This window comes from Chiroxiphia lanceolata, chromosome 6 (genome assembly GCF_009829145.1).
Source record: "Chiroxiphia lanceolata isolate bChiLan1 chromosome 6, bChiLan1.pri, whole genome shotgun sequence".
Taxonomy (NCBI): domain Eukaryota; kingdom Metazoa; phylum Chordata; class Aves; order Passeriformes; family Pipridae; genus Chiroxiphia; species Chiroxiphia lanceolata.
This window is the reverse complement of record NC_045642.1, coordinates 54,505,476-54,793,833: the sequence shown is the minus strand read 5'-3', so window position 1 is coordinate 54,793,833 and position 288,358 is coordinate 54,505,476. Positions and strand designations below refer to the sequence as shown.

The window sequence follows — 288,358 nt, the reverse complement described above, 5'->3', positions numbered from 1 at the left end:
TTATGTTGAAGCAATTAAAGGCATGAAAAAGAATATGCCAGTGTCAATTAAGGACTGTGAGTCAAAGAGGAGAGTTTGTTTCAAGACAAAATTCATATGAAAAATAATGCTTTGTAATTTATAGTTCTGTCCACATGACTTTTCTAAGTTGTTTGGAAATAAAAGAAGAATGTAGTTTTAGAGTCTTGGCCATTTTGCGAGATAAATAGTTTACTTCATTTTCAAATGGGGAAACTGAAGCAGGGAAAGTTTAAACATCAGTTCTTTGAGCTCAAGGAGAAAAACTGCAGCAGAGCTGGAAATCAGATCCTGAGTTGTTGAGCAATCCAGGTAAGTATCTTCCTTACAAGAGCATTCTTCCAAGTGGCACACAAAAGGAATTATGAAAGACGTGTATGTTTTTGTGAGTAGGGTGACGCCTTCACTACACAGATCTCATAACCTGGCCTTTGGCTGCCCAGCCTTTCAGTGTTCTCAGAAAACTGCTGTTACTGATGAAGGTTCTGATAAGTCTTGCGATTTCAATATTTGCTTTCTTAAAATCTCAGATCCTATATGCAGAAACTTCACTTCTTTTTAAATGAAATTAAAAAGAACTTAGATGTATCTTTGAATCACACCCAGTGTACCATACGTTGAGTTTTTCAAGGCCCTTCCTCAATTCTGAAGGACAGATTTTGGACTTTTGGTGTTGTTGATGTTGCCCATCAGATGGGAATGAGCCTGGAGGAGCTGAACTTCGAGCAGTTGTGGCCACACCAAGAGTGTTTCATCTGGAAGATGGCAAGAAGTGGCTGCCCATTGAGCAGGAGGATAGCAATACTTATTTCAGCTCTTTGGGCTATATATTGGTTCACCTTTGAGTGCTAAAGAGGGGAAAGAAAGGAGGAAGTTTTGTTACCACGGGAAATGCAAAATTAGGTGTTTTCAATGCAGCAGCAAACACAGGTGAGGGGGCTTAACCACCAGCAGGTATCAGGCTAAATCTGTGTTGAGGTGCAGCAAAGATATGATAGGAGATTTATGGTCTTTTCAAAGGGAATTGTCTGTTCCCATGTTATATTCTTACAAAATCATGAGAGGTACTGACACCACTGAGAACTGGTCTGCTGGGGGGTTGCTGGGAGCCCTGTGAGCAACCAGACTGCAAGGACACTTGTGCCATGAGCATGGACATGCTCAGGGCTTGCTTGGCCACCCTGTGTGTGTTTGCTTGGACACAACTCCAGTCCCTCGGGAAGGCAGGATGTCCATGCTCTCAAAAGGGGGCTTGCAGAGCTATTGGTGTGGGAGCTAAAAATCCCGGTTTTTCTCACTGCAGTGTACACGCAGGGTGCACGACTCCATCTCTCCCTGCTGCTCCTTGTCCAGGGCAGACTGCAAGTCACTTCACCAGAGGTTAGTCTCTGCCTTCTCCCAGAGCCTTAGGGATGCTCTCTCCCTGCCTGGCTACTGCCTGGATTGGACTGCTCTGGCTGCCGTGAACCTCCAGTTATTCAGCATTTTCACACTATTATAACCAGAGAGATGTGAGATTCCTGAACCAGTCCTGGGCGGGGAGAGTCTGTTCTTTACCTTCACAGCACGGTGAGACAGAAAGCTGCTAAAAACAGGCAACTCCCGGCTAGCGAGGGATGGGAATGGGCGTGAGCTTCCTGAGGGGTTTCGGGTTGCGTCCCACTGCTGGTGGCTGCGCTGGAAAACAGGGGCAGTGGTGGCTCCAGCAGGGACACGTACGTGGCACCAGCTGCTGGGAGGACAGCGAGGGCAACCGTAAGGAGCAGCCAGAGAGACGATTATCTTTGTCCTGGGGGGAGGAGATCGTGTGGAAAAAAAACATGAGATGGCATGAAAACCAACCAGGAGAGCAAAGTCTGTGGGCCAAATCTGCTGCAGCTGCCAATGTCATCAACGGCAGGGCTGGCGGCGGGGCGGGAGCCACCCTTTTAAAACACGGCAGAGGACATTGGATGCTCTCCCAGAAGCAATGCTGCAAACCCACCCAGAATGCTTACGACACAGGCAAAGAGAAATATTATTCTCCCATTTTAAAAATAAAAAGTCTGATAAGATATTAAGAAAATGATGCCGGCTCAGCCCTGCTCCCACTCCCGGGGCACCCAGCATGTTACCCCACTCTGGGGACAGAGACACAGATGTTGCCTGGGTGTGGCAGTGCAGGTACCCAGGGAACGAAGAGATGCTCTCTGCCAGGGAGCTGCTGTGAGAATGAAGGCAGAGTGGGATGCGTGAGGCCTCTTGGATCCTCCATCTGTAGAAGCAGAGCTGTGGCTTGGCCTCACAGCAGTAACCATCAGGCTCCAGCTGCCTGGTGAGCTTTGGTGTAGGACGGTGCAACTCCTCCTGCTAACGAAACACCCGTTTCTGATATCGCTCATGTCCTTATCCTGTTTCTGTGTAGACGGTCCCAGGCCACTGCTGGGAGGGAGGAAGCTGACCTCCCAAGTCAAGTCACGCTGGACACAGGGACTGAGGTCCCCTCACATGACTCCCCAGTTCATCCCGGATCTTAAACCATAAAAAGCCATGTGCTGCCAGGCCCTGAGCTGCAGTAGATGTTCCCAGGCTTTCCTGCTCTGCCCCTGCTCTCATGCCATCCTGCCCGTCACCTTCCCTGCTGCCTGTGGAGGGAACCCTGCAGTTTCCAAGCTCCAGATGCTACAAGCACTGACGTGTTCAAATCTAACCCTGCAGATCATTAACATGGGAGAGCAGTTTAGTGAGGAGCAGTGAAAATTTTATTAACGTTCTTTTCATGTTGAAATTATACTCCTCCATAGGCTGAGTGATGAAAGAGAACAGCTGTGTCAATAGTCCATAACGGGACGGAAAAAGAGTTGTTTATAACCAAATTGGCTCTTAGAGAACGTTCACAGGCTTTGTTTGAAGATGTGTGTGGCTCCAGCATTAAAGTATTGGGGGGTTTGGGGGTGCAGTTGTGCTCAGAGCATCCCCCAGATGCTGTAAGGCACAGGTAAAACTGAGCAAAAGGAGAGTCCTAAAAGGTGAGGCCAAAGTGTCAGTGAAGATCAGAGCTCAGATGCCAATCAAGATTTCCAGCTGGGACTTTTGGAATGCAAAAGGTGCTCATCTGTGCTGCTGATAAAGTGCTGCTTATGGAGGAAAAGGAGCAGATTGGGGTAGATATCACGGAAGGAAGAAAGATGAATGTCCAGGGAAATCTCATGCAAGAGGTTTATCCTTGTGCTGGCCTGAAGGTTCTGGACCATATGTCCCAGAGTAGAGGTGAAGAGCAGTGGCTGCTTGGTCCTGCAGGGATGCAGACTGCAAAAGGGAGCTGAATTCACATCCCCTGCAACTGATTTGTGTAAATTGAGGAGGATTTTGAAAATAACTGAATTTTTTTCTTTCTGATTTTTCAGCTCCATATTTACCCACTTGTCCCTCAAATGCTTACCCTTGCAGTAGATATTCTTTCTTTATTTACTCCTCCTACAATTCCAGGGTAATAAGAATTGCTTATATCGGAGTTCAGGTTGTTTATTCACTGAAGCTGCACATTCTAGGTAAGTTGGCAGGTGACACAGAAAGTTTTATTCTGAAATTTAGCATGTCAAATTAAAAAGCTCATCTCTCTGTCACCTAAAAGAATGTTTTTTCATGTAGTGCCCAATGCGATTATGCCAGAGAAGGTAGAGAGAAAATATTTCTATGTTCTTTTCAGTTTTCTGGGAAATCCCTCAAGACCCCGATGTCATAAGTTTTGCATGCAGTTTTCTTTGTATCTTATGCAGATAGAGACTCTTTGTTTCCCTGAGTTTTAAACACCTACTCAACAATGAGATGGACCTTTCTCTAAAAACATCTGGTTTTCTCCATTAACTAAAAAGAGAATAGCTTGTTGTGCACAAATCGCTACAGCTAATGCCTAACACAAGGAAGGGGATGGACACCTTCCCTCTCTGGTCTCCTTTTACCTGCTTTCCAAGAGCTTTATCCATTATCTCAACCATCAATTTTGCCAAAGGCACTAAAGGGAGGTTGACTCTGCTTTGCTGTGTGTGAGAGATTTGGGGCCATCTCTCACTGTCGAGGACATCTCTCACCGAAATCACTGTTTGAATGTGCTTGGACCTTCAGTAGCCTATTTCTGTCCCTCCCTAGGCATTTGCTGAAGGCAAAGCTCACCCCAGTTTTTACTTCCAGCTTTCCAGCCCATCATTGCCTGAGCAGCAGGTCCAGCAGCAGCTTCTTCCTAGCTGCTGGTGCACTGTGTGTCCGCAAGTGAGCACTACTGGATACAGCTCAGCTGGTGGCCAGGTCCCTGTGTGCTGCTAAGGCAGGTCACCATGGAACAGGGAGTGAGAAAACAAGGTGCATCTGAAGGCTTTGTTTTGTGTGTCCTTTGTGGAGCAACTTGGAGGTCCTATTGTGGTAGTTAAGCTCCTCAGTGCTCCTTTAGGCAAATCCACACCACTCCTACACAGGCTGAGAGAAAGACAGGAGCCCTTCAGAACATAATGGCAGAAATTAAGAAGCTAGTCAAAGATGGCACTTGATTAGCGACCTCCTTCATGCCCTATCCTCTGCATTTGATGTGGGCAATCAGGAGGTGGTGTTGCCAAGGCTACAGGATCTTGTCAGTCTGCCTTCCAGGTCCTCTGTGGCTTCTCTCTTCCCCCTCTAATTGTGCCCAGACATTCTGTTTAAATACCATCTGCTTCAGCTGCAATTTGCACAAGTGTCCCAAGGGGCTTTGCTCTTGGTTCTCTGATAATCTGCCCTGTGTATGCTAACCCTCTACAAGATGGTCTTGTTAGAGGGAAAGTACACTTGTCTTTGAAGAATGATAAAATAAGTATGTGAAGCAACAAAAGACAAGCAAGTCAAATCTGAGATCGATGTTGCCTGATCCAGATTCTGCTGCAAATAATTCCTGAAAGCAACTTGTGATCAAGCAGTAAGGCAATAATTTGTCACAGCCTCTGAAAGGGTTAATAGAAGATCCAGTCTGTATTGAAGTACCTATCTGCTGCCCACTCCTGCTCATGTTCTGCAAGTGAAATCCCTGCTGGTGTCAGCAGGATTGTCAGATGGGGAGTAACAACTTTGCCACCGATGTGAATCAAAGGAGGTTTGAAGCTGTCTGAGTTTCAACAGTCAGATGTTGATCTGCTTCTGCTTTCAGCCTCTCTTCCCACGAGTTTTGTCTCTTTTACATAAAAACAAATTTGAGGTAGGCTAGTGGGATTGGTGCTTGCACAGAACATGCTTTATACCACCAGTCTGATCCCAACACCATTAGAAAATTATTTAAAAGTAGTACTAGTCCCTTCCCAGCATGTTCACAGTAAGATTTTTTTCACAATGTCTAACAAGTACCTGAGCATTTTTTGGAGTATACAGGAAGAGTATATAATATCCAAATTACTAGAATTTATTATTATTTTCAGGTTCCTTCTTTTTGCTGTTTCTCTTGTGCTCCTACAGCATGTTTAGGAATACTTTTGCTGACAGCATCCTCTTTGGAAAGGTACATCAACATTCTGCTATGGGCTGTCCTGCTAACACTACCTGTAATTCAAGCTGCTTGCCTGAAGCTTCCAATTATAATATTCTTTTTTCCTCTTTGTTTAATTTGCAGCCTTTTCCTGTTTGGGCTAAAATGTAACATTAAGAGAGACAGGTCAGAATATATTTACTCTATACCTAAAAATGTCAACATAAAGTAGCAGTTTCTGAGAATAAAGCATAAGAAAGGGTGGTGTTTTGCCCATTTTATGAAAGGATTGCAGGAGTGATTTGAAATTTGATGGGTGTTTTGTATCAAGACTGTCTTACTCTGTGAAAATTTCCCTAAATGGAGCTAAATGCGTGAACCTTCAAAATATTCACAGTTTGCACAGGAAAGGCTTTCAGGAATTTCACAGGTGATTTCTTCAAGCCTCTCCCTTCCACAAGCTCTGTGCACTGCAGGGAAAGTTGCCCCAGAACTGTCAAAGCAACATTGCACACTCATCTCCCCACAGTCACTTCTGCACATCACCAGAGCTCTGAGTCCAGATTGGAGCTCCCCTCAAGATCCAGCATGAGTAGATGCTTTCTTCAAACATAGCCAGCAAAGACATTTTCTCTTCATGCTCTGCTTTATATCACTTTATATCCTGCAAACCAAGTGTTGTGCCTTTTGGTAAGTCAAGGAAGGGTGGTTAGGGAAAAGTTGGAGCTGCTTCTCACAAAGCTTCTCTTCTGAATGTGACTCAGTCAGCCTGGCAGGGTCTTCCCTGCTTCTTGGACTTCACCACGGGTGATTCCATGAGTCAAGGCAGGAACAGACCCCCGGACAAGAAGCACATCTCCCCTTTTCTCTGGCTAATGCATGAACTTGCTCCTGATGACTCTGCACATTCGCTTGGCTCCCTGATTTATGAGGTGCCCTCATTCCTATATGCCCTGGGATTTTTCTATCAGCTAAGCAGGTGGGAGAATGGTGAGAAGGAGTAATAATGGACAGAAGACCTGTGAGAAGGAGTAGAATTGAGCAGGTGGCAACTCTCTCACAGCCATCTGCATGAGGAGAAGAGGACATGAGACCTGTAGAAATTTCTTGAGTCTTTGTTTTTTGGCATGGGACTGTAGATTCAGAGTGAGACAGATGATAAAATGGTCCCAGATCAAGGGAGGTTTGTAAACCACAGGGGAAACAGAAGAGTAAAGGGTTGGTTATACAGGAGTAAAATAGTAACAGGGTTCGGGGCTTCATCGGGCCTTTGACAAACACCTTTGACAAACACACTTCTCCTCTTCAGGGGTGTTAGGTGATTATTGGTGTGTTGGCCAGTAAAGTCCTGCGCAGGATGGAGAACTGCAAACCAGGGAGGAAAAGGGGTTGCACAGGGCAGAAAGCTGGACACCCTGCCTGAGCAGAACCAGGAATGGTCTCCTGACTTCCATCTGGCATCCAGGTCCAGGCCCAGGTCTAGGTCTGTCTCTGTGCTTGGGGAATGAAACAGGTCAAAAGACATTTAGGATTGTGACTGGCTCTGGGCACCTAAAGCTGTCACAGAAGTGGGGCAGGTGGTGACATGCTTTTACAGACCTCTCCCTTCCTAGAAGACTGAACAGTCTTCCCAGATGGAGCTGACACCTCTCTCCCCTTCAGCACACAACCTAAGGTGACTGAAACAAATGGGACTGGACCTGAGTGACCCAAGTTTAGTAGAAGTCAAACACTGAAGAAATGAGTGCAGGGTAGTTTGCTTGCACACCCGGAGCAAAGGGATTTCTGGTGCTGGCGGATTCTGCTGGGTGTGCTGAAAGGTCAGCAATGGTTCAAGTCAACCAGCCAATAGCTATTTTTGGCTCCCATTTTGCAAACACCACATCAGAAACAAAGAGTTATTTTGGTCCGTCAGGATTGCTCTGATAACTTTGCTCAGTACAATGTTAAATAACCAAACCCCACAGGAATAACAGCAGTGTTTTAAAATCCCATATTATCAGATATATAGAGGCACACAGGGCTGGGTGGGTGGGTGGAGGGGAGAGTTTAAATCTTTTAATGAGTACAAAGGAATATTTATATTATTCATATCATCATAGTCCACATATCAAAAAGATTTGGAGTATTGTGTAGGTGTGCACAGAGGTTTGGATTTTTAAACAAGGGGGTACTTGTCCCAACAGGAGAAAATAGCAATACTGTCATCCACCACTTTTTAGCAATACCAGTGCTCAATGTGGCTGGTATGACAAGGAGCAGCTGAGGCGCCTGTAGAGCCCCACTCCCACACACACTCTCACCATGGCTTCCTCCACATCTGTGTCGTGGAAACACCTCCTTTACCCATGAAAAACCCAGTGGAAGTGGAGCATATTGATTTGTGAGTTGCTACAGCAACAACCACGGAGAGAAAATCCCACCTTTTTACTTTCTATGGTTTATGTCACACAAGACCCAAATAGAAGCACAGCGTTGCCATTTGCTAAACACTGTATGGACTCAGGAAAGACAGCCCTTACACAAATGTCCGTGGAAAAGACAGATAAAGGGAAGATAAGGAGAATCGTACAATGTCCTGTTTGTGGCTGGAGAGGTTAAGCACAGAGACCTCACAGACCATCTGCTCCACACCCATCAGATCCAGTGTGGCATTTTTTAAGTTGCTATTTAGGTGTCAAGGAAACACCTGTATTTTCAAGCATAATCTTCGTGGCAGGTGATCACCACAGGGAAAAAGTCTATTCTAAAGTGCCCAGAGGGTAGGAGTGAGAAACTGACCTCTTCTAGGAACACAGAGTTGTTCATCTGAGAGCTGGACACTTTGGAGCCACGTTCCTCTGATTACCTGACAATGGTGTCAGGCAGTCTGGTTTGGATGAGTCACTAGGCCAAGATATTCTGAGCACCAGACCTAGGACAATGGTTTATCTTTTTGTTAACCCCACCTTTTGAACCCTCAGAGGGCCAAAGGGAGATCTCCCTTCTGTCTTGTCTTGTCTAATCAGCAGTGGATGGTTGTGGAGAAGAGGCAAACTCTTCTCGGGTACGTGCAGTGAAAGGGCAGAAGGTACAATCACATACTGTGGAAAGGGATGGGACATAAGGAAAAAACTTTTCCAAGAGGGTGGTCAAGCAGAAGAGCAGGAGCCACATTCTCATGTGGCAATTCCATCCTTGAGAGTGTTCAAGATTCAGTGGGACACAGCCACGATCAACCTGCCATGCAGCAGGCAGCCATTCTTTGAGCAGGGTTAGACCAAAAAAAGTCTGCAAATCCCTCTCAATATAAATTATTCTGCAGTTCTTCTGAGTTGAAAAAGGTCACTGGCATGCTCCCCATCCTGCCTGCTGCCATCACTTCCAGACCTGGGAGCTCAGCTGTCTTGTGCACGCAGTGGGATGGGAGGAAGCCTCAGGAGTTTTCATGTCTGCCGGAGGGATTTGACCTTGTTTCCTGCATCAGAGGTGATTGCTCTCTAAAGCACTAGGGAGTTGTGAGGCTGAAGTTTATTTTCAATACCTTAAAAAGCAAAAAACCCACTACACTTTTCATGCAGCATCAAAGAGCTGTTTGTCCATGAAGAGAAAAGAAAGACCCTGTATGCTGCTGCTCAGGACAACCAGCTGGAAGGTAAATGTGAGTTAAAAGGTATTTTGGAGTGAAAATTCATTAGAGCGAGGGTTGAAATCCTGGAGTCTCACTTTTCCTTGTCCCCAAATCTCCCCAGCTACCAGCCCCTGAGCTGTGTGCTTTCCAGCTGACCTGATGAAGGGGTGGTCGAGATTCCTTTCCCTGCCGACAGGGCTGACTCCTGCCGTGGTGGGAGGAGGGGAAGGTTGGGATAGTCCTTAGAAGGGTCCTACCTGTAAGTGTTGAGCAGAAGCAAACACCCCTTGACACCAGCGTGTAAGTCACTGGGAGAGGTTGGACTAGAACTACCTCCTTCCTCAGGATTTCCTGTAGCATAACTTGAGCTTCCCAGTGTGTGTCAGGCTGGCTGTAATGTGTCCTGCTTCCCAAGCACTTCATCTTCCCGTGTACCTCCTAGGGAGCTGCCATGACTCCTTTGGTGAGTTTGCAGGTTGCTCAGGAGTCTGGCCCTGATGCTGATGTCTTTGCGTGGGTTTAACATGAAGGGACTCCGTGATTGGCCCAGCACGACAGAGTCAGCTTGAAATGATGGCAGAACATGGGTTTCCAAGGCAGTATCACTAACTAGGGTTTATTGCTCACTAGATCACATTCTCTCTCTGGAAATCTAGCACCTGGAGTCCTGAGACTATCAGAGAATCTCCATTTGGGGATTTTCTAAAGGTTGTTCTCAGCCCTTTGTGCTGCAGAGTCATGACTGAAAATGCAGTATCTCTCCTCTCCCCCTGCTGTAAAAAGCAGTCAGGGAGCCCAGATCCACTTGTTTTAAATCTTGCACTTTTGAGCCAAAATTGTAGAACTTTTGAATACCTGGAGCTGACAGTCCTACAGCCCAGAGGCCCTTGTGCCTAGACCACCCAGCCTTTGCATATGTCTGCACAGATACACGTGTCTTCAATTTGTAATGTATTTTGCAAAAGCTGTTCCAGTTTCTTGAAACAGGCACTTGATATCTTGAACGTTCACGTTCCTGAGTGCTGGCCTCTTTTGAAGTATTCATGTGCTTTTTGTCTGTGTGACGGAGAGGCTGCTGTCACTCGGTCAGAAGGAAGATAATATATGCAGTGGCATATTTGGGTTGTTCATCTTCAGGAGTGTTGGACAGACTTCCTAAATGACGCCTCTATCCTTTGTTCAACTTTCAAAATTAATATCCCAGAGAGGTCTGCATTTTCTGGCTCAGAAAGACTTTCAAGCACAATGAATCAGAAAGGGCATGATTTTCAAAGAAATTGCATGAGAAATTTATGTCTTTGCTTCTTCCAAAATGAAAATTGTGATGTAGCCTATAAATTTACTAAGATGTTTGCCTGCAAAACTCGGCTTGTGACTTCTTGTGGGAAACAAGAGGACCGCTAGGTATAAATCAACCTGTGCTAAATGGAATGAATAAGACTTCAGAAAGAGAAATCTGGTCCAAAGGACATGCTCTTTGTGTTGGAGTTAAGCCAAGCTTCAACCTAGTGCTGCCATTTCACTCACCTGTGCACACAAGACTGTCTTGGCACGAGTTCTGTGGCACATTCAGCCAGGTGAGATGGTGTGAGTAGGAGCAGAGTCAGCTTGCAGAGAAGATTCAGGCTTAAAAAACCCTTGCTTGGAGCACTTCTATAATTTTCCAACCATGAAGAAAGAAAGAAAGGTTTTCCCAGCACTGTTCAAGGGAAGGAGCAGGATAAGTTGGTTTGGGGCAGCTCAAGAGGCTCATTACCCCATGACTTACACCCAAGCTTGGCTACCCCACAGTCAGTGATGGTAATCCAGTGTAGCTGATGTGAAAGAATATCCTGAACAGCTCTGCTGGGACAGAGAGAGGAGAAAAAAGTAAAACTGCTATGGAGAAACGGTCCCATGTATATTCCTGATTAGTTTACATTGAAATGTGGCTGCTGACAGGTTATTTTGGTGGAAAAGGCAAGAGCTCATTCTGTCCCTCATTCTGCTGCCTCCTCCACATGGGTGGAGTTTCACTGAAATCAGCTGGAGCCCTTCCACATATAGCAAACGGCAGGATTAGAAGTCATGTTTTGCAAATATCTCTCTTACTCAAATAACTTATGAACTAAAATGCTCCACTGAGCTGCAATCACCACTAGGATTGTTTTAGTTTATAGTTTCTAGGGTGAGCATTGTGTTTCTGGAAGATGGGCTGCATACATTTTTTTTCCACCACTTGGAAACATTGTGTTGAAAAAAGTGGAGATTGTTAGACATTTTGAACATGTTTTTCTGCAAAACTTTCCCTTTTGAGCAATTGATAATAAAAATTAATTTGCATGATGTTACAGGCTGCGGGCTAAATTACATGGCTGAATGATTATTTAGGGACATTCAAAGCTGCTAAAACTAGATGCAAGTTCAGAAAACAACCTGGCATTGCTTGATTTTGCAGATTAGTAAGTCATCAGAGAACAGAGAAATTGAAGAGCTTGTGGCACCACGCAGGATACTGGGTAGTGGTGGGACTGAATGCCATATGATGCAAATCTCAGTATTAAGTCACAGAATTATAGAATAACCAGAGTTGGAAGGGACTCATAAGGATCATTGACTCCAGCTCCTGGTTCTGCACAGAGCAGCCCCAGGAATTGCACCATGTGCCTGAGAGAGTTGTCCAAAAGTTTCTTAAACTCTGACAGGCTTGGTATCATGACCACTTCCCTGGGGAGCCTGTTCCAGTGACCAACAACCTTTTCCTAATATCCAAGCTAAACCTCCCCTGACACAACCACAGGCCATTCCCTTGGGTCCTGTCACTGGTCATCACAAAGAAGAGATCTGTGTCTGCCCCTCCACTTCCCCTCACGAGGAAGCTGTAGACTGTGAGGAGGTCTCCCCTCAGTCTCCTCCACAAAGTGACCTCGTCACTCCTCATATGGCTTTCCTTCTAGACCCTTTGCCAGGTCCCTTCACAGGACATGGAGTAAAGAGACAGGTCCCATTGATAGCTCTGACAAAAGGTTTGCCTGTCCCTCTGATCTTTACTCTGGAGCAGTAGCTCAAGCCAACCCCAGAGGGACCCAGAGGTGTTGCAACATCTGCCAATGACCTTGGTAGTGGGTGACTGTCTTTGTGTCAGCCCCTTCAGCAGATGGGGATGAAGAGAAGGCAGAGCAGAAAGGTGTTAGGTACATGTGGGCTGTGAGAGGCCAATGGTTCAGTTTGTAATTGTAGGTTTGGTGGCACTTGGGGAGGGCTGAGCACTGGCATCTGCTCAGGACAGGCAGCAGGGTTACTGCCAGCCACAGGGCTTGGCCGACCATCACTACAGCCATAGGTTTGGCTCCTCAGCTCTCTCAGCTGTTTGTGTCCAACAGAGGCAGCTGTGTCCTGGGGAGGAGGAATGGGTGTGTAGCAACATCAGGTGACTGCTGATAGGAACGTAGAATATTTGAGCTGTTTCACTTTCTGTGTATAAAGCTCAGTGTCAGTACCAGAGATACAACACAAAAGCAAATGTCAAAAAGGAGAAGAAGCAAGAACTGAAGAGTAACAGCTTCTGGTAACTACATGCATGTTTCCACCCATTAGTTTGAAGATGTAATCCCTAAATCATGCCAGCCTCGACGATATGTGTTATGCAAACCACTACTGTCTTCAGGAGCTGCAAGTAAAAATACTGTTGTTAAACTCATACTCTTACATCATGTATGATTTTTGTCCAATTTGCTAAGCAGCAGTTGTACAGTGTCACATTGTGTGGGCATTTGGAAGTCTTTTGTAATTTTAAACATTTCTGAAATGCTAGGCATATAAATTACTGCTTTTAAGTTTGGATGAAAAGGGAAAAAAATAGGAGTGCCACTGCCAACATATCATCTCAATGCCATGCTCTTAGCGAGGGACACTTAAAAACTGCTCAGAAACTTCTTCCTGCCCTGAGAAGAGGCAGCCAAAATCTGTCTGTGAGGACACTGTCTCTTGGAACAGATCCCACTGGTGAGAAACTTTGTCAATCCCACCAGTGTACAGAAGTGTGGATGTCAGATGTCAGATGTCAGATGTGGAAAGGTAGAACACTTTACTGAGGAAAAGGAGGTACTCTCAGGACAGTAAAGATGGAGGGGTTCAAAATTTGGGGACTGAGCATATAAATCTTCTTGGGTAACTTCAGCTCAGACAGATAAAGTGTCTATGCCTATGTTTGTGATGGAACAAGAACTAGAACAGTGGTCTAGGGTCTCCTACAACCTAGCAAGAGTCACTTCTCCCCCTTGGTGAATCCATCCTCTTCTGAATCATTTATGGATGTTTTGAGGATGCTTATGAAGTTCAGAGGCATTAGGCTGAAGAAGAGAGTGCAGAGAGGCATTGCATGTGCTGTCAGCCCCCCCGGGGTGTGTCCATCTGCTCTCGTGCGCTAACGAAGACCTGCTGCGTGATGCCTTTCAGGAAGCTCCAATCTGCAGGGTCTTTTGCATTAATGTTTAATATGCACTCTGTGTGCTAGTCATGTAGGAATTCAGACAGAAACTAGGCTGCTTAGCAAAGATGGAGCATATTAGCTGACTTCTTCTCCAGACTGTGGACTGAATCCAGCAGCCTCTGGTGCAGAAGAGACCAACCTGGGCACTCTTTTGCAAAATTTTCTGAGCATGTCACCGCTGTAAGGGATCCCATCCTGTGTTTTTTAATCTTGCCTTTTGTTGAGGTACCTGATCTCTCCAAGAAGACACAGGAGGAAAGTTCTTGATGGAGATCCAGCAAAGCTGTCAAGAAATGCACACCAGATGAATGGGGTCACAAGCACTTCAGAAGTAAGCTCCAGTAACAGTCCAAATGTCCATATTCAGTGTATTACTCAGGAAGAATTGGGTCTACAAAGTCAAATTATCTCTGTACATACCTGATCTTAGAGGAAGATCAATTTGGAGATTCATGAGCACAACTTCACCAGACCTGGTCAAGCAGCATGGATACAGCTGGGGCTGGTTTATGCTTTTGTGATAAAAGTTGATTATGTATTAGTTTTCACATTAGACACTAGAGATTCCTACTCTTTCACATATATTGTTTGCAGAGCATTTTGCTTTGAGTTGGTAGCAAAGCATTACTCAGAGGGTAATCGTATCCTTCTAAATAAAAAAATAAATCCACAAAGAGAAGATACAGCTTAACTATAGGATAATTGAGTGTACAAACTGTTACATGTTCTTGGCAGCCTGTAGGAAGGCTGGTAGATCAAAGAAGACTGAAATATCAACATGAGTATCTTGAGTGTAGTGACAACCACAGTAAATTTGGAGGGGAAATGAGATCTTCAAGTTTCTTCTGAAATTTTCCTCTGGAGCAGAGTTGATGGTCACTCTAGAAATGTTTAGTATTTGATGTTTGGCATCATATGCTCTGTGCCTATGTCTCATTCATTTTGTGTGTGTTTAACTGTGTAAATTCCCTACTCTGCAGGGGTATAGTATTTACAAACCTACCTACTGCCATGCAACGCCTATAGCATATGTTGCTACAGAAGCTCTGTTGTTTATGAACACTCCAGGCACGATCACATTATAGTGAGAGCTGTGTTCTGCTCTAGTGTACAGCATGGACCTTATCCTGCCATCTGCTAAGAGCTCACATTGTCCTGTGTTAAAGACACAAAACAGTTGCCTATAGATTTTTCTTTCCAAGCAAGAATAGCTCCATGAGCAGGAAGATTTTGTTAAAATGTAGCAGCATCTGGTTCTCATTTTTGGAATCAGCCATTTATCCAATTTTCTAAGAGTGAGACTCAAAAGGTCAAATGACTTCAGTTCACACATGGAGTTGGTGGATCAGGTTGATTTACATCTCAAGATGCTCTTCATTCTCTCCTTTGGCCAGCAGATGTTACAGAACAATAAAAGAGAGAATTTCCAACATTAACACAGTATTGCCTCTCTCTTCTCATATAACCTGTACCCACCTATATATTAAGACTCTGTAAGATCCCATCATGGTGTTTTCCCAAGCCTGTAGATGTTTTCTGATTAGATATGTGTGCTGGATTCAGCCAAATCCCCACTTAAGTGCTGTACTCTATGTATCTAGGTCATTTGCACAAGATTTTTATTGTAAATCTGGAATAATAGGCACAGTTCTTGGCAGAGTTCTGCATGGCAGAAACACTTAATGTCTTTGAATAAATGCATGCAAGCTTTTCTGGAGGGGAAAAAAACCCACCAAAACCCAAATTAGTTAATTTGTCTATAGTTTTTCTGGCAACTCGAGAGTAACCAGGAAAGAACTGGAGAGACTCACAGCTGTTGCTTTTACTCTACTTTTAGGCAAACGTGTTGGGCAGTTCTTTGACCATTTCACCTGATTCCTTTCATCTCAGCCCACTCTTGCTTTGGTCCTGCAGTCATGAATGCAGCTAAACCTTGCTGGTTTTGTCCTTGCCAGAGCCAGCTCACCCACACAGCTGGGATCCCTGTGGGGGCTGTAGGGGGAAGCAGGGCTGGTGGCAGAGGAGAGAGGGGCAATATACAATAATGCACTCCAGAGTGGGGCAGGTACATCTTGAGCCTCAGGCAGGGTATGGAGCAGGTACACCTGTGTGGGTAAAATGATGCAAGCATCTCCTGTTGATTTCCTCCCAAACCTTGTGTTTTCTTCTAAGGTTTTTCCAGTACAAAACAACCAAAAGGCAGTTGCTACCCTGAAGAGTTTAAAATTGAATCACTTGGAAGGAAAGCTTTGGCTGGCTTACAATAGTGGTTATCATGACCCAGGCCAGATGCAGGGTTGTGACAAAATCACCTATTGCAAAAACAAGGTAATTACACGTCTGGGTTATTTGTGAGCTGGATCAGTTCTTTCCTATTTGCTGGAATGAGATGCAAGCACCTAAGCAATGCTATTCACACATTGAGGCCTGGCCAGCAGCACTCCTGTCCAAACTCGCTGAGGCTCTGCACGTGAGAAGGGCACACATCACTGTTAGAGACCAGAAAATCTTCGGAGAATGCAATGAAAAGTGTATTGACTCAGCGAGCTGGCCTTGACTGGGACAGCAGCTTAGCATGATAAGGACCATCTCTTGTTCTGCTTATTTCAATACATTACTGAGCATTTCTATAAAGCAAGGTCTTAAAATACCCTCGTTTTATTCCTTCTTTCTTCCCCCTGGTACCCAAACTCATCCATCAGCTGCAGTGGACTCTAAGCAAAGCCAGGAAATTGAGGGATTACTATCAGTGGATCTGTAAGCATGGTTTGTACCCACACACCAAAACTTTACATTTTTTCATAGCTTCTTTTTCACAGAATGCATATGAAAACTGTACAGATGATTTCTAGCAGGACAGCGGTTCATGCTGAGCCAGCAAATAATTCTCTAGTCTTATTTTGAATCACTCTTGGAACAAGTCTGAGCTCTGCATGTACAAACTGGGCCAAAAAAATATGGGTGGGGAAAAAGACACAACGTCCTTTGTCCTCTCTGGAATTTGTTTAAAACCTCAGGGATGAATAAGGCACTTTATTTAACCCATCTGCCTATAAATAGGCAGCAGCACCTTAGCCTCTGTGTGAACTAGGGAATTCAGATGTGCCTGCTCAGTTACAATCCCACTTGAGAGCACAGCTTCAATCTGAGGTGTATCCCTGGGCTAAAGGGTCATTAAAGGGAACTGAGGGCACCAGGTTTGGTCCAGAGACCTTCAGCTAGAAAGAAGGTGCTGAGGCCAAGCAGGAGTCAACGGGCTGCTTTGCTTTTGCTCATGTTTTCTGGTTGCTTGGTGCTTTAAGCACCAAGTCTTCTCGGTATTTAGCATCCCAAACCCCATCTTCATTTTTTTTCTTGTTCCTACTGGAGCAAAATTGTTTTCAGTGCTGTGGGAGTGACTCTTCATTCCTGTGGTACCTGGGGAGCTTCATGATGGAAAAGGCACCAGGAGCTGCTCTTCCCCCTGTGCAGAGATCCTTCACGGGGTGGGGTTTGCTCCTTCTCTGCCGAGGGATGTTGTCCAAGCATCACACCTCTGGGCCGTATTAACCAAAACCAGGATGGACAGAAAAACCTGAGATTTAGAGAAACCTCTTCTACAGCAGAACCCAGCCCTCAGGTTCATTAGGAGGGGGAGGATGAGCTACCCCAGCCACATGCATGTCCTGCAGGGGAACAGGAGTGCTAGTGGCTGGTCATGGCCATTTAGAATTAAAAAAACAACTATGCTGCTTCAAGAGCCAGTGCACTCTACAGCTGTGTGGAGACCATTCTTGTGTCTAGTTCACTTTGTCTTGTCTCAGTTGCAAATTCTGGGAAAAAAAGCTAGTTGCTTCCCCACAAGCACGCAAGTTAGGAGTTAAAGACCAGTACCAGTGAAAGAGCAACTGAGTTGCTGGTTTTCCGGCCATGTTCAGTTTATTTTGTTCTGCCCCTGTGTTGCAGTTCTGTACTTGCCATATCTCACCACCCTGAAGGTGCATGTACGAGGCTGTCAAGGGAAGGCTGAGCTGATGAGAGAAATTCCTGTGCTTTTACTTCTTGTTCAAATCATCATCAGTGAGTAGCTGACAGCAACAATAGGTTTTTCTGAGGTTTCTGGTGCTGGAAAACTGGAGCTTTGCCCAGATCTGGGGTCTGGCTGTATGTCCCAACAGCATTCCAGTCCCAAGGGTTTTCTTGGCTTCATCACCTACTAAATAGTAATGCGTGGGGGCACAGTTGTCAGGGATATGGAGGACACGTGGGTATGTGACAATATCCAAACTATCTTTCACAAATTAAATGACTAATTCATAAAGACAATTTGTCACACTCCAGGAGCCATGCTGAAGCTGAATGCTGGCTTGATTGCAAACATCCATTTAATGGCCGGACTCAGTGCAATCATGGGCATTTTAAACAGATTTTCTTTGGTGTGTGGGCGCAAATTTTCAGGCTGGATGAAAAGATCCTTGTCCTTTCTGGTGTGAGGTCTGGGGTTTGAAAGCTGAGCGTGAGACCAGCCCCTAGTCCATGGCTCCACCTCCATAGAGACCCCTGCTCCTCTGCTCCTGCCCAGACCCTCACTGGGCTCAGGGAGGGTCTCCAGAAGGGAGGTCTGCTAAGGTTAGATGGGAAGTTTCTGGGCTCTTCATGGCAGAATTGTTGGAGAAAATGAAGGAAAGTATCTTATGAGTGTTCTTAAGAGGAAAACTGCAACTTTTAAATGTTTTAAATTTATTTTTAATTATTTTTTTTTTTTTAAGAAAGAAAAAAACAAAACAAAAGAAGAATATGTTAAAATCCTAATTTTCCAGAACTGGGTGAATTTAAACTATGGAGAGTTACTGTCTCTGAAATGAAAGCCATAATATGTGTTCAAAGACAGAGGAGAGAAGGGTGTCTTGCATTAATTTGTGGTGGAAGCAGTGCATATGACATGAGCTTTTATAACGTAAACGTGAGGGATGTGCTGTTTGTTATGGGAATCATGGCTCCCTGTGGCTGTCAGGGATCACCTTTCTCCCAAAAGAATTCACAAAAACACTGGATTTGGAAAAAACTAAAAAGATGATGAAAACAAAAATTAGGATTGATTTAATTTAGACATGACATTTTTCAGTTTAACATCATAAAAAAGTTAGTTTCATCTCTTACTGGTGGTTTAAATAAAAGTTAATTCCACTGAAAACATTACTCGCTTCCTTAGACAGGAGCATCAAGCAGAATACATCTAAAAGAAAAATTACTAAGCAGATGTCTGATTAAAAATAAATGAAAATGTCTCCAGTCAATGGAATAACCTGAGGATCCAGTGAATATAAGTTTAAAATACAAATGTTAGGAGTAAGACAACAGTGTTCCCACACTCATCCTCTTTAATTAATTACAGATAAACTCCCTATGCTCATTCTATTTAATTAATTACAGATAAACTCCCCCTGCCTTCTGACTCAAGGAAAGAGAACAGCCAGGACTCAGCACAGATCTCACAGCAACATAAAATAGGCACCAGTTGAAATTGCATCCTCTGGAGCCATCAGGTAGCACCTGTTGCATCCTTATGTGGCTGAACACCATACACCACACAGGAAAACCACATGGGGAAGGGACAGTTCCTACGGAGGTGAGGAGAAGGCAGTGTCAGTCCCTTTGTCATCCCACCCTCGGAGTAACGTATGCCTGGACACGACATTTTCCATGTGTGGTGCATGGAAACTCCAGTACTGAGTGACACTAAGCATCAGGTTTGCAAGCCCCACGGTGCCAAAGCTGGGCTCACTGCCTCCAGCCTGGGATACAGCCAATTTCTCTTGCTGTGCCACCACTGCCCATCAGGCACAGCCCCACAGCAGCAGAGAACTGGCTTTGACCCCAAGCAATGCCTTTTGCTGTGCTGACTTGCCCATCTCAGCGAGCGGCAGCTGCTTTTTGAATGGGGTAAGTGAGATGCAGCCTCACCCTCCAGTTATCTGATCTTTTGCTTTTTGGTAACTTGACATTTGGGGAAAAAAATCAGTTGTTCAGCAGCAAGCTATCTCTGCCTCTCATCTTCTCTGCCACATGACCCTGCTCCCTTTGCACAGGGTATAGGTTTCCAGTAATGTGAGTTCCTGCTGGGCTCTACAATAGCCTTTCCAGAAAATGTTAAAAATGTGCATTGCATTAAAAGGTGAATGAAGATGAGTCAACTGGCTTGCTGCTAGCACAGCAAGGCAGGTACCACCAGGGTGAGCAGGGCAGAGGAAATCCCAAAGCAGAAGCAAGGGGTGTTGAGCTGCCTGGTCTAGGAAGGACACAAAAGAAAGAGACAGTGATGGCAACTGCCATTGGTGTAAACCTGAATTTATCTATGTAGGAGCATGTGCTTGGAGGGCCTGGGTGAGTATTTACATGCCACAGGACGAAGGTAAGCTTAGAGTGGGTTTCGTTCCCTGTACTGGTGGTAGGACACCCCCCACCACAAATAACCCTTTGCATTTTTAAACCAAGAAACTGTGGATACAACCGCTTCTTCCAATCGGTCCAGTATAGGCATTTAATAGGCTAAATGGTGTAATACATCTACAGGACATACATTAGTTGAGTATTATGTACAGGTGGCATTTTACAAAATTAGAAAGAACTGAAATAGAGCAAAATCCAACAATGTCTTACTCCATAAAACTTCCTTTCTGCACTACATGAAGTATTCTACAAGCCAGACTAGAAAAATATGACCGAATGGTTTTTTTTCTTTTTAGTTTCTACAAAGCTTTTAATCCAGAAAAAAATACAAAACAACTATTGAGTTTATTAGAGAGACAACACTTGCACACTGACAAAGTAAGTGGACATTCATAGACCTGCAAGTTCAATAAATAGGGCTTGTTTGTATAAAACAATTTTCTCTCTATCTTGCTCTCCTGTTTTAGGGCCTCTGGCCCATGTTCAGAAAAATAAAAATGGGAGGAGGAGTTTGGCTTTGCATGGATGTTAAACTGAGGCCACACAGCTTTAGGAGAAAGCTTTAGTTTGAAGCAACCACTTCAGGTAAAATAATTCAGGGGAGAAGTGGAAAAGAGGGGAAAAGAAAAGAGAGGAGTAATTAGGCTGGAAAAAGGAAATCTGGGATTTCTATATGGGCTGTAGCTTTACATACATGGATGAAAAAAGTAGTGCTGCTTGCATGGTGTGTTTTCAGGGTGTATGTAGAATTTTGTTGTTTCTTTGGGAAACTTGTTTAGGGAAGTGCCATTGACCTCAGGTGGAAATAGGATAAGGGCCATCCAGAGCAGGAAGGGAGGGAGCGTCTGAAAGCAGATAGAGAGCACATAAAATTGAGGGAAGTGTTTCAAACAACTGTTTTTCCTTTTATAAAGCAAAAAGCAAATTAAGTGATATGTCTAACGTCATTCCTCACGGAGCTGGGCAGACGCAGATTGGAAGGAAATCACAGAGCTAAAAATATGTCGTCACCACTGTTGTTTTCTCCCCAGAGCTTTGTAAAACTTCTTGACATTCGATGCAAAAGCAGCATTTAAAAACACCTCCCATCAGCCTGGCCACCTCGCCAGCATGGCTCTTCTCCTGCCCATGGTGGGTCCAAGCTGGTGACCTCCCCTCACTGCTCCACTGCTACCCCAACATGTAGCTTGAGCTTGTTCTTGCTTCATTGGCTTTGTCAGAAAACTGTCACCAGTGAAGGGTGTGATAGCAGCCAGATTTAGGAGGTGCTCTTGAAACCTTCAGTTACTCTGGTGAAATTCAGTGCTCTGACCAGAATCCCACTCACCTGACAAAATAATTCTGTGACAGTGTACTCAAGAAAGTCTACATCAAGAATGCAAAACAAATTGTTATATAGGTTGAGAGAGCAAAGTTTAACTTAAGTATCACATTATACTGTACTACACTGCTTATAAAAAGGGTCCTAGATCCCAAACACCCCAAAGAATGAGCTATAGTTTTGTACATAAATTAATGTTGCTTTGAAGTAAAATAGTCTCTTCCCTTTGTATTAAACATTCATTGCACAGAATTCTTTGTGAGTAAATATATTAAATTTGGTTGCTAAGAAGTTATAAACTTATTAATACATCTGGCCAGTAAATTTTATTGACCATCACACAATTAAAAGTTGCCATTAGAGAAAATTATTACTGGAGAAAAGAAAGCACTTGGAAGTCAACTTAGGAGTTAATGCTGGAAGGAATCCTGTTACTTCATTCCATCTACAGCAAGCGGCTTCTTCTGGATGCAACATTAATTGGAAGTACAGACCCCATCCAGCCCTGCAGAGATGGAGAAAGCCAACCTCACAGCTTACGGGACACTCATCACCGACACAGTTAAGTCCCTCTGAGTACACACATTCTCTACCCCCACCAGCACCATCCAAAGGGTTTTGAGCTGAGATAGATACTTCTCCTGGGACACTGGGAGGGAGTCTCTTGGAGGTTCCCATGCAGGAAGGGGTTCACATCTGTCAAAATGACCCCCAAATTCCCAAGGAAAATCCACTGGAGGCCAGAGGTGTCCAGAGACAGCTTGTCCTCCTGTGAGCTCTGGGCCCCAGGAGGTGACTATGCATCCAAAGCCAAGGGAGCTGTGAGGGCACCCCTTGGCATGTGTGCTCCCGCCAGCAGCACCACTGGGGCAGGAGGGAGGCAGGTGTTTGTCCCACCACCGCAGCTCTCCTCCACCCTCTCCTACTGCAGGTGGCTCAGGGGGAAACCTGAAGCCAGACAAAATGAAGGACAGGTTTGAGATGTGCTAGGGAGCTCCTGCCACCTACCCCCTACCACTGCCCAGCTTGGGTCAGGGGAAGAACAGATGCATCTCTGCACTTGGGTTACACACCAAACATACCAAAGAAGAAATGTCACAACAATTTCTATTAACAAGGTGGAACAAAACCAGCCCTGGGGGGAGCAGGAGCCATCTCGTTGGCTTTAAGGGAGGGAAGTGCTCCCCACCTGGCCTGAAGCGTGCACAAACAGCACGATCCACCCAACCAAGCCCACCCCAGACAGCCCCACTCCACAAACACCAGCGACTAGCTCATCGTTTCATCAATGTACAGAGAGAAAGCGCTTCCAAAAGGCATCAGCCTTACTGAAAAGGCAGCTAAGGAAAGGCTGGTTCATTCAAATTTGCACAGGTTAGCCAAAGGGAGAGAACTGCTCTGGGCTGCCCTGGGGTGGCAGCCAGGAGGCAAACCTTGCCCTTGCATCTCTATACAAAAGTTACAAAATCAACTGGTGACATTATATTACATCTATTGTCCATAATATCACAGTGCTAGTTTTAAATGGCTAAAAAAAAAAAGAAAGGTTTTAGATTTAAGACAACCTTCCTGTAGAAACGCAACACCTTTGTCCTGCTGTTGATATCTGAAAGCAGCCTTTCTTGGAAAAGGTAAAACCAATGCAATGCGCTAATTGAAATGAGGAGCATCTTTTCCTTGACAGTCTCATATTTCCTAACACATCCCACTGCTTCCCAAGGGAAAATTAAACAAATAGTATGAATCCCAGCCTGAAAATCAAAATGTTAAAAGAACAGTTCTAAAGCCCAGACGCTTCTTTAGGTACTAACTAAATAAAACCCTTGCAGATTTAAATACAGATTACTTTGACATGTCTTCAGAGTGTGTTAGCTTTCCAACAACATTCACAATGAAGTTTCACTTCTGAGGCCATGGAGCTCCTATTCATGCTCTTCAGTTCTGCTTTCCAGGGTATCTGTACTGTCTTCCACTTCTTGAGCTGGGTGTGCTAAAGTATCTGCAAAGAAATGGCTCGTCAGTATTTATTTCCCCAGACAGGTCCAACCTTTGTTTGATTCCCTGCTCCACCCAGCAGTTGATCCATTAGGGTGATTAGACCTGATACAAGCATTTTTCTCTGCTTGCAAACCAGTAGTTAAATCTGGAGTAGGGAATTCTGAGTGTATCACAGTCTGACTTTACAGAAAACTTGAGACCTCAGGTCAGATATTAGTGAGGTGAGGTGATCCCTATGCATAGCCACTGCCACAGGAACACTACCTGCTGTCTGAAATCTGCTCAGACTGTCATAATGAGTCTAACAACAATGCACAAAAACAGCACAGAGGCCACAGTGTGCAACCTGGAGGTCAGAAATAGATTTGGCTCATGTTTCTACTTGAGTGATCAAACTCTGTGGTTGTCACCACCCAGAAACACCAACTGGAGTAGCAGGTGATTTTACACTTCAAGACCATTTGTCAACACCCCTTTGAAGGGAAGTGAAGGTGCATCTTGCACCCCATCTCCTGGCTGCTGTGTCTGGGCACTTGGGTGGCAAATGCTGGTACACTGAAATGGAAACCGGGTCACTTTTCAAGAGAAAAGGATAGCAGCTGAGATGAAAAAAAAAACAGGAAACAAATAGATCAGATCCACACTGGAGCATTTCCTGTGCAAGCTACAGTCCAAGAAACTCTTATCTTTAGCCATATTTACCATTGACATATTTACAGTGACACTGCTAGTCATAGCTACATGTCCATGAGCTCCTGCTGCACTAACACACTCCTGAGACATCACAATGCTTCAAAAATGTGCAGCTGTTACTTTGCTTCTAGGATAGGAGACAGGGAGGTAGATACATTATTGACCAGGATTTCTGTTTCTGAGCGTGAACTGCTAACGCGCAGTGAACTAACTGTCTGTTGGCCATGAAAGTGGCTGAGGTGGATGAAAACACCATGTGCTTAAAAGCTACAAGGAAATTTTCAGTCCACAGGGCTCCTTCTCCAGTGCAGGTATTTCTGGACATCTTCAACTACCTGCAGTTCTTTGGTTCACTGTTAACTTCAGTGCACGGCATGGTCTGAAACAGCTATTTTCCTACGGGGAACAAGGATGAAAATTACTCATTCAGACCTTCCAGATCCATCTGCTGCTGCTGCTGCTGCTGGACACAGACTCTTTGGTCACCATGAAGACCCTTGTCCTCTGCTGATTTCAGGTCCTCAGGAGGCCAGCGCAGCTCCCCACTCTCCACCTCCCCGGACTCGGTCGGCTCCACCACGATCGAAGGCAGTCTTTTGGACAGCTTGGGGTACTTCTCACGTGAGTCTGGGAAGGCCTGAGGAGACATTTGGGGACATGTACATCCTTGTACAAGCGTTGCCCAGGGATGCATATTCAGAACAAGCAGAGTACATCCTTTCTGCATTTGACATGCACTCACATGACCCTTAAAAAATCCTCTTCAAACTGGTGCAGGGAAACAGTCCTGCACAGGGAGGATTTCAAAAGCAGCTGAACCCAGATCCTTTCTGGACAAGCATGCATGCAGAGGGGCTATAGATCTCATCATACTCTCCCCTGTATATTCTGTCCCTTCCTGAGCAAAGAACACACTTTGCTTGTCAGTGTGTCGAGCAGACAATTGCTTTGTGCGATCCGACGTGAGTAGTAAAAATGAAGGCTTTGGAGACAAAACTTTTTTATGCTGCCAAACACTCCTGTTTCAGTTCTAATGGGTTTTTAGGACACAGAAGTCATTGCTATAATGCTAATCTAAATGGTTGCTGCAGCCCTTCTGGCTGCTGTCCTTTCACTTTGATATAATATTCATGTCTTCTTGCACTGACAGTTTATTAAGAAGCCACCATTCTGTAGGGCTATTTTCTGTAATGTGAAACACTATATTTTATGATGCATTCATGCAAAACAGGGAGCCCCAGAGATGATTTTTACACAGAGAATGGTGCCAGCTGTTTATTTTCATTTGTCACATTGAAGCTGCAGGTCAAACACTACACCGTGGTTAGAGCTTGAAGCTGAACTAGGTCTTTTTAGTGAAGGAGGTTGTAACACGTAAAAGTGCTTTTCTGTTTTCAACATCGCTGGATCACTTAAATCTCTCAGGGTACTTTGTTTTGAATTGGGGTTTTTTGAGAAAAATCATTCCAGCCCCTCCAGGACATTTCCGTAAGAAACTCTGTTGTTGCCTCACTGAAACCTTATCACCTGGATTCTCAAACTTCTGTATACCTTGGCTAACAAGCTGCACATCTCTCAGTGCTAGTTGAGTTTTATTTTTATTTTATTTATTTTATTTTATTTGTAACAGTAAAATCAAGATGTATGCAAGGGGATCAAACTAGCAGTTGAGAGCAAGAACAATCCCAGTTTAACTTCAGATGCTGCCACAGGTTTGCTGTGTGCTGGTGGGAGCCTCCCCACACACCTGCAACATGTTCACCACTGACTCTGGGTCTCTGGTTAGACCAAACACTGCTGGTTATGTGAGCCAGTCTCAGCACAGCTCCCACTATGAGCACAGGCAGAAACATGCAGATATTCCCTAACCACCACAAGAGTGGGCACATCCCCTAGGACACTGACAGGGATCTGGGGATGTCGTAACCCACTGGAGATGTTTGCTCCATGGTTTCAGCTCCTTCATCTCAGCAGCTGCACTCCCTAAGAACCTGGGGTTTAGCTGTCCCACTTAGCACCACAGCTGGCATGGGGAGGCAAGCCCTTGGGAAGGGCTGTGCTTCTAGGAAGAAGCAAGCACAGTTTTAATACTGTTGGGATGTCTGTATCTGACTTCTGGAGATGGGGAAGGACAACAAACCTTATCCTCATGCCCTCACTCCCCATGGTAGCATTCATGACTTTTTGCAAATCCATACAAAGGTGAGAAATGTTGTGTATTACTGTTAGTGTTGCAAAGTGAGATACAATTAGGAAGAAATTTCTTTTGTAAGAAATTTCTTTTGTGAGAAAGCCCCTTCAGTACAACTAGACCAAGTGAATCACTGAAGGTAAACCTTTCTGATGCCTCCCTGAGCTGCACTCACAGGGTGTAACTCATCCTGACCAAGCAATGCCACTCATGCTGCCTATTAGAAAAGTTCCTCCCAACTTCCCATTACACAGCCTCCACCTGACCTGTTTGTAATTTGAAAAGACATTTCCATGGCAGCTGTCTTGACTGGGAGGAATTTTTAATAAGTGTCTAATACAATCCTGCTATTTCCAAATATGAGACAAGGTAAAATCTCCTTGGCCAAGACAGGACCAGAGATGCCCCTTGGGACCAGTGCACTGCTCTGCAGAACCACAGAGCCCAGATTCCCTGAGCCTCACAGCTCATCTGGCAGAAAATAACCATAAAATTAGGGGCAAATTGCTGAATTTCCTCCCATGGCTGCACATGCAGGTGACAGTGACCTCTTCCCCTGCCTGCTGTGCAGCCTGTTCTGGTGGCAGAGGGCTGCATGACAGCCACCCCATCCCCAAGCCTGCTGGTAAACCCCGGATGGGAGATCCAATACAACAAAGATTCTGCTTTTTAATCTGCTTTCTGAAGCCTGAGGAAATGAAACAGAAAGATCTAAAAATGTGCTGAGAGCCGATTACTACGGCTGCAACAAAATTTAGGAAAGGCACCTGTGTGGCCTCAGCCTGACTATTTTTGTTTGTGTCATCCTCATATGGTCTTTCCTCACACCAATCACATAATGTTTTTTTCCAGCAGAGCCCAGTATTTACCATGTCCCTCCAGGAATGAGTCAGGACTGGCAGGAAGCAGAGCTGCCTGTCGGGCCTCACTGTGTTTTTCTGCGGAAGCTGGAGTGTATGACAAGTGGGCAGGAGACTGCAGAAAAAGAAGGATTGGTCTCCTGGACAAAGTGCTTGGAAGTTACTGGAAGAAGCCTGCTTTTCCCACTGAGTCACTGACTTTGCGCTACATCTCATTTCTATTTGATTTTTTTTGCCTTAGGTGGCCACCACTAAAGTGTGGATGGTAGCACCTTCTTCCAGAGGTGAAAAGTAAAGGGAGCTGGGGGAAAAACTCTGGAGCATATGATCAGAGACACCACAGAACAGCCCTGAACACATAGGTGGAGCCAGGGCTAGGACAGAGTTTGGGCAGCATACACTAACACAACACTGAAAACCTGGAACTCGGTGAAAATGTGCTCCTTAAGTGAGCAGCATTTATCCTGTGCAGTTGCTGAGGCATGGGAAAGCCTTTGGTACGCTCTTTAATTGCACGAAGGCTTTCATTACATGCACAAGTGATCCAAGTGGAATTTGCAAAATTTCAGTTCTGACTTCCTTGGCTTTCAAATCCTTGATTTCCACCTGGAATAGGCTGCTCCTAGAGTAGTTTTCTGAGTCTGCTTTCAATGTTACACCTTGGGTAGAGGAGTAACTCAGGTGCAACCAGAACACATTTGGGGGTTTTGTTCCTGATAGTGACACAGAATCATGAGCACAACCACAGAGAGCAAACTGGGATGTGGGGGCTGTCACAAAAGGGGCTTGGGACATCGTGATCCACCCTGCTGGATTGAGCATCATGGGCAGGTACACGAGTGGGTGTCTGAGACTGCCTGGGGACACAAAATGCTCTTGCACCTGCCAGCAAATAGCCCTGACCAGTGCTGCTGCTATAACGCCACAGCCATTTATGTGAATTACACAATCATTTCAAATGGTCTCTGTCCTAAAAAGGGAGCTCCCCCTGAGCCTGAGGAAACTCAGCTTATTACAAGGATGCTGTATAAAAGCTGGCTATGGTACAGTACTGGTTGGATGTCTTCATTGCACAACAGTTGCTCAGATCCGAACTCTTGGTGACAAACAGCCTCTTTGCCTGCATCCCTGCGGGATCCAGGCATCGCTGTCACTGTGCCCTGCAGACCTGACAAAACACTCTTGCCAAACTTCTACCTTTTAGTAATAAAACCTAAGTGGGATGAAACATGTATTTCAGGGCTTGTTCTTCTGGCAGCTGTTCTCTACAATTCAACATCTACCTCTATGACAGTTATTGGTTGCATTAAATTGGTTTTGATAAGCAATTCGGGATACTTTCCAGTTCTGCTAAAGTTACCTGGCTTGAAGGGCCTCCTTCTTCCTCAGGAGTCTGGCTGAGTGCGAATTCCTCCATCACTGGTTCTCGTGTGTTCATCACCTCTGTCATGCTGTGAATATTAAAATGGAATGGGAATACTCAGCTCATGTACCATGGAACAGCAGAGAAGACCCCAACAGAGTCCCAGAGTCAACAGCTGGAAAATGAGAGTCCTCCAATTTTATTAGTACCCAGTTTATTACTGATAGATGAGCTCAGAAATTGCATCTGTTGACAAAAAAAACTTACTGGTGGAAATATCAGCCTTGAATTAAATTCTTATTCTGATTCTTCATAATGTCTTCAATATTCGCTCTTCCCAGATCTCTATTCCATTTAGTCATGAGCCAGCACTTCTTTTTAAACTGTTAATTCCAGACAAACCAGCTGTATTGGTGTCTAAGGACCAGATTTTCAATAGTCTTTACTCGCCTGAGTGTTCAGAGAGGTGTTGAGTGGGATTTTCAAATGCATCAAGGAATGTTTGGCACCTAAATCTCATTTAAATCAGGGACTTAGGAACTGAAGCTGCTTATGTGCCCACTAGGCATTCCCCTGTGCCATTTGGCAGTCAAGGCACTACAGTGCTGGCCCTTGAGCTTGCCTTGTTCTGCTGGGCCTTGCAGCACTCCAGAGCAGAGGGACAAGAGCTGGCTGCAGCCCTCGCTGCAGGGAGCTCAGCCCAGCCCATGCATGGGTAGCTGCACATCTCTATGGCATTAGGATTTTCCTCAAATTGCAATTTATAGCTACAGCATTCTACTGGAAAATTTGAGGATGCTTGAGAACTCCAGAGTGCATACTAAGTGCGTAGGAGCAAACAGAGCCTGACCCACTCTGACCTAGAGACTGAAAGGGCCACGTTCATTTTAAATGTGAATATATCAGCCCTGGATAGATTTGGCACCGGGCTTTCACTCTCTTTAGTTGGCATTCATCAGGTAGAGCAGTTAGTGGCTGCTGGAGCCTCCTGCAGCACGCAGAATGTAGGCATCATCAATTACACCGCCCTGCCACCTGCCACAGCAAACACCCCTTTAGGCACGACTAAATGCTGCCATTAATTCTGGTCCCGCTTCACACACAAAAGCCTTCTTTGTGAAGGCTGCTCATACCGAGAAATGCCAACTACAACATCTTAAGGATAACTTGTTTCAGGCTTACATTACCAATTATTCCACAAAACTAAATTTTACAATATCTGCAATTACTACAAAACCCTTCACAATGACTTTAATTAGCTGTAGCACAGAGCAGCATGATAGCACAAAGACTTTAACTCCCACTGCATCGTATTTAAAAAAGAGCACGGCAGACCCAGAAGATGCTTGAGCTCAGCTGTGGACCAGGACCCAAGCCCTTAGGCACCCATCAGCTTAGGGAAAACCCTGAAGAGACAGCCTGGGACCCAACCAACACTGAATTAATCCACACACTTCCTGGTACACAGACATGCACACAACAGGAGAGCAGAACCAGGCTCTGAAACTTCACAAAAGGCTGAACCAAACCCTGATCGGGGCACCCCCCAGCTTATGCAGCCTGAATTTTCCCACAACCATGGCACAGTAGAAGAGGGATGGATTCTGCCTGCTAGGAAGAGAATTTTGACTTCCTGCCCTTGCTTGGACCTGTACCACTCCCCAAGGACACCACAAACCACCTAATCAGTAAAATACATAGATTTTTCTGCACACATACTTTTATTCTTGAAGCATCCAACAGGCCATACCACTGGGCACCTGTGAAAAATAACACTGAGGGAACAGTGATCTGAAATGGGAGACCCCTTCCCAGGGTAGTGACTGTGTGGGGTCAGTATTTATGAAGTGTGGGTCTTGGCAACAACAGATAAGACATGTCCCACTGCTGTGTGTCCCAAGGGTTGGTCCCTGCTAGCCAGCAGAAGACTCCAGCAGTCAGTCGTAGCTGGCTGGTTTATTTTAGCAGCCTTTCAATGCATAGCAAGGGTTTACAATGCTTTTCTGTCCTTGTTCCATGGGACATTAGAGATATACATCCACACATGCACTGTCAAATGTGTCATATGAGCTCAAAGATGTTGTTAAGACCTCATGAAATTCTATTATTGAGCAATAACAGGCTCCGTGCTTCCCTAAGACCACATTATACCCTGCAGATTATTTCTAAATGACAAAGACAAATGATTTGGGCTAGAAAAATGGTGACAGTCCTGCCAGTGTTACAGCAGATGCCTCAGTGAATCAGCTCCCAAGCTGTTGAAGCCCAGGCCATTTCACAAAATCTGTGCAACTTAAGGCTTTGATTGAATAGGATGGCAGAAGTGATTGTACTTGATGTGTTTCAGAAAAGAACATGGGGCCATGCAATTGGCAAAATAATTAGGCTTTAACTGGAATAGATTAATTGTTCCCAGTCTCTACTTAGAAACACTAAAGGAATGCAGAAGAATGTATATGGGCTGTGAAAACAGTGATGCTTCTAACAAACCTAACTAGGTGTTTAACATTAAAAATAACTAATGCAAAACAATTGTGAATGCCACTGCAAATCTTTCACCTGAAACTTCAAAATCATTTGTAGAACATCACTGAACTGTTTATAAACCCACATAATCTGAAAAAAGGGGCTTGGTGCTGCTGCTTAGGGCTTTTTAAACTGTCGTAAGGTTCATGTGTAGAATTTTTTACTTTTCAGCCAATGTTGATGGGAAAATATTAAGCCGCTTTTAGTGCTGCTTTTATGTGAAATATACTAACATACAACAGAAAAGTGGGTGATACAAACAATTATAATAACTACAGCTCTTAAATTCGGTCTTGCATTCATTTTATGTATGATAGATGCTGGTATCACCAATGACATACAGTAGCCATAGTGATGCAAAACAAGGCAATAAATAGCATTTACAAACAAAGAATAAATTTTGTTCTGGCAGATGAGTCATCTACTCTGAACCTTAAAATTCTTGTGGCAGTGAATTAAGAGATACATTACTTCCCCTAGGTTAAATTAAGCACAAATATACCAATTAGGAGGAAAAAAAAGCAAAATCTCTTCTTGCATTTCTGTGAGAAAACTACATTTAGAGAAGACTATCTTAAATGCAAGTGCTACAGTTGCAAACCCACATTATGCTGACCTTTTTCCAGAGGCATGGAGGAAATGCAGAGCTCGCTTTCTGCTGCTTGTGATGGCACTAACAAGGTCAGTAACATACAGAGCAATATACAGGCTGACAAGTGCCAAACCACCTCCCATGAGAAAGTGCTCATTTTTATTTTAGGTTTTGAACAGAGGGCAAAACTGACCTGTGAAATTCCTGGGGGCAAAGCAGTATTTGAATGAAAACCAGCTTCAGGACTCAAAAAAGTGCAACATTTATGTGGCTATGGAAAATAGGCAGGTTGTGTGATGCAAGCAAGGATTTCCTTAAGGAGATGGGAACTAACACATTTTATGGGACAAACTAAGCCATGATTTGTAAGAGCTGTTACCCAAAGCAAGAGTCAGTTCTTGACATGCACCAAACTGAGGCCTGATCCTGGCCGGAGCACGAGGCTCTGTAGAGGACAAATGGCAAGTAGAGAGCAATGACAGAAGAGAGTACGTTACCTTCAATCACATCAACGGATGTCGCCCCCAAAAACTGTCCTTGCTGCAGGCGCTGGCGTCGCTGATGAAGTGTCCTGCAAACTGTCAAATCCTAAAAGTGCCTGAAAGAGACAAACACAACAGAGTCAGAGCTTGTGACCAAAGGGACAACGCTGGCAGGGACTGGTGTGAAAGAGTACTACCAAGAGCTTGCTGCAGAAACTCCTGCTGTCAAGGTCTGTATCATTTTCTATGCAAGATGGGATTTGATCTCACTAAGGACAAAGCTCAGAGAGCACCTTGTGAATTACTGAGTCAATTAATGTTCCAAACCCATTCAAAGATCTTAGCTGAAATAGCTCGCAACCTGACTCTTTTTGTGATGCTAAACCTTATTCCTTAGAGTGAATTACACAAAAACTGCTGAAACTGGGACACTCTGAAATTCTCCCATAGAGAAATTTTAATGATAGCTGGAAAATTGGAAAATAAAAATGTATTCCCATATCTGGCTGGATCGGTTTGTTTAGTGAGACGCAGTTCAAAACATCAAAGAATGAGATTCCTGCTCAAGAAGCTACTGGTCACGACACAAAGAAGACAACATATGCTGAAAGAAGGATACGTTAAGATTACATTACTGCATGGTTCTTTCAGAAGTCACAGGAGAACTGATTTTTTCAAAGGTCTACTCCAATTTGAAGGTAATACTTTGACTGGTATCAGGACAGAGAGCCTGCTGAGCAGAGGTGAGGATCCCACCATTTCAAACTGTGAGTCACTGATTTCTGATGACTTCTCTGTCAGAAAGCCTTAGCTGAAAAGCTTGAGGAGTTACAGTGCTGAAATATAGTCAGTATCTTGGCCAGAGATGATTTTCTGAGAAATTTGTTTAGTCCTACAGCTTTCCAAATATATATTCATGCCAGCCACAGCTATTTCCTTGGATGGGAAAAAGGTGTTTTCAGTGAAGTGAATGGCACTAGTGTATATATTTTATATCCTCCAGTGGTTTGGATTCCAGCCCAAATGATTAAACAAATCTACCTGCTCTGGAAGCCTACCAAGATTTATAACACTGGATTAACTGCACACTGACTTTATTCAAAAACAGTGAGAGACTAAAAATTGTGCATAGCATTCTGGAGTTTCTTCTCATGCCACAGGCCATGGTTATTGCAAATTAGGGAAGCAGGAAATCACTTCTCCATCCCCAGGATTAAATTCAGAAGGTTTAATTCTTGTCTGGCAATTTTCCTTTCTAACCAATGACCAAACCAACTTCAGAGAGGCTAATGTTTTGTCCCTTAAAAATTCATGACTACATTCAATGCTTGTCTCTTATGAAAATGAGATAGCACCCGATATCATATTATCCAATACTCTGGGAAGAAGATTTTTATCCCACTACCCATTACAAAATCACTGTTTTTAAACCTACGAAAATTCCACATGAACTTGTCTATCTTCAATGTCTCCTTCAGAAAAGACTGGATGTCATAAGAACAATTATTACACTGAGGAACCTGTAAATGAGAGACAAAAGGGTGTAAGAGATTATAAACCGGGCACCACATGGCCACTAGTTAGAATCCAGGCCAGGCCACTTGCTATTTAGAGATATCTTCAGATGCCTAGTTAGTAGCATATAAGGATCCATGCAGTACTAAATGAACTAAACCCACATCCGTTGCTCTCCAGTCTCAGCAAAGGACTTCTGGATTGAATTGACCCAAGCCCAATCCCCTCTCCAGTGTTTTGGGCAAGTCTCTCCTATGGTGCTACTGTGCTGGAGAGGGGACATCAGCCCCTGGTGCTCAGCACTTGAAAGCTGTAATAAAAAGAAAATCAATTCAGGACTGCAGCATGAAAGAAGTCCCTTATTCCAGCCCCACAGCCATATTTAAAAATAGAAAACCTTCTTCCCAGTCAAGATTGTTGTAGAGTTCATTGTTTCCAGTGTATAGAACTACCAGAGTGCACTTAATCTCTGAAGAGAAAATACTCACTTTACCTACCTAATAGATGTGATTACCTTCTTTGGCTGACACTAGAGGAAACATAAACTAATACCCTTCCTCCTGTGATACTGCTTAATCTTTTAAAAACAAGGCACAGCTATTGAGACCATGCAACAAATTTTACTGTAATGGAAACAGTCTGGAAATTACTCAAGTAAAGCCTTTCTCTGCTTATCTCTTCTTGTCTCTTCTCACTTTTATACACCTTTTCCTTCCAGCCTGGAGCCTACTTGCTCAATGCACCCTCTCCCAACCTACCTATCTTCTGCCACCAAAATAACTTGCCCTCCTTTGCCTCAGCTTGATAATCACCTTCTTCTCTGGCTCCAGGAGTACCAACACATCTGTGCTGCCATTAACAGTGATCAAGTCAAGTCTCAGAGACCAGTGACATTGCCTGGCCACCCCTACTCTGGGCTTGCAGAGCCCTGCTATACCTCCCAGCAAAGAACAGTTGATTTAGGGACTACTCCAATGAGTTGGTCATGTCTTGCCTCTTTAGGAGCCGTAGCACCAAGCAAGGGAATCATAAGGGAACTGTTTTCATCAGTGAGACCAATCAACACTTCAGTGGTGGACCCCTTGCCCAGACCAAAGGCCCTCAGCCCACACAAAGGGATGGATTTCCACCTGTGCTGCTTGGCATGGGTCACAAACCCAGACCCAGAAAGGTGCTCTCTGGGCTTCTCTCCCACTTTGGAAAGTATCTGGAACACATTGCATGTTTGGAACTTCTACATCCCAAGGACACAGTCTGTCCTAGCAGCGTGGTTTCACAATGCACAGGAGAACAACTGGCACGAGAAGTAGAAGTAGGATGTTGGGTAGCAGTTCTGGCCAGCCAGGGTGTGTGGAAAGCCCAGCCCTGCTCTCTCCCCTCAGATATGCCTGGCCTTGCCATGAGGGGAGAGGACTCCACCATGCACAGCAGCAGAGGTCCCTTTCTGGGAAAAATCCACTGTGAATTGCAAATTAGATGTTTTCAAGGCAAGCATGCTTCATTGGGCAAAACAGAAATAGGAACTGGCCATAGGTTGCAATCCTGGAAGCCCACAGATTGTCCACTAGATAAAGGAGCACTTTTCAGAGGCTCTGAGCCCCAAACCTTTCCCCAGCTGGCAGCAGCACCTCCCAAATCAGGGCATTTCTACTCAGAGATTCCTCCTACTCTGCAAGCATCACATCTTCTCCCTGAGGTGCCCCAGTGTTGGAGGCAATTGTGTGGTAGAGGGAGACCTGACCTTAGGGTGTCAGTGCTGGTGCTAGATTAGCAGGGACTGCAGGCTGGCCTCTTCCTCTCCTGGGCTTCCCAAATCAATCATTCCCCCACTAAGCAGTCATGGAAATATTATGATAACATCCAAACAATACCACATTGAAGGTGCACCTTCTAAAAAGTAAGTGTAGATAGGAGGCAGAAATTGGCCTTGAACCACTGCTCCACTTGCAAATCTATCATTTTCCTGGCACGTCAGAAACGGGAGCCGTCCCCTCCTTATTTCAATGGGACAATCCCAAGGGCTTTACCAGCCCTGTACTTAAATTGTGCTGGATAGACGCCCCCCATGTGGCTCTGCTGGCTCAGCCTCGTGCACAGGAGCAGCACAAAGACGGAGCTCCGGGTGCTCGCCCGCGCAATCACAGCGCACACATGGTTCCCACTGATTCCAGATAGCGCCTCAAACAAACCAGGAGTTCAGCCTTGGGCATCCGGGCCCCCCCTCGCCTCACCCCGCCACAGCCTCTGGATAAATGCAAACTTTCTTTCATTCAAGGAGACGAGCTTTTGTATGTGCTACAAAAAGAAACCCCTGCTATTGATTACCAGGAAAATTGGGGCAGGGCGGGCACAAGAACGGCGTTAGGCAGGAGGAGCAATGATCTACTGCTTGCATTTGGCAGAGTGGAAAATTTCGATGGGTCACAGTAAACCCTGCTCAGCAAGTCCCAGTAAGCGAACAGGTCCAAGGAGGTTTTGCCACCTAGAAGAAGAAAGGGTTCCTTATTTGGGCCACTCTGCTGCAGTCAATCAGGCTGTCAGTTCAGCCGGGGTGGATGAGTGGGAGATCTAGGGCAGAGCTACAATTGTTGTGGTGGATGAAGCCATGAAGGGTGCACGTCCACGCAAGGAAACATCAGCTGGCATTTTCTAAGGCCAGGCACTTCTGTGGATCCAACTCTTCTATGTCTCAGTCTTCTGTTAGTGTCGTAGGAGGACCTTACAGGTGGCCTGGATCATCCACAGGTAGGACCATGCCCAGTACCTCTGGATGGGACAACAGCTCCAGCATCTTGGCACAACCCAAAACAAGCACTTACCTTAGTTACACTCCACAGCCTCCAGTTTCTGTGGCTGCTACTGAGCTCAGCTTTTGAACACTGTGGATAGGAACTTGGACAGGGCCTTTGTTTCTCCTGGATGCGCATTTGTAATGGATGCACTTTATGAAGTGTCGTGGATTCCATGGGACCAGCAAAATGTAAATCACCGCACGGACCACAGAAGATAAATGTATGAACTCCTATTTAAACCTCCCACTTCTTTTTGGATGCAAATCTTTTTCCTAAGCAACTGAGAAAAGTGCGATATGTGTCAGAGTCTGGAGATTAGAGATCTGTTCCGTTCCCTCCTTTCAGAAGCTCTTGTCTTTGGCCACCCACGCAGTACTTGAGTTCTGCTCTCCACAGGCCAAAGCTGCCTTCCTCTCCTCGGTAGTGTGTGCTCCACAGAAGATGTCGATCTCTCTCAGGAAGCAGTGAGATGAAATGACTCTCAAAGTAGAGGAGCAGGCATTTCAGCATGAGACACAGCACGTAGTTTGGGAGAGTGAAAAGGGGTAGGAGGCTGCTATTTCCAGACCGTGCAGCCTCTCACTGCTAACTTCATGGCAAGCTGCAGTTTTTACTGTTCCTGCTCCAAAGAAGTTACTGGGGTAAATATCACCCTGGGGAATTTCTCAAACACTCATCTGTGGACTACCAACAGTACAAAGCACAGGCTTTCAAAGGGCCAGTACTGGTAGGTGACTCTAACTCAGCCTCTTCGACTCCTGGTGTTGCACAGTGAGGCATTAGGGAGCCGCTGTTCTTCGTATGTCCTCAGCTCTTGTAGCGCCATAACTACACACAAACCTCAACTTCCAGTTTGCTGTAGTTGTCCAAGTTCCTACCAGCCCCCTTGGCAAAAAGGAGTTAGAAACTTGATTTGTAAATGGTCAAAGAAGAATTAAAAGGAACTAAAATGTGTCTGTGTTCAGCTATCACAATTTTTAAAGCAATCTCATGATTTGGGAGATTATTCAACTCAAAGCTTTCTCAAATGATTTTTTGCAATGCTGCTTGCTATGGGTGCTGCCTTGGTGGATTCTTCTTTTTTTCTTTTCTTTTTTCTTGCCTGCTTTAAAGAGGCTTATTTATTTCAGATCTTTGATCTCAGCACTAAACTACCTGGGATTCCTCGTGGAAGAAGCCACAAGGGATAGGTACGGCAGGGGAGAAGAGGGGGGCAGCCAGCCAGGATGCTTGGAGATAGGGAAGGGGAGCAGACAGCCAGGAAGAATGTGTAGAGCAGCGGAGGGAGGAAGAAGCAGAGCAGATGGGAAGAATGACTAAGCCAGCTCCTCTGAATGCTGGTAGACCTCGATATCGTGGAAATCTCCGCAGAGCCTTCATGGAACCGTGTGCCAAGAGAAAGTTTGGATTTATTTTTCTAACATCAGATTCAGCAGCTAATTGATGTGAGAGGACCTCATTAAGAAAACAGCCCCATCAAAATTAGAGATAAGCCTCAACAAGCTGCTAAAAGTTTTTAGACGTATCTCTTCTGGTACTTGCTGTGCAAATACTCTCTCATCTGAGAACCTACTTTTGATATTGGAAATGCCTGCACCAAGCAGAGCGATTCTGAGCTCTGCTCACACGGTGAACCTTGTGTTGGCTTTAATTTCTCAAAACAATCTTACAAAGCCAGCACCTTACATGTTACTCTACCATCCCTTCTAACTCAGAGCAATCATTACTAAAGGGTCTCAGAAAGAAATGGTTTTGTTTCTGAGATATTGTCTGAAAGACGTCATTTCTCTCATCCCTCATATTTCACACCACAATTGTCCCTCACCTTGCAGCACCCATGGGAACTGGTGGCAGATGAAAACTGGCTTCCTGTGCTTCTTTCTACTATTCCCTAGGTATATCTGGATAGTCCTGAATTCATGCCACAGCCCCATGAGCAGATGAGAGGGGAAAAAACATCTCAGAGCATCAACACAGAGTACTTGATTCTTAGATTGAAATGTCATGGGAAATGGATTGTGAAATGTCTGATGTCTTTCTGGCACTGTGAAAGAATACTCTAAGTAGTCTATCACTGGGCTCATTTCTAGGTAAAGGAGTAGGATAAGAGGTTAAGTGCAGTCAGATAGAACAGTATTTATTTAAAAGATAAACTAATTCTCTCCTTATAACTTTGTGGAAATTAGAATACGGTGCTATCAGTGCTGTAACATGATACAATATCAAGCATTTTTAGAGATGTTAGAAAAGCAAATGAAGTAAAAGTGTTAAGATTAAAAAAAAAACAAAACAAACAAACAAAAAAAACCAGCAAACAAGAACCTACCAGACACTCCTAAGAGAACAAAGACAATGAAGTGACTATTAATATTGCCTCTTGGCAATTAACAGCACAACCGCAGGTGTCATGATATCACAACCTAACACCAAATATGCAGCTGTTTTTTCTCCAGGAATTAAAACTCTGTCACCCAAATTGAATTTCCAAGCATGGGAAGTTGCCCCAGCCCAAGGTGGAAGATATGAGAACACTGTGTCCTATCACAGTAGGAATGGGCAAGATGGAGGATGAGGACAACACACAGCTAAAAATAAAGGAATTATTAAAAAAATTAAAATTCAGGGTTTTTTTTAATGAGTCATTAACGCTGAAAGCAGATAAGCATTAACAAGGCTACGAGTCTTCCTGCCAACCGATTAACATTCACCTTCTGGATCTAGAGGTTTCCCAAATATTTGCACAGAGGTAGTTTATGCATGTGCATGTCAGAGACAGAACTCAACTGAAAATTCAGGTCACATCTTACACAAGTTGCAGTGGTCTCAGCAAAGAAGCTGGACTTGGACTATTTTCTCCTAGTCCCATGGGGACATGGGCACTACGAGGTGAAACGCTCTGGGATCAATCAGTGAACCCTGATGAGAAAAGAGGACTGTCCTGCTGGACCACAGCTTCTTCCAGCACTGGCATGTGCTTTGCAGAGGACACGCTCTCTTCAAACCATGAAGGAGAGGTGGTCCCAGCCCGTGTGGACTTGCAATCAGAGGGAGAAAGGCTGAGATGAGATTTTAAGGACCTGTTGGTATCAATCAGTCTACTTCATTGTACCTGAACATTATTGTCTGGCAGCTCTCCTGGGGTTTGCAACAAAGCCTTCCCTTGAAGACTGAAAATGCAGGAAATTGATTATTTTACAGAATTTTCCAGAAAAAGTACACATTTGAGAAGCAAAGGGACGCGCTATTGCTGAGGCAGATGCTAGTTTCCTTAAAGGCAGAGTTCTTCCTGCCTTGCATGACATAAGATCTGACCCAGATCAAGACTTCTCTGACAGACCTCTCCGACATAGAAGTGGTTAAACGGGCTCAAACACAGGGACATAATCTCAGAAATGAGAAAGAAGGAACAATTTCAGCCTGTGACATGGTGGGGTTGGTACCTGATCTATGGAAAAGCCTGTTGCTTAATACAAAGAGATCATTGTGAGAAGGGAGGGAAAGTAGTGACTAAATTTGCACATTCATTTCTTCTGCTAAAGTAACGTACCAAAGACGTTGGAGGAAATTCCACCTGATTGACAAATTGTCAAGCTAGATTGGGAAAGCAAGGAAACTGGGTCAAGTCATTCCCTGTTTGCTTGTTTTCTCCCTGTAATCATAATGTTGACTCTGAAAACATGTTTTTAAAATGGAATATTAATTATCAAAATCCCGAGCTGTGAGCTGGATTCTTTTCTGGGCACAAAATTTGTTGCTCATTAAAACTAAGAGATGGAAAACACTGGCTTGAGCCTGGTTGTGTGTAGGCAGATTTTCCTGCTTCACCTTCCTTTACAGGCTACTCATAAGGAGGCATTGTGCAGCAAGCCAGGCTACAGGGCAGGTGTGAACACCAGCTCTGGGTCCTTCAGTAAGATGTGAACCTATAGCCAGGAGGGCTTCCATTGCTGTATTGACTGTACAATTGCAGTAAGGATCTCAGTCAGGAAAAGACTAATGGAAACAAATTTCTCTCTGTGTATTGCTTATTGTGGCTGGAGGGGTTAATGCTACATCCAGGCTAACCCAACTCCCCTTCACGACTGTAGCCATATTCAGAGATCTACAAACACGGCTCTGTCCCAGATGAAAAGAAAATTTTTGTGGTATGTTCATTTGGCATCTGGAAAATACTCACACCCCTTGCTCAGAGTGAAACATAGTCCTCATTTACAGAGCAAAGTAGGTTCTTTCATTCTCTAAAAGTAGTCCGATGTGTGGTATTTGCTACCTGATGGGAAATGCAGGATTTCAGTTTTCAGTTCATCTCGGCTGCAAGCAAAAGCATCATTGTCTTAAACTTGCGCTTTGTTAGCCGCTTCCTCGCCTCAAAAGTTGCCTTGGAAAAAAAACGCGGCATAAACGAATAGATGAGGCGATCGCAGCCCACAAACCAACAACTCCCTCAGCGCTGCGCTCATTCATCAGGATTCCTTCACGCAGCCCTTTCGGTTGGGTGATGATGATTTTTTTTAACGAGAAACCTTTTTTTCTTTTTTTTTTTCAGTGAATTCTCTTTAACACCCTTTGCTCGAAAAAACCCCAAGCATCCGGAGAAACAAGCCGCGGCAGAGGCGCGCGTTCTCCCTCTCCTTCCCCCGTAACTCCTCGCAGCCGGGTGTGGGACTGACACCCTTCTCCCCGCTCCGAGCTCCCGCTCCCGGCTGCCGACCCGACCCGACGCGACACGACACGACACGACCCGCACCGCACGGACCCGCAGCGGGACGGCGCTCCAGGGGCTCCCGTGCCCCGCCGCCGCCCCGCACCGCACGGACCGGACCCGCACCGACCCGACCCATCGCCCCAGCGCCCGGCTCCGCCACGGGCGGCCCGGCACCCGCGGGGCTGCGAGCGGGGCACTCACAGGTGGCAGCTCTCCCCCTCTCCGCACCTCCGCGATCCCGGCGGAGACCCCCCGCCCCTCGTCCCGGCTCACCGGCGGGGCAGGCGAGGCGAGGCGGCAGCCGCCCGCCGCCCATGCACGGCGGCAGAGGGGAGCCGGCAGCTCCGTCAGCGCGTCCGCATCCTCCCGGGCCGGGCGCTGGCACCGCCGCCGCGGCACCTCCCCGCCCGCAGACCGGCCCCGCCGCCGCCAGCGCGGGGAAACCACTCCCCCGGCAGCGCCGGCGGGGCGGTGCAGCCACGGCCCCCGGCTCGGCTTGGCTCGGCTCGGCTCGGCTCGGCCGCCCGACGGGGAGGGGGCGCCGGAGGCCCCCGCGGTCCCCGCACTTTCTGCGGACACGCGTGGAACGGCACGGCCCACCCAGCCCCGACCCCCGCGCGGTGCCGGCTCCGCACAGCGCGGGACAGAGGTCCCGCAGGGGTCACTCTCCGGAGCAGTTCCCCCTCCCCCCGTTCTTTGCTCACGGGCGTGGGGATGACGCGAGGCTCCCGAGCTGTCCGTGCAGCAGCCCTTGCAGCAGACCCTGCTGAGAAATGTCGATTTCAGGAGGCGCAAACTTTTTTGTGGTTCTTTATGGAGGGGTTCATTTTTTGCGGGGGAGCGGGTGCTCCACCCTGGGGTCACTTTCCCAGCTGCATCCCCTGCCCGCGGCAGGGACACGCTCTGCCGTGCACAGCATTCCACCACCTGGCCCCCAGGGGCTGCAGAGCTGGGGCTGGCAGACAGTCTATGCCAGGGCTGTGATAAGGGGCTCCCTCCTGCCAGGGGCCTGGCAGGAGCCCACCTCAAAGCTGCTGGAAAGAGGCTGCCAGGGGGGCATCTTCAGCTCTGCTTGTATTGGTGGCAGAAAACACCTGCAGTGGGGGAAGCCACTCTGGTAGTAGTAGCCTGGGGAGCAGTGATGGAAGGGTATGGATATAGGGAGGAGCATGGTCTTCCCTGTTGCTGGCCATCCTCCTGGGAAGCAGAACAAGTGCAGGTGCTGAGGGATGTGAGGGGGGGCCTAGACTTGTCTTCCTGCCTCTGCAAATTCAGCAATGGCAGCTCTGGGTTCAGACTGCAGAGCTGCAGCCCCTGGGGTCCCCTCTTTTTTTGGCCCTGAGGGAAGTGGGGCTCCAAGGAGGGACATGCACCACAGCTCCCAGAACAGGCCTTTCCTTTGATGCCTTTCCCCAGAGTAGCATTTCCAGCACAAGCACACAAGTGCACGATGGAGCAGCACTGAAGGCGAGATGGATATCGACTAGGAGAGACCCTTCTAGCATTTGGTTTGGGTGAGGTCCTGCAAAATGAATGGCAGCATGGATGGATGGTACAGGGTGCATGGAGTGTCCAGGGGAGACACAGCTTGGTGCTGGAGCAGGGGAAAAGGAGGTGATGTGTAATATCCTTTTCAAGCTCCTCTGCTCCATCTAACACTCAGTTGTTGGGAAATAAGGATCTTGACCTCCATTTCAGGGTGATTCATGCTTGGCTGGTGGGGGGAAAAATGTCAGCTGCTGCTGATTTAAGGGAAGATGCTGCCTGTTTCTGTGGGCAGTGATGGAAGGTAATTCAATTAGGACACTGGGACAGAGCTGGCACAGCTGCATTCAGCTCTTCATGCACTCAGGATGGTGGATGGGAGGGATCTGTGCTCGTGCCCAGTGAACCCATGTGGGACTGAAGGCAGCTTCCTTCCAAAGGATATATATAGATATATATACACTCTCTATATATGGAGTGTATCTTCTGGATTATTTTCCAGTGCCAGGATTATGGGCATGGACCCCAACTCAACAGCCACCCAAGAACAAGTTTTGTAGGCTCTCCTTTGGGACGTGCTCCTGAACTGTGAGCTTTTACACACTACGTGCTTTTTACATGCTCCTTTTGCCAGTGTGTATTAAACATAACTATCAGTTTAATCCTGTATGTTCAGTGTACAGCTTTAGTATGTAAAGTCCCAATGTTCTGAGAATGAATACGTGGCAATGGGCTGGCCAGTTGTTTCTGAGAGTTTTGTTCCCAGACTCATGAGTTATTTTTGTCTGAGAGCAGAACAGCTGCAAGGGGAGATTTATAGCATGGATGCTAAAACCAATAACTTCCCAATAACATCAGGAATTGCAGGACATCTTTAAGAAGAAGGGATCCCTGGGACCAGATCCCCAGGGAGATATTAGGGTGCCTGGATACCCCATCAGGGTAGTATCCCTTGTGCAGTGCAGGTGCTGGCTGGCTGGGACAGGGCAGAATCCAGATATGGGGCTGGACAAACTGCTCCGCTGCATCAAACGGAGAAACGGCTGCACCTGCTTTTGCCACCTGTATCTAAGGGCACCAGAATCTTTCAGGGAGGTTGATGGGGTCAGTACTATTCCTCCAAGGGACTTTTTCCTCTGCTTTCCCTTCCTCTCCCCACAAGCAGGTTCCTGCCTGTGCTTTTCCCGAGCTGCTTCACCAGGAGCTGCAAAAGACAAGGTGGAGAGCAGAGACAGGCAGTGACTGCTGTCAGAAAAAAACCAATGTTTTAAAGCTATTCTGAGTTTTGTGGCAACAACTATTTATTTTGGTTTTGTGGCCCCAAGGAAGAAAGCTTCTGTCTCCACTACAGGATCTGTTTGGTCCTGAGTGGCAGAATGTGCCTCAGTGGCACACATGGGCTGCACCCAGCCCTGGGGGCACTGTGGGACATTCTGCTTTCTGTCAGCCCCCATGGTGACCACAGTCTGTTGGGGCTTTGCTTGTGCTCCTCGCAGAGATTGCTGTGGGGGAGTGAGCAGTTGTGCCTCTTCCTGAGGGGCTTTCAGGTAACAGGTACAGCTCAGAGCCTCTCTGTCCTTCATTCCCACCAGCATGTTGAAGCCTTTGAGGGATGGGCAACAGCCAAAGGCTTTCTTTCCTTCTTTGGATGTCACTGGGCAGTGAGCAGCTGCTAGCTGAGACTGATGAAGAGCAGCCAGCTGGGACACTACCCAGGTAGAGCAGCAGTGATAATAAGAAAGTTATGGACAGCCAGAGGGAATGGTTGAGGTCTGTCTGGGTGATGAGAAATCCCTAGGTGTTTTTTGATGGTCCTCTTGTAGAAATATCTCCACTGTGTGTTTACCATGTAACTGGTGAGGAAATGGAATCCTTTTTTTCTCACACAAGCACTTGTGATATGGCCCATGTCTCTGTCAGCTCAAGATGTGTCCATGGCGGATAGAGAAAACACTCAGAAGAAGCAACCAGCATCTGCCTGGTGCTCTCCAGGAGAACTTTGGAGTGGTGTTTCCAACCCTTGAGGCCTCGAGTGCAGAATTCACTTGCCCTCCATGGGCAAGTTGATCAGACACCAGCTGGGAAAGCAAACGATGTGGATGGGATATCCTCTGTGTGGGCTCCTGGAAGCCCAATACTGATTGTTTCTGAAACTCACCGCAGTTTCTAAAATAGGCTGTAATGGCAAAGGATCTTTTGATGACAAACAGGGTAAGTGCCAATCAACTAGTGTTATTCCTGTGGAACTGATTTGAACACTGCACAGACTGAATTTAATTTCTTGATTAATTATACCAGGAGACCACAAGTATTGGATGGGTGCCTTTATTAAATATATGTCATGGAAATAATTATTGGCTTCAAGAGAAGGAGGTTGCATTTTCAAATCCAGGGGAAGACTGGTGTGGGAAGGGCACTCAATTTGCACACCAAGTCCAGATGAAAACCCAGCGTCAAGATGCTCAGTGAGATGTGCCAGTGCTGAGGCCCAGGGTGGCACCAGCTGCACATGCCACCTCCAGATTCTTGGGAGGGGACCATGTGCAAGCCCCCAGTGCCAGGGGGGCACATGTTGCATAAGAGAAGCCCCTGCCTTGAGCCTCTGCCAAAATCTGACTCTTTATTATGTCCAAAGGCACCCAGGTTAGACATGCAATTTCCACAGCTGGATGTCTACAGTGGCACCTGCACACACATGTGCCCATCTTCCATATCTGCCTGTAGAGTTGTGTGCAAGAGAGGCAGCTGTCACCTTGCTCCTTCATGGTGTGTGTCCTGATGTTTCCACTTGCCTTGACAAGTCAGTGCCTCAGATGAGCAGTGGCAACTGCCCATCCACACAGCATCTATGTAATGGTGTGTCTTACCACAAACCTTTTTTGCTATAGGTTAAAAGGAACTAATTTCTTTTGCCTCTGTTGTAGGGTAACATCAGAATCAGGGACAGCAGTGCTGGCTCAGCTGAAGTGAAGGAGTCAGATGAATATGCATGATGCTGAGGCATTATTATTAACCTTGTGAATTTAATGTAGTAAATTTGACCTTTCTTCTCCCATCTCTTTCCCCTTTGTGGATCACTGTGCTTCCTAGACGCACCTCTCATTATGAACCGTGAGGTGTCATTCCTTGTTGTTTGCTGTGCATGTCACCTGTGAGTCCGCCGAGACAATTAATCACTCCAGTGCTGATTGAAAATTCTCAGTCCTTCAATTTTCTGGTTGCATTCGACTGAGTAATGTCCTTGCAGAGATGGTGGAGAGAAGAGTTTCCAATTCATTTGCAGATACTCGATTATTTCAAAAGGTGTTTTGCGAAGCATCTGGTAATACATAAAGTCCCATGGCTACATATCCTGAAGGAAAACCCACGCAGCACAGCTCCTCAATCCAAGCAGACATGAGTGAGCTGGCCAGTGACAGGCTCAGCTCTCACATAAATCAGGCAGCAGCTAAAGGGATTGATTCCCACCCGAAAATCTGGTCACACTGTGGTTCTGTTTGAACCAGGGAACGTAAAGTGTATTAACATGCATTGAGCATGGGAATCACAGAGGCTTCAGGTGACAGGGCTTCGGGCTGGGAAATAATGAAGAATCACACAAAGCATTCTGATGCTAAGCATCAAAAACCTACTAGAAGGAGGAGAGTTCTTTTTATTAAAACATCTACTGTTCCTTGGCTGCAGAGCTCCTACTTGTATGCTTTCCCCATCCCTTCAAGTTTTACTCCCTGATACACTTTCCAAGCCACACATCTTCATCCCTTGCCACCATGCAGGGAAGGGTGCCTACCCCACATATGAGTGTGCAGCGCTGTAGGGGTTGATTGTGGGATAAGATCTGCAGGAATTGCTGTAACAGAGGCCTCCCTTTGTAATACCAAATGTCCATTTAAATTATTAAGCTAAACGTTGGCTATGACAATGAGTTACTATGTATTGTAGTATTGGCTTAATGTCCTTCTCCAGATTTGGTTCCTTCTGCTATTGGAGCAAGGTTTTATCCATCTGAATCACTGCGTAAGTCATATGTGGTCTATAGGCACAGGACTGTCCTCCAGTAGCCCATCTCCACTCCCGGAGGCTGTGGTTGGGAGTATGGTTGCCATGGTGGTAGCAAGACAATTAAAATGGCTTTATAATCAGCTGAAGTTACTGACTGTTTCCAGGATACCATATATCCTAATCAATCTCAGCTCTGACAGACCTTGGAGCCAAGCCAGATCCAATGACAGCAGTTGGTGGCGTTTAATTTTTTTCTTCCTCCTCCAGCCCCCTAGGGTTAGCTTTCCTGCATGGATTTGAAGCTGCAGTTCAAGGTGAAAAAACCCTCCATCCTTTCTGGATGTGGTATATTTCATTCTGCATCCTTTAATTTGGGCCATGCAGCACAAAAAACATGTGAAGTTATCCCCATTCCTCTGACCTCCTGACCTGCCAGAAGCTGAACTGGCTTCCTTGCATTGCCTGATGTGGGTGCTGCCCTTTCGTTGAGTGCAGGGAATAAGGGATCTCTTTGTTGAAGGCTCCTCCTAACAGGCTGTGCTGCTCCCCCTGCCAGGCCATTCCCTGTGGGTGGTGGGGGCTGGAAGCAATATGTTGGAAGTCACACTGTATCCCAACAGCTTGGGATTCAGAGCTGTCAAGCAGTGGCTCATTGTTAGTACAACTTCTTCCAGAACGCCAGAAAAAGAAAAGGCGACTTAAAACTTTTTATGACCTGCTGACACATGAGTCTGGTAGGAAACTGACTGTGAATCTGGAGAAGTAGCAGAGGGGTTTGGAGATTTGCTGCTGCTGCTAGTTACAGGGTTATTTTTTCCTACAGGTAGCAGTGTGAGCCAGAGGGCTCCTCCAATTTACATCGGGTTGTTCCAGCTGGCTTACATGAATCTACTTTGTGGTGTAGGTGCTGCCCTATGCTTGGTCAGCACTTCACAGGGACGTATAGTATTTTTCTGAGGGCTTTTTGTATTTTTGCCATGGTTCAAGAACACTTGGATTCCCATTTTAGAGAGTTCCTGACCTACATGAGCCTTGAGGTGACTGTGGTCCCCGGTTGGGCCAGCTGTGTCCTGCAAGTCTGTGTGAGTTTGCTCTGTGACAGTGTGGGATGGCACAAAATGGAACTCCTGATTGCTACTACTAAGAGAGTAGCAGCTCAGGGTTGCTCTGTGTGGCACTGGACACTTCCCCAGTGCAGGTGCTACTGTGGGTTTCAATCTCAGGGCTCTCTTGCGTTTTGTGGTGACATTGTCTAGCTCAATGTTCTTAACTTTTCTCTTTCTTGAATCCTCACTTACAGGCAGAATGCTTGAAGCCACAACAATTATCAGCATTAAAATAAAATTAACTTGAATCTAGCTGAGGTTTATGGCCCTGCTTAAACCTTCTAGGTTTGTGAAGCCTGTTTTGGAAGCTGCTGGTCCATGTCTTCACAATCAATCAATCAATCAATAGCATGCCATCGATCATTGCAAGCATTTGGTTTAGATTATCAGACCCTGCACAGATCTCCTGAATTTCTAGCATGCCTGGAGATTTGCTAGCTCTCCACTCTCTGTTGGGATTTACCTGATCTCTCCAGCTGGAAGATTCTGCCAACAGCTTCCACTTCAGAGAAGGGGCCCTCCACCCAGGCAAACGCTCCTGGCATCTGCTGAAACAAAAGATTTGGAAGCATTAGCCTGCTCCATTAGTCTCCAGGTTAGAGGGTCGCTGAAGTCTCCAAGGTATACCAAAAACCTTGTTTGGAGACTTTTTCTCTCTTAGGAACCTGCTACCCTCAACACTTACCCAGTGACCAAAGACAAAATCTTGAAAAAGTCCTAACTTTCCAAAGATAAACAAATTAGCGATGTAAATGAAAAGCCACGGTTTTCTTTAGAGGCTCTGTTTGAACATATTTTTTCCATGACTCGCCCTTGACACCATTAGATCTTTCTGGCAGCTCATTTTGGATGATTTTGTTTCAAAATATGTTTAGAAACTTAGGTTCTAACGAAGGATAATAATTACTCAACTAACAATGAACTTAACCAACCACCCGAGGAGTCAGAATGATTTACAGCTTTCAAGGGAGCTGATGCTAGCTCCCCTTTTGTCTTTCTACTTAATGCCTCTCTAATATTTTTCTCTGGACACAATGCCTTTATGAACTGTTTTTTCTCTTTCTTTTTTTTTTTTTGATCTTCAATAGAATGCCAAGTCCTTCCACCACCTAATTCTCTGCATACAAAAGGAGATTTAATATCCTCTAAATGACTACAAAGAACAAACCTACCAGATGGCAGACTTCATTGCTCAAGGGGGATGCAGGCTGCCTCTCTTGGAGAAGCATTTCAATGTGGTTTTGAAAGAGAGAGTCACTAGATGTATTCATCTTTCCCTTAGTGGGGTACTGTGATATAACTCAGGAAAGATGCAAGAAGAGGGAAATACATTTTGTGATCCAACAGAGGAAACAAACAGAGCTGCATGAAAAGCCTTTTTTGCTAATTTCTTCAGTCTCTCTGAGGCACATGTTGATCATGACCTTGAGCATCTCAGCAGAAGTTCTGAGATGTACCGTCTGGATTCTATGCATAACTTTTCAGACTCGAAGCAAGATTTAAGAAAGTTTCTGGCATTCAAAGACTACTTCTCCAGATTTAAAACAAGGATGTTGCTGACATATAATCAATGCTCTTCAGGAAGAAACTGTTCTGCTTCATTCTGTTTCCATTTTTCCTGTGTCAGAAACCGACAAGATTAGTTGATTAAAAAGACTTCTTTAAGAGCAAATGTTTTGCATCTCACTTATTTTCCAAGTATTTGGCTGAATAATTCATCTGACACATAGCTAAATCATTTATCTTCATAGATTATCTGAGAAGAGGTCACAATATTTACGTATGGACCTATTGCTCAGACTTATTTGCTAAATAATTTACTGGAATAATTTGTGCTCTGTGTCTCATTTGTGGCCATTTCCTTGGGAGCTGTTGATATTCTGATGATGTGATGTGTTTCTGTTCCCAAGTGGGTGAGTGTAACTTTCTGGAATTATTTTGTGATGTAAGTGGCTGTTATTATGAGTTTGAAATGTGTTTTCATGCTAAATTCACACTTGGTGAGTATTCTTTCCAGAAAATGTGTTCCCTAGGATAACTGTGGAAAGCAAACACAAAAAAAGGAAGGAACACAGTCAAAGCAAATCCATAAAAAGATTCAGATGCACAGAAATGTGTTTGCAGGACACACTTATCTTTGTTGTGAAGCAATGTGACAGAGGAGGAGACCTCAGATTTACGAGGCAAAGATCACTATGTGCCAACCATATCCTGTATGGACAGCTTGGATGACAATCAGCTGCCAGACCTGCTACCAAACAAATATGACCCACAGTCACTTGTGTTCTCCTTGGGCTGTAGGTTACACAGCAAAGTACCAAGCAAAGCACCAAGCAAAGCAAAGTGTAGCATTAGATATCAAATGAAAGAAAGGAAGAAAAGATAGAAAGGGCATATTAATGGGATGGCAACAATCTTTGCATTAAGGATGAAGAAAATAGGGTATTTTATGTGTCTCCAAACTGACACAATAGCCTGCAGTAATGGCCATTACCTGATACCTTGAAAGCAAGAGAATAATTTCCATCATGATTTAGTGATCAGCTTTCACCCTGAATTTGGAGATCTGATCTCCTTATCTTTGCAAGTGCTACTGAGAGACCTGCTTGGTAACAAGAAAAGAATTCAACCTAACAACAGCTCATTCATCCTGGTGCTGTGTCAGGCAAAAGCCAAGCATTTAACTAGAATATTAATTCTCTACAGACCTTTGCTTCCAATCGTGATTGCTGCGGCCAGTATGTATTTTAATATAGCCAGAGAGAGGCTTTATCTCACAGAAAGTCAATTGAACTGTGTTTTTCCCCACCATAAAAGAGTAGATTCAAATGAAACACCCATCCCAATATAGTCATATAGCTCAATGGGGAAAAAAACTATTCTGGATTTAATCCCAGCTATCAGTTGGGAAAACAGGTTGCAGTTTTGTCCCTCTCTAGTATTCACATATATCTCTAAATTTTGAAGGATGTCCTTGGGCCATCTAGAAGTGATATTGACTTTTTTAGAGCTTTGGCCATGTCTATATAGGGGTGGTATTTTTCAGTGTGTGTATACATATACATATATACATATATATATATACACATATATATACATTTTACACACTACATTAAACTCCCTGGTCTGCCCTCCTTGTTACAATAGTCTAAGCTGCTTCTCTTCACAACCCTTGTGCCTATACTATTTTCTCAGTACTTGGGAGATATCCTGAGGTCCAGTGATGCCCTGCTCTACAAATTTACTGACAGTACTTTGTGGGATGCCTTTCCAAAACTACAGGAATACTGGTGTGGGGAGTTAAGTGTATTAAACCATCAAACTCCCATGATTCACATCCTTTCCTGCCATCCATTAGTGTTCCTGGCACCATTTTCAAATTACTATTGGGCAGCAGATGGAGGACATGCTGCTAAGTGCTATGATTATGAGATTCATTAATATGGATGGGATTATGCACATGCATTTGTAGTTGGGCAAGCAGAAGAATTTATGTCTGGGGTTTTCAAAGACACTGGATACTGAGGTGATCCAGCTGTAAGAAATGATGGTGTAGGAAGAAGAGATCAAATTCTGTGGAGCACTTACATGAAGCCTTTTTACTTGATGAAATTTTTGTTTCAGGGCTTACGTAGGCAGCAACAGCTGCTGGGATACAGGTAGTGGTGCAGAACTGGACGGTCACTGCCAGTGGCAAAGCTTTTGGGTGACAAAGACCAATTAGATATGTGAGCAGAACTCAGAGCTACTAGAGAGGAGCATAGCCATGAATGTCCATGCCACCGTTACCTCTGGCATCTTAGTGCTGATCAGGAGCTCACCAGCTGAGTTTGGGAGATCAGCTACAGCAAATGTTGTCATAGGGATTTGAAATGGGGAGCTTTCAGCTCCATCATGTCATAAGCTTGGAAATGTGCAAAAGTTGGAGCTGGCTTTAAAGGGCTGTAAATAACAGACAGTCATGTCTGGTCTTTGCCAGTAGAATCAGGTATTTTCCATGGGTTTGCAGAGGCTGACTGATCACTATAAAATATTCACTGGCAGTAACGGGAAGTGGAAAGGTCTGTGATGCTGTGTCATTGCAAAAAAACGGATCTGGGTGCCGGAATGGAGAGGGACTATTTGATTCTAGAGATGGTGCAAACATTATGGTTCCTCTTCTTGTTCTGGGCATCTGGATTCAGTGTATGCTCTGTTTCCCTAGCCAAGAAGGCTCTTTGTTGGTGGTTTGGGCATGAAGGAAGAATTATTTTGCTTTGTGCAGAGTGGCTGCAGCTGATCACTGGCATGTACTTGAGGAAGATGGATAGGAGGGAGGTGGAACTTCATGGGAAGGGTGGGTGTTTCTCACCATGATGTGCCTCATGTGATAAGTGCCTGCAGGTTTTTTGCACCTCCATAAGAAGAGAGACATCCTGAAGGAGATACTGGAGCAGGAATGTGAGTGGGAGCAGGAGGAAGAAATTTAGTGGTTTAGGCAAATGGGGAAAGGATCTCTGCAAAATGACCAAAATAGTCATGACCACAACATAACTGGATTTTGGGTGTGCTTAGGAAAGAGAGTGATTTTTGGCCTATGAATGCATTGTAACCAAGGAAATGTCTTCCCCTTTGAAGTATTGATGGTGTGTGGGCATGATCTGTCATTTAGGGGTTGAGCTGGATGTACGTGACCTTTTCCACTCAAATGCACCAAAATGAATTTGAGTGAGGAAAGTAATACATGATGTGTTGAATAAAAACTCAAAGACTGCAGCGAGGAAGCACACAAACATAACAGCTGTGAATGAGACGCCTGGTCAGACTAAAGATACCAAAAGGTGCCCAAATGGGGCTGAGAGCCCCAGGATGGTATGTACCCTGGGTTGCATGGGGTTCTCTGTGCCAAATCCTGTTTTCCAAGATGTTTGACTCTGCACTGCCCATACAATCCTTCTTTTCAGGGTGCCCCATGGGAGCACCTTAGGAAGTGCCATCTCCCTGCTGTCTCTGCAGCCCCGATGCTGAGATGCGTTCAGTCAGCCCTGGCACAGATTCTCTCCCAAATTTTTCCCATTCAGGTATCTGTCAGCCTCCCTGTGCAGGATAATGCTTCTTTTCATACAGGTTGTGTGCTACAAGTGCTGAGGGAAATGATAAAGTATCTAAGTGCTTATTGTCCATTCCCAGTTTCCATGGCAACCATGATAAAATGTTTCTTTTCCCACATTTCAGGAATGCCATTCACCTCCTTTCTTCCCACTCTTCAGTTTCCTACAGGAGGGAGCAATGCATACCCCTCAGTTCCTCAGGGACAGATTCCTACGGCAAAGGCTCAGTGCTGCCCTCACCTCCAAGGAGAGATGTTAGAGGACATGGGGCAGTGCTGGGCAGCTGGTACTGTATTGGTACAACTCCCAAGACCCAAACAGGTCTTGTCTGAAGCAGAAATGATCCTGCCAGAACCACACCAGGAGCCAGCATCTGCCAGATGAGCTCTCCTCGTGCCTGCAGGAGTGGAAGAGGAGAATCCAGTTCTCTTTGCCTTGCAGAGGCGTGCTGTGCCATCTGAGCTTATACAGGACCTACAGAGCAGCACAAGTGCACTCCAAATTACCTGAGTTTCACAGAGGTCTTCCCAAGCACCTCATAGCACCCCAAAATCTGCCTGCCCCTTGGTCAGCCTCAGGAGTTCGGTTGCAGAAGCTAAAGGCTAATAGCCCACCTTCCTCAGCTGAGTGAAATAATGAGCTAGAGAATCTTTCCTAGAGAGTTTTTCTGCACAGGATGTATTACTATTATACACAGACGAGGTTCACAGTGTGCTTAATTATTTAACCAATATGTTGCCAGTCAATGAACCCTGCACTGTGTGAGCTGCTGTGTGTGTGCACAGCTGAGCAAACTGCCAGGAACATGGGAATGGGATGCAAGGGCAGCGAGCCTGGCTACTGGCTGCAGGGTGGTGATAGGAAGCAGAAAACCTCTAAGTTTTGGGTGACTTCATTTTGGGTTGCGCAATGCATTTTGGTATCTTCTCCCAGGTAACAAGTGACAGGACAGAAGGAAATGGCATTAAGTTGCGCCAGGAGAGGTTTAGATTGGATATTAGGAAACATTTCTTCACTGAAAGAGTGGTCATGCATTGGAATAGGCTGCCCAGCGTTATGGTGGAGTCACCATCCCTGGAAGTGTTCAAAAAACATGGGATGTTGTACCTGGGGCATAGTTTAGTGGTGAAGGCAGCATAGTTGGGTTAATGGCTGGACTTGTTGATCTCAGAGGTCTTTTCCAGCCTTAATGATTTTAAGATTCCATGTGCAGAAGGAAAGAGTGTTGAATGCTAAGCAAATGACGAGTCAATACCTGGAGAACAGAGGTTTCATATACTGTCTCAATATTTGAATATCTATGATATAATTTACATCTATTTGTACACATATACTACTGGAGGCTGTCTCTGCACCGTGTTCAACGAAAGCTCTTCTCAAGGCATCTGAGTCCATTGCTCAAATTTAGTAGGCCTTTGCCCATCACTGGCTGCCTGTGTTAATGTCTGCCTTGGCAGACCCTGGAGCACTTCTGAGGTAACAAAACTAAGATGCTGGTGGTTGCTTTTGTCTTGTTCCTCACTGGCAACAAAGTGGTTCTGAGAAAAGAGTCTGTCCAATCACTGTCCTTTCTGGCAGTGTAATCTGTACAGCACAGCTACAGTATCAGGTAAATTACCTGCAGAAATATTGTGCAGCTCCTCATAAGTCAGATAAAGAATGGATCATTGTCTGCCTGCCAGAGCGATCTTGCTTTCCTTCAGCTCTGCACTGGCTCCAGGAGAGCCACCCCTTTCCTGTGGCTCTCCTCGTTCTGGTGATGCTTTTTCAGAGGGAGGGAGAATGTGCAGTTCTGGCCTTGTCAGGCCCCTGCAAGGTCCTCAGGGAAGCTGTGCAGTGCTGCTAAATGAACACACTCCTTTCAAGCACTGGGAAATGACAGCACAGAGAGCTGGCATCTAGTCAGGATGTTACTGGAGCTGTGGTGTGGACACATGGGTACTGAGGAGGTCAGTCTCCACAAGGAGCAGTATCACTTGGTTAGTATTTGGAAACCCAGCAGAAGTGCCAATGTTGGTACCAGAGCTGGCTGAAGATCAGGAATTCTGGTTCACCAAAAAGAACATTTTTCCTACCTTCCCTTCCCTCTGAGTTTCAGGAAATTTGGGCCAAAGGCCCATAACTCTAAGGCTTCTTAGCTGACAAAATGAGTTTCCAAATACATCTTTCAGATTCCCCAGTTTGGCAGTGCTCCCAGCCTGGGGAATGTTAGGGATTCAGAGGAAGGCACTCCAGAGCCTGGCCTCAGGTTTGGTTGGCTGAACCTAACTCATTCTATAAGAGGCATTCTAGTCCTGAAGAAAGCAGGAACTGTGAAGACCAAACAGCTTCACTGTGAAGTCAACAAGTACCTGTTCATAGAGGTTTCTTATGGGACCCTCGGCATGAGCAAATGTTTAGGTTTAATCATTGTCTTCCTTCCTGACCTGGTGCCAGCCAGTGCCCTGGCATGGCATGGCATGGAGAGCAGCATGTACTGAGGACTGTTCCTAAATAAGAGGCAGGGAAAGGCTGCACCAACTTCAGCACCATCCTCCCCACACAGTGCCACACTTCTTCCATACCCCATTTTCGTAGAAATAAAATATCACGCTACTCAACTGCAATACTATTTCAGACACTTAGAACTGAGGTGAAAAAGAAATAGAAATATAATTCTAATAATACATAAATATAATTCTAATAATACTGTATTACAGGCACAGGGGCAGCAGAGGGGGACCAGATGAGACCCAGAATCAGTCGTGTTATGGACTGGCAATGGCTGATCAATGCCACTTGGCTTCAGGGCCAGATAATGGTCCCTGTTCTGATTTTACTTTTTATTTCAGACCTAGACTAGCCAGCAAATTCAATATGGAAGTGATGAGGATGAGGATATCAGGCACTTTTAATGCAAACTAATTTAGTTCCTCTGGTGTAACATCTCCTTAATGAAGGCTTTGTGGAAGCAACAAGAGGTACAGATGTGTTGTTCTGCCTGTTTAACAGGCTCATAAGAGTGCTCAGGATGAAGTACGCTGCACTACAGGGTCTTCAAATTGCCAAGGTGACCAAAATCCTCAGAGCCGCCCAGCTCTGCTGAACGTGTGGATTGTTATTTCAGTGGTGGTGTTATAGACTGTCCATAATTTGCCAAATTCCTCACAGACTCATTGTGGGACAGTTACCATATGGATTTAACCCCAGTGTACAGAACGGGGAATGGGCATAATCCAAGGTGGAAGGATATTAACTAACATTAATTTGGATTCTCACTCCTCTAGTTTATGAGTAGTTCTTTGGAAATCAGGCTGGGATCTCCAGGTATGTTGAAAGAAAGGTATTTGAAGAAAGGCTTCAAGAAAAGGGTTGAAGAAGAGATTGGTTACACAACTAATTCCATCATAGCCATGAGCATCTCATCTATCTCCCAGCCATTCCCATTATATCTAAACAGACCTGTTGTGATGAAGCATTGAGAGGTGAAAGAGGGGGTTAATGTGCTAGTCTGTTACTGCTGAAGATATAATTTACAATTTGATGGAGGTCACACGGGAAAATAAGCATGGTTGTCTTAGCTGATTCTTCAGGGCATGTCCAAAGGCTAATTTTCCTGAAATCTGCAGTTTTGCATTAGTTAGGAATCTGCATAAGTGACTTCGAGAGAGGAGAATGTATTTGAGCTTGTTATGCAGTCAAAACAATACATCTGTACCTCTGGCTTTTATTTAACATTGTATTCTTATTACCTGGGGTTTACTCTTCTGGTATGATGTATTTTCCCCCTCTCAGATAAAGCAAAGTAGTAGCTACCCAGGGGCCTGTGAAGTATACAAATGGGGCTGAATTGGAAAGGTCAGCCCTACAGATATGTTGGACCATGCCAAAGAGCAAGGCAAGCAGATTAAGCTATATAAATATTTAAAGAGCTGTAATTAGGACTAACATGGCCTCACACTCCCAAGGTTCATTATTATACATGCACATGGCAGAAAAGCAACTAATCATAACCTTTCTCCACTTGCTTTTCTTTACATTTTTGACAGTGTTTTTCACTTCCTAAATGTTCCTGGCTGGCACTGCCCCCCTAGGAGGGGACATGAGATTTGTCATGTCTTTCTTGAGACCAGGAAAATTCCCAGAAAGGTTTCAGAAGGAAGTAAGGCGGAGGAGATGTTTGCTTTCACACAGGCATCACCTTGTGCTGCTGGGATCTGGGGCAAGGAGTCAAAGAGCCTGTGTGGTCAAAGCTCTTGACCAAAATCCAGCAGGATTTAAGAAGTCCTTGCTGAGGACACCCAAGTGTCCCATTGTCACAGATGTATTAATACTCTCCTCCTGGTGGGATGACTCCAGCTCGTCCTTGGCTCCAAGACCATATATTTGCAGCTCCAAGACTCAGCTCTTACAACTCTCCTTGAGGCGTGTAAAATCTCACAAGCTAAAAACACTCTAGTTGGTACAAAGCACAATATCCTCTTTGCTTAGCAACGTGCGTTTCCATGAACACTTCACGACACGAGGCTCAGTCTTACCTCAACACTCGTCAACTGAGCCTAATGCAAGGTCTCCATCCTGGGATGGAGGTAATGGGTGACACAGACACACCATGCCCTGCTGCCATGTCCTTCAGCAGCAGCCACCTTCCTTTGACACAAGGACCATTGGGACAGCCCATGGGATGTCCAACACCAATCCTGGGTTTTATGCTCCTTGAAATGCAGCAGTTTTATGCACCTGGGTTTTATGCTCCTTGAAGTGCAGTAGTAGCTCACCACGTTGGTACCACCACCTCCAGGCAGGGAGAGCACAGTGGGCCAGTCACTGGAGGAGAGTAACCTTCTCCTTCAAAAGAGCACTGAGCTGTCTATCCCACAAGAAGAGGGTGAATGAGGGTCAGAGGCTTTTTCCAGATTGTCCGTGGGCAGACCCTGATGTTGGGTGGGGAATAGACCCATAAATTCTCCCTGCAGCATCCCATGGGGCTTGCTATTAGTAGGGACCAGCCCCTGCGGGGCTGCTGGTGTGGGTCAGGGCTCACGTCATACACACCCTCCACATTTTTAGAACTCCTGCTTTTCCAGACCTAGAATTTTAATTCTATATCTGTGCCCCTTCCCACCATGCTCACAGCTCAGGAGGAAGAACCAGAATGACCAGCATAACAAGTGCACCTGTTTTAAACCAAACATGGTGTTGGACAACACCAATTGCACCTAAGCAAAACTTCTGATGGCTGTGAACTAGTCTGGATGACATTTCCATTGAGAAAGACTTTATGGTCATCTGACCAAAGAGAAAGACAGAAAGAATGATGCAGAGTGGGAGGGGACATGTCCCCCTGTAGCCTGGAAGCTGGCAAGAACACCTGTGCTCCACCGGTCAGTAGCCTGCACCCGGACACACACCTCCAGAAGTGGCCACAGAACAAGTAAATCCACGTACGTGCACAGGGGAAAAAAAAGAAAAAGGAAGAAAAGAAAGGAAAAAAAAGGTGGTTTGCTTCCTCACTCTTCCCTGTGGCCATATTAATTGGGGCTTACTCCTGCTGTCTGTACGCCAGCAGTACTCCCACAGCATTGACTCTAATAGGAGTGCAGATTGCAGGATCAGGCCCACAGTGTCCTGGAAAAGATGAATAATAATCACTATGTGGAGAAACACTGCAGTTTGCAGCTCAAGAAACACTTTAAATCTGCTTAGCAATTTGTAACGCCCACAGTAGCACACTGTGTAAAGCTGCAGTTATGAGACAAATCACTTTTCCATTAACCACAGCTCCAGGATGTGCCTTATGGCAGCACACGGGGAGCAACGAGGGATGGAGGGGAGGGGAACACTGCGAGTGAGGCGGTGCAAGAAGCCAAGAGGTTTGCTTTTTCCGGCAGCAGCTGTGTTATCCCTTTATGGTTATTTTCTGGGCTCTCAGCAATTAATCCCCATACAGCCTGACTCCAATGTCCGTCCATCTGCGGACTGTTGTGCCGCCTCTCAGATCTAACCATCTCTCAGTATCGATGACTTTCCTTCAACAGCGCACCTGGGAAAAGCAAATTACATGAATTTTTTCCAAATTACAGTGTTTTTCCCAAGTACAAATCTCAGTGTTGTTTGATGAAGTTTGACCTGGCCACCCAATGTTCTGCCAGTGGTTATTTGACCTCACCTCCACCTGAAATATTGCTCTATCATGCCAAAACACAACGGGGGGGCTATAAAAGCTCATTTTAAGAGCCTTTCTCCTTCTTATTTAAGACTTTGACATCCTGCTGATCTTCTGGAGGCAGAGAACATCTCCAGATCAATATGCCTTTGGTTGGCTTGGTGCTGTTTCGCACTAGCAAGAGACATTGAGCTGCTCGGATCAGGAATAAGTGGCAGGTCCCAGTCTAAGCCACCACAAAGTGGTATAATCAAATGGTATTTGACCCATACCTGCTACCAGCCTCACCATGTTCAGAGCAGGCAACCTGGGCAAGCATTAGGAGCCTCTGGGGAGAGGAGTGCTGGGAACCCATGGCAGGGAGTAAGGAGTGGTGTTGTTGGAGCTAATCCTCCCTATTGGTGTGAGAGGGTTGGTTGTGGGAAGCCTTGTGACAGCTTTCAAGTGAGAGAAGCCTCAGCAAAGAGAGCCAAAATTAAAGAGTTCACACTGAAATATGACAAGAAGCCAGAGTAACTCCGATGTTCAGTCTGCAAAGCAGGTAAAGGCAGTTTGTCATGGCAAAACAACCCTGATCCATGGGACTGAGCCTCATTCCCTTTTCCCCAAATGGCCAACTGGCATCTCAGGGACCCTCTCAGATTTGGGCAGGGGGGGCAGCAGTAAGGGGAGATATCCCTTCTAGCCTCCAGGGAGGGAGCAAAGCTGCTAGTTCTGGAGCCAGGAAGCCCTGCAGCTGAACACCCCTCACTGCCACAGTCACGACGAAGGGTGGATTTAACACACGCTTGCCAGCTCTGACCCTCTTGTCCCCAAACTCCCCCACGTATCAGGCACAAAGAGATGAGTACCTGATGATGACAAAAAGCACTGGCAGAGGCACTGCCTGAACCACAGCCATCAGGCAGGAGGCCATCTACAACAAATTCTTCACCAAAAGCTTGGGCAGGGTGACCTGGCTTTGAAGTGCCACGAGAACAGAGTGGGTTGCTGAGCACAGATCTCTGCAAAAAAAAAGGAAAGACCTTGGACACACTGGAAATAAAAGGATGGTTTGAGATGCAGGGAGAAGGAGGATGGTGAGTTATCTAGAAGCATCTACACAAAAGTACAATGACATTTAAGCCTGACAAGGCCGGTGATGAGATCCAGGCAGACTGGGGAATTAGACAAAACAACCAGGGTCTCATTGCAAGCTTTTATCTCATTCCTAGGGAAGGTGTTTGGAGACCTTGAACAGAAGAAAGGGTAGCAAGATAAACAGAGCAGGCAGCTGAATCCCTCTAGGTTTTAAAACAATGATCAAAGGAAAATGTAAATGAGGAACCTGCCCTCCGAAAGTCAGAGGAAAAAGATTCATAGTTCAGTGGTGGGAATCAGGTATTAGAAAAGGTATTTCAGCTCCTCCAAGGAATCCAGCCTGTCCTACACTAGAAAGCACGTGTTTGTGTTGCAGGGGAACATATGGCAGGTCTTTTCAGACAGGCCAAGTTTCTTCTGCCTAGATTATGGGAAATGCCACAGGTCCTAAGTGTTAGATTTAGGGATAGCATGGAAGGATGAATGAAAAAAAGATTTATATGAAAAGGAAAAAATTTTCACAGCAGGAGTTGTTAATGGTGAAACCTAGGGTTGTTCAATCTCCAACCTTAGTGATATTCAAAGCTCAGAGAGAAAGGCCCTTGGGTAATTGGATTTAATCTTGAAGTTCATCTTGCTTTGATTAGGAGGTTGCAGCAAATTAGCTCTGGGAGTTCCTTCCAACATAAATTGCTTCCATGGATTCTGTAATTCCATGATCTGAAATGATCTCAGGGTAATATTTTAAAGTTTTAAGATGTTAGCTTGCTGTACTAGGAAGCACTGCAATATTTGACTTAGAGACACAGAAGGGAGCTTACAAAAAAACAGGCCATCCACAGCTCAGCAAAACCTGAGCTGTTCCTAGAATGTCTCTAAACACCAAAGTCAAACTTCCCCAGTTTGCTCTCAGATGGGGCCTGTGCTCCCATTGTGAATGTGAGGAGATTCTACCAGCCAACATTTCCACTGGGCGAATGCATGTCCATTTCCAATGAAGCAAAAGAGCATCTCTACTTCTTTCAAGCAGTCAGATATTTTTATGTTACATCTCATCTCAAGACAAGTTTTAGTGCTGTGTTTGGGCAGTGATGGGGGAGAAGCAGGACGTTTCATGCACTCAAGGTTTCTTTGCCGACTTCATCCTGCCAGCCTCAGGAGGACAGTGTTTGACCATAATGTGTTTCAAGAGTAAGCCTCGGGTCATGAACCCTGTAGCCTTGACTCAGAGCAGAAGCTAGGAAAATAAAAATTAAAATAAACCTGAACAATAAAACTGGAAAAGAAACTCACATGTATAGGCTAGTCCTCAGTGACACCAGTGGCAACATTTGATTTCGAGCTGGTCATGCCTCGCTTACTGAAGCATGGACAGGATGCCCTATATTGCAGCTGCCAGTCACTCAGGCCTGAATACCCCAAACAGGCCACATTTGATCATTGTTCCTTCAGTAGTACCTTGAGGTTTCCCTATGGGACAAGCAGCCTACAGAACCAAATATTATGTGCACAAATTACACCCCCCTCTCCTCCATCATCATAGTGAAATTTCCAGTCTGTTTTGTCCTCTGACCCACATTTTTGTAGCAGGTGCTTTTAAATGAAGGAAAGAAAATGAGAAACAGCTGTCTGATGGCTACTGAAGGCCTGGGATGGCAGCAGCAGCCAGGGCTGAGAGAAGAATTAACGGGCAGCATGCACATGAGGAGGTCAGAGGTGGCAAATAAATGCAGTTTATCAGAGAGTTACAGAAATAAAGGAATGAATCACATTGCTCACATCACCATAGATGAGGTATAAATAGAGTTAATCAGCACTGAATGAAAGCATATTAACTCAAGGAGAATTATTCATGCACTGCAGGTGTTTTCCCATCTCTGTCCATGGAAGTAATGAGTGAGAGCAGTAATTGGTGTCCAGCCCATCTCTAGCCAGCAGCTATTGCCCCTTCTGGACTGAATTAATCTTCCAAATTGCTATGCTGCTTTACAACACATATTTCAACATAATGATCTTTTACTTATTATTATTTTTGGTAGCTAGTGAGTTATAGAGATTGATAGCATCCTTTGCAAAAGAAATAATGAACCCAAGGGGAACTGATAATTCACTGAACTTTTGAACTGCCTCCGAGTCACCTCACTGGGACTTGAAAATTATGATGTATTATTTATTCAGCCCTGGCTGTGTCTCTCTCAGTGTGGTAGGAAGCTTCAGGAGAGTAATAACAACACGGACCCTGTACACTTTCCCTGAACACTCACTAGAGAGGTCTGCTACTAATTTGCTTTTCAGTAGGGACTGTATTTTCCTTTGTAGATGCTTATTAAAACAGCAATTTCTATGTGTCAGTTTACCAATGCAGTCTCAAGAGTTTCCCTCACTCTGGTCAGCTGAGCTGCTGCTTCTCTGCTGCAGCACAGGAGGTGTTTTGGAGCCCTCCCAGGGAGGTTCACAGGTACTGCTGACCTCCCTCCTCTCTGGGCCAACACCACAACTCCCACAGACTTCAGCAATGCAAGAACTGATCCCCAAATAAGTGGATGTAGCTCCTCTGGGTCCAAGTCTCCCACTGTAAGGTGCTGAGCTCTATAACCAGACTCAGAAAAAGTGCTTAAACAAAGGCTTAACACAAGCATGTGCTCTCCTTCCTTGGGAGCTTAGAGCTCAAAGGATCATCCCTGGGAAAGTCCAAACCCCATTTATTTCCCAGTGAAGTGAGGAGGTGAAGACTTCAGCAGGTGCTGAGGCAGCTTTCATCCACACCATCAGTGCCGAGTTTTCTCACGTTCACCTCCTCATCCTCCCTCCACGGTGTCAGACCGGGAGAAGATACTGGCTTTAGGGTACCTGATGGGACCATCCCCAACCCTCTGGCCCCTGCAGCGGGAGAGGGGCCATGGCGACGGGGATGAGATCACACCGCTTTGCCATGACAAAGGCCCATTTCTTTGCACACCTGAAGCAGAGCCGCAGGAGGAAGAGGGGCGAGCACAAGAGGCGTTCACCTACGCTCCTTACGCCAAGTTTTGTCTTTGACAGCAAAGTTCCCTACAAAATCTATTCCGCAAGTACTCGCGTGTGTAATATGTTGTTAACCCTTTGACGGCCAACTCCAGCCTGGGGCGCTGTGGTGGGGCCGCGGGGTGAGGGGGTCCCGGTACTCCCGCGGATCCCCCGGCGCATCCTCCCCGCGGCCGCCGGGCGGGACACGGGGCTCCGCGGCGGAGGCAGTCGCCGTTCCTTTACTCCTGGCTCCCTCTCGTGGGCCTCCCCAAAAAGCACAACTTCGGCTGCCTCGCATCTCCTGCCTCGGGGACTCCCTGCCTCGGCAGCAGCCCGCAGCAGCCCCTTCGGCCTCCCGGTCGTCCTTCAGCTCGGGAGTGAGTGTGATACAGAACTGGAGTTCGGGCTGCGGCACCCGGCCAGAGGCATCGTTCTGGCTACCAGGCAAAAGGCAGTAGTTTGAGTTTTCCAGGGTGTGTTGCCTTCACTGCTGTGTTCATATCCCCAGCGAGGGGGGTTCCTCGTTTAATGCTCCTGCCTTTATGCCTTACAACTAGTTTTAGGGAGAAATGTGCTTTCTCACAAGCAAAAACATCATCCACAGTTGTCACTCCTCTGCCCTTTCCTGCATTTCCTCAAGCTGAAGTCTACAGTAGCTGAATCCCTGGCAGTATTGCTGCATTTCCGTCTGCTGCTGCTACCCTCTGTCCCATGGGATTGAGCCTGTCTGTCCCTATAGCATCCTCCATCTACCCTGCAACTTCGTTTAAATCTTCATCTAAGTCTTCAGCTTGCAGCACTTTCAGAGAGCTGTCACCTTCCTCCTTGTTCCCAGGCTGTCTGCAAGCTCCTCTGCTCCTTCTTGACCCACTGCACCCCAGCTCTCACGTCCCTTTTCACTAGCCATGATGCTGCACCTGCTTAGCAGCCCTTTCACACCTCTTCCTTCTCTCTACACCTTCTACTCTGCCAGGGCACTGTCAGCACTGCTGTCTGTTTTTATCAGCTGACCCCTTCCTTTCATCCCTGTGATGCCAAGTCACCTGAAAATATGCTCCTCATCCTTCAGTCCTTCCTTTTATTCTTTCCCCTCTCATGTTTTCATGTTTCAATCCCAGCTGTATCCCTTATTCCAGCCATAACTCATTCTGAGATGCAAAGAGTGACAAGCCATGCCACTCAAAGTTACACTGAGGACATGGAGCTGATGTGAGGATCAGGACATGCCTGCAGCTGCAGGGCTGTGAATTAGGGTCTGATGCTCTGCTGCATGAACTCGGGAAGGTAAATGAACCTTCCTGTGCCTTTCTTTCCCCCTTTCATTTGTTCTCTCTATTTCAAACATAAGCTGCCCAGTGCAGGACAATTTCTTATTCTCTTATGGTAAGGTGATAGATTCAAAGAGGTCCCATTTTCTGTGTGAATCTAAGGCCTGATAACAACACAAATAATAACAGCAGCATGTAGTGCTTGTGAAATAAACCTTTGGCAAACAGATATCTTGGAAGTGAAGTGATACCTTCTAGTCTTTTATACATTAACCACCCTTGAGCCTGCAGCTGCCTCCAGGACAATTTATTTCAATTCCACCTCATTTTTATGTGAGATACTCCATGAGATTTAGTGACAGTATGTGAAAAAGGAGCTGGAAAGCGTTTTGTTGTAGAACAGTCACTAAGCCATTCAATATGCTTGATGTGCTTTATTCAGAGACATAAATCACTAAGTACTGAAAATTTATGGAGAATTATACCATTTGGTGATGCATCTGCCTTTCCCTCTCACTGGTTAGGTTTCTTTGGGCTCACTGGAGCATTTAGCAAGGAGGAGCATGCCCTGCTGATCAATCCAAGAGCTCCTTTGCCTCATGGTAAAAAGGGTGTAAGTGAAGTGGAAAATACATGTTCTTTCTCTGTGAGAATCACTATTTACGTGTCACTTGCTTGGAAAATTTAGCAAGGATTGTGTGTGTTAGAGATGTCTGAAGTCTTTGGAAAAGCAAGGCTATTTCTGAATGCTATCATTCAGACTGGAGGGTTTCCCCATCAAGATGGAACTTCACTGTTACATAACAAGGTAGTTCACAGCTGTCAGAGAAAATAATTTTTGCTTTGACTAGTTCGGTGTCCCTTCAGTCCGGTCATCCAGGTCTCAGCAACATCAACTGCACTTGAGCTGTCCTGGGATCATAGAATAGTTTGAGTTGGAAGGGACAGTTAAAGTTCATGTAGTCCAAGCTCCTGCAATAAGCAGCAGCACATTCTACTACCTCAGGTTGCTCAGAGACCCATCCAACCTGACCTTGGATGTTTCAAGGGATGGGGCATCTACCATCTCTCCGGGTAACCTTGTCCAGTGTTTCACCAACCTCATTAAATAAAAGGAGATGATGCAAGGTGCTGGGCTGAGGGCAGGATAAGTATGCCTTTCCAAGCACTCCAAAGAAGAGCAGGAGGTAAGAGAGTTGAACAGGAGTAAGAGAGGTGAAGAGAAAGACTCAGCTCTCTTTTATCATCTCTTGGTGCTTGGCCTTTTCTCCAGCAGATCCTCCAAGGCACTGCCAGCATCACCAGCGGAGAGCTGACCTCAGGCAGCACAGCATCAGCCACTGCCCACTGCCCAACACTGCTGTGAGAGTGCAAACTCTTTCTGCTTTAAGCAGATGAGATGCCATCGTGAGATGGAAAGAGGACCTGCTCCTGCTGTCACTGCCACCAGTGTGAGACGTTTTCAGTGCTGATGGCATGGGCCTCCAGCACAGGGCTGGCCATGTTGGAGGGACCCAGGCTACTACCTTAAAGCATTGGCGTTGGCTTCCATTGAGTCCAGCTGCCAGATTCTCACTGCAGTCTGTAGACACTGGGTTTGACCCTTGCCAGAGTGAATGCACTAAAGCATAGCCCCTTGCAGGGCCATCACCAGGCAAACACCTTTCCCTGTCCTCATTCCTGGTGCTGACCATCCCCTATCACAGAGCCCCTATGCAGACATAGGGGACGGTGTGTGGCATTCATTTGTCAGTGTTGCTAGAGACAGTAGCCACTCATGTCACTGCCATCTCCACCTGGCAAGCCTTGCAACCACTTCCCAATGCATTCTCTTACAGAGGGATAAATGCTGGCCAGTGGCTTGGCTGTTCGGTGTCTTCCAAGTTGGGGATGTGCTACTAAATGAAGCACCGTGTGCTCTTTGTCTGGCCCTCCTCATCTCCTTCCCTTCAGCAGGAATTATTTATTGCCCAGGAACAGCAGTGAAGGGCTGGGTGTTGTCTCCCAGTTGGAAAAAGGCCGCAGCCAGAGCTGGGCTCTACCTTTTGATTCCTTTGCTGTTGGATCTATTTTTGTTTCAGATACTCTCTTGATGTATAATAGAAATGAGTGGAGGACATAGTTCTTACCCCCGGATCAGTCTCTTTGAATTCAGATTTTTGATCAGCAGATAAAGGGGCAGAGAGCAGGGGAAGGAGAGGAGATCTCAGTACCATAAGGGTCCTGAGGAGGAATCTCTCTGCTGTTTCCGTCAGTGCAGGAAGGGGCAGAGATTTTGATTCTGCACATCAAAGTCAAAGGTGAAGGCAGGTAAATGGAGTTCATTCACCTCTCATTTGGGCAGTAAATTCACTCATTTCTCACCAGGTGCCTACAGCCCAAGCAGGACAACCGCTTACTTTTGTTCATCACTGATCACCACTTTTGTTCACCAGCACTGATATTGGTCCAAAGACAGCTTACTTCTATTTTTTTTTATTATTTCTTATTTTACACATATACATGTACTCAACTTAATATCACATAAAAATACAAAGTCCTCTCTAGCCTGTGCCCTGGAGAGGCAACCAGATGGTACTTAGAGGACACAATAAACAGGTGCTTTCCTTGCCATGCAGCTGTGCCCAGACCTCTGTACTGAGCCCTCCTGGTGACACCCTCTGAACCTGGTGGGTATGCACCTGGGGGGGGCTTCTGGGGGGTGGGCCTTGGTGAGCCATGCAGGGTGAGGTGCTGTGCAAACACCCCCAAGGGATGGTCCCCTCCTCCTCCAGGGTCTTCATGCCGAAGGATGGGACAGGGGACTGCAACATGGCCACAAAGCAGAGGGCAGCAGCAAAACTAGTCCCTCTGCTGTCCATGGTTAACTCCTCTCCACTCCTCCTCATTCACCACAAAACCTCTGTTAGAGAATTTTGGAGATGACTTAAGAGAGACCCCTGCCAGTCAGCAGGTAGATTTAGGGAAGGATTTTCTAGCAGCTGCCGAAAGGGGAAACAAAAGCATGACCACAAGCAGCAGAAGACCACAAATCAGTCATCAATATTTCCTACCTGGGGGAAGCAAAATGGCCAAGGGAGTAGACGGCAGAGTGCATGACTTCAAGACAGAGCCCGGGTTGTGGCTGGAGGACGGCTCCTGAGCTAAGAGGGAAAATGGCATGGCTTGGTGTTATGGAATCTTGTGATGCAAAACCACAAGTTACGTTCCTTCCTTTTTATACTTACTTTTTATTAATAATTTGCAAGGGGAAGTGGGGAAATAAAGTATTTCAGCCGCATCTTTGGTGGCAAGTGCAAAGCTGGACTGTTTAGTACATGCGGGGTGCCTTGTGAGAGCCAGTGGCTGTGAACTGGATGCCCTGCTCATCCCCACACACCGTCAGCTTGCACAAAACCAGCAGTGGCACTGTGACTTTGTCTGCAGCAAACCTGAGTTACAGCTCAGTTCCCAGGGGCTCAGGGTCTCTGACTTAGAAGAGCGTTGCAGTTAGTCAGACTGGAGAAGTCCCAGTCACCGGCAGCAATGTGCACCTTATTGCTCAATTCCTTATCTCATTTGTTAACTGTTACAGAGGGGAGAAACATCCTGGAAGGACATCACTCCTGACAGGGGAGAAGCAGTCAGAAGCTCTGCGAACACAGTTGCTGCTCCTGCTGCAGCTACAGCGTAGGGCTGCACTTAAAACACCCATCATAGGCTAGAGGACATGGTTATGGTCTTTCTGCTGCAGCAAGCAGGATCATCAGCATTGAATTTGGATTTCAAAGTGGGAAAATGGCACTTCAGAAAGAGAGTTCTGGCTGGAAATGATGGAGAAATACTATTACAAGCTCCTGTCCCCTCCCTGGGAGGCTGCGGGGGTGATTTATGAGCTGGTTTATGGACTGAGACATGCAGGAGTGATTGCCTGTCCTCTTGCAGTGCAATGCAGGCTGCAGCTAGCATCAGCTGAAGGGTGTAAAGTGCTGCTGTGCAGTCCCCAAGGCTGGGAAGAGACAGGTCCCCACTCTTGACCCCAAGAGACCCAACCTGGGTTTGTCCTCTGGCATAACACGCAGCCCAGCAGTCACAGCAGTCATATCCTGGCCTCTCACGGGTAGTCAGGGTTGAAAACTCATATTCACAAGGCAGCTGCAACATTCAAGGGGTCAGAGCTGCAAGGACGCTCCTTTATAAATCAAGTGCATCTACTAGCTACATCTTCCCAGAGTTCCCAGAGAAAACAGGTTTTTTGTCAGGAATTAATGTCTGCTTTATGGTTCCAAGTCAATATCTTAAATGCTTTGCAAAAGAGCAATAGAAAAGAAAAGGTTTGCAAACTGCCCGTGCATATTAAAAGCCTCATCCTTCAGCAGACTAAAGCCAAGCAATAATCCACTCAGCTCTCACTTATTTCAGCTTCCTTTTAAACAATCTCATCAGAATATTTGGAGTCACTAGACAACCCGGTTTTCTCTGACTGAACAGGTCACAACCTGCAAACTTCCCAAGGACCCGTTGTGTGGCTGATGTGACATCCGCCTTCTTCTGCCGTTCTGCAGGGCTGTGTGTTGGAGTGCAGCCCACTGGGGCCAAGGACAGCTTATGAGATCAGCTCAGTGGCATTTTGCTCGTCTTGCTTTGCCATAAACAAATAATTACAATCAGCATTATCAGGCTAGCTATTTATTATTGTTATTTGACTTAAGATGATAATTTGGCATTATTACATGAGAGCTTCTCTCTATTCCAAGCAACCACATTGGATTGGAAAGATATATCAGCAATCAAGCCACCCATTTTAACTGACTCCCTCTTCCCAGCAATGGCAGTGGCTGCCAGTCCAGCCAGCATGTGGAGCAAAGACCTGCCTGCTGAGCATGCTGGCAATTTGCTCAGCTATTATCTTCTCACTTGACTTATGCCAGTAAATAGATTCTCACTGGGAAGCCAAGGAACAGGTAGGCTCCTACCTGAGCCTGCTGCAGTTGCACTAATGTGAAGGATACAAAAACACCATGATAAAAACTAGAGAGTTGCCTGGGATAGATACAGATCCCATGCATGGGAGAGCTGGAGGAAGAGAGATTTCTTTGCCCTGGCTGTGGGTGGGGCTGAAGGGAGGGAGGAGAGGAATGTCCAGCTCAGGGCAGTGGGCTTTGGCTCAGAGCCCTCGGTGCTGTAGGGGCAAGGGAGCAGGCTGAGGGAAGGTGCTCCCGTCCTCCTCGCTTACCTCATTTATTTGAAAGGGCAGCTGCTGACAGAACCACGAGGAACATTTGTCTGTGACTTTATCACTGGTTTCCATGGAAAATATCGTGTCATGAGGGAGTATGAGTTCGAGGCAGGAAAAAGCTGAAGAATTGGAGAAGCTGGGTAACAGGATTGGGAAAAGGCAAGTCAGGGACCGTGCCAGTACCTTACCGGTGGGCTTCCTATGTGGTCAGCATGCTCCTACACTCACATCCCAGCCGCATGGCTGTCGCAGGCAACCGGGGTTTCCTGCAGGCTACTATGACAAGACCACGGGTTATTTTAATAAAACCTCACCCTTGCAAGGTCTCTCCCCAAAATCACACACACACACACACAACACACACACCCGAGGCCCCTCTGGGCTCCCACCACCACCCCTCAGCCGTGCCCCGAGTCCATCGATCCCCCCGGCACCCCGGCATGGCTCCGATCCTGTGTCACTAGAGGGCACTCGGTTGTTTTTTCCACCAAGCCTTGAGCATTAATATTCATAACATGCGCCGCGCTCTTGGGGCGGGTTGGCAATATTCTCTTATGGCAGAAGAGAAATTTTTTTTCAACTGTTTTGCAGGGAGCGGGGAGCGAACGCAAAAGGCAGCCCCTGTTTTCTTCGGGGATGCCACAGGAGCTGACGGCAAGTGCCAGGATTGCTGCGGGCACGGCGTGGGCTGCATGGGATGTGTGTGTGCCCGCCATACGTGGGACCACGTCCTGCTGCGCTTCGAGGTGGTGCTGGAGGAAGAGATGGGTCCTGGCCCTGTAGAGTGTTCAGTAAAGTGTGAACTCCTAGCCTCCTAGAGCTCCAAATAAAATAAGAGCACTGACACGTCCAAAGCTTGATGCCTGGTGAAGGATGAACTAGCAGTGTGGGCTTTTGTTTCCTGCCCTCTGAAGCAGATTGCTAATCCAGAAGTGAAGTAATTCTTTAGGGGCCTAGAAAAGATCCTTTAGAAATAGGAGATGTGAGTGGTGATCTGCCTGGACCAAGGCATTGCACTGCATGCCTCACTTGGACTGGGATTTTTCTATTTGACCTGACTCTAGGGCTCCTGGTGTCCTGCCCTGACTCTGGTGTCCCCAGAGGAGCAGAGGATCCAACCACTGCCCACACACTGTCCTGAGCTGGAGCAGCACCAGCCTCCCCAGCTCAGTGCCATGCTCTGCATTTCCCCAGCTGCAGGATGTCCCATACCAGATCCTCCCCACCACGTCCTGTCCACAGGCATGTACACACACACACACACACACACACACACACATCAGCACACAGGGCACCCACTGGCACATGGCCCAGGAGCAGCTAGAAGCTGGCATAGGGTACAGCTCCAGGGAGCAAGGCTGTGAGGGAGGGACATGAATGGTTACGTCTCCCAGGTTCCCCCAGATGTTGGGTCCTCCCTGACCCAGGGGGTACCACGACCTGTGGCAAATTCCTGATGTCTCCTTCACTGATGGCTGGGAGCAAAGCCTTTGCCTTCCCACAGGATGCCAGAGCTGGCACACTGCAGTCACAGTGGGGTTGGTCTCACCATGACCCTCGGGTCTTCGCCAGCAGCAAAGCGCGTGTTGATCTCCTCTGATGAAGCACATTTCCCTCTCACAAACAACATCTCATTGACAGTAATGCTTTCTAAGCTGTAACTGGTATTCAAATCCAAGAGAAGTAGAGTATTTTCCCTTATTTATTGCCACTTTATTTGTGCTGGAGTGGCAGCTAGAGGCTCTGATTGGGACCCCCTCATGCAAGACATAATGAAAAAAATGGTCCCTGCCCCAAAGAGCTTCCGGTTTAATTACAGAATGAGCGACAACAGATGAATGCCCCATACAGACAGGGAGGAGCACAAGGTAACAGGGAGACAATTATGATTAGCTTAATAATCCACGGTCACAGTACAGCAGCTGCCTGCTATTGTCACTAATTGTCACTCCAATTGCAATGAAAAAATTCTTTCAATTTAATCCCAAAATGTTCTCTGTCACCCAGGGGGAGAAAACACAGATATTTTCCAGCACCTTGTGCCTCACCTCTCTATGAAACTGTCCTACCAAGCCTGAGGATGCAGGACACATTGTCTCAGCAGTGGTGCTTTTACAGGTACCTCCTTGCCCCCGTTTGCTTCCCAGATGGCCCTGAGACACAACAGCGGTGTTCTGTGCCCTCCACTCCTGTCCCTGCCTGGTCTTACCATGAAATGGATGGAGGAGCTACAAATAACCTTGCTAGCAGCAGTGCAGAGATAAAGCACAGTGCACTCAGCCCCACACAGGAGAGAGCAGCAGGATGAGGTCTCACTGGTGGAGGTCTTGTACTGTTTAACCACAACCTGAGGGTTTAGCCCACCTTTCTATATTTCTCTCTCTTTTTCCCCATGGTGACTCAGCTGCATCGTATGTACTCACTCCCAGCATCCCTCATGTGCTTGGACACTGTGACTGTCACAGAGTAAGACCAAATTGCGTCCTTTTTGTGGTTAGAGGAACCATCACAATTTAGGTGGTATTTAATTCAAAACTATTCCCATGTGCAGCTTTCTTGATTAGCTATTTACTATGTATTTCTGTATATTTTTCTATGTGTTTCTGGTTCTACTTTCAGATTTTGACTGCTTAGATTCATGTTTCAGATGTTCCTGAGCATCTACGGAGACTGGCTTGTCCATGTCACACACGTATACATGCATGTATTGCAAGATTTCTCCATGCCCACACAGGACGAGAACAGAGGGCACATCTGACCATCCAAATTGGATTTCTGCTCTTACTGAGCCCCAGAGGAGCCCGTCTCTCTCTGCCAAGCAAAGAGACTCTCAGGAGACTGAGGCTGCAGCTTGGTCTTAAGCCCAGGCCCCACCAGGCACAGCTTCCCTGCCTCTTCTATTTCTACAGCCGCCAGCCATTGTCCCTTCCCATGCACAGGCATGAATTCTTCTAAGGTGAGCTGGCCATGAGTTGACTTGGATCATCCCATCTCCCTTCTCCACAGATGCCCATCTTACCTCAGACTGGAAAAAATGACCTATACTGCCTGCTGAGTTACATTCTGGCCCTCAAGCATCCCACTGGGTTGGAGCCATGAGCTCTGTGACCATACCAGCTCTTGGTAGTGCCTCCTCTAGGAACTAGCAGAGCTGTGAGCATTGTCCTTGTTGGCTGCAGCAGTCTCAGTGTTATAGGGCCCTCAACCCACCCTCTCTCCCTTCCAAGGGCTTGTATTAGCTTTTGTTTCCTTTGCTGCTCTCTTCAAGCTGAAGTAAAAGACACCTGTGTAGAAGGCATGGGGTAGGGAGGGAGGAGGCACTAGGCTGCACCATTGAGGGCATGAGCCCCTCCAGGGCTCAGGGGCTACCTGCAACACCAAACCTGCTGCTACAGTGCAGCAAGTGATGTGGAGCAGCAGCTGGGCTGACATCTCTTGCTCGTGCTCAGGGAGGCTTCTCTGACGCAGGACTAGAAGCCTCCTTCACCCAACACAGCCATGGAGAGGCAGGAGAGGCTCTGGTGGCCAGGCTAGTCCAGGCTCAGCCAGGCAAGCAGTGGGCTACAGCCCACCTCTGCATGTTGGCACACTGTGCCAACCATGCACATCAAAAGTGCTGTCTGCCAGCACTATGCCATGTGGCACACTGTGCCAGAGCCCTGGAGAGAAGGGGTTTACCAGTCTATCAGCTACGATGGAGACTGGCCAGCTTTGAGGGAACGAAGTGGGAACACTTGCACCAAAGGATGAGCTCGAGTGCTGCCCACCTGCCAAGTGCCATGGGCGGCTGCTGGGCAGGCCTGCTGTGTCCTGCCTGTGAAAGCCATTTCAGGATACTTCATTCAGTTTATAGTGTTCTAAAATCAAGAAATAAGTTGCTTTTTCCTTGCAACTCAGATCACTCTGTGTCCTTGGATACTCACGTCACGTCAAGTGTGAATAAATTGTACTTGCTGCTTTCCTAGATATATTGCTTTTGTTGGAACAGCAAAGTGCCAGGTTTATTAGCAAGCTGAAGAAAGTCTCTGGGTTTTGGTTTGCTTTTTATCCTGAGCATTAATAACTTGTTTTTATGCCACTATCATTAAAAAATATATATTAAAATGTTCAAAGATTTTATGGCAGCTGCTGCTGAATCACTGCAAAGTGGAAAAACTCCTTCAGTAAAAATTAGCCCATCACATGTTTGTTAGCTGGGTTATCTAGGGTTGCATTTCTTTCCTCTCCCTACCTGGTAACTATCGACATGACAAGTACAAGCAAGATACAAGATAAAGTGTAAATGTAATTTTAAAATAAAGCCTTCTGTGTTGAAAAGTGGTAACTATACTGGAATCAATCTGCTGCTACTGTTTTCCTTCTGCTCAAGTGGATATAAGTCAGAGAGAAGGAGGATGCCACAGGATGCAGTGATGTGCTTGCCACAGCCTAGGCTGCCAAACAAGGTATCTGGGGGCCTTAAAGACCATGACAGTTGGAAATGATTTGCCGGCACATATTTTGCACCATATGTCCTAGCAGTTGAAGTACCTATGAAGTGTGCTTAAGCAATGATATGCTGCCAGGATGAAGGCTGGTTGTTCCTCAGCCTTTCAGCAACTCTTCTGAGGGAATGATCAGAGAAGCTGCAGAATCTCTTGGTTTTCTCTGGTTGAACGTGCCATCCAGTCCAGCAAAAAAGGTGAAAGACAGAGGCAATAAAAGGTGAGTTAGCGTAGAATTTGCAGAGTTCAAAAATTGAACCATTCCTGTCAGAGTGAGACTATTCCCAAAAGAAAATGCAGTCAAATAGCACAGGGGCGGGGGGAAACCCATCATAAACTGTATTGGGAAGAAAATGCTGTTCTTTCTGAAGGATGCAATAATCTATTTGAGACAGGTCTTGGTAAATCAGTGCTTCAGTGCCCTCTTTGCAATGATGAGACAGATGATGTGAAATGATAAGAAGTCTTGCATAGCTAATTCACTGCAATGTTTCAGAGCTGTTAGTGGATGATAGTAACAGAAAATAGAGAGGATATTTTGTGCCAAGGTTTTCAAAAAGCACTTCATAAAGAGATTAATTGACTATTGGCTGTGGTATGATAATGTACTAAAGCATTGAGTTAGATAGACAAACTGGCTCAAAACAGCTTACAAGGGGAGGCTAGGACATGAGCAAACCAGCAAGCATTTGATTTTAAGACTTTAATTATCTGTAATGTCTTGTATGTTTAAATTACTAGGTTGGATACGAAAATATTAGTTACCAAAATTTGCAGGTTAAAACAACAGTTGGATCTAATAAGCAGGAAGGGAGCTGGTATGTGTGCAATACAGCTCTGATCTGAAAGGTGACTGTGAAAATTATATACTGGAATTTTTTTTTACATGGTTGTATTTCATGTGAAAGCAAGTGATAGTTTCATAACCACTTGCTCTGCAACTGAACAGGAGATCCGTGAACGTCAGTGGGAATATTTGTAGAGTTGGGTGCTTCTCAAAGTGAATCAGGGCATCAGTCTCTAACCCGAAGCCAATAAAGGAGAGATGGGTTTTACTGTTGATGAGTAATGTGAAACAATAAATCAGGGAGAAGTGCCAAGCTGCAAATAGCACTGTCATGCAATACACTGCCAAGTATTTGGGAGTCCTATTCAGAAAAGTTTTGAGCTCATCAGCATTGTACGTCGCTGCAATAAAACTGGGAGAAACAACACTGTTGCTGGGGGTACGAATGCAGAATCTGTGCCATATGGCCTGTGGTAGGTGCATTTTGCTGCGATTACAGCACAAAACAAACCCAGTAGTTACACAAATGTTGGTTTAGGACTGGATTAAATCTCATGAGCTATGATAGGTTTCTATGCTGCTTTTCCATTTAAGGAATCTTTAAGAGGCAGTAACATATGATTCATATAGGGGAGGCTGCTCAGGAATTCATCTGTTCTGGGTAGTGTGGTTTTGTCTGGGTAGTGTTTGAGGCTGAGTGACAAGGGTTGAGAGACAGAGAGGAAACTCGCAGGTCATCCAGAAACAGACACAAAAAGATATATTAAAAGCACAGCCCCAGCAGTTGAGGGGAGAGTGCAGGGCTTCTGTGTCCCTGTGTCTGTCCAGCCTGAATCCAGAGAACTGCTCATTCACATCGAGGCACTGACTGAAAAGCCTCCTGGGATGTAAGCAGCAAAACTGACTTGGACTCTCTTGAGTCCTGTGTTCAGGAAAGCCTGACTAGCTCCCTGACTTGAGGGGTCTGCCTCTCCTGAGCATCACCGTTACATTTTACAAGCCTTGAAGAGCAGTTTCTGATGTTCCCACGCTCTTGTTTTACTCCTTTCTCCAAACTGGGCATGCAATTTAGATCACAGTCAACCCTTCCATTATTGTTTTAAACCCCAAGCCAGTAAAAATAGCTTGTAAATGCTTTCATGTTATCTCTACAACCCATTTTTTAGTAAATCAGCAGGAACACTCTGTGCCCTACTCCACTGTTGGTCCTGAGCCTCCCAAGTGCCTTTTGCATCTTTTTTTTTTTTTCCCCAAAAAATCTTTTTGCAAACAGCTCAGCTGTGCAGAAAATGGCCACTTACTCTTCACCTTTGCCCACCTCTCTGTTAAGGACCTCATTAAAGTGTTCCTCTGCCTTTCTGCAGTTGAATTCTTTAGAACTAAAAGCTTCTATTTTTCTTCTTTATAGGATTCACTCCCACTTGCTATCTTCCCTTCACTGCCACTTTTGTAAAACACTCACATGCTGTTAGGACTCCTACTCTGACCCATCATGTCCAGAAAGCCACAAAAGAAATATCTTTTGCTTCATTCTGTCAGCTTTTTGTACCCACTTGCAGCAATATCATATGCCTCTGCAAGAGACTGAGTTGGATTTTGAATGCAAACAATCAGTCACACTGCACATTAATCCTCAGCTGCTTTTGTGTCATCCTTCCTGTGTTGGGTGTATCTTGGAGGTACCAACACCTTTCACAACTCTCAAACAACACTCAGTTAAAACCTCAAGCTCAGCATTTCTGTAATGTCCCCTTCTAGACTTGGTTTCTCAAAGCCTCCGGGGTATTTCTGTGGCTGTTCCTCATCTAATTCCTCATCATGCAGGTATTTCTGCTATTGACATTCTTACAAGTCACACTCAGAGCTCCTCAGCAGCTTCATGTTTTGCGTTTTTGATTTCCTTAGCAACTGTCTTCTGGTTGTATGTCTGCTGTTCTCCCTGCACCGGTACTTATGGAACCTGATTTCTGCCAAATTTGTCGAAAGCAAAGAAATAGCAAAGATGTTCTCTTCCTGCACATTCTGTGCAAATGGGTGATTTAATAGAAGAGAGAGAAGTTGCGTTTTTACGCAAGGGAAAGGCAAGACTGTCTCCAGCCCTCACCTACCAGGCCTGGCAATAAGCACAGCCAGGGTGCTTGTGGCATTTGGTTGAGAGCCCACAAGAGGTAGGTGGGAAACAAGAAGGGAACTGGAAACACTGACACTAGCCAGAAGGAAGTGGTAAAACCTTTGGAGGGCTGGAGGACAGAGGCACAGGAAGCATGGGTGGGAAAGGCAGGTATGAGACTGGAGTGCTGGATGTAGAGCGGTTCTGAGGATGCTGATGTGGAAATGTCAGAGAGGATGAGTAGAGTTCATTAATGATCATTAGTATAAGGGCGCAGATCCAGTGGAAAAAGGTTCCTTAGTTCTGCAGCTCACAAACACTCTCCATCCTGGATCACTACTGACAAACTGATTGACATGATTAACAGTGACCTGAATAACAGTGACCTGATCTCTGCATAATATCTTTAAGTGTGTCTGATCTCATTCCCTTGTAACTGTTCACAGCCCAAGGACTCTTTTAACATGTGCTTAGTTTCTTCCTCTATTTTAGCACTGTAGTTCTCTTGCCTGTTTCTTAAGATAAACTTGAGAAACCCAGCATGGATCTGTACAGTTCTTCATGGACTGTTCCTGTTATTTCATTATTCACTTCTGCAGTGATTACTGACAAAGCAGATACCGTGCTCCCTTTTTTATCCTGAAACAGCAAATTTATTCACTGAGGGCTTCCAAACTGGTGACTGCTAATAACCCAGGCTCATCATAGTACATGCTCACGCTGCATATCTGGCTGGTTTGCTTCTGCTACAAAACAGTGGGTTTGTGCATTTTTAAATGAGAGTATTCCAGCTCTTTCAACTTTTGCATGGCTGTGATATTCCTCTGGTTGCAATGTCATGTTTTGGGGGTGGCCTGAACTGGATCAAAACATCTCACATTCCAAGTTTCACTTGCACACATTATTCTTGGTGATTTCCTAAAATGTACTTGAGTTTCGTATAAATGAGGGCTTTTATAGGAGAAATGTTCAACATATGCCCAGCCTGCAGTCTAAAGGACCAGGCTTCTTCACCTGGACACTCTCTTTCTGCGTGATGGGGGAAGGAACCTGCAAGTAGAACTACTGGAGGATTAGCTGTGTGCCCATGGGAATACTAAAGCCCTTCTGCAGGGCGATATACTAGCTAGAAAAGGCCATTAAAACACCATTAGAGCTCATACTTCGTATGAGTGAGGCCCACAGCCCTGCCTCAGGGTAGTGAAAATGAAGCAAACCTTCACTGGAGCCTCAGGAGTTATTTCTCAAGGGGAAATGCAGTAGGCAGGAGGAAGTGCAGGCAGAACGGGACAAGCTGTAAACTTGCAGCACATGTGGGTTTAACCTGAGCTGCAGACCCAAGACTGCATGCCAACTGCATTAAAATCATAGAAGGATTTAGGCTGGAAAAGATCTTTCACATCATCAAGTCCAACTGTAAACCTGACACTGCCAAATCCACCACCAATATCATGGCCTGTCCCACACAGACAAGACAGCTACTCACAGCCAGAGGGGAGATGGCTACTCTGACCAGGCTGTATCTCACCACTCAAGGGCTGCTACAGGCACCTTGGATACATGAGGCTGCCTACAAGTCATCAGGGACAAAATCCTGGGATAGGTGTCCAGCCAGGCATGGCTCAGATCTTGGATTGTTGCCCCATATTCCCATATCTGCATCCAATGCCATCCTCATGCTTTGCTAGGGGTCCAGCAGGATCCACAATGGGAACTGCACATCATTTTGCTCAGTGGTGGCTGTTCCTCGAGGAGGCTTTCTCAGTAGTAACACACCAGACAGTTTTGGGGCAAGACAGATGGGTGGACATGACTAGGGAAGACCTGAAGAGGTAGATCCATTGGTTAGCTTAGGGTTGTCTTATTTATGTTCAGAGCAGAGATCATGTCAGCCCTGATGAGCAGTGTCTCTGCAGGTTCTCTTAACTGTAAGGCTTGGCTCCAGGGGTAATATCCTCTCAATCCTGCACAAAGCCCATTTCCCCCAGGAAAAAAAAATGGCAGTTACATGAATCAGCAATGTGTCCTTGTGACAAAGAAAGCCAAAGGTTTCCTGGGCTATGTTAGGAGGAGTATTGCCAGCAGGTTGAGAGAGGTTATCCTTCTCCTTTACTCAGTCCTGATGAGGCCCTGCCTAGAGCATTGTGTCCGGTTCTAGGCTCCTCAGTACAAGGCAGACGTGGACATATTGGAGAGAGTCCAGTGAAGGGACACTAAGGTGATTAAGGAACTGGATCATCTCTCTCACGAGGAAAGGCTGAGAGAGCTAGGCCTGTTCTGCCTGGAAAATAGAATGCTTGAGGGCATCTTCTGAATGTGTATAAATACCTGAGAATGTAAAGAGAATGGAATCAGGCTCAGTGGTGCCAAGTAACAGGACAAAAAGCAGGGGGCACCAATGGAAACCTGGGAGTTTCCATCTGAACATGAAGAAGCACTTTTCCTCTCTGAGGGTGACCGAGCACCAGCACAGGTTGCCCAGGGAGGTCATGAAGTTTCCACTCCTAGAAATACTCTCTCATCCCTATAGATACTTCCCACAGCCCTGGACAACTGGCTCTAGATGGCCCTGCTTGAGCAGGGGGAGTGGGAGCAGGTGAACTCCAGAGGTCCCTTCCAACTCCATCCATTCTGTCATCTGTTATTCTGTAATACACTGAAGATCGTGTGTAACTCCTGGACTTCTAAAAAAGGTGACCTCAACTTTCTACCACGGCAATGAGTGATTACATTTGGAAGCTGTCCCTGAGATTCTGCTTGAGTTGAAGCCTGCTGCGAGTACTTTGCATTTACTCTTAGAAACTACACCCAGGTGGATGGTTCAGAGAACAAATGTATTTAAATTAGGCATGTGGATTTGCATCTTAATCATGTTATCATGATTAAGTAGTACCTCAGTGTTACCTGAGGCAACTACAGGCTACACACCTAAATGAAACCTGAAATAGTCAAACCCCTTCTGCTTTACATATATTATGTCAGTGCAGATTTTCACATCTGCAGGGCAAATCATAGGTTGGCAAGCAGCATTTTAATGACTGAAAGAGGCAGCCTTGTCCAGCACAGGCCTCAATTAACTGCAGTAATGACAAATGCTTTGAAACAATGTATCCTGTTCCTGGACCATCACAAAATTCAATTTAGGTCTTGTCCTGCTCCCAGCATAATCAATAGCAAAACCTCAGAGTCAGATGGACATCAGTGGATTTCAATGAAGTTATGACCGATTCTATCAGCCCTGGGGAGTTTAGTTATTGACATAGTGAGACTGCAATTTGCTATTGACTCAAATGAAGGCATGGCAATTTACTGTAGCTGAGGACCTACTCCCCCGTCCCCACTTAATATCAGGAACAGAAGCAATATCCATTTGGAATAGAATAGAATAGAATAATATAAACTATTTCAGTTTATTAGGAAGGGATCTACAGTGATCATCCAGTCCAACTAAACTGTGACAGGTTTGAGGCATCAGTAATCTCTCAAGGAAGCTGTTCCAGTGTTTGATCACCCTCTCAGTAAAGAAATGCTTCCTAATGTGCGGCCTAAACCTCCGTGATGTAGCTTTGAATCATTCCTATGTGTTCTGTCACTGGATCCCAGGGAGAAGAGACCAGCACCTCCCCTTCTCAGGAAGCTGTGGGAGGCAATGAGGTCGTGCCTCAGCCTCCTTTTACCCAAACTAGACAAGCCCAAAGTCCTTAGCCACTCCTCATATGCCATTCCATTCAGCCCTTTTGCCAGCTTTGGCGTTCTCCTCCAGATGCACTCAAGGACCTCACATCCTTCTTAAATTGTGGGGACCAGAGCAGCACACAGTACTCAAGAAGATCCTCTCAAAAAAAGTGATCACAATTTCGTGCTCTCCAGGTTGTCCACCCTGAGTCCTTGGCCTGTACCAATGGTCACTGCAGAGTCTTCAGTTTTGCATTCAGGAAAGTTCCCATTTCCCCATCACAGCTAACAGACTCAGAACAAGTGATAATCACAGCAGCTTCCTCCTCGTACACTATACATCTGCTCTTATATCTCCCAGCAGGGAAGCAGCTCTCACACACAAGGCTACTTGGAGATTCCTTCCTTGCTGCTCCTCCCATGGTGCTTACTGCTTGCAAGATCTCCTTGCCTGGGACTATGGGCTCCTAGCACATGTGGTGATCACTGCCTGGTATTTTGTCTCTGAAAACAGAGCTTTCATAGGACATATGCGATGCCATAAAAATGTATGTTTGACACTGTCACACACACTAGCAAACACAGTCTCTACCCCCATGGTATTAGGAATTGCACATACGGTGTTTGGTCTTGTCTCTGAAGTTGAAAACCCAACTGAGGCAGCTCATCACAGGTTCAGTTTTCAGAACCTCAAGTTGCTCTAAAATGCATGCATCATTTCAACATGATATGGAGACAACTATACAAAGCTAAAAAGAAAACAAGATAAAAGAGCAGGAGTTGCAGATAATTTTATATGCTAGGAGTAGTTGAGGGCTAGCAACTATAGAGCCAGCTGGAGACTTCTGTGGAACTAGCCATTATCCTTTCCTTCTTGACTGAAGCTGAAGAGCAAGCCTTGCTGCTAATCCTTCCAAGGGAGGTTAATCCACTACTAGGGGCATTGCCAGCCACCATACAGCCCCCATCCCCAAATTAACAGATGCATGTCCAGCTCTTCAGGATCCTTTCTGGTTTTTTATCTGTCCTTCCCCTTGATTCCTGCAGACAGCACGGCCTGCTATCTGATCTCCAAAAAGCATGACCTCTGAAAAGTCCAGCTGTGTGCCACCACTCACTCCTTCAGCATCTGCTACTGGACAATGAGTAGCTCATTGCTAGTCCGCACGAGGAGGGGATTGACATGGGGATGACAAGGAGCCAGCCCTCAGCAGGGAGGTGGGAAGTGGGGGATCAAATATTTCTGGTGGGTGGGGGACTGGCAGTGGCTTTGAGAAGGGGAGTCAGGTAGGGGTATCATTCAGACTTCCCTGTAGTGCTGTGAAGTTCAGATCTCTTCTGAATTGCTGTCAGTGTTGTTACAAATCTTTGTAATTGCTAACGTGTGAGAAGAGGGCTTTGGCACAGCTCTGTGCTGAGGCGGGGTAAGTCTGTAAATCCAGACTGAGCGGCTCTGGATGTGTAATGGTGCAGTCAAGATCAGCCTGAAGGTTGGCTGAAATTTTTGTTCAGAGCAAATGAATAGGAGCAAAATGTCTTTTTTGCACATTGTCAGAAAAATCACTTTGTTTTTGGAAGAGGTTTTATAGGACAGAAAAGTGAGAATTATCAGGAGCAGCCTTTCGGATATTTGATGCTGAAGCTGGTACAATTATTTTTTCACTGTCCCAGGTTACTCTGAATTGAAGCCATTTGGTCCCACCTCTGCTTTTCTGAATAGTGCTCAGAAATTTGTAATAAAGAACCATCAGCTGGGAATGGTTTTTTGCCAGGGTCGTCATTACTGAAGAAGTAAACGCATTTTTCTGTACAGTGTCTCCTGCTGCTTTTAGGGCAGTGTACAACTGCATTTTACCTGAATGCTATTTATGCTCTGCCTGTATCTTAGAAAGAGATTGGAATATTTTCTGATTTTCAACTTCTCATTACCACAAAATTATTATCTATGGATTGTCCATTGTGGAGAGGGTACCAGGGAAGAGAATACAATAGAACTTGCTCTTTATTTTGATTACGCGTTTTCTGAACAATCAAAGAGCACTTGTTAGAGAAGAAAGACGTGTGTATTAAAGTAACATTACTTAAAATGCAAAAATATTTCATTCAAAGCAGATTACTTCTTTTTCCCTTTAGATAGACTTAGTTGTGCTTATCTCCATGGGAACACTACTATTAAAGTCAGTGACAGATTTTTAAAGGTTCAAGAGAGAAGACTGGAGAAGTTTATTTTCAGTCATTCCTCTTAAGGCATTAAAAACCCAAAATTTATTAATAGAGTTAATTTAAACTGCAGTCTGACTAACACTGCTACTTTCAGCAACTCAGGAGAACTAATCCTACAGATTAGCCAGAAAAAGGAATACATTTCCTACTATCTTTTGCACCTAAAACACTCCTCTATTCTCTGCAACGAACAGTGTGACTCTAGCTTGGCTGAAACCACAGTGCCAGGTATCTAGCAAAAAATAAAAAAGCCCACAAACACAAAATCAGATAATCTCAGTCTAGCATCAACCAGGCACAAAAAATCGCCTCTAGGAACACTATGCTTTTCACACTTTGTACAGAGATTGATCTGAGCGAGTCTGGCAGATGTGAAGTGCAGTAACACAACACTATTAAATGACAAAATGGCAGCTGTACAGAGAGCAGATGTAGTGCTGTGACTTGCAAGGTGTCATAACTGGCAATAAATATTTGGGTTTTTAACATCATCTCCGTACACTTCTTCCACCTTCTTGGAAGGTCCCTAAAGAAGCAGAGATCTGAACTCTAAGGAGGTTTTATGTTTTGTTTTGTCAGTCTTTCGATACTGCCATTGTGCCTAAACAGACAGGATCATTGAGCCAATGTTTTTCTTAGGATACTGTGGACTTGAAAGCAGAACTGAAATAAAAAACGAGCTGTTGTCTTGCCTAAATGTGGTGATGACATTCTGTTCCAGATGTCCACGACAATGACCTATCTAACCCTAGTTTCGTACACTTCAGTCATTTTCAGACAAATCCTGGGGTGGGGGTGAGGGGAGAAGAAAAAGAAAAACAGATGAAAGACAAGAACAAGTGATATCATAATATTTTGATGAAAGCAGCTGCCCACTTCAGCTAATGCTGCTCTCAAACCGTGAATGGAATGGGAAGCCTGTTAATTTGAGGGATCCATTCAGGGTCCTTATATTAAACTGCCTGTAATCAGAAAACATATAGAACAATAAGACTGACAGTTTCCTGAAACAACAGCAGAGAGGCAAGTTCCCTTCTTTCAGGTAGAGATATAGGCAGAAATTTTTGACTAAGACAACTATACAAGCAAGAAAAAATACTGAGGGATAAAATCATGTGTCTGGGAACCTGCTGCATCTAGACTGGAAGAAGTAAGGTATTAGCATGGTTTCTTTGCCTATTATAGCACTCTGTTCCCTAAATCCTGCAAAGCAAACCAGTCAGAAGTGATAAGATTCCTAAAAGTCTCTACTAACACACCTAATGATATTTTGCTTCTTTATTTTTTGTTCTGTTTAAGAAAGCATGTACCAAGTAAAAAACACTTCATATCCCAATTTGCTTCACTTTCAGTTCAAAATGTTGGGTTATACCATCACTAAAATCTAGATGCTTACAAAAGCAATACAGAAGCACTGCTAACAAATGCATGTAATGGCAGAATGCACTTAACAGGAGGTAGCCTGCCAAATGGCTTTGCTGTTCTTTTTTTTTTTTAATTATTGTTATGAGAAAGCATTTTACTGAAAATTGGACATGATCAGACCCTTAGCCCTTCCCAGCACTTTCTCGTGAACAACTGCCTTTTCTTTCCTCCCACTTCACTCATCATCATGTGCAAAGGCAAGAGCATTTGTGAAACTGCCTTGCTCAGCTAGTGCATTACCAGTGAGCTGAAGCAGACAGAGCTCTGTGGAAGCTGAACTAAAATTCCAGCATTCATCACCAAAAGAGCAGAGACTTTGTCTTCTTCGAGAAATTTTCTGTGTACTTCCCACCACAGCTAATATCATGCTAGTGGTGACTTGCTGTTGTTTTTAATATTGAGTACATTAGCTGAATGCTCAGGTTTACATGATGCAACGTCATCAAAGACAGCCCCCACTGATGGATTACTTTTGGCTCCCAGTATGGATGACAGCTGTAGATTTACACTGCTTTTGGCAAGAAAGAATCTTTTAGAATATTGCCAAATACAAACAGAGCTGCAAAGGTGACAGTTTCCTAAAAAATAATTCCAGGAAGGAAAGTCCTTGATAACAAAACAGTCATGTTGTTTTTAGGCATATTTAACTTTTTGTTATATTCTACCTTTGGAAGTTATTACTATGAGCTTTCTCTGATTTCAATTTAATTATATTTTGCATTCTGGATCCTTGAAAAACTCCTCCCTTGATGCACATTAGTCATCTCTCTCAGTTAAAATATTCATCTAATTTTGTTAATTAGTAGAATATATTTAGGTCTTCTAGCTAGGTTTTCTAGCTCTTTAGAGTCTCCCCTTTGCTCACTAATGTAAAAACAGTTAAAACAAAAAGCTAATAAAATATTGCAACTTGATGGTTTTTTTTCTCTTTTTCTAGAATTATCCGTCTGAATGGGACAAAGGAGATATTTGCAACATCTTCACTTTTTTTCTTTTTATTTTTAGCATAGGGTATTCCTTGTTAATGAGCTGTGTTTGCAATTTCTGTCCATACTCTTTGTATTTCTTCATTCTCCTCAATTCCAAAATGATCGCTGGGTGGATTTTCCTGAAGTCATAAAGTGGTGACACAGCTATTTCCTGTTGCCATCAAAATTCTGTAACAGAATTTCTCCCTCTTCTAGTTACTAAGTTACTGGGACAACAGCCAAAACAACAACAACAACCAAACAAACAAAAAAAATAATAACGAGACCTAAGTTGATTGGATCCAAAAAAACTTTTCAGTAGCCATATGGACTTTGTGCATTCAGTTCTGCAGGTCTATAATAATTCCAGATAAATAAGTGAGAACCTGTCCACTCATAAAAAAATAAATAAATGAATTTAAAAAAAAAGAGAGAGAGAGAATTTTAAAAAATATTTTTCCACTAAAATATACCACAGGAAAAAAGGAACTGGTAAGATGGATCATTTGGTTCATTTTAGCCAGATCACATTTATTTTTAGTCTATGGAATTGGCACAGATGAGTAACAGAAGCAGAACACCTTCAGCTATGTTTCCAAGCTTGCATATATTTCCTAGTAGGAATACCAAATGTCTACCAACTTTTCACGTCGGTATTTTTTTTTTGTAGTTGAAACCCTTGCTGTGAACACCCGGCACTATTTACAATGCACAAGCCTCTTAACCCGTTGCAAGGTTTCTTTAAATGAAATTTCAGCTCATTCTGGAATACCTACAATTTTGCTCATAAATAATCCTGCACGTGCTGGTCTGATGCACTAAACCTTCCATAGCTGTTAAAGCCGGCTTCAATATCATCTGTCACCCATCTGTCGTTTTCCCGGCACTGGACCCGGCTCTTCCCTGTGACTGGTGTAAGTCAAGAATAGCTCCTGAAAACCCCTGAATTCCACTAATGTAAAACAGACTGAGGAGACTGGAAACAATAGAGCAATTGGTGGGCAGGAATGGCTATTTCTTCACCCAGTTGCCGCCTCCTTTATCTCTTCCTTGCTGAGGGAGGTGATGATAACACCTGCAAGAACAGATAAGAAGGGGAAAGATAGATATTGTAACAGGATCTTTAAAACTCTGTTCTCCCCAGCCATTACTCTGATCAACTGCCGGAAAATGAGTCTCCAAAGCGGGAATAAGCAGAAAATGTTAAGGTCTTCTTTTAAATAAAGGAACAGCACCAGAAAAACAATTGTGACTGTTAAAATGCCAAGGATCCTGTAAATGAATGTATCTGTGATATGACACAGTTTGAGGTCGGGTGAAACAATTGTAACAGCGAGAGAACAACGAAAACTTTGATCTGCTGTGAAATGTTTGGGTTTTTTTTTTTCCAAGTGGATGTTTTCAGAAGGAAGTACAAAGAGATAGAAGTTATTCAGGAAAAACAAAACTATTTTAGTCCACTGTGGGTTCTCTTTGTTTTAAAATTACAGGTTCTCAGTATAAAAGTATGATTCACAGGATCTTCTATCGACTTGCATTTTTTAGAATGAACAGGTCCTAACATGCCTGTATCTTCTTGACTCAGGTACTGGGTCCAAATGCACAGTACAGTATTATTATGAATTGAATAGGTCTCAGATATAACAGGTGTTTGGTGTCAAAGAGATATCAAACATAGCTGGTAACAAGTATTTCTGTAATCATCAGCTGGACCTCTCTGTCACATTGGAAGTAATACTTTCTGCTACACAATAATCCATCTACCTCTGCCTGGTTATGCTCCTGACCCTTTGAAAAGGGCAGCTCCCTATGTGCAGCACTGGTTGGGTTTGGCCTCGTCATTGGCCCTGAAGGGGATGGATGAGAACGCTCAGGTCTTTCAGCAATGACTGACATGTCACATCTGACTATGAAGGAGCCCCAGCAACTGCAGCCACCACGGCGCAAACCCTCGTCCAGCTCCTGCTGCCAGAGGCAGGGGGTTCCCAGCCCTGACAGAACCAGCACTTGGCTGCCTCTCTTTCCAGTGCGATGGTTTTGAGCACATAGCATTCCAACTACTTGCCGGGGGAGACAAGCAAGGAAATGGCATCCTTGCCAGTTCAGCTTTGCATCAGGACCTGACTGGCTGCATTCCTACAGAAGTAAACTCCCATCCCAAGCTACTCAGCATCTTGCCTTGAGGTGCTGCAGGCTCCACAGAGAACAGTTCTCAGAATAAGTTGTGATGAGAAAGAAAAAAAGCAGCACTGCAGAAAGTTTTGAGTGCCTTACACCCAGGTCCCTTCTCTTCAAGGGAACAAGGACATCAACTGTTACTACATAGGGCTCTCTTTGCCCAGGCAACTGCTGCTGCTGGGAAATAAAGCCCTATCACCAGGGAGGTTCTGAAAGCCATAGAAAGCCACAGCTTCCAGACACCATGTCCTGCTGTGAGGCTATGCCTACCCTGCCAGCCCTGCATCTGTTGCCACCAAGGCAAGCCCAGCCACAGAGCAGGGAATCATGGCCAAGGCTGGGAAATGGAAGGTCTCACTCCAACCATGGCCAGAGAAGTCTCCCAGTGCCCACAGTGCCCAGTGAAGTCCTCCGGGGTCAGTCTCATCCTTTGTGGGAAGCCACGTGTGGACCTGGGTAGAGGGGACTTTGCCCTGGAGCCCTGCTGGGATGTCACAGGCTGGGGCACACACACAAATACCCACACACGCACACACACAGAGCCAGGAGAGCCAAGCTGGGACACACAAGTTGTCCAGAAAATGCAATTTGTCACCTGGTGTGCAGCGCAGCAAGCCAAGCAATTGCACACTCAGGAGAGGACATTGATTATTTATTCAGAGTTGCACAAGCCTGGTGCCCAGTGGTATTGCACAATCAGGCACCTGCCACCAGACTGTCTGCCTATTATTTATACACAGAAATTCAGAGTTAGTAACTTTCCAATACAACCCCCTCTATTAGGATTTGTTAGTAATTTCCATACAAGTTAAGCCCAGCTAACTTCTGTGCATGTCAGAGGAAGGGTCTTCACCTGGGCAGGGGTCTTTTGACATGTAGGTGTGATTTTTAGTATTATAATAGACAGTTCAGCTGTAGGATACACGGACCTGTATCCTACATATTGCCAAGTTAGCAACGTATAGAGAGATGTGGAGCTCCTGGTGTGGGATCAGTGGAGGGCAACAAGATGGTTGAGGGGCTGGCACATCTCTTTACGAGAAAGGCTCAGGGAGCTGGGGCTGTTCAGCTTTGAGTAGTAGAGGACACCTAGACGGCACCTCATCACTGCCTATAAGCATATGGAGGGTGGGTGCCGAGAGGATGGAGCAAAATCTGATGCACAGGAAGTTCCACCTGAACACGAGGAAGAACTACTTTACTGCGCAGTGACCCAGCACTGGAACAGGTTGACCAGAGAGGGTGTGGACTCTCCCTTACTGCTGATATTCAATAACCATTTGGGCGCAACCTGTGCCATATTGTCTGGATGATCCTGCTTGAGCAAGGGATGTTGGAGCAGACAATGCACTGCAGTCCCTTCCAACCTGACCCATTCTGTGAATCTGTAAACATAGACACACGCCAGCATCTCGCTTACTGCATCCTTAAAGCTTGTGAACTCCGCCTATGTCCTTGAGTAAGGGATGCTGTTCCACTGATTAGATCTCCTTTCTCAGGCTCGAAAGTACACAAACGTCTCACATCAGAGGCCCTCCCGAAGGAGATCTCACACACACACACACTCACACACAAACACACACACACAAACACACTCACACTCACACACTCACTCACACACACACAGACACACAGACACACACAGACACACAGACACACAGACACAGACACACAGACACAGACACACAGACACAGACACACAGACACACAGACACACAGACACACAGACACAGACACACAGACACAGACACACACACACACACACACACACACACACACCACACACACACACACCACACACACACACACACACACACACAACACACACACACACCACACACACAGCGAGACACACGAAAGTGCTGCCACGGACGCTCCGCCCGCGCCCCCCCCCCGCCCGCTCCGCGGCGAATCTGCCGCTACGGGTCCCCCGCTCGGCCCAATCTTCCTGCGCGGCCCCGCCCCCGTCGGAGCGCGCGGGTGCCGCGCGGGGGCGTGGCCGGGGCCGCTCGAGGGCCGCGCCGGGCCGGGGGAGGAGCAGCGGGAGCGGGATCGGCCCTTCCCTTCCCTTCCCTGCCGCTGCCGGGGCGAGGCCGCAGCGCAGCGGGGTGGGGGTGGCCGGGCCCGGCCCATGGACCGTCCGCGCTGAGGCGGAGCCGCGGAAGGAGCCGCTCGGCCGCGGGAGGCGGCGCGGGGCTGCCGAGCGCGGCTTGAGCCCCGGGGCCTTCGCCCCAGCCCCGTCCCGCCCGCACCCCGCGCCCGCCGCCCCAGCGGCACCATGTCGGCCAAGGTGCGGCTGAAGCGGCTGGAACAGCTGGTGCTGGACGGGCCGCAGCGGCACGACAGCGTGCTGAGCGTGGAGGACCCTGCTCGACCTCCTGGTCGGCGTCTACGCCGAGTGCAGCCGCGACTCGCCGCTCCGCCGCGACCGATACGTGTCCGACTTCCTCGAGTGGGGTGAGCCCGGGGGGCCAGGGCCGGGGGCGGGGGCTGCGAGGGGCGGTGGGCGAGGGGCCGGGGGCGGCCCGGCCCCGCACGGTGCTCCCGGCGGCGGCCGGAGACGCCGCCCCTGGATGCGGCGCCTCCCTGGGGAACACCCCCGCCGCCAGCCGGGCCTTGACCCCGCAGGTCTCCTCCCTCGGTCCCAGGCGAACCGCTTGGCAGCCGGCGGCAGGAAGAGCACCGGAGTGTCCTTGGCCTGAAACCCTGCTCGGCTTAGCCCGAAATGTCAGGCTAATCCGGCGCTCCTCGGAGGGTTTCCTACCTGGGGGAGGGGAGGAGGGGAGTACAGCAGGCTCAGGCTTTGAAATGCTGCTCTGGTGCCGGGTCGTTGCTTTGGAGAGGGCGTGTATGTGTGTGTCTTGAAGAAACAACAGCTCCCGTTCATCATGCAATCTTTTTTGTAATTTGGGTATGCCCCCGAAGGACAGAGCGTTTCTAGGCGGCCTTTATAAGACCGAAGCAGCCTGATAATGAGAGACCTCCAGTAGTTCGGAGAGCGCTGACAAAAGAAAATGTGGATAGTTTTGGTAACACTTAGGATAAAAGTTTCCTATCCAGTGTTGTTTAGTTAAAGGCTATTGACTACGGGTATGTGGAGAGCAGAGATCCTTCCCTGCTGCAAGTCTAAATGAATTTATGTTAAAACGGCCATGGTGGCTGACTGGTTTATTCAGCCGAGTAAGTTATGAATAATAATGCATGATGAAGGTGACTTAACTTCTCTATGGAAATGAGAATTGAAGGGGAGGGAGGAGACATCATTGCTCACGAGTACATTGTCCCGTTTATCAGCTGTTTCGTGCATGTACAGTTAATTAGGCCTTAAAAGACCACTCTTTAAAAAAACCTGCCAAAACAACAAAAAACAACTAAGAAAACAAAGGATTTCCTAAGGGAGAGGGAGGGGCAGATTTACTTCAGTAAATGCAAATGTACCGTCTTCAGCACTACAGACCAGAGCACTACCATGAAGGGACAGCTGGTTCTCCTTAATTTCTGTGGGGACCACCACTCTTTGTCATACACTAACAAACTAAGAGGATTCACTTCCTGGACTCTTCTATTGACGTCAGTAATGCGATTGCCAACTGAATAATTAACCACTTTATCACATCTGCCCCCAAGGCTGCAGCCCGGGGAACATTGATATTTGTTTTGTCGTGGAGCTTTGTACATCTTCTGCGAAGTGCATTCAGGGTGTTTTGTTTTTAAGCCAGTGGCTTGAACGGGTGAGCACCAGCAAACTGTTAAGTGTGATAGGTCAGGCTGCAAAGGTACTTTGAGCACTGAAGTTGAGGAAAGGATTTGGGGCAGACCAGAGAATGATGTGCTTTTTCTATAGCACTGCTGGTGGTTGTGTCTCACTGATTGATCCCTGCGTTGTCATTTTCTATGTGATGGAGAGGCCGATTATCCAATTGTTTATAAAATCGCTTCTTTTAATTCTATTTATTGTGTTCACTCAATGTGAAAAGGTTACTGACTTGATGAAAAGTATAGCTCGCAATAAAAACAGTGTGTAGTTCTTACTGCAGTGTGGGATTACCCTGGTATAACAAAGTGCCTATTCAATAAATAATTGAAATGTATGTGAGCTACCATCTGGTGCTGCAGAGTAGGGATAAAAGTTTATAATCCAGGCTCTTGATGGTAAGGGGGTGGGCCTAAATCTGAACTGCTGTATATTTGTGTTCCATCAACAAGGGATACCCTTAAAACCAATTACAGTTGATACCCTGTGCTCCTCCCTTTCCTTCAAGCTGTTAAAAACTAATGAATGCCAGCAACGAGACACCTTTTATCTGTGTCCTAATGCCCTCACAGTATGTTTCCACTGACAAGGAACTTGTTTCTGCCTCCAGCTTATAAGGAAACTATCATGCCAAACATGCTAATCTTCCTTATGTCATGATATGTCTTAATTACAGCCTGATTCTCTGTTAGAAGATATTCTGGATTGATGTGCACAAGTTTTCTGTGCTGTTATGTGTCTGTGAAAGCATGAGAGCGTAGTTAAATATTTGGGATACACTTTGAAGACCAGTGTTTCTTTATCAACTGCAGACCGAATTTCCTTTTGACAAAATGGAGACTTATCACTGACAATGGAAATAAGCTGCATAGGTTCTAAGTTTGAATTAAACTGAGCTATGTAATAAGCATTTCTTTAAAATTTTGGATTTAAGACTGGGTGTGAGGTATCACACATGTGAAATTCCCTTGAAATGATTCAGCGTGGCTAATGGACTTGCTCTCATTCTTAATTACAAGAGAAAAGAGAGTTCAGGTGTGGTAGTTGAGGCAGGGCTTTTTCTGGCTGTGTGGTGCAGAGGAGATGAAGACTTGTATGGTGTAGTGTCTGGATGTGGATATCTCTGCTCTCTGACAGCAGCATGATGCTGTTCATGTTCTGGAGCTGGCACTTGGTTGCTGGAGAAGAGAAATGGGGAGTCCAAAAAATTAAACTCCATGTTTATCTTGTGATACTTGGGCCAACTTGTCCCTACTCAACATCTGTGGAAGCCTCACACCTTACCTGCAGAGGCTGCTGAGCTCCAAATGGTGGATCCAATTGCTTTTGTCCTGTAAATCCCACTGCTGCTTCCTGGCAGACCTGCCACAGGCTTATTTCTTCAAATCTTCTTCCTATTTTCTAACCAAAGAAGAGTGTAGGGTGTGGCCATTCGCCTTGAGGCAGCTTGTGGCTTCCATTGCTTTACAAATGTTGTAAGAATCTGCCATTTTAACCTTGGCAATTACAGCTTTCCCATGGTGATTGGAGCTTTCAGACTGTTTTTTCCCTATAGTGGATGTATAATACACATATCTTTATGCCAGATATCTTTGGAGAAGAGCTAGCTGAGCTGCAAGTGAGGAGTCCAAAGTCCTTTTCTTCTAGTTATTTTTATTTATAACTTATGTTGAATAAGATCCCACCCAGTTGGTTATCAGTATATTTTTTATATAATAGATATTGAAATAACGCTCAGTATTCTCAGTGGGAATTGAACCCAAATCTTTTAGATAACAGGCCTATGTCTGCATGTTCAGAAAAATTTCCCCAATCTGTGCTTAATGTCTTTTAAACTGTTGCTGCATCTGCTGCTCCTAGAGTGGGAAATAGAGAGGAATCCCAACAGTGAGGAGTCCTCTTTATTCTAGTTGGTTTTGCTCATTCTTCTCTGAAAGTGAGACTTCTTAAAGCTATCAGCAAGCACAGAGGAGGCTACGTGTCCTTTGGACTTATCTGATGGACTGTGGTGACACCAGTGCCTTGGTGCTGTGGGGTGGTATTGTCCATGCGCTGCAAAAAAAAGTGTGCTATCCCTTGTTAACCCTGACAAGGAGAGAAGCACAGGAGTGCTGGAGCAGCACTGCTGCAGCTCAGGTGTCCGAGCACCACCTGTCCTTCAGCTTTCAGGTACAGCGTGTTCCTCCCTATGGAGCCTCTTGTTCTGTCATACTGAGGCATCTGAGTCTTGCATAATCCTGTGCTAGAGTGGCTGCTGCCAGGGCACCTTGCTGGCTGGCATCGGTTTTGTGCTGGTCTGACATCACCTTGTTTTTCAGGAGTTATCTTAGTTGGCTGTGGCTGGTGCTCACTGCCCCTTACTTCCAGTCAGCAGGGACTGGTGCAACCGGCTGCTCCATTTTTGGACAGCTACTTGGCACAGTTTGCAGCCGGTAGGCAAGCACATTCAGGGGAAAGTCTGACAGGAATGGGCTTTATTTGTATTCAGAATTATCTTGGTGCTGCACAGCCTCTCTTGCTCCAGCCTTTGTTTCCTCTGACCCTGTGTCATACTGCTGGCCTGCTACAGAGGGCAAGGTGGCACATGTCCCCATACACTTCATTTGGTGTTGTCTCACTCCTGGACTATGTACTGGCTGGTTCTCTCTGTGAGAACACCTCAAAAATGATGTCAAAGTGGTTTAAACTGATCTGAAATGTGTTTGATTTTTTTTTGCTTGAAGCAGGTGCATGAGATACTTCTGTGGACTGTTTCTCCTGATGTGTTATGAGCTACCTGTTTGTACGCTGACTTATCTTCTATGTTCTCAGCTTGTGCAAGGTCTGCTACTCAGCTGGAGTGGTGTTCTGCTTTTGGAAGGTGGCAATGGGTTTTTTTTGTCTGTGTGTTTGTTTTTGTTTTTTCCTGAGAGGAACTTAAAGGGGGCTGAAGCTGTGGGGAAAAGGAAGATTGCAGATGATTAGCACAAGTAGGCCAGCTGGGCACCTGCTGCCGAGCTCCTGAAGACAGTCTGGCATAATAGTGGATGCTGTTGTAGTAACAGCAACGTGCTCCCAGTGTGGACTAGAGGAGAGAAAAATGTACACGCACAGTGCTCAAAGCAACCTCTAGCCTAGCCCTGAGCTGCCACTTTTGGGTATATATCTGTTATACTTGAGACTGGACCATAGATAGAAAAAATCACACACAGAACGTTTACCAGGAAGGGCTGCTGTTGTGCTGGTGCAGTGATTCACAACTTTGGGTCGTTGTCAGGACTGGTGCTTCAAGTTTGGATCTTGCTGCTTGGAGGGGCTTTGTGAACTTTGCAAGTTGATTTGCTGGCCTTCTTTCTCTTCCTTCCAGTTCTTCTTAAAGAGGCACCTTAACCTTTCAAATAAAAGAATACCTAATGAGGGAAGGGAGAATCTTGCAGGGTGACCTTTCTGTCAGAATAGTGTAGAGCTTGCTCTCAGCCTAAAAGAAGTTGTGTTTAGAAGTGTAGATGGGGACTTGAGAAAAGATCTTCCCAACCTGCATTAGAGCATCTTCAAAACGAGCTGCAGGGTAGATCTAGTCCTCTGGTTGCCACAGTTACTGATGTACTAGAAAAAGTGGTAGGTAAGGGCAGGGGCATGATGTGTGAGGGAGTGTGCTGCTGATATAGGAGACAGAAACTATCCTTAAGTATTTTTGAGATGATCTTAGAGTTGTTGGACTTTGAGCGTTGCTTATGAGGATCTTTTTTTTTGGCCTTTCAGGGTTACACCAGGAAAAACTGTCACTTGATAACATGTTATATGTCTTGACTTGAGGGCTTAAATTCCTCTCTTCTTTCCCTTTGGCACTCCTACCCCATCTCCTGCTTGCAGAAATACACATAAAAAGCCAGGAAGGGACCTCAGGCTCTGCCAGTTTGTATAATGTCCTTCTCTGCGCAGGCAAAAGCTGTGCAGTGAGTGATAAGCCTGTTGGGCACGAGTGTGAAACGACTGTGGTTAGATAATGAAGACAGCTGATGAAGAAGACAACTGAATTTCAGATTTTGGCTAAATTTCCTCTACTTCCATCCTCTATCCAGCAAAGCCTGTTATTATCTCTTATACTGGAGCTAACAGCAGGAGGGTATGGATTGAGGGCCCACCAGGGCAGCATACAGGTACAGGTGCCTTTCAGAGGTTCTGGGAAGGCGAGTGGTGGTGATCACTACAGTTTCTTTGTACAGTGTGGATGCAGCTGGAACCCTTTCCCGTTCCTGAAGGCTTTCCTGTGGTCAGATATGGTACACCATAGCTTGGATCACCTTTGCTAATGAAGTCTTAGTGTGAGCATGGCCGCCAAATCCCAGTTCCCCAAGTTCTCTGCTTTAAACTGCTTTTGTTCTTTTAAAAAACATATGTTAGGATTAATTCATGTTGAAGTAGCCCAAGCTGCCATGTCATCTTTGACAGCATTGTAGGCTGGGCTAATGACCTGAGGGCATGAAGTTCAAACCCTGCTGCTGTGTGATGATGGACTCTTTAGAGGACATCTGTTTTAATGTTATTTTTAGAACAAGGCAATATCTTTTAATGACTTTTTCTGTAAAACTTTATGCAGTAAACATTGTACTGAATGGTGCAATCATGTTTTAGTAGTGGGAAAGTAATGTGGTCTGGAAGATGAGAGATCCATAGGCATGTGCTGTTAAAGTGACAGACTCCTGGGTGAAGCTTGTCTTTTGTCTCATAGAAGGAAGTCAGTATCACTTTTCTGTGGATAAAGGTACTAATAAATAGCACAGGTCTTTAGTGAGGGATTGTGTGCTATGTTAAAGGCTGTGATCTATATTTTGCATTTTAATTTTGTTTATCTATGAAAACTCAGAAGAGGATAAGTAAGTAATGGATAAATTTGTCTTCATATAGGAAAAAATGTGTGCAGCTAGGAGTTTCTCAGTGATGGTACATGATAAGGTATAGAATGTAGAAATAAGGTTTCATAAGCATTCATAAATCTGATGATTTTTCTGACTTGTTTCACTCTTATTTTCATATTGATTTTTCACATATATTAAGATATAATATTTTGCGAAAAAATTTACTTAATTTACATCCTTAAAACTTTCATGGTTGGCACAGTTTTGCATTACCAATGAAATGTCTTGGAAGTCAGTTTAGCCAACAGATCCAGTGCAATGAACTTTTTAAATCAAATTAAGTTGAACTAACCTATTTTTGCAAACAATTCACGTGTGGGAGTGAGTCAGTTTCTTCCACACCTACTAGAACAAATGATTTTAACTGCGTGAATCTGAACTGAGGAGACTTGATTCATTAGCTATTTTTAGCAAGTTGCTTTTACTTTATGGTTCTATATTAATGTTTCAGACTTTAAAAATGTTGATCTGTAGTTGAGATTAGTTGGGAACGTTAAACTACAGGTTCTTTGTATTTATAAAAATGATATTTTATCCTTTGCATGTAATTTGAAGCAATTAATGCCGGCTGGTTTTAGATGGGTATTACAAAAAGGAAGAATTATAATACTTACCTTAACAATTGCAAATTTATCTGACCTGTTAACAGAATAGGATTAGGAAAAGTTTTATACATTCATCTTTTTCATTACCCAAGTCTGAAAAGATTAGTAGGATGATGGACCATAAACCAACTTTTTAGAAAAATAGAAGTGGCTTGTTAAAGCTTTTTGCTGTATTGTTGCCTTCCATAATGCCCTAAACAGAGCTGAGATTAATTTCCTAGGTCTTTCATAAGGTACACTTGAGAATTCCAGTGTATTCTTGATGTAATTCCAGTGTATTCTTGATGTAGTTACCAAAGGGCTTGTATCGTGCTCAATAATATGCTCTCAGCGAAGCTCTAGGTTTTGTGATGGGTTTTATTTTTTTTTATTTTTTTTATTTTTTTTAAGAAAAGAGATTTAATTTTAAAAAGCTTCTCCACTTCTAAGGATTTTTGTCATTTGCTCTGTGGTTCACTGTGATCTGTTCATTTCAGCTATCTCCTAACACTAAAATCTTCCACCCTATTTTTCTCATCGGCGTATGTAGATTGCCAGAATGCAAGCTTTCATTTATAAAGGTCTTGTTCACTATAATGAATGTAGCTTTCTTCAATAGGAAACTACACACTGTTTTCTTAAGCTCTGATTTTGCATAGGCCTCAGTAATCATGTCTGTAGATATACTTAGAGTGCATTCAGATTAAGTGTGTGCATCCATCATTTCCAGCTGAGGCCTTAGGCATCCTGAAGTGCCTGAGATCTTAATTTCTATCACTCATGTCATCAGGGTCTTAACACTGAAACCTGTTATTACTTAACCATGGCCTAAAGCTTCAAATGTAATTAGTATCATTGGACACCCAACCTGAGACCTCTATAAGGGAATCTGAGCTTTGGAAACTGGTGGGGTGTCTTCACCAAGTACTGAATCATTGAAAATTAAGGGAATTTATTAATCAGATGTGCATTAATAAAGGCTGAGATATAGTTCTTAATTTGCTTAAGTGCAGTGCCATTGAGGGCTGAATATGTATAGCTGCCTTTCTACAAAAGGCCAAGAAGAGAAAAGATCAGAAGCAGCACAAATTCCAAATTCTTTTCACCATTTATAATTGTTTTCCAACATAAAAATAAACATGGATAAACTTTGTGAAGTCCTACTTGAAATGTGTTTGTGCCAGTTTAGCAAGATGTGCATGCTTAGGGTTTTAGAAAAGTCTGTGCAAAATTCTGTCTGATTTTAATTCATCTTAAACCTGGGTTATATTATTCTAATTGTCATTAAACAATTAGGTGAAAGATAACGAGTAAGATGACACATGTTTTAAACTCAGGTAGGTATGTGAAAGTCGGTCTTAAAGAAGTCTTAAACCACTCTTTTTCTGGCGATATTGTACTTTTATTTGGGACTATGTAGTTCACTGGTTGTGGATTCATTCTTTTTATAGGTGGTATAACTTTACCCAAAACATAGCAACCACTACAGAAGTGGGGGGGGGGTTGTTGTACATTATGATTGCCCTGCCAGTAATGGTCCCTTAGCCTAAGAGTTAAACTGTGTGCCTTCCCTGGATAGATGAAATCTCTGTCCTCATCTGAGGAAGGACAAGTTTTCTAGTAATTGCATGGTAATAGTGGTGGGGCATCTGAAACCTTTTTCCCACTCTTGAGGAATTCTTCTGTCCCTGGTTCCCCCTCTGCCTCTTCAAGAGATCCGTCTGTACTTTGGGGGTGAATGGGGATGTTTTCATTGCCTTGCACACCTTTGGATTTCTGCTGCAGTTACATCATTTCTATGATCTTCATTTTGCATATCCTTCCTCAAAAGTTGGCTTCTTCATGGAGCTTTTCTGTGTTGTTATTGCCTTTACTGCTGCCCATGTGACTTGGATTATCAATGAGGAAAGCTGTGAGTGTTCTGAGTGTCTTTCTATTTTACTGTAATTAAGGCAGAGTAGAAACAGCAGGAGGGTGACTTCAGGCATGAAGATCCTATTATATCATTTTGAAATATGCTCCCAAAGGTTTGCTTTTTAAGATGCATGTTTAGTCTTTAAATTTAGCTCTTTCTTCTGATAGGATTAGTTAGGTCATCCTGTGTAGTTCCTTCCATCCCCATTTCTGTGTATAATGGCTGCATGTCTGGGCCCTCCTTGTCTCTTGTTAGCCCTGAGAGATGGATGCCCAGTGTGCAGGCACTGCAGGCTTTGTTCTGCAGGCTTCTGTCTGTTCTTGGACTCTGGCTCCAAAGGAGAGTAGCAAATGTGTTTTTCCTGTACCTATAGGTGTACTTAAGTAAGAAGTTTCTATTGAAAATTTTAAATGAAATATTTAAATTTTAAAATAATAATAATATTATATGTATCATATTATTAATGTTAATGATATTAATAAATTAAAATTTTAAAATTAGGTTTCTGTGTCTGAGCATTTGCATTATGTCTGTGAGAAATGGCCATGTAATATCTGGCCACATTTTCTTTCTTTTTAGTTAGTATGTTCTTTAAGCAAAGGAGGGGATCTCGCTGTGCTCTTGCTATCAGTGGTTCCTTTTAGGGTGGCTTTGTTGTCTTGCAACGCTCTCAAGTTACTCACCCTAAAGGAAACTACATTATTATGATTCAGAACCTCACCCTATGTGACTTCCTACAGGAGGCTGTGAGAAGAAAAGTTTTACATGTACGAGAGGCTAAAAGTGATCTAAACGTCCTAATGGGGCTGGTAATTGCTACATGTTGGGTTATAGTGCAGAGAGAAGGCTGGAGTCTGTGGTATTTAACCTTTCTGCCTTTTAAGGGTAATATGGTATTTTTCTTAAACTCACAACGCTTCATCTTTCAGAGCAGACTTTCTGAGAAGTTGCAGATTAGTTGTGTCACAGGGAAGAAGCACAAACATTTTCTTTCCAGACCAGCTTTAACTAGTTGTAGTAATATGCCTTAGTCATGTGGCAACATACTGCTGTTGAGAGGAGTTAAGTTTGACTGTGTTAAATTGCTGTTATGTAACTGAAGATTTCCAGTACCAGTAAGTTCAGCCTTTGGTTTCCTGAACAGTTTATATTTAAGTTGGGAATAATGACAATATACACACAGTTGTTTTTAAACTGTGGTCCTACTGGCCTGATACTCCAGATAACACAGGACAACATACAGTGGGGATGCCTAACTGGAGGCTGTATGAGGCCCATGCACTGTCTTTATCTTGCCCTTAGAAATATTTACTGGTTATTAAGGCAACTGAACTGTGGTTATTGCTGTGTTTGTGATATTGTGGGCCAGCAGGATTTACTGGGTTGGATTTAGTTCCCTATGAACAGGACTATACCAGTCAGGCTTGACCCAGGCAGGTCTACATCCATGGCTAGAAATAATCAATCCTTGTGAATCCTGAAGTTGACTCTGTCTGATGTGAATTGTAAAGAAAAAAGACTCAACATTTTGAGAAGGTGGGAAGGGGGAGAAGTTTAAATAAAAAAATTAAAATTAAAAAAAGCTTTTACTACCCTTACGAAAGGGCTTTCAGTAATTTTCCTCAACATTAAAGGTATACATAGATTTGAGTGGCTCAGACCAGGAGCAGAAGTACCCTGGTTGATCACGAAAGAATTGGAGCTATAGGTTGTCTAGGTATAACCTTCCTGTTCTTGTGGGTAGTATTAAACATCATAAAGATTGTGTTTACAGTTTCAGGCACTCGTTGAGGGTGGGGATAGCAGACCTTACATTCTGTCCTTCACCTTTTGCATACCAGCATTATGCTTCCTTCACACTGTGAAACCTCACAGAGTTCAGCATGACAAGTGGGAAGTCTTGCTGTAAAAGCTGGGGAATGACCAACTAGAAAACAGCCTTGCAGAAAAATATTTGAGAATCCTGGTAGACAATTAGTTGGACAAGTCAGTGGTGCACCATTGTAGAAACAGAAGCTGCCTGTGTAGAGGGCTGCATCTGCGAGACTGTAGCCAGCAGGCTGAGGGAAGTGGTTATTTGTCTCTTTGCAGCACTTCTGAGGCCATTTCTGGGGTACTTTGTCTACTTCTGGGCTTCCCAATACAGAAAAACCACCGGGGAACTGAAGAGAGTCTGGCAGTAAACCAGTGATGTGGTTGGAGGCCTGAAGTACAAGATATGCAAGAAAGGCCTGAGATGTCTGGGGCTGGTCAGCCTGGAGAAGGGGGGCTGATCGTGATCCTCAGCTGCCAGATGTGTGGTTAGGGAGGACACACAGACAGATGCTTCCTGGGTGCACTGCCAAAAAGGAGATACAGTGGACACAGGCTATGGCAAGGAGCATTCTGACTATTCAAATAGTCATGGAGACATAAAGTACTCCTCGTGAGGGTGATCTGGCACTGGAAGAGTCTCCCAGAAAGGTGATAGTCTCTCCATCCTAAGGGATAAACCTCAGCTGGACAGGCCTTGTGTCACCTGATTGAATTTTGATGTTATCTCAGCTTTCAGTAGGAGGGTGGACTCCAGTCTCCAGAAGTCCCTGCCAACCTAAATTTACTGTGTGGTTCAGTATAATATTTTTTCCTGTGTTCACAAATGCATTTTACATCATGACTGCTCTAATAGAAAACAGTTCTTCATACTTCTCAAAATGGAAAGAAATATGTGAAATAGAATCTTCTTCTTGTAGTAGATAAAGAAGTTCACACAACTTGTGTAAATTTACTATTAATTTTTGATAATCTTTGGTGGTTACCACACTCTGAATATAGGTATTGACAAACTTGTAACTGGGCTTGTAAATGAAGGGAAACTAAATTTTTTTCATATTGTTCTGCCATGTATTTAAAGAAAGCACCAGTTTCCTTGTTCCTAGCAGAGAATTGCCAGAACAGGTTTTAAGAACTTTGAACCTATGTTTTATGTCTAGTGCTTTTTCTCAAGTGTGGTTTCCTTATGTCTGGTTGTTAGCCTTGATAGCAGTTGAAGTATTTTAAAGCATTATTCCATGGAGGTGTCAGAAGAGCCTGAAATCCCTGCATGACTGCGAGCCTGAATCATCCTTTATGAAAAATACAGGTTTAGCTGTTCTTCTAGATATATGTTCTCATATCCCAAAGGGATCTCTATTTAGTAGAGTTCCTAATACCCTTATATCTGACATGATAAGGAGTCTGGCTAAGCAGTTGCTAACAACAGGGTGAAACAAATCTTCCTCATAGTTCTGAAGATTTAATGGGAGATAGTAGCTGGGGTTTTTTGCTTCCTCTGTAGAATAAGAGCTTTATGACCTACATGAAGTTGGACTTGAAACGTGGTTTTAACACTGATGTTCTTTACTGATGATAGCACAGTGAGCTAACCAAAGTGCACAACAAATTCAGTGTTTCAAAATCATATTGATATATGGAAAATAGCACAGGAAGTGCTATCAGTGATGAGGATAGCAATGTATAAATGGGACAAAACCCAAGAACTAAATCCTTTATTAGTGGTGTGTCGTGCCTGTAGGGTATCCTAAGTGCCATTTGACTTTCCATACAATGAATTTATGTCTTTGAGTGTGTTGCTTCCAGCAAACTCCTTGGAAAATAATAAGATTCTTCAAAATTCTTACATTCCTAAATGCCTAGAAGTCTGGTAAACATCCTTCTCAGAGAACATATACTGTCAGCTATGTCATGAAGGCATTAATTGACAGTACTATATAATGTAATGGTCCACTGCCCTTCTGGGGCAAGAACTGTGTCTGTGAGCAGTTTATAATGTGTGTTATTTTTTCAGAAGAAACTTTTTTCAAAGTGTTCTGTAGTTGTTTCAGATGCTGTGGTACATGCACACTTGCAAGTACCTTGGAAGAAAAAGCAGATAGTAAAATAATGGCAATAACTTCCTTTTTTGGACCGAGTCTTGCTGGTTAAAACTACTGAGAAATATCATTCTCCTCCTCTCATGTCCTTAATTTCCTCTTTCATTTAGTTCAGACTCTTCACTTCTCATTTCCTATTTGTATTTAGAGAAGGCACTTTGCAGTGATGTCTTTAAAAAAGCAATACACGCTTGTGCACACATTGCAGCAATGATCTTTTGTGTCAATGGCTGTAATATGTCATTTTGCACATCGGTAATGATAGCTCTTCCTTTAAGTGTATGCTTGATAGCTACAGAATAAATAATACAGAGACTTTACTGGAAAATGTGCTCCAGTAATTTACCTTCAGAGCTCTGTGGGGAGCTCTGAAATGGGTGACAGCTGGTGAAAGATAATGGATTATCTTTCTGCAAGAGGAAAGCATGGGCAAGACCTATTTCTTACTTCAATCTCCTTGCCCTCATCTCTTCCTCCCCCTTCATGTCCCATATAACAGTTAAGAACCTGTCCTCTCCATTTTCTGAGAGACTTGGGTGGAGACTGCTACTTATCACTTTTGTGTTTAAAAAAAAATTAATTGGCAGGGAAATAATTTTAGGTGTGCATAACAATTTGTGGAAGAGGAAATCAACACTGTCAGCTTGTAATCTTTTAACACTTATCCAGAAATAGATTGTTGAGGAGTCATAGTACTTGATTTAAAACTTGTAGTCTTGGAATAAAAAAGAAGCAGATACATGAATTAGAAAGGAGTGGGAAAGAGATCATTTAAAGTCCTAAATATTGATCAATATACTACGAACATTGGTCAGGCCAGATGTCTTTACCTGTGCTTCTAGAAGTTCTTGTACTTTAAGGAAAACTTTTAAGTTGAGTTTATTTACTAAAATGTCTGTAAAGGAAGATTTTGAAGGAGTGGTGGAACTGATGGCACTCAAAAAAACCTTTTCGTATGGGATAAAGACTCTTACTAGACTTGGGTGTTTTGATCTATTCAAATATGCTCATGTAAGAAAGATGAGACTTCGGGTTGACTTCTTGGTTCTTTGAAAATGCCTTTCTCATAGAGTGGGTCTTCAGTAAAGAATAATTTCTTAAATTTTGGTTTCATATAATATAGTTGTGAATGCTTCTGGCTTCTTTCCTTCCTTTAAAATGCAGCAGAACAATCAGTCAGGAGTGAATTTTTCCCAGCAGTTGCACAAACTACTCTGCTATTGTAAAATTTCTTAGAATAATTAGGTGCATTTTTGTCACTGTTTCTATTACTGTACTCAGATTGCACCAGTAGTTACTCTTACACAGGAACAAAGTGACATGATACTTGCTGCTCATGCAAATAATAAAGTGGAATAGTTTAACACATGGCTGTTCCTGCTACTTCTTTTTAAAGATTTTTATGGTCCTGGATTTTTTTTTTTTTTTTAAATGATGCTGCTATGGACTTGGTTTTAAAATTCAAATTACATAGGAAACAAGAGTTAAGCTTCCTGAAATTATTAGAAAAGTGAAATTTTGTTGCTGTTAAGGTATAAACATTAGGACAGTTGCCAGAAGAATAGTCTTCAAGACTTAAACTCCTTTACGGACAATTTGATCAACAAAAATGCAAGTTTATAAGCACAGCCTTCTTTCCCCTCTGTGCTGCATGGTATCTCTGTCTTGCAGACAATTGCCACAAACTTGTATTGTGTGTGTACCTGCCCATAAGAACCAGATTGAAACTTGTATGTTACTTCAAAGACCATGAAACTACCAAGAGATTAAAAACATTTTTGGTAATATTCATGTCCTTGCTGGATTCACAGTGGCAATCCAAAGGTGGAATGATATGTTATTTATCAAGCAGTCCTGAGCAGCCTTTTCATGATATTTAAAAAAAAAAAAGATGACCTGAGTGGCATATATATTAAGAGATTATAAAGTAAAGCAAAAAATTAAAGATTACATCTCTTCCAGACTTTTCCATTAGAGAATCCCCAAGAAGTTTATGGAAGAAAAGGATTACATAGCCTCAGCTAGCATCAAAAAAGAAACTAACTTGTCTGAATTACATTATCAAGGATGAAAAGTTTGACAGTCTTTATAAACTGTGGTTTGGGACTGTTGTTTTTTTTTTTTAAAGTGAGTCGATGCAATTGGAAAATATTACTTAAGAGCTAAAAGAATCACAGAATGGGCAAAGTAGCCAAGGTTTACTTAGATGACACTGGAGACAAATTAGTAAAGGAAAATATTAAATTCTATGTGGGGAAAAAGAAGGGAATGGGGTATAGCTACAATGATGCATAAGGAGGTAGAAAGGCAACTATTTGGCTTTCCTCTTTGTAAATACTGACTCAATGTCTATACTACTTTACAGAGTTTCCAGTTGCATTGAAGTAGGTTAAAGTATTTTGAGGATTGACTGAAATTCCTCATTCTTCTGCTTGTGGTTACCTCTTCTTCTCATGGCCTCCTCAGAGGCCAAGTACTATGTCAGAAGATTTGTGGAAGGAAGTTAATACATCTTCACTGGTTTGTACTCTGGAAATGAAAAGCCATAAAAAGCACATCTGTACTGGTAGGGTTTTCCAGCTGCATCTGTACTGGCATGCAGCTGCTCACCCTGGTGTTGCATTGGAGCTTCCAAATGTTTGGTTGTTATTTCCAAGTATGAGTAAAGAAAAAGGTTGGAAGCCAAGAGAACGGAGCCTGAGGTACAGATGAAGATTTGAGATTGCCAGGGTACTACAAGCTTGTTCTAAATACCCTGGTAATTGACTTTCTGTTTTGAAATCAACACACCCGTCTAGATGGGCTGTAGATGAGTAAAGAAAAGGAACTGTCCGCCTAAATGTGTGGAAATAAATCTTAGGGCAAAAGGATTATGGATGTGGTTCTCATTAAACACAGATGGCATGTGGATAATCTTACACCTAAATTTAAGTAAAGTTGTGTTTAAAATGACAAGCTTAAAAGCAGAATGTTCTATCTGATACTTCGTCTGATATAAAAACTTGGTGGGATGATCCTCACTTGATATGCCTACCTTGAAAAACGGAGGAGCAAGACATAAAGGTGAGATGTGATATCTACAACTGTGAGGGTAGTGATTGAACAGAGTTTTGTTTCTTACTGGCTTTAAGAATACAAGGCAAGAAGGAGGGAGAAGCTAGAACCCAGGGATCTTGGACTGCTGCTGATCATGCTGGAGTGTGCAGCAATGGGAGGTATGTTCTGCACTGGAATGTTAGTGTGGAGGATACAAGCTTGTGGGAGCTTACAAGAGGTTTGGGAATGCCTAGAAGCATGTCCATTAAACAGCACATCATGTGGGCTGGCAGTCTGTTGAGAGCTTTTCTAAAATCATGATCCAGAAACTGGATTTAAGAATTTAAAAGATATCACAGCAAAGATGGTAGGAAAAGACAGGCTATAAATACTAAACAAAATCAAAACCAAAACTGTTCTTTGATACACAAAATACTGAGATAAGGGGAAAGAGCTTATTCAGTGTACTGTACGTAAATTAGCAAAAATTTGGATAGGAAAGCATGATAAAAATGCAGAATGAGGGGGAGAGAAGAAGGAAGAACTTCATCCTGCCTGTACTAGAGAAAGCTGAATTTATAATGCTTGGAGACTTGGAAATGTCTCTAGGAAAAGGCATGGTGTTCTATTTTTAGATTCTTGTTCCGTATGGTTTGCATATATATGTGATGTTAAAGCTGTTTAGTCATGCTGTAAATCAGTTAGATTTTAAAAATTCACTCCTAACTGTTCCAGGATTTGACTTCCCTAAGGATGACTTTTTGATTTAAAGGACAGTTTAAAAATTCAAACATGTATAAACTGTCATGTATCTAATATTCTAAATTATCATTTATCCAAAATGTTTTCTTTCAGGGCTATTCAATGTGTATTTAAAAAACCAAACCATGGTTCCAGGCAAGATTTAAATGACTTTTTTTCTTTATGTAATAGCAGGCGTTATGATCTTGGTCAGTCTGAAACTTCAGACTAATTAGTTGATGCTAGCAAACTGATAGCTGGAATGGGCAATATTCTAAAACAGTGTTCTGCAGGCTTCTTGGTTTATTTCCTAATGATGACATTTTGGGAATTTTTTATTTGAGGGTGGGGGTTTTTTGAACCATTACTACTTATAAAAAATTCTGTACAGCTAATGATCCATGTACCATAAAATTTGACTCCATTTTTAGAAATCTGTATCTAAGGCCAAGTTTTCAAGTAGATTCTCCCCTTCCTCCACCTGGTAAAAATTTAGACCTTCCTTACCCATTTCAAATTTTAACTGTAGTATATGAAAAGCCTGGGGATAGATATAGACAAATTGCAAAATAAGCTATGTCAGTGTCAGACATTAGGGAAGAGTTGCAAAGTGAAATTAGAAGCACGTTGCCTTATCTGGATAAAGTTTTTATCACATCTTGGAAAGCTGAGAGATGTATTTCTCTTTCTACACTTTTTACATCCTGTCTGAGCAGTAAATGTTCAGAAACATCCTGACATGCCCTCTGGAGATGCGCTTACCTTCTGAGTGACCCAAACCCCAGTGATTTTGCTGTTACAGGTGGCTTGCCATGCTCCTAATGTTTGCCTTGAGTTTTGTTGGTAGTGACCTTTAGCACCTGGAGTCCGTGAAGATAGTACTGCTGTAAATGGTCTTCCACTTCCTTGCTCCCAGCTGCTGATATTGGAATTAGTAGACTGAGACAGAATGGCCTTGGCTCTAGATTTCCTGGTCTAGAGAGGGAACTGAGTGAGAGTATTTATAATAATAAAAAAGCCACTCTGAGCCATCCACTATAATGTGTAGCAAATCTTAGCATGGGACTTGTAAGTATTCTCTGCAGGATTAAAGGCAATCTCCCTGTTCTCTCTTCAGAGTAACTTGAGCTACTCCAAAAATTCTAATGCCTGGTTACAGTAATTGTTGTCGCATGTCTTCGTGGCCTTTTCCTATGGCAAAAATATGACTTTCAGTGACCTTTTAATTAGATCTCAAGCTCCAGGCAACTTTTGAAACAGGATGAGTAATGTCTGAGAAAATGTCCTCCTGTACGCTGCCATTTAGAAGGAAGTGAAGAGAAAGATGTGCCACACCTGTACTTACAGTAGCTGCTGCTGCTACTTGAACTCTTGAAATTGAAAAACAGCTCAGGGTGTTTATGTGTGTAGTGTTGCAGCCTTGAGCCATCAAAAAAAAATAAAAATCAGGTGCAGTTCTGTAGCACTGTAAGCTGATCCTTAGTCTTATGTTTCCTAGTTTGTGGTGTTGATATGGTTGGGAACTGAAGCATCAGGAAAAAGGTAATTGTTGCTTGTCTCTGCTCCCTGATCCAGCTTTCCATGGGTGTTAGCACCAAGGCAGGCCACCTCTGCAGCAACTGGACGGCAGCAAAGGCTGATGTGTGGGCAGTTCATCACACCCTGTGCCACTTGGGACAGTGACCTCTGAAGAACAGCTGCGCTCCTTTACCCTTCTTGCTTGTGCTGGCACAGCAGCCTCTCACGACCCTTCAGCGATGATGATTCAATTTGTTAAATTACAGGATGATAGTTGTGTTGTGTGTCTCAGGATCCTGCTGATTTAGTGAGTAGAATCAGGTCAGTGAGGTGAGACCAGTTGGATTTGTTGGAGCTGATACAAGGAAGAGAGCGATCTCCAGAACTGCCCCTCTGGTTGCAGCAATCCACTATGGTTGTGTCATTAAACTAAAAGGGATACCTCGTTATGTGGATTTCATTCCTGTCACTCTTAAGTGCATTTGTGTAGGGTGCTTTGGCTAGAAGAACTTCATAGAAACCTCTAACCTGTAAAATAAAGGAGTTGGCGTGGGGTAAATACAGCACCAGTGTAAAGTATTAATTGTTCTGTTACATTATGCATGCATTAAGTTTATAGAAACTTGAAAGAACATCTTGCATATATCTGGATAAAAAAAAAAATGTGCATTCGCTGTAAGTAATTAATGCTACTTTTTTGCTAAGTTTTACTTCTAAAGTGAAATAAAGCGTGCAGTCAGGAACTAGAACTTTGCTCATACATTGATGTAAGTGGTGGCTTAATTAATGTAAGTGCATGTAAGCTTATATCAGCACAATGTGGTCATCAGATTGGAGTTATTTCATTTCTTAGCAGGGTGTGCAAGAGGTGCTAGGTCTGATGAAATTTAGTTTCATCCTGTGTTGTTGAAATTTTGGGTGAGCTCAAATTTGAGATTTTCTTAATCTCTACTTTGAAACCATCTGAAAAGTAGGTGATGATATCAAAGTTCTTTTTCTGAGCAGTCATAATTCTCAAACTGTTCTACAAAAAATAGTTAACCATGTTTTTAAGATTATTCATCATACAGTAAAATAAGTGGATTTTAGCAATATTTACAACGTTGTTATGGAATAAAAGAAATGGAATCATTGAAATTTTACTGTTTGGAACTAGTGATTCATGTAAAACTCTGAAACAATATTTCCATTACTGATGTGCTTCAATATGTGATTGCCATTTGCTGTGGCTTAAATGGCCTCTCCAACACCTGCAAAATCTGGCTCTGAACTAGGAGTACAGAAAAACTGAGGCATGAATAAAGCTATATTAAACAGAGATTGCATTCTGTGGTGTGTCACATCCATTTCTTACAGTGTTTTGACATGTATCTTGGAAGATCCTGTGCTAATTTGGTACAGGTTGTCTAGAAACAGGCTCTGGTGTAGCACTTCCATGCTCGCTGCAGTCCAGGCCAGATTCACATCAATTCCAAAAGCCATTTTGCCCTTCTCCAGTCTTGTCCTTCTCCCTGCCTTGGACTGGGGTGGCAACATTATAGCTGTATCTGAGTCCCACTGGGTCAATGGTTTGGTGGGATGGGATGGAATGGGACAGACAAGTCAGCTTTCACCTGGAAATGTTTCCTGGTTTGACACACACATGAATGCTAATGTTGATCCAAATGATAGAGTGGAGTGTGGTGGGAAGGAACAAAGAGAAACTCTTTCAGCAGCAGAATGAATTTCCTTTATGAATTAAAGTGGTCGTGTAGCTCCCTATTCGGTTGTCTGAGATGTCTGGAATGTCAGACTGTTCCAAGGAAAATGTATAATTCAAAAAAGCCTGTATAGGACTTGATGTACATGTGTCTTCTGGGCTGGGTATGATCGTTTTGAGGAAAATAAAAGGACTGAAGATGAAGCCTATGAAGGCATTGGGTATCAGCAGTTATGTAAGAGTGGAAAAGTTTCTTTATTATGGAATAGTAATCTTTTCTTTGCATTTTTTAGCAAGGCTTAGGAGGAAGGAAAGTACCACCTTTATAAATCTTACCAAATTTGAGTAGAAACAAGACACATTTGTTTCAGTCTCTTCAGAGAGTGACAACTTGCAGAGGCGGGGCTTCTGCTAGGTAGGTTAGTAAGTGAAGGCTCTAAGGCTGAAGAGGCTGATGAACCACCAGTGAATCCATGGTTGGTGCATAGTCTGCTGAAGGAGCTGGAAAACCTAGGGAAAGGTTAGAGAGGCATATTAGCTTTCCCTCTCCCAAACAAATGTAAGAAGTTTGAAAGATATATGAAAAGCTGGACTACAAAGTACAGTCAGGAACATAATTTCTCTGGGAGCTTTCTTCATTCTCCCATGAAAGTTGGGCTAGAACTTCATTTCAAGCTGCTGAATGTTTTCTGAAATGCCCGGATGAGCACTTCCAAAGGGGCAGGTTTTCTTGTTTACTGTTCAGTCTTTTTTTCCTGCTGTATCTGAAATGTTATATGTTGTGAAGCTTCACCGAGCTTGTGCGGATAGTAAGTCACTTCTGGCTTTCCCAAACAAAATGCTATTCACAGTCACGTTTTTCTTCAGTCTTAGTACTAATAGTTCCATCTTCCAAGATCAACTCCAATGTTTGGAGGGGGGGAAAAAAAAAAAAGAAAATACAAATCCTGCCTGAATTGCTTCTAGAGACCAAGTTATACTTCCCTAAATTTGGATCATTCCATGACAGTAACACAACAGTAAGATGAGAAATTGGTCGCTGAGCTTTGCCCTCTGTTTGATATAAGGTTCTTCTCCTTGTACTTGCATCCCTTGTAGCATTGGGATATGCCATTACCTTTAGGTCTGATTGACATGTTGTTTTTATTTTACCTGACCATTATTTTTCTTTTTGTGAACTAAGGTCTTGCATATATATGAGTACAACAAATAGTCATTTGTTGGTTTTTTTGGGTATGTAAGCCAGCACTTACTTCCTCTCACCTGCCAGAACACTGTTGCTGTTTAGTTCTCAAAGACACATGCGGTGGCTTTGATTAAACTGGCAACATGTTTTTCACTTGGACTATTGGGAACCATCTGTGTGCTCCTCTCTTCTAGTCTGTTCAAACCTTGCATATTATCTTTGGTGTCCTTTCATTGTGAGCATGAAAAGCAGTGAATGGGCTAGTCAGGCAGATAGCCAGCTATTAAGTGTTTGTGGTAACATTCATCAGCGAGCTGGCATGTTGCTGCTGATTGAGTCCTTCTGTATGGCTCTTGCACTTGGGGCTTGCCACACAAAAAGAGTAACAGTGAACACAGATGATGTTTCAAGGTAAATGCCTTGCTCTTCTGCTGGCAAATTTAGCAGCACTAATAGGATCAACATCAGAACTACTACTCAATATTTTTCTTCAAAGCGTTTCCCAGTGCCATTACCCTTTAGCTTGGTGATAAATTTTTCATGCAGTTATCACAGACTAGTGTACAAATTCTAAATACCACAATCAGTTCTTCTGTAATTGATAAAACCACTTACAGAGCAAAATGCAGAAGCTATGAGCACTCAGTCTTGGTTTATGCCTAAAACTAATTATCTTTTTATCCTTTTAAAATTTTGAGGGGGTTGCATGTAATTATCCAAATCTTGTCCCAATTCATAATTCTGTTAAGTGTCAGCAAGGTATCTGATTGAAAGTGGTCAAACACTCTTTCACATATGCCAGAAAGCTTTTATAAAATAAACAAATCCATAATCATTGCTGCAAATGGATACCTCTGTGCAATAGTTTTTCAGAAGAGCTTGAGTGTTTTTTAAGTATTTGGATACCAAATAAAGAAAAATGTGATATTTAATAATTAGCTACCACTTACTATCTTTAAAAATCAGCCTTAAGAAGACTCAGACTTTTTTGCTGTTGTGTTAATGTCTGTTTCTACTGTCATTTTAGTTCTGATAAATGCTGTTAGAAGAGAACATCTTAAAATTTGGAAATACTGAGTATCCAGGCACTGTAAAACTGGATGGCCCCTTGTTCGGGGAATAAAGAGGACTCTAGCAGTGTGTGAAGCAGTGTTGTATAAAGAGGCTGTTCTGCAAGGGCTGTAGGCACTTTGCAAGAGGTAACCAGGTTGTGGAGTTTGTGTCATTGTAGTGATAATCAAAGTCTTGCACCACTGCACTGGTCTAATGGATGTTGATGAATGATGAAGAATCGGATCATTGAGCAAGAGGCAGACAGAGTAATGGAAGTGTGTGTATGTACGTCATAAAAACAGGAGGGAGGGCAAGCAGAAAATGTGTCAGAGAACACAGAATGTGTCACCTTTGGCTTGTAAACAGCAGAACTTTGGTGAAGTTTGAACCCTGTAGAATTTGTATCTACCTCCTTTACTAGGTTCAGTGGAATAACCCCCTGCCCTTCCCACTGTACTACCTTCCCTTTACTGCTGCACTCTTCCTTTCTTCCCTCTTCTATGTTGTATTGCTTCCCTGTCCCTGTGTGACCATGGATGCTTTGCACCTTGGTGTGTACTGGCTGCTATGTCACCTTATTTCCTTAGGAAACCAGATTGGAAGAAAGCTTTCACTTGGCTTGACAGTAAGAGGAAACAGGCAGCACAGGAAAAGGGAGGCAAGGGTCTATATTTGGAAAAATTAAAACTGAAGTCAGCAAAAGATGGAAGAATAAAAAAATGTACATTTTTTAAATACAGGGAAAATTTCACAAATGGGTAGCAAGGTGATTGTACTTCTTTAAAACTCAAGTGTGGGTTGTAACAGGTATTTATCACCCTAGTGAGCAGGTTGGGGCTACCTGGGTGTGGGTATCTTCCAAGATGTGTATACAAGCACTAACTTGTTAAACCTGCCAGCCTTCTGTTTTAGTAGCAATATCATAGGAATGCTGTTTCTTTGAAAAGGGTGCACAGAGGGCAAACAAGTTACTTGATTTCTAGAATGTAAGTGAAGAGGGATGGTTGAGAGAAATGGTAAAACTTGCTGCTCTTTCATGTTCTTTCTCCAAAGAAAACATCTTAAATAAAGTATTGTATCTGCCTGATGGGAATGTGGCTCCACAGACAGTTATCTGCATCATTTTCTTGTTTCCCTGACATTAATCTTTTGCAGTTCGCATAGTTGCCTACCACAATGTTTTGTAAAGGGGATGAGTAGATAAGGGGACTGTGGTGGCAGATGAATTTCTGTCTGACCAGACAGTTTGGATGTACCTTCAGGGTAGATCTACCTCAGTGTTGTTATCATGATATGTAATGACTTAAACCTCAAATCACTTAAAGGATTGGTTCCGAATTGTGAAACTACCTGGTGTAAGGCAGTCCAGTATATGAGCAAGGTTCTCCAAGAGCCCATGGAGTCTCCATCCTTGGAAGTTTTTGAAACCTGACCAGGCAGAACTCTGAGTAACCTGGTCTGAAATCAGTATTGACAGTGATTTGAGCAGGAGGTTGGATTAGAGACCAGCTAGTCCCTTTCAACCTGAATTGTGAGTCTGTGTATTGTTTGCTTGCAGTTGTCACATTTATTTAAAACTTGAAGCTGCCAATGATACAAAACATCAGATGTTCTTGAACATTTGGCAGCTTCAGCTGAGTGATTTTTGTGAATTTCTGGAAACTTGCACTGCCTAACAAAATATGGAGGAGTCCTCAAATTACAGGCATTGGATAACTCCACCACTGAAGCAGTAGTTATCATAAACCCAACGGGTAGTCTTTTGCCCACTGATGTAAAGGTGCTGGCTGGTGTGATTCCAGATGGTAAATTGTTGACATAAATTGAATGATTCAGAATCTGAACAGAAAGTAAAAATTTAAAATATACCTTGACACTTCTCATTTTTAATGGCATTCTAGGTGGGAAGAGTTAACCTTTTATTTTTTGAGGGTGATGTTGGCAATACCGCCATCCTTCCCTGACCTGCCTTCAGAAATGAGAGGCGATTTGGCAAAAGCTTCTGACGCTGAGAGAGGCTGGTGTGCACCCAGTCCTGGGGTAGCAGTGCAGAGTGCCCAGTCTGCTGTGTCAGATCGTCTCCACTGGCATTTCCTGCAGCTTTTAGTCGTTCTGAAACAGCCTTCAAATATTTTCTATCGGGTGGCATAATACAGATTGACTGCAGTGTAGATGCACCAGCTCTCAAGCCTAAATCACAAAGCTGTTTACCTGTGACTGTGCTTTAAATTGTATTTTCAAATTATTCAAATTGATGTTTTCATGTAAATAAAATATCCTAATCCCAGCTCTCAGTGGAAGAGGAGAATATGATCAGAATAGAAATTGCATGTGGAAAATTATGTCTTTCATATGTACCCGGCTGTTCAGTGAAGAAATAAAGGTTGGCATTTCACTTCCCATTATGAATCAAAACATCGACTGTTACTGTTTTGTTTTATATTCTTGAGAGCGTACATTACTTGGCTCCTTAAAATTAGTTCTTTGGGGTTTTGTTGGGTTTTTTTGTTGTCTGGCCTTATGGAGAACACCCTTCTTCCAAACAAGAACAAGTACAATAATGCAAAATGAGCTTGAGAGAAAAGGCAGTGATGCATACAAATATTTGCATGTAGAATGTCTATCCCAAATTCTGATTACATCCTCACAGTCATGAATAAACAAACTCTTGCAATTACTCTCAGCTAATGTTACCCTGACAACAGTGTGTATATATAACAAAATTCAGTAATCACTGCCAACAAAACCCCCAGCATAGCTAATGCTTCTGTTTGCCAGGATGAAATACTTTCATTAAGTATTAAATCAACTCTAAATCATAAGTTCTGCCTTCAATATTAGGATCAAAACTAATCAGTAAAGTGTAATTATTCATTCCAGTATATGGAGATAAATTTGTCTTGAGTTCCCTATTTATCAAATAGTGATATAGAAAAGGAGAAGCTGGAGTTTTTTACCAGTTAGATAGTGATAAATCACTTGGCATTGTTCTGGCAAACACAGCAAACACAGCCTGTCTCTGCTACTTTTTGGTGGAAGTTTCTGCTCCCTCAGTTTTGCCAGTTCTGTGCATGCTACTGATCTGGATATTTGCGGATTGAAGAACAGCAGCCTCCTGGGAGGAGAGTAGGAAAGCAAATAGGAAATATTTTTTTATTTAACTTACTAAGAGATAGAAATTGTGAAATCCAGTACTTAAATGCAGCAGGTCACATCCTGGTGTAAACAAGTGCTAATCAAGTAAATATGAGTTTAAATGAATTACTGGTCTGTTGCCTCCTTTGAACTCTGACTTGATGTGTAACTTTTGTTGTGGTCTCTGTGATGATGAGATTCTGTGGATATTAGGTTTTATTATAAGACTCGAATTTTTCTATTTCAAGAGAAGTCCTGTCCAATTTAAAATATTTCTGTACATTCAAATATTCATGTTTAGTGCTTTCCAAGAGAGAGGCCACTGAAGCTGCTGTGTTTCTGAACACCAACACCTACTAAATACTGAAAGCAAACATTAGTTAAGTGCACAAATGGCTTGTAAAAATAGTAACTTCCTTTTAGGAGAGAATACTTTTTTCCTTTACAGATATTAAAATAATTCATTTTAAAAGCAATACTTCAGTTGACCAATTGAGATGAAAAAACAAGATTAACTGAAACTCTTAAAGTTCCTTCCTTCTTCAAGGGTACAATTCCTAGAAAGGTGGCATTCATGCCCTTCCCTGCAGACACTATTTCTTCTGCTTACTGAAATTAAAGTATGTTCTCTGCTTGATAGATAATATTTATTATCTTTTGAAATATAAAACTAATCGAATTTACTTGCTTTTATACCACTTTATGCATTTCTAAACTGAATCCCAGTTTTAGTGATGTGAAGTTAGATACACTTCAAAGCAAGGAAGTTTGTAGACAAAATATTTTGTCACCAGTCAACAAAAATATAGGGGAGGTTTATTTTAAGTGTACAAGACAGCTTAGATTTTGATAGGTTGTCTTCCTGCTTTGAATGTTGCTTGTGGTCAATTTACAGTAACAGGTTTTTTATTCTTAAACCAGTTATTTTATTGCCTAGAGAAATTGTGGATGTTCCATTGCTGGCAGTGTTCAGCCTGGTCTAGTGGAAGGTGTCCCTGCCCATGGGCAGGGACAAAGTCTCTTCCAACCTAAACCATTCTATGATTCTATGATTTTGATGTTCTGTTTGCTTATCAGAACTATTGCTAAAATTTGTTATTTATTTAAAACAAAAATTATTATTGGGTTAGTGACCCCAGAAATAAAATTACTAGATTTCATTTCCCCTCTCCTTGAATTTTGATAACAGAAGCTGATGTTCTGCAAAATTAGTCCAAAGAACCACTTTCTGTAGTAGCAACCTCATACTTAATAATGGAACTGTCACGTTTATTTCTTGTCTGCAGTTGTGCTTCCTCAATCTGTCTTGGTTTGGTGGGAAGGAGGTGAGAGAACCTTACAGAATAATTGACATATATCACAGGCATCAGCAGTGGTATTTACTTGTGTGGGTGTCTGATTGGACTGGTATAGATCTCTAACTGGTTTGAGGTGGTGTTTATAAACAATTTGGGGGTTTAGGGTGATAGTCTCAATGACCTTGTGGTGAGGAAGACTGTGGTAGGCATTTCTGTCCAGCTGAAATAGGGAGTCTAGCAGAAAAGCTAGTAGAGTCTCATTATTAAAGTTCATACTTTGGGTAGACAAGAAACATGCAGTGAAAGGGGTATTACTTCTGGAGGAAACCTTTTCAGTAACACCTCTCCTAAGTACAAGGAAGCAGCATGGTTATTCTTCAGTACAGCTGTTTCTTCATTTATTTAGCTCTGATGATTTTTTGCTGAGAGGTTTTCAGGCTTTCTTGGTTAGATTTTATACTGAAATCTGCAGTCTCCGGTTCAGACTTCTGTCTGTGTGGTTGTAAGGGTACGTTTGTTTGTGTTATCATCCAAAATACACTGTCAAGGCAATGACCCCTCTTGTAGGAATTCTGTTTGGCTTGTAACTCATTAGCTTAATCATAGTGGAAGGTGAGGTAAAACAGGAGTCTGGGCTGAATTACAAGTAGTAGTTCTGTGATATTTTATTCAGTTGCACATGGGAAAAATACATGTGTTGAAAAACTTCATTCTTTTTAGTCTAATAATGTTTGTGATGAACTGAAGACCAGCGAACTTTCTGTGCTTAGTTTGAAGAATGAGCTGCTGCTTTGCTTGTGCATACTTGCTCTTGTGCAGTTTGGCTTGCACTTGCACCACTGTTCTTCCTTATTCATTTGATCTTCATAATCAGAGTAGTGAACTGTAACGAGCGTCATATCTAAATAGTGATCCCCATGCTGTGATCTGGAGAGGAGAAAATTGATGGAGCTGCAGGTGCAGTAGAATTTATCAACCAAATATTTTGAGAAATGTCATGAATCCAGTGGGACCACAGAATAAAGTAAGTGTGGGTTAGTTAATCACTGGACATCTTTTAGGCTGGAGCCCTTCAGTACTTGGTCTAATTGAGATCTGGTGAATGTTGCTTAACAGAAAAGATAGTTCAAAGTAAAAATCCTAAATTAGCCACAGATCTTGTGGGAAATGGTTTCATTGCTGTTGAGTAGAGACAGCTCTCTCTTGAGAGTCGGCTGTTAAAGCTTTAGCTGGTACTAGCTGAAATAATAAAAAGTAAAGCTGCACTCTGCTTAAGAAGAGAATTAATCTAGTGGCTGAAGGGTAGGACAGATTGTCTCTAGGGTTTACCAATAATGAATGAGCTATCTCCCTTTCACATGGTCCTTTAGTGATTCACAAAGGCCTAAAGAAAGGGGGGGAAATCCTTCTGAAAGACCACTTTACTCATTACTCATTAGCAGCAAGGCAGAACCACTCATAGGATTGAACTTTTAAAAAACTTTTTAAGTGTTAATTAAATAGTGTTAATAACTTTTTTTTCCTTCTGTAGTTCTAATAGTTGAATATTTGCTGTTGCTCTGGGTATGCAACAAGTACTTTTGACCTTTGATTTATGGATTATTTTGGCTTGCAGTGTTTCTCTTTATAATTGAATTTTCTTTTTTTTTTTCTTTAACAGCAAAACCATTTACAAAACTGGTAAAGGAAATGCAACTCCATCGAGATGACTTTGAAATTATAAAAGTGATCGGAAGAGGTGCATTTGGAGAGGTAAGAGATTTTTACTTGCAGTTGTACTAACATAACTTTCATCATTTGTGCATCTGATTTCTTGCTATAGTTGACCTGTACTTATCCTAAAGACAAAAGATTCACACAGATGTGTTAAAATACTTCCAAATGTGGGATGAAGCTAGATACTAGTACCAGGTCCCTTTGAAGCAGGTTATTTAGTGTCCAGTTCTGCCATTTCTGTGACTGGCTCATTCTGACTTCAGTTTAGCAAAGCAAGTGTCTCTTCAATGTGTTTATGAACAGGGTGGTCCCACCTAGAAGCTGCACAGCTGAATTTAGGATCTCTTCTCCCACTTGCCATATGTACTGCTGGGTGCTGCTCTAATTTAACACAGAACTGGGCTGCTTCTATGGCAGGAGCGCAGAGGTTGCTCCACCCATCTGCCTGTCTCTGTAGCAATGTGGCAATGCAGAAAGACACATTTGGCTGCCTCAAAGACTGCTCCCTGTCATCTTTGAAGATCAAAGGCTGCTGGATCTGTTTTTTGGACAGCAAGTTGAATCATGCGGGGATGATAGGAACGCCTTGTGTTTTGAGGACTCGCCAGTCCCAGGACCCTGGACTGAAACTTTACTTCTTAATATGCTTCATGAAAGTCTCATCAGTTACATAAGTCTGGTAGGGCTTGCCACTGGCAAAAGCATTTGTGAGCACATCCCCTCCAGCAGGCATAGGATACCTGGGACTTCTGGAGAACCTCAAAGACAACCCTTTCAGCATTTAAGTACAAGTAACTAAAGTCATAGCTATCAGCAAGAGAGGTTATTAACTAGAGAATTTCTAGAAGAAAAAAACCCTTAGATTTCTTCCAGGAAACTTCTTTTAAGTAGTGCCACACTAAAGTGAAATTTAGAGACTGCCATTAGTGGCTCACTTCAGCCCATTAGCACTTGGTTACAGCTTCTGCTGCTGGTGGCTAAGGATAAGCTTCCTCATCTCCATCTCCTGTTGTCTCCACAGAGAGCAGGACTGTGTGCCGTGCAATCCTTTCCTTCCAAGCGTGCTGTGCCCTGGACACCTCAAACTCTTCCATGTAGGGTTTGGTTGTGGGACAGGGCTGTCACAGGCCGACCAGAAACTAAGCTGGAGAAATACCAGAAATTCCAGGACCCTACTGGACTGGGTTCAGAAAGTAATGAGGTTTATATGAGCAGTGATAGCTTCGTGAAGTAATAGGTTCATATCCACATAATTTTAAGCTACTTCAGAGACTGCTTTTGAGAAAAGTGGACTCCTAAGACAGAAATTAGTGTTTCAAGAATACCTCTTCATCTATACTATCATCTAATGATATGATGAGGTAACAGGTAGTTCAGATGTAATTATTGTGAATACAGCTTCTGAAGGAACTGGAGCATTTTAAGTAAAATGTGCAGATAAACAGTAACATCTTGACTTGTAAGACAAAAGTTCACTTTCTAGTGGATGTTGAACTTGATAAGTACAACATTTGTTACAAAAAAGGGAATGTCAGGGCAATGGAAATACTGCATGGAAATCAGTTACTTAACTGAAACACTTAAGTGTTTCTTTTTAGCTGATATGTATTATTCGAACATGACTTTTAGAAAAAAAAGTTACTGCAAAGAGTTTGGCAGGAAAAAGCAAGAATTGGAAAAATTTGCTAAGTCCTAGGAAGGTCTGAAAAAAACTACAAATTTAGTCCAGGAAAGAGGTCTAAGCAGAGAGGTTTGTGAGTAGATAGAAGGCCTGGAGAATCAAGACAGTAGTAGGTAAGTGTCTACCTCTCTGTTAGGGTTTTGGTTCAAAGCAGTGGCACTGTTTTGAAGACAGTGTCCCTACTTACTGCAGAATGATTTTACTAAGCATGTGCTGGATTTCTTTTGGAGGAAACTAACCAGAACCTCCATTCCAGGTGTGCACCAAATGCACTTCTGGGCCCAAGGAGTACCTAAGAATCAATCACTGGGTTTGACTCTCCTAACAGCTTCAAAGCATGTTTGGTCCAGGAAACCAGGCTGGATACAGTCTGAAAAAAAAATTCCTGAACTGCACACAGTATAGATGGGAAGGCTCAGCACAGGATACTTTGATGTTGTTCTGGTCTTGCTGTGCCGAATTACTTGCTATAGTGGCTGTGACCACTGATATCTAAAGAATTTTAGATTAGTATTTTGGCAGTTTGTCTTTTGGCAAGATTAGAAGGGGTTTCTGGATCTTTTCAAAGCTAGACTTGTGAATGCTATAGCTATCAAAAATGGGAACCCTTTATAGTGACTTGCAGATGGAGTCAGTGTTGGGATTGCCTTCCTTAAAGTATAACTTTAAGGAAGGGCTGTTTTCCATGGTGTTTGTTCTGTTCTTTTTCAAAAGATGCTCTTCTCCACTTAAGGAATTGACCAACTGGAAATCTCAGTACAACAACAGAATGAAGTATTTATATGCACTTCCAGAGACTTCAGTTTATATTTGCCATGGGGCTTTAGGATGACCTTTCTTAGCTTTGGATCAAAAGTCTTAAGGTGAATAAAAGATACAAATTCTGGGTGAAAACTTGTATTAATAGTGTTTGGAGTGCCTGAATCAACAATGTGTTTCATATTCTTTCATTTGGAAAAGCATGGAACTTAACTAAAGCAATTCAAACATCCCATCCCCCTCAGTGGAAATGAAATTTCACAGAAGTGAAATGAGAAAGTATCTTAATTTCATCCTTCTGTTAGAGCTGTGAGTGCTCACAGAGTCAGTGGTGTTAGTTATCTCTCAATATCACATCTTGTTCATCTCTTATCTAGAAAAGTTTTAGTTTATAGTTGCAGCAGTGTGAAACTTTTTATCAGTTTACGTTATGCAGGAATAATTGATTTTAAGTTCACTGTTCTTTAAGCACTCTTGCCCCAAAGTATTTTGTGCTTTTTGCTTATGAAAGCATCCTTTGACCCTAGTGTATACTATACATGCTATAACTGCCAAATATTGTAGGCATTATGAAATAGTAATTATTTAAAGGTTGACATTCCATAATAAGAAAATGAAATATAGTTTCTTGAGAGGAACTTGTGGCATTTGACTTGTATAAAATAACACTTGATAAAACTGAATGGAGGGGCTGTAAGTAATTTTTTTGTAGTATATTCATTCATACATGGGAACTATGTTAGAAATTAGTTGAGAGGACTTATCTGGTAGAAGTAAATTTTTTAAATACCTGTACAATGTGTTTAAATGTATAAAGAAATTAATCAGAATTAAACTAAACATATTCCTGTTAGAACTAAGTAGTTTAATTTAAACACTGAACAGCTAAACAAAGCAGACTTCAAAAACGATGAAAATTACATTCCATTCTTCTCAGTTTATCTCCTTTGGAGTTTTTGGAGAATGCCAGCAGCTTTATTCCTACCAAAGGCCTTTTGCAATAATCAGTAGCTTTGAAGAAATATAGCTTAAACAAAATAAAAGCATGATATTAGTTATTAGTCAGGATCAGTGGTCAATTTTTGCCAGACAACACGTAAGCCAAGGAAACGTGGTATTTGACCAGAGTGAGGATTGAGACCACATGTGAGCTTATCCCTGTGAACACAACTGCAAAATCAGTATCTAATTTAAGGCAGGTTGGTATAATCACCAGTATATACCAGTACTGGCATGTCATTACCTTTTTCTTACTTACTCCTTTGCAAACCAGCAGAACTCAGCTTGGTTCTTTACACTTTTTCCAGCAATATGAGAACAAAACCCAATGCAAAACCTACCTGAATGGAAGTTCTTGTAGCATGGGAACTGGGAGTATTCCTGCTTACAGTATGGTGAGAGGGGTAGGAGAAGGACACTGTATATGGGGACTGTGGCTCTTAGTACTTGCATGTGCTCCTTTGCAAGGTTCGTCTGACCTCTTAGTAATGTAAGTCTTTAAGGTCATGTGTCCTCATTTTGTGTAAAAGATCACTTATGCACGTTGCTGTATGCAATTTCAGTTGAAGAGCAGTTGTTGAAGGAAGAATGTGTCAAGATGTACCTTGTTTGAGGACGTGGATTGTATAACGTGGCTGACACCTCCTGGAAATTTGGCAGTGTGGAATTGAAACAATTGTTTTCCTTCCCTTGTTTGTTAGCAAGGATTTCTTGAATGAGCAATGCTTACTGTGGTTCCAGCGGAAGGGTGGAACTGCTTAGTCTTGCTTAGGACAAAAATAACTAAAACTCTTAATGTGCCCCACCTAAGTATTACTGCTCTGAATGGATTAGAAATACCTTTTCATATAAGTGCTGTTCTGTACAGACTTGATCTGTGTAGTGTTTAGTAATAGTACATGTCACCTCGACTCGAGAGGCTTAGTCAGTCTCAGCTGGAATCAGCAGACAGAAAAATGTGTTCCCAGAAGAAAATAAATAATGGTTGAGAGAATAAGACTGATCCTCTGTGTACCACAGGTTCTGAGCAGTTATGTGGTTCCTAATGAGAGATACTGGCTAAGGTCGCAGTGAGAGTCAAAAGTGAATATGTAAAACCCAAGCTTCCTGCGGTCAGTCGTGCTTGGCAGCAAGAAGCAGAGCTGCTTGTGCCCTTTCCATCTTGTAATCACAGCTGTTGGGTACTGAGTTCAATGTTTTGATGTAGTTCTAGAAATTAACCTGAGGCACAGTGATCTACAGGCTGCAATTTAAGGCTGTCTCACTTATTCAGAAGCTTTGGTGGTTGGTGTTAGGTGCCCAGCAGGGACTATACCTTCCTACATTGTGGATTAACAGAATTCCTAAGTATTGCACACAATATATGACACTTTTTATTGAACTATTCAAAGAGTCGAAGCATTCAGAATATGATGTGGAAGTATTTAATTAGCTTTGCTTTTCTTCAGTATGCTCATCACAAAAAAAAAATTAAATCAAAGCAAGCTATTTTCTGCTGTGGAAATGGATGAAGAAAGAAGCTGCTTTGTTTTGAAAATGCTTCAAAAGAGCTGGTTGCTATCTTAGTCCTCCCCAGATCTGTGTGTGTTTGTATGGCAGCACCAAGTAACTATGGAGACAGGCAGGTTGCAAGGAGCTGGAGAGACACAGTTCATTGTAATGCTGCTGGGAGACCAGCCATTTGTCTCTGCAAACCCCCCCAGTTGCTGAGGAACAGCTTAGGTGCTGTTCGAGGTCTTTATTTTTACTTTGCAGAATCTTTCTGGCTGGCACTTGTAAGGCATTTCTTATTTGCACAACATGAAGATATATACTGCATGTTCAAAAAAACCTGATTTTGCTTTGGAAATGTGCACCATAGCGCATGAACTCTATCAAAAGATACTCTGATTGTTAATTTTATATGTAAAAGAGACATAAAATAAACCTGATAGAGCAGCCCAGACCAGTTTTTCCTCCAAGATGCAGTATTAAAACTATTAACTAATGAGCTCTATATCAAAGACTTTTCATATCCAAGACTATTATGAGGATAAAGCAGTTCCTGTGGTGTTTTTGCAGTAGCTGGTGTCCACAGTATCAATAGCATGAGACAGAAATAGTAGAGTAAAAATGGCATACACAAGCTTTAGCTGAGGGAAATGACTGTAATATTCAATTATGAATCTGGTAATAAGACATTACAGCTAAGTTGTTTACATCTGAAATGACATTTTGTCTCTTCTCCCGGTTGAAAGTCTTGACTAAAATCTCTGCTCAAATGTCTAAAACCATTCCAAGTTCCTGCCAAAGGTTAATTCATGGTATTTTACACTGTTTTATCTGTAATTTTATTGTCCATTAGCCTAAGCAGATCTTTTATCACCCACATTACTGATGTCCTTCCTCCCAATTTTATTTGTAGATAACAATAATATCTACCTTTTTTTTTTTTACAAGTAAAGCTTCCTCTATTCCCACAGTAGTATGAGAGACTCTTTAGTTCCTTGATCATCTCAATAGTCCTCTTTCACACCTACTCCAGATAAAGTTTATTTTTCTGAGGTGTGGCTGTGTGTGGAGTTTCCAATGAGTTTGTATTACAAGGCAGTAATGTTTGCCCATCCCTAGTGGTGTGTATCTATCTGCCTATGAATTCCAAAATCAGTTTGCCTTTTTTCTTAACCACTTGCCATTATGACCTGTTTGCATGAGTATTTTCACCTATATGTTTGTGTTCCTCTTCTTTTCAGCTGAGAACATTTTGTACTTGAGTTTCACCTTATTACTAAAGTCCAGTCCTTGAGGATAAGTTTTACCTGAAAATTAAATTACCATAAGCACGAGTACTGTCCTAGTGAGCATTTTTTTATCTTTGCTTGGAAATTAAGGCCAGCATAGTTTCCAAGAAGTCTTTTTGTTAACTGTCTCAATTGTTTTCTGGAAAGCCAGTCTTACATTTAAATGATTTTTGCACTTTATTGTGCCATACTTATGGTTTACATAAAAGAAAATTTGTAACTTGATGCTGCTTACTAATGCTGATCATGTCACTCAGAGGGCAAAGTACAGTGGTGGGAAGTTCTGTCATGTTTGTAGAGGCTGATTTGGCTCAGATTCCCACCCTGTAGGTTTCATTGGGTCATGAGGAGAGGTGGAAGTTGGCCTGGGATGACTTTGTACAGTGCAGCCCTAAATGTCAGTATTCAGTGGGTTTTGAAGATCAAAGTGTAACAAAATACTTCTATAAAACAATTCAAGAAGGAAAACACTAACTCTTGCCGAAGTCTAGAAAAGTTACTTTAGTTGTATTGGTTCTTTATTTTATTGCAGTACAAGTGAAACAGAGCTTTGAGGCACAAAGTATGGGAATAAAACAGATAGCAGAAGTAATACAAATCTGATTGGATGTTGTGGCCTGTAGTAACCATAGCTGGATCTCACTTGCACTTTAGCACCAATGCTCATATATTTTTTGACATAAATATGTCTAAAGTTGGTTGAATGGTAGGCACTAGGCCTCATTAGACTTTCTGAGGTCCTTGAGGAAAGATACTTGATCTTTATTGCAGTGTTCCTGTTTCCTGAGAGTTACAGTGATGCTAATCACACCAGATAGTAATGACTCGGACAGTAAACCCATATGGACGTGCCTGGAAGGGGGTGTTGCAGTGGTGGGGGAACCCTTGCATCTGCAAGTTTTCCTTACCAGTGTTTCAAGGCTCAGTGAAACAGAATCATATAAATCTCTCTACCAAACATCTCTGTGATCGTTGTGTACTTGGACCCCCTGATTCCGCATTCCAACTTGACATTATGAAATGCAAGTTGGGTGAGTTTTAATTTTCTTAGTTTGACACAGGCATCAAAGGTAGTTGTTCTGGGTCAGAGGTGTGAGGATTAGTTAGCCCACATCCCATCCCTTTGGCCAGGTACAGAAGTGTAGGAAACAAAATCCAAGGACAGAGCAGAGCTGAACCCTCCCAGTTTCCAGCAGATGAGGGTTCAGGGACTCCCTAACCCAGCAGTCAGTAGTCACTGAGACCCACACTGCTGTGTGTGTTACTCAGGTATTAAGCATGTACATACTTAAATACTTTCTGAATACCTAGGTGTCCACAGCAGCCTGTGGGTGCGTTCCAGAACTGTTGTGTGACAATAATACTTCCTTAATCTTGTTACCTTTTTATTTTATTTGATGCTTTTCAATTTCTGCGTTATGAGAAACAGCAAATTATTGTTCTCTGTTCATCTTCATGATTTTATATATCCATCATAGCTGTTATCTCTTTCAGGCCTGGAATATTTTAGGTTATTAAATCTTCTTCTTCAGAAGATTCTTCCTCTTTTATTATACCTCTGTTTGTACATTTTTTTCCTTTCATTATCCTCAACATACTTTTTTTTTTTTTTTAACTTCTATTACGGTATAAGTTGTATTAGCCTTGGAAATGAAGAGTGAGCACCAAAATTAAATCCTGGTCTGTGTATAACATGAGCACTTGTTCAGCCAGTAGACTTTTAAGCTCTGAAGATAGAAGCAATGCTTTTGTTCTTAAAGTAGGCATTTGTAGCAGTTTACAAATCTGTGTCCTTTGGAATATCTCTGACCACCAACTTCAGTAGATGTGGTGGATCAGTATGTACTTTAAGAATCATCATATTTAAAACCAGGTATCTTGCATGGTTAGTACAATTGCAGTAAAAGAGGTCTCTGTTTGATCTTGCAAAGTGGTCAGTGTGGTTATTGTAATTGAATTTGAGGTACACCAGAGAAAGAGGAATTAATACAAAAATAAGAAAAAACAACTCCACTGCACCATGTCAGAAGCAGCCAAAGTAAATGACAATAGTAAACTTAGAAATAATGCCACCTGATGAAGAAAGTAAAAGAAATGTAACTCAAAGGAAACACTGAGGTGTTTTATAGAAGAAAGGATTTTTTTCATTATTGTAGGTACTCTTGCTTATAACAGCACTGAGTATATCAGAGCATAATTTCCTTTGTGCTTCCCTGTTTCAGTTCAAGGAGGTTTGGGTTACACTTTTCTGTTTGTTTTCCTTTAAAAAAAAATCCTAATCATTTGAATTGGTTGAGGAGTCAGGTCTAGTCAGGCAGAAATTCTGTCACTTCTGTGGAGTATCTTCCTTCAGACTTCTTTTCAGAGATAAAATTCATCGGGAATTACCTAATTTGCTGTATGGTTCAATTAATTTTTCTGCTGACACAAGAAGCTACCCCTCTGTCACCCTTACAGCTAAAGCAGAATGTGTTTACTGGTGTCATAACTTGATAATCACTTAATATGAAAATGTGACTCAACTTTCTTTTTATGAATTTTACTTTTTCTTCCACAGAAGACAATTATCTTCCTCCAGAAAGTTTAAATTGGGTCTTTTTTAAGCAGTCCTTTCAGTTGAAAATAAATAGCACTAATATATAGTTAGCAACTGGGGAATCGCTAAATTGGTCCTACAGATTTGGCATCCTTTCTTCTTTTCTTTTTTTCTTTTTTCCAGGCCTGTTTCATTTCCTACTTTGTTCTAACATTTGCATAGCTCCTCAGCTGTGCCTGTCCTCCAGCACTCCAGGCTCCCATCCTTCCTCACCAGTTGAGCACGCTCCAAACTTGCACTATCCTGCAGCACTTTTGGACAGTGATGGCCTTAGATGAAGTGTAGTAGATGCCTATCTGGGTTTGGGTTCGTGCACTGCATTTGTAGTTAAATAGCTGAGCAGTTCTAGTGCTGTGCTGTAGTGAAACTTGAATGTTGCTACTCGAGGGCTCACAGAGCTGCACTTGCAAATTGCATCTGCCCCAGAGGGTTCCTTCCTTTGTTCCTCTGCAGCAGGTAACAGCATTCTGTGCTGTTCTGTCCCTGCTCTGGAGGTGGGGGCTTTTCCTGAGTTGTCATGTTCTTCCTGGAACAGTTTAAGAAGTGTAGTCAGCATCTTGCAGTTTTTCAAAGCTTTTAATGTGCTGTTTGACTTACAGTGTGCCTTCAACTGGATCAGGGTAATGACCCAATTAAGTGTATGGAGAGAAGGTGTTACAGTGACTTTTAGCTGTGATGAGGCAAGGAGCAAGGCTGTTTAAATTTTAAGCCATTGCTGAAGGTCAGTGTTGAACGGTTTCATATGTGCCTCGTGTGTTTGGTTGAAACGCTCCTGTCTTGCTCATCCTTCCCCTGCAGCATGAGCAGTGTCTGCAGGAGGTGCTTGTAGGCCAAGAGGCACTGGGGTTGTAATGTAGCTGTGGATATTCTACATCACTTTTAAAAGCTGCTTCTTAGTGCTGTGCCTTTGCCAGCTGTGCTTAGGGCCAGATTCCCATGTCTTTCCTGTGGTGGGTACCTATGAGACCTTTTTTAGAGCTGTGTTTCCATTACATGACTCTGTGCAGGTGCATACAAGGTGCTGTTATCCATTATGTGACCTGGTGAATGGAGTTTCACTCACTGATGGGTGGAAGGCTTTAGGAATTCACCTGCATGGTGAGATATCTGTCTAAATGTGAATATCCTGTTCTTGTGTTACTGGAGAAGCAGTAATCCCCGTGCCCCTCATCTGGAGCTTTCTTTACTGCTAAGGTGCAGGGAGGTATGACACTTCCCCCTTCACTCCTCAAGATTTACAGCTTTGTATAGTGTTGCTCTGCTTGACACATAATTCCAACCTTTTTTTAGTCAGCGTCATCTTAAAGCTGCTGTAGTTCCTGAATCCTTTGTAGATAAGGGTTTTTAAGCAACGGAAGAGGCGAGCTGATGTCATTCCTTTTACTTTTCACACAGCTATTCAGAGCTCTGTTGGAAGCTGGTTGGTTTTCTGCTTCTGAAATAGAGATGAGCTGAGAATCAGTAGAAATATTCAAGCAGTCCATGTATAGTCCTGTGAAAATGTTGCTGTCTTAGTCATGATGCCTGGGGGGTTTTTGCCAGCTGCAAGAATTTTGTGGAAATGGTGTCTTTACCACAAGAAGAATTAGTTTTGGTCTTGGAGAATACAAGTCTTGGTCAAAATAAAGTCTTTGCATTCTTAAGCCTTGAAGTTTTTGTAGTCTCTGTTTTTTCTTGCACGGTTACAACTATGTGCACAGCTACTGTTCATAACAGATCAGTGTAAGCAAATCTTGTACACAGAATGCAGAGTAAAATGCTTCAAGCAAAATGGTGAATAAATAAATGATTTTTTTTTCTTTTAAAGTATCTGCATAAAGTACACAAAAGCATGCTAATCTGCAAATATCTTTCAAGTTTCTGAGACCTGAAATGTGAAAACAAATTAGTCAAATGTAGTGTATTTCTATTGACAGCAGCCTTTCTTGTTTTCCCAGGCTGCCCTTTTAAATGTTGCCCCGTTGGCTGCAGGCCTGGCTACAAGCCCTGCTTGTTCTTGGGAAACAATGCAGCTCTACTACACATCTTCATATGAAAAGCTTCATGCTCCTCCTGTATCATCCCCCATGTACTTCATCACGAGCACTTGACCACACATGGTGCATCAAGCACATAGTATTAATGTAGGAGGAATATAGAAGGAGCAAAGACTCAAGCTGTGGTTTATCAATGTGTCAATTGATCACTCATGACTCATGAGTAACTTATTTTGTTGATTTGTGAACATTAAGCTGTTTGAAAACTGTATTTTTCTGACCGTGCTTCTGTTAAATAAAAATATCTTATTATTTCAGGTTGCAGTTGTTAAAATGAAGTGTACAGAGCGCATTTATGCAATGAAAATTCTGAATAAGTGGGAAATGCTTAAAAGGGCAGAGGTAAGTAATATGTTTTTTTTTAACATGGAGAATTTTTAAAATGACATTAGGAAGATTGCATTGAAGCTCTTCCAGATTAGGAAGAATTATTTCATGAGCATAGGAGCTTCATTCTTTTTTTCTTTTTTTCCTTAAGCTGTTTTAATGCAATCAAGTCTGACAGTCCCTTCCAGGCATCTGTTGTTCTCAGCATTACTGTGTATTCGTTTACCAGACAGTCTGCCCTAGTTCTTACCCTGAATTTATTGGCCAGATTTTTGTTTACGGTAAAGGCAAGTTAAAGACTACATGAAAACTGAGATTGGTGCTACTGTGACATTCACAGCTGTATACAAAAACATTATGAAAAGGTCTTTTTTCTCTTCCATTCGAAATCATACATTAAGGAGCTTTGCATCCTACAGTTTGTAACAGGATTTGTAAAACTGGTGAAACTGTAACTAAATATTTTGGAATCAGAGATTCAGATTGTAAAACAAAACGTTAAGAAGGTAAATTTGTTTAAGAAGGACTTTTTTTGTGAAAGGATATGTACATTGTCACAACGAATCGTGTAAATTGGAGTGGGTACTTCACAAATGAGGAAAAGACCTACTAAGAATACGCAGTGGGAAGCAGCTTTGTAGGGTAGATATTCCTAGGATACTTATGCTTGCTCAGTAGAGGAAAACCTTATGGCAAATGTAATATTACATAAGCTAACAGCAATAGATTTGAGGAGAAAGTACATGTAGTGCATCAGTACTTGCAGCAGTTCTGTTAAGGGGGATGAGCACTAGCTGCTTTGCTGAGGACCGAGCTTGCTGACCCTTCCCTGTCCCATTCTTCTGTCCCCTTCCTGACACCTCCTCCCCCCCAGCCTGCCCTTCCCAGTGCCTCCCTTCCTTTCAGTGAGTCAGTGCCAGCTCTTTTCCTGTGATAAAAATCTCCTCCCTCCTGTTAAGCCCCTCTTCACCACTGCCTTTGCCTGATTTAGTCACACTCTGTCCATCCATCCATGCACTTCTTTAGAGGCAGCAGCCGCCCGGCTCTCCTTTGAGCTGTCAGGAGATTTCACACTCTGGGCTGTGCTGCATCAGCGGTTCTCCATTAAGCCTTTCCCTGTATGAGGGAAATTTGGTGCCCTTTCTGTGCAGATTTCAACTGTGTTAAATCATTGCTCAGTATAGAATTATTTTAAACTGAAATGTTTGCAGGGATCTCCCAAACTCTCATGGAAATACAGCTATGCTGGCTTACTTTAGTAATTTTTAAAGTGACTTCATTAAATGGTCTATCTAAATAGCTGCAACTTTTGCACGTAGAGATATCCTGAGAAGACAGCTATTTACAAACTGTCTTCAAATCATGCAACTAACTCCTCTTACCCTCTCAGACAGGCATGAGGTGGAAGAGGTTTGGCCACCAAGAAAAATGTATAATAAGCAATAGTTTTCCCAATACACACTTATAATTAATAACAGTCCAAAAAAGTTCTCTTTCTGCTCATTTTTCACATCTACAAAAGGCAATAAAGGAAGTGTCTGCTCTGCTTGGCCCCTTTGTCTTTTCCTGTTCAGTTTGATCACTTGATTTGGCTTTTCTGGGTAAGCAAGACTTTATAACCTGCATATCAAGTTCACACAACATTTGGGTGTTAAAATTTCCCAAATGTGGTAAAATTTGTTATTTTTAAAATGAAGCCTGCAAGAATACAGCAGGCTCTTAAATGGGCAGTTCTACTGAAAAGCAGACTTCAGGTGTTTTATTATCCGCTGTATGAGTGGTCTGACAAACATGTTGTTTTACTGGTTTATGTTTGTTGTGTATGACTTATTAAACCTAGCAAGAAGTTATCTAAATACTGCTTATTCATGTATTGGCTGCAAGAAAAAAAAACGCCCCACATGGTTGGAAGCCACTAAAATAAAGATTAGTGAATATTACCTGACATCACCTGATAAATGGGTTACAAGCAAAATTGGCATGCCATCTGTGTTGATAAGGACAGTTTGCATTTATTGTTCTGACAGCAAAATACATAGTCATTACCGTATTACTGTTGACAGTTCCAAATAAGTCCTGACTGGGTGATTAGGTAGCCTGTCATGCTTTTTCAAGTCATGTCTCAAGGCCTTTTAAGCTAGTGTAAGCAGAGAGGGAGAGTTTTATACTCTGAATTCATGATGCAAAGTGTTCAGCAGCATTGCTGGGTTTTTAGTGTTCATAACGTTCCCTCACTGTTTGAGGTTGCACAGTGAACTGGATCAAGGAACTGATGTCTTCGAAAATAAACAAACTAGTTTTCTGTGTTGGCAGCCTCCTCACATTGTGGTGCCAGAAGATCTGGGAAGGGCTGTGCTCTGGTGCTGCGGGAAGGGAATAGGATTACTTGGAGCTGCTGCAGCTGCCAAACTTTTCTGTAGAGGGTTACTTTGGCCTTGCATTCATAAACCGTTAAACCACTCAGTTAGCATTTAATTACAATTTACTTCTCTTTGCACCAATGATTACTAGCTTTACAATGTGACCAGAGCATGATCTTCTTCAGTAGAAAGATAAATGGAATTTTGCTTTCTTTGAGGGGAAAAATGGTCAAGACACCTTTATAAGGTGCAATCATGTATGGTAAGGCTTGGTCTCCCCAGGCACATTTCCATTATACATTTTCTAAGAAATCTGAATGAACAGCAATGACAGAAACAAAAAAAAGTCAGTTCTTGTCTAGAACCCTAACACTTGAATCTACTGAATATCCTGATAATGCCTCTCTGAACTGAGAGTAGTGGAAGAGTCCCAAGGTCTGTGTCTTGATGGTTTTGATCCAATAAAAACATTAATATATTTTTATTAAGGAGACTCGCTTGAAGTTTATGAAAGTTGGTTTTATGTAAAGATGCTGAGAAAACCTGTTACACAGAGCTTGCTTCTCTGAAGTGTTGCAGTATGCTGTTTGAAGTAGAGGAAAGATTATTGAAAATGAAAATGTATTATACTGGACAAAGATAAGACAGTAATAGTAAAATCTGCTTATTTCCTATAGTGTGTTGGCAGTGTCTGGAACTGGGACTGTAACGTAATAAAAGTGTACATGAAACTGTTTTCATAAAGGTCTTTATCAGAAGAACCAGACTTACTTTCCTAGAGCCATTATCTTTCTGCTGCAGATGGCGGTGACAAGTTATCATTTTCTGGCTCTTAAAAATACTTTATGAAACAATGATTTAGTGTTGACTTGAATTGGCTTGTGGGCTTTTTGGTGTTTGCGGGGGTGTTGTGTGTTGGTATGGAGTTTTTTGGGTTTGGTTTGTTGGTTTTTTTTAAAGTCCCAGTCAGGATTAGAGTGACTGAATGCCTGACTAAAGCCTGCAGAGATTCCTCGGCTTGTCACTTGTGCAGACTGAATTCCAATGAATAGAGACCTCTGTTCAGTAATTTGAAATAATCCCATAAAACATCCATATATATTCATCCTATGAAAACTACTTGGTGATGTTGACAATGGCTTTTTCCCCCTCTCTTCCTTTAGACAGCTTGCTTCCGAGAGGAGAGAAATGTCTTGGTGAATGGAGATTGTCAGTGGATTACTACGTTGCACTACGCCTTTCAAGATGAGAACTATTTGGTATGTTTGATTCATCAGCTAATAAAAACTTTGGGTTATGAAAGAACTTTATTTTTTTGTATATTTTAAGGATATTAGTGCATTAGATCAGTCCACCTCATGCCTCACAGCAGTGTTTCAACATTCTTGTTTCTCCTTGAAGAAAAACTTCAAAGGGACTGACTGTAACTCCAGGAGAGTGAGAAAGTTGTGTAGTAATGTAGTATATAGAGCTTTAGCTGAGCATTTTAAATTAAATAATCTACCGTTGCATAAAAAATATCATGTTCAAATTTAATATTTTGGATAAGGTTGCAATTAAAGAATTTGAGAGATATTAACTCTGTGAAAGTAAGAAATCTTTTTATTTTACTTTTAACTTTCAGAATGTCTTTTGAAGCAAGATTTTGTTTAAAACTGGCAAAGTAATTTAAAATGTTGGTATTTTAAAAGCCCTAGGGGGAAAAAAAGCCTATTTCTTAAAAGTATTTATAAAAGTATGTTTCTAAATCAGCAGATTGATCATCTCAGTAGATTGAGAGACTTCAGCAACCATTTATAAAGAAAGTCCATAGTCTTATGACATTTTTTAATGATGAACTGTAACATAAGCTGTGTTTACCTTAGTCACAGAATACAGGAGAGTACTGGTTAGGAGCAGTCAAGTCCCCACATTCTGTAACATGCTGAACCACACAGCTTCCCTGTGGCTACTTGAGGCTGGATTTGCAAACCTGCTACTTTTGTAACAACTGACAGAGTTGTAGTGTGAAAGTTTTCACCTTCTTAACACTTTTTAGGTAGTACCGCAGTAGCAAATCATGAATATAAATAAGAAAAAATGTATTGATAAAAGGCTGCCAAAGAGTTCAGGAACTAAGCAAGAGTTAGAAAATACACATTCATTTCCACAAATGCTGAAACAAAGTGCATTACTTTATCACGTTTAAAGTATTTTTAGAATGAGAAGCACATTGTAAGAAAATAAGTAGTCATGTCTTAGACCCTCATTTACAGGCTATTTCCATTGAATGGTTTGTGATAGATCCAGATTTTTGATCTCTCACAGTTTGGTTATCTCTGGCACTGCCTTCTGTAGGTACCTTATAATTTCAAATTCCCACAGAACCAAACAGTCTTCAGACTTGCAGAAAAATAACATAAAGTATCCTGTTTGTATTTCCAAGTAGCTTGTAAGAATAGAGCTACCTAAGAAAAAATTGTTAACTGTGCAAGATAGCAAGTGATAGTAATGACAGGGGGATCTAATACCATTTTATACAAATCATTTCCAAGTGAGATGTATCAATATAAATACATTTGTTTTCCCAAAGTTCCCAGAGGCACTTAGATGTTGAAGTTTCACTTGACAGCAGAATGTAGACATCTAGCATGTAATTAAGATCCAGTATCTGAGAAATCAACAGCTCTGCCCAGCAGCCAAAGTCAGCAGATTCTCAGCTTGCCTGAGGTCTGGTTCTGCATGTGCTGAGATGCTGCCTTCCAATTTGGTCTGTTACTCAGAACCTATCTCCTGTAAATGTGTGGTGCTCACAGATGGAGTGGATCTGCATCTCAGTCACTGTTGTAAATGATGCATGAAGAGAAGGTGAAACACATTGGGAAATAAATTCATCCAAAAACCTGGACAGAAGGTTCTCTTCCATACCATCTAGTGTTTGTCTAAGGGCTAAAAGATCTCTATTTGATTCTCTTCTGAACTTGAAGAAGTTTATAGCCACATTTTTGATTATCCTGGAGAGTGCTGCCTTGTTTCAGAACCTGGGCAGATTTGGTTTACTTTTTAGCTCATCTGTGATCCTTGTGGAATGGAATACAAAGCTGAGAACAAAACAAGAACAGACAACAGAGCTCAGTTTTCCAACCTGGCCCTCTGAAAGAGAAAGCTCTATATTCCAGTGTCTCCTCACAGTGATGTTTGTGCATTATAGCTAGAGATTCTTGAATTCAAAACCGCCTAAGCCAAACCTGAAGCAGAGAGACAGCCTTGGTGTCTTCCCACACCTCAGGCTTTGCCTCTTCTGGCTGCATGACAAAGGGTTCAGAATGAGACAAAGAGAAGGTAAGATGTTAAAGTAGAAAAGTAGAAAAGGCACCTGCCTTTGAAGAGTCTAAAAGTAACTAGGGTTTTATAGGCTCTATTTAATATTAATAGAGCATTCGAAAATGCAGAACATATATTTAATCAAGAAATACAAAAGTCTACAAAATGTATATCTTCTGGAGTTCATTTTCGGGTTCTGCTTCTGTAGTTTTAAAACCTTTGAAGTAAATACATCATACATTACTGTTTTCTAAACAGCCAAATCTTAAATGACAGTACATGGGAATGGTAGCATGAATTTTTTCTTCTGGTTCTTAGAAAGCTTTCATAGAACCATCTTGAGTCAAGATGGGTTAAGTAAGTCTTTGGTGATTCTGCTGAAGCAGATATGATGTAGGTGAAACATAGTCCATGAATATTAGAAACTTATATGGGACCTGAAGTTCTCCTTCTCTTCTAGATTAAAATCTGTTAGTTTTCTTTCCCAGTCTCAGTCATGATGAAGGGGCATGTATGTTTGTCTGCTGTCAGCCTCTTAAAGGCTTCTGAGTACTCGAAGAGTATTTTGATATCCTTTTTTTCCTTTGATTTCTAACTACTCTCACCCTGTTTGATGTAGTCAATTCCCTGGAAAAAATGCAATCCCTCTAGATTTCAGCATCAGAATAGCCTTTATTTTAACCCCATAGAAAGCACCTCCTGGCAAGTAGATTGTTCTGAATTGAAAGGTGAATAAAATTTGACTTTCTTATAGAAGAGGTCTCATGATCTTTCTCTGATCCAAGTTCCTTGCTTCTGGGTCAGCTGAGTTCTTGTTGAGTTATAAATGCTTTGGGAGCTAAGGGAAGTGCATTACCTTGTCCCTGACAGGCAGGATATTTCGCTTACCACAAAAGGCTCTGTAAGGTCTCTTTGCCTTGAATTTGAGAGAAAATGCTTTAGGACAATATCCCTTTTAGAAGACTGACGGTTCAGAGTCGCTCTTTTAAACCAAAACATAGTGAGGAAACGGTTAGTATTGCGCTTTATGTTCCTTTGCATTCCTGTCTTCTTTAATTTCCTTCCCTTGTGGAAGATGAATCTGTGGCAGGGACAGTGGATTTTTAGGTTGCTTTACTTTGAGGAGAAAGATAACAGGACTGCTTTAGAAACTTAACTCCAGAATAAGCAGAGTTAGTCCTAAACCCACATATCAAATCATTTTGGGAAGCATGGAACAAAATGGCTCAAGACTGGTAGTACTAGTCATTAAAGTCATTATACTTGAAGTGATGGTCTGGATTTAGGTGGCTATTGCTAGGAAATAACTAAAACATAATCCTTATTTTGTGGTATGAAAAACAAATAGCACACCTGAGTCCTCTTCTTTCATGTCACCCTATCAGTATTGTTCCTTTCCCTGGATAGGGTAATGGCTGTTTGTCCTAGGAGGCTCTGTACTTTTTCACTGAAATATATTCAAAAGACGATTAATCTTTGATTTTTTAAATTTCCCACTTTGGTGCCTCTGGCTCTACAGTGCTTTTGGCTTGTCATGGGCATCTGTAATGTATAGTGTCATCAAGCTCCTGCCAGCTATGTTATGCATCCATGATGCGGAATGTGCCAAGATGAGTATTTGAAGATGTTGATGTGATAAGTGCTACTTTTGGAACAACTAATAGTACTGAAATTATACCGAAAGTAAAAGTAGTAATGAAGTGTATATTTTAGACTAAGCTGCATCAACTAGTGCTTTTCACTATACTTGTTTTTTTCTTCCATCATCTCTTATTTAAAGAGTTGATAATGAGCATTAGTTGTGATGATATTAGATCATTTTCTTTGTGTGATAACACAATAAACTCTGATTTACTTGTTTGTTATTGCCATATCTTGTTTGGAGGTTTTTTATGGTAGGAACTAAATGCTGATGTGTCATTCTTACTGTGATTATTAAAGGAATATGGTATCTTTTTATACTAAATAAGCAAATAAAAGTAAAACAGAAGATCACCAATTTTGACTGCTTTCCACGGGCACAGAAAAAAATCAGTGAAAGTTTTTTTGGGGGGATTAACTGGTGAACTTGGAAGTTTTTTTTCTTCACAGCTGTCTCCTAGTACTTGACTACTTTATTTCTCCATTTTCAGTATCTAGTGATGGACTACTATGTTGGTGGCGACTTGCTGACACTTCTCAGTAAGTTTGAAGACAAGCTTCCAGAAGATATGGCTAGGTTCTACATTGGTGAAATGGTGCTTGCTATACATTCCATACATGAACTGCATTATGTGCACAGGTAAAATACCATCTCATTTGGCAATGTAATGGAAACTGTACATGGAACTGTACATGGAAATACATGTACAGTTATATGAAGTTAATCCTAAAGATACTGCTACATATACAAATGATCATGGTAGCCACAGGCAAACTGCTGTGGGTACATGCTTAGTGTAACTATAATAGCTGTATAAGCTATTACATTTTAAATATCAAGTGTTGATAGATTGATATTTGAAGCAGTGACATTTATCCGACTAACCTTTTACTGAAGCTTCTATTTTTAATCAGAGTTCTTGGCTTATTCTTAGTTCACCTAATGAATATTTATCTGCTTTTGTCCAAGCCAACCTAGAAGTTTGAAGCAGTTTGAAACGGTTTGAGCTTTATACAGATGTTTGGACATTCTGCAGAATTTATGCACGGGTAGCCCATGATAACATCAGTGCATCTGCTTACCTGAGGTCATCTCAGACAATTTTTGTAATCAGTGGGCACATACCAGTCTAATTGTTTTTGTACACAGGATGTGTATTCTGAATCACTGACTACTATCGTGTAAACTCAGGTTGTGGTTTGTAACAGTACAGTTAATGTTCGAAAAGCACAGGGAATTCTCAAACTATAATGCTTTGAACTCTCCTGTTCAGAGTTCGCTGTTTTAAAAATCAATTAGAAAAGATATATAAACTCTGTAGAACTCGTGTGAGTAAATGTGGGCAATATATGGGGAGAAGTTCACCAGGAGCACCTTGCATCCATTTCTGAAGAAGGTGGCCTGACTAACTGACCGGCTACATCTTTTCATGGGACTGAGTGAACATCTGTTGTGGCAATAGGAATGGATGGCTCTGTGGCCAAAACATATGCTTTGAATAGGAGATGTATGAATACCCAAGAAATTACTGCTTGGTGACTGGAATGGATTAGGAGGGAGCATGATTGCTTTGGAGAGGGTTTCAAGGACCCTTTAAAGGCTTATACAACCTGTTAGCTGTAGATAGGAAACAGTGGAGCTCAGAGATGAGGAATTAAGCCTTTCTGAACAGCAGTGATGGTCCCTGAGGCAAGTGAGATCTGCATGTGAAGCAGAGAAGTGTTGCATGAGATTGGCTCATGCTGCAAATGGCACTGTGAGCAGTGTTCTTTAAAAAACAAATGAATTACTGTATAGTTGTATATTAGCTTTCATAGTCCCCTGCAACTACTGAGCTTCACTTGTGGTTATGGGACCGTAAAAGAATGTTGACAATATCTGGAACTGAAATGTACAGAATAAGTTTAGCGGTACAAAATTGCTAATGAATTTATTGGAATAGCATAGTGACATAGTCTTCTTTTCTCAGCACATATTTTTCTGTATTATCACAAATAAATATGCATTTAAATTTATGTTGACAGGCATAGATTAGCATTTATTATTTTGTATTAATACTGCTAATGAGCAGCATTATTAGTGACATTTCAGGAATTAATTGCAGAGCAGTAACCTTTGGTTAAAAAAGGTTAATGAAAGTTTGTGTTGAATCAAAATGTATCAGGTTGGCAGGATTTTTACACATATGAGGACCCTTTGTTAAACCTATCACGGTTCTTCTCACAAGTCTCCTCAAGTGTGAAACTAGAAATCAGCACCTTAAAAATCAAACATCGTGAGCTTCCACATCTATGTAGCAAGGTGTATTAGAGCACAGGGTTTTGTTTACAACTAGTATTTCTAGTCATCTCCTCAAAGATCAAGCTGAAGGTATTGTGCAGTATTTAAAGTTTTGGGCGCAGGTAGTGGCATTTGGAACTTCACTTCTGAAGGTTTAAGGTAAAGCACATGTGATTTTATATATTACTAGTAGATAGTATTATTTGAATAAACGTAATATCAAAAAACTCCCCCCACCCAAATCAACACATTTATTGGCTTGGTTATCTTTTTCTTGGCTAGCTCAGATCAAAAATAATATTTCAAAAATGGCATGATGGTGTACTGGCATGTTGGAAGTTGATCCTGGGTATTGTTGGCTAAAGGAAGGGAGAAGACTGGTATATATTGTCTTGGAAGACATGGATTTTCTCCTTTTTAACCTACAGAATTGGTACATAAGTGAGTTGGTTTTGCTTTCTGCCCTTGTTCTTCCCTCTTCCTTTCTTGGCAATTTCCCAACATATTGGCTAGGTACTCTTAAATCATTTGGGATATTTGAAGGCTATTAATTATAAAAACCAACTCACCAAACCAAACAATAACAATAACCACAAAACCAAACAAAAACTAAACAAAAAACCAAAACCAACCCAACAAATCAACCAACTAACCAACCAACCAACCAAAAAACACCAAACAAACAAACAACACGCGAATGTCTGAATGATTATCTTTTGCTGATACTTCACTTCATGTGAATTTGAGTGCAAAGTGATGAAATAAAATGTCATTAATTGGTGGATGAAATTAAATAAATATGCTCTTCAGTAAATCCTTTTCAGTGACCTTCCTGATATTAAAAAGAATATCAAGTAATAAGCTAGAATGAAACAGGAATGTTAGTTTGTGTAATTTAGTAGCTTTATCATGCTGTATATCATTTTATACCCAACTATATCTGTGTAAGAACAGGAAAGTTGCAGATTGAGGTTGGAGACTTTCTAATGTTACTGTATCCTGTTGAAATAGTATTGCCCTGAGCCCAGAGCTGGATGAATTCAGTGGCTTGTAGGGTAACTGCTGCCTGTACACAGGATGCAAAGATCCTTAGGTATTCCTAGAAGCAAATATGCTGTGCAATAGTGTATAGAAAGACTTGAATAGCAAATAAAAAATACTGGTGAACAGAAATGCTGGACAAAATTCCCCGCAGTAAAAAATAGTCCTAGATAAGAAGTTAGAAGTCAGTTATAAGTCTTAGCAAAAAAACCCAACATTTGATTAAAAGATTGTCTTTTCTCTTTTATTTTTCTTGCCTCTAAACAATGTATTACGATGCATATAATCTTGAAATTATGTTGATAGAGTAAACTGCCTATGTGTCACAGTTGGTAGACTCATTGTCATTGATCTGCTTGGTTATTTGACCATTCAGTGTTGAACTTTGAGCTTAAAAATCTGATGTAGTCTACATCTTCAGTATTGTAGGCAAAATTTGAAGTTGGGCAGGAGGAGAGGGTAATAAATAGTACAGTAAAAAGCGTTTGCATCAGGGGGTATCCAACCTAAAATTCTGTGTTATTCTGATGCAAGAATAATCTTTACAATCAGAGCTAATACTATATGCTTAAATCTTTTCACTTCTTTCTATTCTAACAGGGACATAAAGCCTGATAATGTTCTTTTGGACATGAACGGCCACATACGACTGGCAGACTTTGGGTCCTGTCTGAAAATGAGTGAAGATGGCACAGTATGTATGAAGCAAAATTTAATTGGGTTGCTGGTAGTAGGACCTTTTAAGTGAGTTGCTGATCTTAAGGAGATTAGACATCATCAGCATGCATCAGGGTTGTGGTATATTGTAGGTTATCTGATATGCTAAAAATTGAGGGAAGAGTGTAACTTAATGCACTTAAACACATTTCTGATGTCTTCATCTCCTCGTTTTACAGGCTGCTAAACTTTTAAAGTTATACTTTGCTATATTTTTCTGGTTTTCACTTTTTCTCCTACTGACCATTGGAGTTTTAATGAGATTTTTATGAACTATCCAAAGACCCTTTTATTAAAAAAGGACATAAATTTGATATTATATATGTGTTAGAATCACATATGACCAAGAACCTTAAAAACCATGACAGACTTAAGTATAAGTCATCCCAAATGAGGACATAACTAAGCCCAACTAGAACTTAATCTGGCTACTGCTGTAAAAAACAAAAAATCTCCATAAATCTATTAACAACAAAAGGAGTGTTAAGGAGAATCTCCCTCCTTTATTGGAGTGGAAATATGGTGACAAAGAATGAGGAAAAGACTGAGGTACTTAATGTCTTCTTTGCCTCAGTCTTCAATAGTAAGAGCAGTTGTTCTCTGGGTAATGAGCCCCATGGGCTGGAAGATTGTAATGGAGAGCAGAAATGAAGTCCCCACAATCCAGTGACCTGCTACACCACTTAGACACACATAAATGTGGAGTCACCATCTCTGGAGGTATTGAAAAGGTGTGTAGATGTGGCACACAGGGAGATGATTTACGTGGACTTGGCAGTGCTCAGTTAACAGTTGGACACGATGATCTTAAAGGTCCTTTCCAGTCTAAATGATTGTCTGATTCTATAATTAATAAGCAGTTTGTTTTATATGCCTTTGACAAATGGAACAGCAACATGATGGTAATTGGCCATCTTGTGCACCAGATTGGATATACCTCTAAAAGCTAAATTATGCATGATGTTTTTTGTTTGGTTTGCCTAGTTTAGGGTACTTGCAGGGATGCCAGACTTGCCAAACTATGCCATGCAGCATCATTCACTGATTTTGGCACAAACTCACATCTTGGTGATGTTCTCTAGTTATAAAATGCCTGCCAAAGCTTTACCATATTAAAATGCAAAATGAAAGAGCTGTTGGAATTGAGAACATATTCCTAGAGATCAGAGCTGTTCTGCCACTGCCCTGATGGTCACGTCTTCTCTACTACTTGGGCACAGGGCCATTCCCCACCTTACCCCTGTATTGTATCCAGTTACACATTAGGCAATAAACATTTGGCTGATTTCTGACATAATAAAACTTACCCAAGGAACTTGTTTTGTGATCTTCAAATGAAACTCTAAAATTCAGAGGTAGGACTTGATCTCCCTACTTATCCATTTTTCATTTCAATTTCTGGCAGCCAATTGCAATTTTAAAGTATAAAGAGACACAAAGGAAAAACATATTTTGTCTTTCTGCTTTCACAATAGCTGTGATTATTTTGGGTTTCTACTGTCTACAGAATAAAACGTATCAACTGATTTTATGTAGCAGTAGACTGGAACTTAATCTTTGCACTCTTTGTTACTTTCTTAATATTTTCTTTGTTATGTTGCTGGGAATTTATAAATCTCTTCCTTCTCCAGAATCATGTCCTGCTGTCTCTGTTTGTCAGAAATAGTACTGTGTGAATTAAAAAACTTGCTGAGAGAACCTGAAAACTTATGAGAATTATGTTTGCCTTATATTCAAGGTACAGTCATCAGTAGCAGTGGGTACGCCTGACTACATCTCTCCTGAGATCCTGCAAGCAATGGAGGATGGAATGGGGAAATATGGACCTGAGTGTGACTGGTGGTCACTGGGTGTCTGCATGTATGAAATGCTGTATGGGGAAACACCCTTCTATGCAGAGTCACTAGTGGAAACCTATGGGAAGATTATGAACCATGAAGTAAGAGCTATATTACATGTCTTCTGTTTTCACAGAGTTTATAATGTTTACAGAGAAACTTACCACTTGAAGATGTTAAAGTGATGGTAGTTCTTAGCTTTTTCACAGTGTTTTAGAGCCATGTTGTGTAGGTTTGATGGTTCAGGTTTTAGGAACTGCAGAAATTTAATTGTTCGGCAAGTTGAAAGTTTTCTCTAAATGCTGATGTTGTTCTTATTGGAAAATCTAAGCAGTCATCACAAATTCAAAATTAAAACCTACTCTTATGTTAGGCCCAATGCAAGTTTCCTCTGGAAAGTGCAGGAGAAATGAAGTAATGCATTATTTACACAGCTGTGCACATTTTCTGTCACACTGATAACAGTACCAAAAAGGCAACAGGCAAGTCAATCAGTGTAGTCATGAGCTGCATGAAGAACCTGAGGTTGGGCATTTGCCCAGGGTTAGAGTGGTAGAGAAGAGTTGGAACTTGTGGGTGCATTTTGAACATTAGAGAGTGAGAATGAAACAGTTCATCGTGTCCTTTCAAGAGCTGTATTAGAAGGATGTGTTTATGTGCATACTCGTCCCGGGTAGCCAGAAGCTGTTGCAATAGGGTTATTATTGCATTTTCTTCTTCCCAGGATGAGTGCACTCTTCTGGGGTTTACAGTGCTGACTCTCACAGTGAGGCAGTGATGGATAAGACATGAAATCCTTGCCAGAGCTAACACCCTTGCTGTGATGAATATTAATATCTCTGTTGCTTTAATTCCTTCAATGTGTGAACTGATTGCAAATGTAACCTGTCCTGCAAACTTAATATTTTAATCTCACTTGGACACACAGTCAATATGATTGTATGTTTTTCTTTGGAAGTTTTTAAGTTTTATTTCATTTATGCTGGTTTGATCCTTAATGATCTCATTTTCAAACTGGAAAAGTTGTATTATAAATATATATTTTTATGTATATCTGTCAGCAACCTGATCTAGTGGGTGGCATCCCTGCCCATGAAAGGGGAGTTGAAACTAGGGTGATCTTTAAGGTCCCTTAAACCCAAACCATTCTATGATATGTATAAATATGCTATTGTCTTTTACTGGAAAACAAACAAACCAAACCAACCAAACAAACACCGAAAAGCCCTTCTTGACAATACAGCAGTGGTAGTAGTAGCAAGCTAAAATACGAATAAAGGTTTCCCAGTTTTTTCTATCTAGGGTAATTTCAGTTGTTAGTGATAATTACAATTTTTTTATCTTATGTTTGTTTATGATAATATAAATATTTTCTGAATGTAGATTAAATTTTGGTAAGAAAAACAGGTGTTTAACCTATAAATTAGAAAAATACATCCTTAAATATAACAACATTTGGTAAAGAATTAACTACCATCATGAGGTTTTAAGAGTTGAAATTAATTAAATCTCAAGGAATACATCTTCAGGAGATCAATGAATCTCTGACTAAGAGTACCAGTGGGGGCCTATCTTTATTGTATAATCTTTAATATATTGCAGTGTGTTAAAATTCTGGTATGTCTTAAAAAAAGTTCACTTTTCCCAACAGAGTTACTGTAACCAGAGTTAGTTTAAAACATATCTGTATTAAAGAAATTGAAAAATGATTTCTTGTCCTCAAAATCCATTTTAAGACAAAAAGTCTATCACTGAATGTATTGAATTGTGCTCTGTCACTGCTCGCTGGAACTAGAACAGTATCTGACTATTCATTTCCAGTTTTACTAGCATGTTCTTTTTGAAACTACTGTTGGAAGTTACAGAATAGATTCCTTCTCTAAAAACTTCTCTTATTTGTTTTGTTTTGTAGGAACGATTTCAGTTTCCATCCCATGTTACAGATGTGTCTGAAGAAGCAAAAGATCTTATTCAGCGGCTTATCTGCAGCAGGGAGCGTAGACTGGGACAGAATGGAATAGAGGATTTTAAGTCTCATGCATTTTTTGAAGGACTTAATTGGGATAACATCCGAAACCTAGAAGCACCTTACATTCCAGAAGTTAGCAGTCCTTCTGACACCTCAAACTTTGATGTAGATGATGATGTACTAAGAAATCCAGTGAGTCTTTGTTTTTAAATATTACTAATGGAAGTGTGCAACCTTGCTGCACTGTAAGGTAGTAGTGAGAAATTATTGCAAAATAAATAATGTGAGAGATGAAAAATAAGTCACATTAAATGTGAAAAATTCAAGTTTTTCATCTCTTTGATGTTTTGAGTTATCAGAAGTCATGAGCTGCTTTTCTAAGTGGTAGCACTTGCCAAAATGAAGTATTGTTACATGACCAAAGTTAAAACATACTTAGGTGGGGAAAAAACCCCCTTAGTTGCCCTTTCAGTTTACCTTTACAAGGAACCAGTATTTGGATTTACTCCTTTTCAAAGGTGAAAAAATATCTGTCTTTAGGAATACACATAAATTCTCCATGCAGCTTGCAATCACAGCTGTCCAGGTGAGAGGACTCACACTGCTACTTCTCCACTGACTTAAGAACTGGGAGGTTGGTTTTTGGAGTAGGGAGCACTGGAGTTCTGGTCCTGCATTTCTGTTGTGTCATAGTTTGCTAATGTGTCAGGAAGAGCAGAGAGCTTTTGTGGTGATTTGTTCATCAGCTTGTATTCCAAGAAATAAAGAGCTTTTGGCACGTTTTTGATTACATGTTCAACAGTAACTAGAATACTAAAACTAACAGCATGCATTTTGGTGCCAGGTCACTTTTAATTAGGAACTTGATATTTCAGGTTTTCTTTTACTGGCTGCATTCTGCTTTGAACTTGTTGAAATGCTGCCCTTTCAAGTGCCAGTTCAAGAGGCTCCTAAATTCAGGTCATTATATTAAGTGACCTAATCTGAAATAAAGCTTGTTCAGGGACAATGGAGCATAACTGCCAATTGTCAGTTGGTGTACTAAGAAAAGTGTTTCCACTAGCTGTCTCTCTTTTAGCTGTTGAGGCTCAGTCAAATGCCTTTCACTCTGTGTGGGTTCTCTTTCGGGTTTTCATGGATGTTGTTTTCATGCAGGAAGTGGTGCCACCAAGTTCTCATACAGGCTTTTCTGGATTGCATTTACCGTTTGTTGGGTTTACATACACAACTGATAGGTAAGCAAAGGATTTGTTCTTCATTAAACCTGTTTCCCAAATGCAACTAATTCTAGGAAATTCTCATTTTCAGAAACGTGTAGAAAGGTTGATGTCCACAGGTATACCTCTGGATAAACCTGTATCCTTCTTTTTTTTCCCTTCAAATGTCTTAACATATTTTGATTATACGGGCCAAGATTAGATGCTTTTGTATTTAATATTTTATCTATTTGAAATGAAAGAAAGTTAGGGGACTAGATGTGTCAATTGCAATTGGGTATAAACTCGCCGTCCCTGCACTGTGAGGCTGAGAGCAAGTATTGTCCACGCTGGACATCTTCCAGTAGCTGTTGAGGATTATCTCATTGCTCCAGTGTCCTGCTGGTAGGCCAAGTTAACACAGAGGGTTCTGAGCATGGACAAAGTGGCTCACTTTGCACATCTTTGAAATGGCCTCCATGTAGAGAGATCTCTCAAACGTGTTTTTGTCTCTGATGTTGAGATATTCTGCCCTGTTTGTTACTTTGTTATTTCTCTTTGTTGGGGTTTGTTACCCTGTGAACCCAAAAATACACATCTCCTCCTTTTCAGAGGGAGATCATATGCCTTAACTGAAATCCATCTTTGTCATGCTTTAAACTTTGGGGTTTGTCCCTCAGCTGTCTCAGTGCAGGTACACTTACCTGCTTCCTTTTCTCTGCCAGATAGTAGTAACCTTTGGAATAGGTGAGTTAACATTTCCAACCGTTTGGGCAGTTTGTGAAGTGAAATGTGTGTCTGCATTACTGAAGTCCTGCATGCAGGTATCTTAATTCTACAGCAGCATGGACAGTAGTTAGGGAATAATAACTTTGCCCTGACGGTTGTCTCTGCAGTAACAATTACTGCATTAATTGTTCTTGTAAATTTAAGGTGCCTATTTGGTGGAATCCCAGCATATCACTGCTATAGACTGTTGTGAGTATTTATTAAAATGTTCTAACTTATGTAATTGTTTTCAGCTCTTTATCTGATAGAGGCACTTTAAAGAGTTTGATGCAGTCTGACACTGTAACCAAAGATACAGATGTACAACGTGACTTAAAGAACACTTCACAAATAGAAGGCTATGAAAAGAAAATACGGAAATTAGAGCAAGAAAAGCAGGATTTGAACAGAAAACTGCAAGGTTAGTGGTCTGTATTTGTTTGGATTTACTTCTGGTCATTGGAACATATTTATTGAAAATATTTTCCTTTCTTTTCTGATTTTAAGAATCTACACAGACAGCGCAGAGCCTCCAAGGTCCAATGTGTGTTACAGTAAATACAAGCCGAGATAAGGAGATTAAAAAATTAAATGAAGAAATTGAACGGTTGAAGAATAAATTAACAGGTAAGCCTCTGGCATGGTAATTATAGTAATGCAATTTATTTTGGTACTCCTAGTAACATGATGTGCTGTGTTTTTGTAATATGTAGAATTAATGTTCTTGAGGTACTTAAAAAACAAAAGAGTTTTTTAAATCCTCCTTCAATATGAAGTGACATTTCAGTTTTTCCAAATGAGTGCTTAACTACTTCTTCCACTTGCTTGACCTGATAGCATATACTAGAGTGGGAAGTCTAGAGTACAATGAATTGTGTGGATGGATTCAGTTAAATATTTTGTGTGATGTTTGTTTCCTTAAAAATCTCAGGAGATTATGTTCTCTTACTTCTCCTTTTTGGGGGGAGCACTGTTTTGGAGGGGTTTTACTTGGAGGCAGGTGTAAGAGATAGGGAGAGAGAAGTGTGGTTGCTCTTTAGTAACATAAGGGCATATGAACTATAATATGAACTATAATAACATAAGGGCATGTGAACTATAATAATAGTTCACATTTAAATATTTCTGAGCTCCTGCTCCCTTTGTGTTTCTATTTGGTGATGCATTAATTAGGAATCACTGAACATTGCAGAAAAACAAATACTGGCATCTGTCCTGAGGGAAGACTGACTCATCCATATCACTGAAAATCTGTTGCTTGACAATGCTATTAGTTTATCCATACAAGTTTCCTGTTAGCGCCTAATTTTTAAGTGGGAATCAGTGATAAACAAAATGTTAGTTTTGAATCTCAATGATTTGGCTGAGAGTTTTGTAGGGGCCTGTAGTATAGCATATGCGAGTTCACATGTGGAGTTGCTGATGCCGATTTTTTTTTTTTATTTTTTTTCCCCATTAGTTTGGCAATATACCCCTTTTGTAGGTGTAAGCATTGCAAAAATCTGTTCAGCTCTCCTACATTATCCTTCCAAAAAAAGCTGTTCTTGTGTATTCTGAAATTAGGTTTGAATCTTAACAATAGTTAGATTAAGGTGCTACTTCTGCAAACGGTTCATGTTTATCTAGCTCCTTCAGCCAATGTTAAATATAAATTCTAGCAGTATGTCCTGATTTAAAAAGAAGTGGCATTGGTTCATCTAGGGTGGGAGGAAGTTTGTGCAGAAGTGAGGAACGGAATAATGCTTCAAGCTTATAGCAGTGCTTGGGATTCCTGAATACATGGGTCCAGTCTCCCGTTCTGCCACAAACATCAGTGGAACTTGAGGGAGACAGTTATTCCCTATGCAATTTCTTATTTATTTGTTTAAAAGAGGTAGTAATTAAAACCAAATGGAGAATGGTGGTTCATTTTATTACCAGTTCTAAGACTGAGCAGAAATATATAGAGGTGATTAGTGGCTTTGGGCTTTTTTTGCACTTAAAAGCGTTAATTTCTAGTCAAATTTGTTTATTTTTCGTTGAGAGTAAAGAGAGAACAAAATGCCAGTAATATGGGCAATCCAGTCTCCAGCTCACCTCGTCCAGGATAGGTTTTCCTTCCCAGACTATTAGTTCTTATCTAGTCTAGAAAATATCTTGCCTGTCTGGTTGGATGCACTAATGACCGACTGTAGCCTTTCTTGTCACATAGTGAAAAACTATTTAGGAAACACATTACTAGAACTAGAATTGGAACAACTCAAGTTTATTTAATGTTTTCAAGGGCTTGAAGTTGCATTCATCAAAAACAAAACCAAGCCCTGTGCTAAGGCTTTTCACTTAAGAGTTCATGGTCTTTGGGAGAATTTCTTTAAGGGGCTGAGAAAAATAAAATTGTTTTGAGGTATCAATGCCCCAAAACTACCTCACACAGTCTAAAATGGTGGGAATGGGAAAGAAGTTTATTTTCCAAGCAAAGCGATGCCAGTTTGCATGAGTGATGTTGCTTGTTTTATTGGTGTTAATTTGGGACCACTTACCTTTAATATGTATTAATCTACAGATGTAAGTAAATTGGAAGCACAGCTTGCAGATGCAGTGGCTTTTCGACAAGAACATGAGGACTCCATACACAAGTTGAAAGGACTAGAAAAACAGTGCAGAGTACTGCGGCAAGAAAAGGAGGACCTTCATAAGGTATTGATCCAAAGACAGATACTTTTAAAAATGGTCATGTAACGTAGTTGTAGAATAGTTATGTTGTGATTGCAATTTTAATGTTTTAAATGCTGTTTTTTGGAACTATACTGAGATGTTAGGGAACCTGTTCTGCATACAGTAGCTTCTCAAAGTATCACTCTTTCTCTTTTGGAAGTTGCTGGGCTTTTTATTTCAGATGTGTTCTGCTAGGTAGAACGAATACCTAAAGAATGGTTTTAATTAAGCTGTTTAAGTATTCTTAACTGTTTCAATAGAAATCTGAGGATGACTTGTTGAGGGATCAGGAACATAAATATCATTCTCCTCCATTCTTCCAATTTCAGAGAATGATGAGGGAGGAAAGAGGAAGAACCAGCAGATCAATAACTGGCTGGTACCCCTGGCAGAATTCTGGGTTTTTTGACCATGGGTTGGTTTACATGACACCAGGCCTGATGGTGACAGATGGGGTACACCTGTGTTAAGGGGGGAAAGGATCTTTGCACAGAAGTTAGCAGGGCTCATTGAAAGAATTTTAAACTAGATTTGAAGGGGGAAAAGGGATAAAGCCAGGCTCAATAGAGATAAACTGGGGTGGGTGGCATACCAGTGTTTGGGGGATCATGTGCTAGCAAGGCCCTGCAGTCTGTCATTCAGTGGAAATAGGGGATGGAGATCCATGCAGCAGCAAAGACACAAGGGTTATTGATGTGTTAAAACCAGAGAAGTGCCTGAGAATGGTCACACAGGAATTAGGGCTTCTCTCCCCAAAAAGGGGGTGGGATAAATAGCAAACTTGTAACAGATTCAACGAGCTGAAGAGCTGGGTCCTGCACTTCGGTGGTGACAACCCCTTGCAATGCTCCAGGTTTGGGGCAGAGCATCTGAAAATCTGCCCTGCAGAAAAGGCCCTGGAGGTCCTGTCAACAGTAGCTGAACTTGAGCCAGCAGTGTGCCCACGTGGCCAAGAAGGCCAATGGCATCCTGGCATCCTGGCCTCTTATGTATCAGCAATAGCATGGCCAGCAGGACCAGGGCAGTAATTGTTGTACTGTACTTGACATTGGTGAGGCCACACCTTAAGTAGTGTCCAGTTCTGGGCCCCTCACTGTAAGAAAGACATTGAGGTGCTGGAATGAGTCCGGGGAAGGGCAGCAAGGAAGCTGAAGGGTCTGGAGCACAAGTCCTATGAGGCCTTGAGTGGCTGAGGGAGCTGGGATTGTTTAGTCTGGAGAAAAGGAGGCTCAGGGAAGACTTTATTGCTCAACTGCTGAAAGGAGGTTGAAGTAAGGGCTGAAGTGAGGGTAGGTCTCTTCTCCCAGGTAACAAATGACAGGATGAGAGGAAATGGCCTCAAGTTGAACCAGAGAAGATTTAGATTGGATATTAGGAAAAGTTTCTTCACTGAAAGGATTGACAAGCATTGGAACAGGCTGCCCAGGGAAGTGGTGGAGTTACTATCCCTGGAGGTATTTGAAAGACGTGGAGATGTGGCACTTAGGGACATGGTTTAGTGGTGGGCTGGGCAGTGCTGGGTTAACATTTGGACTCAATGATCTTAAAGGTCTTCTCCAGCCTAAATTATACTGTGATTCTATGATAATATACACAGGAGTTAAACTCAGATGTATATATATATATATATGTGTATGTGTGTGTATTTTTATATATATATGAAAGAGTTAATAGAGCTAAGTCACTGCTCCAGCTTGAGCGCACTTGCTCTTTGTTATACCAAAAGGTTAATTACTGCTCAAGACTGATGATGACTTTTATGTAATTGCTGATTTTATTTGCTGCTCTGTAAATTATACCTTTGTTTGCTTCCTAAAACTTATAAGTTTTTAGTTTAAATCAGCAAAATATTTTGCAGTAAAGTAAATAGGGAGTTGCATATACTACATACCACTTTCAATGATATTTAAAAAAAAGCTATCTGTATTGGAATAACTAGTTTTGGAAAAGCCTCCTAGCCATATTGTTCATGGGCATTCAGGTGAATACAAAAGCAACCTGTGGGCCAAAATCTCTGGGCTGTTTGTACCTTAGAATTTAACAGTCTCTCTTCTGTCTGTTGACCAGAGTGTATGAGTAGCAGAAAAGGCTACACCAAAGGTAGTCTTTGAGCTGCCACACTAGAAGCAGAGTAATGGCTGTCTTGGTACATTACTGGAGCTGCTTAGCCAGGAAAAAAACTCAAACAATTGTGTAAATTAAGAATTAGAAATAATCTTTAGAAGTTATGTGAGGTGGTTGAGCTTTCAAGTCTTGCTTACATAGGTCCAGTGTCTTTCTTCTTGAAAAGAATATATGGAGTTCAAATTACTCTTTTTGTTATATTTTTTATTTAAACCAGCAACTTTTAGAAGCCTCAGAGAGATTAAAGATGCAGTCCAAAGAATTGAGGGATGCCCACCAGCAAAGAAAGTTGGCTGTGCAGGAGTTCTCCGAGCTCAGTGAGAGGATGGGAGACCTGCGGTCTCAAAAGCAGAAGCTGTCCCGGCAACTTCGCGACAAAGAAGAGGAGTTGGAAGTGAGCATGCAGAAAATTGATGCTCTGCGACAGGACATCCGTAAATCCGAGAAGATAAGGAAAGAGGTAGCTTGATAAACCAGCCAGCAGTAACATGTTCAGCTGCTGCTTATCAGTATCTCATATCTGATTGTATTGAAAAACTGGGAGTGTCTTCTGGGTTTTCTTGAGTTTTTTTGTTTGTACTCAGATTTGAATCTGGAGGAAGCTGTTTTTACTACATGCCCAGGTTATTAGTTCTTGTGTTTTGATTCTTGTAGACTCTGACTCACAATCAGCTTGAAACCTAGAAAGCTCAGTGAGTTCTTCGTGTGCTTTGAGGTTGGAGTATTCTGACTTCACTGTTTTTCTTAACTGAATGTTTCTCTTCAGCTGAAGGGAGGAATAGTGATACAGATTAAATATGTGGTTTTCCTTCCTCTCTAGTCATTGTAAGAATATCTGTAATATCTTTAAACAAGTTAATTTCCAATTAGTATTCAAGGCAATTTATAGTTTTACATAAGATGAAGTGGATAACCAGAAGAGGGCATAAGAAAAAGCTACTGTGGTTAATCCAGAGTGTTTTAATCACTGAAAAGTCATCATGTTTTAGGTATTCTCTGGGTGAAGTGTAGAAGAGAAATTCAAGAGCTTTATAAACATTACTGGAAAACTTCTACTAAATTGAAGGCAGTCTATGAAAGTGTAGTAAAAGATGAAGTTTCTCAGGCTTTTATCCATGAACAAGAAGTGGTAGATAACTGGGAACTGGCAAAGAGCTCTGGCATCTCGTCTCTAGAGCAGAGTGCAGCGGGCATTCAAGTGCTGTTCTTTATTCAGTTAAATGCTTCCATGCAGAACTTCGAAATCTCCCGTCTTTGTTCTTAAAAATTCCTCTGTACTCCCTTTCGTAACAGTTCTATCAATCTTCTATTCAAAACATAGTCTAGAAGTTCATTATCTTGTCCCACAGTTCTAAGTACAACCCTTTTAAAAACAACTTTGTGAGTTTAATTTGAACACAGAAAAACAAATTTTACTCTTCCTGTCAGGTTTTGAAACTGTGTCACTATTGCTTGAATTGCAAGTTGCCTTAGTTGCTGCTAAACCCAAATTGTCTTTCTGATAAGCTTTCTGAAGTCAATAAATGGATGATCAAGCTTATTTGTTCCATAATTGCAAGGCAAAAATGTTCAGTGTTCATATTTGAAGTATTTTGCAGTGATTTGGGTCAAAGATTGAGATTTTTAAGCTGCCTTACTAGATACTGAGGCATGGAGCTGACCTGTAAACGTGGCAGACTTTCTTCTTTCACAACTGCAGTGACGTCCTAGTGCCATTTCCTTCTCTTTGCTTTAATGGGAGCTATGCAGTTATCCTGAATGGGTTTGATGTAGTTCATATCAGTACAAAGAGTCATAAAATAATAGTTTTGCTGCATGAGACAGATGGATGCCTGAATCACTGAAGGCAAAGCAATTATCATGACATTCTGAGATGATTGTTATAGTAGTGTAACTTAAAATAGAAATAAATATAACTTGCTGCTAGTCCATAAGGAGGAAAGGAAATGAATGATACATACAGATAATGCTATGTGGATTGAAGTGACCTAAAATTATTTATTACAGCTGGAAGCCCAACTTGAAGAAGTTGTAGCAGAAGCATCAAAAGAACGCAAGCTTCGTGAGCACAGTGAGGTTTTCTCCAAACAGCTGGAAAATGAACTGGAAGCTCTAAAGGTTACATGTTTTTTGACAAATATTTACTCGTGGCCCAGGGGCTGCAATAGTTTTGCTTACTCAACTGTTGATACCAGTGGGAGACTTGAAAACTACAGCATTACTAGAAACCTGACCTAACCTGTCCAGATTTATTTGCCTTTTTTTGCTTGGAACACTTTACTTATTGGACACTAATGTCTTGAAAATGTCCAGTTTATGTAAACTTTAAGCAGATACTAAACTAACGTGGTCCAAATCTGTTATCTCTGCAACCCATTTCAACTCCTTAGTAGGGTCATGTAAGCAGAGCAGTTACTTGGGGCTTAATCCTTGGAGACAGGTCCCTTTTAAATCACTTGGTGCCCAAATAAAAATTTTTCCAAATTGTCACAATTGGACAATTCTGACTTTAAAGAATATTCCCAAAATATAAAGATCATGGCCTCTTCCTGATGGTTTCTCCTCTTCTTCTGCAGCTGAAGCAGGGAGGCCGGGCAGCTGGTGCCACACTAGAACATCAGCAGGAACTTTCCAAAATTAAGTCTGAACTGGAAAAGAAAATCTTATTTTATGAAGAAGAGTTGGTCCGACGAGAAGCATCACATGTTTTAGAAGTAAAAAATGTGAAAAAGGAAGTACATGATTCAGAGAGCCATCAGCTTGCACTGCAGAAAGAGATCATGATATTGAAGGATAAACTAGAGAAAACAAAGCGAGAGAGGTAAGTTTTGGGCGTAATTTCTAAACTATGGATTTCTTTTTGTTGCCTGTATGTGTTGCATTGCAAAGGTACCTGCGCTGGCTGCTATTTCACCTTAACTCTATTTATTCCCTTTTGAAAATCCCACAGGTTTAGCAATGTTAAAGTGTTCCTATTTCTTGTCCTTCTCCTTAGGCACAGTGAAATGGAGGAAGCAGTAGGAACAATGAAAGAGAAATATGAGCGTGAAAGATCTATGCTCTTGGAAGATAACAAAAAGCTAACAACAGAAAACGAGAGGGTAATTACTTTAGGAAACATTTTTAAGCAAAATATAATTCTTACGTCATTAGTCTCTGGTGTTGAAATAGTCTACTCGTTGATCAAAACAGGATCTGTGAATGTTCAGGCACTATCTGAATAAAACAAATGTCATTTTCACCATGTAAATGTCAGAGATTTGGCTACATACTAACTTTAGCCTCCTGGTACTGCTCTTTGGGGGACTGATTCCCGTGATTCAGAGGACACCATCCACTGATTTCTTCATGAAGGCTGCTCAGAGAGGGAAGCATTGATAGACTGCCTGCCTTCCTGATGGCTTACAGTTAAACCTTATTCCTCTCTGACCTCTACACTTGCATTTTCTTTTCCTTTGTTTTAGATTATTTAGTGTGAACTGGCAGTTCCACAGTAAAGAACCCCTTCCAGTCCTTTGCTCTGTGTTAGAGCTCCCGGATAGCCCAGGGTGGTCTTGTTTGTTCAGATTCTATAGGTGTTTAGACATACACATACATAAAAAGTGACAACTTTTATATATATGTCAGTGAAACTGACATAAGTCACAAGTGAAACTAATCTTTTGTTTCAGCTCTGCTCCTTTGTGGACAAACTAACAGCACAGAACAGACAGCTAGAAGATGAGCTTCAAGATCTAGCAGCAAAGAAGGAGTCTGTTGCTCACTGGGAAGCTCAGATTGCAGAAATTATTCAATGGTATGTGCTGTTTAGAGATCCAGATATGGCCACTTTCAACTCTGAAATATTGATTTTTTATTTTTTTTTTTAATGTATAGCTAGGCCTTCTCTCTGTGTCTGAGATGAATAAAAGCATGGTACTTCTGAGTGTTGATTTTGTTGAAATTGTCAGATGCCACTGCAACAAGTACAAAGGAGAAAGTTTTGGTGTCAACTCTAAAGTGATTATTAAATCATCCAATCTGGAATATTTTGATAAATTAAGTCAGGAAGATGGTCATGATTTTAAAGAACCACATTAACATATAAAACCTCACTAGCTGTACTCTTGGAATTAATTCCTAGGTCTGTTCTTCCCTCTCTAATTCACTGTTTTAGCAATCTGTGTGCAAGTATTTCAGCATGCAAAACAAAAAGGACTGGAAGGTAGCCCTTATAAAAACTGAGCAGTAATATGCAGATCATGTTCCAAACTATAACAGTGAATCTCTGCAGAACTCTTGCTGATGGTGAAAGGGAAACTTCAGTTTCCCTAGCAACTGCCACAATCAAGAAAATCAGATAAAAGAAAAATCTAAAGTGGGCAATCTAAGATATATTCAGTTTTCTGTTGCTGGGAGAGTTTTCCGTGCTCTGTCCATTTCCGTTATGTCCCTAAATCCGGTGCAGACACTCTGATAATTTGGTGATACACTATTTGGTGCTATGAGCCATGAAACTGCTAAGTTACAGGTTTTTGTAATTGCACAACAGGGTAAGTGATGAGAAGGATGCTCGTGGCTATCTCCAGGCATTAGCTTCCAAGATGACAGAAGAACTAGAATCATTGAGAAGTTCCAGTCTGGGGTCACGAACACTGGTAAGAAAATAGCAAGCATTCAGGCTGTTCTGGGGATGTCTGAGAAGCTACATTTTTAGTGTTGGCTACCTGTACATAATCAGAATTCTTTTCTAATAAATCCCTTGCTCTGCTTTCTGGTTTTTAGTTATTGCTTGCAAAATCCAAGTAGCTAATCTGATCAGAATTTGATAATTACAGGGGGTAGTTGTTTCATACTATTATCTGCCATCACAAACTACTTTAAACAGTACAGAGGAGAGAAGAAACAATAACTTAAACCATTAAAGGGGAGTACAGAAATGTACCTCACCATGTTAGATGCAAGTGAACAATTTTAACTGCTGTTACAGTGAGATAACGAAGTAAATTTTCTTCAGTGAAAAAGTATTAACTGGTTGATACTGGCACAAACTAGGGACACGCTGAAAGCATGTAGCTTCATTTATATGCAGAACAATGAAACCTTATTCTACAGTTTTCCCATATAGTAGTAACATGAATTCCCAAAAGAATCTGCAAATTATAAGAGCTCTCATAGAGGAGTAGGGTTTCAAAGAGAAAAACACCCACAGAAGGAGAGGGAGAACCATTTGCAGCTTGGCATGGAAGCCCACATCCCTAGCAATGCCAGTCAGTACAGTCTGCCATGCAGAGTCCATCTGCTGCTGGTTTATACATTTAAGGAGTTACTCACCCCTTCCAAACCTATGAATATGGGAGAATAAGAGAAAGTTATTACTTCTGTGAGCTAACATTTGCTTACATCATCAAGAGGTGATTATAATATTGAGAGGTTTAATAGGAAGAAAGATCAGATCAAATGCAGTTGGCATTTTCATCTTAGCTACTGCCAGAATAAAGAATGCTGTCTGTTCTTCTTATTACAACTGGTTTTGTAACTTCTGCAGAACCTAATGTAAGGCAATTATTTCTCAAAATAAAAAATGCCTCTCATTTTTCATGACTGTTATTTGCAAGTTCGTGTGTGACTAGAGAGGCATTCGTCAGGGAATATCAGAAATGTAGTCCATACTGAAAAATGCCTGAAAAAGATCAGAATTTTAGCTTTTGGGAGTAGTAGGGTGGAATTGCATGGTGTATGCAGAAGTGTAGCATATGCTACTTAGCAAGCATAAGAATTGCTTAGGCAAATGTTCTAGGTATCTTGGGTATCTCAAGACTCGGATTCTTTCTTTCTTCTTTTTCTCATGGTTTTGCTACTCTTGCTATATTTTATATTAGTATGTTTTACATTAAATATTGACATTTATCTCATGTTTGAAAGTCCATTATGTCACTGTGCAAGTTTTACACTCTCCTCTAGATTGGACAGTGAAAACTAGCCATTTTCAATGGGTTCTCTTGGTTTGACTTCCATGCTCAGTGATCTAGCATTTTGGTTTCAAGCATATTGTGTTAATGGTATAACCAGTATTAAAATAGCTCATTACTTCATTTTTTGTGTAATGAGGTCCAGCTACTGACTGATTTTCATGCAGCAGGTATCCTGTCCATTACTAATTAAAAGAGCATTCTCTGAACCAGTGTGAAAGCTAATTTATGTCTTTGGACAAGAACTGAATTATCCTTAGACAGTTGATACTAATATTCAGTAACTTATGCTACAGGATCCACTTTGGAAAGTGCGACGCAGTCAGAAGTTGGATATGTCAGCCAGGCTGGAATTACAGTCTGCTCTTGATGCAGAAATTCGTGCCAAACAACTGGTTCAAGAAGAACTACGAAAAGTTAAAGATGCAAACATATCTTTTGAAAGGTAATCAGACCTTTGGTTCTGTTTGTGTTTTAATATACTGATCTAAACTGCTGATTAGAATAGTAGCAACTTTCTTAAAATGGCCCCTTTGTGCCTGGGATACTGGACTTTGCCAGAAAGATCCCATTCTACTGACTACATATTTCTTCCATAGTCAAATGAGAACTGTAAAAATTTCTTCAAGTAAAGATTTCACTGCTATACTAAGATATAAATCTTGGGCATCTGAGGAAAAAAAAGCATAAGAGCAAATTCAAAGCAAATTCACTACCATTTATTAGACTAACTGGAGAGTTAGGCATGTTCTTGGGAATTAAAAATCAGATTGCTATTAGAATAATACCACATATCTGCAATGGTAGCAGAAGTCTCAAGTCTTAAATATCTACAGTTTTAAATATCTAGTCAAGTATTGAGGTGCCTATTCATGGGAAAAGTAAAATTAATCAGCCTTAAAATAATCTCTTAAAAAAACCCCCATGCTCCTCAAAAAAAAAAAGGCATTTTCTGAAACTTTTGTGCACTGGCATTCCTGCCTTTGAGACATTTCACATTGCATTTTGATCATATTGTGTTGCTTTAGTAAATTAAAGGAATCAGAAGCAAAAAATAGAGAACTGTTGGAAGAGATGGAAGGTTTGAAGAAAAAACTGGAAGAAAAATACAGAACAGATTCAGGTAATTAGAGTTACTATGTTTTAACGAAGTTCTAACACCACCTGTGATGTTGCCTTTTAGCTAAGCCTGTTCTGCTTTTGGTTTTAGGTCTCAAACTTCCAGATTTTCAAGATTCCATTTTTGACTATTTCAACACCTCTCCTCTTACACGTGATTTGACTTTCAGAGTGAGTTATTATACATAAAATAGCTATAAAAATGTGATAACCAAATTATATTTTTATTATGGTAAAGTAACTCTTAGGCACTATATGGCACATTTGGATCTGGCATATTAGCCAAATTAGCGTGGCACAGAATTGAATGCCCAGTAGATTCAGATTGCTTGGCATTTTGTAGAGAAACTGGCACCTGTGGGAAATATTCTCAGAAGTTCACATTAATTATTTTCTATTCTAGCTTTGTTTAGGTTAATATCAAACATTTAGCTAAATGAAATATATTCAGGGTCTTTTGGAAATGCTGGCACACCCTGTTACAAATAAGGGATTAAATGCTTTGCAGTTGGAAGATGCTGATTATTACAAGGAAGAGTGTTCACACAGTTCAAGGAGCGTTTAAACAGATATGTAAAATTGTTGGCTCCAGATCTTAATGGAGTGGTTAGAGTAGAAGGAGCTGGGAAGAGAATCAGAGGACCCACAGATGTTTGTATAATAAGTTTATCGTGACACACCCTGTGATCCTTAGAAAACTAATCATACAAATCACAGCTCCAAGTAGGCGTTTCACTTTAAATGATTTGTGCATTCCCCGAGGAAGCAGCTGTTAAATGCAACATTGAATCACATTTCCTTACTTCATGAACTCTTGATCCGTGGAGATTTTTCTGGGATTTTTTTTTAGATGTTACTTTGCAAAGCATTAGACAGTTAAGGATAAAACCAAGAGCTTGAACTGGGGAGAATAATCTGTTTATGAAGCGGAGTTAAGGGGGCTCAGGTTAAAACCTATGGGCATGCTGTGATATTTGCATACAATTTGTGTATATGCTGTTCCCAGCCACAGAATGTCCGTGCTGACTTTCTTAGATGTGCTGTATGGATGAGGTGGAGGGAAGAGAGAGAAACATGATATATGCTACTATCTCAATAATAACTTTTATCTACTGACCTTGATATTTGGAAACATTGCTTTAAAAAGTACCAATATACTTAAAAAAGTAACATGTAGAATATCAAGCCCATAACTAAACAAAATTCCATTCTACAGATCCTGAAATAAGTACATAGTCTCTGTGAAAATGCAGGTGGCATTTTCTGATTAATTACATTAAAATTGCTGATACTGTACTTAATGACTTACATTGACAATTTTTTTTTCACATGTACTTATAAAGACAGTTTGTATCATCTGCACTGGGGTTAATTTAGTTTGAATAAACATCATTTGGCCGTATAAAACATTTTATTTAGTTAGCCAACTAATATTCCATCTGAAGTTTTCCTATGGGTGATAAGCGATCGTTTTTATCCCTCATATCTGTTACAACAAAGGATTCTGTTTCTTCTTCGTCTACATCTTCTCTGCTAGCCTTTTGGGAAGAAGTAAGTTTTTGATAGTAGTTTTGTGTCCTTATTTTGTTGTGACCTGTCATAGTAAAAATGGCCCTCTAAAATTAGATATTGTGCTTCCTTAATTTCTCTGTAACTTAATCCACTAAACCTCTTTAGAGGCTTACTTGTTTTATAGTTTGACTGTCTATATGGCTAAAGCTGAATCACACTTAGCATTTTGAAATTGTTCATATTACATAATGGTACAATTTGATCTTAAATGGCCCAGCCCTACCGATCAGTTCATAACAACACAAAAATAACAAGTATCTGAACGTATTTAGTGAGCTAACTGAACTTGAGCGAAGCTTCTTCCTGTCTAAACTGGCTGGGAAGTGAGTGATTCATTACTTGTTGCCTTTAGTGCTAATTACATCACTGATGTGAAGTCTAATCTGATGTTTGTTAATCATGGTTTTTATGATTTCCTCAGAGTACAGTAATGCAGAATCCTACTTCCACACCCAGCTGCTTTAGCTCTGGAATTGTAGCATACTTCCCCCTTGTGCTGGCAATTAGTAGTTGCTAATTTAAGTGTGAAATTAATAGATGGCTTGTAATGGATGCTAGTCTTAAATTTTAGTGAAATATAAGACACTGTGATTAAGTAAACATTTTTAAACAACTTTTTTAAAGATTGAGTGTTACTACTTTAAGAATTTTTCTTGTGGCAGACTTTCCGGCTGCTGTGTGCTAGAAAAATCCTAGTGTAGTAAGCTACCATCAGCTATTTTAGGGATGATTGCCAGGCTTCTCAAACATTATTCCATACCTGCATGCAAGAGATTAGACACAGCCTTGCTGTGAGAAGATGACTTGCAGCATTGTAGCTGCCTGCTATGAGGTTTTGCACTTCAGTACTCCCAGCTTTTCCATCAGGTGGCAGGGTTTGTTTTGAGAAAAGATCTTTTTTCAGAGTGGAAGGTTGTTAGATGTTTGTGTATTTCATCTAGAAACCAACACTGGGTTTTGTTTCCATTCTGTTGTTGTGAGAATGCTTCATTCAGATACGTGGTATCTAATCTAACATGTTTGCTGTTGCTTTTGCAGACCAGCTCTATTAGTGAGCAGGAAATGCAGGGTCCTAAGTCAGAAGTTTCACCATCTACTTCAGTTGTAACTGCAGAGCAACAACAAGAAGTAAGAAAGCTGTTATTTTACCCTGAAGAGTAATTCACCAGAAAGTCTCTCTGTCTTGTTCACAAAAATACATATTGCAGCATTCATCGTGAAGAAACAGGATTGAATGCTGCTTATTTGCAATGTCTCAGTGTTAATTTCACCTGCTTTGAAGACAGTTGCAAATGAAACCTTTTCGCTGCCTTTCTGTATGTTGATGTACCTCATTTTCATGTTTTCTGTATTGCTGCTTATTTGTTAGTGTGCAGGCTTTCCTGTGAGTGCTTTAAAACACAATCTGTTTCTATTAAATCAGAATGGTGATGTTTACGACAATTAAATTTTTGATCATATTCAAAAAAATAAAAAAAATCAGAAGACAATAAGCTTTGCTACCCCAATCTTGAAACAAATTCTTGAAGCCTTATTTTGCTCAATTACAGTTTCTTGTGATTCAGGAACCAATTCGGCTTCAGAGGATGCCTGCTGCTCCTTCCCCCACCATTCAGTCCATTTCTCTAGCTGTACCAAAGGTAGGGGGACTGTGCTGACCTTATTCTAAAGAACAAAGGAAAAAAGTATAATCTATAAATTAGCCCTCTGTGTTTGTTCTTGTCCTGTTTGGGTTTGTCATTATGTGTGTTTGTTAGGTCTGTGTTTTTAATCAAATGTTTCCAAATGCATATGGATGGGGTTTGTTTTGTTGTAGGGGATGATAAAAAATTGTTGTAGGTTTGGTTTGAGTATGTTTTGCAGTTGGAAATAAAACTGTTACTGTTGTCTTGCAGCACCTTTTACAAGCTGCACTTACATAAAAGAAGCCCAGGTTTCATAATGTGCGCACTGATATAGGGTGGTGAAGGGAGGTGCTTGCATTACCTAAGTCCAGAAAATGAAGTTATTTTTTATCCTGAATGTATCTTTCAGCCTAAAGCTCACCAACTCAATATCAAGTCATTCACAAGCCCTACTCAGTGTAGTCATTGCACCTCTCTTATGGTGGGATTAGTTCGACAAGGTTATGCCTGTGACGGTGAGTCAGTGAAACTTCTTATATTTTCAGCAAGTCCCTCGAAAAGCATCCCAAAATACTAATGTATTTGAAGGCAACCATTTCTTTGGGGAGGGAATGAAAGAAAGGGGTGGCTGCCACTGAATGGTTCTCCTTTCTTTTGCATCCCTTTAGAAGTATGATGATGATGTATGATTTCATATTGCTAATTAATTCTGCTACCATTAGTGCTGTTATACAGTGTGAGGGAGGGGGCGGGGAAGGCAGGACTGGTTTCTGTTGCTGTGGTAGAGAAGACTATGGGAATGATCTGATTATGTCTATTTTATGTTATCCTAATCATAAACCCTGAACGTTGAGAGGACCATTTGCTAGATTATTTCATCTGTAGCTTGTCTTGCTATCCATTAGTTTTATTTAAAATGCTTTATCTGATGCATGTGTCACTACTGAATTCTGTGTTCAAGTATAGGGAGGTATTTTTATTTGAAAATATTTACTGTATCTTGATTGGACACATGAACTCAGTTAAATAGGTCACAAATCCGATGAAGGCACTACAGTATAAATAACCTTATTTCTGTGCCCAGCTTAGTTCTTGCTAGTGACACCCTCTCCACTGACACCCTCAGTATCACATTTAGATTGCCTCATCTGCCCTTCAGGGCTTTTTTTCCTGGCAGATCTTCTGGTGGCAGTTCTTCCCCAAGAGGACCTATCACTCTGCCAGCACTTGCCCTGGAGCTGCCTTTTGTCTCCTGTTGCTGACAGTTCTGAACTTTTGTTTTGCATCTCTTTCTACAAGCTTGAAACTGTCTTTTTCCCTTAGTGTAGCTATCAGCTTCACTCTTCTTTTTGTCTCATGTGTTTTGATTAAGCTCTGCATCATTAGTTTTCCAGTTTGCCTATTCCACAGCAGATATTAATAGCTACAGAAAAAACTGGAATCACATTCACATAAGAATAGAGATGATTCCAGTAGAACAAAACTTTGCCACGTTCTACTCTCAATCACTTGCTTTTCCCAATTCCTCCTCTTTTTAATGCTGGAGACTATGGTAAAATACAGCTGCACTTCCAGAGGCCTGTGAAAGTGACTATATCCCGTGGATTTTCCCTATTCCACAACTGCTGTGCCTTGATATGCACAGTCCCAAATAGTTATGATACCTCCTCGAAGAGCTGAGTTTATTACCTGGTCTTGGGGAGCACCTACAGTACTTTGCATGTATGACTTTTTGGTAACCCCTGCCTTCTTGGGAGCAGACAGTAGCTCAAAGAACAAGCCAGGCAGCCTGCTCGGGGCTGCCTTCTCTGCTGTCTCTTCCCTCAGGCATCATGAGAGGAGGAGGTGTGTTGCCCAGTCTGTGGCTTTAGCAGAAGCAGGCTGTTTCCAGGTTTTTTGGAATCCTTTGACACTTCATAATTACAGGACTAGGATAGTCCTAGGATAGCTGCCAGATTCCCACTTCTGAGAATATGGTTAGAAAGAAACACAGGATAGATCAGAGCGGTGTGCCCTTCTCCTGCTGCCTTCCCAAGCCTGCTGGTAGAAACAGGATAGCTGGGACAAACTAAGCAGAATCTCTGTGGAAAGATCTGGCCAATAAGCTGTGGGTTGAATGCCTCAGTATAACACATTAACTCATTCTGCAGTTCCTGTAGTCTGTCTCATGTAAAATGGCATATGAGTTTTTTGTGTGTACTGCTTCTGTATGAAAGAGTCTCTATAGGCAAGAGACAATAGAGACCTTTGTCCCTTACTGGTGCAGCATAAAGGGGTTCAAAGTGGTGCAAATGGTAAGAAAGCATGCAATTACTAGTATAGATGTTTGCTGCTTATTTGAACTTATTTGACCTCTGGGCAATATATGCCATTTTCATGCAGTATTTCAGTCCTCGTCCTTTGTTTCTATTTCATTTACACTTTCAAGTCTATATCTTGTGTTTAATAGTTTAACCCTTTCTGTCTTTTTAGTTCATTTATTTTTACTTTGTCTTTGCAGTATCCTTGCATACTTGGATCAAATTAAACACCTATTATCACTATCCTGTAATTTTTATTCCTCCTTTACTAATAGTGTTTCTCTTCTGTCACTGGTTGGTGCTTAACGTCAGTGAGGTTGCCAAACTCCATTTCCTTGAAAGGTGAACTCAGTTCCTGCCCTTTGTGGATGTAATAGGCTAAAAAGAGGAAATACATGAGCTTTGGAGAGTCTCACACAATATCTAGGTGTGTTCACTCCTTCAGCGTAGTGAGCTATTGCAAGTGAGCTGTTTGCCAGTTTCAGTGTGATTAATTAATTTGCTGAGTGTAGACTACATTAATCACCTGTTGACTCATACATGCATTTCACTGTGAATTTTCTCTTTTGTACTTAGTGTGTTCATTTGCATGCCATGTTTCCTGCAAGGATAGTGCACCTCAGGTCTGCCCTATACCCCCTGAGCAAGCCAAAAGGCCTCTTGGAGTAGATGTGCAAAGAGGAATAGGAACCGCCTATAAAGGTTATGTCAAGGTAACAGTCTTTTGTTCTTGGACAAGAGAAGAATACTAAACTTCACTTACAGCTATGCAGCTTGGAACCTCTAAGTATGTTTAAACAGATCACCTAAATAGTGCTAAAGCCCTAAGGCTTTGCATGCCATCTGTGTAACTTATTTAACCTTTGTTGCTTTAGATGTGGGAGAAACACTTGGTTTTACTACAAGAGCTGAAGGTCAGTAGATTAGTAGTTACAATGTTCATAAGCAGCAAGGGAAAAAAAAGAATGGTTTAAGAAAGAATTTCTGTCATTGTTGATGTAAACACAATATAAAAGGTAAACTGTGCTACCATTTTGGCATTCGTGCAGTATACAAGCCTAATACTTTTATACAAGCCTGAATATATTTATTAAACTGTAACAAAGAGTGGTTGAACTTGAGAGGAGAAATGATTGCTTGATTACTTGACATTTTTCATACTATTTTGAAGGGCAAGTAGAATGTGTTCTAATTCCATTGATCTTAGTATAATCTTTTCTAAATGTCTTGCTCTCTGTGTCTACTACATGTGCTTACATTTAATAAGCAATCAGTTATTTATACGCAGGTCCCAAAGCCTACAGGAGTTAAGAAGGGGTGGCAGAGGGCTTATGCAGTTGTCTGTGACTGTAAACTCTTCTTATATGATGTGCCTGAAGGAAAATCCACTCAGCCTGGAGTTGTGGCAAGTCAAGTCTTGGATCTCAGGTTTGTATTATTATGACAGAGCAGAAATCCTCTGTACTTTTTTCTTAACAGTGGTATTTATTTATAGTACACAAGAAGCTATAACATTATGACAGCTCTGGTCTGAGAAGATATGTGTGTTCTGTATATAGACTGCAGCTAAGTTTAGGCTGATAGATTGGGCTCAGCAAGAAGTCACTTAAATGACTCTGTAGTCACTTATAGTACAGTCACCAATATTTACAGTATTAGCATGCTTCTTCCTAGACTTCCATATGCATCTGTGGGAAGCAAATGTACTTTGGCAGATTGCTTTTCCCGTGCACTCTGACCTCAACATTGAGTCACAGATCATCCCATAGCAAATAATTTCAGCAATATTAGAAAAACTGAAGTAGTCTGCAGAAGAGCACCAGCTAATTTACACTGCAAATGGCTCTGACCCTGCCATCTCACAGGAGTTATTATTTCGTGGGGAATCATTTGAACTACTGAACACTGTCTACAAAAGATCTGAGACTTACAGTGATCAGAGTAACCAAGAGGGTTTTTTATTAAAATTTATGGAAATATCAAGAAAGTGTAATATCTTTTAATGTTACAGCACCTTTGTGTCTCTGTTGAATATAAAGTTTGCATTCACAGGCACCTTGGTTTATATTTTTTCCAGACAGTAGTAGCGTGGGGTTGCACCAGTACTGCTGTGCTGTTCTCACAGTCACTGAGAACTGTCAGTGTCAGCTCTCTGACATGCTGGCAGTGGGAGCAGAAACGTGGAAGTATTGCAAATAGCAGCATTCACATCAGTACATTGCTTGAAGCAACTCAGCCAGATATTATACCAACTGTCCCATCCTTTATCTGCTTATTGTAGCTACCTCTTTGAGGCTGTCTTCTGAGGATTCTTAGATGTTTTTAATAGATGTTAACCACCACAGCTATGAATTTTATCATGGGCAAGTTTCAGACATTAGTGTCATCTTTGCACTAAAATTGGCAATTATGGTGATCAACTTGGTCAAATTCAGTTTAAAAAGGCTTGTGTAGACAAGCCCTCTGGGGTGGAGCACTCTGAAATGCAAAAGTTGTTCTGATGTCTGTTTATTTTACTGTAATAGAGAATAAAATCTAGCTGTTTTGAAAACCCTTATTTGAATCCCACAAACTATAATTATGTTGCCAAGAGCTTTTTATGTGATTTTTCTTTTTTTCCAAAGGCCCCTCTCTTGCTACACATTGAGGTATGAATTATTCATTTCTAATGCGTCTGCTGGGCTGGAAGAGCAGTATTCTTGCTTCTAATTGTAGAATAGGTGTGGTTGGTACACCAAAACTACACAAAGCCACCCCACTTAACTTCAGGTGGACTGAGTTACCAAATGCTGTAGAAACATAACTGAAGCTTGTGAGTTGTTTGGGTCAAGGATGGTTAGAGCATAACAAAGCAGTGATGGCAGTTGTGACCTCTGTGCGGTGTTAGGAGGTGGCAGCCTATTGAAACAGTGGTGATACCAATTAGATGATGCTGAATAATGTTAGTGTGTGCTTGTATGTAATTCTCTTGCTCTCTTTCTTACTAGAGATGAAGATTTTTGTGTGAGCTCTGTCCTAGCATCGGATGTAATACATGCAACTCGTAAAGACATCCCTTGTATATTCAGGGTATGGCAACCAATTTACTCATGAAGAAAATGCAAGTTGAATACCAGTGTTTTGTTTTGAGAATGGCATACATTATCCATATTTAATGTTGATTGAATTATGCAGAAGTGTAAGAATTTACAAGGGCTGCTGTGTAGAGGAACAATATGGCGGTACTCATATCTGAACTGTAAAGAAAAAAGTTCTCCTTCTTTCACTGCTTCCTTGTATATAAAGTTTGGCTTTTTTTATTTTCTTGATTATAATTCAGTATGTTTTGTCTCTTCTTGCATTGGTATTACCAGACTCTGTTTTTTCTTGCTTAGCTTTGGACTCTTGCTTTAGGAACTGATGCTGTAATAGAATATTCTGAAGATGGGTTGTGCTCATTGATTCTAGTCTGCTGTGTATTATCTTGTATTTAAGAAATACATTTGAAATTTCAGTTTCTTTAATTACGTATTTAAGTACAGTAGAAAAAAAATAAGAGAAAATAATTAGCTGAGTTAAAATATCCTCTGATTTATGTTCTATCTGATGCTGTATTTAGTTGTTAACAACAGGAACTTCTTTCCTAGGTTTTATGTGAATTACATTTAATCTGGAATTTTAAAATTTAGAGCAGAATACATAGTAGCCAGTACCAGTATCTATAATCCCTTGCATTTGAATACAGAAACTCACTGTTTTCAGCATCTCTGATCCTCAGTCATTTAGAATCAAGTCAGTGAAACATGGAAAGCAAAGAGCTGACAGTCACATGTAGTCCCTATCACTTGGTCCTTTAGGGTTTTACTTAGGAAATGTCTTTGTACTTGACTGCCTCTGTGTCTTTGCTTTTCTGCTTTTTTGTAGAATTATTTTCTGCAGTGGAATTTTATGCTTTAGTTTACTACCGCCTTTACCTTAATTTTCCTCTTACATGTTTCTGTTTTGGGTTTTGTTGTGTTTTTTTTTTTTAATTTCCATCTGCCTGCTCTCTTCTTAAATTAGCAAATGTGGAATACTCTGGGAAAGGGCTTCTAAGGAGAGAAAATATGCTATGCAGAATGGTGGTTCATTCATTTAAGAACAAGGCATCCATGCAGTTTAGACTGCCTGACTTGCTGCTCTAATTTCTGCCTGCAGTTTTTAACTGAAAGAGTATTTAAGAAAAAAATAAAACTTCTGTCAAATATCCGCATGTAATAACACTTGTAGAGATAGACATTACAAAATATCTCCATGGTTTGATCAGATTATCCGCTGCTAAAGAGATCTGATAAATTAACTGGGAGCCTGGTGTGTGAGTAAATCTATTTAGATACCAGAGGAGATGCTGCCAAAGTCCACCTCTTTTTCTTAGTTTTATGTCCTCCTCCAAAAGAAGAAATTTCTAAAACTGGAAACCATTAATATCTGGTGCAAGAGTCTCTTTTCTCAATTTCATTTAATTCTAGATTTGCTTCTTGCTGACATAATGACATAGAGTAGCTTCTGCATAACAGTTAAAACTGTTACTTCATGTAATCTGTGTAAAAATGTAGTCCTTCTTTCATATGTGCCATATAACATAACACATTATGGTATTGGCGGCCCACCAAAGACAGATTTTCATTTCTTCTGGATCTTCCACCAGCAGAAAGCAATACCAGAATGCTGCCAAACACTAAAATGACCTGTGACCACCTCTGACCCCCCATGAATTCAAGAAGAGGAAGAACTTGTCTCAGACTCCAACATTTCTACTTGGCAACCAGTTTTTAAAGCTGGATGTTAGGCTGTCCTGCCATTTAGATACTGCAGTCTAAGTGCTTCCATCAATATACATTTTTAATAACAGTGTAGGATTATCTGTAGTGGAGTGCTTCCACAGCTTAGCAGTTTGAGTTAAGAAATCTTGAGTTTCCTAGCAAATGCTGGATTTTTGTATGATGAATAATGCAAGGTATATGCATATGACTTCTCACTTTTTTTCCTACATTTGACTATATGTAAGATGCCACCTTCAAAAGACTGAGAGGAGTAATACATGGTGGTACTTCAAAGGGAAAACCTTAGCTGGAGTCTGGTGTGGTTTTGTTTTCTAACTTAGAAATATTATCCATTATGCCTCCATCTGTCTTTAAAATAATAATGCCTAGTTACAGTTTAGACATGAAAAAACTCTATGCAGAGTAATAAGAGCTGTGAACAATTGCAAACTACTTGGTTTTTTTCCTACCTCCCTTTGCCTTCATCTTACTTCTGGAGTTCTGTCTTTGATATCCTATTGTCCCAGGTTTATTTTCAGATACATTTTATGTTTGACATGAGTGTTATTGTTCAGTTCTCTCTTTTCAGGAAATATGTGTGTTGCATAACCACATTATCCACCTTTATGATGATTTTCTTACGAAAGCATATAGGCTGAAGGTCTGTTAATCCATGTTACAGCCTTCAGATTTGCCCTTTTGCACCTTTTGTTACTTTTTTCTGTGACTGAAAGCATAGTTCCCATGATCTCACAAACCTTTCAAGCTCTTCATGCAGGACACAGAACTAATATTAAGAATTAGTAAGTGCACACTTCAGGCAACAGAAGTTCCTGGATAGTTTTTTTCTGTTTAGAATGCATTCTGCTTTGAAATCTATAGGATGTTTTACCTGAAAATTAAATGAAGCCATAGTGCTTTTCTTTTAACATGGGCATGTAGGAGAAGGCAGACTGCAGTCTCAAACATTGCTTTCCACCAGAGCTTTGAATGCAGATATGATGAGTTCCTCCCCTTGGACAAATATTTTGAAAATTAAGTAGCAAAATTAAAATCTAGAACCGATCATAGCAATGCCTTTGGGTTTAAATGCATGTGGCTCAGAAGGCAAGTGTGTCACTTTCAATAAGTTATTAAAATGTCATGGATAGGAGGGATCAGGACAAACTATAGTATGCTACTGAAATTCCAGTTCAGAGCAGGAAGGAGCCTTTTACTGCCATGTATTGATTGTTGAAGGATAGGAATGTAGCATTCCTTGCCCATATTTTAGGATCCAGAATGATTAAGCAAGACTGAGTACTTTTAAACAAAACCACTGTGTCTTGTGCAGTGGTTGTTTTTAGTTTGTTTCTTTGAAGCACTGTGGACGTATTAGCTGTGTTGGGCATCCCCCCCAGGTACATCATTGCATTGTTATGAAAAAGTGTATTTTATTTTCACAGTTCTGCATGACAAAAAGGGCTTTTATTACTCTAGCTAATTTCACTTTCTCTGTCTGTTAAAAGGTTACAGCTTCTCTCTTAGGTTTGCCTTCAAAGTCTTGTTCTCTACTGATCCTGACGGAAAATGAGAATGAAAAGAGGAAGTGGGTTGGAATCCTAGAAGGGTTGCAGTCTATCCTTCACAAAAACAGACTAAGGAACCAGGTTGTGCATATTCCACAAGAAGCCTATGACAGTACACTGCCTCTTATTAAAGCAAGTTTAGCTGCTGCTATTGTAGGTATGATTGTTTTAACTTTTACAAGTGTGTGAGGGTTGTTGGAGCTTTTAGATGGAGCTTTTATGCTTCATAATGAGAGCACTGACACTTTGAAATAAATTCCTCAGCTGAACTCCTTCGTAGGAATTTAATATTGGGGGAAAATGTTAATCTTGCATTGAGATTCAGATTTCTTCATCTACTTGGGGTAAATAATACTGTTTAATTGTTTAGCAGGTTGTTTTAGCAATATGGTATATAGCATGCTTTTGACAGACTGTGTGAACTTGAACAAAATCGATTTGCTGCTGAAAATCTTGTTTGTCCAGAAATTTTTTCAGGTGTTCAAATCAAACAGTCTGTTTTAAAGACAAGATTAAGTGTAGCTGAATTAATAGCTCTTTTTTTTTCTTTTGGTTTAGATCGAGATAGAATAGCAATTGGTTCAGAAGAAGGACTGTATGTGATAGAGGTGACCCGTGATGGTAAGTTAGGCCATAATGCATGCAGTAATTACATACAGAATAATGAGCTCCATAACTTTTAGTGCTGCTGTAATATAGGTTGCTCAACAGCCTTTCATGTGTAGTGAGTATTAAGCACTCACTTAATTGATGAGAAGGAAAAGTGAATGTGAGATATAAGCACTAATTTGGTCATTATCATTACATTCAGTTGACTGGCTGAAATTAAAGGGATGAGTTACTGGGCATATTCTGACACATTCTCACCTTAACTATGTTCCCACAGCAGGTAGCAAAATGTCTGAGCACCCAGAGCATGCACAGCACACACAGAGTTTGTAGACTTTCCATCAAAGCCTCCATCTCTCATTGGCTGTTTCTTCCAGAAATGTGACAACCACTCACATTCTCTTTCACACCGATGATGGCCAAGTGCTTCCTTGCTCCCTTCCATCATCTATTTCCTTAACTCCATGCTTCATTCTGAACCTGCTTTTTCCTTCCTGTTCTTAGTGCACTTTCCCTTCTGCTTAGGGAAAAATGGGATTAGTGGAGTCTGAAGTTCTTTCTGAAGACTCACAGTGTCCATTCCTTCCTTGACCTGCTGGTGATGCTCTTCATAATGTATTCCAGGATTTTTTTGGCCTTCTGGGCTACAAGGGCACACTGCTGGCTTGCGGACAGGTTGTTGTCCAGCAGTGTCCCCCAGTTGTTCTCCACAGAGCTGTTTCCAGGAGGTTGGCCCCCAGCCTGTTCTGGTGCCTAGGGTTCTTCTCCAGATTGCAGGACCCCGCACTTGCCTTTGTTGAATTTCAGACAGTTCTTCTCTGCCCATCTCTCAAACCTGTCAAGGTCCTCCTGAAGGGCTGCACAGCACTTTGGGATTTTGGCTACACCTCATAGTTTTGTGTCATCAGTGAACTTGCTGAGGAGGCATCTGTTCCTTCATCCAAGTCACTGATGAACAAGTTAAACAATACTGGACCCAGTACTGAACCCTGGGGGACATCACTAGTGACAGGCCTCCAGCTAGACCCTGTACCACTGATTACGACCCTCTGGGATCTGCCTTTCAGCCAGTTCTCTATCCACCTCACTGTCCCATCATCCAGTCTGCACTTCCTGAGTTTGCCTATGAAGATATCATGGGAGACAGTGTTGAAAGCCTTGCTGAAGTCCAGGTAGACAATATCCACTGCTCTCCTCTCATCCACCCAGGTAGTTGTCTCATTGTAGAAGGCAGTCAGGTTGGTAAAGCGTTTACCGCATGAATCCAGGCTGACTGCTCCTGATCACCTTCTCTTCCATATGCTTAGAAATGGCCCTCCAGAATGAGGTGCTCCATCATCTTGCCAGGGATTGAGGTGAGGCTGACTGGCTGATAGTTCCCTGGGTCCTCCTTCTTGCCCTTTTTAAAGAGAGGGGTGACATTGCCTTTCTTCCAGTCCATGGGCACCTCTCCTGATCATAACAACCTTTTAACAGTAATCATGACTGGCCCTGCTATGGTGTCTGTCAGCTCCCCCAGTGTTGATGGATGCATCCCCTCAGGGCCCATGGACTTGTAGAAGTCAGGGCTGCCTAGGTGATCTCTAACCCAATCCTCCTTTACCAATGGAAAGTCTTCCTCTCACCATTCCTCTTCCCTTGTCTTCTGGGTCAGAGATTCAGGAAGGATATTTAAGTGCTGGAGCAGGTCCAGAGAAGAGCAATGAGGCTGGTGAAGGACTTGAGCACAAGTCCTGTGAGGAGAGACAGAGGTAGCTAAGGTTCAGCCTGGAGGAGGCTCAGGGGAGACCTCATCATTCTCTACAACTCCCTGACAGGAGGTTGTAGCCAGGTGGGGGTTGGTCTCTTTTCCCAGGCAACTATCAGCAAGACAAGAGGGCATGGTCTTAAGCTGTGCCAGGGGAGGTTTAGGTTGGATATTAGGAAGAAATTCTTTACAGAAAGGGTAATCAGGCATTGGAATGGGCTGCCCAGGGAAGTGGTGGATTCTCCGTCCCTGGAAGTTTTTAAGATGAGACTGGATGTGGCACTTAGTGCCATGGTCTGGTAACCACGGCAGTGTTGGATCAAGGGTTGGACTTGATGATCTCAGAGGTCCCTTCCAACCCAGCTGATTCTGTGATTCTATGATACCTGAGGGCTGGTCTTATCAGTGATTTCCTTGATTTCCTTTTTCAACGTGATTTAGTATGTGGCTATTTGAAAGTGGGATTTTACTCATGCTAAAACTTGCATTTCAATGTAAAAATAGACTAATGAATACAGGTTTTTAATTCCTTTGACTTCCAAAATTAAATGACATCAGGGATGTAATTTTAAGTCAAAAAGCAAAATGTTATTGCTTCGTCTTGTTTAGAATAAGACATTGCCCAGTTCCAGGAGAAACTGCTTTATACATGGAGACAGCAGATATTTGAAATTCTTTTTAGGAGTAATGAATGCCATTCCTTTGAGTAAGCTTCCAGTGGTCACCATTCTCTGAGTAGTTAGATATAAACATAACTTGAGATGCAGATAATTCCAGAGATTCCAGTACAGCTTCCTGTGTTAAAGAAAATTGTACATTTAATTTGAAAGGTTATTTCATAAAGGAACAATTATCTGCATCACCGTGTCATGTGTAAATGTGAAAATGAATTGTCAATTTTGGTTTAAAGGTAAATGATATTTAGCAGGAGTTTTCTATGGCCAGTTCTGTGTGCTAATAGCATTTTTATGAATGGTAATCTCTTTTTCATTTTATGGCATTTGTAATTTTCAGTGTTAATTAACTGCCAGATGTTTATATCAAAGGTCTTTGGTCAAAAGACCCCTTAATTCTTGACAAATAAGGTAGAGTTGGAGCTAGAAAAAAAATCTTTTCTCTCTGGCAAAGTTCCAACAGCTGGTTATTTCACAGAATTTCTTCAGACATATCATCTGTTTGTGCAAGTGGGGGGATGCCACAACAGCACTTGGCTTTGTGATCTAAACAGCCAAAGTCTTGTTACCAAGTTTACAGAATTTGGTAACTTGGCTACGTTACTCAACTATTACTGAAAAAATGGCATATAATTTCAAGTTAATATTTCTCTTTTTTTTTGTTAATTATCATTTACAAATACTCAATGCATTCAGCTAACAGAAAATTAGTTATAATTTGATATAGTTGGCTTATGATTATTATGTTTCCTATCTTAGCATTTCTTGTCTATTTGTACTCCATGAAATACTCACGGCATTCCTGAAAGTGCTTGTACAGCCACGATCCCAAAAGAAGAACACATTGTACCTAACCCCCTTAGGCTGCCTCTAACCCAGCTTTAAAAAAATGCTTCAAACAGTGAAACTCCCCAGCTGCCATTGGCAGCCTAACTAGTCCTTGCTGTGGGGTAGCTTTTCCTGGTGCCTGTCCTAAACCTCTCTTCCTGCAGCTTAAGCCCATTCCTTCTTATCCTTTCCCCATCACAGCATTTTTTGCCTTTCCATATAAGTGTTTTACACTCACTTACTGTACTGCTTTTTTATCTGGCTGAGAGATCTGCCTGCATTTTACTTCCTCAGTTATCAGCATTAAATGCTTTATATTTCTTCTCATTGTATTCTGCTAATTTGGTCTTCCTCTAAAATTTACTGAAGATGCCGATGTTTTCCTGAAGGTGGGACCCATTTTAGAAAATGTGGTATCTGACACTGTACACATGATATTATATAAAAATTATATAAAAAAATTTCTCCATTTATCCCACATGTTAAGCATCCTTTTCCCACAAAGTGTTGTTGAGACTTTTTATCAATAAATGATAAATTGCTTCATTGTTTGCTCTCTGAATTAATAACAGAGATTGAACACGTGTAATAAGTGCTCTTCCTCACCTGGTACATGTCTGTGTTTAGATTTATTTTCAGACATCACTGTGTAATACTGCAGTGTTTCCAGGCCTGATGCTTTTTCGTGTTTAACTTACGGCATCTCTTGTTTCCTTTGCAGTGATAGTCCGAGCTGCTGACTGCAAGAAGGTGTACCAGATAGAGCTTGCTCCCAAAGAGAAAATTATCATCCTCATCTGTGGTCGGAACCATCACGTCCACCTTTACCCCTGGGCCTCTCTGGATGGGTCAGAAGGGAACTTTGACATTAAGCTTGCAGAAACTAAAGGCTGCCAATTGATTACAACTGGAACACTAAAGAAGAGTTCTTCTACTTGTTTGTTTGTGGCTGTCAAGCGACAGGTTTTTTGCTATGAAATTCACAGAACTAAACCTTTCCACAAAAAATTCAGTGAAATTCAGGCTCCGGGAATTGTACAGTGGATGACAGTGTTCAAGGACAAGCTCTGTGTTGGCTACCAGTCTGGGTTCTCTCTGTTGACCATCCAGGGAGATGGACAATCTATAAACCTGGTAAATCCTAATGACCCCTCGCTTATCTTCCTCTCACAGCAGTCTTTTGATGCCCTTTGTGCTGTGGAGCTCAGTAATGAGGAATACCTGCTTTGCTTCAGCCATATGGGAGTATACGTCGATTCGCAAGGTCGAAGGTCACGCATGCAGGAACTAATGTGGCCTGCAACTCCTGTTGCCTGTAGTATGTATATGTTTTTCTGTTGCCATATCCCTGTTGCTGCTTTACTTGTCTAAAAATAGTCAGCATTGTATTCAATTTTGCTTCGGTTTGTCTTTGAATATCTACAGTTTAAGTTTCGATGAGTTAACAGACACATAAGTTCTTCCTGGTGGTAGTTTTGGATGTGGAGATCCTGGATGCTGCAAGAAAAGCTCTGTCTTGTTCAGGACACAGAGAATAAATAGCAGAATGCAAAATAACTTCTACAGAGAGTAATCCTGGATGCAGGACAGTGCAAGACTACCTGTATGTGAAATTCTATAAAGATTTTTGTTCCCCTGGAGAGTGTAAATATCTAGTTGTCCATAGGATGTCTTCTGTGTCCTGTACTCAAAGTACAATAGAAAGCTGAAGAAGAAATGTAACTGCAACTCTAAAGGTTCATGAAGATAACAAGACGTAAAAATACTAACTTTGGCAGAACTGGTAGTAGTTTTTCTCCTTTTGGCTTTATTTTTTAGGGGGAGAATTTCCAAAAATAGTGTAGGTGGAGGGTAATTTTTCAACTACACTGCGTGTTTCAGGAGCATTGATTTATCAGCTAGGTAGGATAGAGGTTACATGCAGAGCATTTTTCAGTATTCAGTAGTCAAAGGCAGGTGATGATAAAACTGGGATTTCTATTTGGAGCTCAAATAGCAATTAAAAAATTTTGAATGATTGAAGGCAAGAAATAGCTTTTTGTTTAAACAGTGCAGCAAGGAGTTAGGTGCCTGTTGGTTTGATCAGACCAGGCCCTAATAGCAGTTTGTTTAATTTTAATTGTCTTGGACTGAAATTGTTTGCTTGCTTTACACTCACCTAGTTTTGTACAGAAGTCTGAAGGAAAGGCCCAAGGAAACAATGTAGTGGCAAATTTACTTTAAAACACCATTAGCTAAAACTAATGTTTCCTTTTCCTTAATCAGCTTTACAGTTTTTTGCATTTCAGCAAACTAGACTTGCTAGTTAATGGTCTTGTCTGTTATTATTAGAAGTGTTTGTTATAACCTTCTTGTATGTGCAATCCTGAGTGGCACTGGCCTAGGGCTGTTTTTGTAGAAAGAGCAACATTTTTTGCTGCCAAAGGAACCTGGATTACTTCCCTTTTCATTAGGCTTGTCCTCCATCCTCAGTCCTGGTGCCTGTCACTAGTGATGGTGGCTTTTTTTAACTTTCCCATCAAGAGGTCAAAATTACAGAATAGTTTGGGTTGGAAAGAATCTTTAAGATCATCTAGTTCCAACTCTCCAGCCATGGGCAGAGACACCTTCTACTAGACCAAGTTTCTCAAAGCCCCACCCAGCCTGGCCTTCAGCACTTCCAGGGATGGAGCAGCTTCTTCCACAGCTTCTCTGAGCAACCTGTTTGAGTGCCTGCCAGGAAAGAATTGCTTCCTAATATCCAGTCTAAACCCACTCTCAGTTTAAAGCCATTACTCTACATCCTATCACTCCATACCTGTGTAAAAAGTCCCTCTCCAGCTTGCTTGTAGTCCCTGTAGGTACTGAAAGGTGCTCTAAGGTCTCCCTGGAGCCTTCTCTTCCCCAGGCTGAACAACCCCAGCTCTCTCAATCTGCCTTCATAGGAGAGATCATTGAAGTGGAAATGATTCTCCCCCTGTTATGGTTTCTACTGTGGTAAAGCACCATGTACAGAGGTTTTAGGGTACAGCAGAGAATTTGTCTCTGGGGCATTTGGTGCCCTCACACATGGAGAGGGCAGGGGCTGCACTCACACAGCTCTGTTATCCCAGGTGTTCTGTCTGGGTTGCTGCTACACCAGCTTGGTTCTGTGCTGAGTCAGTGCAGGTGTCATGGGGCTGGTTGGCTCAAGTGCAGCCTAGTGCAAAGCGTTGGAGCCAGCAGTTCTCGAGGCTGTAGCCTGGGCAAGCCCAGTGCAGACACTCACATGTCTCACTGGGAACCAGTCAAGATCTGGTCTAGCTCATCAGCTCTGACTCTCGCAAGTGCCAGCCTTGGCTACAAGCTGGTCAGGCAGAAGCAGTTGGTGTTTCTGCCTGATACTCGGTTCTCTCCCTTGATTTGAACATCCAAGCCAACTGTGACCCCATGTAATAAATACTTGACCATAAATCGTTTTTGTGATACTTATATGTGATAGCTGTCCAAGGCTTTGTGTGAATGAATTTAATACTAGCACCACACCTTACTTCAGTTTTTCTAAGAAGATTTTGTGATGTGTTTAGTGTCCTTTTGGGTTATTTTCATTTTGCTTATTGAAGCATCTCTTCTCTATTAAATCCCATAAGTTTCTAGTAACTGCTCTTTACATCAGAACACAGTCTTTACATGAGCAGAAGCATGTTGTTAACGAAGCTCTAGAGATCTCCGCTTTTCGTTTGGCCTAAAATAAAGTTGTCTGCTGATGCCTTTTATGCTTTAAAAAAAAAAAGTTGAAAAGAAAATGAGTTATGGGCTTTAAGCATTGTGACATTTTTATGTTAACCTGATGAAAGCACCCATACATGAATATCTAAAGCTAGATAATTGTTAGCAAAAGAGGAAGGAAATTGAGAACAGATCTGCATCATGAGTTCACGACCCAGCTCACAGATGGTGGCCCTCTCATCTCCTCTGCACACAGCAGATGTATCGTTAGTTTGCTGCTTCCGAAATGAAGTAATCCATAGAAAAGCTAGCTGTTCACTTCCTACCACCTAGCAAATTTGTATGCATGTGAAAACTTCAGATGCCATTTTGCAATTTCACGAAATGGCAGTGTGAAGTTTTAAAAATACTGGAAGGGTCAAATTTAAATCTTTCCATGATGCTGGTAGTTGTCATTAGCAAGTCTATTATCACAAAAAATTCTATTTGAAACTGAGGCTTTGAAACAGTGTTTTAAAATGTGTCTCGCACATAGTGGAAAACTTGTAAGTATTGAAATTTGCTCAAATATATGTCAGATCTAGACTACTGAAATGACATTAGGGTTTTCTGTTTGTTTTTAATCTGTGCAGGTTGCAATTCTTCTTATGTAACAGTGTATAGTGAGTATGGTGTTGATGTATTTGATGTTAACACTATGGAATGGGTCCAGACTATTGGCCTGCGAAGGGTAAGTAATTTTCCTTGAATATTGAACTTAACTGGGCTAATTTCAAATGAGATGTTTCTTCATGGTGTATGCTGGGCTTGAGTTAATTCGCCGTCTCCTTCCTCAAAACAGATCAGACCATTAAACGTGGATGGCACACTGAACCTCCTTAACTGCGAGCCACCAAGACTAATATATTTCAAGAACAAGTTTGCAGGTGAGCAAAGGGCAAGGGGAGAAATGGGGAACTGATATGAAGCTAACTGAGTAAATTTAACCATGTTATTACCTTTGCATGGGATGAAATTTGTGTTGGATACATCTGGGTCAGTGTATACCTGTATGTGTGAAATTGCATTGTGGTATTACAGCAGGAGCTGGCCTCAGTGTACCAGAAACATCTGACAACAGCAAGAAGCAAATGCTTCGAACCAGGAGCAAAAGAAGATTTGTATTTAAGGTTCCCGAGGAAGAGCGATTGCAACAAAGGCGGTAAGAATTTAATTGTGGCACATAACTTAATGTGTATGATGACATGCAGAGACTGGGAATGCTTATTAAAAAAAAAATCACTCTGTTCTTTTAGGGAAATGCTTAGAGACCCTGAACTAAGGTCAAAGATGATTTCTAACCCAACAAATTTCAACCACGTGGCTCATATGGGACCAGGAGATGGAATGCAGGTTCTCATGGACCTCCCACTGGTAAAATACATTTAAAAGGGAGAGAGATATATGTGCATTTGTTCTTGATCACAAAAACTGTGAAGATGAGCTGTATGGGCTTCAAGTATTATCTCTGTACCAATTCTTCTTTAAAGCCTTTTGAGAAAGGTGAACCTTCCTGCTGTGTAATGCTTCTAAATCCTGTGCAAGGAAATACTGTTAGCTGGCTTATGAATGAGACACTGAATGAAACAGATATCACTGCCAGGAGCTTGTTAATAGTTTTGTAAATAATCCGTCTCTCCTCCTTCCTTTTTCTTGTTTCTCTTCTTAAAATAACAGAATGAATTTCCTTTCCCCTCATCCTCTCGACATTCTGCTCTTGATATCACCTCCAACAGGCTTTGAGCACGTCTATCACATGAGCCCTATCTCTGCTGAATTCTCTCTCCAGCGTGAACATTCCTCACTGCAAGGCTCCCCTCTGCTTTCTTCCTCTTCCTGTCCCTCCTCTGCTTCCCTAGCAAGGGTAGGAGTAGCTACAAACTGTTAGGAACTGGAGTGGTATGCTTGTGGCACTTTGCCAATTCTAGAGCAATAACAAGGGGGAAAAAACTAATGCTGTGGAGGTAACTAAAATGCATGTGAGTTGCAGTGCTTTCTAGCATTAATTTTATTTTATATTTAACTAATACATCATTTTGTGAGCTGTTTTAGTGTTAAGTCCACAAGGGGAAGACAAATGTGAAGGTACATTTCTACATTCTGTATGTACCCTCCACTTCATAGCTGTTAGTCAGGCTTTCTCTTGTCTTTCTCAGATAGCCCAGATGTGGGTAAGGCATTTGTTCTTTCAGCAGGAGGAGGAAGGAAAGCAGAGCTGTTGGTACAGTCCCTGCCCCTTCATATAGGGTTTGCTGGCTGACAGGTTCTAGTGGCTGCTACGGGGCTTAGTTTTTTCTCTGTCTTTCTCAGGGTTTGTGTCTGTTACTGAAAATATGTGGATGTGGTCAAGTAAGTTCAGTTTTTCTACCAACACTGGGTTGTAATAGCTTCAAAAGCACAGTAAAGTTTTCATGAGTAACAACTTCTCGTTGGATAGCCTTTGTTGCTGGCTAACAAGGTGTTTCATCTCAACTGTAGAGTGTCCTACCTCCTGCACAGGATGAAAAAACCTGTCCATCTGCAGCAAACCTCTCACGGCAGCAGCAGCAGAGAAACAAAACCTACATCTCGTGGCCCTCATCAAGTAAGGCTGGAAGGAAGCTTGTCAGTTCTGCACTGTAATCTGTGGCATCAACAAGAGGTGTAAACCTGCCTTTTTTCCTTTATTCCCTCCAGGTGGCAGTGATGTGGGAGTGGCCATGCCTTCCCGAAGTATGTCCGACCCTGACCAGGAGTTTGACAAAGAGGTAAAATAGCTTTTGTTAAATGGAGACCAGCGATATCCTGTTGACGTAGGTTGTTTTCTTTTTCCAATAAATTACATTTCCTAGGAAATATTTCATAGAGACGTTTATGGAGATGTTTTCCTTCCACAAATGTTTTTTTCCAGCCTTTAATATATGTTTGCAAGTTAGATATGCCGGCACAAAAGCAAAGCTGTGAAAAGATCTTTTTATGGTGATATTTTAAGAAGTATTATGTCTTGGATTAAGCTTTATAGGCAAGGCAAATTTGACTAATTGATGAAATGTCCTCAAAGCTCCTAAAATTGTTCTCTGGGCTATTAGCATAGAATATCAAAGTAATATGACTCGTTAAGTAATTTTCTGTGCTGCCTTAAGGAAGTCATTTTGTCATGTAACTTGAGAAGGAATCATATTTTAAAATACAAAGAATTGGTTTTAGTAAGAGTATGTGCCAGTAGTCACCAAACTGAAAGTGTCCAGGCTGTACAAAACTGGTGTTCCTGAATCTAAATAGAGAAGATATATGATTTTTGTTTCCTTGATTTATCATGTGTGTAGCTTCTTCTAAGCTTTCCTGAGGGACTGTCTGTGCAATGAATGTGTTAGGAAAGAAAGTGTTAGTGGTCCTGCGAGACAGACTCTTAGATCAAGATCTTTTTAGTGCTTTTTAATACCCAACTGCAAGCCCATGTAATGTTCTGGATTTTTAAGCATGTTTCTCTGAAGCCAGACCTTTGCAGGATGCTGTAGTATACCCCAAGTCCAGAGTTCTGATTACAGTCATGTTCTGACTTCCTTTGACACCTTCAGTAAGCCATTAAAAGCACATGAAAATCGGGATCTCTAAACAGTCTTGATTTTCAAAGGTGATGATGATGGACTATGTTAGTTGACTTGGTTGTTCTGCACATCCTTTCCAAATTCCATTATATTCCATGCTGTAAAAATACTTGCAGTTTGTAGGCACAAATGATAGATTCTAAAGGGGACTTTTTACAATCTTTTCTCTTTTGGTGTATCTTACAATATCTTGTGACTTTCTAAATGTTAAAAAATTGTAGTGTGAAACTGGAAAGAGGCTCTAATAACACCTTTTGGCTTTATACTTTTTTCCCTGTAGCTTTTGGCTTTATTGCAGCATGAACTGGATCATGTTAGGATAATCTTGTTATAGATGATCTTATTATTGTTCAAGCCATGCAAAATCTTGTGAACAGCGTTCTCGAAGGATGTTACCTTTCAATCTATTTGCTAAATATATATTTCCCTTTCTTGAAAATAACTTGCTGCAATGATACCAGTTTTTCCTGTGCAGTGTTTCGTTAGCTGTGAATGTGTGCAGTGCTCAGAGTTGTAACTCACCAAAATAGTGGGAATCTTGCCAGCCATCCTGTTGAAGTGAGACCAGGCTGTGAAGGCAAATATCCAACAACTAATCTAACACTGGGGAAATAACTGTGGATAGTCTTTATTAGATATTGACGTAGGATGTATCCAGTAAGTCTGTTCTGTTTCCAGATCTCCAGCCTGATTCTTGGCAACCTTCACTCTTTTGTCAGGCACTTCACATGCTTGTTGCTGTTTTGTAGACAGTTCACATGCTTGTTTCCTTCCTTCTCACCAAACTGAGGATGGTTTGACTGTAATCGTTTAGATGTTTACATGGGTAGATAAACCTCCTCTGGGGCTATAAAAATTACCTAGAAATTGCAGGCTGGTAAGTTCTGAACAACAGTGAACAGACAGATGCATTCCATCAAGAAAGTTTTGCAATGGCTAACAGAGAGGAGCTGGAGATGTAGCGATTTCCACATACTTTACCAGAATTCCTGTTACGTCAGAAGGTCACCTTTGGGACTACACTACAGCCTGTTGATGATAATGGAAGTACTTGCATGAATGTTTAACTATGAAATTAATGTAATGCACACTGCTTCGTAGGTGTTGCTCACCCTAATTTTTGAGTGCCTTTGAAAGCTCTTGAGTGTAAAGAATTCACTTTAAGTAAACATAATTTTTTTTAATGTTTCTCGTTAACAGCCTGATTCAGACTCCACCAAACACTCTACTCCATCTAACAGCTCAAATCCAAGCGGTCCCCCAAGTCCCAACTCTCCTCATAGGAATCAGCTTACCCTAGATGGACTGGACCAGTCAACCTGTGACGCATAACGCTACCGCTCTCACCATTCCAGCTCCGGTCATCCGCTACTCCATGGTATTCAAGAGCAGGGCAAAGCTGACTCAGATGCTAGTGCCAAGACTGACACAGACTCTCTAGTGTTGTACAAGAATAATTATATATCCAGATTGTAGATACAAACTATTGAAATGAAGAAAATTCTTTACTAATAGCGATCAAGCTTTTTATGTGGAATTGTTCACTGCTCGGCTATGGTTGGTTCCTTTCTGCACAGCTGTGACATGGTTTTATTGCATAGGAGCATTTAAGGCCACCAGTAAATAGTCTTATTCTTATGGTGAAAGAGAAATAGAGAGAGATACTGATAATGTTGCTACAATATCAGGAATATTATTTTTCTATAGAATGATGTAATGTCTGATTAGCAGGAAATCCTTTTAGACAGAATTTGGACCTCTAAATAGGAAATGTGAGCAGGTCTAGTTACATCCTCAGATGAATACACTTTTCCCTTTTTCCCATAACTGTTTGTTTCCTAAATCTTAAGGAGAATGCTAGGAAGCTGTAGGTCGTTTCCAACATCACCAGGAAGTCAAATGAAAGCTGGTTATAGTTTTGTGGCCTTTTAAATCATTTAGCCATTACATATACAGCTGCATAACTGTCTTTCTATCTTTCTACCAACTTTTTAGTCTTGTACATAGGTCTACTGCCAGTTATCTCTTTACCCATTCCCTGCTTTTTAGTCCTCATCAACCAGTCACTAGTCAGGGCTTTTAAAATACTGGTAATTACTGCTGTGAAAAAAAAAAATTTACTCCTAGTTCCTGCCTATCTCCTCCTGAGAAGTTGTTTCTCCTGGGTTTTTTGGTGTAAGGACACACTACGCTGTTTAGCTAGCAAGCCTTCTCGTGGACGCATTGCCCTCGAAGTCTGCCTGACCTAAGGGACTATATCGCACTAAAACATCAGTCTGCTTTATTGGCTACCAAAGTGGAACGTGAAGGATGTGTAACTGGGGGTGCTGCTTTTCTCATTAACTGTATCCTCACCTGCATGAAGACCCCATGATTATTAATCAAGTATTGATCATGTAGAAAAATGCACAACACACTCCTGTATATTTTGCGATGGCCCACGTGCAGTGATGTTTTGCGTGTATATTTAATCTCATGCTTCCATGTATTATACATTTAGTAATCAAGGATTTGTGACCATGTTTCATTAAAAGCTTGTAATTAATTCCGTGGCTGGCATATCCAGTTTGTCATTGTCACACTAGTGTGCCTTCTGTGCCAATTTTATGACAGTTGGATGTCACTTATTTAAAATTCGGTTTAAATGGGCTAATGATATGCCAATGGCTAATGTTCTTTTCTGAAACACTGTATAGGACGTGCACTTATCTTTAGTTTAAACTGAGTGTTCTAGTCAACATTTAATCCTGTTACGTTAAGTGTTCGACAGTACTTGCTCTTTTTCTCAGATTCTTGATAAAGGGGCTCAGTTAGAGCTGGACACTACTGCTTTGGGGGTTTTCTGGTTTTTACTTTTTTAATGTAAGTCTAAGTCTTTGTAATTATTGAATTGTGAGAACATTTTTGAACAATTTACCTGTCAATAAAGCAGAAGAGGGAGGTTTTAAAGTTCATAGTCGTCTGTCTTGACATCTGAAAACAATCTACCACTGACACTTGCTTTAGTCTCATGGTAAATTCACTTTGTTCACATGGATGTTTTACATAAACTGAAAGATACTTCGAAGCTCTGTAGCCGAACACAACGAGAAAGGTGCAAGTTGCTGGAGGTAAATGAATGTTCAGGAGAGACAGAAGTCCTTTGGGTGGAATACAGTGTTAAAATGTTGTGCCCTCAGTTTGTGTTAGAGTTGTCATTTCATTGAGTCACTGGCCCTGTTAGTTCCTTTTTAATTGATTTATGTGACTGCTTCCTTACGGCTGAAGCACAATAACGAGGCTGCAGGATCTATTCAGGCATCTTAAGGGTGATAAAACAATAAATATTTTTGACTTGTTGTCAAAGCAGTAGTCCCAAAGAAAGGCTTAGGAACATTTCAAGGATTGGCGTGTGAATGGTGCCACCCCTCATATAGGGTGGGTTTTTTTAAAGCTCCCCTCATGCTCTGGTATTTGAGCACCACAGAGCCCACTGTAACTAGAGCAGAGCCAATATCTTCTCTAGTGTGTTCTGGGTAAACATTCCTCACCCATAATGGAGCGCCTGAATTGCTTCTTGGTTTGGCTCACCCTTAACAGGGAAGGTGGGTGTTTTGGATCCTGCTGTTCCTTCCCTGACCAAACCTACCTGGGCAGACTGGGGTAGGTTGGCTTGGGAGAGTGCACCCATCCCATCCTGGGGATGGGGTGATAGCTGACAGGAGGTTCGAGGCTGTGTGCCGGAAGCATTCTCACAAGTATTCATGCTAATCAGCCTTTGACTTTTAAAAAAGATTTCTCCTGCTCTTGAGCTGATTTTTCTCTGCGCAGTGAGGACTTAGGATGACAACAAAGTCTTTAATTATGGGGGTATTAAATCATAGCACTCAGCAGTGCCAGGGCTTGGTTATAATTTAAGCAGGAGAACGTTTCTAGAAAAATAAATTAATTGCTCATATGAATACATTATTCTTTTCTTTCATTTTTTTTTCTTCCCTCAAGTCTGGCCAAGCAGAATTCCTTCCCAAGTCCTCCACCACAGGCCTTTGCAAATCATCTGTTCCCTTGAGGATTCTGATTCTGGTTACCTAAAGAATCCTCCTGAGCCCTCAGGAGAACTTTCAGAAATGCAGAAATTCAGGATGTGAAATGGTCTTCTGACAATGCGCTTTCTTATCCCTGGAGGCTACCAGTCTAGGATCGAAAGTGAGGAATTGAGCTATGCAAGGAATGAGGATAATTTGGTCTCTGCCAGTTCCTTTGCTCATTCCATTTTCACCGAGGCATTACATCAGGTCCCAAAGCTGGGGTGATGGGCACACCACTCACCAGAACAAGTTGATCACTTCTAGCATAGACCTTCTCCTCAAAGCTGCGTATTTTGGAATACATCATGGTGTACTTGCCACCCTAGACCTAAACTTACCTGCCACCACCTCTGTCTACAGAACAGATGTGCTGAGAATAAACAGCTTCCTAAATAGGTGCAATCTGCTGGAGGGGTGTGTGTAAACGCTCGCTTTATCTTTGCAGGGTGTTTAACTCAGGGAGGTCACAGGGAGGGGGCTTCAGCACGGAAATGCTGGAGGTGCAGGCACCCTTGTTCTGCACAGCGCCAGATTGGGCATCCCTGGGAGAGAGCAGATGTGTAAAAACCTTAAGAGTAAGCCTAAAGCACTTGAGAAGCAGGAAAGTGTTTGAGGGAAGAGATGACTCTGGGAACTGCACTGCACCTTGAGGTGCAGTTAAGCAAAGTATTAGTTAAAGGAAGGTGTTGCATGCATCCTGACCAAAAACCTTGCCTAGCTTATTTTAAAAGAAAAAGGAAAAAAAGAGACATGGCATTCTTGCATGCCAGGCTACTGGAGCATCTCGTATTCCAGTTTGCACCCTGTCTGTATGAAGCAGCTCCAGCAGTCAGAAGGGAGGACAACCCAAAAAGCAGCAGTCACCTGCCCAGCCCTTGTCTTCCATTGCTATGGCAGCAGGTCTGGACTGCCTTCTGTTCATTTGCACCCCTGAAAATGTGGCTCCCCTCTCAATTTCTCCTTACAGCCTTGGAGCTCCTCACAGCTTGTGTGGCAAGAGCTCTGTCTGCTGCCACCCTCTCCCAGTGCAGGGCAGCCCCTTCCTATGGGGTGAGAGTTGCTCCCTGTGGCTAGGACAGAAAGCACAGCGGTTGGAAAGAGCCACACGATCTCGGTGCTGCCTTGCAGATCTCAGTGCTCCCTTGCAAAGCCTCCTAAACATGTTTCTGAGGACAGGAGGTGACAGTGAGACCGGGCATCAGCTGCAGGGCTGGTGCAGGATGCCTGGGAAAGCCAAATGGTGGCAGAGCATGTCCCAGCGGTGCCTGATGCTCCGGCCAACGTTGCCGGCGGGGTTAGCTGAGGACAGGAGCAGAAGACAGCAGGACGTGCTCAGCCAGCGGAAGCTGCAGTGCTGTGCTCCAGCCAGAGGAGGAACATGGACTCAGGAATGAGCCCCTTCCCTGTCCTTGCAGCAAATATTTTCCCTGCTCCCCAGTAAGCTGCAGCACTTTTTTGTCATCTGACTGCACAGGTTCATGCAGCTTTATTGGTTGCTTTCTCATAGATAAAACCCTCAGATTTTTTTCAGCATCGCCTGCTTTCCCGTCTCTTACGCAGTCCCTGCAGTCCCGTGAGGACGGGCAGTGCAGAGCCCTGTGTGCTGATGGAGGAGATGGCCAAGGCTCAGCTGTCACCCCGCAGCGCCTTGGCCAGCTCCTGCACTCCGGTGAGACCAGTCCTTGCCAAACGCCCTCCCTTCCGCTGCTGCTACCTCCTGCTAAAAAGATTTTTAAAAAGAAATTCATTGGACCAAGTCTGTCTTTAGGTTTGGGAGTATTCTGAGCACCGTGCCAGTCTGAATCTGGTTTGCACAACTTCTGTGAGCTGCTGTATCGTGCAAAGGGAAGGAACAGTGATATGAGTCGGTGTCCATTAATAGTGTCCAAGCTGCTTTTTCTCTTAAGATCTAGGGAAGCAATGATTCCTGAGGTCTTGCCATTGACACTAACGCATTTGGAATTAGTCTGTCCCAGCGGGGGACCCCTGACTCTCCGGACCAAGAGCAAAACAAAGCCATTAGGTGCCGCGCCGCGCACAGCCTCGGCAACCACCCATTTAATGTGCTGCTTACCAAAGATGTCTGCGAATTAAATTCCTTGTTTAGGCAGGATCCCGGGAGACACTATTACGTACCAAGCCCCTTTGCCTTGCCCTGCCTGCACCGCGGGCTGTCTGCGTGCGACCGTGCGCAGAGCAGCGATCATGGATACAGCTGTTTTTCTCGGCAGCTGTTGGTCCCCGGCGTCGCAAACTGACTCTGGTGCTTCGGGGTTTTTTTTCTGCAGAGCTCCCCCCTCCCTGCGGTGCGTTCTGTACGAGCGAGCGGACGTGGCTCCTGAAGGAAAAGTACAGACTGTGCTCTGCCCGCGCGCTGACAAAAATTGATCTCTACTTTAATTAAAACCTCTATTGTAAGTGACCTCGAGCTGCTAATGCATTTTAAAAATGAAGCTTCGCCAACAGCAAATCCATACACCCCAACACGGAGGGGTGACCAGGCGGTGATCCGTGCCACAGGGTGGGCTGCCTCTCTCCGTGCCGGCTGTGCGGTCGGTGATGTGTCCCAGGAGCCTGTCCCACTGCACGGCCACACGCCTGACCGTAGCTCATCCTGAAATCCCAGGGTGCCCAGGTGGGACGCAGACCTGATGTCCTTGGCTGCTTGCGGGGGAAGGACAGCATTCTGCCACCATCCTGTGCAACGGTCCCTGTTGCCAATGTCTTTTCCCTTCCCCAGCGTGTGGCCACAGGATACTCTTATCCCTTCCCTTCAGCACACATCGCAGGGATGCAGCCATCGCGAGCCCTCATAACCCTGGAGTGAGGAGCCCAAACGTAGCTAGGGAAGGAAGCAATTCACTCCAGGGCGAACAGCGAGGGATTCCCTGGGGGATGGCCCTGAGCCCCTTCTTTGCACGAGGCAGCGCCGGTGTGATGGGCTGCCTGGTGCAGCGGCCTCCAGCGTGCAGCGCTGCGCCGGCCCAGCCCTGGAAAGATAACTCGTGTATATGTGCATTTAAAGGCTTGTGAGCTGGAGGAGACACAGTCACCTGCAATGAACTGATGTGAAAGGGGGAAGAAAGACGAAAAGGCTCTCGCAGGCAGAAAGTATGGATGTGACTGCCTCCCTCCCGCGTAGCGAGACCCAGCCGCGGTGCGGGGCCGGCGGACGCTGCGGCTGCTCGCACAGGCACCATGGAAACATCTCGGTGCCAGCGAGCAGCGCTCGGGATGACCGAGCTGCACCGCGGCCGCACCGAGCCCCCCGGTACCGGGTGTTGTCCGGCCTCATGAGGTCTGTGGGAGGGCTTGGGCTGGCGGTGTTTCCCTGGGTGTTTCACATCATAGGAGTGACTGAACGGGTGAGCTTTTTGAGTCCTGTCCCCGGGTCACTGCTCCCCACAGTGATGCATTTGTTGTAGGACCACGGGATGGTGGGACTTGGATATTCCTAACCTGCCAATGTCAGCCGCCGCCTGCAGCAGCCGATGGCTTCCTCTGCTTTTTGACGTGCCCGGTGACCATTTCATCCAGCACCAAATGCCTGACAGACGCAGCAGAAACTCCTGCACAGGCAAGTTGCTTTTCATCCCAGTACTGCCAGCGGGACACCCTCGGGAGAGGCGTGCATGGCGAAATCCCAAGGGTGTGCCCTGAGCACAGACCTCCTCCCAGCCCCGCTTGCAAAGTCACGGCAGCAAACAGGAGCACAGAGACAGCCTCATTCCCTGCTTGGCTCGTGGTTTTGTCCCGCCTGCTCACACTGCCTGTTTCCAGAGGTCTCTCTGTGGGCAGGGGGGCAGCAGGGCTGGTCTCACCACCACATGCTGCCTGTTGCCCTTCATCAGGGCTCTGATGTGTCTAACGATGAATTCCCAGGCCTTTGAGAAGGGATTATGTCTTCCAGAGACTAGAACAAAATATAATAAACTTAAAATAGCTGCTTCCTTATGGAATATGCCAACAAGCCCTACTGAAAACCCAGTAGAGTGTGAATTTGCATACATTTGCATACATATCCATAATTTCAGCCTCACCCATCAGACCTGCTCCATAATGAAGCACCGCCTGACATTGTGGGCAGCTGAGGGTGTTTGACACATACCAGCACTAACGAGGCCCCTCAGTGCCACTGCCCCGACCCTTGTCAGAGCTGGGCTGATGTGACTGTCCCCAGCCTTCAGGTGCCTGCCTCCCTCCTGGGGGACCCCTGGCACCAAGCCTCTTTCCCTTTGTACCATGAGGAGACACACTTTCTCACCTCAGGGAATAACGTGATAAATCTACACATAGGTCCAAGAGGGTTTCATACCTGTTAGCCCAGGCACAGAGGGAAGGAGCAAACTCCAGCAGCTCGGGGCAGGGGATGGGGAGGGAATTGTTTGCTCAGGACTGAATCTCACCAGTGCCCATGGGACAAGAGTGAGGGAAGGAACAGGAGTTGAGTACACTGCTGGAAAGCAAAAGAACCATCCAGCTAATGGATCCAAGCCATGAAGGCTCCAGGACACATTTTGAAATGTGTTTGAGCACTGAATTTCTGTCATGCATCCAGGGATGCTTCCTTCAACCTGCTGTGTGCCCTGAGCAAATCCAGCACAGTGCTGGCTAAAGCACAGGATGCTGAGCTAGACTCCAACTGCCCTGGATACCACCTGAGACTCAAATCTCAATGTTGAACTGTCTAAAAAGAACTGATACCTAAAAAATACACTTTAAAACCCAGAAGTAACACCAGGGAGGCCATGTCCATATGCCTGAGCTCCAACAGGAAAGGTTTGCTATGTTTTCCTTCACTGCATGGACACTTTTATTCAGGTGGGATCTGCTTCTGGCTTAGATCCCACCAGGAGCTATGTGAGGGGCTGTGAGGCCTGGAGAGGTGGTGGTGTCCCCATGGAAGTGGTGTCTGCCCCCAGCATGAGTCCACACCATCAGGTCTCCGTCTCACTTGCATCATACAGAGGGTTGAGGTAGAAGACCTGGAGATCTTTGGGTGTCTCCTCTCCAGGGTCAGCACTTGGGGGCTCCTGCAACAGTAAGGGAGGAAAAAACAACCCATGGGGAAGGGAAGCAAAACCCTTGGCAAAACTCACCCAGTGCTGAGTCCCTACAGCAGTTGAGAGGCTGGTGACCTGGGGGAAGATGGGAACACCCCACAAACACCTCCTGGCCTGGGGAAAGGAGGACCCCTGCCAGATGAACCCCAACTGGCACTCAAGACTGTCCTGGCTGGGGCCCCACACCAATCCTGCCCATGACCCCAAGCATCCCAGTGTCCCTGGTAGTGGTGACTCACCACGTTGAACATGGGGTTATCAAAGCCTTTGTCACTGGCTGGTGCAGGGGACACCGGGTCCTCCAGTCTGTCCCAGGGCCGGGAGGTGCGCAGGGCAGGCAACCTGGGGAGAGATCTGGGCATTACCCACCCACATCCCTCCCAGCCCAGCAGCTCCCCCAGCTGAAACCCTGCATCTTCGAGAGGTGGATGGGAAAATACAGGGGGAAAGTGTCAGGCTGACTTTGAAATGGGATGTTTGTGCCCTTTCCAGGGAAAAGCTGCCATATCCAGCAGAAACCATTAAGCTTGGAGGTCTGGGACCTGCACTCTGGAGGAAAGAGTTTGCAGAGGGAGACAACTCTAGCACAGGCTTCCCTTTGGAGCCATCACTCCCTCCCTATGGCCTAAAATGAATTGCCACAGAGCTGACACCTGTTCCCACTGCAATCTCATCAAGTGCTAATTATCATTGCTTTTATCACGTTTTCATCATCTTAATCACCATCACTACTTGTGTTATTTTCTTCACTACTCCTAGCCTAGGGGTCCCAAACCTGGTGCATCCTCCCTTGCACTGGGCACCTGCTGCAGGTGGGCTCAGCAGCAGGTCCACACACATGACCTCAGGAGCTGTGCTACCCGCAGGGAAGCTGTGCCAGGCCCTTTTTGGTGGAAATAAGCTGAATTCCCTGGTTCCCTGGTGGTCAGGACGGCTCTGCTGCATGGAAGCAGACTCTGCTCACAGGCTTCCAGAGACTCATGACTAATTTGCAGCATCCCTGCTGGTGTCAGATGCCTCCACAATGCTTTTGACAACACTACCCAAAAGGGCCCTGCCCTGGAGCCACCCAGTGACACACACCAGGAGTGGGTCGACCGGGGACATTCCCAGGTTCAGCTCTGTCTCCTGTAGCTACAAGAACTTCCCTCCTTCTGCTGACGGTGCTGGTTTCAAAGGCCTGTCCAGCATCCAAAGAAGTGTCAGTGAAAGATAAATCATCAAGTAGCAATTATGGGTCTGGGAGTTTTATTTAGAAATTAAATGAAGGCGCGGGTTTACTGCTAGGAAATATCACGTCAGCACGTGCCAAGTGGCAGGGCAAGCTCCCTGGCCAGGGCCACTGCTGCATGGTGAGAAAATCCCAGTGGAGGAACCAAGAGGGAAGAAACAACCTGTCTTGTGACTCTGTAACATGGCCAACCCCAGCACTGGGGAGCTCAGCATCCCCTGGCAGACAGGTGCACTTTGCACACGCAAATTTCAGCAGTTCCTGTCCCCTGGTTATTAAATGTATAAGGTCAACCCCACTTGCCCACAGATGGGTGAGACAAGCCACAGTGGCTCAGCAGGCAGACAATAAACCCTGCAAAACCCTCCACGTGAAGGTGAGTGCACAAAGGAGGAGCAGTGCCCCAGCAACTGCCATGGGCACTTCTGGAATACCCTGATCACTGCCAGAGCTCGTTTTCAAGCTATGAGGGAAAAAGGTGGTGGAGAAGGGGTATTTCCGACTGGCTTCCAGTTGTAGTGCAGTCAGGTGCTGTGCACCCACCACCCCTCTGCTGGGACCTGCACTCCATACTCCATGCTGTATGAACAACTAATGCACCGGAAGCTGCATTTGGTTTTGGATGATGCTGTCACCCCCTTTCACGGTTATGAAGCTGTGGGACAAGTGTTTTGCATTACTTTGATGCATTTCTATTTAGCAGCTGGCAGTTTCAGTCCTCCACACCGTAGCAGGGCTGCAAACTAATGGTGCCAAGAAACAGGAGATGTCACTAGGCACCATGACCAGCAGAGCTCCATCTGAGCTGCAGCAGCCCTGCTGTCACCAGGGCACACCCTACCATGACAAGAAGCAATTCTTCCCAGACATGGATGAGACTGAAGTACCAGTCCAAGAGTGCCAAAGTGCCTTTCAGTCACTTCTCCTCCAGTAAACCACAAGGAACAGGAACAACAGTTTTAAACTGACGGAGAGCAGGTTTAGATTAGACATTAGGAAGAAATTCTTTACTCTGGGGATGGTGAGGCACTGGAACAGGTTGCCCAGAGATATTGTGAATGCTTCATCCCTAGAGGAGTTCAATACCTCAAGGTGCTTTGAACAACCTGGTCTAGTGGACAGCATCCCTGCCCATGGCAGGGCTGTGGGAACTAGATGATCTTTAAGGTCCCTTCCAGCCCAAACCATGCTGTAATTCTATGAACCAGTAATGTTGGGTGTAGCAGATTGCCTGGCCATGCCCATCACTGCAGGAGCTTTGGGCAACACTGTGTGCCCCTGTGTGCCAGACCAGCTGGAAGGACAGCCTGGGGTGACAGCTGCCTCGAAGCAGAAGCAGCCTGACTATATGCTGCTGGCAGAAGCCCCATCCCTACCTTAGCTTTCCCTTTCTGTAGAGAAAGAGGATCCCTCCAAGGAACATGAGACCGAAGAGTAGCCCCGTGACCGTCCCCGCTGTGATCCTGCTCAATGTGTGGCTCCCCCTTTGCCCGCTGAAATTGCTGCCAGTGGCCACTTCCATTTTGCCACTTGAAATGCCAAGCGCTTCACCTGGGAAAGGGCAGGAAGAAACAGGAGTGAGGACTGTACAGGGTAACACATCCCCACACCCACTCCTAGCCAGGGCAGAAGGAGCCATCAGTTGGGTCTGGCACTGCTCTCATGGTTGATCACCTTTCCCTGGGGATGGGATATACAGGTGGATGGACTCAACAGGAACAAGCCCATACAATGACCACCAGGTCCCCTGGCTGTGACCTACATGCCCATCAGCATCTGCCAGCTTCTATGGCTGCCTCCACATACAGCATTCTGGCTGAGAGGGACCTGGGGATCCTGGCCGGCACCAAGCTGGTCATGGTCAGACATGGCAGGGAAGCACAGTGGTATCCCAGGCTGCATGAGGAGAGCTGACAGCAGGCCAAGGGAGGTGACCCTTCCACTCTGCTCTGCCCTGGCGAGACACAGCTGGAGCACTGAGCCAGGCTTTTCTCAGAGGAGCCCAGTGCCACCAGGGCAAGAGGCAATGGGCAGATATTGAAATACAGTAAATTTCACTTAAATATAAGAAAAAACTGTTTTACTGAAAAAGCGGTCAGTTGCGAAGACAGGTTGCCTGGAGATGTGGAATGCATCCTGACCCACTGCTTTCCAGAGCTTCTTATTCCCTGCCAGCAGCCCACATGTCCAGTGGGATTTGGATGTCTCTAAGGATGTACCTGCAGGGGACCTGCCAAGGAGGACAGGGGCATTACCGTGCTGTGCCACGTCCTCGATGATGTCTCCTGCCAGCTGCTCCGCAGCGGTGCCGGTCTGTGCTCCTGCCCTGTCATCAATCAGCACGATTTGGATGAGAGGAGTGGAGCTCCGGGATACGATGCCCAGGAAGGTCTGTGCTTTGTGCACCTTGGATATGGCCATCTGCACTCCAGTGTACTTGGGCTTTTTAAAACACAAGGAGACATACAGCCCATGAGACTGGAGGCAGAAATTAGTCACCTCTCCAGGCAGCCACTATGGGTACAGCTGCAAGGCCCACCTGAATCTTCATGTGAGCCCCATCCCAGAACTGCCATCCTGTTACTGCGGTGCCATTGCATTTCCCAAATGAGAGGCTCCTATGTCCCCTCTCTCCCAAGCTGTGACCAGCACCCAGCATGCAGTGTGCCTCCATGGAGGTGAGCATGCTGAGAAAGCAATTTCGTGTATCACACCCATTAAAAGCTGTATTAAGATGTGTGGCAGGCAGCTGGCTTTCAGCTGTGGATCAATAGAGCAATACTTTGGTATCGATCCTCCCAGTGCAACTCAGAGCACAACCCCTCCCCTGGCAGCCCCTGGCAAGGAGGAGGGATGTCATGTTGTGTCTGACAAGCAGCAGCAAGGAGTGATGCCTTGTAGAGCATCTGAGTGCTGACCAGTGCCAGTTACCCACCCAGTGCTTGCCTGCTTGTCACAGGATGCCCTGCTGCAGGTTTGCATGATCCCAGCTGCATGCACTGACCTCCCATGTTATCTAAACTGGACCTGTGTTTTCTAGGGCAGGGTTTCCAGCAAGCCTCACCCAGCAAGCATCCTTCCACATCTGCACACTGGCAGCTGTTCCTGCCCTGCAGTGAGCAGGACAGTGTGGCTGTGGTGGGGAGAAAAGGACCCAGCCCCCACAACTGGCACACCCCAGAGGTCAAATGTGGGCTGTGGGTCCTACAGGGTGGGGGGGAGTGAGCCCAAACCCCTGGCATCACTGGGACCACATGCCCCCCCCCCCCAGACAGTCCCACCAGCACTGGAAGATGTGGCCAGTGACTTGTGGTTTCATTAGCCCCTCCTGATCCAGCAGCCTTATGTACCTGGCTCAGCAACTCTTGGACCAATCTGTCCTGGTACTTCTGGAGGTCAAAATCAGGAGTGAAATCCAGGTTGATGGTGGCCCCTGCAGCCCAAAAACAAACAGAAATCAAATTGTCACCAAGTCTGGGCAGAGAGCTGTGATGGCAGCACAGCTCTGGCTGCCACGAGTGGCACTGAGACCCCTCAGCATCTCTATGCAAATGGTCTGACTGGGCTCAGAAAGAAACCTCTCCTTCCCTTCCTGGTGTTTTTGTCAACTGGCTTTGATGACAGTCTTTTGGCTTCCATTATATTCTGAAGAGAAAATTTCCCTGGAAAGCTTTCTCTTCTGTATCCCTCTGGGAAACTCTGCATATACCTGGTTTTGGGGACACAAGACTGTGATTCAGCAGCGCTACCCTTTGGAGGGAAGGCTCAGAGGATGAAACAACTGTGCTCCCTGTACCACTGCACTGCAGGTCATGGAGAAAAATACTTTCCTTGGAAAAAAATGCAAGTAAACATTTGTTGAAATATGAAATTGTCCCAAAGGCTGTAAGGGGCTCTGCTTTTAGGAGCATGTTGGAGAAACATATGGTGCCATTTTAATGAATTTGGTATGATATACCAAATATGAGATACCAAGTATCCAGGTACAATTGTGCATGAAAAATTTCCCTTAGCAACCTTTCACGTGGATTAATGGAGGAGCACCCATTGCAGAGAAAACACTGTCAATCTACATGTTTTTATTTTAAATGAAATGAAACAAGCTGGCTGTTGGGAAGCTGACATAAGACTGGAAAAGGCTGCATTTCCTCTGAGTGTTTTCTGCTGCAGAGCCCTATTAGCTTGACAAGCTGTGACATCCTGGCAAGATAAACCAGAGGCAGGGACAAAGGCCTGCACCTCAGAACAGGCTCCCAAAAGCCAGGATGATGCTTCAGGGAGATCTGCTGGGAGGGTGGCACGACGGGACCTGCAGATGAGACCCTTGGGAGCAGCGATACAGCAAAACTTCAGCCTGTGACCAGCAGCACCCCCTGCACCCAACTTTCCCCCACGGAACCAGGGGAAGGGAGCTGGGGCAGCTGGCAGGGAGGAGGAATAGGGCCATGTCCCCCACTCACCACAGACCCCACAGCAGTGGCCAAGGGGCTGCAAAGGGCTCTGGCACACTGGCACTGGGCACTGCTTCCCCGATGCCCTGAGCAGGGCTGCGCAGATGCGGGGGCCATCCTAGAGGAGAGCAGGGCAGCGTCAGTCCCCACCCCACAAATGGCACCGGTATCCCCCAAAACGGAAAAGGGAAGACTCACCGGGGCATTCCCACAGACACAGCCGGACTTGTCGGGACAGCCAGTCCCTGTCACCTGGAGAGTGCCATTGCCGTGAAACTGCAGCGGGGCAGAGGGGCCCTGCAGGTACCCAGCCCAGGCCTCTGGGGTGCTCAGCTCCTGGGCAGGGAAGAGCAGCAAAGCAGGTGAGTATCCCAGGGCAGGTCCCAGTGCTGTCCCCAGGTGCCGCTGGGACACCTGGTGTCATATCTGACGGCCATCATTGGGCAGCCCCACTGCAGGCAGTGATGCAGCAGGAAAACCCTGCCAATACACCTATTCCAGCTTTTCCACTGGACCAACAGAAAAATTCTCTCTAAAACCAAAAAGAAATGACGATTACATGACTGGGCCTTTTTTTCCTTTTGGTTTTCATCTTTCTCCTGGCCCAGAGAATTCAAGTTACCAGATTTTCACTACTGGGAGGAAGGGGCTGGATCTGAACTGTTTTCCTTTCATCTCGGAAACATTTCCATGGGCTTGGCATTAGCGAAGGCTGAGCTGGACTGACCAGCCTCATCCTGCCAAGCCACTGGTAATTCCCTCACCTACTCTCTTCCACAGGAAGCATATCCATGCCCTAGCAATACAGGCAGACTTCTCAGGCCCTGGGGTGAAAACAGCCAACACAGAGCATGGAGTGGGCGGGATACCAAAGGATATAAGTTTATAAGGTCAGTTTTTAGGAAAAATGCTATAATCATAAAAAGCACCTTCTCCTTCCATCTCACTGCTCAGCAGCAGCCTCTGCCCAGAGGGACAGCCAGCAGTGGTCCCTCGGGGGTATGATGTGCCGTGGAGTATTCCCCAGGCATCAGCAGGACCAGCATCACTGAGCAACCAAGAGCATCCACCTCTGCATCCCTGGGGCTACATGTGCCTGAGGTGAGCTCTGCTGGGGTGCTGCCTTGTTCAGACTTGCCTGCACCTGCCTGGCACCGAGTCTATTAGCCAAAAAGCAGCTACCTAAGGCCTGGCCCCGAAATGGCAGATCCCAGCCAGCACAGCAGTAGAAATAATAAATAACTTATGAAATGCCTGACGCATCTCCCACTCCTGGAAGGAGCCTGTGTTTACCACTGCAGCGCCTGTGATCTTCTGCTCCTCCGACCAGGGATGGATGGGGTTCGTCGTGAGCCTGATTCCCGGGCTGAAGCACAGCAAGCTGCCAGCGCTTCTATAATTATCCCTCCAATCAGTTAAAGAGCAGCACTGAAGTTAAAGCTGGTAGATGATCGCTGAGCCACGGGCCATGTTAAGGTCGGGGGCAGGAGGGCGGTGTCCCCAGAGGGTCCCTGAGCAGCACGGCTGCAGACATGTGCCTGGGAAGGGAGCAGCCCCTGGGCGCCAGAGAAGATGCCATTTGCTGGTGGTTTGACCTGTGCACATTGGCCCTTGTTTTTAATATGAATAGTAAGACAGCCTGTGCTCCCACAATGCAGGGAGGGAGGCGATAACAAACCAGTCAAAGAAGAAAGCCACTGAGGCCATCCACAGAAGCAGCAGCCCGTGAAGCTGCATCCCCAGAGGAGCACCCCATCTCCCCACATAGTGCTGCTCCTCCATCCCTGCTGGTCCCTCCTCTCCTGACCTACTTTGGGGCTGTGGTGAGAAGGCGTCGAGCCAGTTTCTCACCATCCCCATCTTACCTGGCCCATGACAGAGATGCTGCGGAGGTGAATCACTTGCTGTGATGAGTCGGTGTTTACGCGGAAGGAGGTTTCGGCCGGGAAGATAACATCGTCATAGCGGCACGGGACACGTTCCTCATCCACGGAAAACATGCGCCCACTCGGCTTGAGCTCCCCGCTGGAAAACACATCCTGCCACAGCGTGGGGTCAAACCATGAGTGCTGCTCAGCATCAGTGAACCTCACTGTTCCACCTGGCAAGGCAATGGGAAAGGCTGAGCACGACCCAAACCCAAAGCCAAAGCTCCCACAGATGCATCTGAGTTGGTAAAACCAGGCACTGTCTGGCCCGAAGCAGAGGATCTCACCCTATGGGCTGGCCCTGCCACGACCCTCACAGTCAGCCTCTGCAGGCACTTCCTGGAGCTCGGCAAAGCTTCCCAGCACTCAGGGCTGGGGTCTCAGCCCGAAACCCCTGTCTGGCTGCAGGCCTCCAGCCCCAGATACCACAGAACATTCTTTCCCCCCCTTCTTTAAAGCTCACCCTTCTGGTTAAGGAGGAAAACAGCTGCCTGAATACTGAGTAACAGTTAAACCTGATAAAAATGGGTATGATAATTCATGTCCCAATTTCCCAGCAGCCTGGCAGGCCTAGAGAAACGTGACAAGCCCTGTTCCCTGCAGCAGGCAACCCCAAAACAAATGCCCCATTTAACCATTAATTATTTGATCATTAACCATTTCCCTGCAGGTTAGTCTCATCATTCAGTGCCTGCTTCTTTCTCACCCTTCCCAGCAGCTGAACCTTTGCCAATTCAGCCAGCATGCAGGGGCTTAGTGACTGAATTTTTTGCATTAATTTTAAAATCATGCTTTAAAAAAGTCCATTTTTGAAAGTTGCTCCAGTAAATGCCTGCTGATTTCAGGGGAGCAGCACATGGTCAGCAGGAAAAGCCCAGTGCAAGGCACAGCTGCCAGAGCATCCCTGCTGGGGGACAAACAGAAAAATGAGAGGGATGAAGGATTTCAGAGTGGCTCTGGTCTTATGCTACAGTCCTTCCTCTGGGAAGACCCATTTGGGCTTTTTCTCTCTTTTTTCTCATTTTTTTTTGCCAGTCAGAGTGCAGGCACAGTGTCTCTGCTTGGACTCTACCTTTCCTGCAGGGGAACTAAAAAGTTACTTGTCACTGAAAGCATGAGGTAGCTCTTAAGTACCCAAAATACATCTCCCCATAAAACAGCTTTCAGACTAATAATGGGCACCAGTGACACAAATGTGCTGTCTCAGCCATGGGCTGGAGGCTGAAAGGTGAGAGAAGGATGTGTTTGGGGCCAAAGGCCAGCTCGCTGCAATGGCTGTGGCTTGGCTCACCAGTGTGTAGCTCCTAACCAGTTTTCTTTGGAAACACTGTGGCAAAGAAAATAAGGGCTTTGATGTGGCTACATGCCTAATAGGCAAGGTAAAATACAAACAATATTTGCCTCTCTGCTACAACTTCAAAGGCTTCCCTACTATAATTACTTTTTTAGAAGACAGGTGATCTAGCAGGAAAAAAAGATCTGATACGAGGGAGGTCATCAAAGAAAAGGTAAGTATTGAAGAGGAATGATTCACTTTGCTCTGAGGTGGGACAGCAAAGACCTTTGTAGAAGTGTTGAGGCTGAATCTGCATGATTAATCACGGGCTGATGGGGTGACTGGTCTGGGCACAAAATACCTGAGTCACATCCTGGATCCCAGCTGCCATCGAAAGCTGTGAATCCTGCACCAGCTGCCAGCACGAATTCTCCGTTCCGGGGCAGGTACTAGATGGAGGGATTCAGAGTGTTACTGTGTGGTCCCGCTGCCAGCCACCCAGGCTTGTAATCAAATAACAGTGCTAATTACTAGGCTGCCTATTACACCCCCAGTCTCTGAGGCACTTTACAGTCATCAGGAGCCACCCTCGCCTTGCCCCATGTAAATGGGAAAGGATCAGTTCCCAGTTTTACAGATGGGGACGCTGTGATGGGGAGAGGCGGTTTGATGTTATCTTCCACGACATAGAAAAGCATGAAGCATTCAGTGAAGCAAGAACAAGGAAAAAGCAAAGTAAGCTCTTTTGACAGCTTCTTCCTCCTCTTGCACACACTCCCAGCAGCTCAGGAATTGGATTTATACATTGGTACACCATGAAAAACTCAACCTTACTCTGCAAGTGCCAGAGGTCCCCTCACTTAATGCATTTCCACCTCCAGGGGCTGTGCTTGCCCCACAAAACATAACTCAGGAGCCCAAGCTGTTCTTGGTGCCATGACAGCTAGTGACCTGGCACTCAGCACAACCTAAAGAAAGTACACAGCAGCATTTGGAGCAGCTTGCCATAGCTATACCCTCTTCTTGTTGGGTAGGACAACACCAGCAAGTAGTCAGGATCATGATACTGGCCTGGCTTCAGTCTGGCCACAGACAGACCTCAACAGGCACACCTCTGCCATGAGAACCTTTTTGGCAAGTAACTGTGGCCACCTGGGTCACCAGCCAGCACTGCCAACTCCAGGACAGGCCCTGGCAAATGATCAAGTCAGGTGACTCATTCACAGCACACAGGTTATTCAGCCCACCCCATTTTATTTTACAGCTAGAAATTACCAGAGAGAAAGTCATGTTTTCCCCCAATATTTTTGAGTGAGTGATGTTCAAGGCTCTCTTCTCTAACTCAGCCTATCCAGGGTTTAAGCATCACTCCCCAGACAGCGGCTGGAAGCCCTCCAGGACTGCATTATGCCAAAGTACTGGGTCCTGTGCTCAGGCAGAAACACGTTAAATGGGATTTTAAGGTTTCATCTACTTAATTGGTCTTTAAATATGTATGCAGGTTAGAGAAAGCAAGACTTATGACTGACTGCTGCGGGTGGCTGTGATAGCTAGCTCTGTGTCCTTGGGGCAGTCTTTCCTGAGGATGCTCTGTCCCACTCAGGGACCACTATGGGGAAGGAATGGGGGAGGTAGACATGGCAAAAAGCTCCTCACCCCCAAACTGTAGGCAGGCCTTTAGAAATTTAGTTTCTTGGTGATGTGGTGTTTTGAAGGTCATAGCCCAGGTCCCCCTCTTAGTTCAGGAACCATGAGAAGCCAGGATGGAGAGCAGAGAGTGGCTGCCACCAAGAGCCCTGAAGTGCTTCTCTGCACTGTCTGCTTCAGACCCAGCAACGGGACGTTGGGCTGGACAAGAGGGGATGGCACTGTGACTAGCTGAGGTCTGGGCAACATGTGCCCCAAGGGTGTGGGGTCTCCTACCAGCCAGGAAGAAGCCTTTGCCTATGGACACTGCTCCATCAGACCATAGCACGTGTCCTGCCATCTTGTTCTCTGAACTTCTGTTACTCCTGAGTAAAGCAAATTTTTCCAAAACTAAAGCACTGAAACAGGCTGAAAGGTCTGCCAGGATATGAATGGCAACATGCCCTCTAGCTGCAGATAAAAAAGCAATGTCTAGTGAAGTTCTGAGGCTCAGGACTTGGCCTGCTTTGAGCTGGGTGAGGGCAATGCTACCAGCTTCTGTCACAAGATGCTGTACTTCAAGTGCCCTGGCTTGTTTTCCTGTAAGCGCACACAGGAGTGGTGGGAGACAGAGCTGACATCTATACCCAGGGCAGTACGAGTAGCACTGCCAGTCAAGTCCCTCCTCCCAGACTCCCCGGGCCATTTCAGACTGGAGCCCCTCACCACTGCCTTTTGCCCACTTTGCAGTCTGGCACCCTGCTGTGCACAACAGGGGGGCAAGCAGGAAGGGTGGCCAGCTGGCTGCTGGGGTCCATCTGAGCTGCTCAGAGTGGGGGTTTGGATGGGATGCAGTGGATTCTTTCACCAACACGGGGTACCAGCTCTTCACAGCAGTCAGCTCAGGGCACTCAGCCCCAAAGCTGCAGAGATCTTTGGGTGGAAGAAGGAAAATCAGGAAGCTGGTGAGGAAGATGGTTACACAGCAGGACCATGACTGGCCTCCTCTTGCTTTCCCAGGCTGCAGAAGTTGGCGTCTGTGAGTGTTGTGGCTGGATCAAGACTGCTGGGTTGGGAAGTCCCTAATCTCACTCCTGCCTGCCTGACAGCTCTCTTCCCTGTAGTTACCAAACACTTTGACTATGGCTGTGCATCAGAACTTCCCAAACTCCCTGTGGTGGCCACGCAGGACACGACGAGCTTTTGGCTTCAGGGCATTGTTCATTCAGATCTTCACAAACTAACCAGGGGGGAGGAAAACGCATCAAGGATTCACATAGTGGGGCTGAGTTCAGTGTGGTAAGAAAGGAGATGAGGTAGACTTGCTCAGTTAGGGATGCACACATGTGCACACACATATGCACAACTCTGGTCCCACGATCAACCACGGTGTTGCCCCTCCTGCATGTGCTTGGGAGGGCGAGTGGGTCTGGATGGGGTGATGGCAGACACAGGGCTAGTAGCACATGGCACCAGTCCTGCCCACGGGGAGAAAATGCCTCGTGCCAAACCTGCCCCACACTTGCTGCACCTGTGCTCTGGAGACGTTGGCCTCCAGGCTCTCAGGAGAAGATGCAGCTTCTCCAGTTACCCCTGGAGATCCCCCTCCACCACCAAGGACAAAACCCCAGGCTGGCTGGACTTCCCAAGCCCAGAGGACGCTGTTCACATGAGTGTGAGTGTGGCAGGGAAATGAGAGTGAGCACACACGGTGTCCCTCCGCACTCAGGGAGTGCCCAAACACTGCAAGCACCAACCCTGGAATTAAGATGCAGCTCAACACAATGCGAGATGGGACGGAGTCACCACATTTCCAGAAAGGTGAAGTGCAGGAAGAGCCCCGTACTGGTTCGTCACAGGAATTTCTGGGGCTGGTCCCCAGAGCTATGGCTCCATGCCCAGTGAGGCAGCTGTGCTGCTCATCCACCACCAGCCCTCCCTGAGATTCACACCACTGGGCAGCGTTTCAGAACCGGCTCCATCGTCCAACGCTTTTTTGTAAATAATTTGCCTTTTTTCTTTTCCTAACAGAAGTTAAGCATCTTGGCTCGCTGCAGAGGACAAATGGAGACTCTGGTTGGGCAGTGGCTTTCTACCTTTGGGAGTTTAGTATAGAAATTGCATATAGGTTGGGCCACTTTCCAAGTACATTTTGAACTGAGCAATGACAGGTACCAATGGACTGAGGCCAAAAAGCAGTTTCATCTGCTTTCCCTTCCTCCTGCCAACCTGTACTCCAGGGCCATTAATATGGCCAGTGCTTAGAGTCCCATTAGTCATTTCCCATCCCTGATACTGGTAAATCACTTATCTCCTTGGTCATCGTTATCAAGTGTAATGACAACTGAAACACAGTCATCATTTTTCTTATCAAATTCAGAAAAAAAAAAAAAAAAAGAAGGACCCCATGTGGCTCTTGGCCCAGCCCCAGGATTTCACCACTGAGAAGGAATCCAACGCATAGGGGAAAATGAAATGTGAAAGAAAAAAATAGCAAAGGCCTGAGAGATGGCTTTTCAAGTGGGTGGCCTTGAACCAGCCTGCAGCACATCCTGGCTTCACTCAAGTCACAAGTATTGGACTGAGACGACTGGCAGCAGCACTGTAACTGGGATGTAACCACCATCAGCATAGGAAAAATGCAGCACTTGTTTTGAACCTGGGTGAGCCACGCTCATGATTGCAGCCAGTTCTTCCCCTGGCCTTGCCCCGATTTGCAGCATCAATGTATTTTAATTCCTTGCTCAGGTGAGATGGTGCCACCATCCCCACCATGCAACACCAAGACTGCCTGTGCACACTGGGCTCTGCAGTGCTGCATCCACGGCTGCACCAGCAGGTCAGTAGCCATCGGGCCCCCAGGTACAACCCCTCACCTGGCACCCAGCCCAGGAGCAGGTCGGGGGTTGGTGCTGGTGGCATTCCACTGAAAAACATCACTGGGGTAGGATGCGAGTGGGTTATTGCTCCAACGTGGAGCACCATAGCCCACCAAAGGCAATGATGCACCAGGGAAATTATTTCCATATCATCTTTCCCAGTCCTGCTCTGCTGGGACAGCGGCAGCCCATGGATGGCAGCAGGCAGGTGCTCCCACAGGTGGGAATAGCAGGGATTTTCCCAATTCCCACTGGGGCTGGAGGCCTCAGCACAGCTGGTGGTGGTGCCTGGGTGGTATCCCAGCTGCTGGCTGACAGCCCTGGAAAGGCACAGGGCCAGAATAACCCACAGGTGAATCCCTTTGACATTTCTGAAGCATTGCCAGGGGCTTGCTGGCAGCAGTATTTCTTCAGTTTATTACTGAGGGTTCATTTGTTTGCTTTCTTGCCCACATGAAGCTTTTCCACCTGCATCCTCAGGATGCTGTTCTTCCTCCCAGCCACACATGCCACCTCACGTCCCCAGAGCCAGCCTGGCCCCACCATGGCCCCCAGTCCCACACCAGCTAATCCAGATCCCCTGCGAGAGGGGTCAGCAAGGCAGGATGACCTCCATCCACCCCAAGACCCTGCTGCTGGACTAGCATCTCACCGCACAAAGATCTCCTTGCCCAGGCACATGGTCCCCTGAGAAATGAGGCTTTAGCATCCCAAGGAAGCCAGGTAAGAAATGCAGTCTGTATCCCCATGAAGCACTGGCTGGTGTGGCCCAGACCAGAGCACAGGAGCTGGTGCTCCTCTCCGTGAGACCCATCAGCAGTGGTGGGCGATGCCCACCAGACCTCTTCTGACTCCAGCAAGGCTTGAGGTGTGGGCAGGGTAGCCATGCCCAGCAATGAAGGGAGGGCAGATGGTCCATGGAGCATCTGCCCAGCCAGACCCAGCATCCACTACAGCCCGGGATGCCGGCAAGCTGCTCCACTCATCACAGACTTTAATAACTTCGCCTGCTGGAGACCAGCCTAGAAGGAGCAAATAAACTCGTGGAGATGACTGTAAAAGACTATTTCACCACACTCCTTTTCTAGGGCACACCTTCACTGTGAATGCTGATGGAGGAAAGACTGCAAGATTCAGGCTTGGAATTAACGTGCTGGCACATATGCGCACACACATGCACTCCCCTGAAATATTTTACCTTCATCTCAGGAGAAGGAAAAATAATCCCTTTCCTGAGTGTCTTATTACCCTGCTGTCTGGGAAGTGGTGGGGGAGGGAGCGCCGGTGGCTGGGACGAGCACAAACTATGGCAATTCATTAGAGCCGGTGCCCCTGGAGAGCAATTGGCATTTCAAGATCAATCTCTGCCAGGAACCGAGCAGGAGCATCCTGCAGCAAAGCTGAGTACATTCTGCTCTCACAATTAGGCAGCTAAAAATATAAGGCTGGGGGAGGAGTCCGTGGTCAGACCCCAGTGCCCCGCACACCTCCAACCCTCACCCAAGCTTGCAGCCCCTTGCCAGGCAGGCAGGGAGGGAGTATGGGCAGCTGCCATCCCACAACGGAGCTCAGGGATGGGGCAGAGCTGGAAAGGTGATGTCAGCACTGCTGAATAGCCCCAGCCAGTGCCCTGACCCTGGCATCATATGGACTGAGCAAGGCTGCTCTGCCACGTGACTAAATCCGACTCCTGCAACCCCAAAAATAGAAGCAGCATCATCCATCCCTGGCCTGCACTTTAGTGCTGGCTGGCTTCGGCACAAACTGCACCAGGGCTGGCATTATTGGGGCAAACACCAGGCCCACAGCTGCAGCCATGCCCTGGCCTGGCTCTCTTTGGAAGCAAAGTACAGCCGTAGCAAGAGGGTCCAAACCCCTCACAGGAGCCCCTCTCCCCTGTTAGGGAGACAAGCAAAGCCAAAGCCTGCCTTGCCCTGGAGCACCCACATAAGGCAGCACCACCTCCACCTCCATGTCCATCTTTTTCACACAACTACTCCCAGGCACCTCCAAAAGCTGGCTAAATACAGATCTGCATCTTTAAGCAGCTAACTACCATAGAAAATCCAGCCTAATCACAATGGTTGTGCTCCAAAGCCACTTACGCTTAAGCTGGATTTGTATTTAGTGTGTGGCTGAATTAGGGACCCACTTGAAACTTCAAATAACCATTGAACTGGGCAATCAATGGGTCTGAGCAGGGAAGTGGGCTCCCTGCCCCAACAGCCTGGCCTCCTCCCAAGAAAGCATCTCCCAGCACTCAGCTGCTCCCCACACGAGATGGATGGGGAGGAGAGCTGGAGGGCTCACTGTACAGAGGCAAGCTTTCACATAAATGTCTAGGAGGGAAGTGATGGTGGCACATGAGGACCCCCTAGCACTCTAGATCCCACTCCTCAGTGAGGAGTTGAGATGGGAGATCTCATGCTGCCCCTCCACTGGCAGGGCATCAGCACTGAGCACCCTTCCCTACGTTTGCCACAGCAGGCACTGTCCTCATGAAAGTCAATGAGAGCCCAATCCCTCTTCAGCCGTGAATTTCCTCCTGCGCTACTATAGCAAACAACACTCTCCTTTTTTTTTGGCCAAAGGCTGTATAGCATCTCCATGGCGACTCTAAAGCTTAATGTATTCTTGCTGATTTAAGTGATTAATGCTCCAGCGCGCGTGGCCGGCAGCCGAACAGGTGCAGTCCAGCCTCCCCGCAAAAGGCCTCATGACCAATTCATTTTCTAACCAGCTGGTTGCCAAATTTCATGCCATCCACATGAGTGGCAGCCCTGCTCAGGTGCTGGGTTTCATGCCTTTTTCATCCCTAACCTTGGCAGTCCCTGTATCACCTGGTGACAGCAGAGCACAGCAGTGCACGGGAGGGAAGTGCCTGAGCTGAAATTAAGAGGAAATATTAACCACCGCACTAAGAAACATGCAGGGACAGTTCACAGCAGGGACAGTTCACAGGGAATCGCTGGAGTGGTGACGCTCAGAAGGAAGGTGTGAGCTGCAGTACAGGTTATAGCTAGAGACAAGCTTGGCTGCTCACCTGCAGTGCAATCTGGTAGAGGAGGGGAATGGTGCCCTCACAGCCTGTGCCATGCTTTATTCCCTCATGGATCCCCCAGCAGTCCTCTCCACCTGCACAGCAGTGGGACTATAAAATTCATTGGAACCCTGGAGCCTGTGCAGCTGCCTGCCAGCAGCAGGGACCCAGGGAAACCCCAGGGCAGCAGAGGGTCCCCAGGGACTCCCGCAAGCACTCTGGATCCTTTGATTGGGATGAGTTGGGGGTCACTCCAGCAGCCTGACACATCACTCAGTCATGATGGGAACCATCCACCTGAGCAGCCAGCGGACAGCCAGCACAGCCGTGGGTGTCATTTTGTGTTGTGCGAAGGTTTGTTGGTCTCCCTCTCCTTGGGAAGCTGTGGGGCTGCTCAGCTCCGCTCTCCAGCTTGGCTGTGGAAGGCTCAGCCATAATGACTAACGCTGCTCTGCAATTATGCACTTTGCAGGCCTCTGATGAAAGTACTTTAGAAATATTATACATTCATCTGTAAGTAAAATAAAATCTACTAGAGTGGTATTTTGCTCTTTTCTTCTCTGGGTAAATTCCACATCATTTATTACATTATATTTGTACGTATTTCCCCAGTATATCCTTTCCTTCAAAAATTCATATTTAAAATGCCATATAAATAAAGTATCTCCTCCAAATATTTGTAGAGGCATTAAACGTGGCACATGGTGTTATTAAAGCATCAAAACTATTAGTGGCATAGACAGCCTGAACAAATTACACCACATAAATTTCAAGGGCTCCTTCGGATTTAATGGCCGATAAAAGAGCAAAGCTGCCCTGAAACCAAGAGAGAAAACTCGTCCCCAAGCTCATGCTGTCCAGGGAAGGAGGTTTTGCAAACAGGATCCAGCCCATCTCTTGCTGTCCCAGCACTGGGAGAGGGCTCACTGGTGACCCATCCCCCACTGGTGTGTGGGGGCAGTGAGTTTGCTTTTCCCTTTAATTCCTCCCTGTGAAATTTTACCCTCTGAACCATGGAGACTGAGACTCCATGCTTTCATTTCTGCCTGTCAGCCTGCTCTGGGCAGGACTCCTCTTCTGGGGGGAAACCAGGTTACTCAGAAACCCCTCTGAGGTGAGACTCCCCCCAGTCTTATCTCACTCAACACATATATTTCAGCAGGGTGTTGCACCCGTCCTGCTACAGCCAAGCTAATATTGCTGCAGAAAAATATAAGACCCAATGGCACTTGAAATAAAATTTCTCAAGCAACATTTTGGGATTTCCCAGAACAGTTTGTTTTCCTTTCAAGGTATTTTGGTGTCAGCTTCACTTAGCCTCTGCCTGGGGCTAGTGCCTGCTCTGTGTCGGCAATGTGGTGGGCTGGTGCTCCTCAGCCAACTAATGCCAAGGTCTCCATCCCATGGAGGGAGTTTTACCCCTTCTTTGGGGAAGAAAAATTAATTTCTTTCAAGTGAAATGGGGAGTTGGGGTGCTCTCCCCCATCTCCCCCAATTAAAAAACCAAACACCACCACAAAAAAAAAAAAAAAGAAAAAAACCCCAGAAACCGCCTTTGATTCCATGCTACAGAGAAACCCTGGTTGCTGTGGGACTCCCGTCCCCTGCCCCAGCTGAGGCATCTTGGTCTGGCTGGACCACGGAGCAAAATGTCAAAGTCCACAGAATGACTTTAAACTGGAAGAGGACAGGTTTACATTAGGTATTAGAAAGAAATTCTTTACTGTGAGGGTGATGAGGCACTGGAACAGGTTGCCCAGAGAAGCTGTGGATGCTCCATCCATGGAAGTTTTTCTTGAACTCAGTCTTGGTGCTGTGACCACTTCCTTGGGGAGCCTGTTCCAGTGCCCAACCACCCTCTGAGTAAAGAATCTTTTTCTAATATCCAAGCTAAATCTCCCCTGACACAAATTCAGGCCATTCCCTTGGGTCCTGTCACAGAGAAGAGATCAGTGTCTGCCCCTCCTCTTCCCCTCACGAGGAAGTAGATGGGGCTTTGAGCAACCTGGTCTAGTGGAAGTTGTCCCTGCCCGTGGCAGTGGGGTTGGAACTGGATGATCTTGAAGGTCCCTTCCAACCCAAACAATTCTGTGATTCTATGGAGAGGGGGAGAGGGGAATGTGCCACCAGCTGGCAGAGCTCGAGCACTGGCCCTGCCCTCACCCACCCTCTGGTACCCCTGCCCACTGCCTTACCATGTCCGTCAGCGCATAGGGAGACCTGACGAAGACTGAGACGACCTGTAAGAAAAGCAAAAATAAAAGGGTGCTTTGCCCTGTCAAGTGAAGTGCTTTTCCAATGCCCAATGATGTTCTGCAAAAAAATAAAATAAATCTAAAATGTCCAATACCTTGTCCTTCTCAAAGTGAACCACGTCTCTGGCACAGGGGACTCTGCCTTTATCCCAGTTGGAGGCGGTTTCAAAATTGGTGTTGGGGATCCACTGCTTGTACACGGCAGCAGCAGCAGCTGGGAGGAGTAGAGAAATCAGGGTAATCCAGTCCACGGGAGCCACTGGGAACCCTCTCTGGGATGTGCTTTAGGATGGCTTGGCCTATTTGGGCCAGATTTGGGGATTTTCCACCCAACATCAGTTCCTGCACTTTCCCAGCTGAGCAGTCACAGCCCTTCTCTTCATAGGGGATTTTTTTTTTGGCTGGGTGGTGGTTTTTACCCACCCAGATAGGAAGAGGGACAAATACTTGGCAGGTAGAGGGAAGGCAGTAAAGTGTCCTGCAGGCAAAGGGCAAGAATAACATACACTTGGTAGTTAAGCAATCCTTGCAGTGGATTTTGTTGTCACTCAGACTAATTAAATAAGTAGAGATTCCTCAGCCTTTGGTTTCCAGTAGGTAGCAAGCGGGCACACAGGACTGGCAGGACCATGAGGACAGGGCAAGAGGAGAAATGACATTTGCTATGGGACATGTAGCACAAAAAACAGATGTTTGGGGCTGCGGGGGGAGGATTCAGTGGTGTCTTGCAGCCTGAGGCATCGACAGGTTGGAAAACAGGGATTTTCCCCATGGTGTTTGCTGGGATGGTGGCAGCCCTGCCCATGGGTACCAGAGATGAACCTGCTGGCCAGGGACAGGACACAGCAGAGGGGGTTTTCACTCTGACCTGCCCTCTTGGCACGAGCACGGCAGAGCAGCCTCATAACCTGTCATTGCCCAGGCTTGGCTGGAGAATGCACATTCAGCTGAAGATAAATCTCCTGCAGCCTGAATTAAATGGCTTCAGGCAAGTGAGTTATGAGACTGAGAAAAAAAATAACAGACCAAACAAAAAAAAATCCTTTACCTTTATTATAGATCATATTTTCTGTAGGAGAGAGACCCACTAAATAACAAAATATGTAAAAAGCCAGTGGCGGAGAGGACTGGGGCACTAGAGATGGGGTGGAGAGGGGTTACAGGGAACCCCAGCCCAGCCTGGGGAGGGAGGGGGGTTCTGGATGACTCTAGCTGATGGAGGGAGGTGCCTTGCAGAAAGCCAGGGCCCGGCTACTCCAAATGTATCCCTTCCAACTCAGAATATTCTGTGACTCAAGATTAATAAATGATGGGGAGGGATGTGGCTGCAGAGATGTTATCAGCACACAACGATCGCCTTGGGGTGTAATTTGCTCTGTCTAATTCTGCCAGGGGCTCTGCTGAGACCATTTGCTGTAGGTAGCCATCTCCAGATGAACAGGAAACAATGTATTTTTAACCAGAATGCAAGTCCTAATGTAGGAAATGGGGCTGGGGCCCAGGTGCAAGGTGCAGAGGGGCTCCCCCAGCGTCACACCGGTCTGTGGCCACCACTTCAGCTGCCTGAAGGATCCCTCAGGCAGATCAAACAGACCCCTCCCGTGTCCTCTTTAAAAGTCACTGAGAGGGGAAAAGACGTTAACAGCGGTAAGAACAGGGGCCAAGCAGCTGCTTGCAGTGTTGTAAGCACAAACACCTTGCTGGCTCAGAGTCAAAAAGACTTTAAGAAAGGACAAAGCACCTGGATGGTAAGGGCAAGTTGTTCTGTCTCTGCTGGGATTGAGTCACAACCCTCCCGGCCAGGGAAGCGAGGGAATGGAGAGGTTAAAGCTCCAGCCAAAAGGCTCAGCCAGCCCCATCGCACACACGCCTCATGTCCCACAGCTGCAGGTCGCTGTGTCGAGAGCTCACACCGCGGAGATGGCCCTGCATCCCACCCGGCTGCCGCGGCATCTCCTTCGGCCGAAGGTTAATCTCCTGGTGCAAAGCCTTTTGCCCCGTGCAGCAGCTCTGGTGCATTCCTGCACCCTCCCCAGCCCTGGAAATATCAGTCTGCTATTTAATCAGCCCTGTCTCCCGGGAAGCGCAGTCCTCGAACATCAAAGCGACATACATATTCAACAGGGAGCGTGTCCTGCGGCGCAGCGCTGCTGACTTCAAATGAGAGGAACAGCAGGCACCATACGGCTATCCCAGCCTCATTCCCCTGCCTCATTCATTCAGCTCTGTCCGGTTGGAAATGCCTTTTCTCGTTTCCCTTGCAGAAACGCTTTTAAGTGACAGAGCCCGCAACTCTGCTCCAAAACACGACTGCCAAGAGCCCACCCGAAATGGGGAAGTCACCCAGCGGTCACCCCTGCTCGCCACGGTGGCCGAGCCCTGGGCGCACTCACCAAGGAGCTGCAGGACACCGAGGAGGAAGAACAGGCGCCTCATTTTGCAGCAGGCGGCCACCCCTCGCCTCCGCGGCCCCTGCCCGGCTGGACCTTGCACCCTTCCCGAGGGCACGTGATGGGCTCAGCCCGCAGGAGGCTGTAGGGTGAAGGGAGTAAACCATTACGGGAGGCAGGCTTCCCCCTTCACCTTCCTCTGTCCCAGAATCCGGTTTGCGTTCAGCTCCTCTCTCAGTCTCCCCGTTTCCTTGGCATCCATTGGGAGCCTAGGAAAGACTGAAGGAGTCGGGGAGGCAATAGTAGGGGTCCTCCCAGCTTGGCTCACCAGATCTCGGCATTCACACTCCCCACCCATCCAGGTCCAGCTAAAGAGTGGCAAGGGAGAACACGCTGTATGCCCATCCCACACCGCTCTCCCCTGCTGAACAACGGCTACCTTGTAATTATTAATAATGGTCTCAATGTATTTTCAATTAGCTGTCTTGGAAGGGAGCAGCTCCCAGCCACGACTTGTAATTGTACTTTGGCCACCAGCTGATTTGCTCATTACCAGTGCAGGAAGCGGCAGTGCCAGCACGGCCCCACGTTGCTCCTGAGGAGGCTGCTGGGGGGTGAATGGAGCTGCTGGCTGTGGCACCAGTGCGTGTGGATGCAGGAGGAGGAGCAAGGACTTCACCATCCCTGTCCTCCAACCCAGCACGGAGTAGTGCTGCATGCCAGGCCCACATCCTTACCAAGGATGTGTTAGGAGCTGGAAAGGATGGGAGGAGAGCAATGACATCGTGGGAAAGGGACAGCATAAGGTTGGTGACAGAGGCCCAAGCCCAGAGGTGAGCTGGAGGCCTCAGCAGATGTTCAGCTGACAGTGGTACCAGCAGGGGGAAGGGCAGAAGATCTGTGACTGCAGGGGTTTACTGGAGGCTGAGGAGGAGACTGGAGAAGTGCTTGGAAGGGACATCAGTGGAGGTGTCACAGACCACAAGCAGCTCTGACGTGACACCAGAAAGGATTTAGGAGTGCAGGAGGAGGAAGCAAACCACCCCCATCCCACCCTTCGTTCTCCCCCTGCTTCCTAGCTTCCAACTCAGCAGACTGGAGGAGAGTGGAGACCAGGAAGCCATCACTCGTGGATAATCTCCCATCTCCCAAAACCTTAACCTACTTGATTCCCAGCTCTGCTGCAAGCACAGGAGTGAGAAGAGCCATAGGGCTCCTGTCCCCAGGAGGTCCCAGTGCAGTCCCAGGTGATGCACCATGCCCTGTGAAGGAACATGGAGGTGCCCCTGTCCGGAGCTCTGTCCCCACCGGAGTCATAAGTGTGGACCACAAACTGCCAGGAGAAAAAGTTCCTGAGCAGCAGCTCTAAGCCTGGGCATCAGCCAAAACACAGTCAGCACTTTCTGTTCAGGGAGCTCAATACTGAGAGATATCCTCGAGGTGAAAGGCTCCTGCACTCTAATTACCCCTCACAAATCTCTCCCAGAGGACTCTCGGGGTGAATGCTGGCTGCAGTGAGATGCCCTGTATTTTAATAGGGAAGGAAAAAAATATAAATCATGGCTACTCAGCAGCAACAGCTTGAAGAAAGGACTGGAGTGTGCAGAGAGCAGGTGCACGCTTGTCTGTAGCCTCAGCATCCTTCAGCATGGCCAGGTTGGGCAGGAGGAGAGAAATCTCTCATGGGACCCTGTGTAGAGAGCAATACCATAGCCCCTGAAAACCAGTGTTTTGAGAGGTGCTTCACACCCTTAGTTTTACTTTTTGAACCCTGCAGCTGCTGCTTCTCCACGCTGCTTGTTCAGCAGCTCAGGTCCCAACAAAGCTGATACTTGATTTTCAGTGAGCCAGGATTCATCTGGTAAGCAGGCAGAGGTCTAAAATCCCTAATTTGCCCTGAATTCATCCAAAGGCTTGTGAAATCCTGCTCGAGGATGGACAGTCCCTGCTCCCCCTGCTCCATCATTAGGATAGGACAAGGCAGGGCAATGACAGAAGTTTCAGCAAAACTTGTGTTACAGGGGCCAGCTGCTCACTGCAGCATTACTGCTGTGAGCAAGGGGACAGAATAACCCAGCCCTTGCTGCAGGTCTCTCCCCAAGGCCAGAGCATGGTCCTCTCCATCCCAGCTTTCATCACTGCTGCCATCCCAAGATGCTGCTACTATGCCTCAGGACCAGGTAGGCACAACAGAAGGCTGCACAGGAGCCAGGTTTGCATCAGGCAGTTACAGGGAGAGTGAAACAAAGATGAAAGAAAAGGAGAAAGCAGTCCCCAGAAATTAAAGCAGCTGCCCTAATGCAAAAATAGCACATTTTACTTACTCCTTGCTGCCCACGGGTCCTTCTGCTCCCCAGTGCTGGCTGCCTGCAATACCCCTGGGGCAAGCACATTGCCACCACAGAGGGGAAACAGCACGCAGTGGATGTTGACCTTCCCAGCACTGAGTATCAAAGCCAGAAACACTGGTCCCCTTAGCCAGACTGCAAAGCCACCTCCTAAAGCCCGTCAGGGATATCCAGCACCTCTTGGAACTTCCCTGTTGTACAGCTGCAACTCTTCTTACCACTTAAAACAGTTGTAGCCTGCAACACAAGGTATGAGCCCTCAGCCCAGGCACTTTGCACCTGAAAAGGGAGCCCAGGGCTGAGCATGAAGCGGTGATGATTGTGAGCGCCAGTCCCCAAGGTGGGTGATAACCCCCCACACACACACGCTCCCTGCAGCCCTCCAAACAGCCAAGCAGCAGTGGCACCATCCCCAGAGTGTCATTAAGTGCATGGGAAAATTATTTTGTGGTAAATGACCATATTACACGCTGTGGCCTCAGAGGGGAGAGGACAGGCATGCCAAAAACTGGCTCCAAACCCCCAGTGCCAGAGGTACCTCCCCTGCAGGGGCCAGGCTGTACCCAGGCACACAGTGTTTGCCAATTTCCTTGGCACAGTGCAACAGTGCTTAAAGTTTCAACATGAAGCTAATCCTAAATAAAAGGGTAGAAGTGCCCTGGCAGGTGACAGCTCCTGTAGCTCTTACATCTCATGGCTGCCCTCAAAGCAGGCAGATCCTAGCAGCAATCAGAGAAAATCCCCCTATGGGATTTCCTTTAATTTAAAAAAAAAAACATTTGTAATGTCTCATGTGCAACAGCACAATCTATACTGCCAGAACCAATTCCTGGTGCCAGAGGAGCTGTGTGTGCTGCCAGGAGAGGCACGGCCTTGTTTCAGGGCTGGTCAGGAGCTAAAGGTGAATAACAAATCAATCTGTGGAGTTAAACTCTCTTTGGAGCTCCACGCCAGTGCTTACAGGCCTCCAGCAGCCACACAGTCACCTTCCCCTTGGGGCAGTAAGGCAGGAGAAGTCACTGGAGGGGATCACATTTGATCTCAGAGCTATCACTCTGACTCACTTCTTATCTTGTAGCATGAAGCAGGGAAACGAGCTTTCTGCTAGGGGTGGCCTCAAAGAGCAGCTATGGAGCGAGATCTGTGTGGATGGAGGGATGTGAGCAACCAGGTTTGCTTCTCAGTCCTGAGCCCACACCACACTGCACACTGGAACCAGCCCATTCCATCCAACCGTATGCTTGCAGAGATTTGTTTTTATCCTCAAATGCCACTTATCAGCCATCACTACCTACCCCAGGGACACTGCTAAAAGGGTCATGACTGGGGACAGGCTCACGCCTCACCCGTGTTCTTGCAGGCTGATGGCAAAGGGCATGCTGAGGCCATTTCCACCAACCAGGTAGAAATATCTGGTAGAATCCAAATATGTTTGCAAAGAACTCCTGCCTCCACTTGCACAGCGATGCTGCCAAAACAACCGGCACTGCCAGCTGTGCTCAAACATCACTTAACCCAAGGTGCAGCCTGTGAGGTGGAAGTCAGTTACTGAGGTCTCTTCTGTATTTACCAGCCTGGATAGTGGGAATTCAGCTCCCAGCTTGGGCCATTCCCCATTCTTGGGAGCCTACAAGACACACAAGAGCATACACTGAGATCCAGTGTTCGCAACCCAACCTGAAGGAGCAGAGATCTGAGTGGGCTCAGCCTCCCCAGGTGCCATGTTTTCCAAGGGGATCAAAGGAAGATACTCAGGTTATCACCTCTTTGGGCCAACAAAGGGCAAGCCAGACGCATTACTAGACAGTGACAGCCTCCAGGGCTCAATCCAGGCACACAGGAAGGAACCACACAACTGACTTATGGAAAACTGGCTTTGGGGAAGGATGGGGGAAATCATCTCTTTCAACCACTCGTTTTGATCACTGGATCCAGGACTTGGTCGCACTGAAGCAGGCAGAGAGCAGGACATAGGTCCATATGCAGGACTGAGCATTTTGACAACGTCTGACTTCTTCTTACTGGACAGCAAGCAAACCAAAGGTTTGAAGCTCTGGAAAACTTCTCCAAAAATTTTTAACCCCCCTCCTGCAGTTCTTGCAAAAAATGGCCCCAGTAGCAGGTCCAGGCTCAGGTACTGTTTGTTTCTGCCAGCACCCTCTGTATCCCAGGAGTGCTACTCACCCCACTGTCCCAGCTGCTCGCGCTGGCGCTCTGCTCCTGTCACTGTAAGTACCATGTTGCCCACCAGGGGAAAGCACACCACAAAGATGCAGTCACCTACTGTGACCTGCTGAGAAGAAGAAAACTTTCATAAGGACTTGATGAGACCAGGAAGGGCATCATGTGTCAATTATGATTCTTTGCTGGGGGAGGAGGAGCAGGGAGGTGAGGAGACAATTGGTGTTTGCCTTCATGTTTAAAGCAATTTGTTTCCTCCCTGCCTATCCTGCTGCAATGATGTAATGATGTAATGACAAAAATGTCACGTCTGAGCAGCATCACACTTCCCAGTTTGGGAGGAGGAGCAGCCCTGGGGATAGCACAGGCTGCTCTTCCCCAAAGAGTAACTCACTGTATTAAGACGACAAGGAAGTTCACGTCCCTTTCACGCTCCACAGCAAGATGTGAAGAGCTTCAAGTGGCACAGCCTGGAGTGCCAACCGTGGGAGTACAAGTGGAAAGTATGATGAGCAGGATGCCAGAGCATCCCGAGAGTCACGTAGTGACTGCTCTTAGTAGCAGAAAGGAACATCCACCTCAGCACATCCTGCACGCAATGAGGATGGTGTGCCACCTTCTCCTCTCACCATGGCCACCTTCCTGCATTTGTCTTTTCTCTGGCGTCCCCATTTTATCAAGGAAGGGCACTTGGCCAGCACTTCAGACTACCTGCTGCAAACACCAGTACGGGCTGGCCAGGTCGTACTCATATTCAGGTGTCTGCAGCACAGCAGCGGCTTTTATCAAGACAGTGCAGTCTTGTCTCTGAGCACAGACAGGACATTCTGGCATTGCTAAACCCAGTATTACCCCTGCAGTGACGTAAAAGAAGGGAAATTGAAATTTCAGTAAGAAAGGGGTAGGAGGGACCGTAGGGAAGAAGAAACAGGACAGCGTGTGGTGCTTAGTAGAAGAGACATGCTTCATACACCACCCATGGGGATCAGAGTTTTTTCATCACTAGGCTGAATCTGAAACATGACGGAAATATTGTTGCTCCACTCATTTCAGAACAGTGTGTTGTTTTTACAGACTGCATCATGTTCTGTGATTTCAAACACACACCTGAAATGCGTTTCTGAGTTGAGAAGAGTCACTAATGACACTGGAGAAGAAAAAATAATAAATCTATATCTTCAGACATTCAAGCCACGCTTCGACTCTCCCACGCCTCTTTGGGAAACCAGTGTACCACAAATGCATGAAAAGCCATTTCAATTATTTCTACTCTGTTTGCACTCGACACTGATGTTAGGATGAAGACCATCCCCTAGTTTATTCAGGCAGAGTTAGCGCCTGGAAAATAGGACTCTGATAGAAGGTATGGCAAGTTACCTGTGCAGAGGACAGGAAATGCCACAGAAAAGGTCTACTGGGTGTGTAAGCACAAAGTAGTGAACAGCCAATGCACAGTGGGTTCACAGAGGAGAAAGGATGCGCCTGGGCCATCTGCAAGTCAACAGCAGTCATTCAAATTCAACACACCGTTTTTTTTTAAAAAATATGATTTCCTACTTATTTATTTTTCCTTTAATAACACAGTTTAGCATTTCAGAGTTCGGCATTCTACACTCTTACACACTGTCCTTGTTTATTAGCATTTAAACACAAAAAGACATAGCAAGACCTCCAAACACAAATAAATACAAAAACACAATATACAGTAAACTGAAATACAACATATAATAATGCTATTGGGAAATTAAGACATGTTGCTAATTCCTTTTTTTATTATTATTTTAACAACATGGTTATTGCTGAGCAATAAATTATACATTTTAAAGTTGTTTTTCCCCCTAAAAGAAAAGGACGAGAACCACTGGTTACCAGATCACTTGCACTGTATCCTTACAGCTATTGATAATTAAGACAGGCAGAATATACACAATCAAATGAGGCTGGCCTTCTTTGGTCTTTGTTTTTGATCATAAAACTGAACACAAGTGTACCGTTCACTGAAGAGTATGAGATTAAAGAAATGGATACACAAGTTTCAAACACATTAATTTGTACATTATTCTCAATCATTGATGTCTTTTCCATAGATAGTTCTTACAGAATTTCTTGGAAACAAATTTCAGCTTTAGTTTTCCTGATTATTATGTTGTTCCATGCATCTTAAAGGTTATCCTACTTGTCTAAGAGAAACGGACCTACATTTAGCCCATCATCTCCTAATGGGGTATTTTTCACAGCTCTCTAGTCACCACTAATTCATTGGAGTTTTATACCTTGTAGAAAAAATCCTGAACGTCCCCATATTTGTTTCTATAAAACTGAAAAAAAAAAAAAGTATAAACCAGACAACAGCTATAAGAAAAACAAAACAGGTGGATTACACGATGCATCAGCAACGATGGAAGCTTGTACCTTCCCATTCCACAAGTACAGATTACACAACTCTCTGCCAGTGATGCAGGTCATAGTTGGAATATGTGTCCTTTCAGGTGCGAGCTATATTCAAATACAAAGCTCGGAACACTACGCAAGAAAATGACCTTTACGAATGATAATGCTGGTTTATCTCAGTAACCCTTAGACAGAGTCAAATTTTATCACTACGCATCACACTGCCAGCAATGGAGCGTGTGAACACCGGCATTCCTAAGAAGTTAAAAAGTCCTTGCAGAACTGGCAACCAAATTAAAAGCTTAGTTCCAAAGGACCAAGAACACAAACACCACATAGAGACAACAAACCCTTCCCCAAATGGGTAGGTTAGTAAGCCACAGAGTTGGGATCCAGATTTGAATTCCACATAAAGTCTGGGATGTTTGGATCCAAGGTTTTGGTTCAGGTGCTTCTCTGTGAAATTTAGAACTTATTTGAACCCTAAGGAACTAATCCTAACTTGGAGGGGAAAAAAATGAAAAAACACAGCCTACATCATCTACACTAACATCATGAAATGGAAGACAGAAGCTGCAGTCTTGACCATAAATTAGAAGAGAAACAGGAATAGTCAAATCCCTTATGTGTTGTATATCTCTACTCTTCTAAATCTTAAGAGGATGTCCCTGAATCAACAGTCCCAAGTTTTCCACCACCTTCCTATCTGGTGCTTCTCAGCAAAGGCCTGGATTAAGAGGCAGGAAAGAACAATTAAGCCCTCTAGATTTTGGTTTACAGAAAAAGGGAGAAAGCCCCACAAGAAAGAAATGATCAGTCACACTGACTGGTAGAACAAAGATGAACCCACTTCACTGTAAAATGGTATTCTCCCTCCTCAGTTAAGAGGAGCATCAAACGAGACTTCTTTTGTTAGGTGATTCTGAACAAACAGAGCAGGACACACATTTGCTGCTATTATTCACACTGACATGCTGTGCTGGCCTTCCACTCTGCAGGCTGTCAAAGCACTGCCAAGGAGCAACCCATGTCTGGGCCACCACACATGCACAACCCCAAATCATGACAGCTTGTATGTTTATTCTAGCCCTTACTGTCCTGATGTGGGTCTTCAGTGTATGTCAACTTGTTTTTCGGTTCCTTTAAGGGAGAAATGTATTAAAAAAGTAAACCCTAGTGATTTGGAGATAACACTAGGGACCTGGAAAACCTCTCATTCAGTCCTGGCTCCAGGAGATTCCTTTTGCGACTCTGGACAAGTCACTTCACATCTCATCCTTGATTTCCTTTTTTCCAGAAAAGACAAACAGCACTTGCTATACACTGTACACAGTATTAAAAACTATTCTCAGACAGATTAAATTGCCAAACTAATCATTTTTATTGCAGCAGCTATGACTTCTAGGTCAACCAGAATATAAAGGTATTGACTGAACAGAATAGGAATTCCAGGAAGAGGTCCAGCTGCTTTTTATCATCTTTTGTTTCTAAATTAGAGGAAAAAATTTGCAATTAAAAAGTTGCCCTTCGCTATGGTTGTTTAAAACACAGGAATCTCCAAATTATCAGAGCACGAGGAAGAACATACGTCCTTAATTACATTTCAAGGTCTTCAGAAAGGCTAAACAGTTTTTGCTACATACAGGTCTTCAAACCTGAAAGATAAGAAACCAAAGTTTGCCCTTAGCCAAGATCCTCCCTTAGCAGCAGCAAGTTATATTTGCACCAATTGATCAAGTAAAACTTGGAGGAAAGGGTTTTGTTTCATCACTTCTACATAAAGAAAAGACTTTGCATATACGTGTGCATGCATGTCTGTGTGTATATGTATGTACCTACACACATACAAGTAATTTACAGAGCAAAAACTAAGAGATTACGTATGCAACCCAAGAATTTCCCCCCCTTCACCTATTTGTATATTTGCATAGTTAAATCATATCAAGGCATCAATACTGCAGTCATGTTTTTCACTCTTCTACAGTGCAGGCAACATTTCTGTCACTCCCTACACGTTTCTCTGTCTTGGACCAAACAGCACCAGTGTTTTAAAAACTAAACAAAATATCAACAGAAACCCTGCACTATTGGTGAAATGCCTATCTCAGGTGATGGAACATAGATACAAATAGGTGGTAGCTTTTAAACTCCATCTCAACAAGCCATAATTGTGGCCAGCTGAGGAAACAGGAGCAATACAATCACAACCTAAGATGGGTTCAGCACTTAAATTCCAGCTAACAAAAACCTTTTTTACCTTTGCATTTGAGAAATTCACCAGGCACAGAAACAGGCACATATCTTCATCTTTCCTTTTCCAAGTAGAAAACATCACAGGAAAAGGAAATAAGCTGCATTTCATATTTTTTTTTTGTATTTTTAAGAAAGCTAGCGTGTTTTTTCCATCAAAATTATACTACCCACCATTCCCTTTTCCTATTGCACATTCTCTTTGTGAAGAACAACATTTACAGTACATGGCTGAAATCAACATTGCATATTGTAAGTCAGCAGTTGAAGGTGTACCATGTAGACAGTAACTGAAACAAGACCCCAATTAATTAGTTCAGAGAAGTAATGCAGACACGGTGCTGCATCATAATCACAGGTTGGTCTTTAAACACCCAAATAGTTTCATCCTGTTTAGAATTCAAGACTTTCTAGGTAACAGATGCACTCACCCTGTGCTGAGAGTGTACAAAAAGGGCAATAAACAGATTGTCACACACTGGAATCTCCCTAGAGAACGTAGCTTCGAGCATCATGGTGGAGAAAGAATACCAGCAAGAGACTTCAGTTGTGTGCTGCTAAGAATTACTAAGCAGAGGACAAAAGGGTTCCATTGAAGAAACTCTGTTCAAAGCAATGCAAATACTCTGGGACCCCCTTGCAATAATGGCACACTCCAGGAGTTAGCCAGGATTCAAGAGCATACATGAGGGCAGGTGGTTGCCCCATGAATCACTTTAAACAGACAGTCCCTAGAAAACTTTGGATATCTTAGTCAAGAACAAAGAGAAAAAGGATAAAAGGGCATTTCAGCAATGAGAGAAACAGTTAAATAATTTAAAGTGTTGACTAAAGCACCAGGTATCTTTTCCTTTCAACTTAGAGAATATACAGTGGCCTTGTTTTCACAAAATGCTACATACTCCTTGCTGGAAAGCAGAGGAAACCGATTTCTATGTACACAGTAAGAACTCTACAGAGATGGCCCACGAGTTCTGTGGAGAAAGGGGTGTTACAGTCAAGGCTTCAGGTATTCCACAGCAGGCGGTGTCTACATTTGTGTAGCAAGATCCCGGATTTCACAGTACGCAGGGTTGGCAAACTGGAAATTCTCTGGCAGCTTCATGTAGTTTTAAAAAATAAGTGCAGTAGGCCTCCATTTTATTAACTGTGATAAAAAGCATATATGCAAAAATATTTTTATATTGATAGCACATTACTGCATTATAAAAGCTGCCCAAGTGAAGCTGAAGATTCTGGCAGCTGGTGCTTTTGGCACTTGGGAGATGTGGAAAGCAGCATAGAGATCTGTGAAATACAACAGTGACTGATGTTTCTGCTACAGTGATCGGCATTAAGATAGTTAGCAGTGTTCATATTTAAACTTCTCTATGAAGTTTCTGAGTCAATATCCCACCAAGACGAGATATTCAGATCTCTTAAAGCTACTAGTTTAGGCTGTGTGCAGACTCAGGAAGACTTCCCTATTGGTTTACACATTCGCATGTTTCAAAGTCCTCTTTCAATCACCAAGGCTGGAAATGCTTTTTTCCTCCTCTTTTAAAGAGCCTGGATTTAGAAGCGCAATTCTGTCACAGGAGTTGGAAACTGTAGTCACAAATCTGCAGAATATTCTGGGCCCTGCTTATACTAGAAATCTCCTCCAAGTCCCAGATCGAAACAGGATATAAACTGTTTTGAGATGGCCAAACGGTTTCATTTAAGTTTACAAGACATGCATTAGCAATGGGAGGAGAGTCCTTTGGACATTTCCACTTGGGAATCCTGTTTTCAGTAAAATTCTGTGATGCACAAACACAAAAGCTCAGCTGCCTACATTCACAATTATTAAAATGACACAAGTTGAGCGAACCTTCGCCCTAAAGCGTAAGTGATGGGTTTGCTTATGCAGCCTGCATAAAACTGCAAGTGCCATACAATTATATCTAGAGATATAGGTGTGGGTATATCTATAGATATTTATCTCTTGTGCAGAACATCCTCCTTCCTTCCGTGCTAGAAATTAAACGCCAGCACGTGCCTCCATATTTGAGCTTGCACCTGTTGACAGCTACGTACCATAAAGGGAGTACAGTACCCGGACAATGGAAGGCAAGAAAAGGAAGACGAGTTGCTGCTGACAGCCTGGACGGTCAGCAGCAGGCAGTATTCTAGCAGGTGCCTGGAAAACCCATGAAGACCACTTAGCATGCATTGTATATCCATAAATACTTCTTGCAGGCACTGTGTGTGAAGGCACAGCCAAAAAAGACAACAGCAAAGACAAGCTGAAATACAAAGGCATGAATTCAACTGCACCTTGGACAAAAATTGTGACTATGCCTCAAAAAAGCAGAAAACTGATACAACCTGACAGTAGAGGCTGAGATGCAATGTTTTCTTTCAAGCCCATGAAGGCTGAAAACATGGTGGTGCAAGTCCACTCTGCTTAAGCAGTTTGTGGGTTTTAAAGAGCACCACAGTCAGGCTATGTCTCTAGACTCGCTTGTCACAGGCTATTAAACAGAAGCAGATGAACACAGCAGGTTGCAATCAGCATGTTTCAGGGCAAGCAAATGCTTTCCACTACAGTTCAGGCTGTTACAAGAAAGAAGCCCGTGCATTCCCCATTAGGATGCTTGTCTGCTATGAGAAGCTGTCACAAGCATCAATATTCACAGCCCCAGAGTTCTCAGATGGGTTCATTTCAAGTGATGCCACCTTACAACCACAGGCATTAGAGGAAAAATGTCGCCTGCCTTCACAGTGGCCATGGAGACTGTCTAGTCCAAGCTCCATAGGAGCACTGAGCATAACGTTTTGGCACCTGAATAAGATGGATTCCACCATGGCCAAGTCGTAGAAGCTCCAGAAGCCAAAGGAACGGGCTTTGGCTTCTGTTCTGTACATTGCAAGGTACCTAAGGGCTCTGAAGACAAGGCTAAACATTATGCCTGAAGTCCAATTAAACTACCATTTCAGATATCAGAATTAATCTGAATAAAAAGCTATGGTTTATAAGCAGCACAGCACATCTAAGGCACATGTATGCATGCAAGCCACCATCACTGTATTAAGACATTGCTGGTTTGTCTTGAAGCAATGGCTGCTAGTACAGAACAAACATAGAGGCTTTTTTCAGCACTAATCCTCCTCCCCAATACTGAAAATACTATATACTGCTGACAGCATAATGTGCAACATATATAGCTTGATTGGAAAGCATGGGGCAGAACTTTAAAAAATGTACAGGATTCCGTTTAGAACTCCAAAGTTCAACAAATGCCCTATTTTAGGGTGAAAACAATTATAAATCTGATAATGATGCACAGCATCCATGAGTGATTTTTCCTTAATTTTGAAATAGTGTCATTAACTACGACATATATTGTAGGTTTACATTTCTAAAGAGAAATAACAGAATTGAATAGTTTTTTTTTCCTATCACAAGTGATAACCAGTGTTTGATATCTTCTATTTTTCTTCCAAGAAATATCAGTCTATCAACAGTTTTAAAATAAAATGTTTTCTGTAACAATAGAACTTTAAATAAAAATATGATTTTGATTCAGATACTTTTGAGAAGACATGGATACTTTTCCAAGATCTTCTGACAAAGTAATTATTAAAACAGAGACCAGATGAGGCCTTAAAAAGACAATATACTATATTTCAGACAAGATTGCACCTCAGTTTTTCAAAGAATATCATAATTGCAACATTACTTCATCATTTCTTCTTTTAACATGCTGACAATTTCCAGCTAGCCCACGTGTGAAGGTTTTTTTGTATTCTAGCTTAAAAGAAATAAAAGTCAGTAACTGATTCAGCACATACTGTATATGTCTTTTCACCTCCAATTGACTAGATCATTAATAAGTTAAAAAAAATCCTCTCTGACCATAATCATTATCCTCATGAGGGATAAGTGATTCTTCAGAGCTCAAGTGTTGCTAGTTCTATTAAAAAATATACCATGGTATGATTTCTTAATGTGTTGCTACTTTCGCAATTGGACCCTATGCAGTTATGCCTTCAAACTCTTCCGTCTGTTCCACAAGGTGGTTCTGTGAGCTTTAGGACCTCTGATTGAAGACAAACTGATACAAAACCCCCAAACGGAGTTGCCTTCTGTTTAATCTGCCTCCCCCATTGTATGTCAGGGGTCTGGTAGATCCGATGTATCCACTATGACTTTAATAAAAATAGTATCATCTTTAATATACGTTCCATTCTCTAGAACAGTTTGAGCCACAAAGACTGGGCAGCCAGATGCAATGTTCATTTCTCCAGTTGGCTTCTTGAAACTGCTGCTGTTTGGATCTGGCTTGAAAGCATCTCCTAAGTGGCGCCGAGACGGTCCCTGATCCATTAGCATGAGAGTCACTTTCTGTTTGAACGGCCAAGGAAGCAAAGCATCGTATTCACCACGCATTATGACAAAAAACAGAGACAAGTGCGTCCCCTTTCCCATGCCATCTCCGTTAAGGTAAACTCTGGCACACATCTTGTAGCCAAAGTATCCAGTATAAAAGGGTTGGCTGTACAAGGACAGAGTCTTCCCCATGACTGCCTCTTGCTTCCGACGTTTATAATCTCGGATTTTCCAAATCAGCACTCCGTTGTAACTCGCAGTTTCTAGAACTTGGAATCGGAGGTCCATGTCAGCCAGCCGGATATCATGAACACTCAGCATCTGATCGTGTCTGCTCAGCTGTGTCTCTAGCAGGCCTGTTAGAAAGCAGAAGGGATGGGGGTGAGAAAAGCGCTGTTCTCTAAAGACTGTAAAAATCAAATTGCCAGCGCTGCTATTGTATATGAAAACACCTTCCTCCTCAAGAACCAAACTGCACTTGGCCACTGATGAAGCCATCTCCACAGGCAATAGTTTGCTGGCTGGCATCTAGGTTAACTGGGATTTTTACAAATGTGGGTGTTAATAATAATAATAATGCAGAAGTCAAATATTCAAATCACCTAACAAATTTTTTCTGGTCACTAAACAATATAACTATTGAGGCTTCCATTTTTTGAGAGGAGACTTGGTAGCATTATCTGCATATTGCTGTTTAGCAGTGAAGACCTTGAAAGCAGTCACCCTCCTACATAATCCCTCTGAAATTCAGAAGCACTGCCGATCACTGAAAACATGCTTTTCAGGCACTACTTGTCTCAGAAGTGCAGTGCTGTTACCATGCCTAAAGTTCATCATAAAAGAACAAAAAATTCAAACTTAGCTCTGTATTATATGGCAATTTATTTAGTTTGGAGGGAGGGCTGTTTTCTGTGTCCTCTTTCCCCTACATGAAAATGTTAGTCTTTGTCTTTGCACACTGGCAAAATTGGCCAACATACAATACTGAGAAGCAGATAAATTTGTAAGGCAAGTCTATTTTATGTAGATCAACTTAAATTTTAAGGTCTTTGTCACAATCATTTAAGCACTTACATATGATCTACACTATCTTGCCAAACTCTAGCTTTTACTTTATTCAGCAAGCACATCAATAACCTTATTCTTAAGCAGATCTCACTGTTTTCCTAGGACCAAATACCCCTCTGTAGCAGCTATTAGGATGGGTGGTTTCAGATGGATAACCATACTGTTGATCCATTCACGGGGGAGAAGAGTAGCAAAAGATGTCAATATACCAGGACTATATTTAAAGAAGCTGCTGAGAGCTATCAGTTGTCAAAGATCGATTGAGAAACTGTTTATAATGAACTAACAATGTAATCAACAGAACGGTCAATAAAACAAAATAAAAGACAAGAATCAAGCCTAAGAAACAGCATGGAAGCAATGCCACCCTATCAACAAAGGAAATACACAGTCTCCTACTCAAAAAATCAGAAGAATCAATATTATTGATGTTTCCATATAAAAGCCACAATGGGAGTGCCATTCAAAGGACACCATTTTTCTCTCAACAGCACTGCTGAGTACTTCAGTCCATTGTGCTTGCACTCACTTGTATTCCGAGCTCCTTGCCCTGCAGTTTTATCAACACTTTCCAGCTCAGTCACTCTGTTCTGGAGGGATTCCACACTGCTCTTCATGCTGTCGGCCTCCTCCCAGTTCTGTCGGAAGGGACGGATTTCTTTGTCCAGTTCTTTGAGTTTCTCTGCTTGGCTGTCGATCACTCGCTTTATAAAATAATAGTGTATGAGTTAAAATAACGCAAAGACATTAATTTATGCACATTAAAAAAGGATTATATGTTGATAATAAGATTCAATCCCAATATAAGCAAGTTTTGCTTATGTGAAATATTTTAATAACACAAACCTTGAAAATTTAAAGGAATAGCCCATGTATTTATAAAACACTTAAAAAATACTTAGTGCTGCACAGGTATTAATATTAGAGCACTATTAGAATTAACAACAGACTTATTTTAAAAAAGGGAAAGGTTAGTGTGCTCTTGTCTAAGGTAGGGGTTTTTGTGTTTTTTTAAACCTTTCAGTGTAAGAACAATATTCTGAGTGTCTCTATTGGTATTATGGGCTGATACTTGCTGGGTTTCATGTGAGAATATTTAAGCAACAAAGTATGCGCACAACATAACCTGGTGTGAATCAAAGGGCTGCTCATGTGCACACATTTATCATTATGAGTGAGCAAAATAACTTACCCCTCCAGGAAAGCATCATTACTCTTGCACACATGGAACATGAGTACATACATGTGCAAGCTCCAAGCTCACATAAATCAGTCATCAAACCCTAAGTTATTATGTGCCCATAACAATAGCAGAAGCCCTCGAGAGCTTAAACACAACTATACCACTTCTGCCCCCTAAAAGCACTTTTAAAATTCCCACCCTTACTTCCTAAATTGAATAAGCCATGCATCCTGAAGGTGCTTGCTGGTTGAGTATTTTTAAGAAAACAAAGGGGGAAAAAAACCAGTTGGTTTTGAAAAGGCATGAAATATAATACTCAAGAAAAAAATATACAGAAAGGCCGGTATTCTCTGAAAGAGGGCTATTGCAAGCACCTTAGTATATTACAAATATAAAGAACATATTTCCCAGTCTACCTCAAATCTGATGCAAGAAATACATAGCACTTCACATTATCACAGCTAATTTGGACTAGCAGGAATTTTAGCCAGAACCTCATAATCACTTGTGAAGTTCAAATGATATGACAAATATTTGAGACAAGAAACTACTTTTGCTACCACCTACAGTTAAATTCCAATATAGTTTTTCATCATATAGTGTCACTATGTGTTAAAACGATTTTTCACTTCTTAAAACAACTTAAGGGGCCGTTGAGTACAAAATAAGAAAATGAAGTTATTTTGCATTTGCCTTCTGGTTAGCCAAGTGGATTCAATGTTCCCCACTGATGGGGAAAACCCTTCTGCCTCATGCCACCTTCATTTCCTCTTTTAGCCATTTGCTTTTAATCATGTGGTTTCAGTTACACTGAAAGTCCAGAACGATTAATTGAAGGCTGTCAATTTGATGAGGCAGCTAGCAAAACCAGGTTCTAGGAGTCTTATTTTGTAGTGTCTCAAAACTACTGAGTCATCTAGCATATTTCAACATTAACTATTTATTTCTATTATAGGTGTTTTAAAACAAGTTATATATCTCACTTACAGATTTACGACTTTGTGAAGGAAAGCTGTGCACTGAACCATAAATGCAGGGGTATGGGCCCAATAAATAGATGAAGCAGCTTGCCTGCACATACTAATCACCACCTACCAACACAGGCACACCCTCTCACTCGGGCTGATGATAATCAGACAATAAAACAGGGAAGGGCTGTTAACTATATATATAAAAGGAAACACACCACAGAATGGCCTGAATGCATGTTGTAAGAGCAGAACCAAAAGATATGGCCCTTAGTTCACAGTTAACATTCAAAAGTAAACTCAAAATATGCCCAAGACTGATCTTTCCCCTTTACTCACACCAAATATGATCTCCCCAAGGCAAGAACAATAACATGGCTGTGGGTTTGTACAGTGCCTCACACAGAGGTGTTCTGATTTCCGGCTGGAACCTCTGTGCACTACCACAGCATCAAACAAAATGAACAGACACACTTTTACAGGACCTGGCAAAGTGCTAAACATGCAGAAGAACTGTAAGCTATCTTTCTTTTGGGAGAAGTTTACTAAAAGTTGTTATTAGGGACCAACTTCTCGCCATTCACCTGTGTGCAACATTCTACCTTTATACATGCACAAGGAATTCTGGTTTAGTTGCTTCTACTTCACTCTGGCAGATGTGTAGTATTTTATCTCCTGTACCTTGAATGAGAATTCAAGAAATACAATATATTCAGATATAAGACTTCTATTTTATTTTTAAAAAGCAGTGGCATCTCTACCTTTTCACCCTACAGGGAGTCAATCTCCCTCATACTGGGAGATACTGATGTACTAAATCTGAATTTAATGCAGCAGTGGAGATTTTCACTCTAATTATTCCATTAGAAAGCACACAGATGTCTCACACTGTACTCATAAATTTTCAAGTACATATCAATTTTCTGCATGCACTTTTTATTCTAGCAACTGACCTCTCCAGATCATCAATCCCGAGTTATGTGCCTGGCAAACCATCAAGGGCTCCTCTTGATGTTGATTTTCATCTAGGTTTTGTTTGGTATTTCTGATTAACAACTTCCAGAATTTTAGCACTATTATTACTAAAAAAATTTAGAAAATGTCATGAGGAACTAAAGAGTTATATTTGCAGTTGTCTTCCTCCTAATGGACCTTTCCATTGCAATTGATAGAGCAAAACTGTAAAGCTAAAAAACAGACTAGAAAAGGTGCTACTTGACTTAGAAAACAAATCATATGTCCTTCTTAGAAAACAAATCATATGTCCTTCTCCTTTGAAGGAACATGTTACTGATCAAGTCATTTTATGTTCATAAGGTCACTGTTTCTGTTGTCTTTCAGTATCTCATGCCCACACTCAGCTTAAGACTTGGCTTACTAATGTGATTCCATACACTCATAAGAAAGACTCAGTATTGCATCTGAAATTTCCCTTTCACATGACAGAAGTCATAAAAGTATCAAATACCCTTGGTAAAAACACTTTCCCTAGAGATCAGCATATAGAAAATTAATCTGAAAACAAAACATCAAGGCTGAGGTTCCTGCCAGTGACCAGACACCCTTGATGCATTAACACTGGTTTTGTCAGATGCCTCCCAGTGCAGATGGTGCCAGCTGTGCTCAGTGACACTGCTGCTCCCCAGCTAAAAAAGGCTACATGACACCTAATACTGAAACTGTACTAGAAATTCCTAGCATGCATAGGTCTTGGGGGACTAAGCAAATATGCCTTGCCCAGACCTGAACTGGTTAGTTCAGTATCTGTGGCTCTTGTGTAACCATGGTTGCTCAATGCAACCCAGGAAAAGAATGGCTCACAACAGGTAACTAATTCCCTCCACTCCTGGTAGGCAATAGAAGGAGGCTAATTGTGTTGTACAGGGAAAAACAAAATCGGGGTGTGTTTCCAGGATACCCTTAAAAAACCTGACTGAACTGGGAAATTCCACTAAGTGAAAGGAATCAGGTTGAAACAGCCTTGAAATACAGTTTGGCTTAAAATAACTGAATTGAAATAGCTGGCAAAAGGAAGTAAAGATGAGGATGGGGGGAAAAAAAAAAAAAAAAAGAGAAAAAAAAGAGCAAAACACATCCTCTCCAGTACTTATTACCACCAAAAAGCCACCTGTTGGAATGTGCTGCTTTGTAGTGGGTTTTTTTGTAAACAAATCATTTGAAAATTGATTTTGCCAACACTTACAGCTCGAGGAAATCAAAGGTATTGCAATCTGTTATTTCAGACAATAATGAAAAACTCTGCTCTATGTTTCTTCCATTTCTACTCTCATCACTGGCCATTGAGACAGCACGTGTAAAAACTCCAGGCTTACAAATTAACTTACCTGCTGGTAGATTCAATCAGCAATATCAGTACATACAAGGATTGGCTTCCCAGTGTCAGAATGCAATATTGTAACCCATATCCCATCAATGGATAAGTAACAATGACTAAGGCAGCATAAATTGGTTACTACGTGCGCAGGTCATGGAAAGAAGTACATGCTATGAGGAGAAACGCTGCAGTTGCCAAAACTGAAAGTTTCCTTATAAATCATCATTGAGGGTCTCCAGGCTCTGAGCTCCTGAACGTGCTACCCCTTTGAATTTTAGGCATATTTTCTACCAGCAGACATACTACAGTAACATGTAAATTATACCTCCACAGTTGCTTGCTAAATATCTCCTGAGGTTTCCCTAATTGTGGTTGGTATCGTGCAAGCTAACACAAATTCCCAGCACCCACATTCGAAGTCAGCTCTGAATACAAAGCAAAGAATTTCAGCTTGGGCTAAGCACCAATGCCAGAGCATCCAGAGGATTTCTAGTTTGATGCTGGCTTGTGGCCAGGTCATTCAGATTACAGAATAAGAAACTCAGACCTACTGGCAAAGGAATAATTAGATACATTTTCCTCAGAAGGACAACAGAAACACGGATTTTAAAAAAGTGTATTCAAATGCATTATGCTACGTTTGAATTAAATCACACCAGATTGATCTCACTCATGATTCATATTTTTTTTAAAATACCAGCAAGTAGAAAAGAAAGATACATTATCCATGACAGTTTTAAGGTGCTAATCTTGTCCTCCAGTTTGACAGTAGTTCCTCGAACAGGCTTTTTTTTTAGAAGTTAAAAAAATAATTATGGTTATTCTTCAGAGAAAATTTCTATTTTGTTTTCAGTCTTTTCCCTTTTTAAACAAGGTTCTTCGTTTTAACATAGGCTAGGTAATTGCAGTGTTTTAGTGAAGTATCTTACTTTATTAAACACAACAAACCAGAAAAAAAAAAATCAGAATGGCTTTGTAGTGAAGTAAACTCTCTCCCCCCCTTTTTAATTAGACCACCTCACTTCAAAAGTGTAAAGGCACAGAACAGAAGCTACTACCATTTCTGTTTAATGGGGAGATTCTAAATTTCTTACCTGTAAATGAAGTATTTTAGATTCATTATTCCGCAGCATTTCCTTCTGTCTTTCAATTTCTATTTCAAAGCTACAAATCTGATTATGTAAAGTTTGTATACTCTTGTTCTTTTCCAAACTTTCATTCTGGAGCAAGGCCACCTGGAAAAAATTCTAGAATTACTCCTGCCAAAGTTTGTTAAAATACCTATAACTTCATTAGTTTAAAACTATCTTAAACACATGAAAGGGATGAGATCCTAATAAAATCTCTCTCCATATCTTGCAAATAAATAAATAAAACCCAACCTTCTGATAGCTATTTTTGCACTTCCACAGTATGGTACTGGTATAACTTCAGCTTATGAAAGTGCAGATAGGACATAAAAACAGCAAAAGAACTTGTGTCTAAACGTAAAATTTTCTTTATGTTATTTAATAGCTTGGTTTCCTGGTTTCCACCAACTGACTTGGGAGTTGCTTGGAGTTTGGAAGAAACAACCTAATTCGCTCTAGATCAGTGCTAAGAACTCGAGGCCTGCACAGAAGGGACACCAGAGAGAAGCTGAGCACCTGAAAAGATAGCTGGGGAGGGAACATTAATCTTCCCACCTACTCCCATCTATCCTGATCTACAGCAAATTTAAGGAAGAACCTCATCTGCAGGGGATTGGCTTGGTTTAAAAGAATGTGATGGTGATGAAAACTCTCAAAATGAGTGAATACAGAAGGGATCCATGCATTCAAAGGAAAATCCAAAGGTGCCTACTAGTAGAAAAGAACAAAGAACTACAGGCTGCAAATTATATTCTCTCTCTGTATTGACATTTTATTAATTTATTCATTAGTGACTCATTCTGCTTTTAAAACATGAGCCTTGTTAAAGGAATATCATATGATTTATCTCCTTGGGGATGAAAGTAATACAGTAAATGTTTTCCATCACACATATTTTCCGTGCTTGTTCATTAATGTGGTTTGGAGAAGGGGGCTGCTTTGTGGTGGTGGGTTGCTTTTTTGAAAAAATCTAATTTGTCCCCAGGCAAGATTATTCAGCAGCAAAAGCGTAGGAAACAAACACTTGGCACAAGGTGATTTTAGACACGCCCTGACTAGTTCCACAGACAGATCTTTATTTGGATACAAAGCAGCACCATTTTAGACCCAGGAAACTCTCGATCAATGTTTCACGTTAAGACCAATTACTTGGATCCTTCATGTTCTCAAAAGATCTACACCATGGCCCCTGACAGAGGTGCTAGTTTGAGGTCAAGCCATCTTTACCTCTGATGCGGGTGCCACTGCAAAATTCCATCGCTCTACCCTCTAATCAGACATGGCCATCAAATCTCTTATGTGTCACTGCATTCCTAGCAGAATCTAACCTGTTAGAAAAGGTAAATAATTTCAATCTCTAAACTAGCCTAAACTAGACAAAGGACTGTCAAAGTCCACAGGCATTCAGCAGGTTCATCAGACAGGGGTCCAAAAATACAGATACCATAACATATGTGTGGGTATCTACTTTCCAGTACAGTGCAGTATGTGTGCACATACACACACATTGGTTCTGCATTTTATATATGGAGAAACTGTCAGAAGAAACCCAACTGAAATGAGACAAGGCTAATTTTGCCATGCAGAAAGAGAAGCAATACTGAGGCTGAAGGAATGCATGCCTAGGTACTACAGAAGATTTTCAAGAACAAGTTTAAAATTAAACTAGTACCTCTGCCTCCCAGGTATTTCAGATCTGCTGGGCAGACACTTCATTTTTTTTTGCATCCTCCATTTCCTTAATGAATCAGAGTTCTTTAGTTAACTGTGATCTTTACATCCCCCTTTTCTCACTCTTTCCTCCCCAGGCCTCCCAATCACAAGGCAGTTACGCTCTGGGTCACTAAGCATTACATTTCCATTTTTGTACAAGTTATAAAATGTGGACCTGTCTTGTACTGAGATTTTCCACACAGTTTTACAGAACACAGAAAAGGAGAATTATGCCCTACAGTCCTTAATCATACAGAACTGTCATTGCTAAGTCAGCAATTGTAGTTTGGCAGTAATTTGTGAATAAAGGAAAATATTTTACTCTAAATAGTTTCCTAACTAGAACTTTGGCATAAGTCTGTGGAACTTCAGTTAAAAAAAGGGTAAAGAAAACAGCATCTATTTACAAACTGCATCCTTTACTTCTTTGTCATATTTGAAATATTCCTAGAATAAAGTGCTATTATTCAGTTGTTTTTCAAACTAAGCTGTTGCTTATCACTGCTTACTAAAGAATAATGGAAGAAACCTTATGCCACAAGGAACTATATTAAAGCAGGTCCCATATTTAAGCCTCATATTAAAAAAGAAAAAACAGTTTATACCAGTTTTCATTAAGAATGTGATGAAGCCACAAAATTACGTTCAACTGATTATTTCCACAAGACTGTGGGGGTTCAGTCTGCAAGCCTACCTCATCACAGAGTGAACAAAGCACCAAATTTTGATTTGCCCCACAAGGTTTTGATTCAAGATTTAACATCTGACCTTCTCTCACTATTCTTTGCCAACAGCACCATTCAATACCAAACTCCTGACTTAGCCAAGCTTTGCAGCTCTGAAGACTTTGAATACTCCACATGCACTGTTAAAGAACATGGTGACTGGGAGAAGGCAACTTCTCCTTTTCCCTCCACACATATCACAGAATACCCCAAATTAAATCTTGATCCTAGAGAACCCAACAAGACTTCCACTGACTTCAGCAGGGCTAAGATTTCTGAGGTACTCATCAGCTAAGTTAACTTTGCACTGTTGTTCTTCAGTGCATTGATTAATAATTTTTTCCTCAAAGAAGAGCACAGTAATGCAGTTACAAATCATTTTGTTACCCTAACCTACAATAAAGTCACTGACATATGACATGTGGTTAGCTATTCTGGTAACTTGGCACTGTCTTGGGATTTCCAGTGATTCAACTCTTTATTATGAATAGGAAGAAGTCTACAAAGCAGGAAGTGAAAAAAAAAGAAAAAATGGACATACAATGATAAGCAGTTATGTCCTAAATGAAAGTTAAAAAAAAGGAAAAATTAAACATAAAAGAGTATTAAAGTATATATTCTCTTTGCTCTGTAAGAGACAAACATAGAACTGCCGGGTATTTTTTAAATGACAAAGCACCTCTCAGGACACTAACAAAAGACAGAACATGATCTATTCTGGAAGTCACAGGGAACGTGGGTTTTTTTCCTATGATGTAAAATAAATTGTATAATTTTAATCAGACTAATGAAAAACGAACTAAGGATATGAGTCTGTATCTGTTAAAACTGAAAAATGTACAGTTCCTACATTAACAAAGTTTCACATGCAAAAGCAAACTTAAATAATATTATGGATCGTCAAACTAAGACCTACCTACACACATAGGAAAATTTTGTCTGAAAAAACCCTACATTAGACCTCTCCCAGGTTCAGTGGTTTCCTTAAGAGTTCAAGTTCCTTCAAGTTGAAAAACAAGCAGTTCAGGGACAAACATGCTGGGGACAAAAAACCGTATTATGCTGTTCTAGTTAACTCCTGCTTTAAAACTACACTTCCTGTGGCGGCAGGACCTTGCTGGAGACCCACACAGAGAGATCACTGTAGCCCAAGGAGGCAATAAGCTTTCTAGACAAGAGTTTGCTAAACTCCAGCTTGTGGTCTGCTGTGAGATGACAGAAATTCTAAGCCACACATATCCTAACTGCCACTGAGCTTACACTGGAATTGCTACGTATTCAACTCATTCCAGAAAAGTCTGAAGGGGCTCCTGACTCTTCTGCCTGCATTAGTAAAATGGTTTGGTAATTCTGGGATCTTTTTTCCCCCCTAAAAATACAGAAACATTATTTTAATGTCTATGTCAAATTTTTTCGAAAAGATTGAAGAAACCCGTGATCTGTTCTGAAGTTTTGTATTTTTAAGTCAAAGCCTTGAATTTTATTTGCAGAACAGGTGGTTAAGTCATCCAAATTATTCACAAGATCATAGCTGAGACTGACTGATATGACTCCCAGCATCTCCCAAATCCCAAACAATTTAAAACCAGGAGTCCCAAGGAAGCACTGCAACATGAACTTCATTCTGGTCTAGCACTAAATCAGACATCATCATGCCCATGAGATACAATATGTTTAATTAACCTTTGCAGGTCATTAAGTTTGGAGAGCTAGAACAAAAATAAATGAAATAACCAGTTTATTACATACTTCTAATAATGTTATTTCTGGAAGGATGCTGAGGTAGCAAAAATACAGCTCATAGTGCTGCCATAGCTTTCTGGACCCTCCATTTTGTAAGAAAGCAGCACAGAGAGGAAATTTAATACTGGACTGTTTATCAATGTGAAGAAAGAGTTTTAATTAAGTTACCAATGAGGAAAATTGTACATGGAGTTGCGAAGCCAAGTTTCTCACAGCATTTTATTATATAACAAAGGTACCAGATGCCAAATGGCTTATAGCTTTTGGAGCCTACTAGTGCTTTAGCTGTACTGCTGAACAGCTGCAAAACAGAAAAAAAGCCCTTCTTCCAGTGCTTTTATATGATTCAAAGAAGTCAATGAAAATTAGAAGTGAGTAGAAGATATACCTTATTTTCTAGAGCATTGCTCCACTCTTTCAATAAGTTAACATGCTGCACTGCTGAGCTGGCTTCATGTGCTTTAATTTGTTGGTTTGTTCCCTGTGACAACAAAGAATTTATACATTTTAGCCAATTCCAGTTCTTTTAAACCTACAAAGAAAGAGTATATCAAGACATCGAACCAACACTACATACTTTGGTTCACTAGTGCATGTTGCAGAACTGTAGAGAGAAGGGAAATCTATTTGGGAACTTACAAAAGTCAGGAATACATTTCATATAGCAAGTGTTTTATACAACTGCCATGTATTTCCATCCAGTGTGCTTGATAACTCAGAGACAATAAAGATGAATGAGAGTTACAAAATGAATTGTATTTTAGAGTCTTCTGTGTAGCTTTGAACTAAATAAAGCACAATAAAACCCCTGAGTCATACAAAATCTAAAACGTCCAATTCCATTAACTGTAATTTAAAACTTCTGTTCTATTTCACGAACAGCTTCATAAGCACTACATTTTCCCCTCAGATGGGTATTGAAGACAAATATTTAAGATAAATTTATCATCACTGGAAACTGCCAGCTTTATAAACTATGTTGAGAGTTATTACAGTGCCTAGTTTGTCATCTCAAGATGTTACCAAGATTGTTCTAAGATATTCAGATATGCTGCCTCTGCACAACCTTATAAATGCTGTTACAAATAACCACTATATAGAAAGTTTACAGAACACACATAGATTATATACAGAGTACATAAGATGCAGACCATATTACTTCATTTGTATCGTGCTGCATTACACCTACTTCAGTAAGTGCTTTGCAATGCAGAGTATATTAGCTTTGATGGTAGATATGCTGCAGAAAGGGTTTCAATGATCCTCAAGGTATGTACTCTATATAAAATACTAAAAATATATATGTGGATATATGTACATATATGCACACATATACATACATAAAATGAATGGGAATACATACGACATAACAGTGGGCAGGGTTAGGCTCTACCACTAAGAGCATTACTGTTAACACTTAAAAAGATGAATGCTCATTGTTTAACAACCTGGAAATACCTGCAGGAAGTAGTCTATTGAGAAGTGTTGCTCCTTACAGTTCTTGTCTCTTTAAATTGTCATGGGCTAAGAAATTAATCACACTATCAGATAAACTCCATTTTTTCCTGTCAGCGGTTTCTGAAATGTCCTGACTAATCTCTTTGTTATATAAGCATTGAAATTCCCCAAGATATATGGTAAGGGAAGGAGAATATTGGAAGAGACTGGAATAATAATACTGAAACTAAACTCTGAGGTTTGGCTTTTTTATTTTTTTTAAATATTGCAGGGATTGCCAGGATTAAAATCCAAGACTTTTTTTAAAAAATAAATTTCATGCTTTGATTATACACCTATGTGCACACAGACATATTAATGCACATAAAAATACGTGTTTTAAGTGTGCTAACCTATGTTTAACCTTCATAAAAATATTAAGACACACAAATGAGAGAAAATATAAACATACTTATCTCAAGAAAATGCTTTCATAGAAACAACTGAAATTGTTAGTCTGTCTTCTGAAGAACTAAAGAGTTTCCTCTTACCCTAAGTTAACAAGTTCTTCAAATGCATGATCTTCCTATTTCAGCAAGATATACCTAATAACTGAACTCCAAAAACCACTGCAGGAATATGTGGGCTTTTCATGTTGTTTATTTTTAAAATGCAAAACCAAACATCTGCTGTATAATCACTTGGTGCAACTGGATGACTTTTTCTTAACCAAAACTACAGAAGTCCAGAACTTGCATGTCAAATAATTAGGTTCTATTTGCAGACTTTCATCAATTGGGAAGTATAATTGTTATATACTGACCTGAAAAGTGCAGCCATAACGCTTAAAACTACAGGTACTTGGGGCATTAATACATTCTGACAAATGTGCATTCAACTGCAATAGGAAAAAAATATGAGTTTTGGCAAAAAGACTTTTGCATGATAATGCTCAAAACATAAAGGGCAGAGGTTATCAGGTTTGTATTGTGTGCCATTTGCAGAACATACAATACACATGTGTATATTTTCTCCAGTCTGATCTCAAATGCAAATTCTCTCTATACACATATGTAAACCACACGCACATGCCAATACAGTATACAGTGTGATACATTTAAAATACAGTGAAACTTCTGCTAAAGACTATTTCAATAGGCAACCCATTTGGAAAAAAAAAAAAAACCAAACAAAAAGAACACGCTACAATTATTTGATTTCATTTGACTTTAGTGAATGACTAATCTTTTCTTGACAAGTGATTTTTTTTTTACTGGTGCTCTGAGCAAGTCTTAAGATCAGTTTCACTGTAGTAAAGTACATTTTTTTTCTAATCCTAATTTCATGAGGAACCAACTTTTCAAAACATAACATGCAATTCTCAGTGCCTAAATTTAACAGTTAAATTACACAAAAAAAAGACTAAACAAGTACTGCATGAAACAGACAAAGTTTTAGAATAGGTACAGTTAAGTAACTTTTAAAAAATGCAGTACACGGGATTAAAACTAATTAGTAAAATGCCTGCATTTTTCACAGATTGAGATTTAGTCCAATATCTTGAGTAATTATGAGCACAGACCACTTTTCATTTAAAAATAAACCAATTCACAGAAGCATATACATATATACAGACAGCAGCCATTGCAGCACAGAGGGCAGCAGCTGGATGCAAACTGCCTAAAAGTTGGAGCAGAGAGACATTTTTGGAAAGGACAGTGCAACAGACACTCTCTTCAAAAACAGGGTCTGCAGTTTGTATTTCCCACAAAGCAGACAGGAGCTAGAGCCTTGCTCCTCAGCTGGCATCACTGTTTCGGGTTTCAAAATCTCATTTGAAATTCCCACACTTTAAGCCCCACGTGACTCAGCTCATCCACCTCCCTGGGAAGAAGTGGTGAATCAACACTGCTTTGAAAATGTAGCTCTGGAACAGACAGGACAGTCTTTAAAATCTGATACCGAGATGCCATCGGTCACTCATCTCTGAGATACACTTGTTATCTTCTAAACACTATCCATAGAAATTCACACCATAGTTTCAAAAGACATGTAGTTTAAAAAAAAAAAAAAAAAGAGAACAAAAAGAAAGAAATGTGTGGTCTAACAGGTTTTGCAAGAATGCCACATTTTCCAACTTCTCAAAACTGTAAGTCTGCCACAGAGTTATGAATTAAACATGAAAATTGTCTTTTATTCTACAGTAAGATATCTGCTTGTACACTACAGAATTTTCTCAAACTGTTAGGCAGGCATTTTCCCATTTTCTGCATTAGATTCATTGTCCCTAACCATGCAGTTAAGTAATATATACATTTTCACAGTATCAGAAAAAAAATTAAGCAACATACAGCAACAGATGATGCAGGGCAAATAGCTGTTTAAAGTTCTGTTTCTACCTACAGTTTCAGAACCCCATTCTAACTGTGTGTGTAAGAACCCAGGCTTTAATGGGTCTGTTCTTACAAGCACTCAGATACACCTCTTCTCAAAGTAACTGTAGAAGTCAAGGTTTAAGAATATGCTAAAGTGCTCCAGAACCAGGATCTAAACTTGGAAGTAAGCACTGGGAGGACTGGTCAGTATGCATATTTTCTCTTTTCTTAGAAGCTCCATTTCTCTTAATAAATACAGTATCTATGATATATTTTGTATTTCATTATCTTGGAAGAGAAGACTGCGTTTGACTTTGGCAGGAGCTTTATGTGCCTTCTGCACTATGCCACAATTAATAATTTACAAGTGCAAGTGAAAAATGGTATGAATCTAACTCAGGAAGTAAGTAGTAGAGAAAAGCTCATCCTTAGATCAGAAACTTTATTTTCCTTAAGTGGGCCTTAGAGAGTGATGAAGACTTCAATAAGCTCTTCCCTATCTTTGGTAAGTTCGTTCTATTTTTAGGAAAAAATTAAGTACATCAATTTCGACAAATGCTACTTCTGTCTTTTCATGTACAAGAACACGGATCTCTTCAAACAAGCCAGGTTTTAATTTTTTTAATCTGGTCTACATACTATTGCAAGCTTCTATACATTAAGAGAAATTTTTATGCATTCTTGCATCTGCTGTTGGAGTACTCAACTCATATTAACCTTTATCTTATACTGTTTCTTTAAGTATCAGTTACTATTTTTTCCCCTAGATTTAACAGATTTAAACATAATTTAAGGTTTTCAATGAAATTACACACTTCTATGATTTTTCTAGTCTTTACTAACTCTTGTCAATGTGCACTGAATTTTAGTTCTCTATTTTTATTTTACTATAAGCTAACTACCCCAAGATGCTGCTCTACGGTGCTAAAATGAGGGAAGGGCAGGGGGAGAGCTAGTAAAAATGAAAGCAGGAAAGACATGCGCTAATCTTGGGCAAGCCAAGTGTAATAATGACTCAAAACTAAGAAACTGTTTATTTTTAAATAGTTTTTCAAGAAATCATTAAAAATATTTGAGCGTTATCACACTTAACTGTGTGGTAGAAAAAGCTTTTCTTTAGATCTCACATTTTAATAAGGAAATGGCTTCTGGCAAAATTCTTGCGAGATCTTACTAAAAAAATTATTCAATTTTTCAGCACAACATTGGGTATGACTTCTTACCTCGCTCCTCATGAGTGTTTTAACACTACATTTATGAGGACATGAAACCATGACACACGGGCAGTCTGTATCTTCATGTTTCTACAAAGGAAAAAGGAAACAAACCACAAATCAGCTTTTACTGTTTAATTAAGAGAGGACTTAATAACAAAGAAAAGCATTCTACAATAATTAAAAGGTCCCACAATATTTTTTTCAATGTTTATCCCAACTGGACTAGACAGAACTGCAATTGCTCAAACATCAGTTTATACTTTTAATAGAGGTGTTGATGTTCTGAAGTGAAAACAAGGGTTTCCTTGTGTTTTACCATGCAAAGCAAATCTATTCACTTACAGTTTTATTGGTTTTATTTTGCACAATGAAACAGTAACAGGAGTCAAGTTTTCTTCCCCAAGAATTACTCACAAAAATGAGCATCTTTAAGAGCAAGCAGAACCCCTACAAATGTCCCTTTTAGTAAGAGTACACAGTGCATGGAACTTCAGAAATGTACATTTCCCACTCTCAGAGAATCTCTTGCCTATGTATGGATATTCCTCTTCCAACTATTTTCTAATTTTGATTCCCAAACACCTGATACTAAGTCTCACTACTATATACCCAAAGTTCAAAGAGATGATGAAATTTTGTGATGATTCTGGGCAGGCATTTTAATCTGAACCCAGATGATGACAGATACTTCAGCATGGCTGTCAAACCCTATCACCATAGGGAGGGAAGAAAGTCAGGCCCAAGATAACAATTTACATTTCCTCTCAGTTTTCTCAACAAAATGAAAAATTCGTTTCTCGTCAAGTGACACATCCCATTCAACTTGAAACACAGTGTTTCATTTCTGGTACCTAGGAACAGCAAAGGAAACAAAGGTCTAGATTTATAAGCCTGTTAGAAAAGGAAGAACAAATTGCATGCCCTTTTTGCCCAGTAACGATGTCTTTTTTTGAAACAAAACCAAGATATAAAGGAGATCTAAGCTCCCAGATGTAAAAGGTCTTGGTTCAGAACTCTGGCATAAGTCTGCCAGTATTTGAAAATATGACCTCCTTGCTTTTAAAACACACCATCAGGCATGCTGTTCTGACACAAGTCTGTCCTGCCATCCTCCCCATCCGCACGCACTCTCTCTGTGTAGCACATGCAGACAGTCACAGCGACAGAGAGCAAGGAACTCTCAGCTGCTCCGTAGCCAGAGAGCCAGGACAGCCTCCCAAAGTGTGGGGGTGAGGAGCTATCTTCATTCCCTCCCCACTAGGATACCCAGCCAGGAGCGATGCCAGTGCCTCTCCTCAGAACACCCTCTGTCAGGGTGACAGTGGTACTCTTCTGATGAGCAGAGACCCAAGGGACCACTCCTGCTCAGGGTCAAGAGCTGGACCTGGGCCCCCTCATTCTGAGCTGTGCTGAAGGGAGACATCAGACAGAACCACGTGGCTCTAAGAGCCTAGTGCCCTGCAAGCTTCTTTAACAATTTATCAACTACAAAACCAGAAAAGTAATACTGCCTTCTAACATTAATTCCCTAACTCTCTTCTTTAACCTACCCAAACTAACTGACAAAAGCTATGACACTGACTTTTGGTTCATGTTACTTCTCAGCATTCTCTCCAGTCCTCACTCCACATCCCAGTTTCATCCCACTGAAACTAAGGGAAGCCTTTCCAATGACTCCAGGATATACCAGAGTAATCCCAGTCCAGTGGCAGAATCCTCTTCCTTACTGACCAGCTAAGTTTACCCAGTCAAGCACACAAAACCAAATGCCAAATCAAGTACAAACCACAGCTGAAGCCACAGGCAGGGCACCCAGCACAAACGAGGGGAAGGCAGGATATTAACACGGCTCCCCGGAAAAGCCAGTGCGACATTAGAAACATGTCTGGCTCCAGCGCAGTGACAAGGGAGCAAGATGACAACGTCTTGTCTCTTCCCCAGTGGCTGTCCCAGTCAGCAAGGTTGTATTTCAGGCCACTGAGCTGAGTCCATATTGCCTTGGCAGGGTCTGCCTGGCACAGCTATTGTGTGGCCAGGCTGGCAGCGAGGAGCCGAGGCACTAAGCAGTGCTGTCCTTCCACATCCATATCACACTACTACTGCCTAAGTATCAATTTTATAGGAGAAGAACTTCCAAGTAGTTTTGTGGATCATACACAGAAAAATGTAGTAATCCAGGCACCTTTCAGGCTACTGATTTCTATTTTAACAATGTGCCAATTCATCTGTCAGGAGTTGTAGGATGGAAAAGGCAGGTTTGTGACAAAAAACCCCACAACTTTTTAGATGGTTTAAACAAAAGACATTAAGAAGCTAACTCAACCAAGTGACCATGCAGGCAAGACAAATGCAATCTAAGAAAGTTCTAGTAACATTGTTAACTTGCTGGAGTCTGCCTCCAACAACGGGGATTTCCTACCGCATGGGTCATGGGATTCTATGAAGACACGAACCACATGTTCTCCAGTAAAATTATTTTGTTTCCATTTGCATACCTTTTTTCTCAGTCTGCTCCTTCTATATCCGTTTTCAGTTCAAGTCACTGAGGCCAGCTTCAGTCATTATTACAGTAGAGAAAATTTTAGGCTACATAAGCTAGAGATGAACTCAAGTTCATCTCTAAAAATCCAGTTTTGTCAACTAGGTGATGAAACTCAAATGAGAAGTCAAAAGAAGCCTTCCAGAACCTAAAGGGGCCTACAGAAAGCCAGAGAGGAACTTTTTACAAGGGCAGGTACTGATAGAACATGGGGGAAGGGCTTTAAGCAGAAAGAGGGCAGGTGTAAATTAGATATTAGGAAGAAGGTCTAGACTGGGAGGGTGGTGAGGCAATGGAGCAGGTTTTCCACAGAAGTTGTGAATGCTCCCTAAAAGTGTCTAAGGCCACACTGGATGGGGCTTTGAGCAACCTGGTCTAATGTAAGGTGTCCCTGCCCATGGCACAGGGGTTGGAACTACATGATCTTTAAGGTCCCTCCCAGCCCAAGTCATTGTGTGATTTTAAGATTCAAATGGAAAGTTTCATTAAGCTTCTGATTCTTATTACTGAAGTACAACGAGGTAACATTTTAATCAGGCTCCAACAAATAAACCATCTGCATTTCTATAACCACTGAACTTTTAAAAATCTAGACAAAACAAAAATCAAAAATAGCAGCCAATTGCTAATCATCTAGTTGCAGAGCTTTCTGCACCCTTAAAGCAGCATAGAAGCAAAAGTGTCCTCCTTTTATGCATGGTGGTACCAAATTAAATACAATAAACAGAGTAACATCTCAACATCAAACTACATTGTTAGCAAACCACTTTGGCTTTCTGCATCAACCAGTCCTATAACCCCTTAAAGCAGCTCAAAATTCTACTTAAGGTTCTGGAGAACAATTACTTTATTTACAAACACTTTTCTGTACTTCAGAGTAATATGCCACTCTTGTTTCCAATATGAGTGTCTGTTTCTCTGTGAATTAAAAATCTTACAGCCTAAAACTTGCCTCAACCTCTCAGTATCTTGAAAGCTACCACTAGTTCAAAGATTTCATAAGTGTTACATCCGTCAACAACTGATAAAAGGGAAAGCTCTTAAACTAAAACAAAGTTCTATGCTCCTCAAAGTATAAGAATTTCAGACTCTCAAAAATTTAATTACATTACTCCTATAAAAAGAAACTGCCTACAAGGAACCTGTGAGCATGTTGCTTAGATATGGAAAACCAGTCTGTAGACATATTTAATACTCACTGATTTTGTCTGTTATGACACTACACATTTTTTAATATCACTCTTTGCCTCACATCAATTCCCAAGCCTAATGATAATTCTGGAAGAACAACATGATTTAACTAAATACACTTTCACCTCTGTATCAGAATGTGCCAGAATAAACACAGTAGAAATTTAATTTTTTCTGTGTATTTTCACATCTCAGTCACCTTATTCTAGGTCATTGCAATTATTAAAGTACCAGCCCCTGCAAGGATGCACTCAAATAACCAAAAGCCAAATCTAAATCAGAACTTGAAGAGATTTATGCCTTTTTGTAACAACATCTCTGAGCAAAGAACACTTCTCATCATTGTGAGTCTTCATCTAACAAACAATACACAAGAACAAAAATGAAATTTTCATCACTCTTACTATACTAAGAAGGTCTGAGATCCAACACCATCAAACTACGGAAACTATAGAGACAGAATTTTTAAGAAGTGTTAAAATTATAGCAAGATAGATTCAGCATAATACCTTTCAATGTGAAATGCCACAAGCAATCAAGTTACAATTCTATGGGTAAAGTAAGCATGACTTTCTCAGCCTCTGCTCTATAATTCTAACTCACAATATGCTGCTTATCAGACAACCTACTCTGATGCCAAGAACAGCAGCAACTCATCCCAGGCCTGTCATGTACCGCTACTGGTTATGCCAAGACACAATTTGTTTTTACATTGTTTCTTCCCTTCCTCTCATAACAGATCACACAGTACCCAAGGTGGATTAGGCAGAAAAATGCTGTTTCTCCTGTCAGTTGCAATGCTTATGCTTTTCCTGCATCTACTACTGCATCTAACTACCTGTTATCATGGTAGTTGCAGTTTTTTATCTAATTTTAAAAAAACTAAAATGCATAGCAAAATTCAGTATCGATATTAGGTAGAGGATTTGATTTTTTTAAAATGCAGTATCTGAACATCAGAATAAAGGAAGTGCTTCCTAGTCAATGCATTCCTGTATTTTGAAAGTCAGCCTATTTTCTCTTTAAACTTATTAATCCTGGCTGAGAGGCCAAAGTTGTTTTGGCAGCTACAGAGAGGGACAAGAAGAGTTATTATTCCACATTAATGTAGGGAACCTTGATCTATATACACAAGAAAATACTGCACCTGCAACATAATCATTGGGACTTGGCTTTTACAGTATTTACAGGTTGTCTCCCGATATTTACAGGTCTTCTCTACATGGTCCGGCAAGTCTTTTCTCAGTATTTTTTCTTTGCAATCAGCACGAGGACACGGGAGTTCTTCAAACTGACAATCAGTTCTCAAATGCATCTGAAAGATAAAAAAAAAAAAAGTCAGTCCAACTAAGTTTTGTACGTGTCTATCCTTTGAAGATATCCAACATTAAATAATTTCAGAACTAAAGGAAGTGAAGTTATTTCGTGCACTGTATCACACAAGAGCAAACACTAACAAATCTACTCAGGAATACATTTCTGACTGTACAGTCCCTTTACTTAGACAGCAGATTTCATTGTATTAGAGAGGTACATGAGCTACTTCTACACTAAAAGCATTCTAACACAGTCCAAAACTCCACACAGGCTATTTAAACAAAAGGTAAGCGTTCTTTTTCAAAGTATATTATTCCACATAAACACAAATGCTGTTTTAAGTGGTTTAGGTACCTGAGTTTACTCATTCAAAGGAAAAACCTACACATCTCCCTGCAAACTGGTGTGTAGCCATACCTTACATCTGTTAATTTACTGGATTACTGCTATGTCATGCCTTCACAGAAAAAAGCCACCAGTTACTTGCAGAAGTCTGGAGAAGCCAAAGGTTTAATTTCATGCATAAACCACCACTTCCATGAGAGGATTAAGACTGGTAAATAAAAATAAAACCACACCAAACCAGAAATCATATTTCTCACATTTGTAAAGTACACATTAAGATCCTTCACAATTTTAGTTCTCCCTCTAGTTCTCGTTTACATTTCCAAGCCTCAGTGTCATGCAATCACGATTTTTTACAATTCCTTACAGCTCATCAAAAAACCAAGTTTCAAAGTAGATTAACTCTATTATGACATTTATAAATTAAATTAACCACTAGCATGAGCAAGTCAACAAATTGACTGGGATTTTAATTTGCAAGGTTTTTCCCCTTATGCTTTAACTCAAAAGGAAGCTTACGATTTTTAGATTAACTTACCAGTAATTGACCCAAAGATAGTTGTTCCTTACAGCCCTTGTTTTCATTTCTGCAGTATATCTGAAGGGCAAGTAGTTCTCTCCTGCAACAATTATCCTTAAATACCTGAAAAATCAAAAATCACTTTATTGTAGAAACTGAGAACCACTCAAGGATACACAAGTTCAAAAAAAGTGGAGGCCATGCAATTTGGCTACAGCAGTGTCATTTAATTCCAGCTTTATGTGCCAGAAATAAAATCCTGCCATTCAATTTCTCTTGAATGTGCACAGCAGTGAGGTTCCCCCACTATGAAGCAGCCCAGTGAAACGGAATATTTTTACAGGTAGTCTACTACTGTTTCACTTTTACTGTAAATGCAATAAAGGGAAAGGTACAAGAAAGGACTAAATTTGTTGCTATTTGCTCGCCAATAACAGGCCTGCATAAGGTAGAACTCTCTACGTTGTTTGGGAAACTGTTGTATTAGGCACAATTCCATAAGACAAAAGAGACTCAAAGTGCAGTGGTTCAGAGGGCAAGGATTTCAGGGAAGGTGGTCCCAAAATGACTAGAGCGTTTAGCTGGAACACTTGTTTACACTTCATTAGTAACACATAATTACAGATATTTTCTAAGGTCTTGGACTGGAGGAGGTTTATTATTTCACAGCTAAGCAGGCTTTAACTATCTCTCAATTTTCATGTTTCTAAGCACTTTCAGCATCTTTTGCCTACAATTAAACAAAGTTACAAATAGGGATCTTGGGGTTTGGATTTTACACCTTTTATGGGTGACACCTCATAAAAGACACAATAACTGCACTCTCAAGAAGCCCCATTGCTAAGGGCAGGAATTAGAGAGAGAGAAGGACTGAAGACCATTACTACTATTTTAAAGTCCAAAACCAAAGAAATAAAAACTTCTAGTTATTTTTCAACTGCTTTTATGGCTATTAAAAAAACACCATTAAGAAACAAGTCCAATCTATGACTGCTCTGACAAATGGAGTTCTGTGATACTGTGTACACTGCAGTGCTACTGTAATTATAGAAAGGTTCTCCATGCTAACATTTAACCAAGAATTATGATCAGATCTGTCCGCAGTGACTATGAATCTATCCCCAGTATCAGAGAAGGAGGAAACATTGCAATCATTCTCATCCGATCTCATCTGATACAGGTCACTGATTTCTATTTACTGTTCAGATGTGTATAGGAAGCTTAATGAATCAACAAATCTCATTTAAGTAATCAATTGCCTATACTGCAATATCTTTTCCAAAGTAATTCACAGGGTTAGTATGCACAGTTTTGCTGACTGAAGTTCAGATAAGAAGACAACTTTTCAAAGTTTTTCAGTGATTTTGGACTTCAGCATTCTATGGGAAAAATTTCCAGTTTGAAAAACAATGACTTGCACAGTTAGTCTAACGGGTATTTGGTATACACTGGCCTTGTCCTCCTGCTGTTTTAGAGATATTTGAAGTTTCATAAAAAATGTACATGCTTATGTATATTGAGAGCTAAAAAGTCAAGACTTAACAAATAAAGTAGGCATCATGATTATTGGTCTGAGCTCCTGGAGAGTCCATCCATGTCAAAACCAAATTACGCTGAGTACTATTTAGAGAACTGTTCTGAGTTAAAACAAGGAGAGATTAATGTACCCACTAACCTTTTCTTGAAAATGGTTACTAATACAAGTATTCATTTAGGCAAGAAAGGTTACTAACACAAAGAATTTACTAAGCACTTCAGCAATATTGTAAAACCGCATAACCCATGACTAAGCCAAGAAAAATTTTCTCTACCCTTAACCTTTCAAAGGCAACTAAAAGTTTTGCTGTGAAAAACAGAGAAGAGAATATCACTGAAATAACTTATTCATACAAAAAGAATCTGATTCTGTTACCCTTACTGTAACTCTACACTGTCCTAATTCCAGTGTGGTTCACTGAACACCACATTGTAAAAGAGATGAGTTCAAAGAGTAGACACTGATCTGGAGCCAAATCAGGAACAGTGTCCATCTAGACCTGTCACATCTCTGCATCTGCAGGAGATGGAATATTTCTTATCATCCTCCTGGTTGATGGGAAGACAACTGCAATGTGTTGCTGCAGCTCCCAGATATGAATACAAGATGTGACACCTATGTGAACCTTTTTGAATGAAGCTGACATGTTGTTTTCTACCATGTGGTTAACAGGAATATATGAAAACACATAAAAAATATAAAATACATGGTTTAGGTTTTATAACAAAGCTGTCTTCCTCAGGCAGCTTATTAGGCCCTATGAAATAATTACCACAAACCAATAATGCATCTTATGTACACCACGCAATTCAACACTCTTGAATAAGAAACAGTTTTAACAATACCTTATCTTTTGCTATGCTTTCTTGACACGCTGTACATTTTGGGCTAGAAGAACTGAAAAGAAAACAGAAAAACTATTTTAGCTCATCTGAATTTTTTTGCTACAAAAAATTCCATTTACGAGGCACTTGGTTATGATTATTCAATATATTTTAAAATCATTAAAAGTGGACATAGTTCACTATAATGAGAAAACATGATGTTATTTCAATAAATTTGAATGCTTGAGTTTTCAGTGGACAGTATCTGGCATTCCCAAAGAAATAAGGCCACCACAATGTCTCCAGCCAACTGCACAGTGATTTTCTTCAAGGTAGCAAAATTCATCCCCTATTTTCCAGCCTGCATCTGATCCGCAACAGTCATCACTTCTCAGTCTGTGCAAACAGGCAAAATATTGTCTGTTCAATTATCCAGTCCTACAGCTGTTTCTGGCTCTGACCTGCCTGGTGTTGCCCCTAGAATCACAGAATGGATTCGGTTGGAGAAGAACTTGAAGATGGTCTAAGTTTCACTCCCCTGCCATGGGCAGGGACACCTTTCATTAGACCAGGTTGCAACATTCCATTTTAGCTCCTTTTCCCCATGTAAAATGGGCATGGTCAGACCAATCTCCCATGTAAAGCACCGAGACGAAAAGCACTAGGTAAAAGCTAGGTGAATTCCTTCATAAAGCAAGTCATTGACAGGCTAACTAAGTTATGGCTGCCAGCAGCAGTGCAAATCAATGTAAAAGGCTGAAAAAAGTTCAATTACGTTATATAATCAGTACGGTTATGTCAAATCATCTCGCTGGCTTCTGCTCCTTGAACTGACCGTTCTATGTCTCATCATATTTCTGAGCATCTTAACTACCTTGCAGCTTCAATATCTGTAATACTTTTCTCAAGTTAAAAAAAAAAAAAGAGAAACTAATCTACTTGAGGGCATATAGTGTTTAATACAATATCATGCTTTCCTTGCTCTTACTGAATTCACTCAAGCATCCCACTTGGTTTTTCAAACTACTGTTGCATACTGAGCAGACATCTTTACTGCTTTATCCACACTAAATCCCAGTTCCTTGTCCTCAAACAACCCTGGAGCAGAAGCTGCTAGCATATAATTAGTGTGTTTGTGTGTACAGCAGCATATCAACAGTGAATAAAACAATTTTGTCCAATACAGAAACATAAACCTATTTTGCTTTCAGTGTTATGGTACACTTTTTATTTCCCAAAAAAACCCACGTAAATTTAATTTCAATAAAGGATTTGTTTGCAACGAGCACTTAAATATCATGAAATAACTCAATGCCCTTATGCACATGTCCTTTTCAATAACAGACTGGCTGGAAAGTCAGGAAAATGAAATTGCACATATATTCTCACTGCACTGTAATAAACACATGTGCATGTCTCACAGCAGGGAAGGAAAACTGCCCAGATTATAGCAATGCCAGAATTGTTACTGCTTAGATTGTCAAGGATCTGCTCTGTCCACCTGTGCACATCCAAGCATGGCAGGTGTTTGGGTTTTTTGCAGTCACTGTTATTAACCACGTAAGAGTTTTCCAAAAATATGTATTGAGAAAAAAATAACTGCATTTCTTAAACACAAACTACACCTCACTCAACACTGGGTATCAAAAGAAAAGCTGGTGGGGTTTTTTTGTTGTTGTTGTTGTTTTAAATTTGACATGCTGTAGCACAAAACCTGCAGGAGTGGATTGGTGAGCTATGGACCCTTGTATTTGCCCAGTAGAGAGACTATTCTTTCTCAAGAGACAGAGTATTGTAACATCTTTCATACTCTTTCACCATGCTGCATGGAGTCTTGACTTAGATATCTAAGTATTAGATATCAGATTACACTATTTCCAAGTGACATATAAACCAATACCTAGTGTCACAAAAAGTAAACAGGAGACCACCAAAACTCCCAAAGTCAAATCTTCTCTCTGTTATCAGTCCAGTATGCAACATGCGTTGAGTCAAATCTCTTCTATATTTCTGCTTTCCCAGTAGTAAATGAAAATATTCACTGCTTATTTATCCCAGGAGATTAAAGTTTGCAGAATGGCCTCCAAACATTACACCAAGTTTTGAAATCACACTGATGAATACATTCAGTACCGATGCATCAAAAGTTCAGAGGCAAAGAAATACACTTCTACTGATGCACAAATACTTCTTAAAAGCTAGATACTCGTTGAATGATTGCACTTTTACCTAGACTGGGAAAGACTGCACCTCTCAGCATTCATTTCTACATCATCCACTCACCCACTTTGCACTCTGGCCTCAGCATCTCAGTAATAGAGAAGCCAGTCTTTCTGACCCTCCTGCAATCCACAAAACACACAAGTTCCAGGACAAACAGCTGGAAGGGTTACAGGGGAACTACTCCACAAGCAGTTACATTTATCCAAGGGGTCCCACCACTCAACTCTAAGGCTGGGTCCACAGTCATGTTAGGTCTCATCACTAAGGAATCTCTGCAAGCTCACTTCTCCACAAAGACACAATTTACTACGTGTATTCAACACCAAACTAAACGTGTTAGAAGTCTTGTGAAATAGTCACTCTGTTTAGCCTCCTCAGAGAATGAAATTCTTACCTAACACATCCTACGCAGGATTAAACCACTTTAACAACTCTTTCAACAGTATTGATGGAAAGCTTAGCTGTCTTATCCTAACCCAGAGTAGAGCACAAATGTTTGCACCAGCACACAGGTCACAAATAATCAAGCAAGCAACAGTGGAAGGCTGCTCTGAGCAGCCTATGTTAGCTTAACATATTCCTAAAGCCACTATGGTGTTCACACTAATTTCAGTAGTTCACAACATTTAAGGGTATCAACATGTCCCATCACAACAAAAAACATACCTTAGCAAGGCATTCATGCAGGTTTCACAGAATCTGTGTCCGCATTCAGTCTGTTTAGGATTGCATAAGATGAGGCGACATTTTTCACATTTATACTTATCTTCCACAGCATTTACGAATTTCTCTTTGTAGCCACCTTGCTCTGGAACGTAAATCGATGCTGAAGGACTGCGGTCAGGATTGGCTCTTTGTTGCACCATTTCTACAGATAAAGGGGGTTCTGACTTCTTACTGGTGTCCATGCTCTACGATAGTTTCTGTGAATCAAAAGTGAGAAAAACTGAGAAATGAAGACTTCTTTTGCCATTTAAATAAAACAAATACAGTATCTGAGAGACTACATAAAAACAGAAAGCATCAGGAACAGATACATGTCCACACATCATGTGAGCATAATACATACATAACTGCCTAAATATATTCAGCATAGCAAATCTGTGAAATACTCCACGTGTTTCAAGGGCTCTAGAAGGTAAAGAATTAAAACCTGTTCCGGAAAGCAAAGTGTTCATTAATTATGGCCATGACTCTAGGAACAAATAAGGGATTCTTCCATATCTCCTTCTCTCTCTCTGTAAAGTATTGCTTAAGATTGAAGTTTCATCATGAGAGGAAGCAGCAAGGGGTGTGGTGAAGATGGTGCACTGGTACAGGACCACACATGATACTGCTCAAATGCTACTGCAAAAGCACACAGCCACCCCAGTCTCCTATACAGACTCCACTGACAATTCTTCCTGTCTGTCCACACAATAGCAAAGTGTAAGACACGCTGCTTTTAAGTCTGTTTTAGAACAATACAACAGGCTTTTACTTATTAGACATGTTCCCACCTTTTCATCACACATCCTCACATGAAGAGAACAAGTCACCAAAGTCTAACTGACAGCAGAGAAAGGCGTACATAACATGGCAATTTGATTAATTCACCAGGACTAAGCACAATTGACAGGTAGCTGAGAAAATAATTAATCCAGTTGAAGAGTAAATTACAGTACCTACTATCTTGGATGATGTTTCGTCTAGGTCAGCATACAAAGCATTAGCAGAGCAACAGAGGAATAATATCGCAGATTAATTTTTAAAATGTGTTTTCAATAATTTCGTAGCTGATCTTATAATCAAACAAGCGCAAGTGCTCTTAAGTAAACCTTAGAATATGGAGGAGAAAGCAGTTGGAGGATACGACATCGATTTACATATGAGAAATGCCTGGCTCTCTACAAGAGAAAGGCAAACTTCAGTTCTCCCTCCATGTTAACTGATATTTGTGGTATAAACCTATTCCACTGCTCTACAGTTGCCTCAACTACTATAGTTATAATTCAACTTTAAGAAGCAGAATGAAGACGAGTCCCAGTTCACTTCTCAATTACAAAAGTATATCCACCAATACCACAAAGGGAATCAAATGTCTCACATTCCAAATACACAAACTCTTTTGTACACAGTTTTTCTGATCTCTTATCTTCCCCTGCTAAGCCCAAAACAATGCACTTGTAACAAAATGTATTTTCCTGTAGATCATTTCTGCATTGGTACAGAATGCAACTTTTGGTATAGAATTCTCCATGCACACCAAACAGACAAGGAAGTTTGTTTGATTTCTCATGCTGATTGTTATTTACAGAAACAAAAGACAAAATCATTGTGACTCATTGCTGAGACCACTGCATGTTTTTACTACACCAGTTGAGCAAGGGTAGAGGTGTTGAGTGAAGATTTCTCACTTTACTGCCCCCTAACCCAGGGGAAAGCCTCTCTGTATGTCCATCAAACAGAGAGAACCCAAGGAAACCATCCTCATAATTCAGCACATAGATCCAATGATTGGGTCTTATTCAAAACCACCAAAACAATTCTCCAAACCCCCTCAAAAACAGGTTCTATGTTAACTGAAAGGCAACTATAAATTCTGATCCATAATTTGAATTTATTCAGAATGTTATTCTGTTACTTGTCTGCTCTTCAAAGACTGCAGAGACTTATGTATTGACAGAACAGTATCTGAAAGAACTGAAAAGTCAGTGCTGAACTGCAAGTCACACTTCTCATTAATGAGGAAATTCAGCTTATTTCAGACCAGGGAAGGAAGCAAAGCCTGAGCTAGTTTCAGCAGCACGCATAAAAAAGCCAACGAATAATGATGACACTGAAGAGGCAACTCAAGATTGTAACCAGCACACAAGAAATGAAATTGATGCTGAGAACACAACAAAGAGACATGGTGGTTAAGAGAAGTACCATGACTGAGAAAGGACAGCAGCTCACAGTAGTCTAGTTTTAGAGACTGCCCAAGGCATGACCGATGCCGCTGAACATCCACGGCTGGACATGAGGGAACACAGTCATGAGCTTAGGACCTCTGCTGAAGTTCTAAGAGAAAAGGAGATTAGAAAAGGAGGGGGGGGGAAAAGTACAACTCCATAAGCATCTAGACTGGTGATGGTGAAAGAGAGTGGACTTACTACAGACTTGCTTCTTGTGCACGACTGCGGGAAAAGCTTCATTTGGCATTTGCAGTTTAGGAATCTGTAAAGGTTTCAGTTCCCCAATTCATAATTTGTAGATAGATACTAATGCCTCTTCCCCCCCTGCAACTGCGCCTTTTTAAAATCATATTCAAGGCCTCCACCATTCTGTCAATTCTTGAAGTCAAAAGCCAACTTCAAGCATTTTGACTGGTAAGAACAGTACATTTTACTTTCCTTAAAATGACAGAATAAAACAAGACATGGCCTGCTTCTGACCCACAAAAGAAATAGAGAAAAAGAGGCGCTAAAAGAGATTGCTGACAGGAGAACTGGCAAGACAAGAGAGCACAAAGTTCCTGAACTCACAAGTCAAACCCTACTGAATGTCTGCTTCTCCATTAAGTTTCTTCCAAACAAAAAGAAGCTAAAGAAGATTAGAGATGTGAAGTCTTCCAAAAGCATGATTTCTTCAAGGAAACTGAATAATTAGTCACAAGGAGGCAAGCACGGGTGACAGGAGAATATTCAACAGAGAAAGAGTACCAAATGCCAAATGAGCAGCAGGTGAGAGTTTCACAGAGATATGAAACTGCTCGGGGCTGGACTGTCAGCTGTCAAGAGAGATTTCATACCAAAATAAACTGCACAGGGCTCCACAGGACTGCACTTTTGGAATTGACTTATTGGATATCTTGTCACAGAAAACCATCAGAAAGCACACTGACAAATAAAATGTACTATGCAATATGCCTAACAGTCAGATTTGTCTGCTTTGGGTTTTATATTTATTTTATGAATAAGTCTGTGAGATCAGAAAAGCTAAACAATTGCAGCACCAGAGTAGCCAGCCTGGTGAAGAATGCTCTTCCACAATACACTGAATGCCAGGATTTTCTTATGCAGCAAAACTAGGAAGCCATTCATTAAGTACTTTCATAAAATACAACAGAGAACTAGGCTTAAAAGAACATCTGAACCTTATTACAATGAAAGACTTGCATTTACAAGGGGGTGGGGAGAAGTGATGCCTATCAAACTGCACACGGGTATTTGTATGCACAGAGCTATGCCCTTATGCATATGAGTTATGTGCTCTTACACCTGTATGTGGGATCAGTGGTAAACACAAGCGTAGATGGTACAAACAGTTCAGCTGCCACCCTTTGGCAAACAGCTTTCTGTTATGGTTTCCATACCACTGCAGGGTATCATCTGCAATGGCTTCTTTTCCTTTTCAGGAACCTTTAACAGCAGGACTCAGATTATACCCTGATAATCATGTTTTAAACTGCCAACAAGAAGCAATTTTGAAGTCACACCTCAGTAAGACACTGTGCACTTACGGCAGTGAAGATAAACTTCCAGGGAGCAGGGAGAGGAGCCTGGCTAGAACACTCAAGATAGGCCAGTTCCAGTGGGAGCCTCTGATTCCTAAAGGCATGGCAAGCTGCCATCAAGCCAAGGACTCCAGTTCTTATTCAGCAAGCTAAATCTTAATGCCTAATTAATCACTAGCTATTTCTTATGCTCCAGTTTCTTATCCCTGGGAAAAATCATCACAATGGAAGAATGTGACTTTTAGATGTCTTTTTAAACTGTTAAGTCTTGGACAATCACTCTTCAGGACAGATAAGCAACATAAAAAGAGGCACAGTCACCAAAGGCTGGTTCTGTCTACTGTTGATTACATTCTTCCAGCCCCCTCTCCTGCAGCCAGCATATGCCAGTACCCTTCTGCAGAGTAATAGAAATGGATTGCTCTGGCCATCAGATGTGTGACACTGCTTGTTCCAGTCTGTCAGGTCTCACTAAGCTCCAGTTTGGTCAATACAAGTGGTATTCAAGCAACTGAGGCTGGACCTCAGTTAGTATTTCAGGTTGTGTATACTGCAATAAAAGTTTGAAGAATTTGTTGGTGCTTAACTCATACAGAGTGGTAGAAACTGGAAGCAAAAGTGAGTTTACTGACGAAGATATTCCAGGATTTAGAAAGCACGGGGGTTCCCAAACAAAAGACATTTTGTTCTTTCCTTGTTTAAGCAAGGATGTTGTTCTCACTGCAGAGAGGGCAAACATCCTAGAAATCTGCAAGAGTATGCTGTATTACCACCTATATTTACAATTTGCTCTTTGGGAATAAAACCAATTTGTGACATAGAAATACAATACAGTTTCCATAAAATTTCAAAATAAATTTGCATCTTAACAGAAAAAAATTACCTCTCATATAATCTAAAACACCCCAAAAAATTTGATTGCAACAGGTACCATGGGATTTGGCACCTAGCAAGCTCTGCATGAAGACAGTTTCAGCATATCGACAACAATAAGCTTCTGCCAAAGTTTTAGAATTCAAAAAGGGTAAAAAGCTATTAGAAATAAATGTTTTCATTACAGTACCTTAGAAGAGGATAATGGATGATACAATTTAATTTGGTTATTACTGTAGGACAGCAAAGCTTTTTTGATCAAATTACAAATTGCACTGAAAACAGTTCTTCAAACAGAACAGCACTGCATGCACAATATCTAAATTAAGCTTTGAAAGAGAAACCTGAAGTGGGACAGGGAGCTTAAGATCACAGCAGAAAAGTGACCAATGAGATGATTTAACCTTTCCTCTTCAAAAAATTTAGTATCTAAAAAGTGTAAAACAACACAAACTTCAGTACCTCATCCTAACTAGGTCTTTTTTTTGGTAGCCTGGGGTGTGTTTTTTTCAGTCCAGCTTTTAATGAGATAAGGGCTTGTGACTGCACTTGTGTCTCCTCCCAGCCTCTCAAAAACACTTGGGAACCAACTGGACAGAGAGGTTTCATGAAAATGCACAGCTATGTGTGGAACAGAAAGAGAAACTTAATGTAGTGTCCCATTGAGCAAGAGGCTATAAAAGTGCGCCTCCTCTGTGAGGTCTGTCAGTCAGCCAGCCAGCACACAGTTAGATCCAAACCAGCCAAGAACACCTGCTCCCTCCTGTCCCAGCAAACTTCATGGTCTTAGTCTCCTCCTATATCATAATGGTTGGTTTGGGGTTTTTTTTGTGAGGGGGGAGGGGAGTAGGAGTAAAACAACAACAACAACAAAAAAAAGGAATGTTGTAGGAAACCAGATTTCAAGAGTTTCACTGCTCTTCACAGAATTTTCTTCTGTACTGTACAGGATATTCTCAGAGAGCCAGATAACCAGGTACCTGGACTGGTATTTCCAGTTCTTCAGTCTTCCCAGCTCACTTGCTTTCCATCATCAAGAATTATTGCTTCAAGTTAGCACACAGAAATCTTTATCTTAAAATTAAATTATTAGAACAATCTGAACTTTTCCTTTGTCTTATATTTCAGCATTTTATAGCTTCTAATAAATTCCTAGCACATACTTACTGAAAAGAATGTCCATCTTTCTTTCACTGTCTTTTAGACAAGTCTTCTGACTTGGTTCTGCTTCTGAGTGCAATTATAATATGCAACATATACTGTCATACCTTGATTACTTGTTAAAACAACAATGCAAGCTAAAAGCAGTATATTAGTGACAACATCTTATCAATTTACTCAGTACAACATGTCATGGCAGGGAGGCTGCCACGGGAATCTCGACTCAAGACCTTCATGCTTGAGAGCTCTAAACTGCAGAGGGCCATTCTCACAACACCCACCACACCTCAGCCTGACCCCTTCTGGCAAAACCTCCACCTTTGAGTTTTGACAAGGGCACTGAACAACTGATAAATAAAATGCAAATGGCTGAAATCACTCCACAAAAATACTTAGGCCATGACAGAGGCAGAACTGGAGTGGCAGGTTTGAAAGCAGACAATCATCCATCAAATTTGTTTTGTGTGAGGTCAGAAGTCCTGGCACTTTCACTCCTCTTGTTTGCCCAGGGGAACTACTGATTTATTTATCTTTATCTCCGTGCATTTTTCATGCTTGAAGTTCTATTCACTATTTCTGTAGAACATAGGACCAACTAACCAGAGGTTTAGCTATTTCCAGCATATGCTTTAAGAGAATATTCTGAGGGGGATAAGGGAAGGACAGGGAAGGGTTGCTAGTCATCAACACTAATAAAACTTTACACAGTAAACAATATGAGACCACTCCTCACCTTCTTTCATATATATAAATTCAAATACTAAGTCTAATTTCTGTACAGAAATAAAAGCAGCACTGATATTTAAAACTTATTTTTTTCTTGTGTTAAAATAAATTGGGTATTTTGACTACTTTAAACTTTGCCCCATGATTTCCTAAGACCTTGAGATCATTCACATAATAGAACAGATGAAGATCAACAGGAAAAAAACCAGTGCTTCGATATAAGCAGATAGGACAAACATTTGAAAACACACAGAAGACACACGCTTAGTATTCTCCACACAAGAAGCTTCTGCCATTTGCAAGCTCTCCACAACCACTTATGAGGGCAGTATCCCAGCTGCTGAGGTTGGAAGGTAGCTCGGGAGGTCATCTAGCCCAACCTCCTGTTCAGAGCAAGGCCAGCTTCAAAGTCAAGTCAGGTTGTTCACAGCTGAGTTTTCAAACACTAACAGGGTAGGATACTGCAACCTCTCCAAGCAACCTCTCCCAGCACTTAACTCTGTGAGAAGTTTTATTGTAGCAATTATGGTGTGATATTCTCAGGCAGGAAAAAGGCCTGTTCTGATACATGAACTGCTATGTTCTCAAGCAACTAAACTAGATTTCACCACAATCTCCAAGGGCTCTAAGACTCTAGAAGCTACTGAACTAAATACAAAACTGGTTTTGGCTTGGAAGGTACATGCTGTTCCTTCTTTTCCTATCTGACCTAGAAAATCGGAAGTATAATCAAAAGATGCTATCTTGATATTCTGGCAAAGGAACAACCGTGCATGTCACCTGAATCTCAAACGTGTATTTCCCATGCTCTAGTTTGCAAGATGACTCAAGAGATGAAAAGGAATGGTAAGCTACGTCTCACGTTGTTTTATTATCTTATCACTTTCCTTGACTCTATTTCTTTCAATAACAAGTCTACACGTTCATGTAAAGTGTCTTATAGGATTAAACAAAACAGCATGCCAGTACAAGGGGACTCAATTTAGCAAGTCTGCTGGACTACGCTTTCATGAAAACAGTTCTAACATATGCTCCCTCTTGCTCAGTGTGACAAATTTCTAAATTCTAAATAGAGGATAGATGGGGAAAGTAATTACATCAACATTAGGAGATGAGAATAAAAATATTTATAAATAATAACATAGTATTTATATAGTTCGGAGCGCCCAAGAGCCCAGGGACTGACACTCTTAGTAATTATCCAATATTATGTTGCACAGAATTAACATTTAGTCTAACACATACTGTACAGGATGGGAGAAAGAAAACTCCACAACTTTAAAAGGGGTTAATTTTTATCTATAAAAAAAGACAGCAGAAGAAGTCAGTGCAACTAAGGAAAGATGGTTTTTATGTGACACTATGTTCAGCTATTACTTTTTTGAAAGTTAACAGCATTCCTTTGAATCATGACAAATTGGTTGGACAAACAAGTTTAAGATTCAGCCTGAGGCAGTATGAAAAACAAAGTGTTTGTATTTTGACTTATGCTTGCTATCTACAGCTCTCAGTAATTACTTTGTAATCTCAGTGGACTACCAAAATACAGTATAACATCATTTAAAGTGCAAGAAATCAAAAACATCTTTTAGAAATCAAAAGACCTCTTAAGCTTTGAAAGCCTGGGTCACAAGATAACATGTAAGAGAAATGCTGTCCAAGCTCACTGCGAGTATTCTTCTGCATTTTTAAATCCAATTCAGGTTCTCTTTTCTCTCCTGCACCCACAGACAAGGCTATTGCATTTCACCTATGAAGTTAACCCCCAGCTGGGATCTGTATTTCTACACAAGGTTTTTAGTAGAAGTAGATAAAGAATAGGAAAGATCAAAAGATGATCATATGATCACAGAGAAAAGTGTATTTTAATCTCTTCCTCTGCTGTTCAGGGCACGTCCATGACTGAGATACATATGACAGTTCTATGTGGAAGAAGTGGATAAACATCAGGAGTTGTTTGTTTGTTTGTTTTTTAACTTCTGTCTCTGTTTACAAAGGAAAAGTTCTATCTACCACAGAAGAAAAATATCTAGGTAAAATATTATTGGAAACACGATGAAAATCATATTATTTGAAATTAAAGGTAGTTTCCTCTTACAAAATGGGTTTATATATGCTTTGAAGAGAAAAATAGGAAAGAAAAATAGGAAAGAAACAGCTTATATTTGCATTCTGAATAGTCTGTTTTTATGGAAAGCTATTTCCATCTGTCCACATTTCCTCCACTTCTTGTTTTACAGCAAGCCTAATGCTTCCTTTGCTTTTATTGCATGGCATAGAAGTCCCTGGTTCACATGTTACAAGTGGCTGACTGCTATGACTGGGCAACAGTAAATTTGAAGCAGCCACGACAAATCCTAACAAGCATCAACAAGGGTTAAGGCAGATGGCATGTCCAAATCATTCTGGCCCAAGCATACAGCCCTAGAAAAAGATGTGTCATCCTCTAGTGATCCAGTCTAGTCCCCTTTTCCTTCCAAGGTGTGCCTTCAAGAAAAATCAGCTGCATGATTATCAGAAACAACTCACTTAATAAATTATAGCAACTTCAGACCCCAAAGTCTCTTTATTTCTGAAACCACCAAGTAGGAATCAAGAAATCCTTGCTATCTTTTAAAGTTATTTTCAACCTTTTCGGTTTTTCTTTGGGTTTTTTTTGTTTGTTTGTTTTTTAAACCAAGACCTATTGATCAATGCTACTCTTTTCCACTTTTTTAATCAGAGATCTTCAGCTTCAAATCTAACAAAATTTCAGAAGTCTATCAGAATAGTAACACATTCTTCAAATCAGAAGTCTATCTATCTACTCTGCTGTCTGCCAAATGCATGAAGAATACTTTCTGCATTGCCAGCTCCTGACAGAGTGCATCTGTGCTGTCTCTTAATGAATCCAGCCTTGAAATCTCAGCAGAAGTACTACCTGTCTTAAAATTTTTTACCTCATCTTCTAAAATTATTAGATGAAAGTATGGGAAGGCAAAGGTGTCAGAGAGGAACAAATAAAAAGAAAAAAAACAAAGCACTTCAAGAGGCTTATTAAGAATAATTACAGCTAAACTACCTTCTCAAGAATCCCCACAAAATATTACTTAATTAATTTTAAAATGCAGCTCATCTTTAACAAAAATAATCCTCCCAGGAAATTCTGAACACAGAGGAGTTCAGAGGAAGCTGGTAAATGAAACAGAATGCAACTTCAAATATGGCTCCGAACTTTTTGAATTCAACACTGAAACCAAGAACTGTGGAACTAAAAACGACCATACCAGAAAACTGAGAGCACAGCATCTCACTTCCACATGAAATTCTTTCAACTCTAACCAAAGTAGGATTTCTAACCCTACATCCAAAGCTCCAAAAAAAAAAAAAAAAAAAAAAAATCTATCTATCCTGTCTTCTATGGAAATTAACTCACCCACATAAAACATTTCCTGCTCTTCCATTTTATCCCATTGACTACAGCATACTATGAACACAGGTATGAAAGATATACTTTTTCACTAAATATTAATCAAACTCTAGAAATTAACAACAGCAAGTGACGTTGTCAGAATATTTTATTTAACACTGAACTGTCTGGAAGACACTCATTCATGCACAACCTCTCACTAATCTTAAGTGAAACTTGTAAATGGAATCTGGAAGAAAGAAAAAAAAAACCACAAAAAAAAAAAATTTAAAAGAACCCCCAAACCTCTAGACCACTTGTGCTAGTACTTCTAGTTATACTAAAGTGCATTTCAATTTCTATATCTCTAGTAAAAATGTATTACTGAAGTTGAGTTTTCAGGAAGAAAAAAAAAAAAACCACAAAAAAAAAAAAATTTAAAAGAACCCCCAAACCTCTAGACCACTTGTGCTAGTACTTCTAGTTATACTAAAGTGCATTTCAATTTCTATATCTCTAGTAAAAATGTATTACTGAAGTTGAGTTTTCAGGAAGAAAAAAAACAAGGTTGAGAAAGTCATAGACCCTTAATCCAGATTTGTCATAGCACTCATAACGAGAACTTCATGTTCACTGCTATCTAAAGCATTTCTCACCTTTATTGAGGTGTTAATTTTTCAAAATGGAAGATTTAGATTCCAAAAACATGTTTCCCAGCAATGTACTACTTCCTCTTGTAGTAAACACAGATTTTGGGAATGTGCTACTGAAAGCCAAGTCTATGTTAGACACAAGTGCCTTCTGGTGTACAACAGTATTCATTTTTCTAGCTGTAAGGTCTCATTAAAAGCTTCTTTTACCTGGAATCTCCTTGCAATTTCTAGTTTCTGTCCCAGTTTCTCTTCGTTTCTCTCTTCTTTGTGATTACTTTCCCAGATAACAAACTACTTTGTTATTTTTTTGCCAACCTTAAATCTTGTATTTGATGCCTGCAGGTTTATATCAACTGCTGATCTGGAGTTTCAGATCAATTGATACCTCTGACATCTTGAGAACAAACCATCTCTGCAGCACTGGTTCAGATTGGATACTACTAAGGTTTGTAGGTCCCTTTGAAGGTTTCTCTTGCACTGGCTTAAGAGAATTAACAAAAATCTATGACAATGTTATCCTTTACAATATACTTAATGTGAAGATTTTTAGAGTACCTTGTGCATTTTTCTCACTGAATTTCACATCACCACCCAAAAACCAGTGCTTATCACTGTTACACAGCCAAAAGAAGTTTAACAGAAGTGATATCAATCTTTCCAAGAAACTTCTGGTAGAACTGTACAGTAATGTTGCTGCTTCAGAGACATGTTAAAACTGGTGCTTTCCACACCATCCACAAGGCTTAAAGAGATTTGTGTTTTCAGATTTGGAATATGAAGTTGACACTTTTCGCTGAAGATTCTTTTTGCATGCTTAATGCCTGAGGGCTTCTCTAGTTAATATTAATGAAATCATGTTCACCTCTACCAAATAAATACTGAATACAGCAATTTTGTTCAATGTATTAATGGCAATCTAACATTTAAACATGCATTTTTATTTTTGAAAATTCAAACCTGAAAGCCTCCAGGTGTTACACTAGACACTAAATGAGAATACTCAGAGATTCCTTGGAGAATTTACACTCATAAAGATTCACATAGGCACAGCCTAGATATACAGAATGCAAAGAATAATTTCCAACTGGAGCAAATGCCAGATTTAAAAGTATGCAGAGGATGCTCACTGTTAGAGCAAGGGGTTTAAGTTCTAAGATTAGAGCTTATAGGATGTTGCACTGCTAATGACATTTCAGAGGAGACAGTGCTGATTCCCCACTTTTTCTAAATAACTTGTATCTAGGCAATGAAGCTTCCAATATTACAGCAGCAGTTTGGATTTCTTTTCCCCCCAAATTCTACTGAACGGCTACACGATTTTAAGACTTTATCACTTCATTTCCCCTTAAACTGTAAAATAAACAAAGCGTTGCTTACCTTTTATAGCATCCCTGGCCTGAAGTGTTCTACATCAGTAGGAACTATTATTTTTAGACTCTTCTAGTGAGATTTGTCACCACTCTAAATCCTCCTCGAAGTCTGGATAAGAAGAAATCACCTGCCCACCCTTCTGAGTTTCGTAAGACATTTTTTTGATGGTGTTTTCCAACTAAACTGAACCCTCTAATGCTTTATTATCTTATGAAGCAATTTCAAGATCCTAAAACACTAGGCATAATATTATAGGCAAACAGCTAGAGAGGTCAAGACACCTGTATCTCTCTCTATAAGGAGAACTACCACCTTAACATTGTAAATGCTTCTCTGAAGAATCCTTTCTTCTGCCTGTTTCACACTGTTTTGGAAGTTCTTCTACTGCTTCCTTTAGAAAATCCCCAAAAAGTGTCAAATTTAATCCAATTCAGAACATATAATTGCACTTTCTACATAAAGTCCCAAAATACATCTAAAATGCTGCAACATGGATCCACGAAGCCAGGCACAAACCAGTTCCTGGGTTTCTTTTCCATCATTATACAGCAGCTACAACACATTAGTGGATAGGCAAGAGGAAAAAAAAGAGAAAAAAAATGTAGCTCCAAAGCATCTGTTAAGGCTGATTCCCATTTCCTCTATACAGCTGCTAGCCTTACAAGCAATTATTTTGAGGCCAAGAGCAGAAAATTCTTACTGTTATCACAGATCAGTGAGTTCTGCAGGTTAATCATACAGTGTCAAAACTTGGGTTTTGGTTGGTTTTGTTCTTTTTTAACAATTTTCCACTATTCAGGACAGTTATTCAGGGGGAAAAAATGATTAAACTAGGTATATGTAAACTCACACTGCATTTTTTTCTTCATATAGTTTCAGTAACTTATTCTCCTGGGTATTGACTGCACCAGAGTTATACTTATGTGCTGACAGCTGTGCTGGCGATGGCTGTGATTGGTAAAAGTGAAGGCTATTCCATTTTGGAACAAGGATATGTTACCAATCCCAACAGCTTCTGTGTCTCACTGAAGTAAGGGATTTCATTAGCTTGCTTACAGAAGACAGAGGGCCAACAACAGATGTAATTAAGGCAAATCCACAGTATATTAAGTTCAGCTGAAAGAGGACAAGAAAATTTTAAATTTTTATTGATATGTCATGATCCAGTTTTTTAAAACAGATTATATAAGCCAGATATAATAAGCACGTAAGTGTTCACCTCTTAATACAACTTTGGCATTCATATGCTATCCTTTATATTGCCCCTTTTTTTCTCTCATCTGCTGAGTTTTGATCAGTAGTTTCAATCAAGCCCTCCACTACCACATTCAAGTTCCACCTTGATGCACAACACAAAAATTAACAACACAGATTTTTAGAACATATACTCCTGGCATCTATCTTTTATCACAGGAGCAGTGAAATGCTGAATGGATCACATACAAAAATTCAGACCAAGGTCATCAAAATAAATGCTCATCTTCAAAGGGTTGTATTACATTTTTGATGTAAAGAGGAAATATTGTGTGTATGACTAGATGATGAATTAAAAACAAAGCAAAATGGAGATTTTCAGTAAACTTTGAGATAGCAGGTAAGCAGAAAAATATTTTGCTTGAGTCCTAAGAACCTACTTCAAAATGCAGTAAAAAGACCCCTCAGATAAAATGTTCTTTTCTATCCAAACGTTCATGCTTTAGGAGGAAAAAATAAATTAACAAAAAATAATCACACACTCCTTAATAAATGTAGCAGCAATTTGTCTCCTAACAATTAACTAGCAAGCTCATGAAATCTTGATTGAGTACAGCCCAGTTCAGCCATGTAGCCAAACAGAAGACAAAAGAAACCTATGAGAGAAAGTATATCAAGCTGTAATTCCAAATAAATCTTCTTCAAAGATTATCCAATGTTATCAGAATTTTCATGCTTGACAAATCTGAGATTTTTTCCCAGCCACCAAAAAACCAAAAGCAAGAATTTTACCGTATCACAGCCACACAAAGCAGTGGCAGTGCCACCAAAGAACATGCCATGTGTGTGAACGTGGTTTCAAGCAACCCACAAGTTACTGGAATTAGAAGATTAAAAGTGAGTGTCCAAACTAGTAGATCCCATGAAACATATGTATTTTCTTAGAATGTACTCTTTAGAAAAGGTTCACCTTAAGAACAAGTTACAAGACCATTTTCCATTCAAATATGTCATTGCTATCACAGTTGCTGCCAGAATGGCATAAAGGTTGAAAACCTTGACAGTTCTTGCCCAACCTTTGTTCTTACTGCTTTTTCTAAACTCCTCACTAACTATCTGCTAACAGGTAACCTCTGTATCAGTCTGAAAATTATATGCTCCTTCTCACATAACAATTCTCCTTCACAGACAACTGAAAAGACTATAACATTAAAAGGGGAATTGTTAGCTTAAAAAAAGCTCTTGACTTCCAAAGTTTGTGCAACAGCTTTCTTGATCAAAATCTGAATACTTCTTTTCTTCCCACACTAATACTCCTCCCTTCCCCCAAGTTTGGAAGACTGCTTACATTTCCTTTGTTTTATTTGAATCTCATTTGATCCACAGCTTGAGGAGAAAGAAGAATAGTCTTTCTCAGTGCTCTGTTAGGGTTCTCTTTACTCATGCCAATAAGGGGAGCTTTGCTACAGTCTGCCTGGTTTCTTTCTTTGCCCTGAAGAAAGAAAAAGTTTGAGTTACATTACCTTCATTCAAAAACCCTACAACAGGCTTCTCAGCATTTGTTAAGTTGGCTCTAATGAAACTGAAGAAATATCAAACTAATTCTTAATGATAAATTTAAAAAATAACCTAAGATAAATAACACAGAACATTACATGTAACTTATCAACATGAGTTTTAAACCACTGTTTTCTTCTCTTCCACTATTGTTCATAAAGGAGTTAAAAAAACCTGCATTAAAGATGGACACGAACAAAGTAAAAAAAATCACAGCTCTTTCCTGCTTTCACACACACACAAACTTTTCCACTCAGATACAATGTGTATCATTAGACTGTATAAAATCTTCAATGCAGTGCCATTTTCTTGGAAACAGTCTGACAAATTCCATTTGAAAACATCAACACAATTCTGGGAAAATAATTAATTGTTCTGCAGAGTGTTTCTTAAAAAAACCCACCCTATGACAATATTCCAAGAGATCATTAGAAGGAAGCAACTTGGTTTGGGAAAGCTTATTTGATCCTGGAACTTTCACAAGCACAGAGAAAAAGAAGAAAATAATCTGAAAGTGTAATACAAATCTTCATCAGCCTCTATCGATGTGCATTCCTAAATGTGACAGTAAAGTTCAGATGCAACAAATACCACAACAATGCCCACACCACCGAAGTCCCCACAGTCTCTCTCATATATACATATCAAGGCCAACATTTTGTAACCACACAGCAATAACCTCACCTGGCCATTTACCATTTACAACCACATTTTACAAGAATTTCAGTTTCTCAACTCTTGCCAACGAAGTTTGCATCCACCTACCACAGAGTCCCACAGTGTCTGTGAACTCTGACAGATGTGAGCAGCTACTCCCTGGTGCCAGGGCAGAGGTGATGTTCCCAGGTGACCCCAAGCAGACCAGCACCAAGAGCCCAGCTCGGCAGCATGCTCCCAGCTGTCATCCTGCACAGAATGCTGCCAAGATGGGTCAGCCTCAGCAGTGACACAGATCTGGTTACAGAAGGTGAGACAGACACAGAAAGGCTTACCTGCCACTCAACCTGCTGGGCTTTCATTCCCGTTGCCACAGCTAAAGCATGGGAACTTTGTAATATGAGACCAAGATAACATTTATCTAGTCAGGAGAAATGCCACAAACTTCCACATCTATAAATGAGTCATTTTTTGTGGCTCTCTGATTTTTTTTTTTTATCTTAGTCACATGCTACAATTCAACTACTGCTACTGCTACTAAAAGTAGCAGCCATGCTGTTTTCCATATTACATTAAGTAACATGCTAACGACTGGTTAGAGATTCTGGCAAAAAAACCCCACAAAAACCGCTGGCCAAGGAAAGCCCAACCTGGCTCATTCTAGAAACACAGTAGCTGGGTAAAATAGCCCAGCAGTGATATTTATCGAAAACTACAGGAATAAGCGCTTATTCATACAAAAAGGAGATCTGCAACTGTACAACACTTTCCCCACCAGAATAGTATATAAATTACAAATCAGCCCAGAATTCCTACAGATGTCACAAGCGAAGTACAAATTTCTGTACTAAACACTGATATAGTAAATCAGCAAGACATTGAAGTTATAAAACTTGTAACTCCCATCCCGAGTTCAGACACCAATTATGTCAGCAACTCTGGTCATTATTCATTTGTATTCTTAGCTATAAATCTGAATTTAGCACAGGGAGTTTTGGACTTTCAGCCTCTCCTTTCCCTCCCAACGCACCAACAACCCCTTCCAAATCACAGAGAATTCAGGCGCCTCCAAAGTTTCATTCTTCCTGAACAAGTGCACTCCACAGCCGAACAGCAGCATTATGACAGTGCTATACCCTTAAAACTCTGGCATTTCAAAAAATGCCTTAAAGATATCGATAAGGCAGAGAAAGGATCAGCTTTTTACCTCTTAAGATTAACATAAAAAGAGGAACATTCCCAGAACATTGTTCTTGAAAATAATTCCTTATTATATTGTATAACCAGAATGGAAACCGACTAAAAAAAATAATAAAAATATCTTTTAATACATATGAAGTACAAATAACTGTTTCTTAACTTTAATATACTAGATAATTCAGGGAATTTATTACAAAGAATTTCAATGAGTTACAAGCAATAAAAAAGGTAATCAAAATTTTTACTTTCTAACAAACACAGTTATTATTGCATGCTACAACATGCAGAAATTACTTCCATTATCCTTTATATGTTAGGCAACAAAAAGCACCTTACCTTATTCTCCACTCTCTGAGCACAGAATATGAAAAACAAAAGTATTAGGTAGAAACTGCAGGTGTTCTGTATCCAGAATAAAATTACAAACCACTGCATCAATGAGCTTAGTGGTTGTCCAGTATGCCATGAACACTCTGGGGACATTTAATGAAATCTTATCCACATCCTTTTTTGCAAGCATTCAGATTTCCAAACTGGAAACCCAAAGGCAGCCTTTCATTACCTTCTCCAAAAATGCAGATCTCAGCAACACCACACTGTAAGAGGAACCACTATAGCTTGATTTTCCCTCCTAGTAATTCCCTTCTTGCCAACCACTGCACTGCAGTCTTTCTGAGGGCTGTGTAAAGTGCAAACAGGGAGGGCTGAAAGAGCCTAGGAAAGAAACACAGCTACAGGAAAGTTCACTCAATCATCTCGTGTCTTCCTAGTTGTGGGCTGAAAGGAAGAAACCGCAGAGTTTGGTGGGATTCTTTGCATTCTCTCTGCTGTTCCTCCTCTCATGTTCCTGATTATTTTTTACTTCATTTTTCATAGGATAATTTGGGGATAGTAGGTAAAACTACAAGGAATTGGTGGAAGATAATAAATAATTTTGTTTCTTGTAAGTTACATTAAAGCTACCTTTTATTCTCATAATCTTTCAAGGAATTTTTTAAAAAGTCTTTTAAGGTTTAGGGTGTCTGGGGATTTTCTAGGTTCAGGGAGCGGGGGTGATGTTGGTGAATTCTTTTTTGCTTTTGCTGCCTAAATCAAGGAGTTTAGTCAATTAACTACTTAGCACTTGGATGCTTTCCCTATACAATTAAAACTGCCGTGATTACATGGCAGCAGCATTTGTGAGACAAGTGCCCAGCAGGGGCATTTGTAATTATTTCCCAAGTGTTCCACAACAGTAGCTAAAGAATACATCCAAATATTAAAGAAGTTTTCACAGAAGGGCAGCGGTTGGAAGGGACATCTGGAGGCCATCCAGTCCAACCCCCTCTGCTCAGGCAGGGTCAGACAGAGGCAGCTGCCCAGCACAGTGACCCATTGGGTTTTGAGCACTTGCACAGAGAGTGACTCTACTATCACTCTGGGCAGCCTGTTGCAGTGTTTGAACATCCCCAGTCAAAAGTTTCTCTTGTATTCAGACAGATTTTATTTTTTTTTTATTAATGCCCATTGCCTCTCTGGACACTAAGAGTCTAATTCATAATTTGAGTTAGCTTTTTTTTTATCCCTCCCCTCCTGCCCCCCAACTTCTTCATTCTCCACAGCTGCGTTTAAGAGCAAAGGGAGCAACAATGAGCCCTCAGTATCAATCAGCCAGTTGTTGGCTCATTTGAAATAACAGGCTCATCACTGCTTTCCACCCCTCCTTCCCTCTGCATCCTGCAGAGCCAGGCTCAAGGCCAGATCTTTTAGCTCATCACAGCCCAGCTGCATACCATTAGCAATCTATTATTCCTGGAGATCCAGGTCCTCCTTTCGGCAGGATCCTGCCCAGTCTTCTCTAGTTTGGCCTCACAGGAACAATAGGCAGGACTGAAAACACGCTGACAACGACATGGAAAGCTCAGAAACCTCCAGCAGATCTTCAGCACCTCCCCACCTTCTGCTGCAGCCCCCAGGAGAGGGGCAGCAGGCAGCAATCAGAGCATGGTATATGGGGATAAGCAGAAAGGAAATGAGAGAATTTAGAGGTAGATGCCTCCTTTGGGGGTTTGACCCAAAGCATTGCAAAGGCTGGCTGGTTTTAGTGCCGTGGTTTCACAAGGTTTACGTTTCCTTTAAAAGGCCAACATAATGGGCAACATAGGTGCAGACTCAGACACAATGAACATAACTACTACCCACTCCCCCACCAACAGACGGGAGGAAGATTAATTTCTCACTGCTGTGCACAAGCCCTTTGCTTATTCTTCACAGGGGCTCCCAAGTTCCCATGCACTAAAACAGCAGTTTTACAGTTTTTCTTCTAACACGGCTTAGCTAACACTGAAATTCCTGTAATGGACAATATATACTCAGTTTAGGCTCCCAAACCAAGTTTTAATTAGTTTTATTTTAAACCTGTCTCTATTGAAAATAATTTATCACTAGAGGTCATATGCAGCTTCAAATATCCTCCCTGGTTTGCAGACCACATTTTAAAAATATGATCACAAATTTGAAAAAGGGAAAAGACCTGTTGGCTTTGAAACAGAAAGAAAAACCATCAGAAAAGCTATCAGACTTTCTGCATGACTTAGAGCACTTCTGTATATTTCTGTTCTCCCCCGGCAAGGAACAGATCTGCTTTCTCTGATCTTACCTGGACACCTACCAAGTTCCCATCTCTTCACATACTTGTACATGTATTACCTTGTACAACAGGACTCCAGTCTTAAGCTGGGAACTGCCAAAAGTGAAAAAATAACTAGAAATAAGGAACACACATGCATAATTATGTAAATTAAACTCTTGGTAAAGTTGGGAAGAAGGAGGACCAAAAATATCCCTTCCCCCTAAAAAACAAACTTAAATGATAAAATAAGATCTTTAATTATTTTGTGGTTTCTGCAGTTAGTCTAAGACTAGCGTCTTAAGACTTTTTAACGTATCTTGCTTCAGGACAGTGAGAATGATTTGAAGACAGCCTAGTTGCTTTCTGGCTGTCACACCAAACACAGGAACTGGTGTGCACACCGCATTTCTTAGGAAAAAAACACCAAACACCTTGCGGTAAGTTAGAAGACACAGCCAAGGAAAAAAATCTCGCACAAAGATATCAAATCTGCTTCACAAATGGTTCATGGTCCAGAGTGGGAAGGTAAGAAAGAAAGAGAAAAGGCCAAGAGAGTATCCAGTCATTCCAGCAGGCTATTTTCTCTTCCTGCACTCTTCAGATGCTACATCTAAATCACAACCTAGAAAGGACTTGTCATACTGTTATGTGAACCTACAAAAAGAACTTATTGTGACAAGAACATGAACTTCTGTATATAAACAGCATCACTAATTCACATAATTTATTACTGAGAAGAAGTTCTTAGTCACAGTGCTTAACACATTGTCTAGTATTAGCGTAGTAAAAAGCTTATTTTTGTCCATTTCCACACAGAATTTTTAAAGAGCCTCTCTACCTTCCAGCTTTATAAAGCTGCACCTGTTCTGAGGAACAGGCCACAGAGTAGACCCAGAGAATCACCTGCTGCTACTCTCCAAAGACACAACCCCCATCACTCACCTGAAGGATGGATGAATTTCCTATGTTCATGTCAAGAAGTTGAAAGGAGCACGTTTCACTTCTTTTATCCATTCCTAATTTAAAGCTTAAACTGAAGGCAAACAGGACTAACTTTTTTTTGTAGAGGCATCATTTCCTTTCAAACTCCAGTAAAAGCAGAGTGGAACAAGGAAGGAAAGCACAACCCCAAGCATATTTAATGTACTGTTTAGAAGATTCGAGATGTTTTCTCCTCTTGCAACTAAGGTATAATGTAGTTTTCCAAATTAGGCTTGGCTGACTGAGGAAGCTGGCTACCACCTATGAGTTCAAATCATATTTTTAGCCTATTTGAAATCAAACATCTGAAGGAAAGATTAACTTTTTTTTTGTGAAATGGAGCTAATAATTTGCTTACCTTCCTTGCAAATACAACTTATGAAATAAACAAAATATTTATAAAAAACAAAGCCTCCATATACTATCATGCAACTTAAGTCCATCAGGCAGAGAATGAAGAACAACTTGCTAAATAGTCCATTCTGATTGTGTGGAGGACACAGAATAAGATAGAACAAGGCTAAAAGAGGGTTTACTTACAGAAATGAGAATGAAACTTGTTTTGACTTTTGAGGTATCACCCCCCACTCATAAGTAAAATAAGTCCAGGCACTGAAGACGATTTGTAAAATTAATGCCATCAACTTAAAAGATGTCAAAACACAAAGGAGAACAAGGTACTTTACAGTTTCATGCAATGATACAAATACTATTAAAAAAAAAAAAGAAAAACCCAACAAAAAACCCCAACTCACACAACTGTCATGAGGTTTCTAAATGTACATATTAAAAATATATCCAGGAGAAGAATTGTTCCTACCTACCTGTTTACATGAAAAAAAGTCACAACACAAACCCCAGTGACACACAAGACTGCAGTCTGTGCTTCCAATAGATTAATATATTGTTTCCCACTGCTGAGAGCTGGTCTTGATTCAGTTAAAGCCTAAGCACTCAGGCTTTCCTGCTGGGAAACAAACAAGTCAAGTCGGTTTCAAGCATCTCCTATTAATATACAAAAACAATTCTCAAAAGCCTGAAGGCAGAAAAGAGAAATAGTAGCTTAAGGTTGCACCAAACCATAACAAACTATAGCAAATCAAAAAGCTGCACTGAGACTTACTAGTTCACTAGAAAATTGCAGAAGTCTATTTACCTCATGGAGGAAGTCACCACTACCACCACTTAGGGAGTCAAGCTAATCTACAAGAATGTTTTACATAATGGGAAAATTTTTATTGGCCAGAGGTTCACAGCGTTCTTAAATTTCCAGAAACTGCAGATGTAAAGATACTTCTGTCAACCTAAACCAAAACCAAGAAAAGAAACTATCTGAGATGCACGCTCCATTTCACAATGCGAGTCTAAATTTACTGACTACTGTACTTCAACCTATTCAGCACAGGAAAGATTTACATTCAGATATTAAAGAATGGAAATGCGAACACTGAAAGCAGAGGGGGTTTTTAGACTACCATCAAATGGTATTAAAACATATTAGCCAACATAAAACTTTGGCCAGCACATCGCTGCCATTTCTGAACTGTGACACTAAGAACTGAAGTAGTTTAAACAACCAGTTTTATTCTTGTAGAAAATTAGGACTAGTGAAACAGTCGGAACAGATTTACAAGAAAGCATGATGCCATCTTATGTCTTCCATTTTCACCTTACTTTTAAAAGCTAACAAGAGAGCCAAGAATCCATACAGTCAGTCAGTAATGAATTGAAAGGTGTTCTTTGCTTCTTCTAGCAATGAAAATATTCTGCAATACAACTACAGTATAAAATCCACTTCATTCAAACACAATAAAGTAGCTTCAATGAAGGAATCTTTGCTCAGTTTTCAGAGGGGTGATAACAGCTTAAGGGTTATATTTAAAAATCAAAGAGTATATTCAAAGTATCTCACAGGTCATATTATTCCTCTATTTCTGCTAAAAATGATCAATTTAAAAATGCAGATTATGTTTTAGTTGCTGCTTTTAAAATACTTTTAATGCTACTTAAGAGTAAGTATTTTCATTATACAACTTTCAGAAAGTTGGAAGTTGAATAAATATTTTGAATGAATGTCATGGATCATAAATGCACAATTATTAGAATTAGAGTTTTAAGAGACTTTAAATTACATAGCTGATCATAAACTAAAGCCTACTACGTAAAGTCTCAAAAGCACAGAGACCACATTTGTTTTAGTACTGGAGAAGTATAATTCTGTTACCATGACAGTGCAATACAACTTTCCTAGCAGGCCACAAAGTATTTGGGGGGCACATATCATTAGAAGCTCAAATGCAGAAAGTTAAGCTCATCTTTTGCCAACCCTTGGTGCTGGGGCTTCACAATGCAATATATGAACAACAGTTTCTGTGGCCCTTACTTTTTTATCCTACTTTTGGGGATGTAAATCCTTCATAAAGCATTCTCTCCTACTGAAACATTCTCATCTCCCCACAGTACATCAAGACATCCCACCTCACTTCTCTTCTCAAAGACAATTTATTTTTTCTATGTGTTTGCCAGAAAAAGTCATGTTGATGGCAACAGAAGAATGAATGTGAATGGTCTTCAGACTCAAATAACTATATGCTTCTTTTTAAACTGAAACCTAGTTATGGGAGCTGCCTCCACTGCACAACAGAACCAACCTGTAATTATGGAGAAAGAAGAAGTACACACAGAAAATAAAATAGCATGTTTCTTTTTGTAATCTGCCGATGCACTCACTCTTCTGAAGGCCTAAATTCTCCCCCTGGAGCACACAGACCAAGACAAGCAATATGGCTGCACTGCTCAAGTAAAAAGTTGTAACCAACAAAGCAACCTCTTGGGTCCTCAGGATAGTTCCCAAGGTGTCCACCAGTTCACAGGGAAAGCAAACAGTAGCACAGTTTTAAGTTCGCTGGGATAGCTAAACACTTCCCCTCACCTGCAACTTGACTCTTCTGGTCAATCCTGACAGCGCTGTACTTACATGGACTTCACCATCTTCATCCACACATGGAGTATCAACTCTCACCCTCCATGAACTGGCAGGCTGCACTCCCTGTATGCCTTATCAAAAAAACCACAGCCAGAAGAATACTGGCTTTGTGGTCTGCCTTAGGTTTTCCACCTAAGGCAATTGCTAGACTTCAAATCTCCAGAGGAAGCACAGCTCTTCCTAGAGTGTCAGGCATGTGGAAATCATGCTGGAGCAAGCTTAATCTGCTACTTTGCAAGATAGCCCTACAGAGCTCAGAACCCTTGTAGCTACTATTGTAAGCTAAGGTCACACCATAAAACCCATTGACTTGATTCAGATAGGAACATAATGGCAAAGAGGCCTCAGCAGGTCTTGCCTAACACTATCTCCATGTGCTTCAGGGAGGAATCTCAGTACAGTAATCCAAAACACAAAACTCACAATGTAAATTAAAAACAAAACAAAAAACAATCAAAACAAGAAATAAAATACTAATGAAAAACCTAGACCAGAGGCAAAGGATGGATCAGGAAAATAAATCCTTGCAGCAGCAGCAACAAACAGCTGTGTTTCAGTCTATAGTCCAGCCCTTGGTGACTGAGAAAAAAGAGAGGATGAAAGCAGGCAGAACACCACTACACACCTCAAAGACTCCTATTTCTGTAAAGGAGACTTGTGTCCTTCTACAGCGCTCTGCCTGCAGGCGTAAGAAGATAAAGCCCCTTGTATCACATATTGGCTTCCCAAACTTCAGTCTAACTATCCACGAGTCAGAGCACAGACTGGAGACAACCCTGAAGCCTTCTGTGTTTAGACAACCACCAGAAATAATTACATTCGGGCAAATTGCAGGCAGTTAGTTACTGATTTAAAATGTGTAAAATCCCAACATCTATTTCCCCTATGCATTTCTCCCTCATTCCATACTGGTAGTGGATCAGTTTTATCAGTAAACACAATGCTGAAAAGTCATCAGCGTAATATCAATTCTCATCCTCCTGCTTTTACAAAGTTAGTTAGTTTGGAGTGTCTAACTAGTTCTACCAGAGCAAAGCCGAAATACTGTCAAAGAGGACCTGATGTCCCTACTGAGGACCTGATGTCCATACTGAGGACCTGCAGAAACAATGACCCCAGTCTCATTCCAGATAGTGAAAACAGATTAATACTCTACACAAGTTTAGGACAATGGGAGCTGAACTCTTCTGTACTAATTTTCAGCCATTATATGCTGGCCTCTTCTTACAGTGAACATCTGGACACGTAGGGTTGTGGTAGGGAAATGGCATCTCAGAAGTCACTTGTATGCAAATATTAAAGCTTTCTTAAAAACGTTTCTAAAAAAGTAGAGACCAGAAGAAGAGAGAGAGACAACTTCAGTTTACAGAGTGTATCATACAGACTCAGGGAGCCCTAACGGGGAGTAAGGCCAGACAGAAATGTTATTAAAACACTCAATAAAAGCTCTTCTTTCTATTTTACTTATTGTCTGTAATACTTGGCAATAGGCTCTGATGCTTGAGCCCTGGTGAGTAATTGCAGCATTAAGATATTGGTACATCTTTATTTGGCCTCCCCATCTCTCCCTTGGAATTTACTATGCTTGTGGTAGTAACAAAAAAAAAAAAAAAAATCCAATACCGTGACTCCTTGGTTTTTACAGTTCACTTCACAACATCATACAATATAAAACTTCTGTTCAGTGGTGACTTAAACTCTACCCAAGGTACAAAGCGAGTTCCAGCACTCTGCAGCTCTGGGTCTACTCTAAGAGTGAAGGAGACACACTTTCACTTCACTGCTGGTAACAGCATTGAGACTGACACATCACATCTAGTCTTAATATCAGGTTCAAGCATTTCATTTAATAACTCAAGACAGGCATCCATATTTATTATCAAGAGCTTTCCTGTATGTCAATCAGTTCTTACACAGAAGTGCATGTCCCACAAATCTTTCACCAAAGATACCTCTGCAAATAAACTCCATCATTCACACCAAATCTCATGTTTGATCATTTGTTTATTTACTATTTTTTTAAAAACAGAAATATATTTCACCACCCCAATCACTTTTGGGTGTATCACAGTACTGCTCTTATCACTCCCTAGGCCTCCCCTCATTACCTTCCTCACCTGAAAATAAACAGACACAAGCTTAATACACTACAATACATTGTCACTTCTCCTCTGACTGTCCTAACTACGCCCTCATTGATCAATATGCCTTTGGGACATGCTATTGATGCCATTTTGGCTGTAGAAACAACAGTTATTCCTCCATCTGGAATCTAAGCACAGCAAAATGCAACAACAAATTCTGCTAATTGCCAAGTTTAGCCTGTAAACACAGAGGTAATCTCCTAATGAGTTGAAAGTCAAGGTAGGAGGGAAGAAGCAAAGCTAGGTTTTGTTAGTATTTAAAGATCTATTAATGGAGTGTAGAATACTATCACCCTTCTGTCTATCCACCATCTAATGCAATGTTAGAATCAAGGCTTTCTATTCAAGGTGACCAAGCACAAGTTTCTTTCTGCCTGATTCATTCCCACCTTTGGCTTTGGCCTCACTCAAGAAGCCAATCACGTAACCGAGGAATGACAAGTTCACATTTGATATGAAGTCGTATGGCTGGATGACATCACAGCCACTATCTTTTAATTGCCCCTTTGAGGGTTATTATTAGCAAGCTGTAAGTTATTATTAGAAACTGATAAAACACTAATGGCCAAATTCTCTCACACAACAGCTTGTCCATTTCTCCAGTTATCACGTAACTGATAAGTTTCCCCATTTGAGCTATTCCAAAAGACCAAGGAGAATCATTGCCCTTGCCTATTACTTCAATCTGCTATATTTTGAGGAACTAACAGCATCTGACAATCATACATTTAACCCTGGCCAAGGTTAGAAAGTCAAAGATTTTTTTGCAAACCTCTCAATTTCTTTCTTTGAAAATAGAAAGTTACATGTGACATCCACTGGCTGTCCCACACCACTTCAAAAGCTGTTAAACTCAGGTCAAGTCTGTTAAGCTAGGCTTCCCACACCTGGATCTGAAATTATTTAAGCTTTCTAACTCCAAGAAATGGATTCTTGCTAAGCTACATCATCTTCAAAAGAAAAAAAAAAATTAGTTTCAGTCTCTTCAGAAAAAAAATGCATCTCTTGCGTTTCTTGCTCAGTGCTATTTAATGCTACTAAACTTCTTTTGCTAGCTGGTCACAATTACCTTGATTCTGTAAATGACATAAAAATATTTCTACCCAGTGTAGAGAACCCAGTGTGACTGACTATTGTTCTTGGCCAACACTATTTCTAAAAAATTAGGGTTTGGGATTTTTTTTTATACTTTTTTTGATACATGGTGGTGTGGGAGAATTCAAAGACCTCAGCAATCTCATCCTTCTATCTTTGAAGGAATCCTAACAACAAAGAGTACTTAAATTCACTTGCTAATGCACTTCTTTTTAATTTAATATGTATCTCAACTGTAACTATTGCAGGGAGAGTCAGGTAATTACAGGGGTTTAGTACAACTTTAGACACCCTAAAATATCCCAGTCATGTGCAGAACTGGCAGACAAAGAGTTTGGCCATATGGAAGATCACACACTTTTCAAGCATCAACTTCAAACCATTGGGGATGACCGTCACTATTTAAGATGGTACTCAGTGCCTCTGTGTGCAGGCACCATCTTTGTTCCCTTAAGTTTTTCTAAAATCATTAATGAGCCAGGGCTCAGGCAGAGAAATACCACCATTATGTGTTTAAGTGAAAACATGGCTCTTTAAAAAGAAATGCTAGTGGTTGGGGTCAAAAAGCATATAGGAACTCAAATAAAAGATTCATAAGGGTGTTTCTGCTGTAATGGTCAAACTGATTTCTGGATTTTTAAAGCAAGTATTTCTTGTCACTGAATTTCTTCAATGCTACAGTATCCCCAATTACATGGCAGCAGGGCATGAACATATCAGAGTCAACACTTAAACAAATGAGAGCTACAACAGAGGCAGCTCCTAAAATCTAATCACCCACACAAAAAGCACGAGATTGATTTCTTCCATACCTCCTTCCCATGAAGACAGCCTGTCTTTTTAGTATCTGATCTATTCCTTTCAAACTGAAAAAACACCAACATTTTAGCAAGTATCTTACTTTGCAAATATTTTGCAAAGTATTTTACTTTGGAAAGTATTTTAATAAAGACAAGTCCTCCAAAAAAAAAAAAAACCACAGACATGGAAATAGTTCTAGGCAGAAGCCTGCTTCCATTAGGTACATAAATATTTCAATCCCAGCAGCACCACCTAATGGAGAGCTCACCAATATTTCCCCTTCTTTAACATGACAAACATTTTAGTTTGGAGGTGTTAACAACTGATACTTTAGCACATGGCCTATTTAATACTCTGTAAAATCTGATTAGTTACAAGAGAAGCCAAACCATTTCTCCACAGACAGTTACAGTCCTTTCCCCCCCCCCCCACACACATTACCTTCCTATACAAATTTATTAAGCACAAGACATTTGTTAAACCAGGAGATAAGATTTTAAGACTTTATTTTAAAAAACCCCAACACTTAAGCAGCAGTACCAGCTTAAAAATACAGCTACTTTAGGCATGTCTCAACTTGCCCTATGAAAGCAAAACAGAGATGTCAGTACCTCTAAAGTGAACAGAACGTTGACAAACCTCCACATTAACTGTAGCAACAGAAGTCATTACCTACATCTGCTTAAGATGAAGTTAAGCATCCCCAGATATCTTCAGGTTGCAATTCTGCTACAAAATATAATATGGGGCACGGGGAGAAATTTATTGTAAGCATCAATAAAGTGTGTAGCATGATAACTTGTCAACTTCCACCATTTATCTCCTGTAAAGAGACATGACAGAACTTATGTATAAACTGGATCCATAAGGAGTCGGGTTTTTTTCCTCACTGCCTTTTGTTCTCCTTGTTTGTTACATAAATCACAACATTGTAAGGAAGGGATCAACTATTTTGAACCTTTCCAATTAATTCAGCATATGTACACTTGTTCTAGAATAACTGCCTTTTCATGTGTATCTGCCCCAGCTCATCTCAGAATGGTCAACTAAAACATGGAGAGTTTTTGCACAAACAGGGCAATTCCAAGCCTCTTCCTCATTAATTTTGATAGTGTCTTCTCAGAAAAAATATACAGAATGCAAAGGGTAGATATTTATTTGCTTGTCCTAAATCTTTCTTCAAAAGCAAATAAAAGCACACACAAAGCTAAACCAAAACAAACAACCCCCCCTTAAAAAAAACAAAAACAAAACCACACAAATTACCAACAGAGTAAATCCCCCAGAATTCCCTCAAAATCTTACTGGACAAAATACTGAAAGTTGCATGCCTAAATAATCTTTTCAAAATGAAAGTGAAGTTCTCAGGAATTTGCAAAAAGGAAAGAAGAATAGGGGAAATTTATGGTCCCAGTTAGCAAAAAATAGTTGATGAAATTCAATACACAAATAACAATAAACTCCTTTTATCTTCCTAGAGATTGCAAGAGCATTCTTCTGTCCATGCCCAAGGAAGAGTATCAAAATACCTTGCTATAACACAGCTACAAAAACCACCCACCAAGCAGTATGAGCAACACAACAGCAGTATCTACTAGCTGAACTACAGTACAGGATCCATTGGCATTCCCATCACATATTGACACCACTGGTGAGTAGTGAGACATATTTGCTATTATGAAATATAGCATGCTCAGGTTCTGTAGATAGAAACATGATTCAACTCCTGACAGAAAACAGAGAGGATATTGCTGACTTCAAGTGATACTGCTTCAAACACAGTTAGCACAAACCCTTTATTCCCCCTCCCCTAAAACACTGCATTTTAGAAGGCAATGAAAATACTACTGCATCAAACGGTTCCAAAACTGCTAGAGATGCACACATGCAACTCAGAGGTCTTCATTTATTTAGGTATCCAACTTCCTTCTACTCAAACTGACAGCCAAATGGTAGCGTTTTGAGAACATGTCATTTTACAACCACAGGCACTTTATCTTTGGTGCGTATTGAATGTAAAACTGGTGTCCTAAGCAAGTTCAACCACAACAGTCATAACAACAGAAACATTTCCAGGCAAAAGCACAATGCTCCTCTCTTAAGGATGTTGTGCTGAAGAGAAAGGAGCACAGTACAAAGGATGGAATGAGAGCAAGCGTAGCTATAAAGACATACGTAGCTCAGATAATAGCAGGGTACACTGTAATGCGTCCTTGGTGACCTGGAAGAGAAGACCCTGGTAATTCACCTGGAGTGGGAGATGGGTAGGGAAGGAATCAAAGAAGCAGGTAGCTACAGAGAGGTCAAAGAAAAGTAGATTTGCAGATAAAAACTATTACCCAGAAGTGCGAAAGTAACTACAATCGTGGAAACGGGTATTTCAAGAGGGGAAAAAAGTGATATAAATGGAAGTAAAAGGGCAAATGCAGTTACTTTGCCCAAGTGCAAGGATGAAACCACCTTAGAATGAAAGTCATCCCTTAACAGCCCTAAAATTCCAAGAGATCTGACTGAAAGCAGGTCAAAATAAGCCACTTCTAAGAATCAGAAGAACCAGCTTGAGAAATTAAGAGCATTTATACTGTTCAGCCAAACAACTTGGAAGAGAAGCACAGCATGGACAAAAGCATTCCATTAGTAACTGAAGAACATAAAATGCAGAAAGAGGAGTCACTTGGGATGGTTTAAAGGAGATTAAATCAAGACAAGTTAATGAAAATTATAAAGTTATACTTCCTAGGAAAAAAAATCAAGACTTACATCTGCAAGCCATTAATTTACAAGGCACAACACCCAAACCAACCTACTCTCAGAAGGTTCCTCTCTGTGGAAAGACAGAGAGGGCACAGTCAAACTGGTACATTATGCAAGATCTTCATTATAAAAACGTCTAATAATTGTTTTAATTATCTCCCTCTCTCATGTACATGGATGAGCTTACAAAACTAAATCCATTCACATGCCAAAATCTGGTTTACGAGCTGGGTTTTGCTGTTACAAAGTTATCTTAGGTACAATTATCATGTAAGCTGGTTCAACAGAATAAGAAAAAAAAATGTTACTTCTCTAGAACATCCAAAGGAGAAAGCCAAGAACAACTACAAGCACCAGAACAGCAACCACTGACAAATTCTGTCATGTACACTCAGCTTCATATAGCACTGCATGTTTGTTGTGGGTATCAGTGGAAGAGTGAAACAAGTGCTGCTTCCTGTCCCACGATGCTGGGATGGCACAGCATTGCAGAGGAGGCAGGATTGGATGCCTCTACACAGCCACTTGTAACTCGCTCCATTTATCAACAGATTAGACTTGCACTGCCCTGCTGGGTCTCAGTACCTCATCATTTTTATGTCCTCAGATCATAGGAAAGTACCACTATTCCCATGTTATTACAGACCAAGAAAATTGTCTGTATATGGAGCAAGAAGCCAGACACAAATAAGCCACTAGCTGCAAAGCTATTTTCAGAACTCCTGGTCAGCTACCACCTAACCTGAGTGACACCCAAGTACCTTTTTTTTCCCCAGAACATCTTCCATGCTTAAGAAAACATCTTCACAAGGCTGATCACCTCAGGAAGCACCTCAACATCGAGTTCGAATGCACCAGAAAACAATAAACCAAAGAGTGGATGAAGCATCAGCAGATTCCTAGTCTTTACTCATCCTGGTAATCCTAAAAAAAGTCTCAATCACTTGACTGAGACATCACGTTTCCTCTTGCTCTATTTCTTAGGCACACCGAGTTTTGATTTTTCCTGGCATGGCAAAAAGTTTCAAGAGAAGGAAGTGACACTGCTCTTAACTGGCCTGTGGCTTGATGATGAGAATACTGCTCAGGGAAGTGGGAGACTTGGACTGGAATCCCCCTTCTGCTCCTGGGACTCAGACATGCTGTCACATCTCTCAGCCCTGCAACATCGAAAACCCTTGTTGTTTTTGCCCTAACTGAATGACTTGTAGTACACACATCTACAGGAATGGGAAAAAAACAAAACCCAAACTCCAGGTCTCCTAGATTTTACACTGGTATCTGCAGTGGACCATCTCCTCTTTCTTGATAGATGTCCAAGCTTGCAGGAACAAAGCGGCAACTAGGAAGGCACTTCTTATCTTACAGTAGCATCTGCAACATGCTTTTCAAGACAGACCAAATCCAAATAACTCTTTTTGCTAGACACCCAGGAAAGCTGTAAAGACTCATGGCATTTCGAGCTTAAGTGCACATATTTTATTTACAGAAAGATGTTTGTCATATTAATGCAGAAACCACAAATTTCAGTATTACTCCAAATGTTAAGCTTTTCTAATTATGAGCTTCCATACAGTCATCAGTAAAGCACGTAAAATGGAAGATTCATGACTTCTTTCACTAATATTTTTGACTGAAGCATTTGCTATATATATCGTAGGTGAAAGGATATATTCATTTCAGAGCATTTAAATTATACTACAGAACTATTAGCAACTGTTATCATTGTAAATAATCTACACAGATTTCTCTGATGTATAGAGGAGATATCTCATAAATCAACATTTATAAATCAACTATATATAATAATACTGGAACAACAAAACATTCTAACTTAAAGCATTCCAACAGCTATGCCTACTGAAGTTCTAACGCCTGCAATTTTCAAAAATTCAATCTTGATGTCAAAGTACACAACACCCCAGTTTTCAGTACAAGGAGTGAGGCAGGGATGGAAGCCATTACACATGTCCAAAACTGAACTTCTGCACACACTAACGTGTTGAAACTTCGCTTCCCACGATGCCTTGACTAGATGAACAGCAGAACTTGAAATTCTACTAAAAACACATTTTATACATGCACAGTAAAGCAGCAGGGAAGAAAAACAGCATGGAAATCAAAGGCTTAACATTTTTTGGCGGGTGGAGAGGATTAGTGACCTACAGTTGTTGTATGTAATTTTAGAGACACTCGCCCTGTTAACCTAGTTACAAAGCCAACAGTCAGTAGCAATTGAAGTCACAGTGGCAACAATATTTTGCTGTCAGTGATCCAGAAGAAGAGATCTCCAGGAAGAAAACAAACACTCCCTCAAAGACTATACAAATCCCTCTCCCTCTCTCTCTCACACACACTTCTCCAATACCAAATAACCTTTTGCCTTATTTTCTCTCTAGGTTCTAAGATGTTTCCACTGTATACTTTCTTTACAGATTTTCTAAGGGCTTTTTTTGTCTTCATTTCCTTTTTCTCTTCCTTCCCATTACAAGAGAGCACCTCTTCCTACATTGCAGGCACCTAATGACCCTGCATTGTAAGTTGACTCCCTGTTCGTCCCAATTCTCTAGTCCTTTCTCTTTCTACCATAGAAAGAAAAAAGGCATAGAAGAAAATGAAATGTTTGTGATTTGTCAAAATTAAATATACTGACTTTGGGCTTCCAGCAGGCACAGCTGGGAGACCAGTTATATTCTCTCTGCCAGCCCCTCACTACTGAAGTTTCTACATCACCATAGGGTAAAAAGTGTAAGATAAAACCTAGTTTAATTACAACACTCTCTCTTGTGCTACAGTCACACCTTTATTCTGCTGCACAAAACCACAGAACTCTTCCTCACTTGGCTTCTTTTCCCCATATCACATCTTGAAATCTCCAATTTCTCCCACCACTTCTGATATTCCTGAGCCATACACTAAAAATGCCAGGAGGTTTCAAATGCAAGCATCAGATTCATGAAGTACTCAAAGCTTAAAAAAAACAAACAAACAAAACCAAACCAAACTTAAGCCTTGGCAATTCTTTAAAGGAACTGTGCATAAGTGCACAGATACCTGAAACCAATGTGTAACGAGCAGTCTTCAGACATCATAAGATGCAGCACCTTCAACTAAGAAACATTATTACAATAAAAGAACCTAAAGAAATCCAGTTACTACATCATCTAAGATACGAGAGATCAAAATGTTTTATTCTTACAATATCTATTAATACAAAGCCAGTTTAGGATATTGGAGTAGATTTAAGTCTACTTTATTTTTAAATTGCCTTTTCTTCTGCAAAAGAACCATGATCGGCTACTTATCAATGTATTTATATTCCAGTGGTTTAACAACACAAGTTAAAAATTAAGATTTTTGGCTTTTCGTATTTTCAGCATTGCCATATCTACTAACAGAACAGCTGGACTTTGGTACTGAAAAAAAGAACTCACGTTCCTCTTCTAAGTCTTCATTATGGACAAGAACAGTGTAAAGTTCTACAATACAACAAGATCTTAAAATCATTTAAAAGACAAACCGTATTAGCATGGACTGGTAAGACTTTCTAAAGAATCTTTTGTCACTGATGCTAACTATTGCCATCTTAGAGTTTTCGAAGGTATCAACAGTAAATATTGTTACACGATGATCAAATTCTCTGAATCCATACAAGAATGGCTTCTCAGAATTGGTATCATCAAACTTCAACGAAGAAGGACTTCGGGAAAGCCTAAAGACTGAGTCATTTAGCACCCTCTTTTGATTAGAATTAATTTGCATTGCTACTAAATGAACTTTACGATTCTATTTTCTAGGTCCAGCTATTATAAGAAGCTTCTTATCAAGTCATATTTCAGTAAAACACCTACCATTCTCGTGTTGGAACAACACAACTTTTATAACCCCGTCGTGCTGCCTGCTTGCAATGCCCAAGCTCATGATACATCAGTGTTTCCGTTACCAAGCTTGACAAGGGGTTTCCCAGTTCAGACATAGAAAATTCTGATTCTGTCCAAAAGTTCAAGTATTTCTCATCTTAAATGAAGAGCCCTCTCCCTAATCACCATAAATAACAGTTAGATCTACATTAATCCATATGTGGTATGAGCCAATGGTTCATTTTAAAGGACCAGATGCGGTATATGCTATAAATTCTTTAGTTCTAACCAACCATCAGTGTAGCCTTTAAATCTAGGCTTCTAGGCAAGTCAACAGCTATTTCAAATACAGATTTTTACGATTTCAAATTATACTATTTCATTTCTCTAAACTAAACACTGAAGTACACCTTCACATCATTCAATAAAGCTCCTTTTTGGTCTATGAGTGCAAGTTCAGATTAGTGCTCAGTGATGGTATGTGCACCCTATGGGACAAACCTGAAAGGAAAACCACACACTTCTACTGGAGAAATAAAAACCGCACAATTTACAATATACAAGGCTCAGTTAGATCTCGACAAGCCAGAGAAGTCTCGGACCCAAGGAGATGGCATATTTCAAATTGTATCATTGGAACTTCCCACATTTTACTACTACAGAAACAGAAAAAGATGAAAGATGCCCTAATGCGTGGTAAAGATCCATGCAGAGGAGCACATACAGTCCGTCACGTCACACACAAGCTATGATCGGCAGAATATGAGATTACGCCTCTTAATATTAACAGAGTTTCTCTTGTTTTCTGCAGACAAATCAGACCTCAGGCACTCAAAGATACAAATAAATCAAGACGTAAATGCCTTACCTTCCTATTTTACAAGCCACTGCAGTTCTCAGATTATGAGTCAGTCATAGGTTCATCTGCAGAGGAATGACTCAGTATAAACTTTTCAACATTCGTTATTTTTCCCTGACCTACAACACGGCGATTCATTCAACGCGCTAAAACGCGGCGTCGCGAATCAGCGCACGAAATGAATGGCGTGAAAACAAAACACTTTTTTTTCCTTTCCGCTCGCGGCAGACGAGGCAGGCAGGCGGGCATAGCGCAGCGCCGGTGCAGGCAGGCGGGCTCGGTGAAAACACAACTCCTCCCGCGGCGATGAGGGGCAGCTCCGGCGGCCGGGGCGGGCGCGGCCCCATGGCCGGGCAGCGGCGGGGGCTCCGCCGCAGCGGCAGCCGGGGGGGCGCAGCCGGCACCGCGCTCCGCGCCAGGCGCGGCGCTGCCGGCAGTGCCCCTTTAAAGGCCGTCGGCCCGCCCCCAGCACTGCATATGGAGGGAGCCAGGAGCGAGCGAGCCTTCTGCATTCAAACGACACATCAAACGCCGCAAGCGCCGCCGCCGCGGCTCCCGGCTCCCCGCTCCGGCCTCGCCTCCTTGCCCTCCCCTCCCCGCACAGGCACACGCATCGCGGGGAGCGCGGCAAAGAGCGAGAGGCGCGGGGAAGGGAAAGGGGGAGGCGGGAATAAGTAAGTGAAAAGGGGCACCTGCAGAAAGCCCTGGAGTGCGAGTGCGTCCGGGCAGGAGAGGAGTCCGCGCCGCCCCGCCGCAGGCTGATCTGATCTATCCCCGGGCACCAGGCGCCGCCGAGGTCCCGGCACGGGCTGCGGGTGCAGCGCGCTCGGCTCCTGCCTGGCAGCAGATGCCTCGGTCAGCGCCGCGCCCCCGCCGGAGCGCCCCCGGCCCCCGCCGCCCGCCCGGCCCCGGCCCCCTGCCCGGAGCGCCCGAGCGCGGGCAGGCGAGCGCGGCCGGTGCCGGAGCCCCGCGCGGGAGCCGCCGCCACGGCGGCAGAGCAGCTCCCGCCCTCCCCTCCTCCGCCGCCCAGCCGAGCCGAGCCCAGCCGAGCCGAGCCCCGCGGCCGCCCTACCTGCGAGCGTGTGCGGGGAGCGGGGCGGCGGGCGGCAGCCGGAGCCGGGCGAGGGCGACCGCCAGCCCGGCGGAAAGTCCCGACCGCTGTGCGCCGTCTCCCCCCGCCCCGCACTTCCTCTCCCGCCCGCTCGGGCTGGAAATCCCCGGCGAAGCCCGCTGCTCTCCCGGCTCCTCCCCACACACCGAGGGGCGGGCCCGGCACAGCCGCTCAGCGCGCAGGCGGCAGCCGGGGGCCGGGCTTGCCCTGGCCGCTGGCCCCGGCTGCACCTGATGCTGCCGTCACCCCCCCCCCCTGCCGCGGGCACGACTCGGGAAAGGGGCCCCGCCGCCCGCGCCCGGCGAAGGGGGACCGGGGTGGGCTGGGGGGGCACGGAGTGTCCCGCTCCGGGCGCGGGGAGGTACCGATGGAGCCGCGGGGGCTCGGCCGGAGGGCGGACGCTGTGTTGGGGCACTGGGGGAAGAAAGGGCGCGGGGGATGGCACCGGGACGCGGGGAGAGCGGGAGAGCGGGAGAGCGGGATCGGCGCGGCTCAGAGCCGCCCGCTGCCCCTGCTCGTCCCGGGGGAGGTGCAGCAGCCCCCCGCTCGAAGGGGTGCCTCGAACACAACAGCCTTTATTAAACAAAGAAAATGCCACTGGGAAACGCGGGAGGGAGGGAAAACAGCGGTGGGGAGCAAGGAGAAGAGTCTGGAAGAGATCGGGAAAGAGCAGCGAGGCAGAGCTGTTCGACCCCCGGAGAGGCCGATGCCGGAGCGGCCCGGCCGTAGGTGCCAACCCCGAGTCCCGGCGGGCGGGCAGGGGGGTGTCTGCCCTGCCCGGCTTCCCAGGGGTGCCAGAGGTACCCGCGACCCTCCGCAGGAGACCCCCCGACGGCCCAAGGAACGTGTGGCTCCGGG

At 42.6% G+C, this 288,358-nt stretch overlaps 4 protein-coding genes across 9 annotated transcripts; 1 reads left to right on the top strand and 3 right to left on the bottom strand.

Moving 5' to 3' along the window:
* Positions 1–20,056: 20,056 nt before the first annotated feature.
* On the bottom strand, positions 20,057–41,441 carry LBHD2 (LBH domain containing 2). Of its 2 annotated transcripts, XR_004357598.1 has the most exons (5): positions 41,304–41,441; positions 32,034–32,134; positions 28,416–28,506; positions 24,437–24,641; positions 20,057–23,312 (listed from the first exon to the last, which is right to left on the bottom strand). XR_004357598.1 is itself a non-coding variant. In XM_032691095.1 (4 exons), the coding sequence occupies exons 2-4, from the start codon at positions 28,503–28,505 to the stop codon at positions 23,236–23,238; spliced, it is 372 nt and encodes a 123-aa protein (XP_032546986.1). In that variant the 5' UTR covers position 28,506; positions 32,034–32,134; the 3' UTR covers positions 20,057–23,235. The 2 variants fall into 2 exon arrangements, 1 of the variants encoding a protein (XP_032546986.1); XM_032691095.1 differs by lacking the exon at positions 41,304–41,441.
* A 48,117-nt stretch (positions 41,442–89,558) lies between these two features.
* CDC42BPB (CDC42 binding protein kinase beta) lies at positions 89,559–183,873 on the top strand. The gene is given in 39 exon segments (XM_032690112.1): positions 89,559–89,642; positions 89,644–89,737; positions 117,669–117,760; positions 128,834–128,917; positions 132,426–132,521; positions 136,698–136,846; positions 140,129–140,222; positions 141,984–142,184; positions 143,996–144,244; positions 145,208–145,287; positions 146,271–146,437; positions 146,524–146,643; positions 148,559–148,692; positions 151,052–151,294; positions 152,842–152,952; positions 153,411–153,655; positions 153,830–153,935; positions 154,506–154,630; positions 155,366–155,471; positions 157,082–157,230; positions 157,814–157,908; positions 157,996–158,075; positions 160,515–160,604; positions 161,042–161,116; positions 161,511–161,616; positions 163,978–164,114; positions 164,690–164,829; positions 166,389–166,470; positions 169,691–169,907; positions 170,309–170,371; positions 174,330–174,926; positions 177,928–178,025; positions 178,137–178,221; positions 178,376–178,496; positions 178,591–178,708; positions 179,645–179,683; positions 179,813–179,918; positions 180,011–180,081; positions 182,122–183,873. Coding segments are annotated over 39 exon segments (5,181 nt in total). The 3' UTR covers positions 182,254–183,873.
* A 5,904-nt stretch (positions 183,874–189,777) lies between these two features.
* On the bottom strand, positions 189,778–211,263 carry AMN (amnion associated transmembrane protein). Its single transcript, XM_032692298.1, has 12 exons — positions 211,131–211,263; positions 208,833–208,951; positions 208,678–208,722; positions 199,299–199,386; positions 197,599–197,834; positions 195,932–196,069; positions 195,743–195,851; positions 194,633–194,715; positions 193,538–193,724; positions 192,659–192,833; positions 190,291–190,393; positions 189,778–190,021 (listed from the first exon to the last, which is right to left on the bottom strand). The coding sequence occupies exons 1-12, from the start codon at positions 211,171–211,173 to the stop codon at positions 189,926–189,928; spliced, it is 1,422 nt and encodes a 473-aa protein (XP_032548189.1). The 5' UTR covers positions 211,174–211,263; the 3' UTR covers positions 189,778–189,925.
* A 5,922-nt stretch (positions 211,264–217,185) lies between these two features.
* TRAF3 (TNF receptor associated factor 3) lies at positions 217,186–287,565 on the bottom strand. 5 transcript variants are annotated; one of them, XM_032691033.1, is made up of 13 exons: positions 287,462–287,565; positions 287,082–287,226; positions 286,399–286,454; positions 251,708–251,964; positions 248,840–248,891; positions 246,476–246,580; positions 245,423–245,590; positions 240,552–240,632; positions 237,777–237,851; positions 235,905–235,997; positions 231,300–231,440; positions 226,249–226,423; positions 217,186–225,007 (listed from the first exon to the last, which is right to left on the bottom strand). In XM_032691033.1, exons 4-13 carry the CDS (start codon positions 251,947–251,949, stop codon positions 224,436–224,438), a joined length of 1,704 nt encoding a protein of 567 aa, XP_032546924.1. In that variant the 5' UTR covers positions 251,950–251,964; positions 286,399–286,454; positions 287,082–287,226; positions 287,462–287,565; the 3' UTR covers positions 217,186–224,435. The 5 variants fall into 5 exon arrangements, with proteins under 5 accessions (XP_032546924.1, XP_032546925.1, XP_032546926.1 ...); XM_032691034.1 differs by having other exon boundaries at positions 287,082–287,222; XM_032691035.1 differs by lacking the exon at positions 287,082–287,226.
* Between the last annotated feature and the right edge of the window lie 793 nt (positions 287,566–288,358).

Bases quoted from the DNA above. Each gene is read 5' to 3' on its own strand.
- LBHD2 (XM_032691095.1), bottom strand. From the start codon at position 28,505: ATGACAGAGGTGATGAACACACGAGAACCAGTGATGGAGGAATTCGCA. The intron at 24,642-28,415 runs GTAACTTTAGCA...ATGTCTCCTCAG, and splicing joins AAGGAGGCCCTTCAAGCCAG to GCCTTCCCAGACTCACGTGA. The intron at 23,313-24,436 runs GTCTGAATGAGT...ATTTCTTTGCAG, and splicing joins GCAGCAGATGGATCTGGAAG to ATACTTTAGCACACCCAGCT.
- AMN (XM_032692298.1), bottom strand. From the start codon at position 211,173: ATGAGGCGCCTGTTCTTCCTCCTCGGTGTCCTGCAGCTCCTTG. The intron at 208,952-211,130 runs GTGAGTGCGCCC...TACTCCTCCCAG, and splicing joins CGGTGTCCTGCAGCTCCTTG to CTGCTGCTGCTGCCGTGTAC. The intron at 199,387-208,677 runs GTAAGGCAGTGG...CCCTCCATCTAG, and splicing joins CCTATGCGCTGACGGACATG to TACCTGCCCCGGAACGGAGA.
- TRAF3 (XM_032691033.1), bottom strand. From the start codon at position 251,949: ATGGACACCAGTAAGAAGTCAGAACCCCCTTTATCTGTAGAAATGGTG. The intron at 248,892-251,707 runs GTATGTTTTTTG...TTTTCTTTTCAG, and splicing joins TGCATGAATGCCTTGCTAAG to TTCTTCTAGCCCAAAATGTA. The intron at 225,008-226,248 runs GTGAGTGCAAGC...GCTTTCTAACAG, and splicing joins GCAAGGAGCTCGGAATACAA to GCCTGCTAGAGACACAGCTG.